At 30.5% G+C, this 267,236-nt stretch overlaps 2 protein-coding genes across 2 annotated transcripts; both read right to left on the reverse strand.

Annotated features, from left to right (window-relative positions):
* Positions 1 to 10,406: 10,406 nt before the first annotated feature.
* Positions 10,407 to 159,860, reverse strand: Osi17 (DUF1676 domain-containing protein Osi17). Its single transcript, XM_075375545.1, has 5 exons — positions 158,822 to 159,860; positions 111,277 to 111,503; positions 99,132 to 99,404; positions 67,438 to 67,835; positions 10,407 to 14,106 (listed from the first exon to the last, which is right to left on the reverse strand). The coding sequence occupies exons 1-5, from the start codon at positions 159,693 to 159,695 to the stop codon at positions 13,962 to 13,964; spliced, it is 1,917 nt and encodes a 638-aa protein (XP_075231660.1). The 5' UTR covers positions 159,696 to 159,860; the 3' UTR covers positions 10,407 to 13,961.
* A 90,648-nt stretch (positions 159,861 to 250,508) lies between these two features.
* Positions 250,509 to 258,176, reverse strand: LOC142318279 (androgen-dependent TFPI-regulating protein-like). The gene is made up of 4 exons (XM_075354846.1): positions 258,007 to 258,176; positions 256,082 to 256,228; positions 253,980 to 254,197; positions 250,509 to 250,783 (listed from the first exon to the last, which is right to left on the reverse strand). The coding sequence occupies exons 1-4, from the start codon at positions 258,169 to 258,171 to the stop codon at positions 250,582 to 250,584; spliced, it is 732 nt and encodes a 243-aa protein (XP_075210961.1). The 5' UTR covers positions 258,172 to 258,176; the 3' UTR covers positions 250,509 to 250,581.
* Between the last annotated feature and the right edge of the window lie 9,060 nt (positions 258,177 to 267,236).

Below are 267,236 nucleotides of genomic sequence, written 5' to 3' on the forward strand. Positions count from 1 at the left end.
GTTTCAGATAGCAACTACGGTTGTATGCTTCTCTTTAAATTTTTTGTTATTTCAGGTATCCTGACTCTCTCTGGAAATCTTCTTCAATGAGAAAGGCTAACTCAGTAAGCCCTAATTTAGAATATTCAGCCTTCAGAAGCGGTGTTGGGGGGCAGGGGGCTCAAAAGTTTTAAGCGGGATATATGGTAATGTGGTACATTGTTTTAAAGGTCATTGTGAGATAAGAAAAACAGTATCAAAAAAAATAAATTCTGACTATTTAAACCAAAATGGTGACTACAGATGTCATTTCGTTAATTAAAAATTCAAAAAAATTAATAATTATTATACTTTTTCAAATACATCTTTTAATTAAACTTACAGTGTAAAATTTAAAAACAATAAAATAATTATTAATTTACACATTTTTTAAAATTATTTAAAAATTTTATATAAGAAACTTTTAAGGAAGTAGGTTTAATTTCATAAAATGGAATTGTCAACAGGTGATCAACAGTTAAACAAATTATATGTGTGTGTGCACACACGCATGTGTGGCTTAGCCAAGTAATATTTACTCACTGGGTATTTGTAATATTTTATATATTCTATTGTATTATTCTATTAGTTTATTAAAAATATTATTTGATGTAGTAATTTTCCCATAATGCTCATTTTTTTATTATTTTTAACTAATTTTATTAAACCTAATTGTTTGATTTTTGAAGTTGTATATTTTTGTTGTTATATGTACGTGTCCTCCCATTTGATTCATCGCTAGTATTATATATTTTATTTCTAATACTGTTATATGTTCTTTAAGTTGAATTTATTGTTCTACTTTGTTTTACTGTTTATTTATTGTTCTGCTGATGAATTTTGTCGTAATTTAATTTATATATGGTATTTGGTTCATGTTTATTTTTTTTTATAAAAGTAGAATTTTTATATGCTATTTTTTGTTACCAACTAAAAGAGGAGTCCTGATGATAACTAATGAGAAAAGATCATAATTAATTGTCATTTATCATACTTGAGTGATAATAATTATAACATAAGTGATGATGACTTTAGCTCCAAGGAAGGTATTCTGAATTTAGTCAGATTTGATATTAATTTTATTTCTGTGTACAATGTTAGAGTAATAGTGATATATATAAGATTATATATATGTAGATATTAAGAGTCACAAAGATAATGAATTAAAAGTCTAGAAATCTATTATGAGGGATATATCTATAGAATTAGACCACAAAGACATTATTAATAATTCATATATAAATTATATATGATAATGATAAATAAATAAATATATATTTATTTATTATTTATTCATCTTATATATATAAAACAGGAGTGGCAATCATAGCTGGTTCTAAGCCCCTGGAGTAGTCCCAGTGGCCTCAAGAGGCCTCAGGGAGCTTTGGATTGGTCCCGGTGTTTGCCTGGGCTGACCTGGGGGTCCAGGTTCAGGAAGCAAAGTCCCAACTGTTTAGTACATTTATAATTCCAACATTTTATACAGTTCAATAAAACCTGTTAATAATAACAGGTTCCAATTCCATAGATTTCCCTCATAATATTTATTAAGAAGTAATAGAATTTATAGACTTTTAATACAATATATCTGTGGCTCTTAATAATGTTTAATATATACAATCTCTTTTTCTTCATACATAACTATCACTTAACAGATAAAAGAAATTGTGTGATTTATGGAAAAAATCAAAAAAGCAACTGTTCATGATATGCCCCTTGTGAAAAGTAGAAATAACCATAACTACTAATAATTATGACAATCAAAAGCCAGTAACAAGGAATATGATTGTTAATTCTGGTAGAAATGTGTATTAGTACATTCAAGTTAATTAACTGTTTGGTTATTTTATTGTGCTTCATTTGCTAAAATTTGAAACATTTTACCATAAGAGAATTACTCCTTACTCAAATAAAACTTGAAATAACCGAAACAGAAATAATTATTGACTAAATATTCATAACAGAAAAATAATTTAATTTAAAGAAATAATATTGTGCTAGATTTAAAAAATCTTCAACTCAGAAAAAATGAATTTGAAAAATACCTGAATTTAAATTAGTTCTAGTAATGAGGGTAAAGATTCAATAATGATTAATTAACATCAATTTAATATATTTTATTAATAAATGATTAATTTTTTGCTGCTGGGAAGTTAGTTTTAAAAAACTATGATTGTTAATTATCTGTTTAAGTATTAATTGTTGATTTATTAATTTACCCTAGCTATTATTTAATATTACCTCTCATTAAATGCTATTTTAAATTTAATGCTAAGAGAAGATGAAAAAGAGTATCAAGGAATGAATCTAAGGAAGAAAAAAACATTTTAACATTTATAAAAAAAACAATGATTTTTCTAAGTATTAATGCAAATAGTGTGCATAAGTGTTACTGAGCATGTGATTGTTTTGAAAATTGACATTATACATGAATTTACTTGTGATGTGCAAACATGATCACTTGTGATTACCAAATGTTGAACCCTTAGAAAACCTTCAGTTGATTTTTAATAGTTTCATAGATGTAAAAGAAAAGTTTGTCTAGAAATGTTTTTTTTCAAACAACTGGTGTATTGTAATTTTTTTATTTGATTGTACAAACAAAGTTCAATCGGCTTAAAATCAAGTTAATGAGCTGCCCATGCTACTGGCCTTCTATTTAGTATCCAACTTTCATTATTTATGAAAATATCTTACATTTAAGCTAAAGCATGATGATTTTCTTAATGCATAGGCTGTATTTGTTCTCACATATATAAAGACATACTTAAAAGAGACATGGACAAATATTCAACAGGAAGTATATGTAGATGTTTAGCGAATAGCAAATAGAACATAAGACCTATAAGATAGCCACCTGCAATATCAGCCCCATTGTAACTTTAAATTTTGCTGTTGTCCAGTTTGGAATGTGGCACGAGGATTCTTAACTGTCCAGTAATATTGGTTTTGGAAACAATTTCAATTAAAACTTACCTTTCCAATTTACTTCATCAATTTGGTGGATCCAAGAATTGACATTTACTAGAAGAATTAACAACAAAATATAATTCATTCTGAGAAATAAGCAGGTGCAAGAACATGTGCATTCTTTGAAATGGTATAGTAACGGTTCATAACACTCTCACCAGACAGTCATACAAGGGCTGGATTAACCATTAAGCAAAATAAGCACAAGCTTAGGGCATCATGGAAAGGGAGTCACAACAAAATTTCTGCTTTTGTTAGGTGATGAATTTAATTTAAATTAATTTGTCGTTAATTTTTTATTGTTTTTATCTTTTCTTACTGTTACCTACTTTGTTTCAATAAATAATGACATGCAGCAGACCTCAGAAAACTCTAACCATCTGCTTGATGGTTTGTATACATTGTATTATTATTGATGACACTTTCTGGCATACCATTGCATCAGAAGACATAATTCTTTGTAATTATTGTAAACGTTTTATTTGCTATTTTCCTACATTTAGGTCTTGTTCTAATAAATTATGCCTTATAAAAGGCTTCAGAAGCAAACATAAAATAAATCATGTTGTTGTTGTAGAAATGCATCTCTGGTAAAAGGCCTAGCTGTCACAAAAATGCAGCTCTGATAAAATAAGAGTTAGTTAAAACATGGAAGCAAAAGATTCAGCTGTAAAATGTGAATTAAACTGTTCATACAATTTTGCCTGTAGTATATAGATTATATGGATTTGAATACTTGATCATGGATACTGATATTCTTTGGTGGTTGGGTTTCAATTAACCACACCTCTCAGGAATGGTCGACCTGAGACTGTACAAGACTACACTTCATTTACATATCATCCTCTGAAATAATACTTTTCAGTGGTCCAGAAGCTAAACAGAAAAAGATATGATATGTAGGGTTCAGAAGATAACTTCTGGTAAAACCCATCAGGGCTTGGGACGTAGGGGGTGGCATGGTGACTAGAATCATCACATGGCAGGATCTTCTTTGGGGTGAGGATGTGATATATGTCACTGTGTTGATTCCTCCCTAATATTTTAACAAAATAATATTTCTATCTCTGTACAGGGTTATCATAAAAGAATGGTGTGGTTTCAGTAATTCATAGGAAGATTGTAGGGAAATTTCTAGATGTTATATTGGTATCCCTGAAAGCCTCCAACCCAAAAATTTGTTTATCAGCAGTTGTAACCACAACGTCAGTTCTTGTATTGTTGCGGTGAGTTTAGTGAGTTACTATGTTCTCGGATAAAGACAAAGCAAAGTGTGTTTTATTGATGGCTGAATTAAAATCCGTAATTTTAGTTCGACGTGAATTCGGAAGAGATTCATGACACAAAAATAACATAACACGTTGGTTCAAACAATTCGAAGAAACTGGATCAGTTAAGAAACAGAAATCAACCGGCAGACTAAGTGTACCAGACGAAACGGCTGAACAAATTAGACAATCGGCAATTAGAAGTCCTGGGAAGTCCATTCCCCGTCGAAGCGTCGAATTAGGTATTCCAAAATCAACAGTTCACAAAGTTTTACATAAAAAACTGAAATTACACGCTTATAAAATCCAGATACTGCAGGAATTGAAACCCAATGATGGTGTAAAGCGTTACAATTTCGCTGTTGAAATGTTGGACAGAATAAGTGAAAACGAATCGTTTTTAGATGATATAATTTTTACAGACGAAGCTACATTCCATGTGAATGGATGTGTTAACAGACACAATTCACGAATATGGGGCTCTGAAAACCCATACGCAATTATTGAGAAACAACGCGATTCGCCTAAAGTTAATGTTAGGTGTGGTATGATGAAAAATCATGTAATAGGGCCTTTCTTCTTTGCTGAAAAAAACAATTAATGGAGTTGTGTATCTTGACATGTTAACCAATTATTGCTTTCCTCAGCTGGATGAACTCGAAAAAATTCATCAACTTCATTTCTAACAAGATGGTGCTCCTCCGCACTTCAATCATTGGTCACGGACGCTTTGAACGAAAAATTTGGAGATCGATGGATAGGCCGGCAAGGACCCATACTTTGGCCTCCAAGGAGTCCAGACCTAACACCTTGCGATTTGTTCTTGTGGGGGTACATCAAAAGCGTTGTTTATACACAAAAAATTCGCGACCTAAACCACTTAAAAAACAGGATTAATGAAGCAATGACAACACATTAACGAAGAAATGTTAACTAATGTTTGGAGAGAAGTTGAGTATCGTTTGGACATTTGTCGAGCGACTAAGGGCGCACATATTGAAATTTATTAATTATGTAAAAAAAATGTTTGAGACGACAAATTTGAAAAATAAAAAACATGAACTGTAAGTAATTCTGTTTTAATTTAAACCATGTTCAAAACCGCACCATTCTTTTATGATTGTATTTAATAAATACTAAAAAACCAAGATGAAACATGTTTAATTAAATGGTGCACAAAAGTGAAAAAGAAACAAAAACAGACTTTGGAATTAGAATCCAAGACTGCAAAGCCGACTGATTTCTTCACACAAGTTTCAGAACAGGATATACCAATTACTGATCAGAACCAATCTCTGTCATCAGAAGTGGACACAAATAACTATTTGATCAGTTCAATATCAAAATATGATGATGTTGGAATCACTGAGGTGTCACAAGAAGGTTAATCTAGCACATGTTTCACTATTGAACTCATTTTGCCTATAAATTCTCTTGTTAATTCTACCGAAAATTTTGAAGCAAGTTAGTTTACAAAACATTTTGAGGTTGAAATATTTGCTGAAAATGAAAGTTGGACCATATTTGCTGAAATTGGACCATGGGATGGTGGTGAAATGACTCAGTTTGCAAAAGATGAAGTAAATATAGGAAAAACCAGGTTGTGGTTTAATTTCTCTGCTGATGAAGTGGCTTATTGGACTACTTGTGGACTTTTCTTTTCCTGTTTAGCCTCCGGAAACATTGTAAGGTATTATTTCAGAGAATGAAATGTATGAATGTAAATGAAGTGCAGTCTTGTACAGTCTCAGATCAAACATTCCTGAGATGTGTGGTTAATTAAAACCCAACCACCAAAGAACATTGGTATCCACATAAAAGTAACTGCCTATATTAGGATTTGAACCTTATAACTCAGTTAATAAGTTAATTTGCGATGATGAGTTCACCATTAGATCAACTTGGTGGGTTACTTGTGGACCTAATGACTGTCAACATCACAATGGACCAGTTGACAAGTCTTACAGGCATTTCATTAGTGGCAAACCAGCAAGATGCTGTTTGGAGAAACATTTTGTTGGGACAAACGCCACTGGTGAGAGAGAGTGGTTATTGTATTCACCATTAACTAATCAGTTTATTGTTTTGTTTGTAAACTGTTTGCTACTAAAATTTTCTCAAATTTTATTACAAGAGAAGGATTCAATGACTGGGGAAATACTATTGTAATTGATGAACATGAAAAAAATCACTGTTCACCAAGACTATGCTAACATACCTAATTTGGAGACAAGCTGTAGCTTGTTAAGAAGTAACAGTTGGATAAATAAATTAAGGAAGAGTGTGATAAATGGAAACATGTATTGAAGTCTTGAGGCATGTCACAGCTGTTAATTGTACATTATCTGAATATGGCTTTCTGAGGAACAGAAAAATTATATTAATTACTGCAAAATGGGAACCTTTTATAGTTGTTTGAGCTCATAAGTCAGTTTGGCTCATTTTTAATAGGTAAAATTGCAAAATGTTGAAATTGTGGCAAAAGAAATCCTTCTTACCTATAAGGAATTCATTCAACTGATGGTCCAAAGGTTCACATACTTATTGTTGATGAAAATATTCTGGTTAATGAAGTAAAGTGGTTATTTTTGTTTGTCAGTTGATTCAGTACCAGATTTTTCACATATTGACCAGTTAAGTATTATATTAAGTACTTAAAAGATGGGCAGCCTATTGAGCCTATTGAATCCTTTCATAATTGTTGACGAAGATGATAAGAAGAGGTGAGATGTACAAAGAAAATCAGAGATTTTCTTCTTTAAGTGATGGGCCATATAATTTTACTTCAGTGACTTCATAATCTACTACAATTGAGAGGAATTCTCAGGGTTGTTAATAGCTGATTGATGTTTATCCAGAGGACTTGAAATTTCTTGGTTGAACTTCAGCATGTTCACTCATATGTGCACCATAAGTTCAGACCACACAATATGTAATAAGATTCAGTCTTGCGGAACTTTATAAAATAATAAGACAATATTGAGTGCGCCTTTCCAAATGTAGACATTGCCTTTCATATAATTTTAATACTGTCACAAATTGCTCAGCCGAGCGTTCATTTTCTCATTTGAAGTATATTAAAAATCCCATAGATAACTACTTAAGACAGATTGGGTGCCTTACCTCTACTAACTATAAAAGCAGATGTAATATGTAAAAATAATTTTGAGGATCTGATCAGACTTTATAGTTAAAAAAAGGTGGGATAAAACTTTTCAAAACTATATAAAGTGTAAGTATGCAAAAATAAATACAGTTTTTCAACTTACTGTAAATTTTGAATTTAAAAAATAAAAATTTATTTTATGGCTTATTTTTTTATATGTTGAATTACATATAAATGGGGCACCAAAATCTTTTAAGTGCTTAGGGCCTCTATGGGTTTTAATCTGGCTCTGCGTACAACTTACTTGTAACACTGATAATGATGGCAGGAGACTCATACTCATATTGGCTCACATTATTCATTCTTAACATATTGTGGGATACTCGTACAAATGTTCAAAATGTTCTGCATTTCTTATTCACCTGTAAATGGCTCAATATTCTTCTTTTTCTGAATCAAAGAAATAATTCAATAAAGGTTTTAAGATTCTAGCTATTTTGTGTCAGGAAATAATTTGGTCGGGCTGTGCCTCTTTAGAATCTTTATCATCAGTTCTACTAAATATAAAAATGTGTCTACAAATTAATGGGTAATTTTAATATAATTGATACTGATTCTCACTATATAGTACTTACTGTTTTTATAAAAGAACTATTAAATGTTTTATGGTATTAAACATCATTTCGTTAGCTATATGAGTATTCATTTCTTAGAGGAGGAAATGAAGATTGACCGAATATTATTTCTTTGATCAAAGTTATTGTTTTGTTTTGAATGTGTACTCATTCCAATTATTGCTGTCATGACTTGGTTGCTTTAAATTGTACTTAAAAAAAATGTATTGCCATTCTGTGATAACAAACAAATTAAATGCTTAAAAGATTTTAACTAATTAAAAAGAAAATTACTGGAAAAACTCATTACAGAGAGGCAGAACACAGTATTTCTGGACGCATGTTTATAGGAACTTTTTATATATTTTAATGTAAGCAAAATTTTCCTGCCTGATTAAGAAATACTGTTGTACAACTATTATCTCTGATGAAACTTATTTAATGCAACAAATGAGCATATCCAAAATATGCAATGTATTGCTTAATACTGCCTTCTGATATAAAATTCATGACAGTGAAGTAACAAAAAGATTTTATACAGCATAATTAAAATTTATTAATCACTACTGTCTAACTCCTTGACTGGAGTTCAGTTCATTGTAGTGAAAGGTTTCTAATTCCAATCTGGTGTCTGGTGAACTTATTTATAATTCCAACAAACTTCAATGACCTTGATATTATTTACTTTTTGCTTCTTAACATTCTTTACACTGCAGATAAGTTATAATCAAGCAGAGCCCAGACAGAGTTGTATATTGAGCCAGATTACTCCATTGAAGTTGACCAAAATTATTAAAATCAAATAAAAAACAACTTTATTATATAAATTCAACTTTACCACTCTAAATTAACAAAACTACTCTGAATTAAAATCGGGATTATAAATGTAGCAGTACTCAGTACTCACAGCAAACCTGTGGGATGATTCTATCCAGTTCATTGACTTGAGATATAACTCAAAAAATTCTCTAAGCCAGTGCATTATATCTGAACTTAAAATAGTTCGGCATTTAACAAATAAGGAGTTATAATAATATAAATCTTGTTTTCTATGTGAAATCTTAAAAAAAAATCTTTCTTAAAAGGTAAAAAAAGAAAGTTTGGCTCTTACGTACAGATATGTTGCGGTTGAATACATCTATGTACATCCCGTTTCTATGAGATGATTAACAAAAGTTAATTTCAGTTTGCATTGTGTAGTGCTTATATCTGTGTGGAAGCACATGCCTAATTGGACTGAACGCATATTTTTCAACAGATTTAAGGAGCATATACAGACACTACACAGATCAAAAAAATCAAATTTTGTTCATCACCTCATAGAACCAAGAAATACATTAAATATATATGTAAATTTTAATATTTTACCTAAAAATCAAGATTTCAATGCAATGTAAGATTTACAAACTAATTTTGTCCAAAAAACTAAATAAATGAAGAATGCAATGTAGATTGAATACATTTATTTAATAACACACTTTACAGGTTTTTTTAACCTTTTTAAGATAGGGACCAAATAACCAAAATTGATTTTGTTATTCTGTGTAGTATCTACACATTCCTCACATCTGTTGATAAATGTGGGTAAAGTCCAATTTGGCAAATGTTTTACGTCACCCACAGATGCAAGGATTACATATAAACACTATGCAATTCAACATAAGCGACACAGAAATTCTTCTGAGGAAGGTGCTACTAATTAGTTCTGAAGGTCTTTGGAAAAACAATTTGAAAGTATGTTTATAATTTGTAGCTTTAAAACTTTATTTTGTTTTGTCTTGCTGCTCAATTGAAAATCATTTACTTCAGAAGTTATGAAATTTTTGTGTATAAAAGTAATACTTTTTTTAATAAACAAATTTTGAGCTAATGAATTTAATAAGATTTAGGTTTTAATTTGGTTTTTTTATCTACTGATAACGTTTAAGAGTTTTAAAGAACTGATTTCTGTTAGAAATAAAACAGTTAAAAATATAACTTTACATTGGCAATTAATCAGAACAATTGAGAATAAATTTAAATGATCCGTTTATTTTTAAATCACTTGCTAACTGAAATAAAAACACATACACAAAGTGAAAAATGAATTATTTTATTTATTTTTTCTTACTAAAGTTTGACATCAATACATAATTGTAGAAGAATATAAATAATTTTCTTTTAAATTTAACTATACTAGCAATAATTTAGTACTAGATACACACTTTTATACTAATAAGTATTTAAAATGAATAAAATATGTTTATATTCATTAACATTATATAATGTAATAAATATTATGATTGATAACAAATAATAATAATAATAATAATAATAATAATAATAATAATAATAATAATAATAATAATAATAATAATAATAATAATAATTTAATGATTTATTTAAATAAAATCATTTAGTTTTAAATATTTGAAAGTATGTACAAAATAGATAATAATATTAATTCATGTTGATAAATAAATAAGAATAATATAAATACAAAACTAGTATAATATAAATATAATTATTAATCAATATATTACAAGTTCAATCCCACAAATAGGGTTATATTATAACATCACCCTCTTTATTAAAAAAAAAGAGAAAAAATATTGGCCTATCTGAAATTTAAGCCACCCCAATACTTTTATACACCTATTTGTACTCAAATTATGAGTTAACCATTTTGTTAGAACATTAGACTAAATTTTTTACTACAAAAATCCAGCCATACCTTTTGATCAGATAAACTAAATTACTGATAAAAATGAATGAATCTGTTAATTTACAAAATTATTTACAAAACATTACAGAGTAAATCAATAAAATAAATCAAATAATAATTATTAATGCAGTTAATTGATTTGTAGATATAGAATGAACATTTCAATAGGATGAACATTTCATGATAAAAAAACAGCTATATATGAAGGTACCATTCAATCTGTTTGTAATTAATATCATTGTAAATTGTTTATTTGATCATTAAATCTTGTCAACAGATATTTTATTAGTTTGCTCTTTTTTGTACAAACATTATTATTAGACTTACTTTTTAATTTCTACAAGCTTTTACATACTTTATTTATGCATTATAAATGTATTATTTCTTATATACTCAATATTTTGTTTTTCTTTAATAGAATACATTTTCTATTTTTTCAGGATATTAAATAAAATAATTCTAGTTGCCTTAATACATAAACTGAACTGCATATTAAACAGTTTGTTTTTATTTTTTATCATCACAAATTATTTTTCTATTTTGTATCAATATTTTTATTTTTATTTTGAAATTCATTAGCTAACATTTTCATCATTCTTGTCTGTAGGTTTGGTACTCTCAGTGTAGATGAATCACACAAGATAAAAGTTATTAAAACAATTGGCATAACACTCTTGAGAATAACAAATATTTCATGTCTGTCAAGTTTAGTTGGAAAAATTATGAGAGAAATGATTTTCCATTTTTCTTTATTAAATTTAATATTATTGTTTTACATATATATATCCATGCAAAATTATTTAAATGCTGGTGATAATCAACTGTGTAAGTGACACCTTCATTCTGGTATCACATAGTCTGGTTGACTAAGGAACATCATTACTCATAGATATGCAATTAATTGTGCTACTTGTACCTAATTAAGAGACATCATCTCTGTAAGAAAGATTGGAATACATAGTGTAAAACAACAGCTTAATAATACTTCTTTACATTATATGTCCTGTTTCCATTGAATAGCGGAATACATTACTGTATGATGTTGTATTGTAATAGGTCTATTTTTTATTATTGCCAGACTTAGGGGTGAAAATTAGAATAAATACTAGCCTTAGATTCATTACTTATTACATGTGAGAGCAAATTTTGAAATTCATGAAATATGAGAATTATAATTCTTGCATTTACTTACAGGGTACTAAAATTATCCTTTAAATTCATATAAGCTTACCACATTTTCTTGAAGCAGTAAATTGGGAAAGAAATTAAAATAAAAGGTTGAGCAATAATTTTGTACAGTGATGTTTATGATATGGAACTGATGAAAAATATAATTTCCTAGTAAAAAAAAATTTTTTTAATATTGTGTTAGCGCAGGAAGAAGTGATTCATACTGTAAGGACAATATCATGTAAGGGCAAACAAAATTATGAAGTGGATGGAATGATATTTTAAATACAGAATATAATCGCTAGGGCGTTGGATGTTCATTCTGCAATAGCTATCAAGCAATATGTAGGCTGCTATTCCATGGACCTTACAAGAATACAAGTGGTATCACACCAAAATTATGAATTTTGTGTCTCAGGCTACTTTCAGTGACTCTTTTTATTTTGTTTAGTAAGACTAAACATATTTCTGTTATAAATTGCACTAAGTGTAAAGATCATTTTATTTAAAAAATGATGTAACAGTCACAGTATTATAATAGCTATGTAAATCAATTAACCTCATTATTAATCAATTATGAGCAATATTTATACGTTAAGTAAACATAAATGTGAGAATTCCCTCTATATCTATTATAATTTTATTAATTTTAATAACATATAGCTATTATCTTATGTACAAAACAATTATAAATATATTTACATATAAAATAAATAATATTATACATATTCTATCGATTCATTATAGTTCATTTATATTGTCTCAAATTATTTTAACAAAATATTATATCAATATAATCAAGAAATCATAATAAAAAAATTAAAACTACACTTAAGATTTGAATGCTTAATTTTTTCACTTACTCTAAATATTATAATAAATACTGTGAAATTATGTATTTGAGCATTTCTTTAAATTTTAGTTTCTATGTATTTTTTAAGCTCAAGCGGCTAATATATTTACATATAAATACACTAGTAAAATACTGTATTTAACTTATTGTCTACAAAGTTTCATGTGAGTTATAAACTTTTATCTGTCAAGTTAATGCTTAAGAACAGAGTACCCAAAGTAACAACTTTTTATTGCTATATTAGTATTTTATTATTATAATAATTCTGGCTTGACTGTTGTACTTACCGAATTTAATGCTTACATAAATATACATACCTCTCCCTACACACACACACACACACACACACACACACACACACACACACACACACACACACACACACACACACACACACACACACACACATACATACACACACAACACACACACAATTTGTTAGATAGAAGAGAGAAATAAGATAAATGATTAATAAAAGATTAATCTGTGAAGAATTTAAAAAAATACATTATCTTCATAATATATGAATTTTTTTTAAGCTTTCCATGTATTTTTGAGCTTATACATTCTAATACATTGTAAGATTGATTCTTATAGTACTAAATTTTACTAGGCATTTGCCTGCATAATGAGCTAATTCTGGTATTAATTCACTGTAGAGACTTATAAAATTTAATTTTTATTGTTTATACAAACTATCATCAACATTTCCTTACAGTGATATTGTTTTTATATCACGTTTAGTACCTAAAGTTTCTGTTTTTTCAATATTTAAACTTTTTGGTTAGATTTGTGGTACTTCCATTAACATATGCATCAATATGAACTTTGTATGGAAGGCTGAAAATGTGTTTAAAACATCTGATATTTAAAAATATAAAATGAGTTAAAATAAAATAAGTAAAATATTTTTAATTTAAAACTGGGAAAGTCTTGTAACTAAAATAATTTTTTATTGTATAAAAACCAAATAAGAAAACAAAATTAGATTTTACTCTATATTAGTCTTCATAACTAATTTTGTGAAAAATGGAAATAAATTATTTTAGCACTTTGAACTACTAATAATATTTTGTTTATTCATATAAACAAATATAATTCTTCTATATAGTCTATGATTCTACATACTACCTCTTGTACACTATCAAGAACAAACTATGTTCTAGATCACGCAACACTTCACTAGACATTAAACACTCAATTATTATTCAAATGACTGGTTGTGGTAATGCAAAGCTGATTAGATGCACGTTGTTGATCATCGCTCAGTATTAATACTACAAGCTGCATATATGCGCAGGCAATCTTTGAAATCCTGTCCATCTCGAGCTGCTTGCATATATTTAAAAAATCGCATTACAGCTTGGTTCATACTGGATGGTTTTTGAAGTTCACCTGGTTCCCTAAACAGAATTTAAAAAATTTCAATATTTTCTTTAACGGATCAATAATTTATTATTCACTAAGATAAAATTAATTTGTAACTATACTGCAATATCCTGAAGAAAAATTATTCTCCTTGTGATTTGTGTGGTCACCGTGTCACTTCAGTAATTTTTCTAGTTCACTGAGCTTTGCCAAATATATTGGTGGCTCTTTCATCTGCACAACATGTTTCAGCAATCGCAGAGAAAGCTGTGATATTTATTTATTGTTTCTTGTGTCTAAGAAAACTGGAGGTTGGACAGTGACATCTTATTCTGTTCAGGTAGATTTTTTTAAATTTTATTAGATTTATTTAATTTTATTTGAAACTCAAAACTACTTTTAACTCTACTTCCACTCATGGTTTTATTTTATATATTCATTGCAGCAATACACTCTTATCCCTTTTTTTATTCAACCATTTCCTATGAAAATTAATTATTTCTATCTGTTTTTTATAACAAAGAAAATAAATTTCAGTCAGTAAGCTCAGCTGTGACTAAGAAGCTAAGCACTCAGACTTTTTTTTATAATTAAAACTCCTTTCAACTGCTACTTCAATTTTTAAGTGCTGACAACAATCTATATTAATTTTGCAACTGGTATCTTTTTATTACCATTGATTTAAAAAAAATTAACAATTAGGAACATTTAGTTTTGTCAGATCACTAAAAATGGTCATATTGGAGAAGAACTAAATAACTAATCATTAAGTGTGATAGTAAATATTTGAATAAAAGAGTTGAGTTACTCTTTTTGCAAAGAAAGACTTTTTATTTCGTAAAGGAAAAACTTTAAATTTTATAAATTGATAACATTATATCAATCTAAGAGAAATATGAATTTCTTATTTAGGAGTCCTGAACTTAATTAAACTTTGGTTTTTATACTAAAATTTACCAGTCTGGGTAATTTTATAACTAACTTAGTCATATTTTTACTGAAAATAACTTGTTAATTCACACACGAAAGTATTTTCTTTTACAAGACTTTAATTTTATGTATGAATTATACATGCCCTATGTTTAACGTAAAACCTTTACCATTAGAACAAACATTAACTTAGAATTTTTAATAAACTAAGTTTATTACTTTTATTCCAAATTCAGAAGCATAATCAATAGTATTATTAATTACTAATTTTATTAAAAATATTGTCAACCACTAATCTAGTAAATGATTAAATAATTTATTTGTAGAACCACCAATAATGAAACGACCACTTACCTTATAATATTGTTAGCCCTTATATAGTGCATATTTGGCCAGTTACAATTAAAATTTTAAAATATACAATAAAATAATAAAAGATTATTACAGTGCCAGTCAGTTTTATAATGAAGTTTGTATAGAAGATACAATTTAAAATAATGTTTTAAACATAATTTAAAGAACATTGTAATGAAAATTTTAAATAAATCTCAGTGATAGCTTAACATTTAATAAATTTGAAACATACTATATCTAATATGCAAAAAGATAAAAATAAATGAATAAAAAAGTAATAATAGTAGAACAGACTGCACTGAAATAAAAAATATTAGCAATACATTTATAAAGTCAAGCACAATTTTATGAACAAACATTTACTTTATGAATAGTTTTTGAAATTGCCACGAACCATTTGAAGCTGGAATCAAAGTAAAAAGAAATAAGTAGTAAGCAATGGTGCCATCTATAATATAATGATTCTATTATTAAAAATATTTTTAATATCTTTTGAACAATTATAATTTTAAAACTGTGACTAGTGCAGTTATAATCCCCTATTATTTTATTACCTTACTAATGCAATCTATTTTATTCAACTGAAGACACACAGAATCATTATGGAAACAGAAACAATCATAAGGTGTGTAGTTGTTTTTCTAATTTATAAATTCTTTATTACCAATCTACCTGTACCTGATATTTGGAGCTGCTAATTCAGAACAACTGATCGTAATCATGAACTTTTCCAAGAAAAACAATAAATTATAGAAGGAATTTTAGGGTAGATAAATTATTAAAATTTTTTTCTTAGCAAAGTAAAAGTTGCAGACAACTTTCAGGAATTAATATAAACAATGGAACACTATAATTACAGTCTAAGTTCACTGCCTTATTATGATGTTTCATGTCTTGGAAAGGTAATGATCCTATTACCTTGGAAAGGTAATGAAAGATAAATGATAGAAAGAGAAATAGGATATATGTTGATAAGAATTAACAATTAAAAGAAGAGCCTTCATGGCAAAGTGATAATATCTCAGTCTTTCATCTGGAAGACTGAAACTCGGGTCAGGGTTGGCATTTTTTTATATGGTACAAAATTTCCATTTTGTAAATAAGTTTCAAATTTATAGGGAAATTAATCATCTTTAAAAAAATGTAGTGAAGATAAATATATTACAAAGAAGTAAAAATTTGGCAACAATGTTACAAAAAAAGGAAAACGTGATTGCAAGAAATCAAGAAAACTTATTTGATGAATTTTTATCATAAATAATAAAAGACAAGTTGATTAAAAAAAAAACATATAATAAAGAGAGCAGAATAAAATATACAATGTATGTCATGCATAAGAATAATACCCTATTTTTATCTCAAGATCTCATTTTGTATAAATATGCTAACTGTTATTTGTGAATAATGTTACCTACCTCTCCGATATTTTCTTAATTCACCTCTTGTACATAAGACACTCATTTCTGTTTTTTGTAAAAATTGTTGTTTCCATTCATTTCTCTTATTATTTATGAACAGCAGAAAAAAATATTTTTAATAGGTGTTTATGAGTTTAAACTGAAAAATGGAACTGATTCCAACATTAGGAATCAGTTAAATGTGATTTTTGACATACATATTTTAGTAAATTGATTTAAAATCCTTTTTTTTAATTAATCAATTATTTTTTATCAATAAATTTATATTTTATTAATAAATGAATATTGCATGAGTGTTACACTGTTTTTTGGTACTGTTTTATAAAACGTTTTTTATTTAAAAAAAAAGGAAAAATTCTAAAAAAAAATGTTAGCAGATTAACAACTATCATTGGAAATGGTATTTGAGAAACAACTACTTATTAAAATTATAATTAATAAAAATAATACTTATTGTGTAAGAATGTGTTTTTGACAAACAGATGTGTTACCCATGTTATTGTATGCTTGGTCTATAATGACTGAGGTGAGGTGTCAAAGAGCAACTTTGACTTTAAAAAAAAAGCTGACAACAAAGATGATATATATATATATATATATATATATATCCTGGCATTGGTTATTTATTCTTATACAGTGGAAAAATAATGATACGTGAAAAAAGTATAAAAAATTAAAATATACTGATAATAATAATTAATAATCAAAAATAATTATTCGATAATATTAATAATAATGCAAAAAAATTATTTTTGGGGAAGGGGGAGAATATGGGGGAAATTTTTTTTTTTTAAAAACTCATAGTGTATGCATGTACAGAACTTAATATAAAGTGAGATTATTTTTTGAAAAATTAAGAAAAAAATTACCTTAAAGAAACTATCTATCCCAATCCCTGGAGATATTGACTCCAAACTTTTACCAACAAATTGCCTCGTATATAAGGGTCACTGTGCCAGATGTCATCAAAATCAGTTTATCCAGTCAAAATTTGTTAAGCTTCAAACACGTCAGTACATGTATGTACATATGTATAAATATTACCTGCCTCTTTTTTTTATTTCTTGGGGCCCCTAGGTCATGAAACACGTAAACAGAAAGAGATGCAGAAAACCCATACCCCATTTTTTGACTGATTACCTTATTTTCCTTCTTGCAGCATAGCTCTAAAGCTACGATACCAGTTAAGTAAAAGATATTCCATAGCTCAATAAGACATCATGTTTTAGATATTGCTTTATTTTGAAACTTTTTCTTACAGTATATGTATGTGAAGAGGTATACTGATATAATTGAATATGATTCACCAATTATAAGATCAGTTCTGAACAAAATTGCTACTGGTAATTGTATCAGCAAGCCACATGGAAAATCTAAGCATCTCTTCATATCTTAGTGGATCAGAAGGTTCTCAGAGATCAATTGTGGGCTCTGTATGACTTCAATCATAGACCTCCCATAGATGTCTATGATTGGGACTTAATGCTAAAGCTGTTTGTTATTGACATTTCAAGAATCTAAATGTCCACCACACAAGTTATATTGAATTAATCTCAGTGCTACTTCTACACAAAAAGAAAAGAAAATTAAAGTCTGTTATATTGCCTCATAAGAATGGTACATAGAAGCTCTCTTATCAAACTAGGGAAATGTGGTTTTGATAAGACATAATCATCAACTGGTGTTATGTGCGGCAGCAGGTGCATTATGCCAATGCTGTTTCTATTTATTTTTGTTCTAAACCTTTTCCTTTATCCTCTCATAATTTCCAGTCTTCACCTCATCTATTAACTTCATTCTTCTTCTTCCTTGCTTCCTTTCTTTTTCTACATCCCCTTCCAATGCAATTGTCAAGATCCCATTTCCTCTAACCATGTCCTAACCAGTTTCCTTTTCTTTTGTATACTTCCTCCATAAGTAATCTTCTTTAATACTGTTCACTATACTTATACTTCCTCATTCCTCATTTTATCTATCCATCTTATTTTCTCCATTTTTCTCTAAATCCAGATCTCAAAAGCCTCAACCCACTCTTTCTCCCTCTTCCTCACTGTCCATATTTCACTTCCACACAACAAGAGCATGGGATAACCTTACATAGCATTTGCAACTGGCTAACCTCTTACTTAACTCTAAGTACAGGCTTTTACTGCATAACAATTCCCTCTTCTTACTGAAGGCTTCCTCTATCTTTTCCACTACTCTTTTTTTATTTCCATTACATTCTTTCAATCCTCTGCCTCCATAGTACCAAAATATCTGTAATTTTTTACTATTGCTATTCTTCTCCTGCATTCTCTTTCATTATTCTTAACAATCTCCAGTTTAGGAATCTTAACAATATTTTAACAGTTAGGGCTATTAAACTTATTGTTCTGCGTTCGGTACATTTCTTGTAACAGTTTTCTTTGGAATTGGTAACATTACTGTTTTCACAAAGTCTTCAGGTATTCTTCTGTATTGTATATTTTATTACACAGTTAAACTATTTTTCCACCCCTTCCTCCTATAAGCATTTTTAAAATTCTGTGGGAATTTCATCAACTCCCTGTTGATTTTTAATTCTTCATTTCTTTAACTGCCTTTTGTACATCACATTATAATATAGATGGTCCTTTATCCTCTTTTGTTACCTCCCACTCCTTTTCTATGTTCAGTTTGTTCAGTTTCTCAGGTTTCTCTCTTATCTTACTTAGGTCCTCCACAAATTCCTTCTATCTTTCACTTACTTCTTTCTCCTCATGTAGCATTTTACTATCCTTATCATTAGTATAACTTTTCAATTTATTCCATGTAACCTTCCTATAAATAATATCATCCTTCCCTTTCTTTTCTATATATTATTTTCTTTCTTTTCTCAATATTATTGCATTCTTCCTTCATTCACATTTTCCTAACTTTTGCATCCAAAATAAAATTTGTGTTTCCATCCTTAATTTATTGTTTAATTTGTGACATACAGCTTTTTCATTTTCTCCTGTCTTTTATTTATACCACCTTCTTTCTTCTATTTTCATTAGCATTTCTGCTGTTACCCATGGTTTCTTGGCTTCTAAGAATCATGATCCTTAATCATATTAATCTATCATTATTATTATTACGTACTTTCTCCACTTTATAACACGTTTTCTTGTTTATCACGAATGAATGCTATTTCACTCGCACAATTTTTGCCACTCCATTTTTTCCTTTCTTTCTTCCAGAATAGGATGTTAACGTTTCCACTCTTCATTTCACGCTGTCCTTCCCACCTTACTTTACTCAGTCTTCACATATCCTTTTTATTTGTCTTCATTTCCCTCTTGAGGTTTTCTAAATTTCACTTTGTATAAAAGCCTTGACATTCCAAATTTCTATATGCAATCAGTCCTTTAATTTCTTTTGTTGCTTTTGCAAAAGATCTGAAAGAAAAGCCATTTTAATTCTGAAGCATTTAACAAAAGAAGCATCGTAGCATAATGCAAGGAATTATCACTAGTATCTGTAACACAGTAGTTTTATGTTGCCTTCTGAATTCTAATACTATTGATTTGCTGAAGAAGTTCCTCTGCTTCTGGAAGCAGCTTTACATCCCAAGGGCAATAGAGTGCTCTATACCCTCCACTGCTCATCCATCCTCTGAGGAGATTGTTGGCACTTGTATTGGGAGAACTGTTTATATCCAAAGTATCTTGATCAATTTATACGTTAATTCTTGTATGTACTAGCAGTTGTAAATACATACAATTGTTGTTCTCTCTCTATCATGCGAGAGGTAAATATCAGAATTTTCCCTTAATTGAATCTCAGAGTTAAAAAGCACTTTCACAAATTCTTTAGAACTTTTCAACAGGTTGATGTGGCAAATTATCTACTAAGCACTTGACTAGAACTTTCAAACAGGTGTGGAGAATTCTTTTCTCTTACAAAATATTGCTACTGAATTGTAGAATTTGAAGGTAGCACTCAACTATGTCTTGGAGAAGTATATTAATATCTTAAAGGATTGGTTGTAGGCAGTAATGTAAAGGAGAAGGAACTGATTCAAATGAGAAATGAAGTTCTGTTATCATTGCTAAGGAGAATGAATGTGGTCATTGTCTTAGAACAGTAAGTAGGAACAATATTATGGACATACAATTAACAGTTATGATTGATAAAAATCTGTCTTATTTACTATTTATTGATGATTTCCAAATTCTGCTTCCTTATTCTCCATGGTCTTGTAATGATTTGCTTCAATGCTAAATTTTCTTATTAGAGGTGAAAACTTCTTGTTTTTAATTGTCAGTAACTCTATTCTTTTCATCTTTATGATAATTAATTAATACAAATTATTTTAGAATTAGAAATGTAATAAAATTTGTAAGTTTTTTCCAGTGATTGATGATGTAAGAAACATTTGACTGAACTTAAGATTAGAACTACAAAAATTCCAGATACATTACATGTAATTAATATTAACAATTTTTCAGGATGGACCTTTTAAGTTGAATGATGTTTTGATCTTGACTGAATTGTGGTGAAGTTATTTATTCTTCCATCCATGAAGCACCTCTAAAAATGTTTAATTCTATCATTATTTTTTTTTTCGTCTTTTTACTGGTGCTTTATGACCTAGCCTGAAGAAGGATTCTAATTGTGACTGGTAAGTTTTCTCTAAATTAAAGTTGGAATAAATTATATTAACTTACATTGATTTTAATTAAAATTCAGATTCAACATCCTCTATTATAATGTATCAAACTATCTTGATGATTATTTTTCTGAACATCCATACATCCTTTTATTCATTATCAGATGTGATCTGCATGTAAAGAGCGATGATCTTAACAGAATATATTTATTCAGCTTCTAGAAGAGGGTTTAGTGCATATTTTATACAATAACACACACACACACACACACACACACATACATATATATATAAAGCTTTTTTTTAATTGAGTTATATGTGCATCAACTTCTAAGGCCCTTAGTCCTTGTTGCATTCTTTAAAAGAGATTAAAATTACCAGTGGGATTTTCAGATGTAAGGGTATAGTACAGGGCCCTTACATTTTAAATAAAAACACAAAAATATTCTTACCATTGTGATATTTAAATAAAATACCCTAACACATACATGGTTTAAAGGGTCCTGACAGTTATATAAAACACAAAGATTATAACAAAGCATTAAGCACTCTTTTAAATAAAATACACAAAAAATGTTTGGACCATACCAAGTAGATTGAAAGAACCCTTTGTTCAGGTGCAAAAGACCCTCACATATATCTCAGTCAATGTAACATACATTGACTTTCGTCAAAGGCTTACTACAAAGAGATTAATAATCTAGTGGCATGTAGAAAAGCGACTATTACTTCTTGATTGCCATTTTCTAAAAACAGCGATATCACTTTTTAATCCATGCCTCTTTCTGAAGTTTTTATATATTGTACATTCTTCCAATATGTGCTTAACAGCAAATGGCTTGTCATATACTCTGTACATTGATTTTTGTTATCCAGTTAACAATGTGAATTTGTTGTTTGTATGTGACTGATTATGGGTCTGGTCAACACCACTTGTTCCTGGCAAGTCAGTTTCGTGACCTCTTCCATTTAAATGGAGTAATTTTAATTGCATTTAGTTTAGTGTTCAGTCTTCTCTATTCCATGTGGTTCTGATGGTCATTTTTAGACGGTTTTTATTGTTTGCCACTTGAATAGGTAATGTGTTCTTATTCTGATAAACTATTGCTACTCTGGCATCTTTGTCTGCACTTTTATTTCCTATGATACCAGCATACCCTAGAGTCCATAGAAATATGAATCACTGTTCCATTCAGTTTAATATATATCAAATGGACAGGATGTCTGCATTAAGGACATCCTTAATATTCTTGTTCCAAATAGCAGTTAGTACTCTTAAAGAGTAGGAACATATAAGCCCTTTCTGTTTAAGCTCTTTCTCTTTCCTCTTTTCTCTTTATGTTCTGTGTAGCAAAGAGCTTGCTATATAACAATGAGCTCTACCTTGTAAACACTTGCCACAACTGGCTGCTTCCATGAATAAGCTTCTCCATTTATGTATGTAGAGCATCCAACACCATGTTCAGTTTTAGAACTATCAGTAATAATTTTCATATATCCCTCATAGTTACTGATGGTTGTTGAAAATTCCTGTTGGATGATCACTGCTGGTTTCTCTTTTAGTTTTCCATAAGAAAGATCTAATGTGGTGCTTATAGATGGCAAAAGTTATGGTGATACTTCCCCCTTAGAAATTGTTAATATATCCGGTGAAATAATTTCATGTTTTATTGCTAAATCATATACCTGCTGGTCTGAAATAGGTAGCGCGGTGTTCAAAGGATTATTATTAAAAGTTTTATAATTTATATGGGTAGGAAAGGCCCATATATTTGCTGTATATATTAATAATAAAGTCTCTCTTATATAATGTAAAGGATTATGCTTCAAACATTAAACTAGTCTCCGAGTTTGTGCAGAAAGGACCTGTGGCATATCTGATTCCATTGTTATATGTTACATCAACTTTCTTAGGTGTGATTTTGTAGCTGATGTATGTGCAATTCACCCATATTCAAGTTTTGATTGAGTACTTTATTTCACTGAAGTAATGTCTGTTTATCTGAGCCCCAATTGATGTCTGGTAAACACTTAATAATGTTTAAAGCTTTATTGCATCTAACACTGAAGTCCTGTTTATATAGTCTCTAAGTAAGGGATTTATCGAATAGTAGATCTAAAATCCATACATTATCATTGTATTGGATTGGATGGTCATCAGTGGTCAAAACCGGGCTGCAATTCTCTTCCTACGGAAATGTACTTAACATGTTTCATCTGGTGAAAATCTGAATCTGTTATTTTTTGCCATGTCATTAAGGGCATTTACTGCTCTTTGTAATTTATACTTCACCATAACTGTATTGCTACTTGTATATGTGATTGCAATATCATCAACGTAGACGCTTTTGCTAATCTCTCCTGGAATGGCTATATAATAATGGTTATCATAAACAAGATACCATTCATTGGTGAGCCTTGTAGTATGCCATTTTATAATGTATTTTTCTGATGAGAATTCATTATAAACCCGTATTAAAAAAAAATGGTCATTCATGTAGCTGTCAAGTAATACTATATAGTAATAATATTGCTGTGAATCCCCTATTCATGTAGTTGAAGCATTATTCCATGACACTGTTATATCCAAAGACTTCTGTAGATCAAAGATGATCGGAAGAACACACAAAAGAAGAACATATAGTGTTTCTTAGTGATGAAACTGTTGTATATCATATTTTCTAAGTTGATAATTTAGTAGTCGAATGGTACGATTGAAATGCTGCTTGATGTTAGGATAAAATACCTTCTCTTTCTAAAATCCAAACAAATAGAATACATTTTGAAGATTTTTTTCCAATAGCACACGTCAAGAAAATAGGACGTTAACTATTGGGATCAGTCTGATTTTTATTTTTTTTTTGGAAATGGAACAATGTATGTTTTCTTCCACCACTCAGCGAGTATGAGTACATTCTATCCTGCCATGTCTGATTATATAATAGTAGCAATTTAAGTTTTGCAGCAGTGCTTAGCTGTCTGATCTTGACATAATATATTTTATCTGGACCAAATGCTTTATTGCCACTTTTCTCCAACGCTTTCACAGGTCATCTAGTTTAAAAAATTCATTTGGTTGCAAAATTTAAATGACCCACAAGTTCTGATTTTTTATTTCTAAAAAAATCATCATAATTAGCCCTTCTGCAGCTTCTTTGAACTGAATGGCTAATAATTCATCAATGTACGAATGGGTATAGTGTCAACATTATTTTTGATTACTCCAGTTTTTTTGGGGAATTTCATATCAGCAGTGAAGCTTGTCCAGTCTGCCTTATCAAACAACCAGCTTTTGGGGATGGGATATATGTTCATTGAGATGTTAGTTGAGATTTGCACTGGAAAATGGTCACTTCTGTAGAGATCTTCCGAAATTTTAAAAGTATACTTCGGTGCTGATGATGCAGTTATAAATACTAAATTTATACAGGACATCTATTCGTTTTTAGCATTAAAATAAGTTCCTGACTTGCTTGAAGTAACAAAGTTAGAATTTAAAAGGAACTTTTCCAACTCTCTACCCCAGGGGACAATTTGATCCGACCCCAAAATAGAATTTTGTGCATTAAAACCACCCTTTAATAGCATTGGCAGGGGAAGCTGGGTCAGTAAATGCATTATGTTATCCTCTTCCAATCAAAATTTGGCAAGTGTATTCTTTAGATTAGTGGTAGTCAACCTGGTCCCTACTGCCCACTAGTGGGCGTTCTAGCTTTCATGGTGGATGGCTGGGCTTTTATCCAATACTTTAGCACTTTCCTTTTTTAAATTTAATTAACTTTTTTAAAAATTTTTGTAGCATTATTTAAAAACATTTTCATTATATTTTCTGAAATTTCCTCAATTAAAATTTCAGAAAATATGCTATTTGTATTGCCCGTGGATAAGTTTCCTTCACGTTACGTAAGTGAAACTAAATGGCACTATAATGCAACCGCAAGCAATAGAACTTCGTCTCAGAATAGCTTGCACATCTGGTCAGTACACAGTTAGATTCTGTGAGAGTGAGGACATGCCTTCAGTTTCAAACAAAATATTATCAGCCCATATTCAAAAAAGAAATATGTTGATGGCTATTTGCCAGAGTATCTGAAGATGGGTTTCATAGAATCTGTTGTAAATAAACAACATCCAATGTGTTTATTGTGTCATAAAACATTATCTAATGAGGCAATGAAGCCAAGTCAATTGTGAGAACATCTTTCTACAAAGCATCCAAATGATAAGGACAAGCCCATTGAATATTTTCAGGAGATATATATATACAAAATTTCAAAACTGTTCAACAATCGTTGCATCATTTAAGAAACAACATGCAGCAAATGAAGATGGATTGGATTAATTGCCGCTTATCGCATTTCACAATTAATTTCAAAAAGTGGTAAAAGCTATAATATTTGAGAAACTGTAATAATACCCCCTATAAAAGAATTTATCTCAACAGTAATGCATCAGCATACATCTGAAATTTTAAAAACGTTGCCCCTAAGCGATAGCACAGTAAAGTGATGAATTGAAGAAATGGCAGTTAATGTTGAAAAAAATTATATTCTCCAAAACTCTTAATCTTCCATGCAATTGGACGAGTCTACCATTGCAGATACTAATGCTTTATTGATGGCATATGTATGTTATTTTGATGAAGACAATACATTATGAGAAGAAATGCTATTTGGAATAAATCTCATTACAGATACAAGAGGATTATCTAATCTATATTTAATATTCTGAAACCACTTTACAAAAAATAATATTCCTTTGAATAATAATATTGCATGTGCTATGGATGGAGCACAATCAATGGTAGGTCACTATTATGGACTTGTCGCTTATTTGAAGGAACAAATGCCAAATGTTTTGTGTATTCATTGTGTAGTGCACAAACAACATCTTGTAGGAGAACATACAAGTCTCCACTCATCATTAATTATAATAATTTGAGCTGTAAACAAGACCATATCCAATGCAAAATTTATAGAATGTTTCGACAGCTTTACCAGGACAATAATGGTGATTTTATTAGGTTACTTTTGCACTCAGAAGTCTGGTGGCTGTCAAAGGTACATCTTTGGCTCGTTTTGTAACATTACATGATAGTGTCATACAATTTTTTGAAAGTAATAATGATACCAATCTCTGTCAACAGTTAAAAACAGTAAAGAATGATACCTTTTATTTGGCAAATATTTTCAAGAGATTTAACGATGTCAATTTGGAGCTTCAAGGAGCTAATAAAACTCTTATAGGTTGCCAAAGTATTGTGTTATTATTTATTGACAAACTTGAACTACTTTGTTGTAATCTATTGAAGAAAAAATTTCATGAGTTTCCTAAATTGTCACCTATAAAAGATGATGTAACTCCAAAGGATACTGACAGATTTAGTAGCCATCTCAACAAACTTAAATTGGAGATGGAAAAACAATTTGAAGATATTTTGACATTGAAGGTGTATGACTGAATGAAGGATCCTTTTACCATAAATATTGAAGAGGCTGACACAATTTGCCAAGAAGAACTGTTAGAAATTAGATGTGATGAAGAAAGTAAACATAAATTTGATAGTGGTGGATATGAAAACCCATGGCAAAATAAAAAAATGTCTGTCTTATATCCAAATATGTGGAAAATGATATTAAGTTTATTGATACCTTTCCTTACCTCATACTTTGTAGAATCAGGCTTTAGTGCTGTTAATCATATTATGATCAAAGAAAGAAACTGCCTTAATATTTCCAAAACAGGATACCTTCCTTACAAAAATTGAGCCTGATATCCAGAATTTAGTTTTGCAGCATCAGCCTCAGGAATCTCATTAATAATTTAATTAATTAAATATAATTTCATCAGACTTCATGCTTCTATGTATGCAAAGTATAAATAAAAAGATAGATATAAGTTGTTTTATAAAGATTTATTCTACCAAACTTAGTGAAAGTCCTACATAAAGTATTTGGTAAGTAATTATTATTATATGCATTAACTTGCTGTAACTCTGCTTTATAAATTAAAGTTACTTCCCTACTTTATAAATCATCATTATTATGGAACTGGTGGGCGGTTAGAAAATTTTATTACTAAAAAAAACATGAAAGTGGGCAGTAGGTATAAAAAGGTTGACTACCACTGCTTTAGATAGTGAACTGCAGCACGTGCATCATTCTGATTGCGACAGCTTTCAGATTTGTGTTTATTTCAACTGCTTCGGTGGTAGCTCTAGTCTTCCATATGGGGTTCTGAAACAATTGCCCTCTTAGCAGCTTCATCTGACAGATTTTGTGAACTTGAACTTCAAGTTTACCTTCCTTTTTGTTCTGTTGATATGCTTTTTGGTTGTAACTTGGACGGTCTCGTAGCTTCCTTTTGAGGATAGATTTCATTTCATTGTCAGTTATTCTCTCTATCATAGTAGCCAGAGTAATAAAAAGGTTACTGAGGAACTGATCTGCATCAACACTTGGTGTTAGAACAGTAGCTGCTGCCTGACCATATGTTGTTGTTGCTCTTGGTTTGCAGCTCTTAACATTTTTTAGCTTAGAAATAGCCAACCTTCTGTAAGGTCTTCACATTTTGAACAGTTATTTCTTCTTTATAAACAGGGCAGTTTCTTGATTGATATGAATGCTGTCCTTTGCAGTTAACGTAGGTGGGAGGATCCTTACATGGTTTTCCTTCGTGAATTTCTTCACCATACACACACTTGAGGTTTTTCTCATCGAACTGCAGTGTGGCTAAATTGCTGACACCTGAAGCAATGCATAGATTGCAGCAAGAAACTCATACATCTGGATGGTGTATTCCAGTGCACACTTTCTCCTGCAGGGAAGGTCTATTAAAGGTGAGGACATGGGAGGCAGAAGGTAGAATTTTGCCATTCATTCTCATCATAATCATTCGGCACTCTATTACTTCCTGCGTGGATAATTCCTCAACAATTTCTTGCTCTGAAAAATTTAATAAATCACGATAAACCACAACACCCTTTGACGTATTGAGAGTGCTTTAAGGATCGAACGTGCAGAAAACTCAGATATTTTGCTTAAATCAGGAATCTTCTGCGATTGGTTATCGTTGATTGTCTCGACGTAGAGACAGTTGAAAGTTTTGTGTATTTTTTTGGTGGGTCTCCATCGCAACTAGTTATTTCACGAGCGATAAGAAAAGGGCTTACCTCCGTGAAAGTATCATCTTCTCTCATAATTACCAGGTACTCAGGTCTGGATGAACTGTTCTTAATGGAAATTTTCTGCAGACCCTTCAACTCCTTACGAATTCTTACTGTTTCAAAACTCTTCTTCTGTTTCACTTCCGACACGGAAGAAGTGTTTGCATGATAAATTGTTCAATTTAAATGATGAATTAATTCCTTCAGTAGAAAGAGTAGCCGCCGGGGTACACTTCCACTCCAGAACTACTAACTCTGGAGGTCCAATCCAATACTCCAGTGGAACCGGCATATGTCCTGACAGAGAGCGGATGTGCAATCTCTGTACTGACTGCAGTCCTCTACTTTCAGGATTGAATCTTTCAGGACTCCCATGCACCGACACTTCTGGGCATCTTACTACATGCTTGCCATCGCGGGGTCATGTGGACAACGGAAGGGTCACTGTTACATCTGCCATTACATCTACCTTGGTTGCCACATCGCCAGCTTCAAAGGTGATGTAAGTCCACTTCCAAAATTGTTTTCCTTTGTTCGTGATCTGCAGTTGGCCGAAAAGTCCAGTTCATATAGTGGCCTGAAAATAAAATTCAGGTCACAAGAATGGTAACATTTTCGAGAAAAATACTCGGAACCTCGTTAGCCAGCTATATGTATTGTACGTATGTACAACTGTTACTGCCCTGACGTAGTTGGTATATTCCGAACGGGGGAACTATTTTAATGAATTGTGAAATGGATTATTATAGTGAAATAGTTTTATGAAATTACTTTAATGTTTTTTTTTCAGTTTGAGTAAAACATAATTTTATTACAAGTAAACCATTATGTGTTCTGTAACGTTTTGATATTTGGGTGACAATAATATGCTTGGTTTTTATTCACTGAAATTAGAAAATAATATTTATAATCCAATAATTTTTTTCTGATTAAAAATTTATTCTCCTTATTATCCTACAATAAGCAAAGCTACATAACTGACCCGTTTCGAATCTTGACTGTTAAATATTTAAAAGAACGCTAAATGAATGCGAATAAACGGTATTCACAATAGTAACTAGTCGAATGGAGACAGAAAGTTCGACCCTGTGACCTGGTGACGAGCGAACAGAGTGGGTCACGTGACCGGTTTACCACCAGCAAATAAGCGAGTTCTTATCTTCACGGTTTAATGTCCGATCCGGTAAATCTGTAGTACATATAATTGTTCCGACTGCTTATAAAAGGCAATCCGAAGCTATTTTTCTTATTTCTTCGGTACCTTTATCATTAAAATTATTATTTTACTGTAATTTTTTTCAATCCTCAGTAGAATTTCAAATAATTATTTATAAATTTAGTGATCATTCGTTTATTTTATAAATAATAAGTTTAGATACATTAGTATTTTATGAATACATCAGCTCTTATTTTCATTTTTCATAGAAGTACCACGATTTGACGTAAATACTTCTTTGTGTAATACAATTGAATACCAAATATATAGAATTAAATGTTTTAGAATTCACAACAAGAAAAAGGTAGATTCAGAGGATGTGCAAATTCCTGTTATTAGGAAGATATCGATTTTCTTTTTCAAGAATAAATGTCACAAAATTTCGTACCCAGTCTCACAAAATTCGTACACAGTCACACGAAATTACATACTAAATTTATTAGTTTGTCTTTAAGCTTTTGTATTTTCCCATACAAAAATAACCTTTAGGAATAAACAAGAATTCCAAAATTTACGTCAAGAAAACCTATCAGCTAAGTTGTTATTACATTGAAATAATACAAATTCTATTTCTCATTATCGTTATTAAAAGGCATTAATTAGAATTTAGGAAATCATAAATTATGTGAATATGACAACACGAACATGACAATTTTTAAGAGTTATGCGTGAGGTATTTTTCGATTGTCTGAGCATTGTTGTGAAAACCGCAGAACAAAGCAAATTACATTTTTATAATTTTCTATCAACTTAAAAAAATTAATTCTTTATGAAACATAATCCAGAAGATCGTGTAAAACACAATTCTCCGTATACGATAAGAATACACAAATATCTAGCCGAGAATTAGATAATTTTACGTCTTATTGTAGTAGGTGATAAATTTTACCGATAGATTTGTATTAAGGTTATGTGTTAATTTTTTTATATACCTCATATTGCAGTACAAACATAAATGGTATAAATAAAATTAATAGGGTGGTCAAGTTGAAATGTGTTGAGAGACTTTAACTAAAATTATGAGCTTTATTTTTAAAAATTAGACAATGGCTCAAAACGCTTCCTAACCAACTCATACTAACTGAAATTCATAGCTCTCCTATGATAATTATATCTTTATATCTCAACTACTGAAATTAATTGGTAAAAATCTGATGTGGACAACACACGACTTTCTTGTACGCCTTTTAAATTATATTTATGTATTTTTTTTTTAATGAAAATAAATAAAATTCTGATATTTTTTCATAATGTTTTTTTATTTTTTTATTATTAAATTATTATTCATCGTAAATTTGTTTTTACAATGAAAGGTTAATAATTATTAATAAATCAATTTAGATTAAAAAAAGTTAAAAAAAGGGAGGTGAAGTCTGATTGAACCGATGTGCCTTTCCCTTGTAAGATCCAAATATTGTATTAAACGTTTATTTGGCTATAACTCTGGAACCAATGAAAATAAGTACCACTTACGATATATCATTGAAAAGTTCTTAATGAGGGCTTATTATTGCAGTTAAGATAAAATCGAAAAGATTTTGATTTTGGGCTTTTTGGACACTTTGGGTTCAGTCGATTGCAGTCAAAAGAGGAGGTGCACAACTAGCTGTTACAACAGTCCTAAATCCAAAATTTCAACATCCTACTGCTAATCGTTTTTGAGTTATTCGAAATACATACGTATGTACGTACGTATATAATACGTGTAATACGTGTATAACGTGTATACGTATATAATACGTGTAATACGTACGTACAGACGTCACGCTGAAACTAGTCAAAATGGATTCAGGGATGGTCAAAATGGATATTTCCGTTGAAATCTGGAAATCGAAATTTTTCGGAATCACAATACTTCCTTTACTTCGTACAAGGAAGTAAAAAATCTGATATATCAGCGTACAAATCCTTGTACGCTGATAGGCGTACAAGGAAGTCAGCACATGACTTCCTTGTACGCCTATTAAATTACATATACAAATTATTTAAAATGAAAAGTACATACAATTTTATTTCATTAATAACTACTGATTTTTGTTCTTTTTTTGTTGTTATTGAATTATTATTTATTTAAAAGTATTTTACAGTCGATGTTAATATTTATTAATTAATCTATATATTTAAATTAAAAAAAAGTTAAAAAAAAGGGGATGAAGTCTGATTCGAACCGATGTGCCTTTCACTCGTAAGATCCAAATATTTTCTCAATTAAAATTTCATTTGGCTATAACTCTGAAACCAATGAAATTAAGTAATACTTATGATATATTGTTGAAAAGCTCTCAATGAGGGCTTAATGCAGTTAAGAAAAAGTCCAAAATCCAAATATTTTAGATTTTGGGCTTTTTTGGACACTTTTGGTCGTGTCGACTGCAATCTAAAGGGGAGGTGCACAACTAGTTGTTACAACAGTCCTAAATTAAAAATTTCAACATCCTACGGGTAATCGTTTATGAGTTATGCGAGATACATACGTTCGTAAGTTTACGTACGTACAGGCGTCACGCTGAAACTAGTCAAAATCGATTCAGGGATGATCAAAATGGATATTTCGGTTGAAATCGGAAAACCGATACTTTTCACGATCACAATACTTCCATTACTTCGTACAAGAGAGTAAAAATTAAATGAGTTAGAGCCATAAACAAAAACAAAAACAAAAAAATAACAGAATATTACATTTGTTAAAGGTGGGGAATAAATTTTAAAAAATTCTAAAAATGTTCATTCATAGAATAATTCAATTTTAAGAGCTGGGGTTAATTATTTTGAAAACAGGTTTTTTGATCTTTTTTGAAAAAGATTTATACAATTTAGGTATACAATCTGCTAAAGAAAACGTTTTTCTTTAAGTGCCTCAGACGAAACATATATAAATTCTCACATATAGAATTTCTTGAGACAAAATTTGGAGAAAATTGCTTCGGTCAGTCTGAGATATAAGTCCAATGCGTTCATACGTACGCATATACATCCTTACATAAATATGATTTTTTTTTGTGTTGATGAACTAGATGGACCCTAAAACGTAAGATTTGAAATACCAGTTACCCTATTTTTGAGACGATATCATAATTTTCCTTTTAATATAGCTGTTCTAGCTACATTCGCCGGGAAAGTAATTCATACGCAAGAGAGTAAGTCAAAAAGTAAAGCGAAATTTAAATAAACCGTTTACTTTCCACTTAAAAAAATTATGCTTATTTTTCAATATAATCCTCTCTCCTTCTATGCACTTCAGTCTATTTTTCAACAAGCATTTAATTTCCTTCTTGGAGTCAAATCAGGATTGTACAACCGATAATCCAGCAGTTCAAAACTGAAATTTTGAAGGAAAAAATGTATTATTATGGGTGTATGAGGACAAACGTTACCACGAAACAAAATTAAGCCTTTTGGAAATTTACAGTTTCGGACTTGTTTTTTGCCTTCAGTGAAGCAGTGGTTTTCACTTTTCATGGTTTCACCTTTAGGCGTGAATTCAATAAAAACTGATCGTACATACTGCAGAATACTGTCATAATTAACTTTCAAGCTGATGTTCTAACTTTCAGATGTTCATCGTTTATATTTTTAACCGATCAGTCCATTCAAGGATCTTTGTTCCGTTCAAACAACTCTTCATATGTTAAAACTGCATTAATTTCCCTTAGTGCAATCGGACAAAGGAGCACTGATTCTTAAATAAATTTTTAAACACAACCACAAACAGCTAGAAACAATATGATACTTCAGATCATGATGAAGGTAACACAGTTCAAAAGTAACTTTTGAACTGACGGTGGTTTTGGGTCTGGGGAATGTGAAACGCGAAGATATGTCAAAATTCTCCTAAGTCGAATCTTGGTACCCATTACAATAGGTAGCTTTCTTATAAAAGTTATCTAAAATAATAGATAGTCTATAAATATAATGAAATAAATCATTTTGTAATTTGGGGGTTTTACCCATTTACAAAATTAAAATTGTATAATTCATTCGGTTTGATAGATATTTTACGTAAAAAAAAAAAAAAAATTATTAAATATCTATCTCTTATTGATTTTAAATAAAAGTCCATTTAAATCCCTCACCTCGTTTATATTAAACATCGGATATTTAATTTTTAAATACCACTTCATTGCGCGCACGCTCTTATTTAAATAGGCAGAGATGGATAATTAATTATTAAATACCACCTTATTATTTACAAGCCATTTAAATATTAAATATTTTTTTTTTTTAATATATTATTTCATTATATTAAATTAAATGTTTTATCTCTTTAATTTTTAAATACCACGTATTTATTTTCATCTTCTTTCAATAGAGAGAGATGGATCTTTAATTATTAAATACCAGCTCTTTATTTACAAGCCATTTAAATATAAAGTGATGCGTTGATATTAAATAAAGTGTTAGCTTCTCTATCCTATTCATATTGTATTATAATATATTAAATTTAAACTTATTTTTCATATTAAAGATTATTACAAGCGTGTTTGATTATTACATACGTATTTGTTCGTTTTTTTTCAACTTTATTTTTATAAGATAGATATTTTTAATATTATTACGTTTTATTATATGAAATGTTTTATCTCTTTAATTTTTAAAAAGATAATTTAATTTTTAAATAGCAAATGTAATATAGTTTTTCTTTAGACCAGAACACTCGTTTATAATTTTATTTTGTAATATGTCCATATGTCCACATTAGAATATAAACAAAAAAAAAAAAATATATATATATATATATATATATATATATATGTAACCTTTTATTTCAGGGTTATTATCTTTTTTTAACTGTTTAGCCTTCGGAACTACCGTAAGGTATTACTTCAGAGAATGAATGAGGATGATATGCATGAAAGTAAATGAAGTGTAATCCTGTATAGTCTCAGGTCGACCGAAATTATACCAATGAACACTGGTATCCACAATCTAGTATTCAAATCCGTATAAAAGTTATTCTTGCCTTTGCTAAGGTTTGAACCTTAGAACTCTCGATTTCGAAAGCTGATTTAGGATAACGAGTTATTAACTACACTAGCCCGGTGGGTTTACCAATTAAACCTTCTACTCTTCAAGACCTGCGAAATCGAATTGTTACAGCAGTAAATGCAATAACCAGGGAGCAGTTACCAATAAAACTAATTTGGAACCGATTAAAATAATTAACTGCTATTTTTAAATATCGATTTTTACATCCTTGTACGAAGTAAGGAAAGTATTATGATCGCGAAAAACTTCGGTTTTCAGATTTTAACGGAAATTTCCATTTGACCATCCCTGAATCCATTTTGACAAGTTTCGGGTGACGTCTCTACGTACGTATTTATCTAGCATAACTTAAAAACGATTAGGCGTAAAATGTTGAAATTTTGAATTTAGTACTGTTGTAACATCTAATTATGTACGTTCCCTTTTGATTGCAATCGACTTGACCAAAAGTGTCCAAAAAAGCCCAAAATCCAAAACATTTGGATTTTTGACTTTTTCTTAACTGCAGTAATAAGTCCTCACTGAATGCTTTTCAACGGTATATAAGTTGTAGTTATTTTCATTGGTTCCAGAGTTATAGCCAAATAAAATTTTTATTAATTAAATATATTATCTTTTACAAGAAGGTACATCGGTTCGAATCGGACTTCATTTTGTTTTTTTTCTTTTTTTTTTTAAAATTAAAATTATATAAAATTTTATTTCACTAATACTGCTGACTTTTTTCATATTTTTTTTATTGTTAATTATTATTTATTGTAAAAAATTTTTTACACTCACGAGGTTAATAATTATTAATAAATCGATATAATTAAATTTAAAAAAAAAGTTGAAAAAAAAAAAGATTTCACCGGTACTAAAGAGGGGATAAAACAAATTTCCACCTTAAAGTTAAGAAAAACTTCAAATTTATTCAATACGACAATGGTTGCATATGAAAAAAGTTTCAAATACTTAGCATACGACAAGCCCCATCTTACAATTCCAGCAACATTTAGGTCATCCCTTGCCGTAAGAGTTGGTCATATCGAAAATTGTTTCAGACAGAAGTTTTAGGTAATGTTTAGAGAACCAACGAATACTTTAAACCGATTCGATATTGTGCCTATTAAGGGAGGTATGATGGTTTTTGTCCTCAAAATCCCATTTTTTACACCCCCTGGGTCAATGGTTGGTGATAACAAAACATTTTACTGAGATAAGTTTTAGGCCATTATCCAAAGAATAGTAGGAACTTTAAAAAAAATTCTATATTTTACTTAATAAGAAAGTTAAAGCATATTTTGTTTTTTTGAAAAAATCCCCCAATTTCCATTCCGATGATCCGATTTTTGCTGTTAACGAACTCAACCGAGATTTTTGGACGAGTTAATTTTAAGGAACAATTTGAAAGCGATTGGCGTAAAATTACGGCAGTTATCGTGTTCACAAGAAAGTGTAATATATATATATATATATATAAACTTTTGAGGTGATGGTGGAGTCTGACGGATGTGAAATGCGAAGGTGTGTCGAAATTTTCCGAATGTCGAATCATGGTACCAATTAAAATAGGTAATGGGTTCTTATGAAATCTACCCAATAGGTTTCTTTCTTCACAAAAAAAAACACTGTATTCAAGGAGAACGCAAAATAAAATTTGAACAACTTATTTAAAAATTCCGAATGACCAAGTGGAACTTTCAGGTTATTTTTAAACATGCTTTTGTGAGTATCCAATGACTAAGGAGCATTCATCTTGAAGTACTCTCAAGATTCCGCTCGAGATACCTCTAAACAATTCTAAACGATGTAGAAAAGAATAAAAAAACTTCCTGTTAATACTCGCTATCATGCTTTCATCATGCTTCAGATCAACAAATTCTTAATTATAATTTACAATTAATATTAAAGAATCAGATGTTTCACCAAATCTGATGTGGACACTATATAACTTTCTTATAGGCCTACTAAATTACATATACACATTTTTAAAAGTACGAGTACATAAAATTTTATTTCACTAATAACTTCTGATTTCTTCTCATTTTTTTATTGTTATTATTGAATATTTTTTATTGTAAAAACGTTTTTATAATCGCGGATTAAATAAATATATTTAAATTAAAAAGAAGGGAAGTTAAAAAAAAAAAAAACAAAAGGAGATGAAGTCGAACCGATGTGCCTTTCCTTTAAGATACAAACATTTCATTAATTAAATTTTTAATTTTAATTTCGATTGCAATCAAAAAGGGAGATGCACAACTAGATGTTACAACAGTGCTAAATAAAAAATTTCAACATCCTACGGCTAATCGTTTTTTAGTTATGCGAGATACATACGCACATATATACTAACGTACAGACGTCACGCCGAACTATTCAAAATGGATTCAGGGATGGTCAAAATGGAGATTTCCATTGAAATATGAAAACCGAAATGTTTCGCGATCACAAAACTTCCTTTACTTCGTGAAAGGAAGTAAAAACTGTAACAAAAAATTTATTGCTATAAAACAGAATTTTAAATTTATTTATTGTTCATTTTTATATTAAAAAAGAGAAGAAATTTATTTTTACAAATAATCACCCAAAAAATCATTAGTAAATAAAACTGATTTTAAGATAAAATAAAAATAATTTGTTTGTTACGGTTGGAATTTCATGTCAAGAATTAAACTATTCGTATAAAAAAATCTTTTCCTAAGAGAATTCAACGCGTATTACAAACTGTTTTATTTGTTAAAAATTTTCTACTTGTCATAAAATCGTGTTACTCGACAGTAGAACAAAGGATATATTGAAACGGTATAACTTGCGTGCTTTGAAGAGATCATTTTAGTAACCCGAGAAACCTGTTTAAGATAAATTTTTCTTAGTATCAGGTTTTCTACAGAAAAGTTTACATTAATTTTTTCTGTATACCACCTGTCCCTGTGAGCTACACGGTAGATTTTCTTATGGCTGTGGCATTGTAAAGTATCTGAGGTACCAGATTCACTAGCTGAAGTTGCTTTCCCAAAGAATAATGATCTTAATTACGTAGCGTATTCCAGTGGTGGTATTAGTTTTATTTTAGTAAGTATGCTGATTTGCAACAATATGATTCATGAAAAAGGCTGTGAGGTATCTCTTCACTTCTCAATTTCATTTGTAAGACGAGCTTGGAACCATGTCTTATTAGTTACCATTCCGTTTTCAAAAGTTACTCAAATCTCACGTGTTGATTAAGCCTAAACGAGTTTAATGGCAAGCGTCCGGTACTGATTGATATGTATGTTCTACTTGGGCGGAATAAAAAGTCAGTTTTTTGTTCTAAATATTTAAATTACTTAATTTTAATGAAATCAGGGCAAAATAAGTTTCACGGAAATTAAAGTAATAACTATTTTCGGTATATAAAAACTACAAATTAGAGATGAGGAAGAATATCTTTACTTTTAATATTGAAAAATGGAAAGTAGATGCTTTTTAAATATTTTGAGGAAGGATGTAAACCGGTACGGTGTAAGTACGGATGAAGAAAATTTTATTACACACGCGTGAGAATAATAATCATTTCCTACAAATTGTGACACTTATAAATTTAAAGGATCAAGTAATAAGTAGCGTATACAAATTAAAAAAACACACACACAAAATGTATATATATTAATAGATATTTTATTATCTGATCTACGTAATTATATTAGGAATGACATTTCCTTTACGTTGAATAGGAACTATTACGGAAATTTCTGCAGTGCTTGTTATAAAATAATGTATTTAAAATGTAAATAAAGTAGGGCATACAATTTACAGTGGGCAATGTTTAGCCAGATTTGGAGGTGGAGTACGTGTTGAAAGAAACTGGGCTTCGTCCAAAATCAAAACTAGTTTTTAAACGTACTTTTAAGGCGGAAGTCAGGTTTTTCACTCTTTTATTTTCATATATTTATTCTTAATCTTCTTTTATTAACTTATCTTCCTAAATTTAGTGACTTTGTAAACAAGCTCGCGTTTGTTTTTAATAAAATTAAGACTGAATTCTTGATGAATTATCTGAATTTTTAATCGATATCGATAATTAGGTTGCATGAAATGTAGCTCATATGTTGTGTTTAGAACTAATATTAATAATACTATGGACTATTTTTATAATTTATTAAAATATTAATCGTTAACATTTCTAATGAACGAAAAATGTATAAAGAAACCCAAATATAAAATTTACTGAGTGCGTATATTTGTACAAAAATTTGTTAATTGTGGTTTTATTGTGTAAAAATATATATTTCTTTATATTATGATATAAATATATTCACTAAACTGATGTAACGCTTTTTGTGGGGAAACAATGTCTTTTGGAGATCATCAGCTGTCAATAAATAACTTGTATACATCAAGCAAAATGAACTTATTTCCACTCTGTTAGAAAAAAATGCTGTTATGATGTAGTAATGTAACATAGTAATCTATTACAGCCGTGTAGTATTATAACTACATATGGACTGTTAAATGGAAGGGCTAAGTGATAGAACAGAACTTGACGAAACAGAACACGAAAAAATAGTGCACTGAAAAAACAAAACAGCGACAGAACAGATATTAATAATAAATAGATGATATAATATTACTTATATGTTCTTTACTTTATTTAAACGTATTTTTTTTTTTGTGCCAGGAATCCTAAATAAGTTTCATTAGAACATTTAATTATAATTGTATTATATGAATAAATATTTCTCTAATTATTCCCTTCAATAATCAAAAATAAATACTGTATTTTCTTTAATCAATTGAAATTAGACGAATGGAAATATGATATGTTCTGATTTTCCTTGTCCTGTTCTTTCATTGTTCTGTTCTTTCGCTGCTCTGTATTTTCCGTGTTCTGTTTCTTCATGTTTTGTTTTTTTATGTTGTGTTTTGTCATATTCTATTTTGTCAAGTTACGAAATGGAAGATGTAGGTAATTTATTAGTACTCAGAAAGTCTTAGTTTTAATTAGTAACATAAAAATGTTTTTATATGATTTGTAATACGTAAAATGTTTGAGTAGATAAAAGAACTCAGTGAAACCACTTATTTTTACTTTCCCGTCTATATATCAGTGATAGCAAAGCTATAGATAGCTATATAGAAGGGAAACTACGGTGATCGGTCACAATTGTGCAAATCCGACTTTCACCGAATCTTGACGAATTGACCCCTAAGAACCCTACAAAACCGAAAAATGGCATCGGAATTTCCTCGACAAAATGTGCGTACGTATGTATGTAAGCGTGTAAATCGCTTTATATCTCTAGAACTACTTGACCGATTTTCATCAAACTTGGCTATAATATTTCTACAGTAGGGGCGTTGATGCTATTAAGTTTTCAATTCCAAAGGTCAGGTGGTGAGAGATGCAAGGGGGAAAAACGAAATCGTCTCCAGATTTTGCATAATAAAGGTTATATATTTTTTTAATAAATTTGTGAATTTTCGTAAACAACTTTTGCAAAAAAAAGGTTTTACTAAACTTCACCCCCACCCCTAAAAATGGTTTTAATTTTGAAGAGTTATAGAAAGCAGTTAAATGGATGATTTTCGTTACATTTTTAAAAAAATATTTTTGGGAACAATTATAAAAAAAAAAACATTTTTTGCGTAAAACCTTTTTTTTGCTAAATTGCATTCCCACTCCAAAAATAGTAATAATTTTGAAACGTTGCAGGAGGCAGTACAGTGGGTCTTTTTCGTTTAAGTTTTTTCTGTTAGCATCTCTTAGGATCCACAAATTTTTTCCCCGTCAAAGTCGGGCGTTAACCCGACTTTGTGACCTGTGACCTCACAGGTGAGCGGTAGAATTAAATAGATAAATAATATTTAAAGTGGCCGCTAGTACCGCCACACCCGCGCAAATGAAATACGGTATACACGCGCTCTTTAGTTAGAATCATTGAATTAAATAAACAAAAACTATTATACTTAAATAAAATGATAAATACTTTAAATTAAGTTGTGTGTGCGCGCGCGTGCATGTGTATGTGTAAGCCATGCATCAGAAAAAAGCTGTTTGACGGGAAAGTCCTACAACTGTGTTGTCAGATTTTTTTGTAACATAACGACAATTAAGTCAACCTTTCTTTAGATTTATCCTCTTCTCTTCAAGGAATAGGTAGCGCTGGCTGTTTTTGAAAGTATCCATTTTCTGTTCGGATGACATATATGCTCCTTTAACCGGCTTTTCAGTATTGTAATGGCACCCGAGGTAATGGCTTGCATAGGCTTCAGATGACTAGCTAAATTTACATTTTTTTATCTTTTATTCAAGGAAAAATCCTAATAGCAAAGTTGTACATTCCTGCCATTGGTTAATTATTCTTATATAGTGAAAAATAATTTATGAAAAAAACTAAAAAAAAATTAAAGAAATTAATACTTTTAAACTTTGATCGGCTGTTCCACCTCTAATATTACCTCAAAGTATTGTCTTTGGGACACTTGCACTACTACTGTGCTTAGGAAGAAATAAAAATAAAAAATTTGTTAAAGAATATGTAATAAGTAAAAAGAGTGTTTTTTTCAAATTTTGGGAAAGGGGGAATTTTAGGGTATACGTTTTTTTTTAAAAATGGTCAGATAAACATGCACACGTATATTGAGCTTAATATAAAGTTGTATTATGTTTGAAAAATTTTGAAAAAATTGACCCCAAAAAGCTATCTAACCCACCACCTGGAGATATCGACCCAAAAATTTTACCAACAAATTGCTCCATATTTACGAATTTCTGTGCCAAATTGCATCAAAATCGTTTTATCCAGTAAATGTTATTAAGCTTCAAACACACGTAAATACGTACGAATATCACCCCCCACATTTTTTGTTTTTCGGGGTCCCTGGGTCATGAAACGTTGAGAAATGAAAAAAACCCATAACCCATTTTTTGACTGATTACCGTACTTTACTTCTTGTACCATAGCTCCAGAGATAAGATCCCAGGAAATGAGAATTCGTATCTGATTTTTAATTGCCTTATTTCATCCTGTAGAGTACAGTCCTTTAATGCTCTAATAAATCTATTTTTTTTAGTTCTAAAAAGCTAAAAAAACCATCTAAATAGCTAAGAGATTTTAACAGATAAAAAAATACTAAGTAAAGGCAATTTTTGTGTATACAACTTTTTAAAATAGTTCAGATATGAATAATACTAAATTACGTTTTATAGGGCAGGTAAATATTATAGAATGTAGTTATCGAATTTTTAATAATTTTATTTTTAGTACATGAAAGCTTTTCAAATTTTATGGTGTAAATAAAGAAGAGTCGTCTTGGCCTGTTTGGGTTAAGTCTTAACAACAATAATTACTTTATTAAAACTTAAATTTGGTTAAAGAAGATGACTCAAATACAATTTGCGAATTAGTCCTTTCTTAGAATTACATCATCAAAAGTGTTTTAAATTTCTATAAACAAACAGCTTAAAAAGTACTACATGGACCTTTAACCCTTATTATTCGTAAAATTAGTTGTTATCTTTATCTAGTAAATTTATTTAAAAACTTTTTTCCAGTTGATCAATTTATTAAAGAAAACTTTTTTAATGTTTCAAAACTGCTGGTTTAAACTTAGAAGAAAAACGGAACGCATATTTAGTTCCCAAATATGGGAACATACCGATAACAAAGTTAGCGATTTTTATGATATAGAGATGGAAAATTTCTAACTTCAGGATTTTTAGCTTTCATCAATTTTGAATTTTTAGTCTTTAGTCTTACTTTAGAGTTAATTACTTCAATAAAAAAAAGAGAAAACTATAAATGGTTATAAATTTAATAAGGTTATTTAATATAAAAAATAAATAAGTTGTTTATTTAGGTATCTGTTCTAAGCAGGTTATTGAATACTATTTTCCTTGTTTGGTTCTACTAGTATGTGCATGTTTGGTTTTACAAGCAATTCTACATTTTTGATCCTACAGGCAACTTCATGCGCTATCGATTTCTGAAGAAATTAGTGTCAGTTATAAACATAGATCCAGTTGCCTGGAATTGAAAACTGCAGCCCACAGGACAATTAAGTAACCGATAAACAATTAAATGTGATTTACTGATGATTAGAAAAAAAACCGTTTAACTGTGGTTTTTATCGTAGATATTTAAAGAGTACACAATTTTTAAACTATTTGTCGTAAAAGAATAAACTAAAAATCGTAATAAAAAATATTAAAATGCTATATTATTTACTTTTTACTACAAAAATAATAATAACTTCCGACAGATTTATTAGCAGTAAATAAAATAGGGTTAGCTATCTTCTTTATATCTATAATTACAGATAATCACCTTTTACGTAAATTTATTTCCTATATAAGTTTAATTTAGGCCAAAGTAATATAAAAGTATTTTAATTTATCTAAAATGCGGTGTTATAAAAGTTGTTTACTGACAATTTTTCGTTATTCCGTACTTCTATTCAAATTTTTACAGGATACAATCCTTTTAAATTTCTAAAAAAAGTAATAAAAATAATAGCCTAAACAAAAGACTATTTCGGAGAAGTAGATTTTAACTTTTTTTTTCTTCGTTTCGTTTAAATATTTTAATGTATACGTCATTTTTGAGGTTGATTTAGATAATGCAAAAAAAAAAAAGTTATACAAAATCTGAAAAGTGTATCAGTAAATACAGAATTGAAGTAAACTTTAGTTTATAGTACCAAATAAATTAATATCACATCTATCAATGACTTCTTTTTAAATAATTTAATGAAATATCAAAAAATATTATTTAATATGTTGTTAGTTAAATTAATAATAATAAAAAAAAAAATAATAATAATAATTTTTCTGCATTTAGTAAATGTAAAACAAAGAAAATTCGTGATCCATTTTTTAAATAATATTTTTTAGCTGTTAATTTTTTACAATAATTAAGTAAAATTTATCAAGATCACCTTTTGATGGTATTACCAACGAATTAGTTTCGATTATAATTATAGTGCTCAATAAAATTTGTTTTATTTAGGATAAGAGGTTATTCTCTATTTTTATTTCTCTTTTACTTAAATAATGGTAGTCCCCCCACATTGTGCTCATCTGATTATGTTTACAGATATCATGTATGTAGCCTACTATAAATTAATTGTGTTACTTATATATCTAATCAACTATTTTAGTTAGTTGAAGTTATTAGTTTCCTAATTTATTAAAATTTATTTATTTTACTAAAGTCACTACACATACTTTACTCATATTTAATTGCGGCAGCTATATATTTTTATTTATTAGATATGTAATATCATAAATTTCATTAACCCTCTGTTCTTTTTTTTATTCTATATAATGTTTGATTTGTTAAAAAATATAAGATAGATTGTGAAATGAAAACGATAGTCATATGATAAAATTGGTTATGAAAATAGTAGTAGTAAAAATATCCTCTGTTTGTCGGGGCATTACGGTTTTACTGTATACAGTTACGACAGTTATCATTTATGAAACGATGGCATGGTGTTATTTTACTCTACGAGAAATTAAATTACAAATTACACCTACGAATGAATAGTAACGCATAATTTTTAACAATCGTTGTGTTTTAAATCTTTATATTCGCTTCTGTTAGGAATTTATTCCCAGTTATTAGTGCTGTTGTAATACATGTGCTGAAAAATTAATTATGTATAGGTGTTTCCTAGGGTAGTTCTAACCGACCATTTCTATAGAAAAGGTGGTTAATTTCGAACGATGGACTACCTCGCATAAAAACCTAATTTCAAAAATAAACATCATAAAATATAAAAATGGGAAAGGTGTACGTTTTTTACTTAGGTTACAATGCTTTACAAAGAACCATAACTCCAGTAACAGATGGCATTTTCCTCCGGACTCAGACGGGCAAGCAGTGAGCAAATAGGATTAACTGAACCCTGAGAAGAAAATACATCGGAATCTCTGGTGTGTAGATCCAATTAATTAAACTTCTTTATTATATCTTTACCTGATTTTGATTTGTTCCTGCATATCGTAGAACAACTGTATTAACACAATTGATTGATGATGCTACCAAGTCACCGACCAGTTGATGGGATGATCTTAAATATTTAACCACAGTAATTCCTATTTTATTGTGGAAAATAACTCGTATTTAATCGTAAAAGGTATTAGTCAAATTTAAATATAATAATAATAATAAACAGATATTTCACGAAAATAAACTTTACATGTTTCTTTAAAATGTTTAATAAGGAAATCAAATAATTTAATCGATTCAGTTATCAAATGTTAAGTGTGCTATTTTAAGTTGTATTCATCAAAATGACATGACTTCATCCGTTAATAAATTCTCTTACAGCATAATAATATGAAATAAAATAATTAAACATAGTTGATCTCAGATAAGAGGTAACTGGAGGGCGTTGAGCTAGATCATATTCGATGGGTGCCGAAGTACAGGATATGTGCTTCGTGGACCTTATGACAAGATCATTTTTACGGAAAGCTGCGTTTTTGGACCGGTCTGCAATAAACACCTCCCTACAGTAATTTACTTCCTGCTTCAGAAAACCCCGTTACTCGTTCAAATTCCATATTAACTGCTCCGTTTTGGCATGATGTATCCAATATTATAGCTCACGCACTATTCATTTTTACCAACTGTAAGTGGAGAGTATGAAATATAAACGCTAATTAATTATTATCTTTTTAAATTTTTTATACTGACATTAAATTTACACGACGTCAACAAAAGAAGTAAGATTCATTCACAAAATTTAAATATACTCATTATCATCATCAACAGATAATGATCGTACTCTTTTACCAGGATTTCCTGACCGTGTAACTGTGTGCCATTTCTTTCTGTACCTGTACCAGTTTCTATCTTTTATTTTCTCTCATCGCTCTTTTTTCAAAATTTATCACGTCTAACCAAGGTGTCGAATCATGTTTGCTTTAGCTATCCCTTCTTCTATTAAAACCTAAATTTATTTTTGCTTTGTTCTTAATTTAGTTCTTTCAGGCTTTTAAGGAAAATATCAATCACTAACTTTCTCTAACTTTTTTAATGTAAAATAATAATAAGTGTTATGCCCAAAGGCAGGTTTTCACATGGCCGCCCTCTATCCTACTCGATTCTGTGCCATCCGTTTCATTTTGTAGTAACTCCTTCCTTTTTATATATGCTATCATTCCCATTAGTCTCCCGTTTCCCGTTACAAATCCTTCCAATGCCGTCACCAACAGGTAGTCACGTCTCAGCCAGTGTCCCAACCAACTGCATTTTCTTCTTTTTATTATTTCAATAATCGCCCTCTCTTCTACTCTACGAAGCATCTCCTCATTCCGCTCTCTCCGTCCAGCTGATCTTTTCCATTCTCCTCCAAACCCACATCCAATCTCCAATCCTCTCCAATCTTCTCTCATCTCCTTTCCTAATAGTCCGTGTCTCTACCCCATAAAGGGGCACACTCTAAACAAAACATTTCGCAAGTTCTTTCCTTAGTCGTAGATGTAGTTTTCTACATAGCACTCTCCTCATTTTGTTGAATGCTTCCTTTGCTCTAGCAATTCGTACTTTAACTTCCTGATCACACTTCATATCTTCCTTAATGATGCACCCCAGGTACTTGAAGGATGCCACTTGCTCAACTTTATTTCCCCCAATCCTGATCGTTGCCCTTTTGGTTTATCTGCTAATTATCATGGTTTTTATCTTCTTTGTATTTATCTTCATCCTATACTCCTCGCAGGTTTGATTTATTCTTCTCAACATTTCATTCATCACGTACTCACTCTTTGCCAATACTGCCATGTCATCAGCAAACCTAACGCACTCTATCATCCTTTCTCCAATATTTACACCCTTATTACCAGTTAGAGTCTTTTCAGTTATCGCTTCTAGGTAACAGTTGAACAGAGTTGGTGACACGCACCATCCCTGCCACACCCCTCTCCCAAGTCTGCCTTCCTCCGATAACTCATTCCCAATCTTTATTTATGTATTAATGTAAAAAAAGTTTACTTAAAATCAAAAGCATCTTTAGACATCAAAAATAAACGAAAAAACTTGTCCTAAAAATCTATGTGTATGTTAAAACATTAAGTTCTGTTCAAAATGTTCTTAACTTGATTTTTCGGGAAAATCAAGAAACTAAGCCTTTCGGACCAACAGCTATCTCCTATATCAACTGTAGGATATTCAGAATGTTCTTAATTTTTCAATAACAGCTTGTCAAATTAAATTTAAAAAAAATAAAATCGACAAATTTTCTGGTAAACAAATTGGGATTCCTAATTGTGTATCTGTTTGTTGAAATAAATGATTGAAAATACCTCATATGATAAAATAATATTTCGTAAAAGATCATTGAATAGCATACTTCAGTATTTATCAGTGAGATATGTTTGAAGTAGTTTCAAGAAATACTACATGCCGTAAAGAATATATTTACCGCTAATGAATTATTAGACTGATTTTTTAGCTTTACCTCTTGATATTTACTGAGATAAGCGTATACTTAGAATAATTAATAATTGTTATAGCTTAAATTTTAAATTGAATTAATTTTTGAAAACTTTCTTTGAAAAAAATCTGTTTAATGCATTATAAATTAGACAGTCCATAAAGATGGTTGTTGTAATATTCAATTTTTCGTGCAAAATGTATGGTGTAATCTTGTAGAAGATAGATTTAAATCGGTTCATTTTTATTTAATTTTCTTCAGCTCAAGTATTATCGAGACTTAAAAGTCCACTTTCATCTGTGGTTGGATTCCCGGTTTAACTTCTTATTTTAAATTTACAAGTAATAAAATATTATGTTATAAAAACCACATGGTAACTTCTAACATACATTCATTACTTTACAATTCAGTAACATCAGTTAGGTTTATTTTATATTGCATAACTTAATGGAGTACCTAATTTTGCAGAATGGTTAATCATGAGTATTATTTAATTACAAACAATTAAGCTATTCTATAATTTAATATTAATTATTGGACATTCTGAATTTTTTGATGAACTTAATTTTTCACGAAGGAACTACTATAATTTTCTACGATGGTTGTTGTATGTATTATATTTAGCCTAGATAATTTTTTTTGAACTTAAAAGAAGTGTTATTTGCAAGTTTTCTAAACATGGAAAGAATAGTTATCATTCAAGATTATTGTTTCCCAAATATTAAAAGAGATTACCAATTGATAGAAAATTTATTGACATAAAAGTAGTCTTTCATAAAAATCAGAGTCAAATTGTGTTTTTAGAATAGTTTTTCAGGGCTATAACTCAGCTACTTTATCAACGGCGTTATCACTGATATACTGATACGTAGTAACACAATGATATGTCGTTGCTAGTGGTGCTGTAACACCACTGATAATCCAAATAGTACATAATAGTTCCGAAAATATGCGACAGAAATATAATTCCTCAATAATAATTAAAAAAAAGAAGAAATAACAGAAAATAAAGAAGAAGAGAAACAAACAACAAACAAAAATATAATTCCACGTTATTAAGCCAATCATTTTTTATTGGCTTTTGAAAAAGTTCAACCAGATTTCATCATAACCAATATAAAGTAACTTCATAAAATAATTGAAATTCAATTTTTTGTTTGTTTTAATTCTAGCTGGTTTAAAAAAATACTTCTGTTGACTATTCAATTCATGTGTTATAATTATACAGAACTAACTGACTCCGCAATGCTTCGCTATTGCTAAATTTGAGTATATATATATATAACTGCATACAATTGAAAGTTTGATAAAACATTAAAAAACCTGAACGTTTTGGAACTTCACAAAATTTATCCTTTCACTTTATAAAAGTCAGAATGTTAATAAATCCAATTGTCAAAACACTACGTATCGGATTTAGTTCAAACCATTCTCTAAAAACAGTAGTCTGTGGAAAATAACTTTTTAACTGAAAGAGAAATTGCTGCAAAATCATCACAATTAATACTGAACATTAAGAAATTTACAAAACATTACGGAACTTCACAAAATTTAACCTTTCATTTTATAAAAGTCAGAATGTAAATAAATTTATTGTTGTCTAAACAATAGCACTATCTATCGGCCTAACTTTCATTCTACTGGTCAGATCGATGATTTCAATAGATTTAAACCTTCTCCGGACAACGCGGACCATTTTTCAAAAAAACGAGCGTAAATCGGTCCAGTAGTATTTTAGTCTGTAGCGGATACACGTACGAACATTGCCTTTTATATATATAGATAAGTAACTAATTTGTTATAAACAGAAATTGAAATTGCATAAATTTTAATAAGTTAAATATAAATTTATTTTCACTGCGTTTTTTGAATTAATGTGTTCAGTTTTTGCTTTTTCCTAAAAAAAAAATTAAAATTAATGGTAATTTATGATATATTTAATGTAATGTACGATCGCTTTTGATTCTTCCTTTTAAGCAAAGTAAGAACAATATAGATTGATCGGTAAGGGACTATAACTTAACATCCACATATATTTTTGAAATGTAGATAGATGCTTTATAATTAAGTTACATTATTTGTTAGGTTTATTTGCAGCAGATGTAGGGTAATACGTAAAAATGTATCAAAGCAATATCAAGAAGTTCCTGCCTTGAGGTATGTGTATTACACTGCACAAATTCTTGATGCTCTGCAAATTAATATTAAACTTACCGGCAGAAAAATGTAGGTTTTGGTTTCCGTTTGTGATGGTTTTCTTATACATATATTTTTAAAATGTAGATAGATGCTTTATAATTAAGTTACATTATTTGTTAGGTTTATTTGCAGCACATGTAGAGTAATAAGCAGCACATGTAGCACATGTAGGCCAGGCATATCGTATTGCAGGGGTCTGCAACTGTCTACGGAAAAATGCCGGTGTATTGCCTTTACGAGTAGAAGAGTGCTAGAACCGTTCAGTATTTCCATCAACGGTCATGCTATAGAAGAAGCGAATAACATCAAGTACTTAGGAGTTATCCTCCAGAAAAACGGTAGATACACCGAGCACATAGTCAATATATACAACAAGGCAGAAAGGATGATAAAAAGTCTAAACATCATTATGTCATCGCAGAATGCCCCTCGGGCCTCAAAGCGCCGTTTACTGGCGACCACCGTCGTGTCTTCGCTTATGTATGCCGTTCCGGCCTGGTGGCGCTCTATCGCCATCAGGCGCAACAAAAAGAGACTGGCGAGGACGCACAGGTGTGTGCTCCTAGGTGTTGTGTCCGCATACAGGACAGTGTCCTATGCCGCCCTATGCGTGTTATCGGGTACACCTCCTATTGACCTAATCGCAAAAAAGAGGGTGGAGAGGGCACAAGGCAAGCCAGAACAAGAGGTCAGGGATGCCGTTTATAATATCTGGCAGGAAAGATGGTCGCAGGAAGCTGTGGGTCGATGGACGAGAACCCTCGCCCCAACATCAAGCCATGGTTGTCGAGAAGATTTGGTGAGGTTGATCATCACCTATCGCAGTTTTTTACAGGACATGGTTCCTTCAATAACTACCTGCACAAAATAGGCAAGAGAGAAGAGCCAATTTGCAACTACTGCAACGAGATAGATGATGCTGAGCACACCTTTTTTGAGTGTAATAGGTGGGACACAATTAAACATAGTAAAGCACTCACAGGTATAACTCCAGAGACAACAATAGACTACATGCTAAGAAGCGAGTCAAACTGGAATAATTTTGCTAGTTTTGTTAGACAAGTTGTTCTACAGAAATACTCCGATGAGAGAAGACAAGGTGTTAACTAGAATAGGACTGGGTGGACAGCCTTGCTGGTGAGGTCCAGCATGCTGCGGTGTGTTGGCACTGATGAGCCACCAAGGACTCCACGGGTAACAGTCAGGCAACAGCACACTGAATACTGAAGGGACCCGGCGCCGCGTCGCGGCGAACTGGGTCTGGCGTGGTGTCCAAAAGGGCAATATTAATAAAGAACTCTCAAAAAGAGCTAACCGGTAGGCCGACCTGCCTTGCCGGTATATAGCCGGTAGGTGGGAGGGCCTGTTTGAGTTTAAAGACACTCCCCTGGGCGGCGTAATACCAACAAGTCGGTCCGGCCCAGAGGAGCTGAGAGAAAAAAAACAAAAAAAAACATGTAGGGTAAGAAGGTTATAATGCATATTTATACTGTGTAGCAGGCATTAAACTACAAAAATGGACAGGAATGTAAATGAACGTGAATGTTCAAAACAAGTAAACAATGGAATGCAGTAGCTGACCCGGACCGAAATACGTAAAAATGTATCAAAGCAATATCAAGAAGCTCCTGCCTTGAGGTATGTGTATAACAACACTGAACTAATTCTTGATTAAGTTGCTTTGCAAATTAATATTATACTTGCCAGCAGAAAAATGTAGGTTCTGGTTTCCATTTGTGATTGTTTTCGTACAAATAGACAGTTGTTTTCCTTAATGAGGAAGAATGACAAGATCTGATATCATAACGTGATTTTTAATTATTACGTTTAATATTAATACCAATCACTTAACAATAATTTACATTTAGCTACTGTAATGAAAAGTATGTTACAGTCTACAGTCTTCTTCGCAATAATTTAAAGATATACTTTAAAGTAAAAATATGTACTTTACAGTAAATTATAATTAATTGATACAAAGAAGGAGTTAAATGAACCGGTTCATTTATTGATTTATATATCATCACTTTTCTATTCATGAATATGAAAGATAATTTTGAAGTTATAGTTTATAAAAATTATCAAGAATTGGTAACTGCTTTAGCATTTATATAATCGGATAGCCATACGAACAGATCCGATTAAATAAGCTATATCTTATAATTACTAACAGTGTTAGTGATTATATTTTATTTGTTATTAGTTTATTGGTTAACTATGAAAATCAGTAGTTAAACGAATACAAATCTGCTGTAATTTAAGCATTAATAACTGGACATTCGATTATTTTTTAATATTATACTTTAGTGTTAAGGCAAATTACAATAATTTTCTGTCATCAATTTTCATGTCTTAAGCCCTTCTATTACTCATCAAGTTTAGCAAGCTTAAGCACATAGATGCACAGTAGTTCTACCTGGGGTTCAAACAGAATTTCTAAGGTTCAAATCCTAGTAAAGGCAGTTACTTTTATACGGATTTGAATACTAGATTGTGATTCTTTGGTGGTTGGGTTTCAATTAACCACACATCTCAGGAATGGTCGAGAGATTGTACAAGACTACATTTCATTTTCATTCGTACATTTCATCCTCTGAAGTAATACTTTACGATGGTTCCGGAGGCTAAACAGGAAAATAAAGGTTCATAAGTCAATAAGCCATCTCATCAGCAGAGAAATTAAACCGCAACCCTGGATTTTTTCCTATATTTACTTCATCTTTTGCAAACTGAGTCATTTCACCACAATCACCATGGTCCAATAAACTTTCATTTTCAGCAAATATTTCAAACTCAGAATGTTTTGTAAACCAACTTGCTTCAAAGTTTGCGGTAGAATTAACAAGAGAATTTACAGGCGAAATGAGTTCAATAGTGAAACATGTGCTAGATTAACCTTCTTGTGACACCTCAGTGATTCCAACATCATCATATTTTGATATTGAACTGATCAAATTGTTATTTGTGTCCACTTCTGATGACGGAGACTGGTTCTGATCAGGAACTGGTATATCCTGTAGTGGAACTTGTGTGAAGAAATCAGTCGGCTTTGAAGTCTTGGATTCTAATTACAAAGTCTGTTTTTGTTTCTTTTTTTGATGGTTTTCACTTTTGTGTACCATTTAACTGAACATGATAATCTTGGTTCTCAGGACTTATTAAATACAGAGATAGAAATATTATTTTGTTAGAATATTAGGGAGCAATCAACATGGTAACATATATCACATCCTCACCCCGAAGGGGAAGATCCCACCGCGTGACGATTCCGGTCGCCACGCCACCCCCTTTGTACCAAGCCCTGATGGGTTTTACCGGAGGTCATCTCCTGAACCCTATATACCACAGACAAAATCATATGAACTGAAAAATTTAATTCCCACCTTACAGCAGAATCTTTTGCTTCCATGCATTAACTCTTATTTTATCGGAGCTCCTTTTTACCAGAGACGCAGTTCTGCGACAACCACGTGATTTGTTTTATGTTTGCTTCTGAAGCTTCTATAAAACCTAATTTTTTAGAACAAGACCTAAAACACGTACGAAAATGACAAATAAAATGTTTACAATGATTACAAAAAATTACGTCTTCTGATGCAACGGTATGCCAGAAAGTGCCACGAACAAATAATACAATGTACATAAACCATCAAATACATGGTTAGAGTTTCTGAGCTTTTCTGCACGTCATTATTTACTGAAATAGGTAGATAACAGTAAGAAAAGATAAAGACAATGAAAAAATAATGACAAATTAATTTAAATTAAATTCGTCATCTAACTAAAGCAGAAATTCTGTTGCCGCTCCCTCCTCATGATGCCCTAAGCATGTGCTTATTTTCCTTAACGGTTAATCCAGCCCTTATATAACTAATTTTTGCATGAGATTCATTTTCAGACTGGTAATCAATTTTCATGTCTTAATAGTTAATAATTCACAGAAAATATATGATCGATTTTATTTAGTTTAAGGTTAAACTAATAATTTAATGATTATCTTTAATTGGGGTGGCATTTCTTATCGGTAACATGTAAGAGTACCCTCAAATCCCGAAATATGTCGAAACTTGTTTTTAAGTTTATTTATCCTAATTTTTGTTTCGAAAAATGTTTTACTTAAAAATACATTCCTAGCAAAGAAAAAATTTTTATCCATGTTCCCGCCATAAGTGGGACGGAGACTTTTTTAATTTCAAAAATATTTTTACCGTGAACTCCGGTTAAAGATACTATTCCAAAAAGATTTTTACGAAAGCATTTTTATTACTTAAAATACATCGCTAAAATGCATCTTTAATGAGTAAATCGGAAAATAAAAAACAGTTTTATCTAGAGATAAATGGAAACCCCCACATTCATACTAAAATAAAAAACAAAAATCCAAAAACATATGTTTTAAAATTATATGTGTTTGTTGAAATAGTTTCCTAAATGCATTCTGACCATGTAAAATATTTTAAACAAGATATACATACATATACCCTTAATACGAAGTACATAAGACTTCTTCCTACGTGGGCAGTCGTATATAAAAGACTAGTACGGCAACAATTTCATACGTATGAGATACGAGATTTCCGAATGATTTGGAATGATGCATTGGGGCGAGTTATTCAAAAATGTTAGTTGATCACAAAAAATGTTTCCGCTGAAGGAAGGGTTGGAATACGTGTTCAAAATTAAAAATATTCAAATAAATAAAATAATTCAACAAATTTTAAGGGCTTTAGCTTTCATCCTGTAATTGTTTATAGTCAAGTAAACATTCATGAGCGAATAAACTTCAAAAAAGAAGTTCATTAGGAGTAGACAGGCTTCTCAAGTTGATACATTTAATTAAGACAAAGATATGATTTTAGTTCGACAACCGATTTTTCTCTAAAATCGATTTGGCTTTTATACATAATTTCCTGACAAACAGACATTAATCTTGGTAATGAGCATAAATCTAGATGATTTATGCTCATCAGTTTAATGTAAAAAGGCTCACAAAAACAACCAATTTTTTTTAACTGTAAAAACTTAATTTAAAATTACAAAAGAAAATTTAAGTAATAATGTAATGCTGTTTGATTTTAAGTTAGTCCCTTCAATTATATATATATATATTCAACTCAATTTTTTGCCGTTTTAAGCCCATTTCTGTTTATTTCTGGATTCAGGCGGGAATTTCATTTTTCTTTAAGCCAAACATTACAGAAAACAAGGTATGGAAATATATGGCAAGTGAAAAATGTCAACTTTGACAAATATTCATACCAGAAAGCTCTGGATGAAAGAAGGAAGCAAAATTCAACTTTATGCGTAAATATATTTATTTATATTCTTCACTTGCCTACCTTTAAAATGTGAGACAATAAAATTTTGTATCAACCTTTGATGTCTTCATAATGGACAGTCTGGTTACAATAAAAGAAAAGAAAAAATGTCTTAAACTAAGTGATTTAATCAGATACTCAAAAAATTAGTACTCGAAAAAATTAACGTAATAAACTGGGACAGGGTCTCCGTTGTAGCTTAATGCTCATCCAATAAATACTAGTATATAAAGGTAAAGGAATCATTGCGAACAGACTGGCGGTTCTTGAGATTTGGGGGAATTTCGGTAAGACATACGTAAATGGGGATATTGTACATTGTATACATGTGTCTACATAAATTTTTGGTCTTTCGTTTCAGTGAAGTCATTTGACCCACTATTCTCCAAACTTAGATTAATTTCAACACCGAACACAAACAAATATTTCGGAATTAGTAATAATCCCTGGATTACTACAAAAGGATTATAGTAAACCTTTACCATTATAAAACTCCTATAATTAAGATAAAGAGCCTAAGAAAATTATAAAACCTTCTAATATTTTAATTTTTTTAACTATAGATTGTATTCATAACTTTAATAAAAAATTTACCGGGTTGGAGTAGTGGTAAACTCGTCGTCGTAAATCAGCTGATTTCGAAGTCAAGTCCTAACGTTCAAATCCTAATAAAAGGTATAGTTTTTATTCGTATTTGGGTTCTAAATCCGTGGATACCGGTATTCTTTGGTGGTTTTTTTATATTATCCCTCCCTGCAGGAGCCGGATCCGCTTATCCAGCATAACCCGGTCCTTGGGGTGCTATTGCCTCTAAACTCTGAGTGGTCACACTGAGCCCGGCTATGCCGTTCCCAGCTGTACCACCCAGGAAGCCGGGAGTAGGTCCTTACATGCCTTGACTGATGTGGATCCCTGAAGTGAGTCCCACTTCGGGGATCTACATCAGTACCTCACCGAGACTGTAGTCTTACCATGTGCCTGCCTCTAACCGTCCAAGTAAACCCTCAGAGCCCGGCTATTCCGTTCCCCGGCGACATCTCCTAGACAGCTCGGTCTTTAACAACCCCCACCTTTACCTAAGGCACCCTTGCTTCTCATAGATTGGTAATTTAAATCCCTTCCGTTTCCATCACAAACTAATGCTCATAAACAGCTTTTGTCTTCATTATACGTCCAACCATCCCGGCGATCAAAGCCCAGTTCCTCGGATTATGGAGCATCGCTGCCATTATATTTTCTGGTGTAACCTCACCAATCACTGCCAGAACCTCTCTTCTGTCCGCAATCCATCTATTTCAATAAAAGATGGTATGCTCCGCTGTATCACTATCATCATAGTAAAAGCATCTCTCCGACCTCTTCCATTTTCTTTCACAGAGGTACTTGTAACAGACGTGACCGGACAAGAATTTCGTCAGTTCATAGTCAATTTCCTATATTTCCTTGCCAGATACGGCTTCAGTTCCGGAATCAATTTCCAGATCCACCTCCTAATCTCGGCTCTCCTCCACCTCGTTTACCAAACCTCCATCAATCTTTGTCTCACTTGGTTCCTTGGGAGGCCTCCGACCTGCCGATGTCTCCTCAGCGATCAGATCAAACGGAGGCAAGGCCGCTATCACTAGCGCCGTCTCCGTCGACATCGTCCGGAATACACCGATGGCCAACGGCCGCTGCAGGCTGATGAGCCTCTGCCTCACTGTCTTCTTTTGCAAAGCTCTCCTCCAACTTGGGATCGCATAAAGCACAACATATCTCGTCACTGCCACCAGCAGCCGGCGCTTTGAGGAACTAGGTCCACCAGTCCTCCCCATCAGCCTAGTGACCGCTGCCACCGTTCTCTTTGCCTTGTTTACTACCTCCAACACGTGAGGCGTAAACGATCTCTTATTGTCTACCCAGACGCCTAAATATTTCGCTCTGGTCACCGGAGTAATTGGTGGTTGGATTTCAATTAACCACAGGTCTCAGGAATGGTTGGCCTGAGTTTGTTCAAGACTATACATTTACCGGTACAGTTACGTTACACTGATAAGTCGTTAATGACTAATTTTTGATGGGACGTTAATTAAAATATTTTAAAAATAAATAAAAAATGAAAAAGTTTTTTAACAAATAATTAGAATGACTTTGATAGGCTCTGAAGAAACTACTTCTCAACGACAATAGAAATTGGAAGTTAATTACTTTAAATAAATAGAAATTTTTTGAGACATAAAATACAATAATGAGGCTTCTATGCAAATGTTTCAATTTTATATTTGTGTATTCCATATACGGCAAAACATATAACCTTTTTTGTTTGTAATAACTCGCCAGGCTTATTAAACAACGACAGATTAAAAGCTTCTTTGCACAAAGACTGGAGCGCAGGAGCCATAGAGCATATTTAGTAAAAATTAGCAAATTAGGTAAATAGCATTTAGTTAAAATGTAAGTCTGCTTATTTCCAGGTTAATTAAAGTATAATTCTGAATTATTAAAGAATTATTAATAAAAACTGGCAACACTATAGATGCTGCCTGAGGATCGAGAAATTGTTGTTTGACACTAAATTTCCAGCATTATATGATACAATTAAAAAAAAAAAAAAACCAAGGAAAGTTGATTAAAAAAAGTAATATTAAAAGCGATTATGTTAAAAAATATATGTATTTTCTAGTAATTATTTCTGTAATTACAGTTTTTATAGTGAAAGAACACTTAATTTTTGCTGATGTAGAGAGTGATATCTGATTTAATAACGATAAGATAAAGAATTAGGTGAATTTAAAAAAAGAACACTTAACACATAAACAAAAAACGAAGGAACTTTTTAGGATTTTTTGGTGTTTTTTGAAAATATTTAGAAAAAGTTACACTTTGTTGCTATTTCTCAAATGAAACTACACAGAAATATTACAATCTAGTTTCGCATCTTTCAAAACGCTTTTTTCTACTTGTTATAAAAATTACCTTAAAAGCAGATAAAAATTATAGACGATTATGTATCTTTTATTGCACTGCATATATTTACAATGATAAAATTATTGTGAGGATCATTAAATTTGAAGATGTTATAGTTGGCCTCATGTTATATTACATAGCGTCTATCACACTTCACGAGGTTGAACGATTGACGATTTTCACATAAACTTATTTGATGTTCATTTCATGTTAAATAAGTTATCATAATCTGTTTTATGGAATGATCCGCCATATATAAGAAAAAATACTACTGTATACAAACAATTATTTATGTATACGAGTATATTCCCTTCCTGATTTGAGAATGTATGTAATGCATTGTTTCACTACAAAAAAGGGTACATTAATTTACTGCTTTTAAGTTATCTGTTTCGTTATTTTTTGTGAGAAGGACAAAAAGTATCTGAAATATAAGTGACATATCAGAGTTTAATTCTTTGGGTGATTGTTCATAGTACAGTCGATCTCTTAAACGGACAAAGTGGAAATCATTTGTAAGTCTGAATAGGAACTTCATGATCATGCCTACTTCTTAATAATGACCATTTTTAGAAGGAACTTTATCTATTGTCAAGTCACTTACACCATTAAGATTATAAATATATGCTTAACATACAAAAAGATATTCAAATTATCATTCAATCTCTTGCACGATCCCAGGAATTGATAATTTTTATTATTGTCGAGTTAATTTCACATCGCTGTACCCGTATTACGTCATTTTTCTTTGATTTAATTATTCAGCGAGTAAAAATTTCACAGATTTTATCTAAAAAAATCCCAATATAGAACTTAGTAAAGAAAAAATTGAAAATTACTCTTTTACAATGTTAAATCTACTGCATGATTGCCAATTTTTGTAGGATTGTTTTGCAATTTGAGTACAAATCGTTTCTTTCAGAACTAGTAATTCAAAACTGTTTTGAAAAATGTCCAAAGCTTTTTGTAGTTTTTATTATGGATTTTCTTTGTTATAATTTTTGAGATAGATATAAACGTAGACGAATTTTTTACATATTTCTTCATATGTGACGAACTATTTAATGTGATAAATCTATTTTTGTTAAATTGACTACGTAGAGTATACAAATTTATGTGACTGCATATAAGATATCTTTGGTAGAAATTTTCATTTCTAATCTATTTTCCGGAGAAACGAAATATTAAAAAAAATATTTTATCATTTTTGTACTTTATTTTGGGATCACTTTCTAATATGACATTTATTTTTGAACTGCTACCATAAAAGGTAAATAAAGTTGGGATAAGGGTAATTTTTTTTTTTAATTAAATACAAATCATACTATTTTGAAGCTATACTTCTCTTCGTTGGTAAGTAATACTGCAGTAGTTTTACAGAAAATAATTTTTCTTTAGTAAGGGACTGGAATCCACTATTATAGTTACTCATTCTTGAATTAATTCGCAAAATTGAAAAAAAAGAGTATATAAATCAGTCTACCATATACAAGCTACATTAAAAGAACAATGATATTTTTAATCCTTTTTATTGAATACAATATAAAAAAGTAATAGAAACCTATAGTGAATGTGATGAAGAGATTCATGAATCAGCGATGGTAGGCTACACAAATATTTAAGTGAAAGCTTTTATTTACGCTGATAAAATTATCCTCAAGTGCGTCAGTTTTGTCACGAACTAGATTAAAATAATCATCGACTTACTTTTTACTGTATTTTATAAATATACTGTTTTTGAAATGAACAAGTTTTTTAATTTCTTCCTTTCCACGTTACCCGTAATTTTTGGAAGCTTGGGTTAAAATATCGACGTAAGTGATTTTTAAGTGAAAGTACTACATCTTTAAATTGGCATAAAACTTGTATTTTATGACAATAGTTCATTTAACAAACGAAATCATGACAAAAATTATTTCTTTCATTAAAGCTGTATTTAAAACTAAAATAAAAGTAAAGATACATTTAATTAGCTTTAAATAAATAAATAAATATATATATATTTGTCGATTAAGTCAGGTGATCGGTATTATCAGCAAAATATAGGACTTGCTAGATACTATAAATTTTTACCTTAAGACAATAAAATAAAATACGAATCTAAATACGAATAAAATCAGGGTAACTTAAGTTAATTACGTACAAGTTAAATTTTAATATCCTGTTTGCCGGTATTTTTGCTCTGGTTATAAAATGTATATAAGAAAGTGGCTCTTGTTTCTGAAATGTGATATGATTCTGAATTAAGTTTCTGATGTTAGCATTAAATAGTTCTTATCATTTTTTTTCGATTCGTATGTTCATGAACTTTTGACCTTTGATCAAGAAAGTGGTAGTTTTAAACTTTAGAACTATCCTTCTCATAGTTGTTTTTTGGAGATTAAAATTTTTAATTGAACGGTTAGCTACTCTGATTAATGAGGTTGATAGAAAACTAGATTTGTTATATTATAAAATAAAATGGGACGGGAGAATCGAATAAGTGGGCATCAGAGAAGCGAATAACAAGTTTACTTTAGCAAATAGAAGAGAGGTGAGACGGTCACTTGCTCTGGGTCACGACATGCAAGGTTACCCACTGACCGTCTTATATTTTGATCCACATGTGCGTAAATGGACTCGGAAATAAAGAAAGCAGTGATTTACCTTAAATATAACGAAACATAACGACAGATATATTTAAATTTAAATATTTAAACATACTAATTAAAGTTTATGTAATAAAATCTTATTTAAGCTTAATTAAAGTAAATTTTTCCAATTCCTTCATTTACTTTTATTATTTTACAATCCTGTTTAGCAAGCTAAAAAAAAATTGATAAAAAATTTATTTTTAAAACTTGTATTTTAAAAATAAAATATTGAATAATAAATAAAGCACAAAAAGAATATCCTAAAGAGACAAAAATTTAATTTATGCATATTGTCTTCAAATTTTGAAGAGAATAGAAATTTTCCTGTATAAAGCGGCGTCTGTGCTCAGAAAAGGATAATGAAGTAAATATTCTACATTAAATTTTACTGATACGAAAAGAAAAGTCATAAAAAATGTAAAAAAAATTACAAAAAATATTTTTAAGATTAATATTATTCATTATTTATTGATTCATTGATAAATATTCATCTCCAAAAACTGATAAGACCTAACAAAAATACGGATCAAGTTTTTCTTTTTAATTCCGAGTTTGCAGCCAAAATAAATTTCTTAGTTTATGTTTTACGAAACTTGGTACGCCAGTAAAAGAACAGATTACGGAAAGTAGGAAAAAATTTAAAAACGTCCAAATAATCGATTACTCCGATCGTTAGTGGTTTCTTTTTCACTTCTCCAGTGTTCCACTATTATTCTTGTTTCATACGTAGGAGTTAAAGGAACTGTATCTTTTTTCTGTATTGTTTAGATACGTAAACAAGAGCGGTTTCTTTCCTGATTGGTATCCGTGTCAAAGATATCAGCTGATAAAAGAGTTGTTGTAAAGGATGATTAAACGATTTTCTAAAAATTACTCGTAATATTTTTATTTTAGTTTAATCAAAGGAATCCATAAAAAAGGAAAAAACCTAAATTATCTTTTTATAATAGAATACTGATTACTCAGTGAAATAACCGCAAAAAAGTTATATGCAAAGTCAGAGAAGAGGTCCCGCTGGTATTACAATTGCATAATAATTGTAGAACATCTTTTACGACATGAACGTTGTAGTACTTCCTTCTAAATTCTAATTCGTGTAACCCCCAAATTTTTCCATTTCTTTATCTATTGTGTACCATGTAGTATTACAGTTTTATTTTAATTGCAGTTAGATTTCATACCAGGAAAGTTTCATTGTTTAATTATAAATCCTAATTTGATAGGTTTTTTTTGTAACAGAAAAAATGAGGTACTTTTATTAATTAACAGCATTAATTTTTTTAATTCAGCCGTAAATTAACGCCTATGAATCTTTTAGAACACTTTCCTATAAAAATAGTGACTTGGAGGAATGTCTTTAATCGTATCTGAGAAGCACAGAATCGTCACATCAGAAAAACACTTTAGTTCCCCATCAAACTTTGAATAAATAAATTTTAATAAAAATTTATAAAATGTTAATTACTAATAACAAGGACTACTTCTTATTAAGTATTAACCCAAACTTTATAAAATTTTGGTGTAGCAGTCCTTACTTTATTGAGCATATTTCATTAATATAATTACCTATTTTTACTAACTGCAATATATTTTCTTCAAAATGATTAAACCATTCAAACACTTTATTATCAATACCGTAGTTTCATTTTTCGAAAGGATCTGATAAGAAACAGTGTCAAAAGCCTTAACAAGAAAAAGTGAGTCTTATTACCGCTACTCGAATTTAAATGAACTTAAACGAATTTAAATATATGTTGGCAACTTTGTAGTGTAGAATTCAAACCTCTTCGGAAACCATACTGATTCTAAGACAAGCAAACAAATATAAATTGAACTAAATATTTCTTTACATATCCTTCTAAAAGTTTAATAGTACGGAAAATTAATGAGATTGGCCGACAGTTAACCATGTCGGTTTTATCTCCATCCTCATTAAAAGGCATAATTAACAATGTTTTTAATTGTTCTATGTATACTCCGTTTGGTAAACTTAGATTGATTATGTGAAGAAAGGGTCTCAACGTGAAGATTTTATGAATTATAAAAATATTTACATTTATAGCATCATCAATCTCAGCAAATAGTAAATTTTATATTGTATTTTTAAATTAAAACTTTATGCTGATTGACCTTCAGAAATGCTTCTAACTTATTCAGCAAATAGTAAATTTTATATTGTATTTTTAAATTAAAACTTTATGCTGATTGACCTTCAGAAATGCTTCTAACTTATTCAGCAAATAGTAAATTTTATATTGTATTTTTAAATTAAAACTTTATGCTGATTGACCTTCAGAAATGCTTCTAACTTACAACATTTACTTCAATGAAACATTCATATCTTTTTACTTTTTTGAAATGTTTTGAGCCGATATTTTGTTAGTTTCACTTACAGCACTAAAATTTTCATTAAAAGATTTTGAAAATGTTGGTCTATCCATTTTTAACAGATACTCAATAGATTATTGTATAAGCTTGCTTGTTAATTTCCAGGTCATTTTGGAAACTCCGTCAGATAAATTTAATTAATTTATGATAATATTTTGAAATTTATAATAAAATTATGTATTAGAGTAACAACTATTTTACATACCAGCCTATCCACAAACATCATTATTACTAAAATAAAGAGGAATATTACGAACAATTGTGCTAGTATTGTGAATACGAATCATGAAAGGGAAGTTACAAATTCAAGCGGGCTCATTTTTTAAATGTTCGTGGAATTTACCGCATTTGTTTAATGTATTATTCGCTCAAAATTGGCGCTACTGTATTCAGCTTTAAACTATATCACCGTATACAACTCATATGCATTTTCAGGTGAGCACACGTGATTCGGCAAATAATTTGTATTTGAGAAATGAATATTAAAAATGGAACATTTTTACACATTTTCATAGAGAAGAATTTTAACTGAATTTACTTTCTTGTATTGAATCGTACTGCTCTTGACCATTGTTATTCACTGATCAAAATACGGTTTAAAATCAAAAGATTTAAAAAGTCAAAGTAATTAATTTGTTAAAATTGAAACCATCATTTTTTTAATTATTTAATGAGAAGACTTAATTGTAATCTTTTACCTCAGCATTTCATTACTTAGGTAATTTTCCATCAATCAGTCGTACACGCTATTTCTAGATTTTATGTTACAAAACGTAACTTACTGGTTTTAATTAAAGATGAAAATTTTTATTTATTAACTAAGTACTTCTGGACTAAAAATAATACATGTTAAAAAACAAATAAGAAATAGAGCACTAGAGATATGTTGCATAAGATGTGTAAAATATTTACACAGAAATGAGATGTCATCGCTGTTACTGGAGCAAGAACAGAATATGGTTATAATCATGCGCAGGTGGCTAGTATGTGAGAGAGTGAATTAGGTTATTGCACATTGGTGACGTCAGTGTAACGGTAATATTGCCGGATGTCCACATGAAACACTCACAACATATCAGTCACTCTCTCTGTCTCTTTTAGTATAATTATTTAGCCGTAGCGCTTAGTTAAATTATACACACAAAGCATATAAAGCAGATATTTATAACCATCATTACATGTTTTACATTGCTTAGAAGTTATATACAAAGGATAAAAAACTATTAGACTAATTACATTTGGAGACCAAGTGCCTTCTCAGATCTTATTTCAGCCTACTCAGTAACCTCATCGCCTCAATAGATACCGGTATAAAATATACTACTGTGTAGCTGCAACTCTGCCATCACATTCAAAAACTTTGACCGATGGTCTGTGTTTTATATGCACAATCGCATTCAGCGCTTTAGCGTCTTAATTTATCCTACGACAGATTCTCTGTGTCGAAGATATCTCAGCGTATTTTTTTAACAAGTCATAATTTCTTTGGTAATTTGAAGCCTTTGGATTGGTATTGCGTATTGGGATGTACATAAATTTTGCACGTAAGTGCTAAAAATTCGGGATGCCGAGGTGGAAACCAGAAGTCTTGCTACCCCTCCACAGCGAAAGGATCCATTACCTTATCGATTGTAAAAACTAATTTATATCAGAAAAATTCTTCTAAAATAGTAATAACGAAACAAGGTTTAATAATCATGTAGTGATAAAACTAATATGAAATAAAATTTGTGAATTAGCTTTACAAAGCAACAGTGAAACCTCAATAAATCGAACACATGCAACTCCAAATTTTCCATTAATTCTAAAAATACTTCTACCCCGTCATTTTTCCGGCAAAAGTGTTTGATGGAACTTTTAAATTAAACATTTTACAATAATAATAATATTTTCGTTATTTATAATTTTGCAATAATTTGAACAATTTTAACGTTTTTCGTGAAATCTACTAATAACCAATACTATCTTAAATGATACAGTGATTTAAATTTTTATTAAGCTTTAAGTACGACTAAACATTAAAAATTCTAAATTTTAATTTAAATTAAATTGCAGATAAAATAGAACTTAGAATAAAGCCAAAAATGTTGCAGAACGATCTATAGATGTTTTAGTTTATGTTTTGTTACATGCATCATTTCAGACTATTGTTAAAAAAAATTCAAACTGTGTGAGGAGGACTCAGAAACATTATAAAAATATCTGATGTGCACACCTCATGACTTCCTTGTACGCCTTGTATTTAACTACCTGAAAATAAATCCTGACGATTACTTTAAAATTCTGTGCCATTATTGTAAAAAAATTTTACAAACAGAGGTTAATAAATTATTAATAAATAAATATATTTAAATTAAACAAAAAAAAAAAAAAAATGTTAAAAAAAAGGCGATGAAGTCAGATTCAAACCGATTTGCCTTCCGCTTGTAAGATCCAAATATTTTATTAATTAAACTTCTGTTTGGCTATAACTCTGGAACCAATGAAAATAAGTACCACTTAAGTATATCGTTGAAAAGCTCTCAATGAGAGCTTATTATTGCAGTTAAGAAAAATTCCAAAATCCAAATATTTTGGGCTTTTTTTGGATAATTTTGATCCAGTCGATTGCAATCAAAAGGGAGGTGAACAACTAGATGTTACAAAAGTCCTAAATCAAAAATTTTAACATCCTGCGGCTAATCGTTTTTGAGTTATGCGATACATAACTACGTACAGACCTCACGTCGAAACTAGTAAAAATGGATTTAGGGATGGTCAAAATAGATATTTCCGTTGAAATCTAAAAACCGAAATTTCTCGCCATCATAATATTTTCTTTACGTCGTACAAGAAAGTAAAAAAAAAAACTGTTTTCTCTGTTTATTATTGTGAATAGTGACATAATAGTTAAATTCAAATCAAGCGCAAAAGATACTGAATGTGATTTATAAAATAAGAAAGTGGAATGTATGGAAACCATTAAAAGCGGAAAGGGCTCAGGCCTATTTTGAATCAATAGTGTAATTTATAAAAAGAATGCTGACTATTATGGGAGTAATATTTTAAAAATTGTATAATCTGTTAATAGTAACAAAAAATCGGGATCAAATATTAATGAACTATTTATTCGAAGGCAAATTCTAAAATGCGCCTAATAAAAATAAAGCCTGTTTGATTGAAACTAATATTTATTTTATTCAAAACAAATATTTTGAACATTTTTAAGCCCAAATATTTCATTTTATGTACCTATGATTGTTTCTTTTAATAAAAGAAATAATCCATCCTAATTAAAAAAAAAAGATAGAAATCAACAATTAGTTTAATAAAAAATTAAATTCGATTATCTGATGAATTAAGGAATGAAAATTAGCTTTGTTATTTTTATTGTTTTCTTTTTAAGAATGCGATAGTAAAACTAATTCATAAATTTAATTCATAAATTGCAATGCGATAGTTTTACTATCGCATTGCAATTTATGAATTAACATAAGATTTATTTTACTTTAAGATTCGCGACACAATGATGTGGTTGTCTTTTACAAGATGGATATGTTAACGAAGTTAGACCTACATTTGAATCAGGATATATTCTTCAGACAATGAAGACACCTTAATAAGTGATTAGCGTAATTATAGATGCAAATCAAAAAATTCATTTTGATAAAGTGGGTCTATAGGAAGGATATAACTAATGAGACACACTCCAATCACTTACAGCGCTCTATAAAAATAGGATGTTATAATCTTATAATTCATTAAGGAATTATCATTTTTAATGATAATTCATCCTTACTACAGATTTATAAATATTTATGTATTATTGAAGGAAGTGTTAATTATGTCGTACCTCATATTTATAACTTACAATAAATGCATGCAAAATAAAGAAACTGAACCTGAACAAGATAAGTTATGAGGACCAAAGTAAAAAGAAAATATTTTTTCATCTGATATTCACTTAATTTTAACATAGAAAGAATGATAAGTATAATGTGAAAGAACGCATCTAAGAGTACAAAACAAAGAGTTGGCTATGGTTAAATTTTTTAAATTATATTTCCACCTCATAAGTATCACGGAGCATGTACTATCTGAACGAAAGGATTATATATATATATATATATATATATATATATATATATATATATTATAATATATATAAATATTAATTTAATACACACATACGCGCACGCGCGCAATTGTGTGTGTGTGTATTAAATTTATATTATTATTATTATTATTTTATATATATTATTAATTTGCAAAAAGGTTAAATATTTATTCAATTCTATGTCAATCAGAGTCGATGTAACATTAAATCTCGTGATTGTTTTTTATCAATTTTGAAGTTTTTATCACTTGTCTTTCTCTTCAGCTCTTAAATGATCAAGGAAAAATGTTTTACTGTTAAACTGAAATAAAACAAACAAAACAAAAGTTATAACGTTATAGAAAAATATTTAAAATTTTCGTTCGATGTTAAGAAGTAGGTCTATGTGAGATGTTTCTGCGTGTGTGATTTCGAAATGTAGGCACTTTCTTTAATTTTTATGCAATTACAAGAAAACATTGAAATATCTTTTATTATTTTTCCTGGACATTCAGAGGATAAAGTAAAATAAAATGATAAAAGAGTTATTTTTCTATGTTGTTAAACTTAATTTACATTACTCATACTAGATAGCATTTTAGAAAATTATTCGATTAATTAGTCCTGTAGAGATTAATTATAAATGTTATAAAATTATTTAATGAAAACATAAATGTTCTATTATTACGGAAATGAATAGAAATAAACTACTTACTTGCTGAGTTCTGCAGACAGTAGATTACTGTGCGGGGTAAATCTAGTAGGGTTCTTGTACATACTGCAGACTAACCTCTCACGGCATCCTTCGTCGTGAACACCGAGACTGGCAAATACAATATCTATTCTGTTTAGAATAGGTGAATAGAAAGGATCGTGTAAGGGTGGTCGAGGCGTTAGTGCTTGCAGTCTTGACGTTAACGCTTGGTTATAATTGGATTTAATATAACCGGCAGGTGGACTTCTTGTATGCGACCCGGCAGGTCCTGGCCCGGAGACTATTCCATTTACTCCTGCAGAACTCGGTCCTGCACCACTGGGTCCGCTTTGAGGCCCACTTCTATGTGGATATGGTGGTGCTTTTATTTCGTTATCTGGATATTGGAATCCTCCAGGCTGAAGAAAAAGAAAAATTCTATAAGAATTTATTTGCGATTAAATACTTTAATAATTGTATTAAAATAAAGTCTATTAAACCTGTTTTTTAGAGATAAATTTCAGGTTAATATAAATGTAATTTAGTACTTTATAAGCTGAATTTAAAGTCTAAAAAAATAAAGTTATTACATTTTTTAAGCGACGAAATATTTGAAATTTAAAATCAATATAAATTATATGTAATAAATGCTATAAGAATATGACATTAAAACAATATTACATATTCTTTACTAGGAGATAAAATCCGCACTGGAAGGTTTGATTTGCTAAAAAAATTAAAGCGAATTAAAGGACTTATCTTCAATATTAAGAGCTTTCCTAAAGTTAACATGTAAAATGACTTGACAAAAAACTATTCATTTCATATCCAACTTTCACTGGATATTGTGTAATAAACGGGTATTAATTAATTATTCAGATTTGATAAAGTACAATTTTAATTAATCAAAAATATAACACTATTTGTATCATCTATCTGTAATGCGGTATGAAACTTTAATCGGGAGTTAGATTAATAAAAGAATTGTACGAACAAAGTTTTAATCGTCAAGAGGGTTTTACAAATCGGAGCATAATATGTTACTGGAGTACTAACTAAAAATACATTCGTTCTAATTATTTAGAATTCTTTAAATAAAAGAAATAAAAAATACCATTAGCATATTCCTTAACCTTTATAATCACATTTCTTCATATTTTTCTTGTAGCGGAATTGTAATAAATTAAATTTAAAAAAAAATTACTGAAGAAATGTGCTTTATTTTATTGAAGAAATCGAATTTTAGATTTTCTTAAATAACCTTAACAGAGCAAATGTTTTAAGTTAATTCATTAACTTGTACTACTAGTAGAAGACGTACTACACACACTGGTCAATAACTTACTACATCAAAATTTTCAATTCAAAATTTCAGTTATAAATAAATAAGCAGCTCACAACTTAATATTAAGAACTTTATTTAATTGATTGGAATAAATGCATTATTATTTAGTCAGTTTTTTCTTTAAGTGACATGTAATTGTGATTAATTGACGAATTTTTTGAATAGTGATTATTGAAATGCAATTCACTTGCAAAACAAATTTATTTACAAATCAGTTTATTATTAATTTCGTTGTACGTCAAAAATTTATTTAATGTAAAATAACTTTCACCTGGTTCTTCCAAATAAAATGACAAAGATTATATGTATGGTACTGTAAAAACTTCTGAACTTAAGATGCAACCAGATAAGGTAAATTAAGATAATTAAATCAAAAGGAATTCTGATTAGCTTGATATCTGGATATTTATGGAAAAGCTATTTTTTTTTAACATTCTAAACCTAGTGACATTTCATGTTAGTACTTTTTTTGTTCTACTTATCTAAGCTCTAAAAAGAACAGAACCTATTTCTTTGGATGAAACCTATGATTGTTTCAAAAGTTAAAGAAAGTCACTTTTGTAATAATATCCCAACCTCTACATTGATGATAGGTGATATAAACATTAGATAACCGCTGTCGATCAATAAAAGAAGTAGCATTACATTTAAAAAATGATAAAATCCCAGATGTTTCATCGTGAAATAGTTCTTAAAAACCTTTTACCAATTATATAGATATCGTTTTCAAAAAATAATTTTATATGCAGCCAGTTCTAATTTATTTCACCACCATTAAAGTTTGTGACAACAAACTACAATTGCTTTAAGTACTGGTATTGATTGAAGAATCGAATAGTTAAAATTTGGGGGTAAGACGGTAATAATGTAACTACCTAATAGAATCCTTTAGAACAAAATACTTTGCACGGTAAGAAAGTATAAGCTTAAGAATAGAATGGATATTGCTAGGCCTAAGAAGATATGCATAATGTGAGATGAGAAGTAGAATACAAATACCATCTACACTTTTGGACACATAAATAAGTGGACGTCTTTCGTCCATGAAAGAAAGAAAGTGATAACTTTGGTAAGACTAAACCGTGTCAACCTTCGTAGAGTTGAAAACGCCATTATGACAAAAGAGAGAGAGAAGATTCTCTACTAAGCTTTTTTTTACACTTACTGAAACAATGAAGGAATGTAATATCAGGAAGTCGATGAATAAAATAAAGGTGACAACGTTTATAGGTAAAAATTATGCAAGATCAAAAATTGTAATTGATCCGTTACACATCACACAAGTTCTACTATAAAAATTTCGGGATTGATGTTTCATATAAAAATTATTTTTAAGATCGGTTAAGAGGTACAGTAGACAGGACAGAAAGGAATGACAACTTTATGAATGAAAGAATTTATTTATTCTCACTTCATGACAAAATTCAGTTGTAATGAACCGAATAATTTGACTATCTGAATAGAATCACTGGGAGCAAAATACGTTTCATGCTAAGGGAATATACAATAAAAAGTAGAAGAGAGGTAAGTCTAAAAGAAACATGCGTAATCCGAAATGGAAGACGAAATTGTAATCTATTAAATTATATATTATTCGTCTACTCCTATTTCATAAATAGGTTTTTCTCTTAAACTTGAGGTTAAAGGCCTTAAAAGAATGTCAAGAGATACAATTTTCCAATTTTGTAGAAGTTAAAAAAATGATGTTGGGAATTATTCGTAAGTAGTAGATTGATTATCTATTATAATTGGTTTGGTAAACAAACGTGAACACGTTTGGTAAACGTGTTCTTTTTCTAGTGACGTTAAGAACTATAACTGCATACTATTTTTTGTTGTAACAATAGTAATTTGTTTTCATCCAGTGCCTTTAGTAACTCACCTTATTTTCATAACCATCTTCACTTAGCCACGTTACGCTGTTTAACAGTTTGATTATATCCTTCAATTTGATAGTGTAGTACCGTAGCAAACGCTAAGGCATCATAAACACAGTGTATCTTAATCAAACATGTGCAGCTAATATAGGGTAATTTAACTTACTTCAATTAATAGTAGGGTAATTATCATTTAAAACCACAAAATGTGTTATAATGAACACTTAATTACGACAAAGGGTAGCTTATTTTCACGACAATAAAAGTAATAATGAAGATAAATTTTCACATTAATGAGTTTCCTGTGAAGTAGGATGCTATTTGAAGAACTTAAATTACAAACATCCTTTTTTTAAATTTGATTGACATTATTCTTATTCTAATATTAGATCTTAGGTTAGTACTGTTACTCTTTACGTAATTAAATGATTTAATGTTTTAATAAACAATATTAATTAGATTTAAACAGATAATGAAATAATTAAGCTTAAATTTTCTCAGTTAAATTAATTTTTCATTCATGATTCTAGAATTTTAATTTTACCTGAGAAATGTTCATTTAAAATAATTTTTGTTTTTTTTTGTTTTATAAAACTTTTCTTTCTGTTTGAAATAAAATCAATTGATATACTATAATTAAAATTAACTTTTACGGGTTCAAAAAGATAAAACAGAAAAGAGAACAATATTCATCTTATTTGCCTAAAAACAGATTATCGATGTCGATGACTGTTATATTACCTGACTTCTATTATAATTTTTGAACAGTTTGAAATTTTGGTGGAAATTTTCTTATTTAGGTCGGGTGTTATAGGGAAAATACAGGACACAATAAAATATTTTAATGCTATCCTTGAAGAATAATTCATCGATTTTTGTACGAGATTATTTTGTGAGAAGCACAAAATATTTATGATACACCGAGACCAGTTTAATGGAGCATGTTGAAGTAATGTAGTTGAAAACGAACATATAAAACTGTTATAGGCTATTAAGGCATACCATTTAGGGTTAATTGACATTTGAGAATGTGTATTTACTCAAGTGTTAAATAGTATCTTACCAAACTAAAACGAGCGGTTTCAGTCATTATGTCGTAATTTATAACATAGTATTCAAGTACCCTGATTATTGTTACATATTTTTATTATTACGTTCTTTTGACTTATATTTAATCATAAATAGCGAAAAGAAATTCAAATGAGATTATGTAAAAAATTTGCATGAGTTTGAACTTAAACGATATATCGTTAAAATACTTACAAAATAAATATTTATGCATACATTAATAAAATAAATAAATATATCATTTAGTTCAATTGATAACTATGGTTTTATATATATAATCTCAAGGATATGTAGGTTTGCCGAAGCGAGCTCTGTGGCCCTGAGGTAAGCCCTGGGAGCCCCCGGGTTGGCTCCGAGGTTCTCCTGAGCCGATTTGAGCCCCGGGAGTCCAGATCTGGCTAGACGGTTCGCGTAGGATATAAATCTATTATATATGAAAATATATGAACGAAAATTTATCTTGAAGTAGAAACAGGAACTCAGTAAAAACCAAGGAAGCTACCACGTTGGTCTAGTGGTGAACGCGTCTTCCTAAATCAGCTGATTTGAAAGTCGAGAGTTCCAGCGTTCAAGCCCTAGTGAAGACAGTTACTTTTAAACGGATTTGAGTATTAGATCGTGGATACCGGTGTTCTTTGGTGGTTGGGTTTCAATTAACCACACATCTCAGGAATGAGCGAACTGACTGTACAAGACAGTTAGTTACACTCATACATTTCATCCTCTGAATTAATACCTGAACGGTAATTCCCGGAGGCTAAACAGGAAAAAGAAAGAAAATAAAAACCAACGAAAAGTGTTAAACATTTTTCACGGCTGTCAGCTGGAATATTATACTTTAATCATTTTGACTGAAGTTACACTTTTCTTACAAACCTTTTTTTATCATTTTTCTTATCTTTTAGTTTTAAATAAAAAAAAGTAATTTAAAATAAAATAGGGTTATCATGTTTGCTTCTTACGGAAGAAAATTTATTGAGACTGGAAGAAGTAATCATTAATAAATATGCATCATTCTTTTGCATAAAACAGTGCGATAAAGTTCAAAACAAGTAAATTAATTTCTGTATTCTATTTTCAATTTATTTTGTTTTATTTTTATAAATTTTATAAAAGTTTTATAGATCTTCTTTTCTTAAATTGAAATTCTGTCACTTTCTTAAATTTTTTCCTCCAAGAAAAAATAATTATTAAAAAAGAAAAAAAATATTTTTTTTCATAGTCTAAATGAAATTGGAAAAACAGCTGCAAAACAAACTTAATGATATTTCATAAAATTCATACACGGATTATATAAAAAATGCAACATGTAGTTGAGAGTTTCTTTAGTGCTGGTTCATGAGTTGAATTCTAAATTAGATCATGAAGTAATAACTGTTAAAAAAAATATTTTTCTAATATTTAATTATCTTACACGCTAAGATTTGTTCTTTCAGGGTGCTACTCAGGGAAGTACATAAAAATAATTTCAAAGAGCTAAAATTACACCTACACAAGGAGAACTCAACAAGAATTATGATTTTATTTATATTTACAAAAAAATCTTACAGAAAACACGGAATATTTAGAGGATAAAAAACATAAAATATACCCAAAGAAAAGCTATGGTAAACGGTTATTGAAGTAAATTCCAAACATAAAACGTTCAAAATTATATAAGACGATCAGCAGATACAGTGTATATCCGTATTATATACACCAATTGGTACATATAAAAAAGTGCATTTTTCCAATTCATAAAAAGAGTTCTCTTTTTTGGTACATGTATATATATTATTGATATTGACTGGAATCGGTAGATGAACTGGCCAGGTATCACGATATTTTAAAAAATTGCAATTCCAAAATATTTTCTGAATTGTATTACAAATTCTTAATGTTTGGGTAGAAATTAATAAACCTGAAAATTAAGAAACTGCTATTAGAAGTTGTCTATAATTTTATGTAATCGTTTTCTGGATGTCAGTAATGACTTTGGGACTTAAAAATTGGAAATGTTATTTTGATAACATTCTTGTTTTGTTTTGAGACAGCAATAAGGGAAGTTTCTGCTAGAGGTACTGAATGTTATAAAAGTATTAATTTGAAATTTAGCGAAAAAAGTTACGGTACTAAAGTAGATAGATTACAAATTCTGACATAGATTATAAAAAAAAAAATGAGAATTGGGTTAACAGATCAAACTATTATTAACCTTGGGTAACTGAAAAGTTTATCGTTGCTTAAGTGATGTCATTGAGACAGAGATGTGTTAGTATTATTGCTTGGTGTCCAGTTTTTAGCGAATGTAAAATTTCAAGCTTTAATTTGTTAAAGTTTGATCGTCAAAATTTAGATCTTTGAAGACATAATAAAACATTTAAATTTTCGATTTTCAGGTTATGTAATTAAATTAATATCAGATTCGCTATTTAATAATTCAGGAAAAAGTCGCATGAATGATATTTAATTTAATTACAGTTTTCATTTCCTTTTACAAAGCGTTAAAATTTTGTTTCTTTACTGGTAGCAAAAATGACATCCTATTTACGAGTATTTATCATTTTTGTAATACTATATGTTCAACAATTTTATAAAATGACACTAATATTAAGGCCCACTTTTGTGTAATTAGTATTTTTCTGTAATATACATATATTATCAATCTTTCCTCATGAATTTTTAAAACCTGGAAACATATGAGAAAACGGAGCCTCTATTTTATGGATGTAGGAAAACGAAGTGTTTTATTATGTTTATATTTTATCAAAAAAAGTGATTTCACTTATATTTACAGTTCCTGTTATATTATTTTCTTTTATTCATTGCCTATAATTTACTATTGATATCTTGATATCTTATTTATTATAACCTAGCTTTTTTTGTATTTAAGTCGTATTGCTTGAGATTTCCCTAAGAGTTTTTATTGTTCAATAATTGTCCATCGATTATTATTTTATCAATATTATTATTATAATTAAATGCCAATTGTATAAAAAAAGTCAACTGAGTTTTTATTTTGTGTATTTATATTCACTTTCAGAAATTAAATTTATTAATTTAAAAATACAATTAAGTATTTAATCATGAACATAATTATTACATATTTTTTTAAACAAAAAAAGTAAATTAATAAGTCTTAGCGGCTAATTAAAAAAAAATTAAGTCGTAGTGTGTGTGTGTCAGATGATTTTAAGGAACAATTTCCGACATTGAAACATTAAAGTGTAACTGTACATTTTTCTTATTTTTTAGGCCTCCGGGACCACCGTTAGTTAGGTATTGCTTCAGAGGATGAGATGAAATTATAATTTTTTAGCTTGTGAAGATGCCATGCCTTACCGGGATTCGAACCCGGGACCTCCTTGTGAAACGCCGAGACGGTACCGCTCGCGCCATGTCCGGCCATGGAGGATATATTTATGTATATATATATATATATTAATTAAAAAAGCCAGTAGAAATTAAAAGAAAAATTGAGTACGATAAGATAAAAATCATTAAAAAAATCTTTTTTGCGTAAATCTATTGAAAATTATCGACAGCTAAATAGAGTTTTTAATTTAAAATATTTTTTGTCATCTCTAAGTGGCTTGTGACTCCATTATAAAATACATTCTCCAAGTCAAGTAATTATTTTACATAGTTAAAGTCATCTTAACTAGAATTCTATACAGAAGAATTGAGAGGAGAGTGGAAGAAGTGTTAGGAGAAGATCAGTTTGGTTTCAGGAAAAGTATAGGGACAAGGGAAGCAATTTTAGGCCTCAGATTAATAGTAGAAGAAAGATTAAAGAAAAACAAACCAACATACTTGGCGTTTATAGACCTAGAAAAGGCATTCGATAACGTAGACTGGAATAAAATGTTCAGCATTTTAAAAAAAATTAGGGTTCAAATACAGAGATAGAAGAACAATTGCTAACATGTACAGGAACCAAACAGCAACAGTAACAATTGAAGAACATAAGAAAGAAGCTGTAATAAGAAAGGGAGTCCGACAAGGATGTTCCCTCTCTCCGTTACTTTTTAATCTTTACATGGAACTAGCAGTTAATGATGTTAAAGAACAATTTAGATTCGGAGTAACAGTACAAGGTGAAAAGATAAAGATGCTACGATTTGCTGATGATATAGTAATTCTAGCCGAGAGTAAAAAGGATTTAGAAGAAACAATGAATGGCATAGATGAAGTCCTACGCAAGAACTATCGCATGAAAATAAACAAGAACAAAATAAAAGTAATGAAATGTAGTAGAAATAACAAAGATGGACGACTGAATGTGAAAATAGGAGGAGAAAAGATTATGGAGGTAGAAGAATTTTGTTATTTGGGAAGTAGAATTACTAAAGATGGACGAAGCAGGAGCGATATAAAATGCCAAATAGCACAAGCTAAACGAGCCTTCAGTAAGAAATATAAATTGTTTACATCAAAAATTAATTTAAATGTCAGGAAAAGATTTTTGAAAGTGTATGTTTTGAGTATCGCTTTATATGGAAGTGAAACTTGGACAATCGGAGTATCTGAGAAGAAAAGATTAGAAGCTTTTGAAATGTGGTGCTATAGGAGAATGTTAAAAATCAGATGGGTGGATAAAGTGACAAATGAAGAGGTATTGCGGCAAATAGATGAAGAAAGAAGCATTTGGAAAAATATAGTTAAAAGAAGAGACAGACTTATAGGCCACATACTAAGGCATCCTGCAATAGTCGCTTTAATATTGGAAGGACAAGTAGAAGGGAAAAATTGTGTAGGCAGGCCACGTTTGGAATATGTAAAACAAATTGTTAGGGATGTAGGATGTAGAGGGTATACTGAAATGAAACGACTAGCACTAGATAGGGAATCTTGGAGAGCTGCATCAAACCAGTCAAATGACTGAAGACAAAAAAAAAACAGTTAAAGTATTAATAAATGTTAATATTTACCTTTTATGTATTTTTAAAATAATATTCACCTACAAACAATAATCTATGAGCAAATAACGAAGAATATAGCCGATTGTGGCAATAAATTTATATTACTTTGTCACTGTTAGCACAATTGCTAACTATTGAAAATTAAGCTGCGCTCACATAAGTTTACGGGAAGATAGGTTGATGGTGTTGAAGGTTAATGAGTGAAAGCAACATTAATTAGCAACAATGAACGGTTAAAGCGTGTTACTATATTGAAATTTCCAATGACTTTTATTTTAACAAGGAAGTCAATCGATTTCTTTTACATCTTATTTTTTTGCCTGAATTCCTTAACACATTTCTGTCGCATACTCTGTCGATAACTTTACTTTTACATTTATCAAACAAAAATTTTATAAATGGCGCGGTACAGTTAAGTTATTCTACGATATGGTTTTTTTTTTACAGTATAATTTTATACTTGTACTTAGATATTGTTAGAAACAATAATAGGGGTTAATTAAGTTACCTCTGTCATCAAGGGTGTAGTGTAAATTTAACTGCGCCGATGCACACCATTGTACATTATTAATTTGTGCATATTAGTGAACAAAAAAAAAACAAAACTTTTTTCTTTCATAGTGTTATGAAAAAAATACAAAATAAAGATATCTAGAAATGAAAAGCATGAAAAGTGAAATAATTTTCAACAATTCATACTCGATATTTTGTAAAATTCATTTGAAATTCGGGGTAACGTACTTATCATCAACTTCAGATGAATCGTTGAGTATTATTCATTATTTATTCTTTATTTTATTATTTTCATCCATCCAGTTTTCTTTAAATCGTATACCGTTGAGGATTTATTATTATAAATTTTTTTTTTTTTTTTTAACTTTCTCTAAGATGATATGATTTGAAGTTTCTGATATAATTGAAGATTAAGTATTAGTTATAATATTAAATGTTATATTTTTATGGCAGATGGTCTATATTAGTAAATTACAAAGGTGTGAAATGCAAAGTGTTTGCAGATAGATTAACAAAAACTTATGAATATTTTTGTACATTTATTTTAAGATTTTTTAATGAAGCGGCATCATTTGTGGTAAATTAATTACAATTAACGGAGCAAAAATATTAAGTTATGTTTTACCTGACGCAATTTAATAGCAGTAAACTTTAAAAGGACAACTTAATTAAAGATATCGCTACTTATAATATCGATATCAAATTCTGGTGCTTGTAAATAATTTACGTGGCTCCATAAGATTATTCTACAAGAGTCAGCAAAATTAAAATAACTATTCCATTCACAGCGCTGACAGATAATTGCAAATCATATGAAAATTTAAAACATTTTCCTTCTTTAAATTGGTCTTTAAAACGAAAGCCTTTGTTAATATATCTATATTTTGTAACACTAATTTTACTTGACAAATCTTCAATTCCTAGAACCCCTAGAACGATAAATAAAAAAATGCGTTGAATGTTTCACGGTTTTTAATTGCGAAGACACTAATTGGTAATTCTTTAATTTTTATGCATCAATGAGTTATAGTTTCGCATTTGTACGAAACCCATATAATGAAAAATAAGTTCATAGGATAAGGTAGTTTCAGATTTCTAGAAGTGTAACAGTTATCAAAGAGGTTACAACTTCTAATTTCAAGTGTTCTTTTATATGAACTGCTGAAGTGTTTAATTTCTTATGTAGTGTGGTAATGTTCATACGGTAATGATATACGGGGTCGAGCATGTACCGAATTAATTTTTTAATAATTAAAAGCATTTCGATTGATATATCTTAAGCATCTCAAAGTTGACCTAACCTGATACATGTATATCAGAGCTCAAACAGTTCGAGATAGTTTTAGGGACTGTTTTATTTAGCAGTAGTTTCTTATTAATTTATTATTCCACAATAATTTTAATTTTTTTTGTTGAATAACCAATAAAGTTTTCATACTTGTACCATATGTTTGTAAAGCTTTCTTTTGTGCCACACGTGTATCTTCCAGGTAAGCTGTCGGTATAAGTAGGCCAAGACATTTAGCCGTGTCAGTTTGTGAAATTTCATTGTTGCTTATAACACTGGAGGACATATTTACTTTGTACACGTGTGGTGTAAAGGTAATATGTAAATTATTTTGTTTATTTTATTTTATTCGTCCCTACTGCAGTTAATCTTGCATGATAATATAATATTTAGATTTATTCAAGATTACGAAATACTACTCTATTTTCAGTTTCACGTTTTCCAACAATCACTTGAAAATTATATTTTGTTTAGATGCTACATCAAAGATACAAAAGTACAGATTTTCTTTTCTTAAATGTACTCTTTACTTTGCCAAACTTAGAAAATAAAAAAATATTCCATGTACAAAAAATGTGATGTGGACACCACATGAATTCCTTGAACGCCTATTAAATTACATATACACATTTTTTGCTGCAATTCATTTAAACTTATTTAATTTGAAAGTGAGATACTATACTTCAATTTTTTAATAAAGTGAACGAGTTAAACAATTGCAGAAATATCAGTGTTTATTAACATCAAATATTTATAAAATTATTAATTCAACAATTTTACATGAAATATTAAGAAAGAGTAAAGGTCCCTTTATTACTCATATTACTTGATCAGTACAGTATTATTCGTATCTTTGTGAGTTGCTGATTACCAAAAGTTTCAGATTTCTGGTGTGTCGTATAAATAAAGTTAATAATAATTAAACTATTCTGTTTAGTGAACTCCTGTATACTGACTACAAATGTTAATTTCGACCTTACGGTGTAAAATATTCAATTTTTATTATTGGATTATTTGGTGAATAATCAAAAATGAAAAAGAAATAATCAACAGGAAAAAATATAACATGAAGGAATATATCTAAAAAAAAAACCATAAGAAGATGAATATGAAGTGGAAGAAAACGTTAAGAACAAGGGAATAATAAAAAAATTAAGAGATGATAAATATAAAGAGGAAGAAAACGTTAAGACCAAGGAAAGAATATAAAAAGGAATCTCTCTATATTCAATGATGAATATAAAGAGACAGAAAATTTGAAAACTAGAAAACGTTACACAAATTAAGATCAGAGAAGTTATATCAAACCAAAGAGCGATGAAATGATTGGCAACAAAAAACAAACGAAATGATCAACTCCGACTTTAGGGAGAATATTGTCCGACAATATTAGAGGAGTAATGAACTAAAAGATAAAAGTTTTTTGCAATTTATCAAAGATCGGGTTTGTATGTCTCAGTGTATATGTTGTTTTTGTGAGGGACTATTTTTCAGTCACTCTGTAGTTAACTTTAATGTAGATAAAATTAAATAGAAATTCCAGAATAATTAAATAAAATTAATCAAAAATTAAACTAGAAAATCCAAAAATAATAAGATTCTAAAATACAATTTTCTATTAATACTGAATATCAGATATTTCAACAAATCTATTATATATACACATTTTTGCCGGCCTCCGTGGCGCGAGTGGTAGCGTCTCGGCCTTTCATCCGGTGGTCCGGGGATCGAATCCCGATCAGGCATGTCTTTTTTACACATGCTGCAAATCATTCATCTTATCCTACAATCATGGGTTAATTATTAATAAATCAATATATTTAAAAAAAAAAAATTAAAAAAAAGGAGATGAAGTCTGATTCGAACCGAATGTGCCGTGCCTTCTCTTGTAAGATCCAAATATTTCATTAATTAAAATTTTATTTGGCTATAACTCTGTAACCAATGAAAATAAGACCATTTATGATATGAAAAGGTTTTAATGAGAGCTTATTACTGCAATTAAGAAAAAGTCCAAAATCAAAATTTTTTGGTATTTTGGGTTTTTTTTTGGACAGTTTTGGTTCAGTCGATTGCAATCAAAAGGGAGGGTCACAACTAGATGTTACATCAGTCCTAAATTCAAAATTTCAACATCTTGGCTAATTGTTTTTGAGTTATGTGTGATACATGCATACGTACGTCACAGACGTCATGCAGACGTCACGCTGAAACTAGTCAAAATGGATTCAGTGATGGTCAAAATGGATATTTCCGTTGAAATCTGAAAATCGAAATTTTTCGCTACCATAATACTTTCTTTACTTCGCAAAAGGAAGTAAAAATATATATAAAAAAATATATAATTATAAAAAAATATATAAAAAATAAATAAATAAAAAAAAGAAACAAAAAAAAGAAAAACAAAATACGCAGGATCCCGTCAAGTTCGAGGCGTGGGGCCAGCAATGGAGGCGCGGATGGAGAAAAGACATATGAGGTGCTGTGATAACACCGTAAGGTGGCCCCGGCATCTCTTGTTGTAGTGGTGGAGGGTTTTTGGTGGGTAGGCCTGCAAGGGACATTCCCACACTACTATGGGTATGAGACCACATGGTGCCTATAAAAGGTTTCCCCTCTTCAGCCAAAAAAAGGAAAAAGCCTACTAAGAATCAATTATAAGTGTGATATAGACTGTACCTTTGTAATTTTTCGAAATTAATCTTCTTACATTGTTTATTTGTGTTTTTATAATGCTGTTTGCTTTACTACGTGCTTTTAGTAGTATTACTTCTTTCATATCCAATTAATTTGAGTTAATTTTATTTTTAATAACAGTGATTAAATTAGGAAGTAGTATACATCTTCATCAAAAACCTTTCCTTATGCGAGTACAATTTATATGTCACTATGTTTTACGATGACGGGGGATACATACAGTGTTACTATTACTATGTGGCGGTATACATATACCGAGTGTATAATTTTCATCCTGACCTGAAGTGGACTTCCGCCCCAACCTGATACTCGTCCTTCACGTCTTAGAGTAGATCACATAACGCATGAATCTAGGCCATCTCACAATTTATAATTATTTATTTTAGAGCACTAATCAAAGAATTGATTCGCTTTTAACAAAAGAGCGTTTAATATTTTCTTTCAGTTTATCTTTTTTATTATTCGGTAAAACATAATTGGATTGTATTATATTTAAGATTAGCGTTTGATTATAATTTAGTTTTAATCGACCTTAAAGTTTTACAATACGCTAATATTTATCTAAAACTTTATGAAATACTAATCCTTCTCTTGATCCTTTCTCTCACCTGATCCTCCAGTTCTGTTTCATCGTTAAACGGAGAAGATTCAAGAGAAGAATATTAAAACAGGCTGCTTTGAAATTTTTTATTCTTTTCTATTACAAAGTTATATTTTAATCATTCCTGTTTGTGAATGTTGCACTAAGTATAATATACCGGGGATTTCCTCCAAAGAGAGAATAACGGTAAATCATATAGAGTGACCCCATTTAGGACCATCAGTACATGAGAAGATTACGTGTGTAGCACCACGTTACCTCCTTTAAATTATCTTTGAATAAAAGAGGATAGCAACTTCAGTGAAGCACATTGAGGACAGAAGCCATTCATTGAAATTCAATCTGTAAGCGAAGCGGGACTTCCTACTCGTGATTAGAAAATCGGCCCTTTTAAATTGATAATTCCTTTTGGGCAAAATTAGTCTTGACAAAAAAAATGTTAGAACTAAATCTAGCTAAATCTTTTTTGTAAAAAAAAGGAAAACATATGTGACCATGATTTAATTGAGAAACGATGACGTCAGAAACCAAGAATGAAACGCACGGAAAAAGAATTCATGAGTGATATAGACACACGAGATGAAGCATCAAAGGAAGAAAAATTTAAATCATAAAGGCGATGGAAAAAAATGTTTTCTTACGGTGACTACTGATTAAGTATACAACGATTTGGTGCAACTGGTAGTTGCAGATTCAACGCTCATAGTAGATTTTACCCATTGAAAAATAGCAAAAGGACTGACGTTGGTATGCAAAATACGGATAATATACTTATGAAGTAAAATATAACACAGGTTATACAATGAAAGAAAGAATTGCCAATAAATGGTATTTAAGTATTGGACATCGGCTTTTAGATAGTGCACCGAAATATTTAGATATTTTACTGCAGTAGATATTATTATTACATTCTTTAATATCAAATTACAAATAACTTAAGGACATTACAATTCCAAATCGTTTTACAAATTACTAACGTAGTTAATATAATATGAATGGGTCATTTGTTAATCTTCCAAACTCTATAATATTTTCCATAATAAGTGATATCAATCAGTAGTGAATTGTACACACCGTTAACGCATTCAGTAGATGTATCTTATTGCAGATGGTTGTCCATTTTCGCTTACGGTTTTGCGTTAGATACTTAAACCATATTGTATTATATGGTACATATTAGGTTTATATATTATAGTACTCAAAAGAAATTCAATGTTCATATTAATAAGTACAAAATACGATAAAGTAATTCAAAATATAGGAGTTTTGGAGAATTAATTATAATCTATGATAATAACAAAAAATAAATAAAATTTATGAATAAATGTATTTTGAGTCAAAGAAACACTTAAAACTATTGTACAACTATGTGATGAATGCCATCAGAATATAGCGAGACACTGGCTATAAAATCGGGATACAAGAATAAAAAGTCGACTAAAGTTTAAAATTAAAAAAAGTCCTAATTTTTACTACTACATAATGAATTTAATATTGAACCAGTCACTCACAATTTTAGGTAATCTAAAATTAGTTTCTTTCGTTTTTCAACTTAAGCTTCTTGAGAGTTCTTCGAAAACTTTTTCTGAATTTTCTTCGGGTAAATAGTAAAAATTCTGGATTAAAAATTTAGTGATCATTTCGTTTTATTTAAGAAACAAACTGTAGGTAAGACAAAAAATTAATATTTTTGACAAAGTTTTCCAGACTATTCACGTTCCGCGCGGGACTGATTTCACTTGAGCGGAACTTTTCGTGTATCACGATGTGGATGGTCGTATTAGTTTTATAGTTACGACTTATCTGGATTTAGAATATATATTTACAACGGTTCTGGGTGCCTGCCAAAGTAAATTGTAGATAAATAAAAGCTGACTTAATCAGTTAATTTTACTATCCTAAATCAATGTTTATGATGCTATCAGACAATACGGAATACAGTGTAACTGATTGTGAGACAGCTTAATATTAAGATAGATTAATTATTTTATAACTGAAATTCCATTTACGTAGATTGAAAAGAGTACTTTAAACAATAAAGGTAGTAAAGGTAATAAAGTTCGTTAATTTTACGTCAGTGTATTCCGTACATATAACATACTTTAAAATGTCTACATTACCATACAACTACTTAAAAGATAAGCTGATTCTAAAGCTGCCGGATCATTTAAAAATTCAAGAAAAATTCTTGTTTTAAGATATAAGTTTGTTAAAGAACAATCAAGGAAACGGAAAGAGAGAAAACAAAAAAACTTTGGATTCGTATTTATAAAAAAGTTTTGATTTTGGAGAACATCATCATACCTTTGCACTTTATTTTCGGACTTTTGAGAAATGATATGAAATTCTTCCTACGTATTTTTCCTCGTTCAGAAATTACGTTTGTTATTTACGTATATTCATCTGATTACAATAGTTAGGGCATTTAAGACTTTATAAGGCTTAGTAATTTTTCATAAAGGAAATGAGTGTGGAATCCATAAATGACGAATATCAAACGACTAAACGCGTCGGAACGGAGGAGCCATTTGCCATCATACTCTACTATAATACCGGTCGATACGTCCGTCCCGTCAAAGTGACTCTTTCCAGTAACTTTGGCAATCGACTGAGCGCTTAGACAAGTAAACTTATAATTCAATGGAGAGAATGGAAAGAAACTATCTTTTGGCTACCAGGAGTGCCGGCTGAGTTGGACCGGCGGGTGAAGTGCCCGTTAACATTAAGGGTACACCATTTTAAAAGAAGATGTATTTTTGAGAAAGTTTATGTACTTCAGTTTTCTAAAAACATTTTAATTTGATTTTTAAAAATTATTCAGTTATTTTGTGCTGTTATGATTTAATATAACTGATATTTTATCAAAATCTTAAAATTTTTAATTTAAGTATGGTTATATTTAAAAGGGTTTACCGCTAACGTAAGCGATAAAACCTTATAAATGTAGCTATCAAATTGTGCTGATAAGGAAAAGATCCCCTTTTAAGTATAAAAAAATATAAATACTGTTATAAATATCTAACAAAATGGCTACAAAAAGTAGTATAAAGAATTACACTTTGTTGTTACATTTTTTTAAACAGGTAATAATAATAGATAAATAAAATGAAATAGAGTATGAAACGTGCTTTTTTACTAAGTATTTTACTGCCAGTGACATATAATTCAATAACATACTGACATATAAATAATATCTGAAAAATAAAAGTGAATGATAAACAATATATTCAGTATCATCTACATCCACCGATTCAACCCAAAACAGAGTACAATTGTTTTTAAATGGTAAGAGAATTTTTAAAAAATGTATGTTCTTTCATTATGAGAAGTCTTATAAGATTTCCAATTTTATCTCAGTCATAAACACTAAGAAGTACAATTGAAAATGATTCTTTCTAAAATTTATTTTCTCATCAATAAAATTCACCCTAAGAAAAAGATTCATGATACTTTTTTGTTTAAATTATTCTTCTTCCAGCTGACGAACATTAACCAAGTGTTTCAACTTACGTTTCCTTCAATAACATTTCAAATCGCCTAAAATCAGAAGTATTAAATCTAAATGAAATTTAACTGGACAATTTATTATTGTTGTTAAGAATAAGATACAGAATCATATTAAATTTTTGTAGAAAAGAAATTTAAAATTTCAGACCGGTTCCCTTTGTTATAAAATTAAATTTTGCAAAGTTGTTACAAGAAGATTTGAAATGTTCTGCGCTAAAGATGTTTATCTCACAAGGATATGATAGATTAAGAAACGAAATGGTAATGTTAAAACAGAGGTCATCAGCTCAAAGAAACCACAAAATTGTTTACCGCAAACATATTCATCATTATTGGTGCATTGACCTAAATACAAATCAATTGGAAAAAAACTTTGCAAATAATTTTGAGTTCGTTCATACCTAATCGATATGATCTAAATTACGATCACCAGTAGCATTATACTATTTAAATATCAGTTAGATCAATGAAAAAGACGAATTACTATTTTTTTAATTAGTTCAATAAATTGACTTTCAGAAGTTATAAAGAACAATAAAGAAACTCTTTTAGTTAGATGCTATTTTATAATTTTTTTACAAAACATACTTCATACATGTTTAAATTTGTTTTCAACAATTTTTTTCTTTTCCCTTGATTGTAAATACTGTTATGTACTTTTGATAAAAATTTAATGTATACGTTTAATTTATTAGTTATGTAATTAACGAAATTATTATTAAATAAAAGTAATTTATCCTACTGTTTTATTCTTTATAAGTAACAGCCAATGAGAAATTAATTTTTTTAATGAATGTGAAACCAGTTTTCACTATGTTATTCAATTAGTTTTAATTTATTTTTCTCATAAATAATCAGATTCGTTTAGATTTAGCTTATCATAAACAATTACAAAGCACAAAACAATGTTTTTAGTAAGATTAGTTAGTTGTTATACATCACTTGTTAGTCGCTTTATGAAAAAAACTATTCCTACACTTCTGCATTTATACTGACTTTATGATAAAATGCCAAACTAGTATGTTTTTAAGTTCAACAAAAGCTGTTTTCTTATTTTTATTAAAAAAAAAATATTATGCGGGCAAATATATTTTTCTTTCTTGGTAATGAAGCTTTAAAAATAAGATAAACTCAGTAATAAGGTAAACATATGTTTATACTGACGCTTTAATTCAGTATAAAAGTAATCATTACCGTAACAGATAATATCTCATTGCGTTGTTTTTCTGTAGTTTATTAAAGTAGGGTATTGTGTACATTTTCGTATTTAATTAGTAACTAGAAAAGTAACACGAAAATGGCTTAGGAGTCGCCGTTTTCTTCATTTAGTCTTGTGTTTGTATGATGTGTTAGTTCCGGGCCAGCTGCTGATTCTTACTTTGCTGCTTTTGGCGCAGAGCGGACCACGTGGTGCGCCGGGCGGCTGCGCGCTGCCAACTCTCTCCCGCTCACTGTGCTCTCTTAGTCTTTCTATCCCAATGTCCACTGTAACGTACTTTTAAATAATTCATTAAAAAATTAGTCCTTTTCTTTACTGATAAATATTAACTAATAATCCCTTTCTTTTATTAATAAGTCTGAATAATAATTATATAAATAATTAATATAAATTGTTAATCTTTGATTTAATAATAAATTATAAATAAATAATAATTACGTAATAAATTTTAATTTTTAAGGTATAGATAAAGTAATAAGTTATTAAAAATTACAGAATAAAATAAAATAAATAATTAAAAATACAAATATAAAATATTAAAAAAATAATCTACGCTTAGAGATTAAATCAAATAGTCTGTAAACTGATTGACAACGGACTACTTCTAGCCTGTTAAATTTATCTGTTTCTTGAGTTGTGATTTTTTAACACATGAAACGCTTCATTCAAAAGGGAGCGGGAAAGAGTCGGCTGCGCGCAGCCGGCCGGCGCACACGTGGTCCGCTCTGCGCCAGAACAGCTAAAATAAAAATGTGAATGACATACAACAAACAAACCAACGCACCATTCTTTTTTATTAGAGAGAAATTAAAAACCTGTATTCATTTATTCGAAGTTTATATTCTGTACTATCAAGTCTGTGAATTGAAATGTAAATTATATATCTAATTACGTCTACTTTTTTGATTATATTGCATATATTTCTCAAAAGATGGATGTTGAATGAGAGCATATGTTTTTGTGGCTTCAAAGAAACTACACTACTGCCTTGATAGATTCTTCTAATCTGAGAAGAACACAATCTTGTTAATGGTTATATTCCATAGGATAAAACATCAAATAGTTATAATTTACTTAATTTCTTTCTTAAATAATAAATCACTTAATTTAATTCATGTTTATATATTCCTTTCTTCTGAGTAAAGACGCGGTCGGTTTCTCACCTAAGTATGAGTCATAGAAAATTTAATTTAGACATATATTTATTATGTTGTTTATGTTAGTCACATAATAAGTCACTTAAGTGACAAAATGATAAATTATTGCTGTATATGCCAGAACTTCCTGCTCAAAGCGAATCTCCCCTTTTTTTGGCTTTTAGCAAGACCACCATTTTAGAAACACTCTGTATATATAAATTTAATAATAATATCAGATGGTTTACTATTTTTGTACGTTTCACGAACTCTTGAATAAAAGAAAGAGTTTTTAGCGAGTGTATGAGTATGTACGTCAGATTTATTTGTACAAATATTGAGGCGAGTGTAAGCAGTTTAAAAGTTACATTGAAACACTGGTGATCTGTGTGAAGGTGCACAATTAGATGTTGTAACAGTCCTAAATTCAAAATTTCAACATCCTACAGCTAATCGTTTTTGAGTTATACGAGATACATACGTACGTATAGATGTCACGCCGACCTAGTCAAATTGGATTCAGGGATGGTCAAAATGGATATTTCCGTTGAAATCTGAAAACCGAAATCTTTCGCGATCACAGTACAAGGAAGTAAAAATGTAAATAATTGTGAAAAATTAAAGTTTCACCCGATTATATGTCTATATAATGATTTTTTTTTTAAATTACCAGAAATAAAACTAATACAAGATTTCTTGTAAAGACCTCGAAGGAAGTGGGTGTAAAAATATACATTACGTACAAAATGACTAATAATACTAAAAATAATTATCTTTGTTTTACGACGGCTATATGTAGGATGCTAAAATATCGTAATGTACATTTTTTGTTAATAAAAAAAAAGCAGAATAAAAATTATTTATTTCCTTCTCTGGATATAAGTAGGATAACTAAATCGACTGAACCATTATATTTTTTTTAGAATGAAAAATTTTATTTTCTGACAAAAGATATAATGAAGAAATATACGAGTACAATCTGTTCATTAAAATTTATATGACCTATTACTTAAAATAATATAAAATGATTTTTTTTTCAAAAACGTATATTGTAAAAAATGTTTTTGTTCAAAACAGTCATCATTGACAGATAAAATGTGATTTGGTAATATAAATCACAGGTAAATTGTTTGAACATAGAAAATTTAGTTAAATTTTTTTTTATTCTTCGAACAAAGTCTTATTATTAATGTTTACAATTAATTATACATAAATTACAAGCCTCATCAGTTATTTGTTCTAATTCTGAAGGCTACAAACAGAAATAATTATATATACAAGTTTGTTTTCTGTAATTTGCTGTCGGTTTCGAGATTATTATTATAGATTCTTTAAAATGAGGTTATGTTTGGTTACCTTTTACTCGTATTTTAAATGAAGAGAGTCGTTAGAAATAATAAGTGCTTTTACTTGTATTCAAAAATACTTCATAATAGTGTTACATTAAACAAATTAACGGCTCGAGAATAATCTTTCTATACGTTCTGACAGACATAAAAAACGCAGGGGAAAATCCCGATTTCTGTGAATTTAATCTATTTATTAAAATTAGTGCAAAAAATTACGTATTTCGCTCAAACATATATAATTATTTTTATTACTTATATTCCTTAACGGAAAATAAGGGACTCTAAATGTTTTAACCATTTAATTTTTATTAGTTCTCTTAACTTAGTTATAGTTGAACTCAGATCGATGTAATTTATTCTGAAACTAGTTCGATTTGAGTTTATAAAGATACTGGTAATTTTTAAAAGATGTTTTTTATATTTAATTTTATCTCTACCATATAAAATTCGCAATATTGAATTTCTACAAGCGATGAAATCATAAAAAAATGTTATATTCGTTGTAGAAGTAACTGCTACGTTCATATAAATACAAATATAATTCGTTACTTCTCTAAATTTTGTTTTTTTGCAGCAGTAGTAAAGAAGAGTATAGCGCATTATATGGATTTTAAGTAGGATTTAAGCTCATTTATGTTGTACTTATATTGATTTAATTAACTTTTCAATTGTTTTGGAATACAGTAAATATTTTAAAGGAAATAAGAATTTGATTAATATAGTACTTTAAAAACGAATATATACTACGCTAGTATTATTTAGATATTACGTCAAATTTTTGACCTAATCTGCAACTTTTTGATCTAATCTACGGATAAAACACTGCTGTGTTTTAATGAAATTTACGATTATAATGTTGAGATTGTTTAAAAGTTAAATACGAAAATTTTTACAACTAAGGAAGTTACATAAATTAATACTGGATGATAATGAGGTAAGCGGTGAACAAGTAATCGTTTCGATTACATTTAAAGAAACATTTTTGTTACTTAAAGAGTATAAAATTTTAAACAGATGTAAACAATAATATAAACAATTTCAAACAAGCTGTTTTTTAATTATCGTTATAAACAAAAACGACAGCCTAGAAGAAAATTAACGCCATAAGTCTCTTATTATTTACGCTTATAAAATGAATCGATCCAACTTTTAAAAAGAAAGTTAAAAAATACCTTTTTCAATTTATTTTCAGTTTGCTTTATTATATACGATTTACAATCTCTCATTTATCATTGTTAAATTTAAATCTTCACAACTTGAAATTAAGTTAAAAAAAATAAACCTATTAAATTTTATCGAGCTGAATAAAATGTGAACGGTAAAGGTTAACGTGTGTGGGTAGAAAAAGCGATTTAAAATCTGTAACTCATTTTAAATGCTACTTCATTTTAATTATCAATTCATCAAACAAAATCATTTTTTTTAAATTTTATTATAATGTCTGAAGTTTCAAAATGAACAGAGAACAATTCTTTTTTAAATTACGTAAAAATATTTGTAACTTTATGTAAAAAAAAAGGGTAAGGTTTTTAACTCAATCTTTGTCATCATAACAAAGTAATTTTAATAAGCAGATTATAAGTTTTCAGATTTATCAATGATAGATCCTAACAATTATCATCGTTGTAATTTTACCAACTTTTAATCAAATTCTTTTCCTTCCTCTTTTCCAATTTCTTTCGTTTACCTAAAACTAGTATTTTTAATTACTAGAGTTAGCTCGATTATTAATAATCGATGAAAAGTAACTTTTTTCTACTTTTAGCACGTTTATTTGTATTACTGTAGTTGTACCTTCTTCACAGATGTCTACCAAAATTACTTCCAAAAGATTATTTATTATTTCATCTCAGAAAATTTATTTCCAATTCTTTTTTAAAGTCCTTACCATAAATAAACAACATGGATGTTATTCTTCAAAGTTTAGAAAGCGTATATACATAGATGCAAAGTAATTCTAGCTGGAGTACCTGAGTAGTGTTGGCACTGCTAATAGTACTTGAAGAGAATAGTATAACAAGGTAGAACGTCGTAAGTACCAAGAAGGTAGCCGTCGTTCCAGTAATTCATTTCTGCCTTAGAACTCAAATGAGTTTTCTAACTTTTGACAATTCAGAAATTTAAATTGAAATGAAATAAAAGTCTACAAATATTTGAGTTCATTGATAAAGGTTAGACTTATCGTATAAAATCACAGCGTTCAAGACAATCTTTACAACACATCATTTGTTGCCGTCAAACTTCTGTATTTTTTGGAGTTACCTCCTCTACCGTAACAATCTAGTGGTTTACTACACTTACGTCAGTTTTCTGAGAACGGATAAAATTACAAGCCAAACAGTTACCAGTTACCAATTACAGTTGCCAATTTTACATCATACAATTACATTAATTGTATTAAATTACCTTGCAAAAGTAAATTCAAGTGAATCTTGAATAAAAGTCAAGTAATTTTCGACGTTTATCGATTCTTGGTTACTTTTTATCTAGATTTTGTCGGTGTATGATGAAATTAAAATTATTACGTATTTTCGTAACAATAATGCAATTTTATCCTGTACTTTTCCATTTATTGTTTCTTTTTTATCAGGAATGCTATAAGTACTATTTATTTCGTTTAAAGATTACCTATACCTATTTAGGATACCCCCTTCTTCACCTGATTAATGATCTTTTTGTCACTTCACTTTATTCCATAGTTACAGTCGGTTCTAATATTACAATTAAAAGCGAAATAATGGTTGAAATATAAGGCACAGTCTCTAATAACTCGCAAATGAAAAGAGAGATTAAATAAACATGGCGTAAGAGCGCTTTTATTTTCTAAAATAAAAAAATTTTTATTTTTCCACTTAATCACCACTTGCAACTACGCATTTTTACAAACGTGAGCCAGTTTTCTCGTTTTTTAGCATGAAGAATGCTAGTGGTCTTCCTTGATCCAGGATCTCACTGCGACCTTCAGTTCATTTTTTACGGTGAAATGAATACCTTTGATATACCTTTTTAATCGCGGAAAGAAGTGGAAATAGTAGGGTGCCAAATCTGCTGAACATGGAGGGTGTGCAATAGGTCAAATGTGAACTTCAAAAGAGCTTCGGTGGTTGCAGGCGATGTGGGTGGCCGTGCATTATCGTATAGCAAAATATCGGTTCCGTAGATTGACGAACTCACACACGCGTCTCCTATAAGTCGTTTTAACATCTATAATATATAAGACAGAATTTACAGTCGACCCGGCTTCAAGGTACTCAGTCATGTACATGAATTTGGAATCCCAGAACACTGATCAAGAGAATTATTTTTGTGGAATGTTGTGTTATGAATTTTTTTATTGTGTTGAATCATAATTCCGGTATTTCATGCTTTGTCGTTTTTCTTCTGGTTGTAACGATGCCTCCAAACTTTGTTTTCTTTAGCAATATTGAAAAGTAAGTCATCTCCCTTCAAGATAACTTTTCAGAAACTGTTCTCAACACTTCTTACGCTATTATTTGTATTTGTTCTTTTCCGTAAGTTTGCGTGACATCCACCGGAAACAGATTTTAAGATAGCCGAGTTGTACAGTAATTTTTCATTATATCTATTTGGATGGTAATGAGTTGTGTTATGCGACTGTCACGTTGAATTAATTCGTCCACCTCCTTTCTGAGTTTCTCACCAGTCTCAGAAACCGGTCGATCTCAGAGAGGTTCATCTTCAACATTCGCTTTACCAGCTTCTGATGCACCGAAGTTTACTGCCTACTAATTAACAGTACTTCTATCAGTAAGTAGCTTCATCATCACAAACGGCTTTTAGACGACGATGAATTTCGCTAGCGTTCATTTTTTCGCTGTTAAAAATTCCAATAGCTGCATGTTGTTTTAGACGCGCTGACGTAACAGGCGTACTCGACTCTAATGGCGACTGACAGAAAATGAGAGGGCAGAGTCAACGAGTTTTGGAATGTTAGTAGTAAGAGAATAAAACTCTAAGATGGCAGCATTTGTCGCTTAGTGCAACCTTTTGTTCTCCCAATACGTTACGGTGTGCATTACATTTCAGCAGCCTTTCTGTAGTTGCCATTGTTGAAACAGTACGTTTTTTGTTAAAAGTATAAGATTTACATTACATATGTCAATTAAACGTGATGGTAATATGTTGTCAAAAAGAATTCTGTTCAAAATAACATTACAATGCAATAAGTTGTAGGCTAATTTTAATTAAACTGAGTTTTTTTATGTTTTTTGTTAAGATAGATATTTTGGTAGAAACCGTTGTATTCAGATTCCGCGTAAATTACGTAAAAATAAATTTAAAATAAAAAATGGATTGGTTTAGATTATTTTATTTAATTGAACAATTACGTTATGTGAGTAAAACAATACAAAAGTACTGTATATGTTCAAACTATACTTATTATATTATTATTACTTATTATGTTCTGTATCAAGCGGTTGTTTGTTCTATTTACACGGATGAACGACCAGCAGGAGAGACTCTACTACAGTTGAAGAATTTATTGTAAATACTGGTCCTTAGCGGTAAACATCAGACATTTATTACGGATAATTTTAACATCGACCTATTTTTGTCTTTCGCCTCTTGTAGATCACTACTGCTAATATTTATTATTTTAATAGTAACTAACACACCAGGAAATATCTGCAATAAAAAAACTAGCGCTCGCGTGATAATATTTTATATGAGGGTATTTGACTAAGCAGTGTTAAATAAATACTGCTCTATTGGGAGTGCGGTATTCCACATAAATATTGGACTTCCAAAAATTGTAATTTTCATTAATTCTAATTCTTCAGTTTTATAATAGTAAACTGAAGAAATACGTTTGAAAATATTATGCTTATAATGTGTGCAAAATTTCTAATGTGTATTAAAAATATGAAAATATGTACATGTAGATCTGCGATATATTTTTATTTCCTTGTACGGAATAGAGGAAGTATTGTGATCGCGGAAAATTTAGGTTTTCAGATTTCAATGAAAATATCCATTTCGACGATTCCTGAATTCATTTTGACTAGTTTCGGCGTGTCTCTGCGTACGTATGTCGTATAATATTCAAAAACAAATAGCCGTAGGCTGTTGAAATTTTGGATTTAGGACTATTGTAACATCTAGTTGTGCACCTTCTCTTTTGATTGCAATCGATAGAACCAAAAGTGTCCAAAAAAGTTCAAAATCCAAAACAAAAATTAGATTTTGGACATTCGCTTAACTGCAGTAATAAGCTCTCATTAAAAGCTTTTCAACGATATATCATAAGTGGTACTTATTTTTATTGGTTTCAGAGTTAGAGCCAAATAAAATTTTAATTAATTAAATATTTGGATCTACAAGGGAAGGCACATCGGTTCGAATCAGACTTCATCTCCTTTTTTTTAATTTAAATGTATTAATTTATTAATAATTATTAACCCGTGATTGTAAAAAAATGTTTTACGATGAATAAAATTCAATAACAACAATAAAAATTAAAAAAATATGAAAAATATCAGAAGTTATTAATGAAATAAAATTTTATGTACTTTTAAAATTATATGTAATCAAATAAACATTATTAAATACGTGTATATGTAATAGGTTTAGTGAAACATGTTATTATTTAATATTAATTGAAAATTATAATTTAGAATCGTATTATTTTTTAATATTCTAGTTTAATTTCTATTTAATTTTATTTAATTTTTATTTAATTATGCGGGAATTTCTGTTTAATTGTTAACTACAGAGTGACTGAAAAATGACCCTCACAAGAACAACGTATTACGGGCATAAAACTACGTACATATTATTTGATTATTGAGGCATGCATGCCCGATTTTTAATAAATTGCAAAACATTCTTTTTTTTTAGTTCATTACTTCTCTGATATTGTCGACAATATTCTCCCTAAGTCCGAGTTGATCATTATTTCGTTTATTTGTTTTTTGTTGCCAATCATTTAATCGCTCTTTGGTTTGATATAACTCTTCTGATCTTAATTTGTATACACGTTCTCTAGTTTTCAAATTTTCTCTCTCCTTGTAGTTATCATCTTCTCTTAATGCTTTTATTCTTCCCTTGTTGTTAACATTTCTTCCTCTTCATATTGATCTCCTTGTCGTTTTTTTGAGATATATTTCTTCATGTTTCCTTTCTTTTTCCTGTATGATTGTTTCTTTTTCCTTTTTGATTATTCGGCAAATAATCCAATAATAAAAACTGAATATTTTACACCGTAAGGTCGAAATTAACATTTGTAACCAGTATACAGGAGTTCACTAAACGGCACACCAGAAATCTGAAACTCTTGTTAATCAGCAACTCACGAAGATACGAATTATATTGATGATACGAGTAATAAAGGGACTTTTATTTTATCCTAATATTTCATGTAAGATTGCTGAATTAATAGTTGTATAAACATTTGACGTTAATAAAAACTAACATTTCAGCAATTGTGTAACTGTTCACTTTGTTAAAGAATTTTAGGATCGTATCTCACTTTCAAAAGTGCAGCAAAAAATGTGTATATGTAATTTAGTAGGCGTACAAGGAAGTCATGTTGTGTCCCGATCAGATTTTTTATTCAAATGTTGAAAGTTTTTCTAAGATGTTGACAGTTGAGAGTGTAGACAATATTAGTCTTAATTATAAACCAAGATAAATTGCAGCCATCAGCAGAAGCACGAGCGACTAAAAGAATGATTAAATTAAAACATAATGAAACAGATTCAGCCAAATAAATTTTGTTTGATTTATCATTAATTTTATTTTGTAGACATCGTTTAGATTTAGTAAATTAATTTCATATAAATCTGATTGATATTATAATAGAAAGTCAGTCTTTTTATTCAGTTTTAGTTTTAAGTGAAAGTATGAAACTAAAAGAATGTGTGGTTCTTAATAAACGTAACACATCCAAAATAAATTAGGGTATTGTAGAGAATAAAAGAAAAATAGTTAAAAAGTAATTAATTTGAGATGTGTAGCAAATCTGTGGATTAGGTAAAGCTTAACTGAATTTAAATAAGCTTAATAAAATTTAGAAATTTAAATTTTACAATTTAAGTAAGCATCTTACTTAGGCATCTTAATTTTTTTATATCTTTATTTTCCTTCATTAATAACTTAGAATATTTTTCAATATTTATTTTTATGTGACAACTTATATTTACAGAAATACTGGAAATACTGGAATTAACTTTATTTTTGATGAAGCTATATTTATATAGTAACTTAATTTTAAAAGGAAATAATTTTGTAATCACTATAACGCTTGAGGAAAATAAACATGTAAAGGAATAAAGGAACAAAGGTACATTTATAATTTAAAAAAATAAAAAATAAATAAAAAAAAATTAAATAATGGCACCAGAAAGAAAAGGGTGGATGATTAAATAAAGTTAATAAATAAAAAAATGCTTGCGAAAAACTACGCAAGAAGACCGATTTTTCTTTTATTCTACTTTTTATAAGGTTTTTTGCTCAAGAAATGTACAAAACAAACGTTAAATAAGAAAAATAAGAGGTTTAATTTTTCTTTTACTTAACATTAAAATATAATTTCTACTTATAAGAAAATTAAATTATTATAACCGTAATTTGATGAAATAATTAAAAAAAATTCATGTGGACACCGCCTGACTTCCTTGTACGCCTATTAAATTACATACACACTTTTTTTGTGAAAATGAAAAGTACATAGAATTTTATTTCATTAATAAATTCTGATATTTTTTAATATTTTCTTTTTTTTATTATTATTATTGAATTATTATTTATCGTTAAGATTTTTTTTACAATCGGAAGTTAACAATTATTAATAAATCAGTATATTTAAATTAAAAAAAGGAGATGAAGTCTGATTTGAACCGATGTGCCTTCCTCTTGTAAGATCCAAATATTTCATTAATTAAAATTTCATTTGGTACTAACTCTGGAACCAATGAAAATAAGTACCACTTATGGAAAGTCGTTGAAAAGCTCTCAATGAGGAGGGCTTATTACTGCAGTTAAGAAAAATCGAAAATCCAAATGTTTTTGGAATTCGGGCTTTTTTGGAACTTTTGGTTTAGTCGATTGCAATCAAAAGAGGAATTGCAGAACTAGATGTCACAGCAGTCCTAAATCGAACATTTCAACATCCTACGGCTAATCGTTTTTGAGTTACGCGGATACATACGTACGTACATACATACATGTGTAAGTAAAGAAATCACGCCGATACTAGTCAAAGTGGATTTAGGGTTGGTCAAAACGGATCTTTCCGTTGAAATCTGAAAATCGAAATTTACCGCGATCATAATACTTCCTTTATTTCTTCAAGGAAGTAATAACGAGTAGACCCTACACACAAGCATAACGTTCAAATTCTCCATTGTGACTCACTGGTAAGCGAATTTTTTGAAAAATCGCCTTGTTTATGTCTAATACTTCTGGACTAATGCGCTTGTGCAGTGAGTCATAGTGTTGAGTGAGTTTAAGCTTGGTAAAAGAAAAATTATAAAGTAGTTGTTTAAATGTTATTTGAAAAAATAACACTCACAGCTTCATCAGCTTGTTTATTTATGAATCTCTGCATGTAACGATTACTGTCACACAGTTATCCACATTTAAGAAATTTTAGTGTGTAAACTTAAAAGTACTGTGCCAAAAAATAAAACAAAACAACAATATCCAGAAATTAACGTTTCTTAAATGTGTTTATAGAAACATATTTACAATTTTTTTTTAATGGAAGTAAACAAAGAGGATATTAAAAATTAGCAAAACAGTCCATCTACGAAAACTTTCCATCGTACTGCTGTCTAGTTTTACTAAATTACATCACATTTGATTTTTCGGGTAAAAGGAATCGGAATTAACTCTCTTCTACTTTGGATTTCTTTAAATTATTGTATATTCAAAGTCAATTATACGATTTAGACCAATCGTTTAAATCTTAATTCATGAAAATTGAACCAGCAATTCTATGGCATAAATAAACAAACGTACCAATCAAATATATTGGTCTTCTCCTAATTGGATAAAAGCCAAAATCTCTCATAAATCAATAAGTCAAAATCAGATATTGAATAGTGTTAAAATTAAATGTAATATTCAAAGATTACGTGTAATTCGAAAAGGTAAAATAGGCATTGATTTTCAGTCAGAAGAAAAAATAAAGTTTAAATAATTATGTTCTATTAAAGATAAATCTATAATATTTTAGAAGATAAAAAAGTGGCATAAGGTGGATCGGGGTTAATTATAAATCCGAGATAATGCCGAAAAAATATTTCATTATAACTGACGAGTCCTTCATGAATTATTGCGTAAACGGACAGACAAAAACGGAAATAGTATAATGCATTCACCTTCTGCGTAATAAATAAATTAATTCAGAAAATTATTAAGTGTTTGTGTGAAGATAAAATGTTTTTAAAATCATTAGAATCCTTTTATTAAGAAACTGTTGCGATAATGGATGAATTATTAAAGAAGATATTTTCATCAATACTTTACATGAATCGATCATTTTTTCTATACTTTTGAATTTTTATACTGTGACTTTTTTCAGTAAATAAAAATATGTCAGTTTTGATTATCTGCTTACCCGCCAATTTGTTTTTACAAAGAACGCTAACTGGAAAGGTTTAAATAAACAGATATCGGAAGTTAATATTTATTGTATTTTAAAGTGGTTTTTAACAAAGATTGCATTTTAATAGTAAGCCAATATTTACTACACTGAAGTCGGTAGAATATCCTACTTTTTAAAATACTCTTAGTAAGTAAGTCACGTAGAACTTAAATATTTATAACGGGTATTTAATACTGATGGTTTATTAAATGATGAATTTTGTCTCATTATTTTTTAGTTGTATCAGATTCTTACAATTAAATCGAACATTTTACAGAGAAATTAATTTTTTGTAAAAATACGATCTCAAATGGAGTGTGATATACAGTTTTACATTTAAGAATATTCGTCCGTCCAAGTATATTTTTTTAAATATACAAGAATCTGCCCAAATTTATTTACTGAAACTCAACAGTTTTAATTATAACATGTTATATATTATAAAGTGTTATTTTATAATATATTAATAATTCGATCACTACTTTTTTAAAGAACGTAATCTAATTAAATTTTGAATTTTGTATTACGCTTTATAAACACGCTACTTATATTTAGTAAAATAGCGATAGATGACCAGAATTACGGCTAAATAAGTTCGACTTACTTGTGGTCTGTGCGGATAATTAATTGTTTTTGTAGGTTCAGTGACTGGAACTGCACTGCGAGAAACCCGCGGGTCTTCCCAACCCGGTGGAAAGTCTCCTAGACCCCAAGAAGCGAGTTCACTACCGTGTTGCGATATCGTACCGGGTATATCCGTTCTACTGTGTATGTATTCTCCAGGACCGCTTGCTTCGTAACCGGGTGGTCCGTAGTCACCATGGTGATGATGAGGAACGTGTACTGGAACCGGTATATGATGATGGTGATGGGCGACCTGAAATAAAATATAACCGAGGAGAAATTAATATTTTGTGCAGTATATTAAAATAATAAAACATCAAAACAAAAACGTAAATCAAGTATAATACTGGAATTAATAAGTTTGTAAAATTCTTTCTTTACCCACTTTCTATCTGTTGCATGTATACCTATAATATTTCAATTTTAACTTCTTTTCGCTCAACATTTTTATAAAAAGTATTACGTTGTAATACAGCATCATTTAACTTGTTTGAACTTAAATCATTGTAATTTTTATTTTGTTTGTTCACTGAAAAGTATAAGGAATAATTAGTATTATTATATTCGGCTTAAAATAAAAGACCTGAACAGTGATTTTAATTTTTTTATAAATATGAATCCCTACCTTTTAATTAAACTATATAAAAATTCATCTTGTTTTGATCATTACTATTATTATTTAATAACAAGTATCCTTCTACACATAATGTTTTATATTCACCCACATATCCATACAGCATATTTTTGCTTAACTGTTATTATACACGCCGCTAGATGAATTAACCATGGTAAATAAGACGACATGACGGAATAGTGAGTTTTTTCATGAATTTGATAACAAAGAAATTTAGTGAATAAAACTTGTGAGGTTACATTAACACTAAAAAAGCAGGTAATCTAAAATCTAAGACACTATATTAGAAATTAAAATGTATTATTAGCATTATATGAAGAACCTGATACCAGTCTAGTCTTAAGATTCCAGAACGTGTTTTAACCTACTATTTACGTTCAGAAACAGTAAACACGGTTTCTACTTTCATTTTATATTACGAAAATAATTGTTTCTTAGTTTTGTTAGAATTTTCGTATTTTCTAACAGAATTAACGAAAATTATAAAATTACTAAAGATTTGGCAGATTTTAGTACCAGATTGCCAAAGATAATAGGAATAGTGGAAATTTCACCACTGATATTCCTAAACATGAAAATAATAATACCAAACGGTTACTGAATTAAAATAGAAACATCAGAATATTTAAAAATAATTGTAAAAAAAGGTTACTTAAAAAATAAAAAATAGCTGATCAATTCGATTGTTAAACAATCACATTTATAATGGGTTATGAGAAAATAGTACATAAATATCCAGGGAACTCATAATGAATCTAAATGAAATGCAGGATATGTTCTACAAGTGAAAATAAGAAAGAACTTTGTATAAACATGATCCAGAAACGCTTCCTTCTCGAGTCATTACTTGCGAAAGATTTCTCCATCGTTTCTACTCCAAAGGCAAAATGAAATCATACTGTAATTCTTAGAACTTAAATTAACGAGTAAATTTAATTATTTCATGTAATTTTCAACCTGAAAAACTGAGTAAAATTAAGTTCCAGAAAGTAAGTAATTTTAGAGAAAATTATTGTTAAATAAAAAACTGAATTGCAAAACATTTTTTTTTTAGACATTACGTACAATAACTTCAAACAAATATATTTTGCAAAGTTTTAGAGAATTTCATGCTGATAAAGTTTATGTAAGTAACGTTAACTGACCGACCGTGAAGAGATTTGACTTTGTTTAAGAAATTTGACTTTTATTAAAACCAAAACCGACTGAAAGGTGTAAGAAAAATACTGTATTATAATTTTAACCAAAACTACAACGAAGAGCCAATAAAGATTAATTAATAAACACCAAATACCTAAGTTATAGAATAAGTATTTGTAACGGTGTTACCGTTTAATGATAAAAGTAAAAGATATAAACAACTGCTGTTATTTTAGGCAATCCCAATCGAAACTGTAAATTTAGTACAAAGATAACTAAATCATTAAAACTTCTAAATCACTGTTTACCCCAAACTTACTTCCTTATACAGATCCATACTTCCTTTATATAGAATGGATAAGATAAAATTTATCTCAAGATAGAGGTAGCAAGAACCAATCAGTTATTCTCTCCCATAAAGAGATTAACGGAGGGAATATCTATTTAATATTCTTCAGATCGGAAATTTCACAAAGAATTTTAATAATTTTAAAATTCTAAAAGACTATTACCGCCTTTTGTGGTTTTCTTTATTTATAATTAGTCTACAAGAATGATTTAAATAATAGAAACTTCATTAATACGGCGTTCAGAGAAAAAGGGTAGCTGCTACCCTTAAACAGTGTGCCATACAAAAGATCGAAAAATGCACAGACTCCCTATGTAACGCTCAAGAGGAGGAAACTATTGTAAATGTTTTTAGGTTCATACCGGATCTCGGGAATTTTAGATTCTCTGGTTTAGAAAAAAATTAATTAGGAGGATATCATTTTTATATTGAATGAAAAGGACTAGAGTAAACTGGTTGAAACTAACATCGAACATTATTAAAGGTGAACTTTTTATTTTTGCTTTGCATTCTTAAATCAACCTGACAGATGTTCTCGCGGTGATGTCAAAGATGTGGTAGTATTATTTGTATGTGAATCTTTGTACATTAATTATTGTTTATTTTTTCTTTTTCTTTTTGACTGATTCATTTTGTTACTATTCTATTTTACGTCAATAAACGTACATTTATCATTATTAATAGCCTTTATTCTACTCTCATTCTTTCTTTTAATATTTAAAAGCTGTAGTTCAACTAAATTTCTTCAATGGAGTTCCTTTAAACAAGAGTTGTTTGCATTATTTTTTTTAATGTTGTTAATGAAATTTTTTTTACAATGATTCATGTGCTGTTTGTTAATTAATTAATATTTATTATTTCTTAATTATTTTCAAATTAAACTTCTATAATACTTCCTCAGTATCTATTGATGATGATCGTTTAATAATCGAAATGGTTTTCTAGGTTTCGATTCTAAGTAAAACGTTTTAGCTTTTTTCTTGTTTTCTATGGATTTTCCTGCACTGTAATAAATAATACACGAAATTGGAATCAACAATGAAAAAACATTGTTGTCAGTGCGTACATTGAGTACGCGAACTACGAGATTCAGTATAATATATTTTTTTATTTGTAACAGTAGAAAAAAAGTTTTAATTAATTAAAATTAACTTAATTTTTTTAATTTTTATCCTTTACATTCAGGCATGGAATATTGTGAATAAAAATAATAATAATTACCGATATAGAAATAATGTATTTATATATACAATTTAAAATATACTATATTAAAAAATTCATGCAACTAGCGTTACCAAAAATAAAAAAATTATTTATTCTAGATTAACTTATCCTTTCATCGATAAAAGTTATTAACTATTACTTGGAAATAAATATAATTTAAATGTTTAAAAAGTTGTTTCAGATTTTAGTCCTTGCCCCTGAAAAGTTCTATATAAGAATATCTCAAGCAAGTTTGATTACAGAAATTTGTTTAAAGGTAAATTATATGGTTAATTATTAATCTTTTTACTTAACATTTAATTTGATGTGAACATTTAAATTAAAAAGTTAATTTATTTATATGTTGTTTTAATTCTCCTATATCTTCAATTATTTCTCAAATTTATGAAAATCTGTTGTTTAGAAGAAGCTGTTAAAAACCTCATACACCGTTGCAGTGAAGTGGCGGTCAAGGTCATTTTTCAGTTTTGATAGCGTTATGCATTCATCACGGTTGACAGCATCTGTCAAGGAAATGTGACTTTCTCCTTGACACTTCCTTTTATGTTTAATTTTCTTAAAAGGTAATCTTTGGCTGAAATCTCTACGCTATATTTTGATAAATGTACGTCAATTACACTTTGAGTTATACATCGGGAGTGGAACAGTGTCTTGAAAGCAAACTAATAATTTTAACTAAGAAAGTAAAGATCAAACAATTAAAAAAGTAAAGATTAAAAATTGATTAATCTAGAGTAAAAAAAAAAAAAAAAACAAAAAACCTGATTAATACCAACTGGAATAATCGAGTTGCAGATAAAATTCTCTTTCATTACTTTTGCTTTTTATATTACTCGTATTATTTTCCTTATTGAGAATTTACTTTCAGAGTCGTGAGATTTGTGCGTGAGTAACAATGTGGAAGTGAAATTACGTGAGAAAAATGAAGAAATTTAATCAGTAATCAAGAGACTAACACGCAAGTCACCATAGTCGATTGGTTAGTAAATTAGAATTTATTTATATATTTATTAATTAAAAATTAAGTATGAGCCCAGTTTTACTACCCGAAAGATCCTGGGTTTGAATCCCGATCAGCTTGGAATTTTCCACCCTACAAATACTTCATCTCATAACTGTACAAAAAAAAATTGTCTTTAATTATCTAATAGCCCAGATCTATTGCTGGCGAATCCGGAATTTAATCACCACGATCTCGTCAGTGGTACAGATAGCGTCAACGTAGTGTTCGTTTATTTACCGTTGTTGAATTATTTGGTCGCTCCGCCTCTGAGACTGTATTGAAGCTTAACTCCAATGTAAATCTTAAATTGTTACATTTTCTTTATTATCTCCTTTTCATAGAGCTATTTTGCAATCAAATTGATTAAAAAATCGTTTCGTCAATGTACTGGTCATTTTGACTACAAAAGTTATGGCAGATATTACATAAAGATTAACTACTAAACGCTAAATTACATACAGATAGCTATTAATAATTAATATTAGAATTTTTATCTTATTAATTAAAAAAAAAAATGTTGCCATAAATGAAAATCAAATTATAGTTTTAATAAATTTTATTAATAAAATTTTTAAATTTTTATACTCCGTGTCTTATGTAGTTAACTGTATCAGCACAATGCATTTTGCACATGGACTCCATATCAACATTTTTTGTCTGACACAAAACCAGCAATAGATAAATGATCTGTAGAAAAATTTAAAAGCCGGTAACTGAAATTTGCATAAGTGCAAACAGCTGAGACCTAAAAGTGCATTAATTACATAACGTACCCTCAAACTACTTATATAAAGTTCGTATTAAGACCTAAACTGATAACTGATAAATCAATTCAGTTCATCAAAGCAATATTTTCTGGATATTTAAAATATAGATCATGATATTAAATAAATATTTTGTAATTTATTTATCAAATTACTTTTGTTTGTAATTATCTCCCTCTATGAATCATGTATGAGACCTTGCCGATAGTGAGGAGGCTTGAGTGCTCAGTGATACAGAGTAGCTGGACCGAAGATGCAATCATATCGGAGAGGTATCTGTTGAGAACCAGACGAAGGAATGATTCCTAAAAGAGGGCAGCAGCTCTTTCAGTAGTTGTTAAGAGCGTAGGTCAGGAGGACTTAAACGGCCATATCAACATCACTCAATCTTCTGAGTACTGCGCAGCTGAAAGCAATGGAAAACTACAGCTGTTTTTCCCAAGAAAATGTAGCTATTTGCATTTTCATGTGACAATGTACATCTACTGCTGCTATGTCTCCCCCAACTCTACTTGGGAGCAGTCCTCCAGTTTCTGGAGGTCTTACGTGACGATGTCCGAGGGACTGCTTCCCTGTTCTTGTTATCGGGGATTTCAACGCCAAGAAAGTGGAGGTTGGTGGTGGTGTAACGGACTTTAGGGGGGAGGCGCTGGCTGAGCTGGTGTCCTCTCAGAATCTACTCAACTTGAATGATGGAGTATTCACCTTTCGCGGGGGAGGGAGTGGCGAGTCATTCATTGATTATGTTTATGTTTCTGAGGCTCTAGCTCCCTACGTGTTGGCTGCCCAGAAGAGGGAGTCGGGGTGTGCTTGTGATCCAGAGGGATCCCTAATCAAAACTGGCCCAATTTAGAGGCTGGGTGGCGTCTAAGTTAGGCCAAGCTAGGGGGACAGACTACTGCTACGACACCCTGATGCGACCGAGTTATGTCTAACCGGTGGGGACCGGTTGCCTTGGGAGTGTTTTTAAAAAAATGGTCTACCAGATCGAGATATTTTTAACACTTTCTATTCTTTGACACTGTGACCCGTACTATTTTATTGTTGAGCTATAATTAACAACATATGATCTGTCGATCTAACGGTGGATCAAGCTACAGCTGCTGACACTTTTAAGAACAAAGATCGCAGCTACCTACGGCCCACAAATCAGAAAGCTGTACCGATGTCTGGAATTAGATTGTTATACAAATCAATCGATCTTTACATTAGCTTACTCTCGCTTTCTAATTCAATCTATTTTTTTTATTTGATTTCCATGTTGAAGAGATGAATTCTTTACACTTCTAACTGAATTACTCTTGTAAAAATAATCACTTCCTTCTGTAAACATTTTATAGCGTTTTAAGCATGCCAGGAGTTCGAACACTGTCCTTTTTGGATTAAAGGAATAAACACTCCAAATTTACTTTTTTACATCTCTCTTGGTTTATATTTTACATAGGTTCTTCAAAACCTGTTTTCTTTGTTTCATCGACAAGTCGGAATTTACAAAACTCTGTTCTAGTTTTTTACTTGTATTATTTTTTGGTATTTCTAAAAAAAATTACTAATAGACCTTACATTTACAGAGTTAGTTAAATCTTTTCTTGGGATTTTTAGAACGATATAATACCTTTTGTGGTTCGCCCACAAGATAAGTTTTTCGTTTGCAGTTGATATCTTATATGTTTTTTATTATAGAAAGTTTACCTATTTGTTCATGATTTTTTTGTAATTAGAAGGAAATTTAACTTGAAACATTTTAAGAACAAAAATTAGATTTCAAAAGATGTACTTAGGCTGTTGACTAGAACATGTTTTATTTGAAATTTTGATTTAAGATTCCATGCTTGTCTTTCTAACAACGGTTTTAATAATTTTGATAGTTTTTACATTTTATAGAAGTAGTTTTTAGATAACAAAAATAATAAAATATCAAACTCGGTATTCGATTTATTTCAGCATAAATTTTTCTTCAGGTGAACTGAATAAGGCTTACGAAACGGCATAGGTAGAGTGGTCGATGACTCAGTACCTAACACATTTTACGTCGGATAAAAAACTACTCAACTAAATTGTAAGTCAGGGTCTTTAAGGGGCAACTACCTAATGTAATTCAAAACTTGTTCGATGGTAGCGCCTAAAGGAATAATTTTTTTTTTTTTATTAATATACAATTTTATTATTGAGTTTTTGACCTGTGTATAAGCAATCACGGATATGCAAATTAAGTGAAAATTGATTGGAAAGTAGGAGTACAAAACCCAAATGAGAAAAGAAAAAAAAATTAGTTTTTCCTATTCTAAACATTAAGAAAAAGATTATTAAATGTAAGAAAATAATATGGTTGATTGTGCCAAAAAAGTTATAAAAATTTAAGTTGCTTAACCTACTTTTGTTGATGTTAATGCAAAAGAAAATCCTACCGAACTTTGAAAATCGAAACCGAGTTCACGGGTTGTAAACTAAGTCAACAGAGCTAAGGGTTCCTTATGAAACCGATTTAAGTAAAGTTAGGTACGATAAGACTCTGAACGGGTGTTGAGCTTTAGTTTAGTCAGGTGGTATTGATATCCTGCAGCAGTAAGGTGTTAGGAAGAACATCTTACTGTGAAATGTTTCTCAAATCCGTATCACCTAAGTACAGAATACCAAGAAAAGAGTTATAAAAAAATACTACTTTATATTATAAGTGGAATAACTGAAAAGAAGCCTTCACTAATAATTTTCAATTGATGAGTTCATGCTGAATTCAACTTTTAATTTTATTGCAGGGTCGAATTATCGAGCATTTTTTTGGGGATTTGTTTATACCAGAAACGTTGCTGATTTAATCAGTAACGATTTATTCAGTTGTACTTTCCTTAGAATTTGTACAGCTTCATTTTTCTTTTTTTAGTATTCGAATATGTTTCTTTAAATATTAATTTAATGAAACACAAAAAGAAACGTTTAATTTATTAACTAAAAACATACCATTTTATACAATAAATTTAGACTTTAATATAGGTCTGACTCCTATTACATCAAACAGATTAAGATTTTGAACTAAAATTACAAAAAATAATATTTTTATCCTGTAACAAAGGGGGATTGCCTTGGAATCAACTAAAAACGTTTATAGTTTTAAATGATTGGCTGACCTTCATAAATAAAAACATTAAAAAAAATTGAATTGAAATTATTTTACTGTGTGTATTAAAAGTTCTGTACTAATTCATCGACAAAAGTATTTCTGGGTCACGTTTGAAAAAGTAATTCTATTTACTCTGTAAACTTTTTCTAGGTCAGTAAAAAATTCTTTATCAATATTTGTAAATATTACTACTGTACAGAGGTTTTTATTAGCATTTATTTAATTTAGACACAATTAAAAAATATAATCATTTTTTGTTTAAATTTGTTATTCATTGATAAAGCATTACTTAACGTAAGTTCTTATCTTATTTATTTATGGATTACGCATGACACGAATATTTTTTTTCTATCTCCTATCCGTATTTCATTCGAATTGACAAGCAATTCTTACTTTATGATAGAAGTGCACGTCAACTACATGTAATTGCTGTTGGAAAAGTATTTCTACTTTTAACGCCATTAATATTATTTAGAGAGAGTTTATTTTTCTTCTCAAAAATTATCTTTACACGTCGAAATTCTGATTAATGATAAATTTCCTTACATTTTTCAGTAGTATAAAAATCCCCCTTTTTGAAATTAAATTCTTCTTTTGGTGAAAATTTTAGCTTGAGGACAGCACTCAAAATTCATTCCGATATAACCTAAAGTAAAATACAGCTCTCACTGCGAGAGACAGCTCTCTTGGTTACATGAATAACTGAGCAAATCCTACTTAATTTCATAATTACTATAGTAATTTTGTCGACGGTAAAAAACTAGCAGCTGTTTCTCTGATGTATTTAATGACTGGTTCAGCACGTAGGGTAGTCCAACTGTGAGTATAGAGTCAGAGAACACCGTGATGTTAAAACTCGGTAGCTAATGATAGAAAAACAAATTAGAAAGCGGGTGTATAAAAATCTGTTTGATTTTCTTTTATGCCATTACATTAAAAGTTCTAGTTTTATGATCTATCTTTTGTAAGTTCTATTTGTTTTAACAAAATACGTAAATTTTTTTTGAAGATTTCATAATCCTTTTCTAGAGCAAATTATTTTAAAGGAATTATACGTTAAAATATATCCATACATTTTTAACGATTTTTATCTTAAAAATAATTAATTTGGCACGCATAAACTCGCCTCTAGAACTTCAGAAATAAATCTACGGGTTTTTAAGTAAAATTTCTAGTCTTTAAGTCATCCATATTTAGTGTTATATCTATCTTTTTTAAATGCCATATTTCAAAACGTTTTAGAGAAAAAATTGGTAATATGCTCGAATTTTTTACAGTAGTTCTATATACCTTCCTCAAAAAGGCGTTGAAAATTCTCTACAAGACACTGACGAATTGTAATGTTAGCAGGTTAATATATGGAGAAGGAACAAATTTTCTGATTTATCTTAAAAGAAAAACCATAAGAATTTACAGAAATTAATTATGTTAGAAGAATTATGATAATTTCAAATGAGAAAAATTATTGCGACATTTACTGTAGGACAAATTATTTTTCATTGTAAAATACAATCGTTGTTAAATAACTTGAACTGAAGCTAGTGTTAGTATTCAAATCTAAAATAGTTAGTCATTGCGCGCTGCGGGTAATAAATTCTGGTTTGAGTGCACTAAACGTGGGTCATAATTTTTATCAGCTTGAAAAATAATGGGTCATTCATTATCTTTATATCTATCTGATGTACCTCAGGTTCTAACACCTGTTTGTCAAATAAGTTAATATATCCTTCGGGAATAACTGTGATTTTATTAGTTATTCAACGGTTTTAACACGAACACACACATCCCAAATAAAATTTATCTATTTAATTCCTTGTACAAGTAAAGGAAGTATTGTGATATGGAAATTTCGATTTCAGATTTCAACAGAAATATCCATTTTGGCCATCCCTGAATTCATTTTGACTAGTTTCGGAGTGACGTCTGTAAGTAGGTATGTATGTATGTACGTATATATCTCGCATAACTCAAAAACGATTAGCCTTGGGGTGTTGAAATTTTCGATTTAGGACTGTTGTAACATCTAGTTGTGCACCTCCCCTTTTGATTACAATCGACTGAACCAAAAGTGTCAAAAAAAGCCCAAAATCCAAAATTTTTGGATTTTGGTATTTTTCCCAACTGCAGTAATAAGCCCTCATTGAGAGCTTTTCAACAATATATAAGTGGTACTTATTTTCATTGGTTCCAACATTATACCCATAAAAATTTTAATTAATGAACTATTTGGATCTTATAAGAGGAAGGCACATCGGTTTAAATCCGACTTCATCTCCTTTTTTTAATTTCTATTTTTAATTTAAATATATTGATTTATTAATAATTATTAACCTGTGATTGTAATAAAAAATTATGATAAATAATAATTCAATAACAATAAAAAAAATATGAAAAAATATCAGAAGTTATTAATGAAATAAAATTTTTTGTACTTTTCATTTAAAAAAAAAAAGTGTATATGTAATTAAATAGGCGTACAACGAAGTCATGTGGTGTCCAAATCAGATTTATTTTTTACCTACTGCTTGTGACGATTTTTCCCTGCCATTTTGAGTTAAAAAGATGATTGATCGGCCTCAAATATCTGGAAAAAACCATTTATTTGATAGAATCTACATGAAAAATTATATTTTTCATAAATATCATGTGTTTCAGTAGCTGTACAACCCACCGTTAATTTGGCACATAAAGTCAAATCTATTATGTAGTGTGGCTGAAATATTTAATGTATCTTACGAGTATATAGGGTAAATACAAAGGAATTATGAAGAATTTCAGTAAAAATGGATCTGTATTTAAAAAATTCTTAACTATCACCTCAACGCTGAGAAAATATATTTACAAAATATAACCTGATGATTTTTTTTTAATTCACACGCTTTCGCTTGAGAGTTGAGATGGAAAATTGTTAACCTTGAGATTTTTCCCGATAAATTTCAGAATTTTCAATAGAAAACTATCAATCGACCTTCATAATCTTAATTGTAACCTCAAAGTGCAAAATTTAAATGATTTTTCGAATTCTTTAAAGGAACTAGTTCTAAGTTTAATTGAAAATGGTTTTAGTTCTCCAACTTTTGAAAATAATTGTTACGTAATTATTTTGTTTCATTCCTCATTCACGGGTGCAGTGTAGACAAATTAAAAATTTCTGAGAAATTTGTCATAATGAATGTTTAATCGTTGGAAACACAAAACTCATTCAGAACAGGAGTATGGAATCTCTTAAAAATTGTAATATTTTACTCTTTGCCGAGAGAAAGTAAAAAATTTCGCTTGCATAAGAAAATATTTTCGGTTATTTATTTATTAACCTTTTTTAACTGAAAATTATGTTTAATGTTATTTTTTAAGAACTAGTCTTCAGTATGCGATTCAAAAGTAGCATACAGACAGAACAGGTTGGAAAGGAAAGTTTTTAGTTAAAGGAAGACAAAATGGTTTACTGTGTGAAAGTAGTGTTTAATATATATGGAAATACTAACATATTATTATCGGTCTCGTAATATAATTATTTAATTATTCAAACGTCCACCAGATATATGTAATTTAATTCTAGCATTAAATACATGAAGTTTAATTTACGTTTTTAGGATTATAGGCTAAGTATTTCTATTTTATTTTCTTTTTGCACGCAGGCGAAAGATTTTTCTACAAAATATGTTTACGTTACTTCTGATCCCAAAAAAATTACTCTATTAAGTTAAAATACTAACGGCCTAATTTTACTATGATTACTACTTAACAGGATACAGTAATAAGTATAAAATACTTTTGATAACTGCTCAAAAATTTATCAGTAATTAATCACAGCATATATGGATGTTAATTGACCTCTTATGCAAATTAAAATGAAACATAGCAGTAAATACACAAAAATAATTAAATTTTACTTGATGATGATGGTGATGATACTTTGCATGGTGATGGTAATAAGAACACAATTTGAACAAGTGTGCCAGTGCAGGAAAGATGAAGAGTAACACTTTTAAAAGTATCTTCTTAGCCGTTCCAACACCCAGCAAGACTGGAAGAAGGAACATGAGCTTCACTTTAATCAGTTTGATTATCATCATAGCAGCCAGCATGCTGGACATCAGTTTCTTGTGAAACAGTTTTTCTGTAAAAAAAAACAAAACATTAATTAGGTTAGTTTAATTTTTATCGTTAATCCAGTTTAAAGACGTTATATAACATACTCTGATTAACGTAAACCGTAACGTAACGTATTTTTTATAATCAGTTATTTGACGGTAAATAATTTGACAAATAAAAATAACATAAAGGGAAACGGCACCAAAGTACTGATTCCTAAAATCTAACATTTAATAGTTAAGAACTAATATCGAATAAAAAATATATTCTTAACAACTTAAAATTAAAACTTTAGCTATTTACTCTAGGAAGAAATTAATAATTTAGATTGTAAATAAACAAATTATCAATAAATCTATCAACTGTGAGTATCTAAATACTATTAAAATGATGAAAATTGCAATTTTAAAACCAAAATTATTAAAGAATCTAATTATATTAGTCCGTCTATTCCGGATTGCCAATTTTTATCATCCTTACGCGCACGTAATCACTGAGATCTAAAAATTAATATCGCTTTAACCATCGGATCTTTTGGCCACTACCTAGCAGATTCACTGCTAAGGAATATTTTTGTTCAGTCGCGCTTATTAAACAAAATTAAATCACTTAACTTCATCTTTTAGGGTCAGAACGTTTAAGAGTTCATGTTTTAACTATACCGATGAATCAGGTTAAGTTAATGATAGACCAATTTAGGTCATATTAGTAATTTAATATCCTGATATCCCGTAGCAAATGCTATTTAAATCACAATCTATTCATTTATAACAGCCACATGTGTTCAGTATGAATTCTATTGATTTTGATCGTGTAGAAATGCTAGCTCATTCTGAAAATTGGTATTAAAACTATGATACTAAATGTTCGCTACACAAGCAGAGAGCAATTCTATTCGTAAATATGTGGTAAGAAAAACCAGAAAAAAAAACATTATTTTCTACGTTTTGTGTTAAATTCGGTTGGTTTATGCACTTGAATATAACATCACAAATTAGAAGTGTTTAAGGTTACCGTTTTGTTCAGATTGTGTAATCTGAAATCTAAAAAAATAAGACATCAGGGAAGTAAGTTACTGAAAAACTTTGCTGAAATTCTCATATAACCTTTTGATTACTATTACAGATGAGCCGTCCGGGGTTAAAGTGAAGCTTTTCAAACAATCGCATGGTGTTCTACTGCTTTAGAAAATAGCATTTACTTAAAAATATCCTATCCGTTACACAATATATATATATACGATCTATAAATGAAAATATATTTTTCTGCAAGCGAATACAGTAACAATACTCGACTGAGTGAAATTAATCTAAGGCAAAAAATAAAATAATAAAACGCTACTTTATCTTAAGTGTAGCTGATATTTAATGCTCTCTACTGAAATAATATGCTTCAGTCATGAAGCTAGCCGAGTAACAGAGCTTGTTACTTCTTCTTCTGATTGTCACGATACGGTTGAGATATATTGCACTTACATACTAATTACTACCTGATATTTTAAGCTTTTGAAAGGTTGCAAATTGGCCATTTACTAAATAACTCTTGGCAAATGTGTATTAAATATGCTGAAGGCGATGATCAAAAGTTCTGTGAACGTAGAAGGTTTCAAATTTACTTTTATTTTAACTGTACATATGTGCTACCCAGTTATTAAATTAATATTAGTCGAATAATTATATTAAACTGTTTATTATGTTTGACAGGAAAAGTGTTACCTGTCAAGTAATTGAGTAATAAGTCAAATTTAGAAGTGTCACACTGTTTTTTTTTTTTTTTTTATTTTTTTTTTAGGATCTCGTTGCAATCATTATTAGACAGTTTATCTGTCTGCAAGTCTATCTGACAGAATAACTTAAACCTTTAAAAGTTTCTTTACGAAAATAAAAATTTGGAGCGCTCAAAGAAATGTTTTTACGATTTCAAAATTTTCATATTTGCAGAAATACCTAATCTGAAACCGAAAAAGAGAAAAAAATATCTTTGAAAATATTGAGTATGGTACAAATGAAAATCTTAATCGGTATTAAAAATGTAAAATAATTTTCTAAAATTTTCATGTCACTATAGCGAAGATTTGTAAAACAATTATATTTTACCTCTTAAAAGTTAGTTTATTTATTTACTTATTTATTCACATGTACAAAGAACACACACAAATTACATGTAACAAAATGAGTAAATATACTAAGAACAAAGTCTATAGATTTATTTATTTTTTGTTCATCAATAATATTAATAACGACAAGTAGAAAAATTACTCATACATAACGAACCAAAATTTACCAGTATCACAGAAACTAAAATGTGATAAAATTAATAAACAATCCAATACCGCACCAACTATTTGATCGTTTGGGTTACATAATAAATTATGTCCTTATTTCAGAAAACGGGCGCTGCCTAAAATTATGGCCGACTTCCAAAAAAAAAAGAACACCGCACGTGTCATACCTCCGACCAAAGATGCTAAAACTTAGCTTATAACTTTATTAAGAACTTCTGGACGGTGAATCGATAAATTTATTTACTTTTCTGTTTTTTTTTGTTTTTTTTTTAGTTAATTTTATTCCATTTTCTATTAGGATCTTTTATATTTGAAGTCCTCCACTGAATGATTTTTCAAACTTTACTAATCTGTTTTTTAATAAGCAGATTTTACTGTTTTGAAGGAATAATTATTTAAATTCTCTACCAGTAGAATAATCTTTTTCGATAAACTAATCCATCATACCACAAAAAATATCAGGATCACCAAAATATTAACGGATATTTGACCGAAGAGCTACTATTTTATATATTTTTATTCTAGAAGAAAGTTTTGGTGACTGATATAAGAGAAAAACCCAGTTTTTCTTTATCTTGTTTCATGAAAGATTGAATATCTTTTGAGAAACTAGTAATATGTACAGGCTGATAAACAAAGGAAAATGATTTAATTTGATCATTCAAGATTCGAATGATCATGTATATATTCTTTCTCCTCTAATACGTTCCTGACTAACGATTTGAGAACTTTGTTATCCACTAAATCTTTTAAAATGAGACGCCATCTTCAGGCCATAATGGTCCTATTAAAATAGTTAGAGCACAGTTCAGATCAAAGAACTATTGATCTGTACTGTATGTTTTGACGCACTCGCACGAAAAGGTCTAGTAGTTTGAGAGTGCAATAACAACAGTGTTGAGAAAAATTTATGAAATCCTCTAAATATGGTGCTTTCAGGGTATGATCATATCTATGATATAAAAAAAAATTACATAAACATTTTTTGAGGAATCCTAGATTTACAAATTAGTTATCGTCAGAAGTTACAGATATTAAAATAAACACTTCAAAAAAAAATTGGACGCAATTCTTCAGTTTAGTAAACCAAATTTCAATTAAGTTAGTTAAATCTAACACGACCAAATTATGATGAAGTCGATACACTTTTATGTTAAATATTTGTTCTCGTGGAGTTAATTTAAATTTAATTTTGAGAAAGGTTAATAACGATAATGAAGGTAATTTTCAGTAATTGTCAGTTTAGGAAGTAGTATTCCTACTTAAAATATTGACGTTTGTTAAAACCATTAAGATAATTTTTGTAATAATAAACAAAAGTCATTTTGAATCCTTAATGATAGTTAATAAACTCTATTTTAGTGAAATTAATTTTTTAAAAGACGTTCGGTCTGATATTTTAGTAGTTAGCTTAATATAATTTAATACAACGAATTAAGCGAGGATAATTTTTTTTACGATATATTTTAGCCTGTTATGGATGATGTGTAGATGACTTGTAATTCAGGCTAATGAATTCATTATTTGTAGGTAAGGTTAATTTTTCCATAAACCTATTTTTAAAATGATTTTTAATTAAGCTAATTTCAATGAAAAATAATGTTAAAACTAAGGTTTATTAATTCAAAGGAATAACGAAGCATTTTTAAAGCACTATGACAAAGTAATTTAATTACTGAAAGTGAATTAAATATGTTCACTTAAGAAATATGGGCTCTCTGCATAATTATAACTGGTATTAAAATTATAATGGTATCAGCAAAGATTACAATTCCTTTAATAAAAGTCCATAAGCGAATAAGATTGCTTGTAAAATTGTTATTGAATGTTATTGGTTAATAATCTTTTTTTTATACCAAAAGAGTATTATTAATTCTATAAAAATAATGCTATTTAATAATATTTTGTTTATGTATTGTATTAGTTTTTAAAAATTTTTTTTGTTAATACGAAAACGATTTATTGTCAGTATTGATTAAGAGAGACTAAATCTTAATTATTACTATTATTCTGAAAGTTTCTTTTCAACTACGAGGTTATAACGTATTTATCATAAAAAATAAATTTAATTTTAATAAAATTATTCATTAAATGTGTTAAAAAAAAATTGAACGCGGCTGAGGCAATCAATGTCTATAGGGGATAAATGTAGGAATAACTCACTCCATAGAAGATATCTTTCTTTTAGTACACCAACTAAATCGAGATTTATATTTTAATTTTTAATTGAAAATGTTATTAGACCGTAAAGTGTGTAACAGTTAAATAACTGTAATTTAAAAGATTCGGTTATGAAATCTAACGATAAAATAAATTTTCACCATAAAATAAATTATCATACTTATAAACACATAATTTATCCTCATATTGCTTTCCAGCGCACAAAAACAAAATGTTATATTTAATATCTTGTTACTTGTATAGGATACATGTTGAAAGCGTCGTTTAGATAGCCTTTTATATAATAACGTTTCCTTCAATCAGCAATCGTCCGTTTTTGTTATAAAAATATCGTTAAACTAACGTTCATTGTTTTTATTCACTTGTACGGTTATGGTATTTCATTTTATGACTTTAGTTCGTTGGAAAATTTGAGGTCATCCACTTAAAAGAGAACGGATGATCTCAATAAGAAACGTAAAGTTTGTAATAAAAATAACCGGCTGTTGCACTTAAATATTTTTACAACAATACCAGTCATATTAACTCACAGTAAATTTTAGATGCTTTCAAAACAAGTCAGTTGCACACATTAGATTTTGTGATTATAAAACTAATAATCTAATGTGACAAATTAAAATAGAAATCCGGAAGAGTTTTTTCTTCTTTTTTTGACTGGATGAGTTATAAAAACCTAGAATGATAAGCAGACCTACCTAATCTTTTATGGATATTTAAGTCATAAAAATCGTTGTTTTCAATTAATTGCTTTATTCACTAATTAGTGACTTAATCATTCATCAAAAAACTTCCGCATCACATCTTCAAGCACAAACTGTTACCTTATTAATCTAAATTTTTTTTAAAATCGGCAGTAATATGGGTTAATGTACTATCTGTATGAAAATTAGATATTTTTGTTAGAATTTTTTTGTTGTTATCGTGTCACTCACACTGAGAAAAGAAAACGATTTTAAATGGATTGTAGATAAAGTTTTTGTGTTTATTTTTCCTATACCTAACTGTTTTTTTTTTCATTTTGAACATTTTGTGTTTCAATTATATATATATATATATATATATATATATATATATATATATATATATATATATATATATATATATATATATATATATATATATATTGAATGATAAAATATTACCGTAATCTACAACTAAAAATAAAGGTTAATTGATATTAATAACAACCAGATTAGATATAAAAACATCTAGTTAATAATTTTAAACCTGAAAATACTTAAATGAAACAAATAAAATTGTTAAACAATAAACAAGATAATTCTAATTCTAAGCGGAGTTTTCTAGATGAACAAAAAACACCATCCAAGTAAACAGATGTAAGATGTACTCAAAAACGAAATCATGTCATCTCAATTTCTTTTTGCATGTTTCACGAAAGCTTGTATGTAAAAAAAAAGATGAATTGCTAAAGATGTAACTGAAATTACCTTTGCGTGCTACTCAAAAAGAAAAAAAATAGTGGGCTAATTTCTATAATCAAACCTATATCTAAATGTAGAACATGCAATCTTACAATGTAGAAAATGTAACCTTTAAAATCCAAAAGATATTTCTGGTTGGTAGTAAGAAGTTCGAATTGTTGAGCATAGTTCTTAAACAATTTTTTAGTACAAATTCCAACCTTATTATATATATTTTTTTTACATTATGCTTGTTTTATTATAGAGATATTATTTTTAATGAAGGTCTTTAAAGAAGGTGTTGCAAAAGAAAGTTTGTCTGAATAGTTATTAATAGTTATGTATTAATAGTATTGTTGTATATTATGTATTAATAACAGTAGTGGTAATAGTAATAGTATTAATAGTTATATATTAATAGTTATATATTACGGACGAACCATTAATGGAAAAAATTGAATTTTATATCCTATTAAACTTAATTCTTTTTTTTGTTATTCATTAGAGTTTAAGTTTATTAGACGATATCCAGGAGGAATTATAGAAAATTACGCATAAAAATTGCTCCATTTTATTCTCTTTTCAGGGAGAAAATTTAAAGGTTCATAATTATTTTAAGAGATCGTGTAAGAACTGTTTGAATTTATCTGTTCGCAGTTTTGTCGGTCGTCTAAGCATTCTAAAATTCTTTCTATAGACTAATTTCAATACTGCGGTGATTTAAAAAACTAATATAACGGAAATTGATAAAGAGAGGAAATATTTTTTTATATTGTAGGTATATTTTAACGACATTGTTTCTGAAGGTAGCAAGTAAGACCTGCTCTTATAGGTGGTTTACTTATATCAGTCCGTTTACTAGAAATTATTTCATGGTGTACTCATTAGCACAGGTGTTGAAAGCCGTAGGAAATTCAATCGTCGGTTTAAAAAAATAATAATTTTTTATATTTCATAAGGATTGTGAGGATGATGCCTGGAAAGTGGATTTCTTTTTCTTTTTTTTCTATTTTAGCCTCCGGAACAACCGTAGGAGGATGAATTAGAATGTTATGTATGAATGTAAATGAAGTGTAGTCTTGTGCAGTCTCAGGCCGACCATTCCTGATATGTGTGGTTAATTCAAACCCAACCACCAAAGAAAATTGATATTCACGATCGGTTGTCTATAGTTGTTGGTTTTACCGAATACGCCCACGAGAGTACGCATACGACTACGGACAATGTTGAATAATAAGGAAACATTGGGAGATTGGCGTGATTTCATACATCAAGTATTAAGGAAATAGCTTTACCTACTGGCTCATGGTTTAATTTCTTTAAACCGTGAGAAAAATTATTCGGGATATCTAATTAAAAACGAGAACTGAAAGTAATGAATTTAGTGGTATTCTTTCTGTTGTTGCAGATAAAGATTGACTGGTAACGTAATATCCACAGCGGTTCCATTTTTGTTTTTCCTTCGTGAGGCAATGAATTTCAGGATCTATATGATTACAGGCTTAGAGGTCTGTTATAACTGTCCTACATGACTTAAAATTTAAGAAATGATATATTTAACGAAGAAAGAGGATTATTATTAAGGACCAATGGGATAGATTCAATAGCGTGGTTTGAATAAAGCTGGAACTGTCCTCTTCGGTAGGTGGGCATTTCTTCCCTCGAAGTTACAGCGGTTATTGTACACACATGATTTAATAATTATAGTTATCAGCGGATTAGAAAAAGTACTGTGATGGAAAGAAGAATTTTCATTAATTAGAAGAAGATTTCTGGAATCGTTAACCGTTCGTTAGAAGAGAATACAATCAATTTACTGTGAATAGTACAGAGTTCTTCAAGCTATTCACAGAACTGCGAAGAGCTCTACTTCAAATTTTCTGCAGTTTTAACAGAAATTCTGTTTTTATTCACAACCATTTTTCTTTCTTGTTATTTACTGAAATTACGAAATTATGTGTGTATCGTAATAGATTGTTAACATGTAGTTCAGTAAAAAAAAAAAATTCCTACATTTTTGGACGAAAAAAAAATTGTAGCTACTACATCGAAAACTAAAACTGTTCTTATGTATATTCAAACAGTTATTTTTTCATAAAATCTCTTAAGAAATTATGGAACATTGAATTTATAATCCCTGGAAAACAGAAGATACATGAAGCACTTTCTACGAATAATTTTCCGTACTTATGTCCCACAAATTTTTTAAAAATAAATTGAATTTCTTAACAATACCATAAAAACGAGAATTAAAGTAAACTCAGTTTTTATGTTTAATGGTTTGTAAAGTACAACTCAAAGACTAACTTTTCTTTAGTGACGAACTCTATAGTCATAATAAGTCACTGTATCCTCATATTAATAAAATATACCCTAATTTGCTTATAATTCAACATGTATTAAATATGAGTGACATACATCAACGCATCGCCAAAAAACGAAATATTTTAATCAGTCACTGCTGTTAATTGTCAGAAATAATAAGTGAGTAAAAATTATAAAGCATAATTTATTGCTGCCTGCACATATTTTTAAGTTAAATTATTGTAGATAAATTAAGTATCGAGTAATGAACAATATTCGATTCTTAAATTTACCGTAATAACTCAGTGGTTAAGAAACCGCCAAATCACTGACGAAGTCATTAAGTTAACTAAAACAGCGATGATTGAGGCTGTTGTACGTCATTAAAATTTTAATACTAATTGAATGAGAATGCAGTAGTACTTTACCTTAACACACACATTTAAAAGAATTGAAAATAGGGAAGGTAGTGTAGAATTGTGTCTGACAAAGAGCCAGATGCCCGGATAGAATAAACAGAATACTGTAATCATTTCTATTTTGTCTACTTGAATTGATGTCTACAAAGAAAACCATTCTTTTCCTTAAATCTTAAATCATATGTCAACATATATTTTCAAACTGACGCATAAATCATTTAATATATTTTAATTTTTCTTTTGTTAGTTTTTGACGTTAAAATAATTTCAATATCTGGATTACAGCATAATACAATAGTAACAAAATTAAAAATCTACTATTTGATTTTTGATCATTTATAATGACCAAGCTTGTCTACTACAGTGATTTTTGACTTTGGATCAACAGTGTACTGTATTGTGTCGCAAGTGTTTTTATCGCCAGTCTGACTATTGTTTGAATCTTGCACAGTTTTAGATGGTGCCCATGGTACTATATAAATAGTATCATGAGCATGATACTACGAGTAGTAAATATACTATATGAGTAATGGAATAAAATAAATACAGCGCAAATATACCTAAATAGTTTTGTTCTTTGAATTAGGTCAGACAAGTTGATAATATCTATGGTTTTGAAACATTATAACCAACTTCAAAATTACGGGAAAAATTTGGTGATGGGCTTATTAATCTCCAAGTTATTTTACTGTTAACCCTCATAAACAACTATCAAGCAAAATTATTTTACACAGTAAAAAAAATTTATTCAGACGGGTATGAATTGATAATTGGAAAAAATAGCATTTCCAACAATAGGAAATACTTTTAGAGTTTCTGCGTGTTTTACTTCTGTTTACAATTAATTAGGATTAAAAGAACTGCTATTTTTAGTTTACCATCTGTTTTTTAAAGAAAATTTCAAAGGAGAATGAAATTGTACTGATTAACTGAAAAATGATTGGAAAATAAATCAAGACTACCCACCCATGATTTTTCTCGTTGTTTTAAAGCAAATTATTAAAATTCTAACTAATCGGAAAGAGGTGTAACGTGACTGGTAAAGTACTTATATTTCAGTTTACAGCAAACAGTACTAATCTATTAATCGAATAGTCTTTTAGCAATATAAAAAAAATTAAGGTAGTTATAAAATTAAGTATTTGTACTATTAATCTAAATTTTTACTTTTTTTCGTTTAATAGTACCAGCTGGAATATGTATCATAATTATAATATAATACTCATTCGCATAAAATTCGTTTGATATCTTAAATGTTGTTATTAGCTTCTTTAATAAGCCTTAGTGTACATGAGTGGTTTAAACTAAAACAAGAGTTCTGGGGTAGATCGTCGGGTTTTCTTGCCGATCAGAAATACAAAACCTATAAGTATGATGTGTATCAGATGTATCTGACGTCAATCAGGCAAATTATGAGTTTCATGATTAGTACACCCTAATTTTATAATAAGCAGCGATGAGTAAGCCAGTTTTATTACTTAGTTGAACTTTGTAAACGTTATGTTTTAATTAATAAATAAATGAAGAGATTTTATTTTAAGGAGAAACTTCACGAGAGAATACAAAATCAAGAATTACCATTTTAACTAATATGCTTTGTTTTAAAGTTATCAATAAATGCTCTTAAAATGAATTGTTAAAGTATTTTTTTATTATAGAAAAATAGGTTTGAGAATCTTTTTTGTTCAGAAAAACTTAATATAAATCGAAATGTTTAAAACGGAGTTTGAAAGTTATTAAAAACTCTGTTATCTTAGAAAGAACTCATGATTTTTCATTTGTACCGACGAATTCATCAAATTAATTTTCAACAAATGGTAAAATTCTCTTCGTTTATTGTTGATGTTATAAGGACAGTAAAATAAATTAAAATGAAATTTTATTCATGCGTTACAAGTAAAAGATTAATTTTTCTCAATGTCTTATTAAGATTCGAGCTGACATAAAAAACAAACCATTTTTTTCATACCCTGATATTTTTAATTTAAAACTGATTTATATGTTTTTTAAGTCAACATTTTTTATATCCTAAGATTTAAATAACTTTCGGTTTTATAAAATGTGGCATTTATCAAATGCTATTTTGGTTTCTTCAAACAACCATTTACTTGGTGACAGCTATAAAAATGAAGTGAATTATTTTATTTATATATTTTTTTCCGAAAATTAGTACATTTATGAATTTATTTATACCACAACCATACCGATCAAACAAATAACCATCCTCCCAACATAGTCGATTAACAAAATACAATAAATTTAACACAAATATTTTCCTAACTTTCATATCGAAATTGTAGCTAACAACTTACTTTTAAATTCAGCTAAATGCTTGCCATCGGCGTCAAAAATTTAGTGTTAAATAGTCTAAAATTGTGAATATTAAAAAAATGTATTCAACGTAATGGTCCAGCAATTAGGTATTTAAAGAGGAAAACTCGGTAATCTGGTCGTTCTCTTTTAATATCATTAATATTATTAAATATATATATATATATATATATATATATACATATATATATTTTTTTAAATTAATACGAAGGTCCTTTTTACTACCTTGTACGAAGTAAAGGAATTATTGTGTTCGCGAAAAATTTCGGTTTTCAGATTTCAGAAAATATCAATTTTGACCATCCCTGAATCCATTTTGACTAGTTTAGGCTGACGTCTCTACGTACTTACGTATGTATCCTCGCATAACTCAAGAAATATTAGCCATAGGATGTTGAAATTTTGAATTTAAAACTGGTGTAACATCTAGTTGTGCACCTCCCCTTTTGATTGCAATCGACTGAACTAAAAGTGTCCATAAAAGCCCAAAATCCAAAAAAGGTGGATTTTGGACCTTTTCTTAACTGCAGTAAGTCCTCATTGAGAGATTTTCAACGATATAGCATAAGTGGTACTAATTTTCATTGATTCCAGAGTTATAGCCAAATAAAATTTTAATTAATAAAATATTTGGATCTACAAGGGTTCGAATCAGACTTCATCTCCTTTTTTTTTTAACTTTATTTTTTTTAAATTTAAATATATTAATTTATTAATAATAATTATTAACCCGTGATTGTAAAAAGTTTTACAGTAAGTAATAATTCAATAATAACAATAAAATCAATTTAAAAAATATATGAAAAAATTCAGAAGTTATCAGTGAAATACAATTTTATGTACTTTTAAAAATGGGTATATGTAATTTAATAGACATTATTACACATGTGTATATGTAATAGATTTAGTGAAACATCTGATTATTTAATATTAATTGAAAATTATAATTTGGAACCGTATTATTTTTTTGGTTTTTCTAGTTTAATTTCAGTTTAATTTTATTTAATTATTCTGAAATTTCTGTTAATTTATCTAAATTAAAATTAACTTCAGAGTGACTGAAAATCAGACCCTAACAAGAACAACATATACACTGAGGCATACAAGTACAAGCCCGATCTTTAATAAATTGCAAAAAAATCTTATCTTTTAGTTTATTACTCCTCTAATATTGTTCGACAATATTCTCCCAAAGTCCGAGTTGATCATCATTTCTTTTATTTCTTTTTTGTTTATTATTCCGTGTCACTTAGTTGTTTCACATGGAAAACACAACATATAATAAGTGCACAGCTAATCTAAGTCTATAGAATACTTTTATAAATACCCAGTAAATATATATGTTAGTAATTAAATTAAAAAAATATATATAGGAGTAAAATACGCATGTATTTTGTTACTACTTTAGAAAAATTATATATACTAGAATACAAATAGATATTTCTTTAGATTTAAATTTGTTAAAGTCTATCAAATATTTTTTGTTAAATTTCACCTTTATTCTAAGTTTATCAAAAAATCCTTTTTATTTTTATTAAAATAAAAAAAAAGAGCGTAGTAAAAATAATATAAATTATTACATCGTCAGCGGTAGTATTCCTAAATTTTTGTAAAATTATAACATTACATATCTACAAAACCCCCATTAAATTGCAAAATCGATTTATAATTTTAAAATTGATGTGTTATTTATACTTTTATTGGTTCATTCTTAACAAACATTTTCAGTCGTTTAAAACATTTAAAATAACGTACCGTCGTATGGAAAAAGGGTGTATAATATTCGGATATTATAGACCAAAATATTTATAACGTATATATTGAACATATTGATCCTAATATGTAACTTTTCTACAAAAGTAAGTGGATTTGTTTTGAAGAGATATTGGTTCACCATTATTCAATCCTTTTGATCCTTCAAAATACAGTTAATAGATTGTCATTCGATTATGCTGTTTTAGTGTGAAGCAGTCGAATATCCTGTTTAGATGAACCTTTTAGATACCCTTTTTAAAATCAATATTTCTTTTCTTTCATTTATGTAGGTTATTCACTCACCATTGCAGTAAAAAATTTAGTTTTTGTTTTTCTATGGGCCATAAAATCATTTAACTTCAAGAAGCTAGTAAGACGAAGAATGTTTGAAAGACAACTTTATTAGAAAATTTTAAAAGATGAACTATTATATCGGTTTATTTAACTTTTATTATATAACGAACAAAATTGTAAGTGATCGGATACGTACAAATCACTCTTCAAATTGGTACAGCTATTCTCAACAAACATCCCACGTAAGGCCTGTGGCAAGAGACGAGTGGGATGGTTTTCATTGACTTGCAAAGTGCAGGTGATATTCAACTCTGTAAATGATAGCTTCACTCCATTCGCTAAAGACACTGGTCGTGTAGTGAATCATCAGAGCTCTTAGAAAAAGTAAATCTCGCTAGTACCTCTTGTACCTACGAAATTTCATATGAGTCAAAGCCTAAGATAGACGGGAACAAATAGTGCAATGTCTACTGCGTACGCTTATATAGACTGCTTATATATAAATATTAAAAAAGTAATCTTATTTATATCATTTTATGATTGATTTTTTAAAATATTTATTTTTAAAAAAAAAATTATTTATTGTAAAAGAAGTGAACTTTAGCAAGTGCTTTTTTATTTTTATCAGTGAAAACTATAAGCCTCTTCTCATAAAATTATTGCATTTACACATTTATCTTTTTTGAAACAATTATATATTATGATACTCATATAAATTATATAATAAATAAAAATCTCCGATTATTAAAAAAAATGATGTACTATTTACTAACTGAACAATTAGAATTTAAATAGAATTTTATGTAATTTGGTTAAATACGTAATTTTTTTAATTTGCTAACTTAATGAAAACTGATTTTAAAGCAACCAGTTAACAAATATTTTTTAATTAAATGACCTTCGTTTATATCTAGGTTAGCGAGGCCAACTGATTCAGAATCAAGTTCATTTGTTATTCAACTTTCTATTGTGTTACATTGGTCGAGAAAACGTCAATGACCCAAGCATTGAAGTCGTTTGATTCCTTTCGCTTATATTTTTTAACAAGTTACCTTTTTTTTACAACTGAATATACTCGTCTACATGACATGTAAAAAGCGCCGCAAGTTGTAGTTCATGTGTGATTTGTTATTTAAAATTTATATTTTCATTTTCTTCAACAACTTAAAACGACCAAAACAAAAACAACCAGTGAGCGAATTCATTAAAAGAAAATTGAAGTTACTCTTTTTTTTCATTAAAATTCTACTTTTTATAAAGATTAAATTACATAACTGTAAAAAAATTAACTTATTAAAAAAAATTCTTTGTCCACGTAACTAAAACAAAAATTTCTCTTGGCTACTAATTACTGGCATCATTTTTACAAAGATTATTAGACGGTGAGTAGTAAGATATCTCAAGTCGACACCGTCATATTTGAGTGAAAATTAAAAATTATTTTCACTGATTTACAATCAGCAGAATGAGTTTTCTCTGTTTCGTAAATCTGTCGATCGTGACGCTGAATCGCAGATTTCTGAAACAAAGTATGCAAGACAGGTTTCTTAATTCAGTGTAAATAAATTACCCGGTTGTTAGTTCTAAAATGTGTATTTATCACTTTATATATATATATATATATATATATATATATATATATATATGTATATTATATTTCAATTACGACGAATGAGTTGGTATTTGTCTTGTTTTCTATCTAAGCAATACTTTCAATATTATAAAAATAATCTTATCCTTCCTGAGCAGTTTTATATATACATTAAATTCTTTATTAGAACTATTTATTTCATCATTAGTGAATTTTTTATTGTTTAGATATGTTTAGTTAAAAAAAATAAATAAACAAATTCATTAGATCGCTTATTTCTGGCTGAGAGTTTGTTAAAGTTCATTATATCTTTCTTCGTTAGTTGATATTTTCAGTTTATCGAATAAAACACATAAGTAATAGATTAATCAAGTATTCATTCATTGATTGGAATCGTATAAACAAAACAAAAAAGCTCTGGCAGAAACTGTGGACATAGCATATATATTTCAGAAAGAGGAAGATAAGAAATTAGAATGATGATTTATAAAAGAAAATTATAGAATTGAGTGAAAACATAAGGAGCTAAAGCTCTCATCAGGAAATGTCAGGGAAAAACAAAGTGCGAGAATCGATGTTTTGTTTTAAGAGCATTTCTTCGTCTGAGATAAATTTGGTATCAGATAAGCGTTTGGATTCTTTACAGTTCCAGTCTTCAAAAAGTTGTTGAAGCCGATTTGAAAAGTACACGGGAACCGATTTGCTAATCACTATACATAAAGTTGGTACAAAGATGCAATACCAATAGAAGGGTATTACGTCCAAAAGTGGACGTAATTTTTGTCAACCAGCAAATGGCATCAGAAGATGACAGAAAACTACAAGTGAAAGAAATTTATTTATTAAACAAGGTACCGTAAAAAAAAAGTATTTTATTTATTATTCGTTAAGATTCTATTATGGCAGAACTTAATCGACTCAATCAACACTTGTACGAATGAATACACGTACTGAGGTGTTCTGTCTTCATCAGCACGAAAGTACTGTTCCCATGTTAATTTAACAGTAATTTCTGCTAACAAGTTTTATTTGAATAATTAATGCGATTACAATTTCTTTAAAAATTAAAAATAAACATTTTAAATTTAAATGTTCAAAAGATTTTTGCCGAAAATGATAAGCAGAAAGTACATAATGCTAATTTTAAGTGGTTTCAGTTAGTTAAAATATCATTAAACAGGGAATTTCTTTAAAAGGGAAGTAGGTTTCAAATCAGTATAATCTTATTAGGTTTCGGGTTAAAAAAACTTGGACATTTTTTAATATAATTCTTATTTATATTTTAAGTTGAATTTTAGTACAGAGTTTTTTATTGTATATCTGTCATGTGACATGCTATATATTTCGTATTTTAAATTTGAAATTATTTACTTACATTAAACAAATTGTATTTTACAGCGAATTTAATAAGCATTATTATTTGTGACCAGTTTTTCTGATGAAATCGAACAAGTGGAACAGCTAACTCATTACATTCCAACACGATATTCTGGACAACCAACGGTTATGTGTGTACCTACTGTATTGTAGCGTAGATCTATCACAGAGGGGTTCAGTTACTATATGTTTCTAGACATGAATTAAGCATTCAAAAGCATACCTTCATATAACAGAACTGTTTGCGTGATCTGAATACATGACATATATCAGTTTTTTAGATACAAAAAAATCACCTTTGATAATTAAAACCAAATACGTGATATTATATATTTTTATACAACCGAAAATCTACTTAATTATTAAAAAATTAATATTTTTACTATAGTAGAAATAGGAGAGATTAGTGCTGCTTGTGTAACAATGACTTTAATTATTTTCAAGTCTAACATTTATAAATGTAATTTATAAAATTACAAATTGTAAATTTTAATTAAAAAATGTAACAATATATGTGTAGGTATATGTGGAAGTACCAAAGGTGAAATGTCTTAAAAAGTCTTTTTTAAGGATACAGCAATTTAAAAAAGTACTAAAATTTACGTAAGTAATTTAAGTCTAATTCAGCTTAATCTTAAAGAGTATTCCAGAAATTTGAATTATGCAACAATAATGATTAAAAAAAAATCATAAATTGAAAGAAAAAATGTGATAAAATTTTTGAATATTTAGAATAAAGTATATACATTCAGTTCAATGAATTTCTCATTAGTTCATAATAATAGTTTCTCTATCTTCACAAATATTTCTGTATTTTTACTAATAAAACTAAAATGCATTAATTTCATATTTATAACTTTTTGGTTTTAATTACTATGTAATAAAGAATCAATAAATAAAAATAAAGTATATTAAAAATTACGAAAACAGAATCACTAAGACCGCATGGCTTAGAGAAATAAAAACAGATTGTTATGTTCCACTTTTGCCGTCGGGTGCTATTACCTAGCAAGGGCTAGGTCTCTCCAGCAAGCTGTGGTCATACGATGTCCTACGTCATAATACCGCAAGGAGTGGTCATTGTAATGTAGCGATTTCTATACATTCAGCGCCAGAATCTGACCCAAAGTGGTCATGTTGTACACTCATTCCGGATGAACGCTTATTTCATTAGTATATAAGTTATTAAGTTTAATTATATGTGTTACGTTATATGGGTTATTAAGTTCAATTATATGCTATCTAAATGTCAAGACGACAAGAAATTAAACAATTCAATAAGCAACAAGGCGTTGTTTCAATTCATCACCTATGCATCTACTGTTCATACTCACTCTAAAACCTACCACAAAGGTTTTATGGTCCTCCACATCGCAACGGATCTACACAGATTTAAAAACATTACTAAAGATTTTATTAAAGAGAGAGATTAATTTAGAAAATTAATACAAGAATCTAATTTTCTAGAGGAAAAAGAAAGATGGACGGAAGAAAGGAAATAATAACTGAGCGAAAGAATGATGACATTTTGAGAAAATAAAAAGAAGTTCAAACTATGTAAACGCGACCTTAGTTGTCAGAGCGAAAAAAAACAGTGTACTAATTAAATGACTATTGCAAAACTAAGTACAAAGTATATTACGCCACCTTGAATCTCAAGTACGTAGAAATGTAATCAGTTTGGGTGCAGGTCCTTGCGACTTGAAAATCTTTTAACTCTGTAAAACAGAAATTAAAAGTGAAGAAATTTATTGTGTAGTTCTATTCATGTAAAATTTAATAATATTTTTTAATCTCAATATTTTCTACTTATTTTATTTATATAGTACAAAGTCCATATACACACTCGTATTTACATGCACTTTTTTATTACATACTCAGTTCAATTCAGTTTCGCTCTATGTTTGTTGTATGTACAGGACAGCAGTTCATCTGTGTAACATTTTACTATGCTGAGATATCTGCGTGGGATCAATGGCATAATTTATAGGAAAACTTTCCCGAATACAATCAATGTACAGTTAGAATCTTCGTCCTCTGTTCATGCATTAACTTTCATTGTCGCTGGCATTTCAATGGACATTAAAAATAATAAAATAATTGTATACGGGTATAATTTATGAAATAAACATTTATAAATATTTTTTGTGAAATAAATTACTATACGTTCATTACCTTTCAGTTATAAGCGTATTTTACATTATGTACTTATTTATAAGTATATAAGAGCAGAAAACCGTTATTAGTACGTAAAAATTTAATTTATATAATTACATACAACTTGAAAAACTCATTATAAAGTCTGTATTCCAAAATAGATTCATTGAATTTTATTCTGATAGTGAGTGATATAAACTGTCAAAAAAAATTCATGATACCGTTATAGCAGTACAGAAATCACAACATCAGACATTTTGTGTTCAGTATTTGCATAATACATAATATAATCGTGTTTAAATGTTTAAATAATTATGTGATGTTGCATATGCCTTAGTTTTAAACAGAATATCATTAACTGGATCAATGTCGAATTTATTGATTTTTTTAAAAAATCTGTTCATCTTTTTAATAAGCTTAAATTATGAGACTAAATGTTTAAAGCACAAAATAACACAACAAAAACACTTGCTGAACAAAAGGATGAAAGCGCTACCAAAGACCAACCAACATGCGAGATCAGCCGTTTAGGAGCGAACAGAGGAGGAGAGAATTTCACACGACACGCACTCGAACCCGCATTTGTATATACTCTTATTTATTTACTTATACTTACTTATGTATTTTATTTATTAATACGTGCAGTACGCCACGTAAATCATTACAGAAAAATTATGTTCATGAATCTTTTAAATTTTTATATAATAAACCAATTATGGCACTTGCACATATTTTACGCCGTTAAAAGTGAGCTCTATAGCTCCATAACATTGTGGGGTAACTCATATATTTGTAAAAAAATTTTACTAATATTTTTAGAAAAAAGGGGTTTATTTCAGTGAATACGGAAGCAATGCTGAGCTTTGTAGCTTGTTTTGAGAGGTCTATTAATAGTAGGAAAAAGGAAGCTGCTCTTTTTGTTGATATTAAAAAATCTTTTGATTTGGTTGACCATGGTGTCAACCAAATGTTAAAAAAAAGTGAGATTTCAAGGAAATCTCACTTCCTTTGCTGAAAATACAATTTTTTAATTATGAAAAGGAAACATTTTTGAAACTAACGGAAGAAAATTTAGCCCGATTAAAGTGGTGGCTTAATAAGAATATTATCTCGCTCAACATCAAAAAATAAAATTACATCAAATTTCAGTTAAAGGTAATATGCTCAGGAATTCGGTATTGAAATACCGCAGTCTTTCATTTTCTGGGGTTGTAGGTCATAAATACGAAACAATTGAACCAGTCAATTATGTTCTCAGTTGCTTATATGTTTAATTAAGTATTTTGGATTGACTGTCGATGCCAATTTTCTTGGACTAACGTATAAATAATCTTAAAGAATATTGCCTGAAAATGTTATTAATTGAAGGATTATTGCATTATCAAAGTTTCAAAAAATTTACACATAACGATGTTGAATCCAGATAGAGAAACAATATTGAATGTTGGGGAGGAGCATATTTTAATCAAATTCGTCCTGTTATCACTGCTCAAAAATATCTGTTTAGGAAATTTTGAGAATGTCTGTTAGAGTACTCTTTTAGTTAATATATCTTTTATTATTATTTAAATTATAACATACATAAACTGATAGAAATGATATTGTAATAAAGGTAGAAACTTTAAAAAAATATCTTCCGACAATTCTACAAAAGTGGCGCTCTGTCTAAAGCATTCACTCCTGTGTCTTTAGATTTCATTACATTATAATAACATTAAATGTTAAATATGCAAAAATGTAACATTTAAAAATTTTTAATATTTTTATTTTAAAGTTTTTAGAATAAAAAATAAGAATATCTAAATTTGAAAACTTGGAATTTATTTATTAAAACTCATTAGAACTTCTAAAAATACTCTAAAATACTGATAAATTTATAACGATAATGGCAAACTGGATTAGCGATATTCTTCTGTTCATATTATCTCATATTTCAGCTTAAGTTAATTTAATTTATATCCTGACATCTTTCTTTGTTTTGTAATTTTATTTTACATCTAACATGATTATTTTTTTTTTTACGTTGGCAGTAAAAGGTTATTTTTATTATTTTCCTAATGTATACATTGCAATATGTTCAGCTAACAAACAATAAGCAACCCTTCCTACGGTCCAGTGAGATGAGGATGAATATCACAAGTAGATGAGGTGTAGTCTTGTACAGACTTTACCCACCGGCCTGGTCTAGTGGTGAACGCGAGCGACTTCGCAAATCAGCTGATTTCGAAGTCGAGAGTTCCAGGGTTCAAGTCCTAGTAAAGGCAGTTACTTTTATACGGATTTGAATACTTGATCGTGGATACCGGTGTTCTCTGGTGGTTGGGTTTCAATTAACCACACATCTCAGAAATAGTCGACCTGAGACTGTACAAGACTACATTTCACTTACACACATACATGTCATCCTCTTTCATCCCCTGAAGCAATACCTGACGGTGATTCCCGGAGGCTAAACAGGAAAAAGGAAGTCTTGTACAGACTCAAACCGACCATTTCTGAGATGTGTGGTTAATTGAATCCTAACCACCACAGTACACCTTATCCATCTAGTATTGAAATCTGTATAAAAGTAATTAACTTTCACTAGAATTTGAACCTCAGAACCTTCGAATTTGAAAATCAGCCGTTAAACAACTGATTTGAGACAAAAATTTAATCACCAGTCTGGTATACTTGTTTTTTCTTTATTTAACAGAAAAATGTGCATTTTGTATTTTTGCATGAGGGATGCACTCACTATATGTATATAAACCGTATACATATTTCTAAGATCATAAGTAGAAAAACTTTGTAAATGCTATTTTGATTAATATCCCTAAAGGGCTAAATTTAATATGTGTTTAAAAGTAGTGACGGATGAGCTGTAAACTTAAATATATTTCTAAGGTGATCAGTAATAAAAACTGATTTTTTAAAAACATTTTTAACCGATTTTATTATTTAATTAAACATTATTTTAAAAATTTACTTCATTAATAGTAAGAATAATATTTAATTTATTTTTTTGAATGCAATGCCTATGTGGATTAAACGGTAATACAGCTGTATTCCCTAATGCTTTTATATATTTTGCAGTAGAAGCTTGAAAATTAGCCTAGATAACTCCATAATTCTTTGAGAGAATATGAAAGCTAAAATCTAAAAAGAAAGTAAAATCGAGTTAAATCAGATTTCATAGTTTCATATAATTTGCGATTCAACATTGGTAGGACCTAGAATTTAAGTCAAAAATATAGCTACGACAACTAACAAAAACTGGGCTTCTCCTGCCACTCCAGAAACTTAATCCTGGTTTTAGCGATCGGTAAATTTTAATTTTGGCATCGATGATCATCTCTAATATTATTAAAACATTGAAACCCTGAAAATAATTAATATATAATAGATATATCGGCTTTCAAATTGTGATAAAAAGTGGAGATCTTTAAAAGCTCCCATAAAAGCCTGTAAGATACATAAATTCTGATGCAGAAAACAGAAGATAGTTAAATACGTTCTGACGACTTGAGATAGAATTACGAAAGAATCAGTTCTTTGCTCAGATTTTTATGTTTTCATAAATTCTTCATTGTGGTTTTTAAGCATGGAAAATGCATAAAGGGAAACAAAAACATGTACACATTTACAATAAACATATGCGGAAAGATAAGAGAGTATCAATATACCTTCAATAGAGTACCTGTCGTAGTACCTCAAATAATGGATATGGAATAAAGAATATATTATACATTCATGTAAAATTAAAAATTTGAATGCTTAAAAATAACTTGTAGATATAATGAACTCAACGGAAACAGAATAAATGAGTGGTAAAATAACGAAATGAAAGGGAATGAGAAACGGATAAAAACAATCGTAATTATATATCTATAAACTATAATTTAATGCTCAACCCGAAACAAGAATGAAAATAGATAATTTCTATGCACTACTACAGTATGTAACTGTTTTTAACATACTCAACAGAAAATACGGATTAGGTGCAGTTGTTAAGTACCCATTATTGTTCTCTATTCCTAATCTGTAAGTTGCAATTTGTTCAATAAGTGAACAATAAGCTACCCCATGGCCCAATAAGATTACAAAGATATGTATGATATATAAATGAGATGTAGTCCTGTACAGACTCAGGTCAGCCATTTATAAGACGTGAAGTTAATTGAACCCCAACCACCAAAGTACACCGATATCCACTGTCTAGTATTTAGATTCATGTAAAAGTAACTTACCTTTACTAGGATTTGAAACTTAGAACGTTCAACTTCGAAAATCAGATGTTAAACAGTTATATAGTATAATGTAAATACGTATGTATATTTAATTTTCTTTTAAACATTATTTACCAAGGTAAAATAGGAAAACATGGTTTGGAATTTTCAATTTATCTTCATTAGGAGCCAAAAATATTAAATAAAAGCGGAAACACGTGAATAAAAAAAACTTTATTGTGAGATAACCATTCATATATTTCATTCACAGATCGAATTTCGTATTGATTTAACCATTAAAACTGTAAACTAATATTCGGTAAAACGTTTTTGAGCTCGAAAGAGCATAAAATACTAAAAAATCTTAAAATTTTAGTTCAGTTATTTATATATTTCGTTAAGATTAAACAAATTTATTTCAAATCATATATTCTAAAATTATTTATGTGTTATTTTCCAGTGCAAGTTATACAAATTTCCTTACATATAAGAGACAGAACATAAAGAATGAGTTTTCAGAAACCTGTAATAATAATTTAAACATTAAATTAAATTATGAATATTTTATGAAGATTTTTAGTGTAACAATTTTACAAGATTTTTGCATGCTCCTCGCAAAGGCTACTTGTTTTTTAAGATTAATATTAGTAAAGAAGAATAGACAATAAAACCAGAGACGACAATGCAGAACATTTTTTTATGTTCCATTGTTTACAATGTAGTACAATATGAAACATTTCTCAAGAATTCTTTATACTCTTGTAAATATAATAAAATTATATTTTACAAAATAAAATAATAAAATATTCATAATTTAAAAAAATAAAATTGGGCAATATTTTTTCCGTTTCTATTTCACATTTATTAAAGTTTTTATCATGTTTTTTAAAGCGATAAAATATTAATAATTTTAAAAAGAAAATTAGGCAATATTTTTTCTGTTTCCATTTCACAATTATTATCATTTTTATCATGTTTGTTCATCAAATTCAATCAAGGGAGAAAGACTGTAAGATCATTACTTTATTCATTTATTTTATTCTTTGTAACGCCTACTAATGTAGGCGTTACAAAGAAAAAAAAAACAATATTCTCTCAAAATTAATATTAATTATTCTAGAGCCGAAATCTAGATAGATTTTTTAAATTTACTTTCGTCGATAATAAATTATTTGTTCGAAAAGAATCTGAAAAGTCATATAAATTATTGATGGTTAGCGTAGTAATGGATAATAAATAATCTCAGTTCCTATGAAATCTGTTTTGAATTCTATTTACTTCTTCTTATTCCTGTTATCTTTCACTAAAATGCATCCTTATTGTTTTCACCAGAAGAACATAATAAATTAGAAATATATTTCGTTTAAACAATTGAACTAATGTAAGTTTTTATCTAATTTTATTTGCTTTAATTCGATGAAAAATTTTGCTAAACCACAACATTAATAAGTATTAACCGATATAATTTTGTGAACAACCTTTTATTTAAAAATAAATAAATTCAATGGGATGTGGTGGAAATATGAGAATCATCAGTCAGAGGCGACCAGTATCCCTGGAGATAATGATTATGGTATTGCTAATGGAAGGTTATTATTTTTGATACTGGTTTCACCTTTTACAATCAATTACTGTTCACGATTCCCTTTGAACATTAGTTTAATTTTCACCTCATTTATTCAGTTTCGTTTAAGAACTAAATTTATTTTAAACACAAAGTAAATTAGGTTTTCTGTTCACAGATAATTAAGTTAAAAGAAAAGAATTTATTCCTCGTAGGAGGCTGCTTCTCCAACTACCTATTCTATTACTTTTGTAACTGTAAGTTAAAAAAGAAAGGTTGTAATATTTTATTATACTTTGCACTAACACCGTTATTCCACAGACTAAAACATAACCCTACATTTCGGATATATTAATGCTATTTTAAAAAGATACTGCTTTGCTTTTTAAATTAATCGCTGAAGGATTTTGTTAAGAAAAGACAATACGGAATATAAAAGCGGGCGGAAATGTAAAGAAGATTAAGCTGCATATAACTACTAGCCTAAGTTTCCCTTTTTAGAACAAGAAAGTGAACTCGGTACCTGTTTGTAAACCTAATAGAAGATTTTAAACGAATAACATAAACAAACGTAACTTTTTACTGGAAAGATACTGCAAACAGAAAAATGATTACATGTAGGACACTAAGTATTTACTTTCACACAAAACGAGACTGCTTTCTCAAAGTTGGTCATGTACTCGTATGCCGATAAGTTGAACTTGACCGGCACCCTCCAGTTTTGTGCGAAGAGAAAACTGGATGTTGTTTCAGTGTGCAGTTTATCTGGTAAGTGAATTGAAAACCACGAATTAGGCTCTTAAATTAAACAAGGTGCTAGTCGTTTGATTTCCACCTTCACTTTTGCAGAGAGAATAGGTGTTTTATAGAAAGTTAATTATCATGGTTAATAATCTCGTCATTGTTAATTAATATGATAAAGCTCACAGTCAACTTTGTACAATTTTACGTATTATACTTTTTATCAATTTTTAAAAAAAACGATTTTGATCACCACGTTAAACTGAATAATCTTCTATTCCCTTAAGAAGCTATAAGAGTTTAATAATAATTTAATATCTAATGGTAAAACCAAATGGTTTGATCTCATTTTACCAAAGTTTTGATAAAAAATGTATATTTATTAAATTTATTCACTACATCATTGAATACATACTCGATGACGCCGATACGAATCGATTGAAAAATAATATTACAAAGGTTATGAAAAATTAATCTTTTCTTGGTTCTCTTTGATGGTTTATTCCTCAGAACCCGTACTGAAATAGTATAAAAATATGACGCAAAATAAAATAGTATTTTAATGTAAATCTGAAATTTGTACGAATACGAATAGGTATGTTTAAATAACTATAACAGTAATCGCAGGAAAAACGGCCGGTTATTAAGCTTTTAAGATCAGATCCTCTAAGCTAACCCATGAATAATAATCAAACATTTTCGCTATTGCTATGATGACTTTAAGTTACCTTAAGACGTTTAAACAACACCTTAAGACAAGACTATAAACTCCACACAAGAGTCATGAGTTTCTTATTCTGAGAAATAGTTAATGTTACCCCGGCTACTGTATTGAACAGAGTTAAAGTATTACTTTTATTTTTTTTAATCTCCGGGACCATCGTTAGGTATTGCTACAGAGGATGAGATGATGTGAAAATGCCATGCCTGACCGGGATTCGAACCCGGGACTTCCGGATGAAAGGCCAAGACACTACTACTAAAAGTATTACTTGTAGATCTGAATATTATCTGCATTTCAACAAGCTCGAAGTGCGATGTCCATAAGTACATTCGACTCAGTACAAACCAAAAGCAAAGAAGACTATTTCATTTTTCACTTTCTCTAATAAGTTTAGTACGGTGTGTTTGTTATAAATTAAAAAGACTATGCCATTTTGGGGAGTGATTTATGACTTACCTCAGGTCGCCTAAAGTCATTATAGTTTATGGTACCTTATAAAGAAATCATCAAAACGATTGACCCAGGCAACGATTCTTGAATAAACTATAATGCCGTGGTCATTTTACGATATAAAAAGACTCTGTGACCGTAAGTGCCAGTGTATGTTTCAATAAACGTAATTGTTATCATTTTATATAAGCTAATTAATTATTTATTAATGAATAAACATTTAAATTCAAATATTAAATTATTAATTTGATATTAAAATTATTTTAAATATAATAATTTATTACGTTATTACCTATTTAAAATCTTCTTGAAAATTATTAATATTACCAACCTACCGGGTTGGTCTAGTGGTGAAACTCGTCATTGTAAATCAGCTGATTCAAAGTCGAGAGTTCTTAGGTTCACATAATAATAAAGATATAAAAAAGAAATAATAATAATATATATATATATATATATATATATATATATATATATATATATATATATATATATATATAAAATAATAATAATAAAAATAGTTGATTTTGTTTGGATTTCAATACTAGATCGTGGATAGATGGTTGGGGTTCAATTACCTACGGTCTCAGGAATGGTAGGTCTAAGTCTGTCAAGACTACATGTCTCCCGGGGTACATTTACAGATACACTCCAGTCACTAATGACTTTAATTGTTGATGCGACTATACATAAAAATATATTTTATTTAATTAGTATTACTAGCCTCATAAAATAATGTTATTTTTACTTTTCTACAAGTTTTTCTACCAAAAAATTATTTCGAAAATAGAAAGATTTAAGGAAAATATCTTTCGGAAATACAGTTGCATTTTATCTCCTTATGTTAATCCCTTTATAACTTATTCATTTTATAACATATTCCTATTTAGTAGTTTGATGAAGAGATGTAAAAAAAAAAAATTAATAAATTCTTTACAGGCTTTTAAGCCGTAATTCTTTAAATAGTGATAAACAACGATATAACTTCAAATAAAGTTGAGACACGCAGCAGCTAGATGTGAAGCGCAGGAATTATGTATATGTGGAGAGAAAACACATGAGGGTGACCCTCCAATCTGCGTTAACTGTAAAGGGCACCACAACTGTCGTTCAAGGAACTGCCCAGTATACAAATTAGAAAAAGCCATTCAGGAAGTTAAAACGCTTCAGAAGATTAGTTATCCTGAAGCGAAGAAAATTGTTAACAAGCGTACACCACGACCATCTACTTCTTATGCAGAAGCAGCGGCTGCCCCTTCCACATCTAAAATTAATGTGGAGCAGTTGCTTAACACGATGGCACCAAGTTTTGCGACAATGATTGAAAGAATCATTGATTCAAAGATTGAGTCGACTCATCAGACAAATCAAAGTAAAGATGAGACGGCTCATCCCCGGACTGACGCCGTTGACATGAGAGACGCACCAGCGCCGTTTAAAAAACCAGCTAAATCTGCGATTGTAAAGCCACCAACTAACGTAAAAATTAAAAATCTTGACTTATCTGACACAGAGAAACAGATCACTCCGTCGTGTAGTCACAAACCTAAAGAAATTGTGACAAGGAAATCCGAGTCTACCGAAATGGAGGTGCAAGTTATTATTGAAAAAGCATCAGATGATATAAAAACTGAAGGAGCCTCCAAAAGCTCAAAGAACGCTTCAGCGAGAGCATCTATTTCAGCTGGACCCAACACTAATAATAAATTCTTTACATGCTTTTAAGCCGTAATTCTTTAAATAGTGATACACAGCGATATAACTTCAAATAAAGTTGAGACTATAAAAAGTACATTGTATTTACGATAATATAAATATTATTATTACCGTAAAATGAAAAAATTACTGTCCCTCCAATATTAAAGCGACTTCCAGTATGCCTTAATATGTGGCCTATAACTCTTGTCTCTTCTTCTAACTATATTTTTCCAAATGCTTCTCTCTTCATCAGTTTGCGGCAACACCTCTTCATTTGTCACTTTATCCACCCATCTGATTTTTAACATTCTCCTATAGCACTACAATGCAAAAAGCGTCTAATCTTTTCTTTTCAGGTATTCCGATCGTCCAAGTTTCACTTCCATATAAAGCTAAACTCCAAACATATACTTTCAGAAATGTTTTCCTGACATTTAAATTAATCATTGATGTAAGTAAATTATATTTTTGACTGAAAGTTTGTTTCGCCTGTGCTATTCGGCATTCTATAGCGCTCCTGCCTTCGTCTATCTTTAGTAATTCCAGTATCAAAATAACAATTTTCTTCTACCTCCGTATTATTTCTACTACATTTCATTACTTTCGTTTTATTCTTGTTTATTTTCATGCGGTGGTTCTTGCGTAGGACTTCATCCATTCCATTCACTGTTTCTTCCAAATCTTTTTTACTGAAGAATTACTATATTATCAGAAAATTGTTCTTTAACATCATTAACTGCTATCTCTATGTAAAGATTAAAAACTAACGAGGATAGGGAACATCATTTGTCGGACTCTCTTTTTTATTACGGCTTCTTTTTTATGTTCTTCGATTATAATCGAAACAATACTTATTGTTTCAGTTTGATTCCTGTAAATGTAAGCAATTATTCTTCTATCTCTATACTTGAACCGTAAATTTTTTTTAATGCTGAACATTTTATTGCAATCTACGTTATCAAATGCCTTTTCTAAGTCTATGCCAAGTATGTCGGTTTGTTTTTCTTTAATCTTTCTTCTACTATTAATCTGAGTGCTAAAATTGCTTCCCTTGTCCCTATAATTTTCCTGAAACCAAATTGGTCTTCTCCTAACACATTTTTCTGTCTCCTCTCAATTTTTCTGTACAGAATTCTGGTTAAGATTTTTGATGCATTAGTAGATAGGCTAATTGTTCTGTATTCTTCACATTAATTTGTTCCTGTTTTCTTTGGTAACATGACAATAACACTATTTTTGAAGTCTGACGGAAATTCCCCTTTTTCGTAAATATTACACTCCAGTTTGTATAATATATCTATCGCTTCCTCACATGCCCTGCGCAGTAATTTCGCAGGTATCTCATTTATCCCAGGAGCCCTTTCTGCCACTCAGATCTTCTAATGCTGTCTTAAATTCAGATCTCAGTATACCCTTTTCATCCTCTTCGACCTCCTCTTCTTCCTCTATAACAACAGTTTCTAATTTAATCCACTTTTCTTTAATCCTCTCTTCTTTCGCTAATTTGCACCTTCTGTTTATAGTATTTCTTAATTGTCGATAGTTCCTTTTACATTCTTCATCACTAGCATTCGTATACTTTCTACGTTCATCCATCAGCTGCACTATATCCTCTGATATTCTTTGATATCCAAGGTTTTCTACCAGTTCTCTTTGCTGCGCCTAAGTTCGCTTCTGCTGATTTAAGAATTTCTGTTTTAACATTCTTCGATTCTTCTATATTTTCTACCTTACCTTTTTTACTTAAACTTCGTGCTATACCTTCCTCAAAAATCTTTTTTACCTCCTCTTCCTCAAGCTTCTTTAAATCCATCGATTCATTTGACACCTTTTCTTCAGGTTTTGTAACCCCAACCTACACTTCATTATCACTAAATTATGGTCGCTATCAATGTCTGCTCCAGGATAAGCTTTACAGTCGACGAGTTGATTTCCAAATCTTTGTTTAACCATGATATAATCTATCTGTTGCTTTGCACTATCACCTAGCTTTTTCCATGGGCTTTTATTCCTCTATTATGATTTTTAAACTGGATGTTGGCAATTACTAAATCATACTTTGTGCAAAATTCAATAAGTTGGTCTTCTCTTTCATTCCTTTTTCCCAGCCCGTATTCACCCATAATATTTCCTTTCTTGCCTTTTCCGATGCTTGCAGTCCAATATCTCCAGTTATTATTAAATGTTCACCCACTTTTATGTGTTTAGTTGCTTCATCAATTTCTTCGTATACGCACTCTTCCTCATCATCATCATCATCATGGGTACTTGAGGCATATAGATGTTAACAATCTTTCTTGGCTTAGGTTTTGATTTTATCTTACTACAGTGATTCAAACACAAAATGTTTCGAAATATTCTACTCTCTTCCCTATCTTCTTGTTCATTACGAAACCTAGAATTGCCTGCCCTTTATTTGACGCTGAGTTAATTCTAAAATCACCTGACCAAAAGTCGTTTTCCTCTTCCCACCGAATCTCGCTAATTCCTACTACATCTACATTTAACCCCTATCCATTTACCTCTTTAAATTTTCTAACCTACTAACCTTTTTTAGACTTCTAACATTCCACGCTCCAACGCGTAGAATGTTATTTTTTTAATTTTCTAGTGACCCCTTCCTTAGTAATCACCACCCGGAGATCCAAACGGGGGACTATTTTACCTCCGGAATATTTTATCAAAGAAGTCGCCGCTATCTTTGTTATATGAAAATGCAGAGAGCTGCATTTTCTTGAAAAAAAATAGTTTTCCATTGCTTTCAGCTGCGCAGTACTCAGAAGATTGAGTGGTGTTCATATGGCCATTTAAGTTTTCCTGAACTACGCTCTTAACAATTACTGGAAGAGCTGCTGCCCTCTTCCAGGAATCATTCCTTAGTCTGGCTCTCAACAGATACCTCACGTATATGTTTGCACCCTTGGTCCAGCTACTCTGTATCACTGAGCACTCAAGCCTCTTCACCATCGGCAAGGTCTCATGATTCAAGAGGGAGTGTTAAGAAATAGCAGAACTTATATTATTCAATAGTATTGCAACTTTTATACACACCCAGAGATACCGCGATTCGCTCCCATAACCTACATCAGATGTAGATACTTGCAATTCGTTTATACATTATAACATATGTCTGTTATTGAAAAAAATTATTAAGCAAATAAAAATACTTGTAACATTAATTACTTGAATAATTGTGATATTCTCTTAGAAACATGAAAAATCTATGAAAATAATAATCCACGACTATTATTTTGAATTAAACTTAATACCGACTTTTAAATACAAACCAAACTATTTTACTAAAATTTAAAGAATTATATACTTTCTTTTATTTTATAGCATTATGATTTATAATGGTCCTTTTATTTATTTATTTTGTATCTCTTATTTATTCTCTTCCCGTATATAAAATGTCATGGTTAGTTGGTAATATATACTTCAAAATAGGAGTGGAGAGATGAATATCCGATAACTGTCGGTCGAGAACACCGATCCTCGGCAGACATCAGTTTTACATTTAATAATTACCACATTACGGTTTATTAGATGGTCTATTACTTATTACGGTCTGTTAAGTTACGGGTTTTTACGGTCTATTAGAATGTTAGTAGAACTATTATATTTGATCACGTAGATTTAAACCAACTTGTTTGTAGTAGTTGATGTTAACATAGGTATTCTAACAAAACAACTAATAACTCTTATTTACTGTTATTTATAGTCTACATATATGTACCTATAAATATATAGGTATAAATGTATATGTATATATATTAAGCATAAGTATAATATAATACACGCAAATAAATATTTACGATTACGTATATCACAAGACCTAGGTTCAAGTTTAGTTGAAGACCATTACTTTTAGTTGGTTACACATGTTACCGGTGTACTTCACTATTTAGAGTTAAATTAACGGTTTTGTTTCGAAAATATTCCTCTTGAAACTAAAGAAGACTATATGGCAACTGTAACTGACCTTACAGACTGTTGCACTTTTGTAAATGTGCAACAGTCTGCACTAAATCTAAATTGGAATGCAATATTTGCCTGAATTACGATTTATTGCACATAAAAAATAATAAAAACTAGACTACAAAAAAAATCTTTCACCTAAACTGAACTAACTTTGATTTAATTATGTCAATGCATCTCTTAAAAGAGTAAATAAATCATCATCGTCATCATCATCATTATTATTAATAATAATGAGCTAGCCTTGGAAATACTAAATAGTTAAATATTTTAGACGTTGTAATTGATTTCGACGAAAGAATATTAATTCAAGTCTTTTGGGAAGTTTTCATGTTTCAATAATTCTATTTTTATTTTAATGAGGTCATTCATCTGGTAGTTCTCTAGTACGTTTCTCGAGGAAAAACTCAGTGGTATATTTTATTAAAAGTAAATTACATGTCACTTTAACATTTTAAAGAGATTTTTCATTTTTTTATTGCCATATAATTGTTACTAGTATTGGATTGTTAATGATATGTGTCAAACTTAAAACAACTTAACTAAAATCAGTGGGAAAACTACATTTAAAAAATATTAATGTCTAGGTAGGTAGGTTAAAAAATGAATGCATCTAGGTAGCTTTAATTAAGTTTGTCAATAGGTTTAAATCGTAATCTCTGTGTATTCCTTTTAATATTTTATCAATGGATGGATTCTATACTCCAGCTCCGCGTCGGAGTATAAAATACACGCCGGCGATCCGCGCATCATCGACATTCATCGATAGCCTAGTGAGCGTTAGCCATCATTATAAATTTTCTTTGGTTTTGTACTGGTAGGTTTTATATTGGTGATGAAGATATAAGAAATAAAATACATAAATAAATAAAGCCGACCTCATACAACGTTATGCCAAAAACTAAAAAAAAAATTAGTATTTAATAATTTAAAAATTTTTATTTTTAAAATCTGTGCCTATTAAGTTACACTGGATGATAATCAGGTTTTAGTATTTAATGAAAATAGCGTTCTACATCTATATGAATATGATCGTCTTTATGCATACGCACTCGTGGAAGAAGCAATTCTCATTTAAAATGTACGAATGGAGTAGGAAGCGCGGGAGTTCCTTAAAGTTAACATTTAGTGTACTGTAATTCTGTATTACATAGTAAGGGTATTATTTAATTGTTTATGTGTACAGTAATATATTTTCAATTAGATGACCTTCGTCGGCCTCCGTGGCGCGAGTGGTAGCGTCTCAGCCTTTCGTTCGGAGGTTCCGGGTTCGAATTCCGGTCAGACATGGCATTTTCACACGCTACAAATGATTCATATCTTATCCTCTAAAGAAATACCTAACGGTGGTCCCGGAGGTTAATAGAAAAAAGGTTAATTAGATGACCTCCGGATGGTATTTGCTTTTCTGAGTATCGAATCGTAAGGGTTTCTTGTGAAGAGACCTAGCAAAAGTGGTTTTCAAAGTATTGTACGTTTGGATCGTTGCTCTCTCAGAACACTCATTTCCTGTTATTTAGTCAACACTCAGCTTTCAACTCTTAATTCTACCTGCAATAACCCAGATTTATAACTTGTAATAAACCAGTCGTACTTTTAACTTTGTATACCTCTGCTGCTATGATTTCGAAATAAGTTTTTTCTGTAAATTACTAATTAATTAATTAAAGTTAATTAATCTAAAAAACCATAATCGTGTTAAAGAAATTTTATAAAAAAAAGGATATTAATGAAAGTATTACGATTATGTGTTTTTCTGCAAAAAAGAAAATAAATACTTTAACATACATTAAAAAAATAATTCCATATAACCTTACCGGTAATATATTATTTTTTATTAAATTTGTTTGATATTTTTATTTATTTATTTAAGAAAGTAGAACAAAGTGATGAGAACTTTCATTCCATGTAATAAGAGAAGTTACACATGTATAAATTATGCACAACAGATCATAGTAATATGTTTACCTTTAAATTTGACGATTTGAAAACTCTAAGAATAAATTTTAGTTATTAAAATTCTTTTTGAACTACTAAAGAAAGAAAGGAGAAAATCGTTAAAAAATACGAATGATTCCAGCTTTATATTTTTACAATCAGATATTAATTTATGAGTTGTCTCTTATTTATGTTATGCAATTCAATTAAGAATATTAGTAATATCTATTTATTCAACCAAATACTACATTTAATATTACATGTAATCCATCGAGGTTAACAAGTAACTTGTGCGTGATACAATAGATGTGCAATATTGTACCACGCATAAGTTACTTGTTTTCTATTGCGTTTTACAATAGACAACTTACAAACTAAAAAAAAAAAGATAATAAAATTTAAAAACAATATAAATATATATAATAAATATATAAATATATCATTTCCCAATAACAATGATACGTATATAACAAAATTTTATTTCGGTAGGAATCATTTCTATTGATTGTCCAATTTAACCCGTGTTTTGTCAGACAGTATTTTCATATTATTTGGCAGCCTAATTGCTTTAATAAAACTATTTCTTCCATTAAGTAAATGTTTAAATTAAGTTTAAGTTAAAGTAACGTTTGGCATAAACTACAATAATGTCGTGATTGGCATGACATTATTGGTTACATTACACCACGGATATTTATGGTTGGCATATCTGTTATGTCGTGGTTGACAAATTACCACTTCCATTACCAAAGTTTAATCTGAGCATCTTCTACATTTGTAAGAAAATAAAACAAAGTCAATATACTATTACGACTTTTTCAACTCCTCAACTGTGACAAGTTTATCGTTCACGCCCCTATTATCAGCCCTATATTCGTTGTACAGATCTTGAAGTCTATCGACCAATTCATATGGATCATCCTAGCAAGTCTATTCAGATCTCAACCGATATGGATTGAGATGGAGTAGTCTTCGCAGTCCAGAGCCTCTTTGTCCTGTATCAACATCGTCACTGCTATCATTCTCATAATGCATTCTTCTTTTCGATGGCTTATCTCTACTAGAAGATGATCGTTTTTTTCCTGGAGTTTTTAATTCGTTATACAATTTATTCGTATAGCGTCTGTCTTTTGCCTGATTTTTCAGATTTAATAATGTTTCTAATAACTCATGAACTACCTCTTCTTCAGGGGTATGAGATCTTTTGTTTAGATTGAACAACAGTGATGCGCCACTGCTGTTATCAGATCCTTGAGTCTGTGTAGGAAGACAAGAAGGTATTTGTAACGATTCTAACCGGGAGGGGGAGGTGGCGGTCTTTGAGCTGGACTAGGCGTACGCCGTTTACTTTCCTTACGTTCTCCAACGGGTGTGAATCGGTGGCGGTTCAGGCTCCGATTCCGACTTCGTCAAATATGACCTTCAGTAGATGTGGAGGCTATAGACTGAATAGGATATAAAGATGGTGACAGATGACTATCACTTCCACTTTGCTGTACTGGACTCCTCTTATGATGTTGTTACGTCTTGACCTGATACTACGACTGCGGCGATGACGAGTTACTTCATGAGAGCTATTAATGAGACGTGACTGTTTCGGTAATGTAACGTCAGGACTAGAGGGTCGGGATCTTCTTATGACTGGTTTGGTTACTGATACAGTACATGATGTGGTGCTGGCTTCCAAAGATGTAACTGTAACACTAATAGTTCACAGGAATTGTGGCAATCTAAACATATGTTCAGCATAAGGATTAACATATGGTTTCGGCGTGCTTTCGCTATTATTATTGCTTTTCACTGACTCGTTGGCATTAAATGAATACCTGTCTTCTTGAGTATGCTTCTGTAGGGTTGCATGTCACTTTTATACCACTCATCCTTCGGATCTGAGGAAGAGTTTTTCTAGAATAACAGTTATCAGCAATCTGGAAGTAATTTAAAGTTTGTTCTTCCATCTTGGTGAAAGCTGACCAGGTACTCTTCCAAGTACCAATAATCGTCAAGCTTCTTGACCCCAGATACAGGGTCTAATGTGTTGGACGTCCAAGTATCGAGTACATGTAGCAGGAAATTCATTGTATTATATGCCATATGTTTCTTTTCTACAGCATCGTAGACCACCACTTCATTTGTTTTTTCTACTATATTACTAGCATCTTTACTAGATATGGTCTCGTCTTCCATCTCATCACCGTATAACTTTTCAACTTTATACTGCTGGTCGTGTAGTTAATTTTATTTGATCAGAGATGTCACCAATCATCATCATCTTCTTCTTCTTCATACCTAAAATTTCTTTGATTTCCTCTAACGGTTTGGTTAGGGGTTATAACACTTTAGCCAACGTCTCATCAGTTTCAGTTTAATTTTTGATAGGCTGCATGTTTACATTTAATAGATTTCTGCAACCTAACCATTTCCAATTGCAGCTTTGCGTCCTTCACCATAATAGACACAGTCTAAGTGGTGAAAAATAACCACCATGAAATGTAAAGGTTGATGCATGTGTTTAGATCAAGAAAACAGTATATCGATACTATAGTGACAAACAAGCGAGCTCTGGTGAATTACAACAAGCAAGTGGCTATCGATAAGGTGAACACACTAGCTTAGGGTCGCTGCGATAAGCCGCTGGAATTGGTATAACTGTTTCAATTGTAAAAATATGATATTTTTCATGTTTATTTTATATTGTTATTATTAATAGAGATGAATACTGATGTAAAACGTGAAACAGCAAAAACGTTATATCGATCGGCTAAACGCAGTCACCCGACTCTTAGACTGATGCTGAAGGAACTCGATGAACTGTATCAAGCCGATTTGGTTGAGATGATTCCTTACTTTAAAAAAGGCAAAGGGATAGGTACATTATGACTAAGATTGATTGATTTCCCAAATTTCCATTCGCACTCCAATATAAACGAAGTCCGCTGACGATTTGGTAACGGCTTTGACTTCAATACTGAAAAAGCATAAAATTCTACATTTACAGATATATGGTGGTAAAGACTGATACAATGCCAAGGTCAAAGCTTTGCAAAAGGAATACGGTTACAATTACTACTCTAATCTTCCGAGAAGAAAGCCTGTATAGTGGTGCGGTTCAACAGGACGCTGAAGACTAAAATGCGGATAAAATTCCCAGAGTAAGAGTCATATAAGCGGCTGGACTTACTACCAAAACTCGTGCATGAATATAACAACACAGTGCATTGGACTATAGAGATAAAGCCAAAAGATGTTAATAAAAACAATGGATAATACTGCGTAGAACTAAATCTAATAAGGTAAGACCTGCTAATATAAAACAACCTAAGTTCAAAGTCTTTCATCCGGAGGTCCTGGGTTCGAATCCCGGTCAGGCATGGCACTTTCACATACGCTACAAATCATTCATCTCATATTCTGAAGAATGCCTAACGGTGAATTTGGAGGTTAAAAACAAAGTTTAAAGTGGACTACCAGTACGCAAAGCAAATACAAGAAACCTTTCACCAAAGGTTATCTACCAAACTGATCTAATGAAATCTTCATGACATGCGCCGTACCGTATAGAAAGCCTACACGTAATGCTGAATTGATCGATACTCGCGGTGAAGTATTGAAATATAAATTCTACGAATTGAATTGAACCATAACAAACATAAAGATATTTACCTACGCGAAATGTATATCTGGCGTAAAGGTGATAATTTACTAGTCAAATGATTGATAAATGGATAAATGGATAAAGTCAAATTGATAGTCAAATGGATAAATCATACAACTGCTGGGTTGATAAATCAGATAACGTATTGAAACAATAATCGGAAAAAACCGCTATATTCAGATGGGAGTTGATCAAATAGAAGCAAATGTTGACGGTACTTCGATAACATTACCTTGATAAGCGGCTGTGGCGGTGGTGGGTTAAGGCAAAGGCACAGCCCACTATTCCCAAGTACTATCAGGTGTATAGTATGCGGTAGTTTTGAGTGTGGTAAAACAAACGGTGTCTCCAATTTACTGTTCCACCCAAATGGTTTACGATACAGAAATATTTACGTGTTTTCCAAGTCATTATATCAGCCCAAGTATCGTTTTTCAGAAATTTTAATGATATCGGTGCTTGAGATCGACTATTTCCGGTATTTGAAAGACGAACAGATCATATCACCTGAAGAAGCTCGACAACACTCTATCATGATATTCGATAGTGTGATTGAAGAGAAGCAGTAAAACATAAGAAGATGATACTTTACCCGCGGTCAACATAAAAATATCGATTGCTTCTACCTGACTCAGTCCTATGCTGACACCGAAACACGTGAACCGTGATAACTGGAACTTTCTGACTGTATTCAAATAGGAGGAGCTTAACATAGAGTATGTGTACAAGGACCAATTGAGTACTGACATTTCGTTCGACGACTTTAAATTTGTTTGCTCTACGGTTTGGAACAATGACCCTTATGGTTTTGTCGTTGCAGATGAAGAAACTGAGTTGAAGAGAGGCAGATATTGGATCGGTTTCGTCACATTCATCACGAATATTAGTCATCGTTAACGACATCCGTTGCACCGTTAATGGGTCCGTTCAGCATTGATAATCATAAGGTATAGTCTTGTGCAGACTCAGGCCAACGATTTTGAAACATGTGATTAATTGAACTCCAACTCCAAAATACACCGGTCTTCAGAGTACTTCGGTGGTTGGGGTTCAATTAATCTAGTATTCAGATCAATATAAAAGCAACTACCTTTTACTAGGGTTCAAATTTCAGAACCTTCGACTTAGATAAACAACTGATTTGTGATGACGAGTTAACCACTAGACCAGGCCGGTGGACAAAATTCTTTATATTATGTATAAGCAAATGTATTTAATTCTTTATGTGATTTATAAGCAAACTCATTGCTTATATATTTAGTAATGAATTTTTCGCATTCACAACAATCAACACTTATCTTTGGTGATCTTCTTTTATCTAATTTTATTTAATTAATATTCAGATAGAGAGATCTTGAAATCCCTAGAAAAGATTCAGATTACATTACTGCTAAAGAAGAATAATTATATTTAAATATAACATTTTTTAAGGAACTGTCCAAACATATTTTAAAATCAATTTATCTAGCATTTAATTTCCAATAAAAATGTTATGTGATAAAACATTACGCACTTCGAAACGAGAATGATTAGAATAGAATGAATTTTTTATTCTTGATATAAGTACGAACAGAGACACTAATGAGTTTATTATTATTGCACTATGATATACCAAATAATTATATTATCAGAAGTGATTAAATATGCTTTTACTAACGCGCAAATACTTCATGTAATATTTGTAGGTTTAACTCAGTTCAGATCTATTAATGTATAATGAATACAGAAAACTTATAAGAGTCACTTATTCTTGTAACAGCAGTTTTGTGAACAAAACAGTACTCGCTCATTTTGTACTGAATTAAATAATATGAACTTTTCAACGAGTTTGAATGAATAAAGTGAAAATTAAGTAAAATAATTAATTCTGTTTTTACTTTCCAGTAAAACAAGACATAAATGACCGATGACTATCGGGGAAGTATTTGCTCTAAATTTCCGTCTATTGTTTCGTATTTTCCAATTCTTTTTTTTTAAAGATCAACGAGAGAGGATAAAATAAAAAATGATTTTATACTAATTCAATGTAAGATCAATAATTTAATAATGTACTATATAAGACACGATAATGAACACCAATAAAAATATCTCAGTAAGAAAAGTTAAGCTTAAAGATTAAATGAATGTTAACAGTGAAATATCTAGCGCGTAGCTGCTGTCTGAAACTCCCATATATTGATTAACATCAGAAGTAGGTGGCATCAGGACTGAAAAAGAGACCCTGTAATGTTGGCTTTATTGTAGAGATTTCCCCTCCACTCCACTTCACAATCAGTCCTATTTAGGGAAAAAACAGCTACTGTTTTGAAACGTAAGCTTTTGTGAAAAAATTACTACACTTAAGTGGTTCCATCTAACACTCGTTTCATCTTGTTGTGAGGAACTTTACAACAAAATTCTACAGAAATCTGAAACCCCGTTTTACTGATTACAAAGAATCGACTTATTAATGATAACTGTAGAACGTTGCACATATTCAAAATAAAATTCTTGCCGTTGTAGTCGGATAAACAAAAAACTAAAAGACGTATAATTACATTTAAATTACATGTAGTTGTTTTGTAATTAATTACCACATGCATATTACATTCAATATTATTCAACAAACATTGTCAACAGTCATATGAAAAAACGAACGGTGTCCACTTGCTATCTAGCAGATAAATTTTAATAAAACATTAAAAAATCGTAGATTAATTTTCCAGATTATCTAGCATTTTGTAAATTAACTGATTTTACATTCACGATTACAAATTTATAAAAAGTATTGTTTACTTATACTACTAATCATATTATTTAAACGTAATAATTACTTATTCACTTTTCCCAGAATAACTGTTGTATTCAAAAGTGTATTTCCGCAGTTATTATTGTCTAGACTGAGGCCGAAAGTCCTGAGATTGTAATCTAGTACCAGCGGCTAAAGAACATTGACAACCGCGAATTGAAGTTCATTGAGAATAACAAAATACCGGACTTGAAAACTAGCAATCAGCAGAACCACATGAGAGCCAACAGGCTATGGTACTAACCCTTTACAAAGCAAAATGTTGGTAATCTATAGTCCTTATTAAAAATATTTTATTTCCTTTACTCAAAGAGAGTAAATCTATTGAAAGCAACCGTAAAATTTAATATCAAAACTATTTAAAATATCTGGTCATAGATATTTAAAAGTTTTTTTTTTTAAATTAATTCTCCAGTTATTTTTAATATTATTTGAAATATTATAGAGTTTTGCGATTTAAAATAATCTTTACTCGAAATAAAACTCAACTGTAACTTTAATTTAGATTTAATTTTCCAACCATTAGGCACCGTTGGTATTAATAAAATATTTAAATAATATTAATTAATATAATATAATATTTTAATTATATATTTATATATTATAATATATTTTATTATTAATAATAAAATAATATTCATAATATTAATTTATATAAAATAATGTTTTCTCTTACAAACAATTTTTAATATAAGTATCCGAGCGCTTTCGGAGTCCCTTCTCCATCATCAGGGATTATATTAATTAATAATTAATATCAGGGATTAAGTTATTAATTTAATATTCATGTATATAATTTCTTATGTGTGATTATAATTAAATTGAAGTTAAATTTTTTATGTTCATAATAGTCGATTGTCAAATAATAAAAATGTTATACGTTATTAAAAATGTAACGTCATGTCTGTAAAATGTTTACGTCTATTATGAGCTATGAAATGAAATAGTACAAACCTACTAATCAATAAATATTGTATAATTTGTTTATATCATTATCGAATTTGACTTGTTCGTTCATTAACTTATTATTATTCAAATATATATTAAATTTTTCTAATATGCTGGTTTTATAATAATTGTTAGTGTATTCTAATATTTTAATAAATTCATTAGGGTTATAATTATGTCCAGTTTCTAAAATGAGTCTAGCAAAATTAGATGTTTCTTTATTATTTTTAATTATACAAATAATATGTTCTTTAATTCTTATGGAGCTTGAACAATTTGTCATTCCGATATTTTCTAAGTCGCAGTTTCGCACTTGAGAATACACTCCATAATTCGATAATAATATCCTGTATATAAACAAATTATACAATAATTACTGATTAGTAGGTTGGTTCTATTTCACTTCATAGCTCATAATAGTCGTAAACATTTTACGGACATGACGTTACACTTTTATTAACGTATAACTTATTTTATTATTAGACAATCGACTATTATGAACATAACAATTTTAACTTCAATTTAATTATAATTATATATAAAAAATTATATGTATTAATATTAAATTAATAACTTCATATAATCCCTAATGATGGAGAAGTGACTCCAAAAACGCTCGAATACTCTCGTTGAAAAGTGTTGGTAAATGGAAATATTATTTTATGCACTTTAATTTAGCCAGAAGCGAGTAAATCCATAAACCCAAACAAACTTGTTTATTAGAAGGACTGGGTCAGAGAGTATAAATTTTCAGTTACCTTTTTATTGTTTTTTTTATGTATTCCTGCCATTGAATATATAATAAAAATCGTAACAGGTGTATAAATAAAAGATTTCAAGTAATTACAACGTAATCAGAGTGTATCATAACAATATGAACTTATAAATTGTAGTTAAAGATCAAACTATGTAATTGGCTGCCCATCTCATCTTAGTACATCACTTTTACATGTTGCACGCTCTGACTAACAAAAGAGAATACTAGGCCAGGTCTTACTCCTTATTACCATGTCTATTAACCGACACAAACGTCAAAATGACTCGCCTTCTATCGTGTAAACATTTATGAGTTTTTTATATTCTTTTTTTAAGAGAAAGCAATAAAAAGTAATTATCTCTTCAGTGTCAAATAGAAAATCAATATTAATTTATTTACTCAAAATGTATTCTTAAAATGAAAAGTTAATATTAAATGAACAATATCAATAATTAGCTGAAAAATAATCGTAATAATGGAACAATTTTAATTAATAACTAATTCCTAGATACTGTACCCAGAAATTAATGATTTATTTAATAAATCAATTACAGGATATGAGATTAACAATTAACGATAACTTTAATGATTTTATTTATATATTTTTTAATACATCTCGTATTAGACATTTCTATGTTGTAGGATTCCTCAGCTGTCAAACAAAAATCTACTGTTCTTTCTCTTATATTCCTCTGTTTCTCTCGCAACTATAGATTATCTTTTACACTAAATATCCGATAAGAAAAATTTCATACCGATTTGTAAAACGATGACCTCAGGCACAAAGGAATAATTTTGGGTTCTTAAGTATTTTTAAAAGTTTACGGTGGTAATAGAAGGAGATTAATATTTTCTACATCTAAACAGTGATGTATAAGTTCAGAAGTTATAACAATAGACTATGTTTCCCTCAATTTTTGACCTTATTTTAGATCAGAAGAGGCTAGAAATATAGAAACAGATTCTCTGTCTCTTTCTAGAAATTATTTGTAGTCTTAGATATATGTTTAATTATTTATAAGAATTACCGTGCATAATACTATATAACCAGGTTTAAGAAAAAAAGTTCTTTTTTTATAATAATTTACATTAATTTGCTAGATTACAAGCTTCTTAAGTGATACACTAAGGGTATAGAGTTTTTAAATAATTAATAAATATGAGTTTTTAAATAATTAATAAATATAAATATCGAACTTTTTTAAGTGATATTTAATTAATTGTAAATATTAGTGTTTAAAAACGATTAATTAGTTCGAATGATAGTTCTATTGCACAGTGTAATACAGCACGTTCGGAAAGTTGCTGCGCACTGGAATTATAGAAGTGTAGCGACGTAACTTTCTTTTGTATTTTTATTTCATTATTTTATAAAAACGAATATTACAATAACTGGAATAGCTTATAAAAGATGTTGAAAATGGTCTTCTTCTCCAACATCAATACAATACTGTACACGTTTCAATCTGTTTTCAAACACTTTAATCAGCTGATGTACTGAAATGTCTCGTACGTATGCCATTATTGCGGTTTTTATTTCGTCATTCCTACATCAATCGTTGACATCGTGTGTGGTCTGTTGCGAAACACTGCTGGTTTTGTTGCCCCCCCCCCATTAGAAAGTAATCTGGGGGAGTCAGATCGGGCGATCGCGCAGACCACAAACCCGTCAAAATGATTCGTTCACCAAAGAAATTTCGTAAAAAGTCATTGACCGCCGTCATTGATCGCTGTGTGCGCTGTGACGCTATCTTGTTGGAACCAACCGTAACTGATTCCAATTTTTTAAAATGACTTATGACATTTCTTAAAACAGTACAGTAACGGTCATTATTAACTGTATTTTCAGAAAATATCGAACCCACTACCTTACGCACTGACTTTGATAGACTTTCGGCCATAGCATCCGAAATATCAAGTAGCTTCCCTTCATTTAGTTAAGGTGGTCCTCCACTTTGATCAACGTCTTCAACAGAGCCTGTTGCCCGAAATATTCCGATAGAGTTCGGTGAGGTTGCGGTGAGGTACAGGATTATTTGGAGACTTGTTAGAAAGCCTGTGCTTCACTAAATCAGTATACTTGTTACCTTCACCAAAGACGTGCTCAACGAATAAATGCGTTCCTCTACCGAAAGAACCATTATGGTCGTCGCAAATATTGATTCCGATAAACGAAATAACACGAAACGAAACGCGTGCAGTCACAACTCAACATCTGACATCTATTTTTTTTATTTATTTTTTTTCATCCTACCCCGCGGGCCGGATCCACAACAACATCTGACGTCTTGGTTTATTTCTGAGCAACGAACCCACAGGGCAACCAACCTAACGCAGAAAGAACAGAATTCACCACATAGTCCTAAACAGTTCTGCATAGCGACTTTTTGAACGCACTGTGTATCATTATTTTTTTCTTTGTTCCTTTACAGCCATTAAAAATTAAATTTGTTCAATATTTTTGCCTTCGGAAGTATATTAATTATTATTTGTATTTATTTGACTTTAATAGCAGCTACTAAGAGTTCCGATAATGAGAGTGCAAATCAAACGATTTTAATTTAACGACTTTTCGTTAAAAAGAGGAAAATTATCTGTATACATTCAATAACGTTATTGAATATTTATTGTCGATCACACCGATGGAATTACTTACAAGTTTATTGAAAAAGAAGATTAAGCATTTTACTGAAAGAAAAAAAATGGTGTTATTGAACGTCACCAGTCTATACCATGCTGCATCGGCCCTTAATAATACAACTTTCTTACTTTGTCCTTTTTTTTCTAATCGATTGAAAATAAGAAGTAATGCTTTTCAAAATAAAGTTTTACTCTACTAAATGCACATCTAAACAGCTATTTAAAAAGCGTAAAAATATTAAGGCCACTTGAAGAAAATTATATGGAAATATTTTATTCTACGAATTAAATTAATTATTAATAATTAATTAATAATTAATTATTCTAGCGATTAATAGAAACAGTTAAATAAAGAGCTTTAAATCTTAGATTAGTGGAACCCGACATATAAGGTAAGTTCTGGATATAAGCTTATTTATATTATATTCACTTTCACTAGCTTTTCCACAAGCTGTAATTGTTTTCAGGTTTGTATCTGTACACATATAGCTGTGCACATTGCATGCGAGAAAGATAGACGATAGACGATAGGATGGGTGAAACAGTTAGATAGTTATTTACTTACGAAAACATCTGGTATAGCTCTGTACACTTAAATAGTATGCAGTACATTGTCAGAGTTGTTACAACTTATATATTTTATTTATTTAAAAATACTAATTATATATACTAGTAATAAATACTTTATTTTTACGAACGAGCATCACACTTTGTACAGTTCAGTCTTGAGAGAGTATTCAGCACACTTGTTCAATAATTTCATATTCCTGTTTTGTTTAAACAATATAGTGAATGTATAGCCATATTGAATTTGTTAAATTTGGTGTCTGTCGCGAGTGTTTAGTTTAAACCTGTATATTCTTTCAAATTTTACGGTATTTATTATCCAATAATCATGGAGGACGTTCAATTTGTACCAAAACTTGGAGGTAAAGTGCTTCATAGTCAGAGTAAGGAAATCGTTTGCAGAGTATAGAACTCTGCGCTACCACCACTGGCGTTTCGACCCGACTGATTACAAAAATTAAAAATGAATTTGAAAAAATGACTGTTTCTAGTTCCGCTACTACGAGTTCGGACAATCAAGTGTTTCATAATACTTTTTCTTAGTCGTTCGTGTATGTTTCAAAAAAGGTTATTTTTGTTAATTTCTTAGGGGCTATCAGATTAGATGGCTTTGAGATAAATTTACTCAAATATCTCCGACACCGTTAAGATTTTAACTTACCTGAAGGTAGAGAATATTCAGTTTGAGTATTTCAATGTTGTTGTTAAAATTAAGGAGTACCATCAGGTATCCTATGGTGCTTAGAAATGCAGAAGGTTGTAAACCCAATGGTACTCTGTTAATTTTGAAGAATATTTTTTTATCGATATGAATAACGAAATATATGTTTACTATTTCTTTTTTTGAGAAGCTAGGAGTCAAGTATTCTTCATCCCTGTAATGTTATGAGATATTTCTTATTCTGCATTTATTAGTACTTTACTATTTTAATCGTTATTCTTGATTTCAATATGAAATTGTATGTATTAATCTTTCTTTAGTGATGAGTAAAATACATATATTAATGTAAAACCAATTATTTCTGAATATTATTTTTAAAATTAAAAAGCACCATTCGTGTTGTAGGACTAAGGATTGAATCCATTTATTAGAATATGTCTTTTTTAAGTAATTACTATAATTACAACATTCCTAGCTAAGTTTATCTTCCAACAGAAAAAGAAAAGAAACTGTGAATTTTATAGAATATTTCCAGAAAATTACAACAAGAAAGAGAGCATAGGTTACGAATTCAATAGACTCTGAGAGTGACCCGTTGAACAGGAGTAAAAATGTAGGATATCTAGTTATTTGTAATGGTGAATTAGATATGTAAAGGTAAATTAGAATTGAACATTTAATAGCTGAAATAGAATGATATACAGAGGAACAGGTACTGACCGTTTAAATCATTATAATTATTTTAGTTGCTAATAAAATCACTGTGGACATGGATCATTACTAAAGTTGAGGCTTTTGAAGCGACAATTTCCAGATGAAACTAGTACACAAAGATAAAATAGAAGGAAAAATTATAAAAACAATGAGGAACTGGATAGTCATTTTCATTTAAATTATAAAAGAAAAAACAGGAAAAAGAGGTCTAATTATTATTAAAAAACGAATTGGAAAATACTTTTGAAAATTGAATGTATGAAAATTATAAAATATAAAAAAACAAGCAATTATAAACTGTTGAGCAATAGAAAAGAGAAAGATTGTTTCCAATACCAAATTTAGTGATACTATTCTCTTATAGTAGTAGCATTATCTATTTATATAAATAATATTCATTTTGATTGATAACAGATAAAATGTTGTTCCTATTAATTAGGATCTAACGAATTTGAATGAATTAAGCAAGAAGTTTTCTGAGGCATTGTAAAATTATGTAACCAAATATAAATGGTTTTTAAAGCCTCGTGGTAATCAGATTTATTCTGAAGATTATTGCGTGTATTTACAAAGAGAAAACTATTATTACTGAAATATTTGTTTTTAACTGCATTTTCTTACTGAGGAATTTGAATTGTAGTATTATTTTAGTAGATAACACTCTACTGAAATAAACTTCTTCCTTATTAGTATGACTGTAATTAAAGAAATTGGAGTAGTAGAAAATTGAGAAAATATCTTAACAGTTATAACTTTGTTGTCACACTTAAATTTACCTATCGAAAGAAATTAATTTGGAGCCACACCACACACGTATCCACACATTTTTTTTAATATTTTGGGTCTTTTTATCAAAGAATCATTCAATCAGTAAACACAGTTTACAAAAAGTGAAGTTTGAGTAGCTGAAAGTATCTGCCGCAGTAACTTACGTCAGTTAAATTACTGCTATGTTAGGTATAGAGCATTTGAAATTGTTTCGCTTATTACATTTGCTTATTTCTTTAATTTAAAAGTTCAATCTATCGAAATACTTCTGTACTATCTGATATTTGAGTTTATCTGTGCAGGTAAGATAAACTCAAATGTGTTAGCACACACACAAACAAATTATTTATAAGCTATTGGCTAATGATAATTTAAAAAATCTAGGTAGCGATTGAGATTAAAATAATTAAAAAGATCAATTAATACTCACTGAAATGAATTGAACGATCTGCATCAGTTGCTTGCGGTTGAATAAAAAATTTAAAAAGCGCTCCTCCGTCTTTTTCAATAGCACGCGGAGAAATAACAATTTTCGCTCCACCAAATATAAAGTGCGGTAAGTGCATTTCAATATCGTGAGTCATTAAATAACTGATACCTCGATGGTATAAAATATCAGTAATATCTGAAATCGACTTTGGCGGTTGTAGCGGACTAGATGGAGCTTCACTTTTTGTTTCACTTTCCGGTGTTTGTGTCTCTGTTTCCGTTTGAGTTTGTGTTGTAGAAGGTATTTCTGTACGTCCAATAAAACTGGAAGAATCTGTTGTATGTTCTTCTTTATAGGAATTTTCTGCATCTTCTACTGCCTTTACGAATTCGGAAAACGATTCAGCTTCTTCGTTTTCCTTTTTCTTTATAACTTGAAATTCTTCACTGATTTCAGAAGAAACTTTATTTTCTTCCATTTCACTAAATTGTTTACCGTCCAAAGATAATCTTCTTTCTCCGGTTCTTGGATTCGAAGGAAATGATTTCTCCAGTTTATTCCACCTGCTTCTCGATTCCCTTAAACTAACACTAGTTCCGTCATCTACTGTGTTCATCTCTTCACTGTATCTGTTCTTATTCTTTTTAAAAAAGAAACTGTCGGTCACATAAAAATCAGAATCTAAAGACTTCTCTAAATAGCCGTAAATATTACTTTGTACACAGGAGAACGCACTTCTTTGGCCACAATTCTGCATTAATTCGTCCCACAGTTCATTATTATTGTATAAGCTACGATTCAACGATATGTTTTCCAAATTTAAAGCTAAGCTCGAAGAGATAACAAAAACAAAATAACAAGTGTGACACAACATATTGCTAATTGTTCTGCGGTAAACGAAATGTTAACTAAACGGCACACAACACGAAGAAGCGAACATAGCGCGACGAAACGATCCTCCTTCCGCGAGGACGCAAAGAGAACTGAATTGTAAGGAAGTCAGCCGAGTCGTGTTTTAGGTTATTTTCCATCTCTATCATTGATAATCTCTTCTTTCTCCTTCTCTTTCCAAAACTCGGTCACGATGCCGACACCACACCTTCCCCACTCTTCTGTAGTGGCCTTGAAAGACCCACTGCCACTCATCCTTTAACCTGCTTCCGAGCTGAAGGAGCCACTCCGATCAATTATAACTAACATAAGTGAAATCCCCTCCTTTCTTTGGTCATTCATAATATAATCATTTCTTCAAATCATATTGGTGAACCAAACTATAAAAAAGCTAGTGTACACAAAAGATTTTAACTCGATAAATATACAGTAGGTAATTACAGTAATAAAGAAAGTTCAAATGACGTATGGTCCACAATTTATTCAAAAAAGGAATAATTTTGCCGTAAATTAAAAAAAAAACCCAGTCCCTTCTTAGTTAATAGTATGAAATATTTCTATAGCTAAACATCTTGAAATTTTTAACTTAGGTAGATATTTTATCCATTGACCCAAGTGATTGCAACAGAGAGAAAACTTCCAGTTTTCCTTAATTTTTCGCGAAAAAGGAGTTTTAAAATACCGAATTATTTAAGTTTTCTTTTAGCTACCAAGGATTAAAGTTATGAGTTAGAAATTTTTGCTTGTATTCTTTGGTAAAGCATCTTTAACCAAGGCTTAAAATTGTGAGAGACTAAACTTTAAACATTGTATAAAGGCAACTAAGTTTATTTTCTCTTCTAAGCCTTCATAGATTGTGTTTTTACTTTCCATTGTTAATAAGATATGACGTTCAAAAATATATATAAGAACCTAGAAAATTAAATCTAAAAATTAAGTTTTCGATCAAACTTCGCTTACTTGGAGTTCTGAAAGGATAAGAATTTGTCGATTTACTTTTACGTCTCAGATGAAGGTGAAGAACCATATTATACACAAAAATGTCTTTACCCAAACGAATATGAGTACTGATAGTGATCTCAGTTGCAGATCTCATAAAAGAAAAACGTCTTGAACGTCACGAGGATGTTTCAAGATTTTTTTGTATCATAATCTTTTCTTAGTACTGGACTGTTGTAATCCCTCGATATAGTTCGAAACTCATTCTAAAATCAAAGTGTGTTTTACAAAACTTCAGCAAAAGTCAACCAGAAATACTTGTAGTAGATTTCCAATGCTTGAAGAAATATTTCGAATTCCAATACTTCTGGTATTCCACATTTTCTTAATTCATCCTTAATATTATTCCATAGTTAATATTTAATTCCATACTTCGTACTACTTTAATTCCATACAAACTTGTCGATATGTATCGACAACTGAAGAGTTTTCAATAATCTATGAATCTATAAATTTAAGATTCCCACAATATTTTTAATAGTGTTTTTCTGTAGATATTGTTCATTTACAGCTAAATACACATAGATTAGAAAATAAAATTTTGTAACAAATTGAAGCATCTCTGTCGATATACCTTAAGATTACTTTTAAGTTTTCGTCTTAAAACCGAAGGTACCAATTATGCCAGATGATCATTATATGTAGAAAATATTAACTTAACGTTGTAGTTTCTAAATTGCACGAACTGATAAAAATATAAGGTGGTTAAAACTTAGTACTTCTGTCCAGCGTTTTCTCAGTTACGAAGATTGATAATCATTACTGAAGACTTTTGTTTTGCTGTACAAAGAAACCCTGTTTACCTCTAAGCCTCAGTTTTCATAAATACCATCGAGTTCTAACACGTAATTTCCTATCACGTTAAAAAATACATAAGAACCTAGAAAATTGTATCAGAAAATTCAGTTTTCGATCAAACTCTGTTTATTGAAGTGGCTGAAGTTTATTCTTCGATTTAAGACAAATATTGATTTTTACAGAGGTGTTATAAATTTTATTTTTTCTTCAAAACCATTTAAAGAATGAATCTCTATTTTAAATTTTTTGTAAGGTGTACAAATTAATTTCCCCTGATGGAAATATATAACTTATTTTTCTCTTTTTACTGAAGAAAATGATAACTGAACTTAAAAAGAAAGATATATATATATATTATATATTATATATTATATACTATATATTATATATTATATATTATATATTATATATTATATATTCAGATTATTTCTATATTTTATCTGAGAACTATTCGCATATATTTCTGAAAGGAGTTTAATATAATTTTGGGTAGTGTTAGATTATTTCAGTTTCAAAAATGGTACAAACAAGTAGAAATTTTTATCCTATTTCAAGAACAGTTGTCATTTAAATACTATGTTAATATAATGTTTAATATTATTACCTTCGCTACGGTAGAAAAACTAAACATGTAATTTTCAATTCAGTAAAAGAAAAAATCATAATATTAAAATATAATATTATTTGCAAAATAATGCGAAAATTGCTGAGAACCAATATTTTTTACTAAAAATTAAAATTTTCTATTATAAGCTACTGTGTAGGGTTATTAGTCAGTCAGTCACTCTGTGCATATCAAAACTTTAAAACATCCTTTGATTCTGTATTTTTCTGAATACGCATAATAAAGTGAACATAAATCAACACTGAAAACAAAAGTAGAGTGAACATATAAAAAATGGTTAATTTTGACATGTGAATTCTACTGCTATTTATTAATTTTGAATGAGATCATTAACTGGCATTTTGAGATAATGTTGTTTGTGCAACACAGCATAAGATAATTACTCTGATAAAGAATAAAACTTAATACATATATTTTATTTTGTTTAAAAACGATGATACAATTCCTAAATACGTCTTATTAAAAATTAATACATTTATTTCTCGTAATGATTGATTTTTGTTAAACTTCATTCCACGCAACAAAACAAAGATAGATTGTTCTAATTCGAGCAGTACACATTCAATACATTCTCTTTGAAAAAAGACACAAAGACATTAATAGTTCTATTCACTTAGTTTTGCCGCTTTGTTTCTTTGGCAAATTGTAGCTGACCTATTAATGTCACGACCGTTTTATGAGTTCTTTCAAATCTTAAATGCATTCTTTTTCATTATATCGGGCTATTCCAAATTATATTATTTCGTTTTCGGTATATGTATCAGTTTGAATACGACTATTTATTTTAGTAGATTAAAAATCTTCATTGTTAAAATCCCTACAATTTCTATAACAAATAAATACTTTTATAATTATCGCATGTACAGTTACTGAGTCAAAAGAAACTAATATTTTATTTGTTCATTTATTTCATTTTAGAACCTAACGTTTATAAGCGGGTTAGTATCACCATTTAAGTTTTATTTACTACTGTTCTATGATGCTGTAAAATCAAAATTACAATTCCATAAATATTACCTGTCAGATAAATTACTTTTAACCGGATTTAAGTGCACATGTAAATATGCTCTCTTTGATCCTTGGTGTTTAGTGCAATCTTAAGAATGTCGACCTGTGATGTCAAAAATGACACTGAACAGCCTGGAAAAAATAGGATAAACTTAAAATCCAAAAAGGCAATAGATGAAACTAAGCCGTGACAGACATTTAAATGTAAAAATTTGACTGAATTTATAATTATCGTTTGTTGATAATAGTGAAATAAACAGTTGATATTTTTCTGTTACAAAATGTTTTTTATTTGTCTTCAGTCATTTGACTGGTTTGATGCAGCTCTCCAAGAATCCCTTTCTAGTGCTAGTCGTTTCATTTCAGTATACCCTCTACATCCTACATCCCTAACAATTTGTTTTACATATTCCAAACGTGGCCTGCCTACACAATTTTTCCCTTCTACCTGTCCTTCCAATATTAAAGCGACTATTCCAGGATGCCTTGGTATATGGCCTATAAGTCTGTCTCTTCTTTTAACTATATTTTTCCAAATGCTTCTTTCTTCATCTATTTGCCGCAATACCTCTTCATTTGTCACTTTATCCACCCATCTGATTTTTAACATTCTCCTATAGCACCACATTTCAAAAGCTTCTAATCTTTTATTCTCAGATACTCCGATCGTCCAAGTTTCACTTCCATATAAAACGACACTCCAAACATATACTTTCAAAAATCTTTTCCTGATATTTAAATTAATTTTTGATGTAAACAAATTATATTTCTTGCTGAAGGCTCGTTTAGCTTGTGCTATTCGGCATTTTATATCGCTCCTGCTTCGTCCATCTTTAGTAATTCTACTTCCCAAATAACAAAATTCTTCTACCTCCATAATCTTTTCTCCTCCTATTTTCACATTCAGCGGTCCATCTTTGTTATTTCTACTACATTTCATTACTTTTGTTTTGTTCTTGTTTATTTTCATGCGATAGTTCTTGCGTAGGACTTCATCTATGCCGTTCATTGTTTCTTCTAAATCCTTTTTACTCTCGGCTAGAATTACTATATCATCAGAAAATCGTAGCATCTTTATCTTTTCACCTTGTACTGTTACACCGAATCTAAATTGTTCTTTAACATCATTAACTGCTAGTTCCATGTAAAGATTAAAAAGTAACGGAGATAGGGAACATCCTTGTCGGACTCCCTTTCTTATTACGGCTTCTTTCTTATGTTCTTCAATTATTATTGTTGCTGTTTGGTTCCTGTACATGTTAGCAATTGTTCTTCTATCTCTGTATTTGAACCCTAATTTTTTTAAAATGCTGAACATATTATTCCAGTCTACGTTATCGAATGCCTTTTCTGGGTCTATAAACGCCAAGTATGTTGGTTTGTTTTTCTTTAATCTTCCTTCTACTATTAAGCTGAGGCCTAAAATTGCTTCCCTTGTCCCTATACTTTTCCTGAAACCAGATTGGTCTTCTCCTAACACTTCTTCCACTCTCCTCTCAATTCTTCTGTATAGAATTCTAGTTAAGATTTTTTATGCATGACTAGTTAAACTAATTGTTCTGTATTCTTCACATTTATCTGCCCCTGCTTTCTTTGGTATCATGAATATAACACTTTTTTTGAAGTCTGACGGAAATTCCCCTTTTTCATAAATATTACACACCAGTTTGTATAATCTATCAATCGCTCCCTCACCTGCACTGCGCAGTAATTCTACAGGTATTCTGTCTATTCCAGGAGCCTTTCTGCCATTTAAATCTTTTAATGCTCTCTTAAATTCAGATCTCAGTATTGTTTCTCCCATTTCATCCTCCTCAACTTCCTCTTCTTCCTCTATAACACCATTTTCTAATTCATTTCCTCCGTATAACTCTTCAATATATTCCACCCATCTATCGACTTTACCTTTCGTATTATATATTGGTGTACTATCTTTGTTTAACACATTATTACATTTTAATTTATGTACCCAAAAATTTTCCTTAACTTTCCTGTATGCTCCGTCTATTTACCAATGTTCATTTCTCTTTCCACTTCTGAACACTTTTCTTTAATCCACTCTTCTTTCGCCAGTTTGCACTTCCTGTTTATAGCATTTCTTAATTGCCGGTAGTTCCTTTTACTTTCTTCATCACTAGCATTCTTATATTTCCTACGTTCATCCATCAGCTGCAATATATCGTCTGAAACCCAAGGTTTTCTACCAGTTCTCTTTATTTCGCCTAAGTTTGCTTCTGCTGATTTAAGAATTTCCTTTTTAACATTCTCCCATTCTTCTTCTACATTTTCTACCTTATCTTTTTTACTCAGACCTCTTGCGATGTCCTCCTCAAAAATCTTCTTTACCTCCTCTTCCTCAAGCTTCTCTAAATTCCACCGATTCATCTGACACCTTTTCTTCAGGTTTTTAAACCCCAATCTACATTTCATTAACACCAAATTATGGTCGCTATCAATGTCTGCTCCAGGGTAAGTTTTGCAGTCAACGAGTTGATTTCTAAATCTTTGCTTAACCATGATATAATCTATCTGATACCTTGCAGTATCGCCTGGCTTTTTCCAAGTGTATATTCTTCTATTATGATTTTTAAATTGGGTGTTGGCAATTACTAAATTATACTTCGTGCAAAACTCTATAAGTCGGTCCCCTCTTTCATTCCTTTTGCCCAGCCCGTATTCACCCACTATATTTCCTTCCTTGCCTTTTCCAATGCTTGCATTCCAATCTCCAACTATTATTAAATTTTCATCTCCTTTTACGTGTTTAATTGCTTCATCAATCTCTTCGTATACATACTCTACCTCATCATCATCATGGGCGCTTGTAGGCATATAGACGTTAACAATCGTTGTCGGTTTAGGTTTTGATTTTATCCTTATTACAATGATTCTATCGCTATGCGTTTTGAAATACTCTACTCTCTTCCCTATCTTCTTGTTCATTATGAAACCTACTCCTGCCTGCCCATTATTTGAAGCTGAGTTAATTATTCTATAATCATCTGACCAAAAGTCGCCTTCCTCTTCCCACCGAACCTCACTAATTCCTACTACATCCACATTTATCCTATCCATTTCCCTTTTTAAATTTTCTAGCCTACCAACCTTTTTTAAACTTCTAACATTCCACGCTCCGACTCGTAGAATGCTAATTTTTAATTTTCTGGTGACCCCTTCCTTAGTAGTCCCCACCCGGAGATCTGAACGGGGGACTAGTTTACCTCCGGAATATTTTACCAAGGAAGGCGCCTCCATCATTGCTATTTGAAAATGCAAAGAGCTACATTTCCTTGGAAAAAAATGCAGCTGTAGTTTTCCATTGCTTTCAGCTGCGCAGTACTCAGAGGACTGAGTGATGTTGATATGGCCGTTTAAGTCATTCTGACTCACACCCCTAACAACTACTGAAAGAGCTGCTGCCCTCTTTCAGGAATCATTCCTTAGTCTGGCTCTCAACAGATACCTCTCCGATATGGTTGCACCTTCGGTCCAGCTACTCTGTATCCCTGAGCACTCAAGCCCCCTCCCAACGGCAAGGTCTCATGATTCATAGAGGAGGAAAAAAATATTTATAATTTATTTAATTAGTGTTTGCAGGTCGTATCAACTAATATTATTTTGAGGTTGACAGTGTTAGACGAAACGTTTTATTTTAATATAAATAATGTGTAAAACTTAACGGTTATCTAATAACCTGGAATTACGGTGATGATTAATAGAAACATTTGAAGGATTATTCTTTCCTGTTTAACCTTCGGTAACTACCGTTCAGATAATACTTCAGAGGATGAATGAGGATGATATGTATGAGTGTAAATGAAGTATAGTCTTGTACAGTCTCAGTTCGACCATTCCTGAGATGTGTGGTTAATTGAAACCCAACCACCAAAGAACACCGGTATCCGCGATCTAGTATTCAAATCTGTGTAAAAATAACTGGCTTTACTAGGACTTGAACGCTGGAATCTCGACTTCCAAATCAGCTGATTTGGGAAGACGCGTTCACCACTAGACCAAAGCGAACAGTATCCTAAATAGCTCCAACAAGTTACCTCGGACTAAGCGCGGTGCCATACACCACTGGCTTACGTGTTCCAACCGTTCACTTGTCATACATTACAAAAATGGTAGGCGCACCCCGTCAACTACTAAAATATAAATAACATCAATAAATAAATATACATCGTCAAGACAGCACTTCGCTGCCACGCCTAGGTCGCTGATATAGGTCGCTTCGGTCCACCATTTTAAAGCGCTTGGAGCTTTAATTGGCTGGTGGCCAGCCATAATTCTAGGGTAGCTTCCTACAGCATCGCGGTAGGAGTCTTTCCCTTTAATAAACTACTGATGACAGTTTGAACAAAGGTCTAACAAGCGGCTCTCGCCACATTGACTTGCCGCTTATGAGTGGCCAATTTTCCCCTTTGACCATTAAGGGGGTTACGACTGAATGATAATCTGTCTGCATCCTTGAGAAGCATAAACTTAGTCTTGGGTAAAGAAATCTTTAAATTTTGCAAGTCCATCCACTCTCTGCGGTTGACAAAGCTGCCTGCACCCCGTCTTCTAGCTGCGGTCATGAATTACCACGAACGAACCTGTGACAGTCATTGGCGAAAGGCTGAGGTGTAATCCCTTCTGGGAACATCAATCCCAGAAATCCATTGAATACCAGGTTCCACAGCAGGGGACCGAGAACGGAATCCTGAGGACTTCCCCTGGTGAGACAGACTTTTCCACAGTCAGGTGACCATCCATAAACAGAGCCGTATGATTAGACAAGTAGTTACACACTACGGCCTGCGGGTCTACGGGAACATTGCAGCGTTCTCACTCATAGAGAAAACTCCAGCACAAGGAAAGAATTGCTGCCTCTACGTCTATAAAAATTGCCAAAACGTATTTACAATCGGCGCTTTCCACCTCGGCAAGAGCATTTAAGATGCAATCCTCAGTGCAACCCCTTTCATGAAGCCATATTGGCCTCGATTTAGAAAACAGTTCATATCGATGCATTTCCAGAGCCGTTCCACAACCACCCTTTCAGGCAACTTGCCGATTACCGGCAAGGGGCTGATGGGTTGATAACTGCCGACCTCACTCGGATCTTTTCCTAATTTTAAGAGCATCTTAACCAAAGCCACCTTTCAACAAGTCGGAAAGCTACCCCAGCTAAGGCACCCCGAGAACAGTCTACAAAGCGGGTTCTCTTATGACAGTCAGCAGATGATAGAAAATATCCGGGTCAAGCTGGTCAATTCCCCGTGCCTTTTTTAGTGCCATTCGGTCTATATCTACGGGCTCTACAGCCCGCAAGCCAGGGAATGGTGTCTTACCCGCCCCGACGCCGAATTCTGCTTCACCCTCCGGAGCATCTGAAAACAGAATATCCAGGAACGCTTGGGATGTCATCGCAGATGTTAATGCGTGGTCCCGACCATGGACATGGTTAATGCGTAAACCCGCACCGAACACTGGACAGCACGTGCAATGGCTTTTGGCCGGTAATATTACCTCGGGAGTTTCCAGGGGTTGCGCAGCAGCTCAGCAGCTGGAGTTGCCAAAACATGAGTTTGACTTCCTTGATGGCATGAACGTATTCACTACGGACGCGCCAGTAGACTCGTCGGCCCTTAACGTGCACATAATCCACTATAACCCCCCTTTAGAGGGCGACGCTGGTACCTTCTACGCGCGAATCTCACTCTTGCGCGCAGCACGCACAGGTCAGAGAACCAACGCGTTTTCCCGGGCCGCCGCCTGCGATCAACAGAAGGCCCCCTCGGAAGCGAAGGTTACTACGTCTCCAGGCACTCTCTCATCAGCGGACTGGCCACTACCCATGGGCCCGTCCACATGCCGCGGCCGCCGAAGGACCCTATCGCAGCCAGTCTTGAAGGCCCGGTCGAATTGTTCAGCCATCAATTCCATCCCCTCACTGTGCTCCATGCGCCATTCCAACCACTGTAAGGAAGCTGCCCACTCTCCCCGCACCCTGACCAGATCCAGCTTTCTTAGGTTGTAGCTCTTAGACCGCCTCCGTAAGCGATCTCATAGGTTATAAGCCTATGATCGCTCACACTGGCCTCAGGCGGGTAGTTGGAGTCCAACTACTTGTACTCCTAAGTAGATCGCCCGTCACCAAGGTGACGTCGATGTAACTTTTCCCCAATTTGCAAGAGAAAGTCATTGGCTGTTCTGCTCGTTAAGCAAGTAGAGATTCCTGCCTTCTACGAACTGTGCAAGACCAGCGCCTCTGGGGTCAGTGAATGGTGAACCCATCTATTATTTTTTACCTTCTCCTCCACCCGTTTCAAAGATGTATGGATCTCGTCAAGGACCCTCCCCTCGCATTTCAGTTCCGGCAGAACTCATGATTCAGAAATCATCAAGCTACATTCAGATAAGTTCGAGTCGACATGCTGACGGAACTCGACTGAAATTCTCGACTCCATTTTCGCAGAGAATTTGAACCACGTGGCTTGCATCTGTTCAATTCGCCCTAAACCCTTGGACCCGGATTCTGCTCCATACAATTGTTACTAAACAATACACCAGCTGTAACGCCAAGCACTACGTTACCACCTTGTACGAACCTGCCACTTAACACAAGACTAGGTGAGCATCCGCAAATGTAATCCGAGCGAGGCTGTCTATCGTTACATAGCTCCACTCAAACACTCAAAAGCTAAAACGCTCCAAACGTGTGACTACCGACGAGGTCGGAACGAAATCGCTTCCCGAACCTGCTAGAGGAACGATAACTTTTACTGGCCTCACCACCTACAAAACAGGGAACGCTCCTAACGTGTGACTACCGGCGAGGTCGGAACGAAATCGCTTCCCGAACCTGCCAGAGGATCGATAACTTTTACTGGCCTCACCACCTACAAAACAGGGACACTCGATGTATTATTAAACTCCTTATTTAGCCGAAGGTGGCACTTTTGCAACAAACTACGCTATTGTTTCGTAAATCACTTCTCAACAACGCATGTTGACAAACCTCCACCGATCATTGTACAGCCCCGACGACACTGTTCTTGCTAATAATCACTACCGGTAATGCAAATTGCAAGTTTACAGTACGCAGCCAGAGGCCGAGAAGCGAGGGCTAGCAGTATAGTGAACATCATTGTTTTTAGAGAAAGAAACTCTGTTTCGTAATGTACAACTGTAATGTACAAATTTTACAGATCAAAATTAGTAAGGCACTAATATTTCCATATAAAATGTACTCAATTAAGAGAATTTTACTTGAAAACGTGGAATCCTCTCAAGTTATATGTCTACAATAATTTTTGTACGAGAAAAACCTTTTCAAGCAAACTGTGCTGGATGATGGATATGTAACAATCTGAATGTTGCAAAAGCCCTTTGTACAAGAAATCTAGTGTGTTTATAATGTCCCTACTGATTTTTTTTGATAATTCAGAAGTTAATCACGAAGAATAGTTAAGACGTTTGAGATACTAACCGATTTAAATTTTTATATACATATATATATTTTATATACATATATATGTTAAATAGAATAATTTATTAAAGAACCGGCTTGTTATTCGATTCCTTTTTTGTTTTTTTTAAACGATTCTTTTTTTTGTTTTACTAAAAATTAACAAACAGATCAAAGTGAATGGTTTATATACATATTTTTATATTCAGAATTCTTATTTTAAAAACCTGTTTCAAAACTAACGCACAATTTTTTATATCTAATGATCATCTGTTAGCGACGAGTGGTTTACCACCCATCGGTGAAAGGTTGCAGCTATGTGTCATAGCTGCAGCCTTTCACCGATGGGTATTTCTGTATCAGAAAATATATTTGGAAGGCTAAATTCTGTCCTACAATTCTGAATCTAATCAAAGAGTCCACGTTATGCCATGCTAAGTGCTCCTCCACTAATCGCTTTAACAGAGAAAAGAAAAATTTGTATGAATTTCAAATTCGAGCTTTATTTAAAAAACTGGTATATTCCAAAACAGACTTCTCAAGGAAACAAAATAAATACTCAAGAAACTAAATAAGGAAACAAAGTAACAAATAGTCTCAAGGAATAAGTAAATAAGTGAAATAGGTTAAATCCTGGTTTTTATTCATCGTTTATTTAATAAGCTAACGTGATCTTATGTTACGGTAAAGTGGATATAACAGTTAAACCCTAACATTTTCTTAATTTACAAATAAGAACAATTAATTATTTTATAAAATATTAACATTAGGATTTTAATACTAATATAACTGATTTACAAAACAAAAAATCTCTAATGTTTCTTTGATGTACTACAGCTTTTTCTGCGTTAAATCTTTTTCCATAATAATAGATCTGTAAACATCAGTTTTCCTTTTAGGTTAAAAACAAAATTATGTGTTAAAACCCGTTAGCATTTATGTAAACTTATGCTTGGGGTAAGGATGTTTTACTATTTTATCATGTTAGAAACGAGTTCATCATTTATTGAGCTGCAAAATTAAAGTCGTGGGTAATGATTGTCAGTTTTTGTAAATGAGAAAACGCAGGATAAAAAATAAAAAAAAATAATTGTAAGAAGTACTAAAGTTAGTATATAGTACTAATTTTTATCCACCTTATATTTCTTTCAATCGTTTATTTTTCCGTCTGTAATCTCCCTGTCTCCCCGGAGCCGGATCCGCAATTACGCTTAAACTCAGCTCCGAGAGGTGCCTTCACCTCAAACTACCTCGGCAGGGCGCTAGGTCCCATCCAGGTAGCCTGGACTCAGTCTTGTGTTGTATGCCACACCTCTAGCGGGAGAACCCCAAAGGATTCCCCTGCCGGGACTCCGGTCTTGACGCCTAGCCTCTAATGGAGAACCCTCGGAGGGATCTTCCACCGGGACTTCGGTCTTGCATTCTCCCCCAATGGCGTCTGCAAGGGAATTCCCACATTGGTGGCAGGGAGCCGGAGCCTCCTACCCCTCTCGGATGGGGCTGTATCGCAGCTCCGTTGTGTAAACTCCAGCGGATTCATGAAGTCGCCTTACATCCACGGCCTCCAGGCGCATGTCCATGCAGTTTGCATGTGAGACACTGAGAAGGATCCTGCTTACAGCCTTTTCGTAAGTGGCCAAGCTCGCCAAAGGTAAAGCAGTAGCCGCTGCGGTCTGACCAAGACACAATTTGGCTCTGCGGCCTGACTTCCAGCACCAAAAACATAAGTCATCAAAGGTGCGCCGTTGTCGTTTCTAAATTACGGAAATTATAGAAACGACAACCTAATTTAGAAACGACAACGGTTATCTTAATTATTTTATAAATATAGTGATCATCTGATATAATTCATATCTTGGGTTTTAAGATGAGAACTTAAAAGTAATCTTAAGGTATATCGGCCGAGATGCTTCATTTTGTTACAAAATTCTATATAAGTTATTTAGCTGTAAATGAAACAACACGTACAACAAGAAATGTACTACATAGGTAAAAAAACACGACTGACAAAAACAAACATTGCTGTTTAATATAGGAAAATTAAAGACCGAGCCGGTGACAATTTCGTTTTTCGTATTTTTAAATAGTATAGTTTTTTTATATTTATATTTGTAAGAATTTCTATTAATAAGAATATCACTTAAATCGGTATTAATATAATTATTATTATTAAAATTTTCTGAATTACTTCTTTTTTGTTGTCACTAAATCTATGGCTAGTTATATGTAAGAATACGCTTTTACTCTTCAGTTGTTGATACTTATCGAACTATGGGAATGAATATTTTTAAACCGTATTTCCATAATGATTACTAAAAATATCCAAGATTCCGATTTAATTAATATTAATTTAGTTTTTTCTCGTGCACGCTAATTATTCTGAAACTTCATGTGTTATTGTTACACACTTAACGTGTAAAATATATTTAAAAATTATTATGCTACTACGGATATAATAAGACGTTCATCTGATATCGACATTACAGTGAATTTTAAGCTAAGTTGTTTTTACAAGTAACTTTCATACATGTTATATCTATATAAAAAATGTACAGAGTTTGAAAATAATAGCTGAATAAATTATTATTCTTATTTACAATAGATCACCTTTTATTTTCGATATAATATCTTAGTTATTTAATTCTAATAAATTTTTTCACGCTTAAACAATTACTTTTATAACTTTCCTCGCTGGAAAAAATATTACGACTGAATTATCGACGTACTAGAGGTCTATCTAGGTCTTCAGTCGTTTGGACAAATGAAGTAAAAAAATTTGGCTAGGGTTTTAATCGATTGAATAGTAGAACAATCTAAGATTGTGTATTGCCACAGTTTGCATATTCTTTTTGGTAAAAAGGCAAAATAAAATGCGTTTCCACTGTCGTAAGTAAACAGTTGAATTACTCATTTTTAGAAGCAGTTAAAACAAGGGATCGTAGGAAAATTAACGAAAGTAATTTAATAAAATTTTATTATTAAAAATAAGTATATTTTTTTAATATAAAAAATCACTTATATCAACGTAATTTAAAAACATTTTTAACTGTTAAATTTCAATTACTATTTTCCACTAATATTATAATATTTCTTATTATTTATAAACGAATCGCTTGCTACACGACTACAAAACTATCTTACGCGTTGTTGTATGTTACTGTAACCTAACTGATTATTAAGAATTAAGCAAATCGCCACTGTCATTTCAGTCAGCAACAAAAAATAAAAATCACTATTTTTAAACAAGTGTTTGGGGGTACTTCCAAGTAAAACTACTTTTTATTTTTAACACGATTAACGATGTGCATCTATCAGTTCTAGGTAGTCTTTGTTCCCGAATCAATTTTACATTGGCAAGACAACATTTTAAAGATGAACTCGTCCCAACTTCGACAGATGTAAAAGCGTAAGCTACGAATCAGTATACGAACAAAGTTAATGAATGCAGTGAATCCAGGAGCAGAAAGCGAGAAAATAAGACAAGTATCTTATAAGTGTGCTAAAGATCGTAAACAGTATGTAAAATTTTATGCACGACTCATTCCTTCACTGCAAATAAAAAAAGTTTCTAGGAAATATTTGTTTCATTAAGGGAGAAATTGCAGAGGTTTAATACATTAGTATTACGTGGAAAATCTAACACGTAAAAAATAACGCAACAGGAAATTAGTAGGTCACATTTATGAAGAAAAGTTTATTGATATGGTCAACCTAAGAAGCAGCACATGATATATTATTAAAACATAGATTCAATGAAATATTTATAATTTTATGAAGAATAAATCAGATATATAAGAAGCAAGTACGAATAATTGTTTAATTTTTTTATAAAGTAGTGTTATTATCTTATGAATATTAATTTTATATATAAAAAAGTAAAGATTATGTACTAAAACCAATTCTATAATAATTTGAGGTATACTCATACAAAATACACACGCAAATTTTATCAACTGGAAAAAAATACCGAAGTACCCATCAATTTTTTTAGCTAATAAAAAGTCTGTTTCAATTCTTACAAAACTTCAAAAATGTCTAGTAATAATTATTAATCTTTTTTTGTAACTGTGATCCAACCTTTTCATCATCGGTAAAAATTCCAGTACTAATTCTGAAAAGTTTATCTCTGAAAGTTGATTTAAATTTTTGTACAAATTAAATATATAAATATGATGTTATAATACAACAGTCCATAAATAAATTGTGTGATTATATTAATCAAAATTATTTTACACTAAATTAATGGTCGTAAAATTTAAAAAAAAAATTGTTGATCTTGCAGTTAACAAACTTAGTTTATTAAATATCAAATACGTTAACCTTCTGATACGCTATATTTTTTAATATTTTTGGTAATCAAAACTTTAGTTAAAGTGAAGTAGTAATTTTTAATATAATAATAAATTTTATTTTTTACATTTGTGTTCATCAAATATAAAAAAATTATTTTAAAATACATTGTAATTTAAAGATTTTTACTGATACAAACAATGAAAAATATTAAATTGGCTAGACGTATACTAGCATAAAGCTTTGCTGGATGAGCCACAAGAACAGAGTAAGCTTTCCCTACTTAATCATCCTACAAGAATTAATTTCACTTTTTAAATAAATATTTATTAAACAGAAAGATTATTTTTACCTTGATAAACAAATTTTTAAGCAGTTTAAAGAGGTGCTGACGCTTGTAAGATCGGAATATCTGAATAATCAATGAGAGTTTTCTACGTATAGTTTGGAAAATCAAGTATTTTGCATAAGAATGAGCAAAATCAAGACCTTTTCGAATACTACATATAACCGGGAGTGGGAAGACGATCGCTGGAGGGATGGTCGTACCCTGACTGTCTACCCCGTGACAGTAATAATCTTTTATCTTTGAAACATCTTTCGTATGTGCAAAAAGTCACAGAAACTGGTTACAAGATCGTAAGCAGATATCCTCCTGAAGTTCACTGACATAAGGCAGGAAGAACCGAAATTCTTCAATTGAATTTTCTTCAGCGCTTTAAGCATACGGACTTTTAATTACTTACATCCAGTAATAAATAATAATTACGCCCAATAATAATCCAGTAATAATTCTCAGAAATGGTTGACCTGAGACAGTACAAGACTGACTCATTTACATTCATACATATCATCTTCATTCATCCTCTGAACTAATCCTGGCGGTGGTTCCGGAGGCTAAACATAAAACAAGTAATAATTACGCCCAGCGCTACTTTGTAGTTAAATAATCCTTCTATCTGGAAAATTCTACAACAACGATTTTCTCCAACCTCCGTGAAGAGGTGTTAATAATTGACTTTCATCCGGAAAAGTCTCAGTTCGAATTCCGGTTAGGCTTAGCGTTTTTTATGTTATATGAAATCTATTTCAATTAATCTACAAGAATTAGAATAACTGTAATCGGGGAAAAATAACCGAGGAAGTAATAAATATAAATAAGTTTTAAGTAATGTAATCTTCTGTTTTTTATTTATGAAATAGAGCCAAATTCTGGATACTCCCACATTATTGAACGATCTTACAAGTCAAATTTATTTTCATGGGAACGTTGAAACGCAATCTACTTCATAATTCTCTGTTTGTTGACAAACAATAGTAGCATGACAAATATTACCGTCAATATTCCAAAACAAATTAATCAAAGAATTGTCAGCAACATTTTCTCTGATAATGACTGAATTTTCTATGGCCTGTTAATGCCATTTGTGCCAAGTAATGAAAAATTTAGTATAATTTTCGTAATGTCTGCTGCACACCATCTTTCATAAAAAAATACTTACGATTAATTATTATACAAACAAACTGAACTTAATCTGAGACATTTTTGTGAAATGGTAGAGAACTAAAATGAGGTCGACTACATTAATTATTAGTCTATTCATTAGAAGGACTGAATAGGATAATTGGAAAAATCTTTATTATGTTTCGAATAGGGTATAAGTAACAAACAAAGTGCGAAGATGATGATCGACTAGGGAAATTTAAACGTCAATTTACAAGATGGTCTAAAATTATTTTTCACCTAACATATGATTATTCTGTCAAGAAATCTGCTTGTAGAAAATTGTTTTGTGTGCAACGTTTTCTTAAATGGTTTTGTAAGCTTAATAATGCTGCAGGTTTTACAAACACGCATAAAAAATTAATACTCAGACAGACTCTTGGAAACAATATTTTTGAATGTCAAACATAGAAAGTACGAACCACAGTTGTCACACGGTTGGTACCGGTAACAAAATTGAAGTAATCTTAGCTGAAGTAATGCGGGTATAGCGAGTTGGACTAACGCTCAGGTAAATTGTAAATCTATCATCTAGGTTAAAAAAGTTACGAATCAAATTAGGCTGATGATCAACTAGGGGTAGAATTCAATTAGAGAGTAGAATACAATTAGTTAACTCTCTGCAGTACTTTGTCTCTTCTTCAACTTTGCCTTAAATTTGGTTCTTCGTCTTTAATATTCATCATATTCTTAATCTGGTACTTCCTTTTCATATTCAGATCGTTTACCTGATATTTTAATTGATACATATTCTTCACTCCCGCTTAGAATTCCAAGGTAATTGACATAGATTGTAAGAATTTATGTAATTTTGTACTCAGTTTGTAAACAATAATAGACGATTACATATAAATAGTTCTTCAATTAAATTAATTAGTCAATGAGCGTTAAATATTTTAATCAGAAGGTTATTTCTTAAGTCATACTACAGCGAGTCGATTTCGCTAAAATCGACGACATAACGGATTGAATGCGTTACACAACTCCCTTAAACCTTCTTACCACAACCCTTGCGCATTTGTGCACACCCCAACACATTAATCCCAGTTAATTCCATTTCCATTTTTTTATTATATTCGAACCTCACAAAGCACAATAGATTCGTATTATCTGAACTTTCAGAGTTTTATCCAGTTCCAATGTAAAATATTCACTTGATTGCACTTTTTCAATTAATGTACTCTTTATATTTTCCGCCGTTTCATCAATTCGTCTTTTTATTGTGTTGTTTGGTAACGATATGGAAAACACTTTCTTTTACATTTATCACTAAACACGATGTTTGTTATTCTCTTCACTGCAGGAAGAATTAGCTCTTCTGCTATCGTATGTGACTATCAACTTTTTTAGCTACTGCATGAACAACTTCATAGGAAGCTAGAATGACCATTTCGTTGTTTGAAATTGATACAAAACTCTTCGTTGATTTATTACACTCGTTTAGTTGTATAAGCTTACTTAGAAAATATTCAGGTGTTTTATTTGCATAATCACTACGTTTAGTTTGTAACTACTACCGCAGTTTTGAAGGTTTCATGGTCTCATTTGATAGAACTTCTGCAAATAACATATGTGTCTTCTCCTCCCCGCCTTCTTCTAACGCTGTGAATCGGAATTCCAAGTAACTATCCAAACACTTTCGACACTTCTTTAACTGAATTTATGAATTTGAAACGGTATATGAATTGCTGTTATCACAATTTGGACCTTTAATGAACCTGGATTCAACTAGCAATCCATACTGTTCAAAGGAAAATTAACTTTAAATCACATGCACCACGTTTGGAACTTCCGAAAGAACGATTAACGCAATTCCGAACCAACTACATTACAAAGAAAACGTCTGAAATACTAGCAAGTGACTGCAAAGTACAAAAGAAGTTCTGTCAAAATAATTAAAGTTATGGTGGGGTGTTACTTCTGCTAACAAAAGATAGCTGATAGGAAAGAATGGGTTATTCAACTGTACCCAAGTAACAGCACAAACATTTCTTTATAAATTCTTATGACAAAGCTGAAAATATTTTTTCAAACTGAGAACATGATTAATTGAATATTCTTATTTCTGATTATTTTAAATAATCTTGATTTTCTATATGCTCTCGCAACCCTAGGTTGGCAACCGCTGTTCTAAAATAAATAAATTTTATTTGTAAAAGTTTTTACGCGTGTTATCTCTCAATAACCTTATCGATAGCGAACACGCGACGCGACACTTACACAGCGGTAAGTTAAATGAAATAACCCACCGGGTTGAACTAGTGGTGAACGCGTCTTCGCAAATCAGCTGATTTCGAAGTCGATAGTTCCAATGTTCAAATCCTAGTAAAGGCAGTTATTTTTATATGGATTTGAATACTAGTTCGTAGATATCGTTGTTAGTTGGGTTTCAATTAACGACACGTCTCAGAAATGGTCGACCTGATACTGTACAAAACTACACTTCACTTACACTCATACATATCATCCTCATTCATCCTCTGAAGTAATACCTGACTGTGATTCCCGGAGACTAAACAGAAAAAAAAAGTTAAATGAAACGGACTCAATTTAATAGAAGATACTTTTTTAATTCTCTTTTTAAAGTACTCTCCATGTTTAATCTTTTAAAAAAATTGTCCTTTGTTTATTTTCACTTTTTTAATAATATAAAGCTTAACGTAGTTTATTTCAAAGTACGGAATAATAATTTAATAGAACAGTTAAAAAAATAATGTAATTAATATTTAAACAGTTTAATAATAATAGTTAATAAAAAACATAAGAACGTAGTAACTATGAGTTAAGTTAGATGGATGTTTCAACCAACATTTGTAGAGAGTGTTCTGTCCTTATAATATACGATTTTTCTATTAAAAAAACTACCGTTCTGATGTTAAACGTCAATTTTTCTGTCTAAACTCTCTTCATAATTATTAATAAACAAGTCATTCGAGGATAATTTGTTTATGAATAAATTAAAAAAAGCGTTAAATCGTGGAATTTTACGGTCAGTTACTTAATGAAAGCAGATTACACTTTGCCAGTAGTCTAAATCAAAGTAGTCATGACCCAGAAATCATGCAGAAAGAGGTTTGTCGGGTAGACGTATGTGTATGTCAACGTTCACAACTTCTCATTATTCATGCAAGAAGTCACCAGTACGACTACAATGAAGATGTGGTGAACAAAAAATATAATAAGAAATCGGTAATGTTTACGCTAGGTATGCTATGGAAGAAAATTATTTATAATTTTATATCCAAATTTTTAAAATAAAGTTTACATGTGATAAATGAAAATAAGCCTGTACATTAACAAATGCCGTACGTATCCTTATAGGTACTAAGTGTAGAGTAGCTTAATAGAAATTAACACATCCTCTTTGTGGAGTAAACCTTCAGTAGTAAATAATTTAAATAATTTGAATGTAGTCGTAGTTGTCTTTCTAATTGAAAATTTTTAATTCAGAGAAAAAATAACTCTTTAACAACCTCTTATATTTAATCAGAAAAGTAAGAGAAAAAGATTTTCTAAAAATTGTTTTACAAAAAATTAAACCACACTAAAAATTAAATAATACTTTTCAATAAAAAACGTTGGCCTACTGTTTTTTACTTTTAGAGTTGCTTTTTTAAAGTTGATTTTTAGATTTTATTTTATTTTATTTTTTTTAATTTTATTTATTTTTAGAATACCGACTGGCATACAAAAGTAACTATCTATTTAGTAAAACTAAATAGTTGAATAATATTTAAAGTGTAAAAAAGTATTTAAAGTGGCCGCTAGTACCGCCACACCGGCGCGAATGAAATACGGTACGCGCGCGCTTTAGTTAAAATCATTGAATTAAATATAATTATATTTATATTATATTTAAATAAAATATTATAATATATTTATAATATTAGATTTATATTAATATTTAGAATATTATATTTAAATAAAATTATAAATATTTTTAATTAAGTTATGTGTGTAAACCGCGCATCAGAAAAAACCCGCGTCACGGGAAAGTCCTACAACTTAGTCCTCAGCTTCTTTTATATCTTAACATCATAGATCTAATGTTGTTATTTCAGGTTCATAGTAGATCAACCTACATAGTAGTATTAATACATACTATTATTAAGCTGCAATTTGTACCGTGATACCGGAATTAAGGAATTAAAGAGAATAATTATTATAATCACAGTTCATACCTGACTTCGATAGAAGTAATATATTTTAATTGTTAATAATTATATATGAATGAATTTCTTTATACATTAAGTGTAAGTAAGAAATTGAATAAGGTAATCAATCATTTAAGCTTTAGCTCGAAATTGTTAATTTTTAAGCTTGTTTATATACTTTCTGAAATACTAATACATTTTACTGAGAAGTAATTATCGTTATGTTGGGACATCTTATCAAGCAATGTCTATTTTGTGTGTGTGTGTTTGAGTGTTATGGGTGTATGTTGGCTTCTATTTAGATATATTATATGTTAAGAACGGTTTCACCGACAATCAAGAAATTTACTGATAATAATCTGTTTTAATTACTTAATTACTTTTTTCTTGAATTTCTTGTTTTGTTAATTAGTATGAACAGGTGAATGTCGAGAGTATATGATATACCTCAGTCGGGGTTGTATTTTAAGGAAATTTTAAGGAAATGCTTAGAAAATCAATTATTATCCGTGTATATTTTTACCGTCCTGAATACCACTGCAAATAATTCCATTAAAATTTATTGGAAAAAAGATCTCTACCCGTAATTTACAGTTTATAATTTTTTAAATTTTATATTATTTCAACCTACCGACTCGCAATTTTCAGTATAATTTCCTTTAAGAAAAACAGTAATAGTTTTTAAATTCATCAGAGGAACTGGGGGTAAATCATCCTCCAATTTGCGGGTGTTTACAAAAATGTTTCTTTTCCATTTACTTAATTTGGAAATGATATTTTGTTATTTTCTCTATAAGATGCGGTAACAGATGGTAAACTTTTAACCAAACTAAGCCGAAATGATAAAAGGTGTTTTTAATTTTATCGATGGCTGAAGGGTTTTAACCCGCATTTAAATACCGGAAAAATTTTGAAACCTAATTGTCAGAATTCTTTTTATATATATTATTAATGTTGTTTTTCATTTATTAATAATTAATAGTTTCAGTAGATTAGGAAATCAAATGAACGGTTTAATGAAACTGAGAAAAAATCCTGAGGCTTGAATATAGAGATCATCTGGTTATTTTTTTTTTTTTTTTCAGAAAATAAGTAATATATCTGTTGTTGAATTTTAATCATAATCTTCATAACTGTCACTGATTTTTGTCGGTTTTTTGTTTTTACCATAATTAAAATAAATAAATGAATTTTAGTAAGGATTATAAACATAGAGCATTGCTATTACACAACTAAATTCTACTAAACGATTTTTTATATGATGAAAATTTCCTAAAAACATGTTTTAGGAAATTTTTCGAATTGAGTCTCTCTGTAAGTTTGTGTTTGTTACGCGGAAATTTACATCTGAAAAATAGGATTGAGGCATTTTAATGAAACGCATAAAAGTTTATTAGTTAAATTATATTTTGTTAGGTAAAACCTTAATCATTTTATTTGTTAAAATAGTTTTTCATGTTTGTTATATACGACTTCAAACAATCCGAAAATAATTTTATGCTATTTTTCCTTTCCTACAGTAAAACGTTTCTAGTGTAAATATTTCAAAAAGTAATTTAGTAATTATTACATGCCATATTTTTACTTTATAAATTTTGGTTGCTAAAAGATTTCACAATACGCTACTAAACAATTTATCGTTAACAGTTTAATTCATCGGTAAAGACATCTATTTACATGAGATATAATTTCAGTTTTTATAACTGAAATTATTTTATAATAATTCAAGATCTTCCTTAAAACAATTAAACAGCTATATAAGGTTAATTTGAGTAACTGAAGATGCTAAATAATTAAAGCAAAAAGTCACTAAAGGTGGTGCTCAAAGTTACTACTTTTTCTAAAGATGGAGACATCGAGACGCCTTGAAGTAGGCTGTTTCTTTCAAAAATAAGCGGTCGAATTCTCTGAAAGACAACAGTCAGTAACAAAGATGAGAAAACTAGTTTTCTAACGTAATGAATACCTGCAAACAAAAATCTACATCGATGAACATAATTTTTGTTTCTTAACGTGCTATGCATGATTTTAATCTGTTTTTTGATGCTGAAAGTGAATATGAACTTAGAATCTTTCTATCTTACATCTCAGGAATGGTCGAACTGAGAATGTACAAGACTACACTTCATTTACACTCATACATATCATCCTCATTCATCCTCTGAAGAATTATCTAAATGGTAGTTACCGGAGGTTAAACAGGAAAAAAGAGAGAATATTTCTATCACCCATTTTCAGCCTTTTCATAGATTCATCCAAGTATAGTTTAAAGGTGGTTCACGGAGTGTTCGAATTAGGTGCTAGTCTCCACCAGAAGTTTTTGTCCGAGGGTAGGGTTTTTATCGATTTTGGCTCTTGCCGCGTCAAGGAACACCTTGATGTGCAGAGGTGCTTTAAGTGTTGTAGGTTTGGCCACAGGGCCAAGTTCTGTAAATATGCGTCGGTCTGCGCGCATTGTGGTGAAGAGGGCCACAAGCGTGAGGATTGTCCGCAAAAGAAGGAGGCTCCGGTCTGCTTGAACTGCAAGCGGTTACGCAGAAATCATAGGCACTCTATCAACAGTAGGGAGTGTGGTAGCTATTTAAGAGCGGTTGAGGTCTACTTCAACTCGCTCAATGGTTAGGTTCGGTCAACTCAATGCCCAGGGTGCCTATGCGGTCCAAGTCGAGTTAGGTAACGTCGTTGAAAACCGGAGCCTCGATGTTTTACTTCTCCAGCACCCGTATGTTGTCAAGGGTGACCTGCCAGGTTTTTCAGGCTGGATTAAGTTCCATGTTGGTGATAGTAAATCCGCCGTTCTGTGCAGGTAATCTATTGATAGTGTTTTTATACGGCAGGCCTCTGACACGCATCATGTCGTTGTTAAGCTTGCTGTGGATGGTTTCGACCTAGTTGTGGTTAGTTCGTACTTTCAGTACAGAGATCCCACTGAATTACATTTGGAAAGATGGAATAGAATTATCAGGCTGGTAGCGGGTCGTCCTATTCTTATAGGTGTTGATGCGAATGCCAAATCGCTTCTTTGGCACAGTGGGATCACAGACGACGGCGGAGAATTGCTAGAAGGCTTCATCGCGTAGCATCGATTAGAAGTGTTTAATGTCGCCGGCGAGTCGGCAACGTTCGCCGGCGCTGTGGGATTGCGGAGGACCTTCCTTGGTACCAACATTGATGTTACCATAGGCAAGGATATCCCAGGTAGGATTCAAACTGGTCTGTAGTCGATGATTGCGAAAGCGACCATCGGCTCATTGTCTTTGAGTGGTTAGGTGGGCTGCGCGATGTCTTTAGGGCGGACGTCCCTGTTCAGCAGGGACGCTTCTTGCACGGGCGGGCGGATTGGCCCAAGTTTTCGAACATTCTCGCGGCCAGGATGCGGGTGTTTACTCGTACCCTGGACGAGGTCCCATTAAATAACCTGGCAGAGGATTTCTCTTCTGCGGTGGTTGAAGCCGCAGAACTCTCAATCCCCCGAAGTACGGGTCGAGAGAGAATAGCTGGTTGGTGGTCTCGGGACTTGACTGCGGTAAAACATTCCTCGCTTCCAACAAGCCGGGAAATACCCGGCAAACAAACACCTATTGAATACCTTGAGGCCGACTCAGGAGAGCCGCACAATGTGCGCGTGATCCTGACCGGCGCGAGGCCTTGTTTGCGGAGTACCGTCAGAAAAGGAACGAGTATTTTCATAGAATTAGGACTTCTAAACGAGATTCCTGGCGCTCTTTTGTCCAAGAGCAAGGGAATAAAGACCCTTGAGGAGTTGTTTATCGTGTGCTTGGTCATAAACATAGAAAGGACTATCTTCTGTCGGCTCTCTCGACCCAGGACGGCATTGTTGTTGAGAAAGATTGGGTTCTATCTCTTCTGATGGACGATCTGCTCCCCGATGATACCGAGGTTGGTGAGACCTCGTATCACCGGAGAGTTCGAGCGGCGGTTGTAAGTTTCACTACGGACTCTGTGTCTTTGGAGATTACTGAGGCGGAAGTCCGCCAGGTAATCTGTAGCCTTGCTAGGAACAAAGCCCCCGGATATGATGGTATCACGGTGGAGCTCCTTGTTCGTACCCTGCCCCGTAATTCTTGGCCCGTTGACTAGGGTATTCAATAGGTGTTTGTTTGCCGGGTATTTCCCGGCTTGTTGGAAGCGAGGAATTCTGAAGCTATTGTTCAAGGGTGGCGACAAGGACCCCACCGTTAGTTCTTCTTACCGTCCTCTGACGCTCTTACCAGTTGTTGGAAAACTTTTCGAAAAGGTTCTTTACCTCCGCATTAATGGTAGGCTCACTTTAAATCACATGCTGATGGACGACCAGTATGGCTTTAGACCCGGTAAGAGTACAGAGGATGCGATTATTAGGGTCCTGAATCTGGCTTCGGGCAGCGAGTGCAAGTATGTACTCTGTGTCTTTTTGGACATATCCGGGGCATTTAATAACTTGTGGTGGCCCTCTGCCTTGTTCCAATTGCAGAAGCGTGGTTGCACGCAGGATGAAATTAGGACTCTCTCAAGTTATTTCAGCGACAGAACTGTCGTCCTTCGTGACGGCAGTTCGCAAGTAGGAAAGACCCTGTCTAAAGGATGTCCGCAGGGCAGTGTATTAGGTCCACTCGTCTGGACCATCGAGTTTGACTCTCTCATGCGGTTGAGCTTGCCTGGTGGCTGTCGCGTCGTGGCTTATGCCGACGATGGCTGCTGCTGATTGAGGGTAATTCGCGTGCTGAGATCGAGCTTAGAGCGGCACAGGCATGTAGGGTTTTGCGGTTGTGGAGTCTTCAGCATAAGATGGTTTTCAGTGCGGAGAAAACCACTATGATGTTTTTGAAGGGCCGTTTAGCTGCAACTCGCCATCCGCGGGTTGTGATGGACGGTCGGTCTATTAGGTATGTCACTTATCAGAAATATCTGGGTGTTATCCTTGATGAGAGGCTTCTCTTCAAGGAGCACCTTCAGTATGTGGCGAAGAAGGCAATTGATGCTTTCTTCGGCGTCCATAGAGTGGTCCATCCCGATTGGGGGTTGAATTTCCGTACCATGCGGATTCTTTATAAAGGCGTCTGTGAGGCCATTATGTTGTACGCTGCGCCCGTCTGGGCTCATCGTTTACAACACCAAAGCTATAGAAACATTATTTTACGAGCCCAGCGTCTTCTTCTGTTAGCGGTTGTCGGTGGTTACAGGACTGTCTCGCGAGAAGCAGTGACTGTGATCGCAGGCATCAAACCTGCGGATATTTCGGCTACGGAACGTAGCCAGCGGTATGTTGCTAGGAAGGCAACATACTACTAGTAGTACTACTGTAGTAGTACTAGTAGTAGCACTACTGTAGTAGTACATTCTTACTCCTGGGCGTATGCGTGAGATCGAAGACCAAGGTTTTGACTCTTGGCAAGATAGGTGAAACACTTCTTTGACAGGTCGTTATACGCATGGTATATTCCCCGATGTTAGAGAGTTGCGAGCAATTATCTGGGTATCCCCCAATCGGCATACCACTCAGTTCCTTTCAGGACATGGTGCATTTAGGGACAAATTGCCTAAGTTTAGGTTGGTTGATTCCGGCTTCTGTCCGGACTGTAGGGTCGATGACAGTGTGGACCATGTCCTCTACATATGTCCCCGGTACGAAGCTGAACGTACCAGAGTTACTAGGGAACTCGAGAGAGTAAATTCTGTTTTGGATCTACGAGTCCTCCAATTGACTCGTAGAGAGTGGAAAATAGTTGCTGGCTTCCTTCGCTTCCTCGCCCTGAGCAGGACCGCCGAAGGAATCTAGTAGGTGATAGGAACCTGGGTGGCTAGGGACCGCCTGGGCAGTTGACTGGCCGAAGGTAGGCGCTTAGGCAGCGTGCCTCTGTTAGATGTATTGGTGGTATGCATTGAATCAGGCTGTCGGTGGAGTTGCGGCCGTTGTGGGCGGGCGGGATTATTCTTGCCCGGCGAGTGCGGTCGCGCTCCGACGAGGGCATTTTGAGCTAAGTCACTGTCGGCGGGGCTTCTCTGGGTGCTGCTTAGGTGGTACGTAGGGGAGTCTTGGCGGCAGTTGCGAAAGATGGTGAATGTCACGCGGGACTCCGCGATGGCGCTGTACGGGAGTAGGCGTTTATTCTCCTCTCCCGGGCATACTCTCCGCAGAGTATTAAGCGGGGTTCTTAAGGGAACTAGGTCTAAATTTCGATGTTAAACTTTAGTGGGAAGTTTATTGTTGAGGTTGTTAGTGCGGTTGTTAGTGTGACATTCAGATAGTGGCTCTTTATAGTAGGATCTAGGCGCGGGGTCTTCTTTCCGCGGTTAGGTTTCTAGCTTAGTTCTTGAGGGCGACGTGGTAGCTGCAGGTGTCCGTTGTCTCATTCTGAAGGCATAAACATGTAAATCTATCTCGGGGTGAATTTTTACCGATGTAGATGTCCCTTGGGGCATCTGCATCGGTGGCATCTCTGCGGGGCCTGAACTGTAAGCTGTGGTGCGCATCAGTTTGAGGGTGAGAAGAAGTCCTCCGTTAAAGCCACTGCTGGCTAGGAACGGAGGGGGTGGTGTAGCGACCGGACATGCGATGACGTGGGTTCTTCTCCCCTCGGGGGGGGGGGGGAATCGAGATGATGAGCTGTGCGTCTGCGGGGAGATCCAGTCGAACGAACACATGGTTTTTGCTAAACGTGATTCATGGAATCTATAGATGAATTCTTACATCCAACATGTGAATAGATGAGTTATGAAACTTGTTTTTTTTTCTTAATTCTAATCGTTCAGTAGATATATTTTTTTAGAATAATTTTTTTTTCGACTGAATACAATTTATAACTTCTTTAAATTTGTTTTTTTCTTTCTTTCTGTTCGTGTTTTCTCATTTCTTGAAATTATTTTATGTAATTTTAAAAAACGTATATTTCCTTTTGTGTATTTTCCATAATGAAATATTTGTTTCGGTCAATATACAACGAACAAACTCTTGTTCGTTGTAATTTTAAGAGTTTACCCAAGAAAAATTAGGTTAAATTAAAAAAAGATATCTTTAATGTATTTTTTTTTTTTGGAAACATTAAAAAGTTAATGTTAGTAGATGATGTAAGCGCTTGAATCAGATTCAGTTCATTAGAAAATATCTGGCAACTAGGCGGTCAAATATTTGCAAAACTCTTGGTCGTGTTGTGTGGGTGAACTTTTCTCTCTTCTCTTTTCTTTCTTTGACATTAATTGTTGTTCAGTGAATAACATTTATAAATTCCAGATGAATCATTTTTTATTTTATTTTTTAGTTGCGATGGTAGACATTATCTGTCTACTTACATTATCTGTATTATTAGTTCAATCATAATTTTATTATTCAATCATAATTAATCATAATTTTATTCTTATAATAAACAAACGTTAGTTGTTTATTATAATAAACACAAGTTGTAATAATAATAGAGATTAATTGTAATATAAAAAATAAAACAGAAAACTTTCTTTTTTTGACACAGGTTAATGGTGTATCTGGGTATTGATACGGAAAGTTAGTGTGCAGTAGGCTGAAGTAAGAAAAAACAGCCGTTAAAATTATGTGTTCAATTAAGAAACGAATCATTTTTATAATTGTTCAATCATAATTTTATTGCACGTGCTTCACTTCTGTAAATTGAAGTCCAAAAATTGATGCGAGAAAGTAATAGAGAACGTTCTCAGGTTACCTTAGTATTACATGTATTTCATGACTAATAATTCATGACGCCTTTGATGAGAGAGGTCTGCTTGCTTTTCCAACTAATATACTTGGGAGAATAATTAAGTTTCTGTTTGGTAAAACTTGGGTCTCTTCACGCCCAAGTAACATTATTGCCTTGGTTATAGATGATGGTTAAAATATGTTAATATCTGTCCACGAGGCAAGATCCGTATAATCATATCCTAGAGGTGGAGTAACTCACAGTTATTCAAACTTGACAACCAATGATTTTACTGTAATTAGGAATGCTGCATTAAGTGTCATTTAATAATGTTTCCTGTATTCAGCACACTTAACTAAACAAAATTAGCCTACTCTCAATTATTTTCATTTGCGAGTAAATATAACTTCCTTCGTCTTGAAAGTCATCTTCCTTGAACTGAGTGTGCAAACACGCGTTAGTCAGTTAGATAGTTAATTACTTCTTCCATCTCCTTTGTTTTATAAAGAAGCAATAACCAATTATTAGAATAATGTTATTTCTTAAGGGAATTTATCTTTTTAAATTTAACTTGACTTAATAATTTTAATCATTTTCAGTAAATTTACTAAAATGATTAACAAGTTAATTAAGTTAATAATTTCCTTTTGTTAATTTTTATAGTTTTTTTTCAGTTAATAATGGTGTACAGAATTTTCATTATTTAAGAGTTTAACCAAGAAAAATTAGGTTAATTTTAAAAAAAGATATCTTTTTTAATGTTTCCAAAAAAAAAAAAAAAAAAAAAAAAAAAAAAAAAAAAAAATACTGAAGATTTAGTAGATGTTGTAAGTCACATTTTATTATATTTGTTCTTACGAGGAGAGAAATTCACCGTCAAAATTTCATGAAATGTTTTGAAATATCAAAATTCAAGGAAACATAGATAAAAAGTTAAACTGATTTTTAGTAGACTATTGATATAATAACAATAAATATTTTTAAAAGAAACATACGTACTTATAAAACTTTTAGCATCGCTTGTCACTCCATAGAATTCTAAACTTTAACTTTATTGTTATACGAAGATTATTTGACAATATTAACTTTCCCGACTTAAAAAAAAATTGTTTACAAACCACAAACAATACTTATACTCTTACGAGTGTAACGTACCATAGTTTCGAGAGTTATTAAAAATATTTTCACTTTCTGTTTGATCTACAGTGATATAATTATTAATTGTTAAACAGTACCAATTTTTAAAACATTTTAGAATAATGCATTTTTTCGTTCGGTTAGCCGTACAATTGCCGTTACATATAACTGATAATATGTATCTTTATTCGTTTCTTAAAAAAATAATAAATTACATTATTTTTAATTTTATGTGCAGAAGAAGCTGTTTTTGTGAGATAAAGGTTTGTGCAGAATATAAAGAACTGGGGGAAAACATTTAACCGTTTAAAGTGAAGCGTTTATGAAAAGAAATATGTATAGGACTAAGTAAAACTGGAATTTGTAGACTAATTGATCATGTGATTTATATGCAAGATACAAAGATAAGAAATCTTTGATACAGCCCTAGATTCTCGCTGTGACAAGATAATAAAAATGATCAGTTTTCTTATCTTATGTATAAGATATGGCAAGGTAAGTATAGCAGAATTATTTACAGTGGAGAAAAGATTTTATAAAATTTATGAACAAGCAAAAATTAGTACTAAACTAATTGTAGATGAAAGGAAACTTCTTACACAGTTAGTGATTGAAGATCCTGGAGGAGAAAACCACAACTCGAAAGAAAGGAATTATGAATAGAAATTAGAAAACTGAGGAAAAAAACGGAAAATATAAAGCGAAGGACTTTGCGGTCCTTCGGGGAAAAAACACAAAAAGTTCGTATAATATCATATTTTATATTGCAATATGATACACATATTTTTATTATTACATATTTTTATTATTATTTTTCACATGGAATATTTTTTCTAGGAACGAAATCTGCTAAGTATGGAAAACTGTCTAGTCATGCGGTTCTGAAAATATTCCTTTTTAGCTATTAAATTACTAGAAATTAGAAAATAGAAATTACTAGAGCGTTATTAACGTTACTAGAGCAATTATTTGATATTTTGAATTGAACTCCATTAACTTAAGTATACACACAATTACTACCAAAATTGGACAAAGATCAGAGTGGGTTGTGGTTCACAATTACTTTGAGATAAAAGATTAGTGTTTTGTGAACTTTGAAGAATCTGTAAACTGGTTTGAAAATAAAAACTTTCAAAACCTTTCAGTTAAAGGACTGCTTTTGGAAGTGCATGCATTGTAGAGAAAGATGAGTACAAAAGGACTGCGGTTTAAATTAAATGTTAGATGAAATTTTATAATTTATAAGTTCTTGGCAGTTGATTGAAAATATTAAATTCTGAATGCCTTCTACTAATATTAGTTTTTCACTTTGTTCTTGATAAACATAGACTAGCCAACGGAAATTTTTGATATCAAACCGACTTTTAGAACAGTTTATTTCTGGTTTTCAGTTTCGATTTTCAGTTAAAGGTGGAACTTTTTTCACCTATCATTTCATACACAAAAAACAAAAGTATTAACTCAATCAAGATATCTTTTCTCTCCAAACCTTCCCCCAGAAAAAAAATATTACTACAATTTATCACTGTCTACGAGAAAGTACTAGTAGTTGCATTTTTTAAATCAAACGATCATGTTAGGGCAGGAGGACGATGTCAAATTAACTCCTGCGTAGTCATATCTGGACCAAGGCTAAAAACAATCCATACGGTATAAATAAATCGAACACGTACTTTTTTTGCGATGAAATGATATGCGATTGAAATCTAACAAAGCCCAGTTCATTTCAACCAAACCGTTAGTGAAAAGTTAACTATAACTACCCAAATTCGATAGATTGGTCAAGAAGGAGCAGTTCCTTGCCCAGCAAGATCCTACAAACTCGGTCCAACAGCACTGATAGAGAAAAAAAAAATGTAATGTTTCTCTAAGTGTAATACCATTTCTTGAATTGCTTTTTTGCGTACATTACAGATCTGTAAATACAATTTTTCTATCACCCTTAGTTTTAAATAAATTATGCTTTAAAAAAAAATTAAGGGAATATATAGTTAAAATTTGTAATATTTATAATTTTGCATGGTCATACCTGTGTTAGAATGATTTTGCTGATGCTTTTCTTTTATAAATAGTCTCAGGCACATCACGAATTTCCCGTTATAGCGGCTTTCCATCACCGAAATGTCTTGGTGGAATCGATAACCGTGTTCGTTACTTACGTCTCCGAGGTTGTCCGATAAAAATTCCAGATGTGAGTGGAGGAAATGTATTTTCAAAGACTTATTACATCTCATAGCTCTGCATGAAGTAAGAAGTTGTTTAACAACAACGTGGTAATTGTCGAATTTTTGTTTGCCGAGAAAAAAGTTTTGCAAACGTCTTTAAATGAAGCCCAAGTTGCACTTTCTACATTATTTAACATTGAGTTAAATACATCATCTTTGACCAACTTTTTTATTTGAGGACCAACAAATATTCCTTCTTTAATTTATCCTTCATGTACATTCGGAAATTTCTGCCTGATGTAAAAAAATCGGGACTATCCTTCTTCATTGCTTTTACAAAATTTTTCATTACTCCTAGCTCGATATGGTGAGGGGGTAAAAATATTTTTTTGGATTCAACTAAAGACTCATGAATAATATTTTTCCCATTTGGAGTTAAGTTGTCTCGTTTCTTCCACTCTTTGGTAACAATGTTTATTCCTAGCTCGGCTGTCCCATTCGCAAAGAAAACACACGTACTTAGTATAGCCTAACTGCATGCCTAACAAAACAGCTGTAAATTTCAAATCACTACATATGTTCCAGCTATGATTTTATAATTTATTTTTTTTCAAAAACGTTTTCTTCACATCGTACGTCTCTTTCAAATTAATACCATAAGCGGGTGGTATCGAAGGAACCACCTCATCGGAGAGACTCTGCTCGATGTCATATATAATGACTCGGGGCTTCCTCAATCGCTTGGGGTCCACCTTGACCTCAAGCTTCCGCACCGCTGGAGAGTCCTTGATGACCTGGACTGTCTCCTTATTGTCAGCAACGACGACTAAACCCTTGCTGGTCTCCCTAATATCTCGAATTCTAAGCAGATTCCGGTCGCCACGAAGGGCTTCGCGGAAATCGCGCTTCAGGTCTTGACTCGTGGCTTTGGAGCCCTCCGCCTTGTTCACGAAGATAACCTCAGGCTTTTTCGCAGCTTTGCTGGCCTCACGCTTCAGTACCTCGGCGTAGCGCCTGGGCTGCGCCGGGGCCTGAACGACCACCTTGGGATCGAGGGTTTCGAGGCCAAGGCCTCGAAACCCTCACTAACCGCCACAAAAGCTTCCCTCAGCTTACCCAGCCGGGGGAGAATTGTCTTCCTCACTCCCGAGCTGAACCCGCCTGGAAGTGACAGAAAATCTACCAAGTAGTCCAGGTCCTCCTGGACTACTTTCAACAGCTGGGCAGAACTACCAGGTCTGCCCTTAGAATTTTTAAACGCATCGACTGCAGGGGAGGACCGCACCTGGGTGGGTGCCCCTGTGTCCATCGCCTCGCTGACCTCGTCCTCGGAGAAGCTTTTTGATGGCACCGGCGCTGGTTTCCTCTTCCGCCTGGACTGCTTAACTACTTGGAAATCGGACATGGCCGAAGTTTCCCTAAAAGAACTAGATTCGAAAGTCTCGCTGTCTCCTATAACTGATTTGGGCAAGCCCACAATGTGACGACTGCCCGCAGCGAGTACGGGCAGCTGGAGACCCTTACGTTCTCCTGTCACGCTATGTACCTCTTCGCCGCTACTGGCCCTGACGTGAGAAGGCCCCCCCCTTCTTGGAAACATACTGCTGGCTACGCTTAATTGGTCTCCAGTTCCACTAGAAGAGGCTAAAGTGGAGCACGTCGTTAAAATATTATTCCCAGCCCCGGACTCGGCCCTTGCTGAGCGGGACTTCGGCGACGTGCGGGACTTCCCGCTCTTCCCGATGGAGGAACTGGAGGGAGTCCTACGTTCGCTAAAGGCCACAAAAGCCCCTGGTCACAACAGCATACTGGACGAGGTGCTCAAGCTGGGGGTGGGGGGGCTGCAGGCTCAGTCTGCTTCTAGATATGTATAATGCATGTCTCGAGGATGGGGCTTTTAGCGCTAGATGGCTGAATCCATCTAGCGTCTTGCGCTGATTCCCAAGGGCAAAGAACACCCGGAGTCGCCGAGTTCCTACCGCCCATTGTGTATGCTTGACATAGCTGTGAAGGTATTGAAGAAGCTGTGAAGGTATTGAAGAAGCTGTTAAAGAAAAGATTGGTTGCGGCGATGAACCAGGCAGGTGGCCTGTCACCCAATCAGTACGGTTTCCGGCAGGTTCGGTCGACCCTAGCTGCAGTTCAATAGGTTGTGTGGCGAGCAGAAGATCGCAATCATTTTTCGCACAGTGTCGTCCTGCTCGTTACGTTGGATGTGCAAAACGCTTTCAACTCTGCACGGTACAGCGATATGATTCGGGTCCTGGAGCATTCATTCCATGTGTCTCGATACCTTGTCAGAATGGTGAACGCATACCGGAGAAACCGTATCTCAACTACGAGACCGAGGCAGGCTGGCATAGGACTGTGATCACGCCAGGGGCGGTGCAGGGGTCGATTCTCGGCCCCGACCTTTGGAACATCATCTATTACGACTTGCTGAGGCTGGAGATGCCTGAAGAATTGTTCTTGGGTGGGTACGCTGACGACGTTGCGCTACATGTCGTAGACCGTGACGTGGAGCGCGCCCAACTGAGGCTCAGCCGAGCCATGTACAGAGTGCATGACTGGCTAAACAATAATGGTTGTCTCTCTCACTCTGCAAAACGGAGATCGTAGTTCCAACGGAGAAACGTATCGACTCCTCTCCCTGGGTCGGGGTCGAGGTTGTCGAGAACAAGCCGGCCGCAAAATACCTTGGTATGATGATTGACCAGAAATTTAGCTTTGCTAACAAACTTCGGGGAGCCGCCGGATAGTAGACGGCTACTACTGATGTCCACGGTGCATTCCGTCCTGTTATACGGGACGAAAGTGTGGGCCCAGGCATTAAGAGTAGAAAGAAACCGGAAGCAGCTCAGGAACCGGAAGCGCAGGTGCCCTTTTTTGGCTAGAGGGCGCTAGGCAACCTACAGGAGGCGACGGGGAGGCGAAGACCGAGAGACTATCGCTAACGGGGAGCGGAATCGCACGTTTCTCGCATGGCAAGAGACCTGGGATCACGAGAGCAGAAGACGAAGAACCGCAAGGCTTATTTCTCTAGTCAGACCGTGGAGGGAGCGGCGGCATGGAGAGGTAGAGTACTACATGACTCAGGTGTTAACGGGACACGGGTACTTCCGCGCATAGTTCCATGTCATAGGTAAAGCGCCGTCCCCCGACTGCCTCTGTTGCCCCGGTGTATGGGATGAGACCGAGCACACCTTTTTTAAATGTGCTCGGTGGGTGGCATCGAGGAACACTAGAAATGGATCTCGGAGCACTGAATCCCCACAACGTGGTTGCGATGGTGCTGCTTAAGCTGAGCAGTTGGGAGAGTGTGAGATTCGTCGTCAGGATTCTCAAAACCAATTAAGAGTGACCTGGATAGTCCTGAAAATTCGGTAGAGGCTTTCTCAGGCTGGTATAGGAGGACTCGACCGAAAGTAATGTGTTGAACGGTTCTGGGTCAAGTCCTGGTAGAAATAGGGGTGGTTTTAGTCGGTAGTCTGCTGATGGTGAATGGATAAATACTATCAGTGGGAGTCCGACACTCCGTGCGTAAATGCATTTCCACCTCCCTCCACAAAAAAAAAATATATATGTATATATTTTTTATTATTATTTTATTAGTTTTATTTTCGATATTTTTAGAGTAATAAATTGTTTTCATAAGAAATTTTTACATTTGAAAAAAATATATATTTTTTTATTATTTTATTACCTTTATTTTCTATATTTTTAGAGTAATAAATTGTTTTTATAAGAAATTTTTACATTTGTTAGTCTTTCAATATTCTTGAACTGAAAACAAGCGACAATACGTTGTTAGCTTGTATGCACTATCCAGTTTATTCGTGGGATTTTCATTAATTTCTTTTTTACCGTTGAGTTACTTTCCCCAGATATTTAAATTGGTTTACTTTTTTAATTTTTTGGTATTTTGAGTTTAAACCTTGATGAACCTTTTTTGCAACAGTTTTCAATAAAAAAGACAGGATTAATTAAATCATCAATCAAAATTTAGCGCTTTCTAAGATCGAATTAAATTTGCTTTTTAAAACAGAAGTCAGTAATTTGTAACAAAGTAACTTTTATTCCGTAAAACACTATTAACCTACCAAAATTAGTAATCTTCAAAACAATAGTGCTGCCAACCCTTTAAAACTACTTTAAATAGAGCTTCTTATATCACGTTTGGCTAGCACAGGGTTTCCCACGCAAAGCATTATTAGTTCTCACGCTGTCTGTGTTCTACGAGGCTTAGGCTCAACTCTAATTACACTGAAATTATGAGTTATCAAACAAGATTAAGTAGAGCTCCAAATTCATGGTTACGATCTGCGTTATACCTTCGCAAGACCCATTTGTATTTGAAATAATGCAACTGGAAAACTGTTGCATTATTGACATATTCTGTAATAATAAAAATTAGCAATGGACAAATTTCATTAACTTAAAATAAACTACAATAACTCTTATCATTTTCGCTGGCCTTTCTGATTTATGAACATCTTCATACTTATCAATAAATAATTAAAACTTACATTTCTAGTTTGTTATAGAAAAAAAGAAACAAAGGCCACGATAATACATACCAGTATAAAAAAGAAAGTTAATTACAATATAATCGATTACATCTAAATTTCATGCAGTTAATATTATTCTACATGTTTTATTAACTTGCATTTGTGCAAGTGTATATATATATATATATATATATGTTTTATATATATATATGTTTCATTATTATTATAATAATGTTAGTGCATTGATTCTATCACTACATTTTTCTGAAAGTAAGACATAAAAAAAAAAATTAATACAGTTCTTAATGAAATCTATAAAATTGACAAGATTGACAAAGCTTTGAGTTAAACTGATTTAGATTATTTAAAAACTAAATCTGAATATATAAAACAATATTAAATACACAACATGTAATGATAATGTAACTTAATTTAGATGACAGTATATTATTTTCTTATGAAAATATTTTTGACGCATTACATAAATGTTCATTAACATACCCATTCTCCATGTATTTTTTGTGATAAATTATGCTTCAAAATAGAAGTTACAGCGGTAATTTTTTAAAAACCAAGAAATTTTATAGATCTAATCCCAGCTGCATGTGTACTTAATACTTCAATACAAGAACTGACTGGAGCATCAGCATCGGCAATGGTCGTTTATTCATTAAACTTAAGTAAAAATTCATAATATATTTACAAGTGATCAATGATGTAAAGTGAACGAAGTTAATAATTTAGTCCTTGATTCGGTTTTCGAAACGCGTTCGAACATTTGCGGGGAGGTTTTCTAAACCTCCCTTAGTCGGCTAACGCGGAGCTGCGCTTTAGCTAACAGCGCAGCGTTAGCGGAAATAATGGTAGCCTGAGCACGAGTTGTCATTTTTTTTTTATAATTTAAATTTACAATATTTGAGCAACGAATTTTCAGCAATCCGACCCGGGGACCAAAAACAACGAGCTATGTTGTGTAAATTAAAAAAAAATTAAACATAGCTCGTTTGCCAAAAAGTATTGGACTTTATCACACAAAATAAACGGAATATAGGCTAACAAGAATAAAATCTGCAATTTAACAAAGCCTGAAAACAAAAGAACTTGAATCACCTTTTTTTTCAATCATACTTATAAACATAACATCAATAAATTTAGTATAACTGGAAAACTGTTGCATTATTGACATATTCTGTAATAATAAAAATTAGCAATGAACAAATTTCATTAACTTAAAAAAATAAACTACAATAATTCTTATCATTTGCGCTGGCCTTTCTGATTTATGAACATCTTCATACTTATCAATAAATAATTAAAAATTGCATTTCTAGTTTGTTATAGAAAAAAAGAAAGAAAGGCCACGATAATACATTCCAGTATAAAAAAGAAAGTTAATTACAATATAATCGATTACATCTAAATTTCATGCAGTTAATATTATTCTACTTGCATTTGTGTATATATATATTTAATTATAATGTTTCATTATTATTATTAATAATGTTAGTGCACTGATTCTATCACTACATTTTTCTGAAAGTAAGATATATAAAAAAAAAAATTAATACAGTTCTTAATGAAATCTATAAAATTGACAAGATTGACAAAGCTTTGAGTTAAACTGATTTAGATTATTTAAAAACTAAATCTGAATATATAAAACAATATTAAATACACAACATGTAATGATAATGAAACTTAATTTAGATGAAGACAGTATATTATTTTCTTATGAAAATGTTTTTGACGCATTACATAAATGTTCATTAAACATACCAATTTTCCATGTATTTTTGTGATAAATTATGCTTCAAAATAGAAGTTACATCGGTAATTTTTGAAAACCAAGAAATTTTATAGATCTTGTCCCAGCTGCATATGTACTTAATACTTCAATATAAGAACTGACTGGAGCATCTGCATCGGCAATGGTCGTTTACTCATTAATCTTAAGTAAAAATTCATAATATTTACAAGTGATCAATGATGTAAAGTGAACGAAGTTTGTAATTAGCCCTTGAGTATAAATGATACGAAAAGTTCATCTTTTAAACACACCGGCACGTTTAACAAATTTAATGCGTTCACTTGAATCACGTCGGGGTTACCAAAATTTTGTTTGGTATAAATGCAGGTGATTAAGATTCACGCAATAAAAACAAATAGAAATTAAGTTTAATAAAATTAACATTTATATAAAGAACGTTTAGTAAACACATGATACAATAAGCTTCTACTGAACTGAATAGTTTAATAGTTGGACTGATTTTCTTATTGCCTACCGTTGCCAAAACAACTGCCCTTAGCAACGATAAACATATGTGTATTTGTTGGAAGTATGAATTGCGTTAGAAATGCAACATACCGCCCACCTTGAAAACATCAGTTTTTAACGTGAACAAACATGAACAAATACAAACATTAAAACATAATAAAACAGAAAATTTAAAAATGAAATTAATACAAAAATATCAAAATATTGCATTAAAGCTACTTTACGCATTGCCGTAAACAGCTGCTTTATTCAATTCTAAATGTAAGAATTCCTTCGTCATATATTTGAATGTTATGCTTAGGATTTGCAGTCTGCGTGAGCATCCTAGTATTCCATCATTGCTGCACATCCTATCTGTCAATCATAAAATCAACTCAGTCAGAATCTTATCGATGAACCATAAATACATTTGATCATTTGTATATATTCTGCCCATACAAATGCGTCGGTAAAAGAGAAGAAATGAAAATGAAAAGATAAATTTACGAAATACCGTATGGATCATTCTAAAGCGGAGATAACAATTTAATCTTATGATAGAACATTTTTATAAAATGATTTTTAATGAAATTAAATTCTAAAAGGTTATAAGATATGGTTGCCATTGTCGTCGTTAATCAACAATGAAGTTAGCATCATTAGTGATAAAATAAGTTCCTAAAATCTCTAATTCTCGTTTATTACGGACATTTTTTTAAAACTTCCTTTTTTAATAAACTAAATTTGTTTTCAGTTTCTAGATAATGCTCTGATACAGCCGTGTTCTCTTTTCTCCTATATTTGTAATTAGCCAGATTCTTTATTCTACTTTAAAATCTTTATTTTAGTTTACCTTACTAATAATCTTGAAAACTAAAAATTAAAATTCCAGTTATTGTCTTTACATATCAATTTATAAAAGGCTGTCAATTCTACTTCCCTCTCTTTAATATTGTTCTTGGAAAGTGCGAGCTATTCGATTTAATTCATATTCTTAGCGTTTCTATTTTTCTTGTAACAATCTTTCTATTTTGCCCAGCCCAACGTATGGAGTACGCATTAAATATGGTGGGAAATCTGCGTAGATTGTTTCAGGTTTAAATATTTTGAAGTAAAATATCAATATAGTATATATAGTAGAATATTATAGTTAAAGTTACGATTGACATTTCCTGAAACGACAGTACTTATTCGTATTTTTTTTATTTTTACTTTATTCTCCTCTGTCACAAAATACTCCTTTTACAGTAAGTGTTATGTATTTCTGTCTTTTACAAATATTTATTATTATTTCTTCATTATTTTTTATATAAGTTTTCAAATATTTAACTTTTGTAGACTATGATCTTTAAACTATTGGAATGGCTATTTAATTTTAGGTAAAATATTTTGTGTATAGTTCTGAGTCTTTCAAATTTTTAATTTATGTAAATTACGTAATTCAACAATTGTCTGGAAATTTAAATTAAAATCTACTATTTCATAATAGAGCACAACCAGATTTACTTACAAGTGCTGGACAATTCCAAATCTTAATTACTTATTTCAAACTATTTAGTTATTTTTACCGTTTTATTTAATTTTAAACAAATTGTAAAATCAGAGACATCAAACACCATTACTTCTAACATCATGCTCAAAGTATCTAATACTACTAATTAATTGTAAACATAAGTTAACATGAATTATTTACTTTTGTTAAAATATGATATTAATAATAAAAAAGTATATCTTCCTGTTAAGCAAAATTAAAGGTTAAATGTGTTTGTTTATATTAGAAAAATATAAACTAAATAACTAATAAGATCATTAACTATTTTAGGCCGGTTTAGTTTTAGGCTATAAAGATAATACTTTAAAATTACTGACAGATGTAGAATTCGTGGCTGTTAAGCTATGAAAGGAATTTAAAAATTTATCCAGATATGTTCAATGTGTTTGTAAAATAAAGCGATGCTAGTATGCTAATAAGCTGCTCCAAATATTAAAAGCGCAGTAACGGTCGCACGCGATTTCAAAACTCTTTCTTTAAATTAAGTTTTATAAAACCAGGACGGTCATAGGAATCCCCCAAGAGGCATAGAGCAAGTCGGGCAACACGCCGAAAACCGGCCTAGCCTACCAGGCTGGACGCCATGCGAAACAAATAACGTGTACGTCAAAACTGCCGTTACGGATATTTTTAAACTGGCTTACTTAATTAATTATCCAGTTCATGAAATAAATACGCTGAATCTTAATTTTATTTTATTACTTCGTGATTTCGCTCAAACAGCCTTTCATTTAGAAACATATGTTTTTGTAATATATTATGTATTTCCCTATACCGCAATCAATATTGTTCTTCAGAAATGATTAACTTCATCTCCAATGTTAATAAGACACAAGTTGTCAGAGTTTACTTTCGTTTAATCAGGGCTTCATTAAAAAAAAATAATAATAAAATAAACTGTTTAAATTAATTATTAATATTTTTAAGCGATTTTGTCGTAATTAAAAAATATCCGGAAATCCGATAAAAATACAAGGAGTGAGATTAAACTATGATTTGGGTAAATCACCACGTTTATTTCTAAATCTTAAGTGATAAATGGGTTATTATCCTTTTGAAATAAACCCTAATTTATTATTAATTTAATTTTATTTCTGATTTTAAGATTTTGAATATTAAAGAAAGAACTCTGAAGACTAAAAAAATATATTTCCATATTTTTAAATCAGGAAGCACATTTCCATGTAATTAGAAATTGAGCGCCGTTGTTTTTTTTATAAGTTTATTTATAAAAAAAAAAGAATTTCTGTAAAATATTGTAAAGTTATTAATATTTATAATTTACAAATATAATAATAATTATTGTTTTATTGTATAAGTAATAATTTAGAATTTTATTAAAATAATAATTCATTTAAAGTTTCATCGATTGACGGGATGAAATTAATTTCGTTATTTTAAATAAATATTACGTGGAATGGATAAGATTTTATTGAACTACTATCACCCCAAAAATTAAAATCACTCAAAAGGACCGATTTATATAATGTTCATATAAATATATGAGTTGAATAATTTTGATAACTAACACATTATTTTCTTCACTTGAATATAACGATAGTCGAAATAATAGAATTGTGATTTATTAAACTTAACTTCAAAATTACATTATTCTGCTTAAATGTGTTTAAATACGATATGATTAAAATAAATATACTTTATAAATACATTATCAAAAATCTTAACTAGAATTCTGTACTGTACAGAAGAATTAAGAGGAGAGTGGAAGAAGTGTTGGGGGAAGACCAATTTGGTTTCAGGAAAGGTATAGGGACAAGGGAAGCATTTTAGGGCTCAGATTAATAGTAGAAGAAAGATTTTTAAAAAAACAGACTGTCATACTTGGCATTTACAGACTTAGAAAAGGCATTTGATAACGTAGATTGCAATAAAATGTTCAGCATTTTAAAAAATGTACGGTTCAAGTATAGAGATAGAAGAACAATTGCTTACATTTACAAGAACCAAACTGAAACAATAAGTATTGTTCAGATTATAATCGAAGAACATAAAAAAGAAGCCGTAATAAAAAAGAGAGTCCGACAAATGATGTTCCCTATCCTCGTTAGTTTTTAATCTTTACATAGAGATAGCAGTTAGTGATGTTAAAGAGCAATTTAAACCCTAAATAACAGTGTAACGTGAAAAGATAAAAATATTATGATTTTCTGATAATATAGTAATTCTAGAGTAAAAAAGATTTGGAAGAAACAGTGAATGGAATGTATGAAGTCCTACGCAAGAACTACATGAAAATAAACAAGAATAAAATGAGAGTCATGAAATGTAGTAGAAATAAAAGGGAGGTAGAAGAATTTTTGTTATTTGGGTACTAGAATTACTAAAGATGGACGAAGGCAGGAGCGATATAGAATGCCGAATAGCATAGGCGAAACGAACTTTCAGTCAAAAATATAATTTACTTACATCAAAGATTATTTTAAACGTCAGGAAAACATTTTTAAAAGTATTTGTTTGAAGTTTGGCTTTATATGGAAGTGAAACTTGGATGATCGGAGTACCTGAAAAGAAAAGATTTGAATCTTTTGAATTGTGGTGCTATAGGATAATGTTAAAAATCAGATCGGTGGATAAAGTGACAAATGAAGAGGTGTTGCGACAAATCGATGAAGAAAGAAGCATTTGGAAAAAATATAGTTAGAAGAAGAGACAAGAGTTATAGGCCACATATTAAGGCATCCTGGAATGGTCGCTTTAATATTGGAGGGACAGGTAGAAGGGAAAAATTGTGCAGGCAGGCAACGTTTGGAATATGTAAAGCAAATTGTTAACTATGTAGGATGTAAGAGTATATTGAAATGAAACAACTAGCAATAGATAGGGATTCTTGGAGAGCTGCATCAAACCAGTCAAATGACTGAAGACAAAAAAATACATTATACATTTTCATTATATTAATAGTTTGATAGATATTTTCTTGAAAACGCCAGGTCTTCGGATCTATTATACGCTGATGACACACGGTCATCAGCCTGAAAGTTGATCTGACCGATCCATTAATACATAATTTTTACACAAATTGTTTAAATTAACATAAATCAGAAGTTGATGAAAAATAGTGCACGTACACCTACTCCTTTATGAACAAACGCGAATGATTATGGCATTATCAGAATAAAGTTGTAAAATTTTACTATATAACGATGGAGGGAGGGACGTTATATTAAAACAATTTAAGAAGATATTATTTAACCCACCAGGTTGGTCTAGTGGTGAATTGGTTTTCCCAAATCAGCTGATTTGGAAGTCGAGAGTTCCAGCGTTCAAGTCCTAGTAAAGGCAGGAACTTTTTTTATACTGATTTGAATACTAGATCGTGGATACCGGCGTTCTTTGGTGGTTGGGTGGGTTTCAATTAACCACACATCTCAAGAATGGTCGAACTGAGACTGTACAAAACTATACTTCATTTACACTCATGCATATCATCCTCATTAATCTTCTGAAGTAATACCTGAATGGTAATTCCTGGAGGCTAAACAGGAAAAAGAAAAAAGGAGGGTATTATTAAAAAATTATTTTACGATGTATAATTTTATTTTACTTTCTATACATTTCACTTTAGTCAAAACGTTCTTTAATCCACTTTCATTTATTATAGACGGTTTTAAAAGCGGAAGTTCAGATTAAAATTAAGTAACGGAAAAGATCTGATAGCATTGTTATGGTGGACTAAATAAAAAATAATAATATTAATGTTTTTAAAACCGTCAGCTGCTATCTATCACAGAACACTCTTGGTTTTTAAGGTCTATAAGATGACTCGAGCGGTACTATCATCCTTAAATTAATACATTGCATAAACTTGATACAGAGTTGTAACTTGTTTAACAATTTGTTTTGCAGCCTGCAACTTTTACCGGCAGCTGTAGTAAAAGTAAAAAAATATAATTTTTCTAAAGTAGAACAAATAGTTTAAATAGACCCCTTGGGTAGCTTTTTCTTACTGTGCAAGAATTAATCATCTTTACATTAATAATTATAAACAGTGCATTTCAAAACGTAAAACGACTTTTTTCGTTTACGATTTTAATTTCTTAGTGGTAATTTACTCTGTGCCTAAGTAGTCTGGTTTTTTTTTTTTACTTTAGCAAATGACTTGAAAGGAAATTATTAAATACCCGTAGTCCAAACTCAAAATAGTAAATAAATAACTTAAAAAACCTATTAATCAAACATTTTTTGGTAAATATATGCCTTTTTTTACTATTTTAACTAAGTAAATTATATCTGCTACTTATTTAAAAATACGACATAAAAAAATAATAAACTGTCGTCAAACAAAGATTAGAGTTGTTTTTTTATAATTCCATGTTAACATGAGATTCAGAATATTATTAAGCTGTATAAAAATGGCACGACTATAAAAATGTAAAATTAAATTAATATATTAAATTTTTTTCATGGAATTAGCTTTTTGATACTAGATTGTATTTTAAAGGAAAAATATGGATTCGCTTAGCTGAAGACTAACAAATTGAACATAAATCAAACAAAAAATAAGTAATACAACATAAGTTAAGAGATGAAATCGTATTTAATGATAGCAAATGATATAAAATAGAAAGAAAAAAGATTACTTTGAAATGAATTCTCTACACACACACACACACACACACACACACACACACACACACACACACACACACACACACACACACACACACACACACACACACACACACACACACACACACACACACACACACACACACACACACACACATACACACACACACGCACACACACACACACACACACACACACACACACACACACACACACACACACACACACACACACACAAGAACTAGTATGCTGCTAAGATCTAATGATCTTGTTATTACTTCTTAGATCATTCAGATAAAACTTATAAAAATTTGTAAGGTTTAAAAAGTGTAATCAACTTGCTTCTCAATTATAATTACAATAACAACAGTAATACAAAATAGAGCTGTCTGGAAATAGTATTTCTTTCTGTCTAAAATAATTCACTTAAAATTAGATTCTACAAGTATTCATCCACATACAAATAATACACATCCAGATATATCATCTCAAGTAAATCGAATATAAAGTCGATGTAATTGAGTTAATTATAGGTTTAAATTTATACATATCTGTTATATATACTTTTATTGATGACAGATTTATTATTAAGGTTAATCGTAATTCAGGAAGTAGAAGATAATTGAGAAGATAAGTAGTTTTAGTGTGTTCGGGAAGCTACCTTTCCGATCATACTAAAAACCACTACTGGCTTTCAGATATAAGATTTTTAAGTGTCAAGCGTTTTTAGCAAAAAAGGAATTGAAACTTGTTATTTTTATATTTGAATTTAGGCAGCTGAATAATTATCTCTGGAATGCTAGACAAAAACTAGTTCTAAACCGTTAACATAGTGTGAAACGGTTAGCAAATGATATGATCTGTAAATGAAAAATTTACAGATTGTATAACTGTAAAATTCTTACAACTTTATATTACAAATATTACTGAATTGTTTTATATATCTAATCAGTTATTTAACGTACTATGTTTTACTGTCTTAAAAATTATAAATTATTTTTTATAAATCTACGCATTATAAAAAGCAAATGACAATCTCTTGTACATGGTTCCCCTCTCTCGTAACTTAGCCGTTTCAGATACGTTAATAAATTTTATAGGTTAACGTAAAGAGCAAACGTCTTCCAAGACGTTTGCTCTACAAAAAAGAGTGTCTGGATTGGCTTGTGGAAAAAAGCTCTGTGGCGGAGTGGTAGGTTCTCAGTCTTTCATCTGGAAATTCCCAAGTTCGATTTCGATTAGGGATTTTTTCATACGCTAATAAATGTTGATATCATTTTACTACACACAACCATTGAGCTTACGTGGTGAATTAGTCGTCAATCAAAATGAAAAATAATTACATGATTTCTTTTATACTTAGTCCACAGTTACATATCTGCCCTTTTAAAGATCTTTCCAACAATTTATTATTATATATTTTTTTTAACGAGACTTTTCTGTATTCATTTTAACTGGTGTATGAATAGGTGCTCAAATAAGTCATTAACATTTCAAATTGTTATTTATTATTTTATTTATTTAATAACATCGCGTACTGAATTTGCTGTTGTTGCGTATATTTATTTTCTAAATTATCAGTTTTTACTTTAACAACCTCTATAATTTTTTAGTGATTAACTGAGTGTTTGTGATACAGCTCTAATTAAGTTACGGTTTTATTGATCTGTTCAGGAAAATGCTCGGGTTGTCACTTTTTTGCTCGTGGAGTAGGCTCCCTACCCATTCCTGAGGACATCTATGAAGTTTATTATTATGTGCGATCAGAAAAAAATGTTTATTCAGCTATTCACAGAAAATATGAATCCTACCATATCAAAAATTTAAAAAAAATTCTGTCTCGTATTTTGAGTTCAGTATGTGAAAGCTTCAAATTCGGATGTAAATAAATAGCGGAAATAATTAACATAACGAATAATAATCACAATAATAGAATCGATTGTAGTAAAGTCTTTTGGGATCAAGTAAATCAGATAAAAATATTTATGTTACAAAATAAGCGCTGTTTCAACATTCAATTTCTGATCTTTCAAAGTGGATTCAATATTTTAATCTATCGTTCGTACTTAAATAATTAGCCACAAAATTCAGTAAAGAACTACATGAAAAATGAAATTCAATAAGATTTTTTAAAAATTTAATTGCAGATTGTTGTTTATTTATCATGATTTATACTGCACAACCCAAGTTACATATTTTAATTAGATTTTTGCATTTTGGTTATAAGAAAACAAACTTAATAACTTAAACGTTGTTTTGTACAAAATTAAAAATCAGTTCCCTACTCTTTCCTACCATTACAGAAGTTATATTTTTATACGTTTTTCTCATTAAACGTTTTCTGTTTATAGGGGTACGTAAGCTTTTTTATATTTTGATAATATTTATTTCATATTCACCATGTATCATAATTAACCTGTTTTATATAATAGTCTACAAATATTAAGCATTTAAATTTGAAAATCATAAACTAAAATAAGAAGATTCTGACTGCTACAAAAATTTAAAAAAAAAGTTGATCAACAAGATATTTCACGACCGTTTTTATAATTATAAATGTAGTTCTCTATAGCTTTTAATTAATTGTAAAAAAGATTTTTATATAATTTTGGTATCAAAAACCATTATAGTTAGTACGAGTATATAATAACAAACTGCAAGTAGTTTCTAATTAATTTCATACAAAAACATCTATCGTTTTAAAGTTTTTGAAGGAAACTGATTTAAACCGATTTGAATCCCTAATATGCTTCAAAATTTTCAGTTGGGAATCTGCTAAACGTATCAAAGATCTGAAAGCAATCTGTTGTAATGAACTTCCCCTTTTTTATTCAGAAACTTTGCTATTTAACTTCTTTAGAATGCTAAAATGTTTAAACTTAAGAAAATTGCAATTATTAAAGTTTATGACTACTCCGGAAAACAAGAAAATTAAAGATGCTACAAATATAATCAAGAAATGTCACGTATTGAGAAAAAAAAAACACAAAATAATAAAACTTTATAATTGTAAAAATACTGAAAAAAATGAAATTACCTACAGAGGTAGCAGCGTATTGCTTTAAAGTGAGAATACCGAAAGCTCACATCCTCATTTAAACATTATCAAAAGCGTGCTTTTGTCGTGCTTTATTGAACGGCAGCATTACGGAAAATCGTATCCTTACAAGAATAAAATTCTTGGAAATTCTTGGAAATCGTATCCTTTCCAAGACCTTAGATCTGTTATTAACAATAGGAGTGATGTACTTTAATCGTGAGCTCGTTTATTAGAGCTCGTTAGTTGGTTACTGCAGATACAAATCTTAAACAAATAATCTTACATTATGGCTATTTTTACAGATTTCATATTAAATTATGAAAACTTACAGAATTTACCGAAAGATACATGAATATATTTATTCTTCATATTTTTATTTAAATTAGATATAATTCTTGGTTGTATACTAGTGCTTGAGGTTATATTTACAGCACTAATTTTATAATTAAATTCAAACTTATTACGTGAACTTTTTTTTATTTTACTTGAATAGTAAACAAAAACGTCAGTTCAATGTTTATTTAAATTCTCTGTAATCGTATTCTCTCATCTTCATTGAAGGTTTAACGGTCAGTGACAGTCAAGTAATCATAGTTTTCTAAATCACCTACCTCGAAATTCCACCAGTAACAATACACTACTTCCAGCAATCATTAGAGTATAAAATTTAACCAGTAAACATTAAAAGCGAACCAACATTTGCTAATTCTTCGACTTCAAGTTTAGTGAAGGTTTCAGCACCTTCAATCTAAATAATTTTGACTTCCAGCTGTATGTACCGAAACAGTTTCGGAATCGAAGTTTTTACTTCTATTTATTGTTATTTACAATTTTGCAAGCGCGGTATTGAACTTGAAACGAATCATCTTAATCTAAACATTCTCTGGAAGTACTTCAATCTATATTGTAATGTATTCTGACATCAAGACATGATGACCAATTTACGTTTATAAAATAACATCGATTCATTTTTGGAAGTAATCAGCCTAAACTAAAATTCATAGCGTTCTCAATTATTTTTATAGTTTTATAAGTAGTATCTAAACACCATATTTGTTCACTTAGTCATCTCATTTCCGTTACTAAACCGAATATACACCTTGTAGTCTGCTTAATTCACTCACATCCTGCCCGTTCGTTTATTTGATTATAAATACATTGAATAATGTATTGATTTATTTATATATTCTCTAAAATTTATATTCAAATATATTTAAACATCTATAATTTATCAAATATACATTATCATAAAATAAACATCAAATATTTTTATGATTTACAAGCCTGTATTTTATTCTCAATTTTAAAAATAGCGTGGTCAAAAATTATTTAATTTCACAAAGCTTCTGCAGAAAAATACACATTTGTACAAAAATAAAATAAACTTAAGTTAGCGTTATAATACGATTAATCTTATCTCTAACATTTCTAAGAGAAACAGAATAATATTTTTAATATTAACATAGGAACATTTACCACTATATGTAATTATAAAAATATATATGTGTCTGGAATTTTCATCATTATTAGGTCAGTAACCTGTGTTCTTTTTTTTTTTTTTTTAGATGGCATCGGCTGCTTGGCCCTTTTAACCATGTTGAACTACGTTTAACTTCATTTGGGCATGGGGGAAGACCAGAGACGTTCATAAACATCCTAAATCACCAAAGGTTAATTACATTTTTTCACAGAACATATCTGTAAAGCACCTTTCAAAGTATGCAAACGTCCTTTTAGTCCCCTTTTACGGTAGGCAGGAGAAACACTAGGGTAATTGTTCTACCATCGGCTCCCTAGAAGGAGATTATTATGATAATTCTCCTTCTAGAAGTGGTACCGTCTCCCATCAAATTTAAATCAGAAGATTAAAAATACATATAGGTTATTGATATTAAAACATTGAATACAATAATTTTTGTTACTTTTCTAGTTAAAAGTTTTTAATTCTTAAGAAATCTACATGCACACAAAATTTTGAGTGTTGAACATATCTTACTATCTGAACAGAAAACTGAGGATTTACTCGAGGAATCCTGCACAGTAATTAAGGTGTAAGGGACCTAATGACTAAGTGTTATTATGGGATACGGGTTTTCAGCTACATTACCCTGCGATTACCTTTTAAGTTTGTTAATTTAAAGAACCTTATATAGATTCTGTCAGGTTGTCTTAAACAATGCAGTTGTATTATTTCATCTTTTTATTTATTATTTATAATTTATTTGTGGTCATTTCATTGACGAAAGGATGATAATTTGCTTCATACATAATATTTATGGTAGGGAAAAATTAATAAAATAATTACGTTAAATTTTATATTATTGAATTACTCATAATAACATGACTAAGAAAATACTATAATAATATCAAATATTAAAAATCCTTATACGTTAATTAAGATTCATATTTGGGAATCGAACCACGTTAGAATTGAGAGTTGTGCATTTTCCAATGATTTCTTTACTGGTCGTATATATACGTAATATTTTCATCATATCTTTCTTAACGTTGATTAAATCACTAAATACAACAATTTATTATCATAAAATTGTAATTTCTGTTCCTATAATTTATCGTCAATATTGAAGTATAGCCTCATAATATTGTCACCGTAAAAGTTGTTGTTCCTGTAATTTACAAAATATATTTCTTATCGATATGAAACCACTTAGAAAATATTCTCTAAAAGTAAATTAAAAGAGATCTATAACATAGGAACATATGATTCAAAGATAATTTAAAACTGACCTAGTCATCATGGTTGTAACAAGACATGATTTTATAACTGGAGGAAAATTCTCAGAGTACTTGGAATGTATGCCATAAGAAAAAAAAATTACGGATTTATTTTGAACGTAATAATTACAATTTTTTTTTCTTTTTGCCCATATTTGCCCCTATTTTCTCAGTTAATGTATATATTAATAAACTTTGATAATATTTTTTTAAAAAGTTTCCTGTGTGTCAGAAATTAAGGAAATTTGCATTTAATTTCATCAATCTCATATTGTCTGTTTAAATTGTTTAGATTTTATTTCAAAATAAAAAATAATATTTTAGTACCAGATATTGTTATAAATGTAACATAAAATTACTTCTTTGGTTCAACCAAATGGTGTTTGGTAATGATTAATGAAGGTCAAATTCACATTCACAAAAAAGTTATTTGATCATTCTGTATGAATTTTTAATGCAAAATACTTGAAATAACTCTATACGAAAAAACTACAGGTGCACAAAATACAAAAATAATTATTGCCAATATTTGATTCGTTGGAAATATCTATACACAGTTTCTTCTTGTGAACAATTTGTAAAGAAATGAACAATGTTTGGTTTTATTTTTATGAGAAATAAGGTTATATGTATAATTCATGAGAAGTGCTCATAGGTGTAGCAAATTCTTAAATTAAACGAGTGATTGTAAAATGGATTTTCTAAAAAAATGTTTTGGGTATCTTTTAAACCTGTTTTGCTGCGTATAGCTTATCTTCAATTAATACAGATAAGGTATTGTGTTAATTTACTGTTCTAAATCCGGCGATCGATCATTACAGATAATCGTTACACAAATATTCCACCAACACTTCCAGTATTATAGTTTCTTTGGAACTATTTTCGAGATAATAAAATTGTTTTATTAATTGGTCATCATTATGAATGTGTTTTCTTGCGCATTGTTTCTTAGAATTTACAAATCTAAAAATTTCTTAAGTCTTCTTTCAGTAATACATCGTTTCATATTATTCTTGTATAATTTGTATCGGGTAGAAAAAAGTTAATTTTTTCATTGTTTAATTACATGCTTTTTTAAATTAATTTCTTTGGATAATTAATAAAAAATTAGTTTCGTATAGTGTTTTGACTATTACATATTTAACTGTTATATAATTCTGTTTTAGTTGTAATAATAATTAGACGTAACTATATAATTATTCGGTAACGCTGTATAAACTTATAATTTTTAACGGATTCGGAACTTCCAAGTAAGTGGAACAATTTGGCGTGCTAAACAGGCAGACATAAGACACCAACACACTTCTCTGACGAGAATTGACTCGATCAAGTTATTTGTGTTAAATTGTTTGTAGTATATTAGTTTAATATATACTGTAAGGTAATTAAAATACTTCCTCGTTAAATTTTTGTTATAAAATATTTATATAATGCATGTTATAAGGGATAGGCTGACCCAAATCTTATGCGTAACGGTCTGTTGTGTTGTCCAGCCGGTTATAGTGTGCGGAGCCATTCCTTGTCGGCCTAATTAATCTTTTGAAGCACTTGAAACCGACAGAATTCAATGTACTTCATTTGGGGCGATTTAGTTTACGTAGTTATCAAATGTATTTTCAGTATTCTATCCTTATTAAATGTAACGATTAAAAGATATAAACCTTTGTAATAAACTGATATAATGATGTGTACGAAAATGAAATATAAAATCCGATTTATATACAAAAATTGATTATAAACCATTTTCGGTAACAAGTATATTTACTTTATTATTTAAACTAATAATTAAACCGCCGGGTTGGTCCATGGTAAACTCGTCGACGTAAATCATTGATTTCGAAGTCGAGAGTTCTGAAGTATAAATCCTAATAAAAGTAGTTACTTCAGATTTGAATATTAGATCGTGGATACTGGTGTTATTTGGTGCTAGATTTCAATTAACCACACGTCTCAGGGTTGGTCGACCTGAGTTCGATAAAAACTACACATTTACCGGTACAGTTACATTACTCTCATAAATCGCTAATGACTTCAATTGTTAATGCGACTATAAATAAAAATACTAAAAAAATATATATATATATAAATAATAATTATTAATAACTTATTAATCTGTCATTCAACATTTTAATGTGTTCTTTTTAAAGATTTATACCTTTTTGCAAGTGTCTGACTTTTTAATAAAGATGTTTAACTCCGTAATTTCGGAATTATAGAAATTTGACTATGGATTAATTCTGTTGATTGTTATAAATATTTTAAAATCAATGAAATTGTTTATTTTTTTAGACTAAAACGTACAAAAATAATTTTTCAAAGAAGAGAATATATTAAAATGTGAATGCTGTACATGTGCTTACTGTTTAAGTAACTTTATTCTTCCGGCAGAATATTACTACCTTTTTAAAATTAATTAAAGAATCTTTTTCATTTATTGATTTTTTTTTTATAATCTTTTTATATTCTTCCGCAATGGTATCTGTTTCTTCAGAATGAATTTTATGAAAGATTAATTAAAAGCTTAATTAATTTTTTTTAAATTATAGATGTTTGGTGTCTCTGTTACTAAAAAAAAAATCAGAGATCTCCATTAAAGTATTGAACGAAGGTTTCTAAAAAGAAAAATCAGTAAATGAAAAAAAAATTAATTAATTTTAGCAAATATATTACATATAAACTACTGCTAATGTACTACTAATATAACTTTAAAAAGAAATACAATTTTATTTTTAATAGTAGTCATATTTAAAAACATGAACATTGTTTGTTACTTATAATATGCACATCCATGTAAAGCAAGTGTTTGCAACTGATAAATTTATTCTAAAATGCTTACATTAAACCACTTTTCCTTTACTAGCCATGCAAAAAGATTAAACAGTTTTTTCAAAAGTAAATCCTAATTAAAAATTTACGTTACTTGCTCGTATGTTAATGTAAATGAAAGTTAATTTTCTTTTACAGAATAAATAAGGCATCCGTAGAAACTTCATCACCTGGATGTTAAATATTGATGCCGGATTTCCTATAGGTAAATATTTACTTACCGGCAACAACTTAGTTCCAGTTTAAATATTTTTGCAACCCATAAAAAATATTTTAAAAATTGTTCATTAAATTGGAATATTACAATAACACAATGAAATTTGTTATTTCTTAAGTAAATTTTTCTTTTTCTCCAGTCATTTCACTAATTTGATTCACATCTTCATTTTCACTAATCTGCAACATTAAACAGCCTCAATCTACATCCTACATTTTAAATCCTCAACTACCTACCTGTTTTACATATTCTTATCATCGTAGTGTGTTTTTATTCGGTACCCTTCCTTCTTCATCCAAATTCATTAACCTGGATACTTTAAGTGTGTTTTACCAACTTTTCTCTTTTTTTCTAAGACAAAGTTCTCTCTCCTTAATAAAACATGCATCTCGTATCCGAAGGAAAGGGAAATAATGTGGGAACTGATTCTGGAGCTTGAAATAAGGAAAAAATTTCACACAAATATATGTCCGAAAACGCTTTGTTATCAAGTTACGGCTAGCGAAAAATTTCGCTCGTATTTCAGTTCCCCCGGTGAAATGAGGTCATACTGAAATTTTTAAGGAGTAATATAAGGGGTAAAATTAACGGTTTCTTTTGTTTTTTGATTTGAAAAATCGAATAAAACAAGTCCCAGAACTGTATTTCCCGTAGTTTTCATGATATCCATTGTAAAACAGAAACAAAATTGGTGACGAAAAACACGTTTTTTTAGATTTGAAGTACAATAACTTTGTTAAATATCTAATAAATAAGTGAATTTTATTAAAACTTGTAGTGAATCTCATTTTGAGAAAAACGGTGTAATAAAATCTACGATAAACAAAAAAGACAATCAACTTTTATTATTAGGAATAAAACAGAACAAAAATTATCAGAAAAATGTTAAGAATTTGTTAAAATTAAAAACAGCTGTTTTTAGTACAATCAATTTAGATCTTTGTAAAACTAAATCTGAAGAAAACCCACATGTTGTAGTTGAATAAAATTTCCAGCAACGATTTTTAGTGAACGTTTGGTGCGGCGTGATCAACAACCAGTTGATAGGCCCTATCATACTAGAACAACGTGTTACGGGGAAAAATTCTTGAACTTTTAAACACCGAATTTTTTACAGTGCTTGAACATTTTCATTGGCGCAATGTACTACCCCCTTGATGGAACACCAATTTCACAAATGAAGTAAGACAATTCCTAGATGAAAAAATTACTGGTGAGTGGATTAGTCGCAGAAAGCCAGTAAATTGACCATCCACATGACTGGAGCTTTTTTTTCAATTAGATTACTGTTTATCGGGATGGATGAAATGCCACGTTATATGCAAAAGGAAAATAAAAGGTTCATCAACACGTGGTGAACTGATGGCTCGTATTTTCAGTGCTGCTGGCCTCATCAAGGAACGCGAAGATATCATTTGGCGACAGAAAATGTAAAGAAACGAGTTGAAAAGTGCAACGATGTCAGTGGTGGAATTTTCGTTCATATATTGTAAATAAATACAGTATAAATCACATTAAGTATTTTTTTTTTAATGTAGATTAAAGTAGTTTAATTTTTCAAAGGTCTAATTTATTGTACTAAAACAGCTATTTTTAATTTTTACAACTTATAAAGTTTTACTGTTAAGTTTTGTTTTTAATAATAATGTCGATTTTGTTTTTTTTTGTTTTTTAGACTTCATTACATTAATCTTCTCACAATTAAATTCTCTACCAGTGTTAATAATAAAACATACGTATTTATTAGTCATTTAACAATATTATTGTACTTCAAAAAAAAGACGTGTTTTCATCTCCAAATTTTTCTGTTTTACATAGGATATCATGAAAATTTTGGAAGATAGAATTTTGGAAGTTGTGGAACCTATTATATTCATTTTTCAGGTCAAAAACCATAAGAAACCATCAGGTTTACCCCTTTTATAACACCATAAAAATTTCAGTATTATTTCATTTCACCCTGAAATACGCGCGAAATTTTTCGCTAGCCGTAACGCGATATAAAGCGTTTTCAGACATATCTTTGTAATAATATTTTCCTTATTTCAAGCTTTAGTCAATTCCAATTTATTTCCTTATTCTTCCGAATCACTTTGTTTATTAAGCTTTTGAAATTTTATATTATTTGTTTTCCAGTATCCTGTTGACCATGTTTCATGATCATTAAGTGCTCCGCTCAGCTCTTTTAAACGACCTTCTAATCTCTAAATCTAGTTAATTCCCCAGCTTTTTAATACCCATAGGCTGACGGCTGGCTCACCGCACTGTTAACTATCCTGAAAACATCTAATATACTAATTTAATTGCTGTTTTTTAAGCAACATTTGCAGTTTTTTAATTTAAACAGCACAACTGTTGTTTTTGCAATATAATTATAATAATTACTAACATAAATAGCTCATTACTGTTACTTTAATATAATTACCTTGCATGTATGAGACATCCGCCAAATTTCTTCAAAACCACTTAATGATTCGTCACAACTAGACGTATAGATGTCACTATCCATATCTCTAATTATAAAGAATTTTATAACATTGTCTATTAAAGTCTCTCGCGATCGATATTCATTTTCGATGTCTATCACGTGATCACATTTCAGTATCCAGTCTTCTGGTCCCATTAAATTGGTTTGTTCCTCAAACAGATTTTTCATTCTTTCAATATTAAATTCCATATTACGAATGCGAATGTATTGTTTTACTTCTGCCCAAATCATTTTTATTGGGTTTAAATCTGGATGATGTGGAGGCAGACGTAATACATTATGGGCTTCTTTTCCTAACATGTCATCCAAAAGGTAGCGCGTAAATTTCTGTTTGACTTTATTATTTCATATAATTGCAGTTTAAGAAAGCTCTCACAACATCCTATTCCTTTTTGTTTAAGCCAAGATATTTCATTTTTGGTGCTGTTAGATGTCGGTGCTCTTTCTCCTCCAGCATGCATAACGATCGGGCATGGAGATCGGTTGTCGAAGAACTTTTCCAGAACAGTCTCCCCACGACTTGCCAGAAACATCATTACTAAAGACGTAAGTTTCGTCCGTGTAAACAATGTTACGGTCGGATTCTCTGTAATATTTTACAGCCGGCAAATACTTTATTCTTTTGTCTCGTATACCACTCCTTTCCACCGATACAGAACAATTGTCTTGTGTCTTTCACCACTTAAAACCGAGATCTTTTAATATAATTCAATTACTCTTTTCACTACCGCTAAAGTCATTTCTGTCTTTTAGTGCTGCGCGCAATTCTTCGGCGGTCTGAAGACGATTTTCTATTATGTGAAAGTTATACACCAAACTGCGAAAAACACATTTATCAAAATCTTCCAGTCCAGTTATTGGCCTTGATTTTTCTTGGCGCTTGTTAGGGGTTACGAACGACTGAGAAAAAGTATTATGAAAACTTGTTGTCCGAACTCGTAGAAACAGAATTGGAAACAGTCATTTTTTCAAATTCATTTTTAATTTTTGTAATTTTGGCGAGTCGAAACGCCATTCGCTTCAGCAGCCCGATCTCGAGCTTTTGTTAGTGGGGCGTTGGGGAATTTGTTGACGCTTCTTTTTTCATAAAGTTGTATACTTTCCCAACGATCTCCCTACTCTGACTATGAAGCACTTTACCTCCAAGTTGATACAAAATGAATGTTCTCCATGATTATTGGATGATAACAAATATTATATATATATATTATTATGTACACTATGCTTATACATTTACAATATGGTTTAAACAAAACAAAAACATGAAATTATTGCGCAAGTGTGCTGAATACTCTCTGAAGACTGAACTGTATAAAGTGTAAAATTTGTCATGACTTATAGCCCTATAAACAAACTTAATAACTTATTCACACTGTTATCAAATAATACGTAAAATTTGTCATGCGTAAGATCATCTCATGATCTGTTTTGAAATGTATAACGTAATTAGGATATGTTTAGTCTACGTACAGTAGTTGTTCGTAAAAATAAATTATTTTTTACTGGTATTTTTAAATAAATAAAAGATATAAGTTGTAACAACTCAATGTACCGCATACTCTTTTTCTTCTTTTTCCTGTTTAGCCTTTGAGAATTACCGTCAGGTATTACTTCAGAGGATGATATGTATGAGTGTAAATAGAAGTGTATTCTTGTACAGTCTCAGGTCGACCATTTCTGAGATGTGTGGTTAATTGAAACGCAACCACTAAAGACACAGGTATCCTCGATCTAGTATTCAAATCCGTATAAAAGTGAATGCCGTTTTGCTAGGATTTGAACGTTGGAATTCTCGACTTCGAAATCAGCTGATTTGTGAAGACGCGTTCACCACTAGACAAATCCGTTTAATGTACTGCATACTACGCGTATGAAATTATACACAGCTACACGAGATATTTTCTTAAACGAATGACAATTTTACTGTTCCACCCTTCCTATCAGGCTATCTTTCTCGCATACAATGAGCACAGCTATACGCCTCACACTATACTGGTGTGCTTGAAAATTCAATCAGGGAAATCCTTTTAGCTTTCATATTTGATAGCACTGTTAAATGTAGTCGGTCCTTGTATTTACTCTCTGTTTATTCTAAGAATATATCGAATAAATACACTGCAGACCACACAGCGCTGTGAAACAGTGTGCCTAAAAAATATCATATACTAAACTTACAATTTTTTGTAATACCTCACAAAATTTTATACTCACTTTACACATAATTTAATCTATATATTTAATTATAATTCTAATTACTACTATAATTTATTTATTTATAATTATTTATTTAATTTATATTTACTTTATTTTATGCTACTTATACCTTTTTAATTCCTCACAAAATTTTTAATATAATAAAACCTACAAAAACAATAATATCCCAAGCAATAACTACCATATTATTAAAAATATTTTAACAGGTAAAATATATAACTTAAACAAAACCTTACCGCTTTGAAACGTTAAGAAAATTGCTCACCTTATTCTCTGTCAGTGTCCGACAAACTCTGAATTCCCTCGATTATATCCGATTCTTCATCAGTCCCAGAAATTGGCGTTGACGACGAATCATCTCTAACATTAATTATTAGTTCGTGAATCACAACACCGGGAAAATTATCTAAGTTCCACATCTTTTCTTCTTCTGTAACATGCTTCACACACTGTTTCCACCTTATCAGTTGATACCTCGTTCGCGCCTTTTTCAAGCAGGATTTTATGTCTTTCATTTTAAATGTATTATTACTTCGGGCAACATAGCCTTTTGATTAGCTTCACACTAAATCAATCGGATTAGGTTACAGTGATAAGGGGGAAGCCTTAACACCGTATGACCTTTCGTTTCAGCTGAATCATCTATTAAAGATTTATTAAATTTGTCACGATTGTGTTTTACACGTTCAAGGAGTTCTGCTTTTAAACTGTTTTCTCCAAAGTGGATATTTTTTTACTGCAGTCATAAAGCAATTTTTTGTTTCCTTCATGAACTGTTTGAAATATTTTCCAGTTTTACACTACGGTCCGGAGAATTTTCCATTACAACAATACTATTTTCGGATAATAACGACAATAAGTTTTCAAACCACTTCCTAAAACTATCTCCATTCATGTCGTCGTGGTAATCTCCAGATTTTTTGGATTCAAAAACGAGTAATCCCTCCTCTAAAAATCTATTTTTATTGCAGCAATAATCACTTTCCTTTATGTTTTGGAAGTTGCAGGCCCGGCTTAATCCTGACGGAAATGCTGTTTTTACCGATGTAACTATCGTATCACACCAAATTCTTGAAGTGGTGTGGGCTTCATTTACCCACGTCTCATTTAGAAAAAATATATCTACCCGTTTTTCTGTAATTTGCAATTTTTAAAAAAATAATTTCGCCACCAAATTATAATCTCTTCTCGATCAACAATTACACATTTTTACTTCTTTAATAAATTTAAAATCCATCGACAACAGTGCTTTGCATAAACTAGTGCGTCCAATTATTGGCAAACTCTTGTCACAGTTTATCACAGCCAGCAATTTTTTTAAGGTTGGTATTTCGTTTCGAGAAAAGAAATTATGTACAGTTAATCTTATTACATTTTTGTCAAATTCATCCCATTTTTCTAGTACAAGTTTTCCACGTTTCCTTTTTTTAACAGGAATTTCTACCTTTCCTATCCTATTTATTTCAATCTTAATCTATTAATACTACTAATCGACACACCAGTTAATTCAAAAGTAAATTTCACTACTTCCTTTTTAACCATCGTAGGATTTTTCTCCAGCAGTTGATTGAATACGTTCAAAACTATTTTTTTCAACACTTCGTAAATGTTTCCTTTTTCTATGCTGATAAAAGATGTTCCTGAATTATCAGCCATACGATAAACTATTCGAATATACACATAAACAGGCTAATCACGCTCTCAAATCTCACAATAATCGCATATACACAAACAGTCATGCGTACCAAAAAAGTACGAAACACGGAACTACAATTAAAAGAAAATTAAGAATATGCAGTATGGAATAAGAGAATTTATAGTGTTATTTTGAAATCAATGATAAACAACAACGTTTTGTTTATAAACATCCACTAGTTACAATAGCTCGGCGCGTACAATAGTGTGCTGTTTATACACGCACTACCACACTCGCAGTTTGTTTATTTTATATCTCCTAAGATTGAACAGATTATAGTCTCCCAGATTAACAATTGAATTAGTCTGTGAAGAAGTAAGATCTTTGCATATTTTTTTCTTTCTGGCTGAGCCAAATGATTTTGGGTGAAACTTCTACTCTCCTAATGGTACTTTTCAAGAGATGCCCAGAGCCGGTCTGTAGTTAGTCAGTTGTCGTTGTAGTCAGTTGTTTGATGGCGCCACTGAAAGGAGAAAATAAATTAAAATTATAATCTAACTTTATGTAACAAATAAATATAATTATAAGTATAATCTAACCAAACTTCACCTACGCTCGCTTCGCTCGCTAACCTTGACTAGCGAGCGTAGGTTAAATTTGGTTCGATTAAATTTTTTATTTTTATTTTTATTTATTTATTTATATAAATTTATTATACAGTGCACTTACAATTTACGCAGGTGTTATGTTCCGGAAAATTTCCGCGTACAATGAAATCGCGTAAATTGAGACTCGCATTTAATGCAGAAATAGAGGTTAAGTTCTTGTTAAATTATACAGTAAATTACTGTACTCAAAAAATACTGTACTTTATTTTATTACAGTATCATTATATTACTTTAATGATATTACAGTACAACGTATGCATTTAAAAAGAAAAAAATATGAACTATTTGTTTTCTCCTTTCAGTGGCGCCATCTATCAACTAACTAACTACAACGACAGCTGATTAGATTGGCTGCATTGGACATGGCTGGATTGGATTGGCTGATTGGACAGCTGATACAGATTCCCTGCGGGCATCTTCTTGAAAAGTACCCTCCTAATAATAATATTATTTGTATTATTATACTCATAATTATTACTGCTAGTAATACCATCAAATTTCTTTTTAATTTAAAAGATGTCCTTGCTTGTATCAATCTTTGTATTAGCTTTTCATGCTTTCCTTAGTTTGATCGCAATTGGTAATACTTTTCCTCAGTAGAACATTTTTGTGACGTCTGGGGGTAAATATTACAAACAAATAAAGTGAGAGAAAAAAATTGTATCATTATCTTTACCTTCTTAAAATAATCAAGATAGCCCCTTGAACTTATATTTTATTCTGTAAAATTTAACTCCTCATTATCCTTCTTCCTAATGTATTTCATTTCCTTTATTTAACACAATTTAGTCTCAAATTGAATTTCTTCCTCAACAACGAATACATATTATTCATTATTTCTTCTTACTTCCAGTGTCAGGCTAAATAATTGTACTATCTGTAAATCTTAACACTGTTATATTTCGATTCTGTATTATTATTCCCTCCCGAAATTCTTCTATTCCTTTATTGAATTTTTTGCTAAAAAGTTAAAAATCAAGAGAACCAAAATCGAGAGAAAAGTTAAAAATCAAGAGGTGAATATACATTCTTACACCGTTGTTTATTGTACTGCAGCTTGACTTTCCTTATTTCTATCTATATTTTAGTAATCTGATTTGAGTACGAATTAAAAATACTCTTCTTTTTCTCTATTTCAATCCTATTATTTTTCTTAACATTTTAAACTTTTTACATTGTCACTTTTCAAGATCTACTAATACCACATAGTTGGCTTTACTTTTCTTCAACTGACTTTCCAAAAGCTAAATTGCTTTTCTTCATTACCGTAAGTTTTCTGTTATCCGATTAGTCTTATTGTAGTAGTTCAACTTCTGAACTTAGTAACGTGATGATCAATACATTAAGTTTTATTATATATGTCGAATATTCATTTCAGTATTTACTGCGTAGACATTTACTGCTAAATAGTAATAATTAATTTTTGTAAAGTGCAATTAAGACACCTAAGTGAAATAAGTGACACAAATGACGTGAAAAAAATGTTCTTTGAAAATTTTTCTCAGAATCTTGCATTTGCTTTATGTAAACTACTTCGTATGAAGGAGATTGCAAAACGGAACTTGCTACTAAATTAACAACAGGATACCCATTCCACATTCTTTATATTTTATTTGACTGGGTCTTAGACTTGGAACAGTAAAGTTACTGCGGATTCTTATGTTTTTCACGCTAATCCCAGCGCTAATGAAGTGCAAATAGAATAATAAAAATATATTAATCTTATATCTTATATACAGTATCGGATTAAACCTCAACTAGGCCCCAGACAAAATTTAAATTTGGGGCTCCATTTATTTAATTTACGGACAACTTCAAACAAAAATTGAAGGGTAGTCGGTAAATTCCCTTTGCGGCTCAGAAAAAGGAAAAATATCACCTGCTTTTATTTTTATTTAAAATATATATGTCTATAGAGTGTTTCATTTTAAATGCCCCAGGCAATTTTCTCGTAAAATACGCACAATACAAAAAATTACCTAAACAAAAGTTACTCGGATTGGAGGAGGACACCTCATGGTGACCTTGGATTTGCCCTTGAATTTGAGATTTACATATATTTCAAGATTAACACGATATTTATTTTTCAAAAGAATGACTTATTTTTGAGTCCATCAGTAAAGAGAGAAGAAAATTTTACATTGAAATATGTGGTCACAATATGACCTTGAACCTTTTCTCAGGGTATTTCATTTTAATCATCTCAGGCGATTTTCTTGTAAAGTAGCAAATACAAAACAATTATCTAAACAAACGTTACTCAGATAGGAGGGGTCCAATCTGAGTAACATCTCAGGTTTACCTTGAATTGACCTTGACCTTATATATATATTATTGTTTTTTGTTTTTTTTTTAATTTTAAAGGTATTACTTATTTTTATTTTTTTTTAAACACATCATGTTAACCTCCAAGGATCCCCCCTCAGATCCGCCAGTAACACTAATCCAATTTTATTACTTTTTCAACTATTATAATGGCATTTATTCGTGTTATTAAAAAATTAACAAAGGTTTATTTTTATTAAAATTATTAACAGTATTTTTAATTATTAAAGATTAAAAAAAATTGTTATCTTTTATTTTTATTTTTTCCTGTAGTGAAGCCCGGCCCTAGACATTTACTTTATTTGTCTGTGGGCTAATCGCCCGACTTGCTTAACCTGCTTATACAGAACATGTGGTTAAAGGAAGTAAATCTTAGTGACTGAATTGGAAGGGTTAGTAGAAGAAAAAAGGAAACGAGGAAAAAGAAGGTAATAGATGAGATAAAGACTAGAAACAACAAGGCGATAAAGGAGGAGACTCGGAGCAGAAGTGGATGGTGACAGCGGTGGAGAAAGGGACCTGCTGTCAGGCAGAACACTAGCTGATGATGATGTATATATATATATATATATGGACACTTGTTAAGCTGCTCTTAAATCTTATCAAGGAAATTCTGATCTCTTTAAATTTCGTTATCTCAGCTCCTGAAGCACTTTTTAGTAAGACAAATCAATCAAATTTAACCTTATACATTTTTAAAGGCGGTTTATATTAGAACTACTAAAACTAAGAAAATTAATTAAACTTTCGTTTGAAAGGAAGTGTTTCAGCCTACATACTCTGAAATATTTTCTTTCCGTTTTCATTCATTTACAATTTTTTTCTTTTAAATATATTAAAATAAGATTAAAATACATAAAATTTGTTGTTTTAGTTTATTCTTATATCCTTTGACAGGAACGTAGATAGTTCTGAAACAATCATTAATATCAATGTATTCTGATTATGTATCAAAATCGCTGCATAATTACAGTGTACTGTATATATTTACATTTATGTAAAATTATTTAAATATTAACTAAATAACCCAAACAAGCCAAATTTCTTTATTTTTGTTCATCAGTTTCACACGCGCACTTTTTCCTAAAATTTTATGAAGCAAGCAATTGCAAGTTGTATATATACGTACGCCTACAAAAAATTGTACTTTCTTAAAAATTTACATTTGAAAGAAAATATAATCATCGAGGGAATTTTAAATTATAAATTGAGCGGAAAAATTCGATTTCACTTTTAACTTTTACGATAGTTTTGTTGCAAATAAATTAAATTTTACGATTCCAGAAAAATTAATTGAATATTTGGTAGTAACCAGCACAAAAACTTTTTAAATGTTTAGAATTTCAAAATTAATAGTTTGATTCCTCATAGGAAATGGAGTGAAATTTACATATTTATTCAGTGAAAATATAAACTAATGCCGAATTACAGTCGCTTTCTTCTGTATGATAAAATACGAATTTTGTAAAGGGTGTGAAAAATTCCAAGCTGACTGGGATTTCAACCCAAAATCTTTACGTTGAAAAGCAAATACATTGGTGTATCTATATGGTATAGATATGTATCTATAGATATGGTATATCTATCCATAAACGTAAGTAACAAGTCCACTGATAACATGTCAAAAGTACCTCACCTCAAAACTCAAATACCTAACAAGATGATGAGTTATTATTTATTACGAGGCCATACTAAATCGCAATAAAATTAAACCTAATAAACATTAGCAGCTGACCTTATTCAATATTTGGCTGATCTTACAAAAAACGTACGCTTATTTGAACCCTAACGGCTAAAGTATACCATAAACGTAAGTAACAAGTCCACTGATAACATGTCAAAAGTACCTCACCTCAAAACTCAAGTACGTAACAAGATGATGAGTTATTTTCATGACCATTCATCCTCAAATAAAGTAAAATTAAAAATAAGCCTGTTTCTGAAAATCCGTTCTTTAGGTGATAACTTATGATAAGATAAAAATTGAATATAAATAATATTGGTTATATTACATATACTTCATCCATAACTTAAAAATAAATAATAAACTTAAATTAAAATAATAAAATTTGTAAAAATTTCCTAATAATAAAGCTGCGTACAATTATGATAGAGATTTACAACTGTACTGATCTCCTGTTCTGAACTGCGTTATTAGGATTTCCCTTCTTTAGAGTGAATTCTCAAGCCATTTTTGATCATAGCCAACATTTCTGCCATACTAACTTTTCAGTAAGTTCTTTTATTTTAAACGGCCAACTTATATCTGAGCGTATTATTATAAATATTTATTAATCTGTAATAGTTTCGATTTTGCTGAAATAAGAGTAGAATAAATAAATTTCAAATAACATAAATAAAAATTAAATAAATAAATCAAAATTGAATATGTATATTAACTAAAAACGCTACGAAGAAAAGCTCCGGAAACGGAGCATCAATCCAACCCTAAACGGGCTAAAATTAAAAGAAAAATACTTATTTTGTTAAGGTTAACTTGATTAAGTGTAGTTAATTAGAAGATAAAATATAATGATAAACTATTCCTACTTTTGTAAAAGGTAAAAATATATTAAAACAGATGTTTATTATGTCGATAAGCGAGTGGAATACTTTTGTTTTTATTTGTAAATCAGCCAAAATCTGGTCTGTCCATTCACTTCAAAACTGGTTACTATCAGCTGCTATTACACGAAGCATACAGAGTTTACCGCTTACCTTAATTTTTTGTAAAACCTTTTGGTAATTAAAAATATTTACGTTTATAACACGATGTAGAATTTAAATTCAGATTTATTTTTATGTTTTGAGAACAATCAAATTTTCCTTCTTCATTAGAAAATTATAAGATAATTTCTGTATCTATTTCAAGAGTAAAAAAACTGTTCATTCAATTTCTACTTAGTGAAATATTAGGAATTATTCTTCAACACGTGGTTAAAGAATAGAAAACCAAAATGTATATATATATACACACAACATCTAAAAATATTTTTACTTTTAAAGCGAAAATATTGCGCATACATAAACGTAACAAATATACAAATTTTAAATAAAATAATTTCATAAATTAAAAAAAATCAGTAACTAAAAAAAGTGAGTACCTACAAAATGGAAATAAAATGAAATAACAAATTTTTTTTGTTATTTCAGGCACATCGAGTAATATACATTGTATCGATTGATATATTTGAATCGATGAAATAAAGCACCTGCGATGGCTTCACGATATACATAATTTCCAGTGATAAAGAGAACTGTAATTTTTATTAAAAGATGGGTATTTTAAGGAAACACTACACAAAAACTGTGCCATTATACGTGTATAGACTTCAGGCAAGCTATTTAACAAGATCTTAGTGAAAACGAGTAAACTAATATTGTATAAGTAAAAAACAAATACTTTTCCTGAGGATAATCAATCCAAAACTTATTGTTAATTCGATAAATCAATATTATAATTATGGCAGAATTATAATGTATCAGAACGGTTTATAAGGTGGTTTACGCATTAAGAAGTAACTTAATTTGAGGAAAAGGTTTTATTTATTTAACAGATTCATTCATATAATTAAACAAGAAAGATTTTTTATAATTTAATACATATTCACAAGAACTTTTTTGAACAACCAGACTTTTGGAAAGCTGACTATTTAGAAATCTAATTTAATTTAATCAGTTTGTTTGTTAAGTGAATCGTTTCGTACAAATAAAATTGCTTAGTTCCAAAAACAAATTGTATATTTATAAAAAAAGCTTTACAGAAAGAATACAATAAATAAGCATAATAGACATAATGATATAATACGTGTCATAAAAGCAACAATAACTTTTCGTGTTCACGGCTAGTTTTCTATTTACAGTATAAATGTTTGTAGTTTATAATTATTGATAAACCAATCGATAACTACTTAAAAAAATAATAGTATTATTTAATTTAAAGTTAACAGTCAATTTTTGTTAATAAATAATATAGTACTTTCCCACTCCCGCTATCGTTATTATTATATAAAATTTAACACAATTTGATTTATGCCCAAAAATATTTTAACAATCCAATACAAATGAATTACAGTATTACTGCAGGTAGATAAAAATATTATTTTACTTATACAAAAGTTGAAAATACTAGTTATATATAACAAGAAATTTGAAAATACATAGATAAAAAATTCACAACTTAAAATACTGCACAATATTAGCAATTTACAGTTTGCTCGAAAATCAAGCAACTTCAAACCAATATATTACCAGAAGATCTAGAACAATTTTACATAAATCACTGTTTAATCTACTTATTAATACTGTTTAAACAGATTTATACGTAATAATAAATATTAAGTTAAAAAAAAATAATACATAAATACCAATATCCGTAATAAATATATATTTTTTTCGAGCTCAAGTAATATTCATCACTGTCAATATTTACTTCAAACAGTTTTCTATACGTCTAAAGCTTTATATAAAACATATATAATATGACATTAATTTTAACGGATAGCAATTAGCCAGTAATAGAATGAGTTTATCCTCATCCAAAATTATATTTTTTACAAAATATTTTTATAACTTCGAGCTTCATTAGACTTCGGCATTAAAAAGAAGGTGTTGAACTATTTTTCTCGCATTAAAATTGCAAACAGAGCACTTCTAGCAAAATCAATGTACTACCCTTAGTTATCTTATTGGAAATATTTGGACTTATTATTTGCCAGAAGCTGGGTGATAACTCAATTTTTTTTATTTGGAGCTTTTACTAATAACTAATCATCTAACGCGATATTCGGGTTCAAAAATGTATACTCCGGAAAACAGCGATATTTTCCCAGAGCCGTTCCACAACCAGCCTTTCAAGCAACTTGCCGAGAACCGGTAAGAGGCTGATGGGTTGATAACTGCCAACCTCTCTAGGATCTTTTCCAGATTTTACCAAAACCCTCACCAAAGCCAAAGCCACCTTCCAACAAGTCGGAAAGGAACCCCAGCTATGGCATCCTGAGAACAGTCTGCCAAGTGGCTCTCTTATTACAGACAGCAGATGTTGAAAAATATCCGGGTCAAGTTGGTCAATCCCCGGTGACTTTTTCAGTGCTGTTAGAGAAACCACCCGGTCAACGTCTACGGGATCCACAGCCCGCACGCCAGGGAAGGGTGCTACCCCCGCCCGAAGGGAGAACCCTCACCCGGAACATCTGTTTCACCCTATGGAACATCTGGAAACACAGTAGTATCAAGGAAAACCTGGTAAGTCACCACAGGTATTTAAGTGTAGTCTCGACCACTAAACCCGCATCGAGCACTGGATAGGATGTGCAATGGCTTTCGGATAAGGTGTAACTACATTCTTTAAATCTTCTTTAATCAACTAAAAGCTCTTTTACACATGATATATGATACGTTTTATCTACCTAACTCTATCCGCACCGTCCGAATGGAGGTTGTTTTATTCGGTACAAAAATTTGTTTTACTAAATAAACCTAAGCCTAAACCTAAGTTTATACCACAATTTATACCACAAATTTCTAAAGTACTAATTAACACTGCATTATAAAACTTTCCTGCAATCTTTACTACTCCACAATTCTGATCTTGCTTTCAGAATATCTTCTTATATGATATAAAGGAAAAATAATAATGTTAAATTGATCAGCGTTTACAAAACGTTGTACTTCATTACACAAACGTTTTTATTTTATCTTTTTGGTATACCAATTTTTATTTACGTATGTTACCTTCACTGATATCCATGGACTTAACACATGTTTACAATAATTTAAAAATCATACATGTGTTATATAGTGTTGAACATCTTTACGTAAATTCTTAATCCTCATACTTGATAAGACCGTACTTCTGAGACCTCACAAGTGAAAAGTAGCAGAAGTTTGAAACATAATCATAAATATTTATAATTTAATTTTTATAATAATTGTTATTATTGATTTTTAAAATATTCATTTATAATTTATTCTGTCATATTTGATATTTTTAAGCTATTTCAGATCTTTAGATAGGAACGAGATTTTCGGAGATTGTAACGTAAAACTTTAACAATTTAATAACAATTAGTTAAAAAGAAGATTTCAGTTTCGAGGATTATAATAATAATCGTGATCATGAGGATAATAATTTTGGAATTTTTTTCACTGTTACACTATTTATTTGACTTCAATAGCAACAATATATATTTTTTAAAACCTATAAGTTTGTATAAATATAATGACCTATTTAGGTCGTTATGATTTAACTTGTAATTCAAACAATGAACATAGCCTCATTTTCAGTTAACGTTCAACGTTGTTGATTTGGTTTCTCATGAAAATAATGAAGTAAGATTCGAATTTTATCACTTCACTACATTTTTAAATACTTTAGTAGTGTGGATATACCAATTGTGGAATAAGTTCAAGGTCATGCGACCCCACTGGGTGAGGCGCGGCATATGTGAACCGCCTGTGCGAGGCTTGATGAAGCAAGGCGAGCACCCAGTGCGAGGCTAGACTGACAAGTTCAACTTTCCCGCCGGACCGATATACTATGCTTTTTGCACAGACATTCCTCTTCAGATTGTCGTATCAATAAACTTTACTGTTATCGCTTCCTGGTTTTTGAGATAAATTGAGCATAGTAATCTACGACTTTAATGCCCGACCTTCAGCTGTCCTATCTACACAGATAAGGCCTATAAATAAGCAGTCAACCGAAATAATATTATTTATTGGTACGCCAATTAACTCTACACTGTTATCGCATCCTGTTGTTTCAAAATAAATGACACATCATTATCAACAACCTTCACGCTTCACACACACACACACACACACACATATCTGGTACAGAAAAGCAATCAACCTAAACAATATAACGATTTATCAGTTTGCCTACACACACACACGTGCTCGCATGCCTTCTTGATTGTAATTTTGTGTGTGTGATTGTTCAAATGGAGATTACAATATTATTCATAACATGTTGTACAATTTAAGCATTCAATATATCCAGAAACTAATATCTCTTTTACTATACCTATCCATAAACTAATAGAATAAAAATATTTAATCTTCATCTAGATAATTTTTTGTGTCATTTAGGATAATAGCATCATTTCCCTTCCAGTCTAGATCCTGTATCAGACTAACAATTATGATGTGGTTGGCGTAAATCAAACAGAATGAAACTGGTTAAAACCGGATGACTTAAAGATACAGAATGACAAAATCGGTCAAAGTTGACTGTTTAAGTAAATCTAGCACTGGTTATCAGAAGACGAAGACTTGTGCAACTTACTCTCATGAAATCCAACTGAAGGAATCGCCTAAAGTTGCGTGCTTAAATACCTAGCTGGTGGACTTTAAAGGGAACAGCGACTTTAGTTGTTCAATTTTTTTTATGTTTAATCTCATGTAAGGATGATGAAACTGTACTCTAACTACTGTAATCGAACATAGCTACATTCGGGTCAGCGATAATATAAATATCAAGTGAATATTATTTAAAGTAAGTAATCATTCTCTATTTGACATTTCAATTTATTTTAGAACAAATATTTTAGTAATCACGTATACTTACTTGGGTTTTAACGGAACCGGACTCAATGCGATATACATCTGTTAGTTCTGATAGAAACGGTGTTGCGGCAATGGGTGATCTAACGGTAGATGCTGATACTACTCTAACAACTGGCAATTTCCTACAAACAATCGGAGCAGAAATAATATATTAATCGTTTTAATATTATTTAAATCTAACTGGGATGAACTGGAAAAAAATCACCACCGTTAACTTATTTAAAGTATGTAATTATCGACTTAATTTATTTAACGATATGTGAATATATTAATTATTGATCGTTATCTTTTAATCAGGTATGAAGGTGCATAATTGTAGCCTTAATTTACTTTACGACAGAATGTAATCAATACTTTAAATAATACTTAACAAGCCGATAAGGGGATAAAGTTTAGTAGACTATACAAACGACTAAAACGCTCTGTTAACGCAGACGCTCCAATAAATGGAATTTAAGACTCGTGCGAGGTGCGGTTAATATATAAATTAGTTGATATATACTAAGAATCTCTGAATCGAACATGCTGTTAGATATCTGAAACAAATAAGAAAAATACGTTTTTTTAGTTTTTGAGTAGACATGGATAATTTATATTTTAATTGTATTGGGTGTGGCACTTTGCGCGTGTCAACTAACACCGACTCATTTAGATTAGAACGATGTATCGAATTATAAACAATACGATATAAACTATATTGGGTGCTCGTGTAGATTAGTCTAAAATACTTACATGTTGTATTTTACATTTTGTTTAATTAAACAATTATGTTTAATGATTCATATATATATATATATATATATATATATATATATATATATATCAATATTAATAATACCTGAGTTTCATAACATAAAAGGAAATTTTTAATAAAATTTTTAAAATTTATTATTCTACTTTTTATTGTTTATTATTATTCTTTTACTTTTCATTTATTATTATTTTAATTTTTTTATTAAATTTATATATTTGTTTTAAAGGTTTTATTATTGTTTGTAACGATACAATCAAATTTTAATTTATAAGGTACCTGCTTATCTGAGCAGGTTTCACAAAAATATGTAATATTTTAATAGTGTTTGTACTAAAATTTAGGTGATCAGACCATTACTGTTTACAGGCTTTCTACATTTATGGTTTTCTAAGACAAACTTTCCTTTTTATTTAATATGTTGATGATTAATAAAAAGCAGTTGCACTAAGTCACTTTTAAATAATATTTATTTAACTAAACTTTGAATTCACACTAAAATATTATTTAGACTTTATCAATAAATGAAAGAGCACAAACGCAGGCACTGTGTACGCTTTGAAAGCTGGAGCATGAATGATATGACAAGTAGCCTATGAATAATGTAACGGAAAGTAATTGTGGGAAAGGGGAATTTTGTTTTGTCCGGTTCAAACACGATATTACGAAAGCGTGTTACTTACCGAGGATGGTTATTGTAGCAGATGAGTGTGTGGGCAGCTGGTACTGCCCGGTTTGAACATGAAATCAAGAAGACGTACGTGTCGACCGGATGCGCGTGGGTTATAACGTATCAATTCTTAGAAACGGTATGCGTGTGTGTGTGTGTGAACGTTTACAAAATGTGTGTCCGATAATTCGAAGAAAACATGGTGTGATGGTTATAAGCATGTTTCAACTGGATGGTCTGGTTGTTACATGTAATATAATAATTATTCGTTCGAAACCGTAGGCTTGATGCAAACAACTAGTGCGTGCGATCCATACGAAGCATAGTTATTTTTTCATATAGCATTAATCCTTAATTTTTACAAATTAAGAATCAGTTTGAATTCTAAAAATCGCTCAAATGGATGCACAGATATAAGCAAATTTCCAATTTAACCGTGATCTGGTAGATTGTGAGTAAGCCTGATGCATAAAACAGATAGCTCTCAATATAAAATACTCCGTCTGAATTTTGAGAATCAAACGATTGGTTGCGGGGATATTGTAATAGCACTCCGTTGTTACACACCCTCGTTGCACCCGAAATATGTCCCCTAGGGTCAACCCAATGGTGCCAGTTCATAACTGGTAATGAAATCAGATAACTCAGGCTAGAGTTGAGAATTTTTCAAAGTGCTAGGACTGTTCGTTTTCGAGATATTTAGGTCTTTATCAGGAAATTTGGAAAGGAAATATTTTGAGTTGTTATTACATACGTTTATAAAAAATAAAGCAAATACATTTGTTTATTTACTACTAAAAACGAACGCACGCACAAGCATATCCAAAGATTATATTATTTTTTAAAACATAGATATTTATTGCTTAGCTTTTATTTAAAAAAATGTACATGTAATTAAAAAAATTAACGTCGAATACTTTAGCTTAGATCGAAATATCGTAATAATATGGGTTTATACTACCCTGAAATACATCTATATGTGTTATGTAATTTATTTTAAATTAATGGTAATTATCTTAGTTTTTTGTTTCAGATGATATAAGAAGACATTTTATTATGTAATAATTTATTTTATTAATATATAATATTTATTCTTATTTTTCTGAAAGTTATTTAACCATACCATAATGGTATGGTATGGTTAAATAACTAAAAAGCTAAGTAATATAGCTAGCTAAGCTAAGCTAAGTAAAGCTAAGCTAAGTAATAACTAAAAAGCTAACTAATATAAATATGACCATATCATATTTATGATATGATATTATATTAAGGTAAGGTAATTTCTAAGAAAAATATCTTTAAACTTACCTTTCCAATTAAGATGATGAAACTATAAAAAGGATTTAATAACGATTAATTACTTCTAGAGGGGAGTGTTTGATAAAGATTAAGTATACAATCAAAAAGGCTTGTGTGTGTATGTGTGTGTGTGTGTGTGTGCGCGCGCGCATGTGTGTGTGTGTGTGTGTGTAAACAACGTAATAAATCATAATGTAAAGTTTGACTACTTTTCTGTACCAGATTGTGTGCATGTGTAGGTGTGAAGGTTGTAGATAACGCATTTATAATTCATTTTGAAACAACAGGATGCGATAACAGTGTAGAGTTAATTGGCGTACCAATTAATAATATTATTTCGGTTGACTGCTTATCTATAGGCCTTATCTGTGTAGATAGAACAGCTGAAAGTCGGGCATTAAAGTCGTAGATTACTATGCTCAATTTATCTAAAAAAAACAGGAAGCGATAACAGTAAAGTTAATTGATACGACAATCTGAAGAGGGGTTCCTGTGCAGATAGCACAGTATATCGTTCCGGCGGGAAGTCGTATCTGTCAGTCTAACTCGCCTTGCCTCATCTAGTCTCTCACAGGGGGTTCACACATGCCGCGCTCACCTAGCAGCGTCGTATGACCTTGAACTTGTCCCACAATTGGTATATCTACACTACTTACTTTTTATTTATTGTTTTAGTAAAGGTTATTATATAAATTAGTTCAACGAATAGATAACTTTTTCAGTGCTTTTAAACCCTTGTTTTCTTTCTTTTTCTCGTTTATTCCTAATCATTTCTCACAGTCACAAAATGTAGTTGGAAGGATCCAAAACAAAAGACTTTGTTTTGCTTCTGCTAAGTCTTCCCTTTCCTTCTGCTAAGACCTTTTCTTAGGTTGAAATAAGTTATTGGAAACTGTACTCGTTTTTTTTTTTTACTTTAAAGTAACTTGATCGGTAGAGTAGTGGGTTCTTCATTGAATGAACCTTCTTCTTGATTTATTGTGCTAACCTGCTTTCACGATTTCACTTCATTCATATTCGGAACTTTACTTTTAAATAGAAAGATTCCAGTAGCCTTTGTTGAAAGTTCCAAGTTAAATGTTGTTTTAGATTGACTTAGTGTTCTTTTTACTAATAAGTACTAATAACTACATAATTCTATAGAAGATTGTAGATAAGTTCTTTTGTATCTACTTTTTTATTTATTTTTACCTTCTTTGATATCACCCATAATCCCCAATTATTTTGTAATTCTTTTGCTTCCAATATATTTCGGTCTCTTGTATTTTTACTTTTAAGATTTTTTACATGAATATTTAATATCTTGTGTCTAATTCTCCATAAATAATTTCTTTTTCTATATCTTTTCGTCTTCTTTTAATTCCAACTATAATTTTGCTTATAGTTAACGTTTTATTCCATTTCACGCTCCAACTACTTCAATTATTTACAATGATGACGTAGATAGCTTTGGTTTTCTGACCTTATATTCAAAAGATTAAGCAGATTAATAAATTACTGCCTTTTATCTTTATTCTTTTTAGACTCGAACGAATACTTCCTTCATTTAACTTGTTTTGTACCTTACGTTTTATTTTTCTACAAATCCTTCTTTATTAAGTAATGGATTCTGTCGTCTATTGAGTAATGCATAAGGTTGCAGAATATGAAGCTAACTAGTTACCTACAAAAACAATTAAAATAAAAGATAATATTAGTCATAAGTAATAAGTTAAAAAAACTACCGTATTGCAAAATGATTTTAATTGATTTACAGTTAAATTAAAATCTAGCGTACAAGAATAAAACAGAATAATTCACAAATAATATTTTATAACATTTTAAATTATATTTTACTATTTTCTGTTTCTCTCTCTCTCTCCCTCCCTCCCTCCCTATATACATATATATATATGAAAGATATGGAAAGTGCTAAATTGGCTGTGCAAATAGATTTAATAATAATGTTAATAATCAGTAATAAAATACCAATAAAACGTTAAACACATCCTTCAAAATGACTAAATGTAGAAGTGGGTCGCCTATTCAGGTGAAGGTAAATTTAACAAGCTGTTAGCACTTTGTCAATAAATATAACCATATTTTCTGTTAGTATTATTTAGTACATACAACAAAGAGGAACTGCAGCATACAAATATGAACAATGACTCAAACAGATTTAATTTACCTGCTTACGATTACGTGGATCGTTTTTCCAGTAAATTATGTACGGTTTCTGCAGAGTAAATTAATCAATTCCCAAGTTAGAACTAAAATTTTGAAAATGTAATATGTGAATTTATTACAGCAAGAGACATATTCTTATAATTTCTAAAATCATATAAGTAGTTCATACAGTACAACCCAATGTCCACAAAGATATATATAATAAATACATTTTTATTATTCGCAATTTACTAAAGAATTTCAAAACAATTAAAAAAATAGATTATGGAAACTTCTTGAAAACAAATGTCATCAAAAGTAAAGCGTAATTTATATAAACTATTTTTCTACTTATATGGCCATTTTCATCTTATTAATAAATATTTTAAATTATGTAGGTCAGTGTTTCTCAACTTTTATGAGATCGTGGTCCAGTAAATTCCTTTTTTATGAGTCTCCGATCCGAACAGATTTATTCGTAAATATCTACTCAATTTTTTAAAAGTTACACATTAAATTAATGAAGTACCAACAATTAATTACGAGTTTAATATAAGAAGTATTTGTACATTTATTATATAAGGTATGACTTAAGATTGAGACTTATATAAAATTACGTTTAAATTACGATTAATTTTCAATAATTAGACTAATGGAACTTTTTATTTTGTGTTTTATACTACACGTTGCATATAAGAACAAGCCAACATCCTGACAACCGTAGGGGAAGACATCCGCCTTGTGAAGATCCCGGTCCCCACACTACCTCCTTCTTCGTAGCCCTAATGAACTTTACCGGAGGTCGTCCGTTAGTCCCTCTAAATCTGATAAGACATCACAGTCATTAGTTTGTCCTCTGTTAGGAAGCTACCGATGAATGATCATTAAAACTTTATAAAAATTATTACTCTCTATATATTCCCATTTGAAATTTAATATTACGTCTTCATGTTGTTTCAAATAGCGAAAATGAGGTTTTAAGGCACAAAAATGGAATGTAACATCATTAGTTGGTTAAAATGAATAATTTTTTTAAATTTTATAAAAATTCTTTGGATAATGTAAACAATGTATTTTGAAATTATATTTATATATTAAAAATGATTTATTTTTTTATAAAGAAGCTAAGGAACAGGGTAATTAGATACAAAACGACGCTCAAACTTTATTATTGTACGTTTTTTACAGACTAAAATAAAATCTGCACGTAGAGAGAACGGTTTGAATACCACAGGAGCTCAGTTTTAATTTAAAGGGGACTAAAGACAAAGGTTCCTCAGCATCGAAATGTGGTTTCACTTTAACTCAAAGGTAAAAAAGATTATGAAAAAAAATTGTTTGAATATCATAATAAATGGAATTCAAAGCTAGGAATATAAAAGGTAAGGGAACTCGATAAGCTTTGAGACAATTTTGTTTCTTATTTATCCTTTAAAAATGCAATTTAAAAATATAAATAAATTTGAATATGACAATGTTTCATCTATTGCTACTTTAAGGGAGTAAGGAAGTTAATTTCACTAGGAGGCAAGGAAAAGCTGCACATTTTACCGAATCCCAGACACAGAAGGCCTTTTTGAAATTAATAATTAATATATGGCTGTAGTTCAATTTTTGCAAATTGAAGGTTTTAGAAAAGTTAGAGGGAGAAGGTTTGAAGAGGATTTTCTGAAATTCTTTATTACAATGTTCTTTTTACTTTTCCTATAGAGTAGAACACAATTTAAATTTGCTACAACTAACATTTTAGTTAATTAGTGAAGCTAGAAGCCCTGAGAAGACATAAAAGTCTTAAATTCTTTATTAATGCGTTAACTGTAAATATTTTACTTCTCCCTGAAGATAGAACTCATTTTGAAAAACTAAGATTCAAATATTACAATAGCCCTGTTTTTGTTAATTAAGAGGGACGTGGGATTATGATTCATAGCAGTAAAAGGAGACCTAAAATCTATGAAACCATAAGTTTCATACTGCCCTTCGAAATTAAAACAATTTTTAAAAATTATATTTTAATTCAATAATTTTACATATTTTTGTTAAGTGATGAGAGCTAAGGACCTAAAGAGTTTGGAGATTTGGGAGCCTGAACTTCCTCAGATACGGAAAAATTCATTTTTAACTTTTCCACGAATATAAAACCCATTTTTGAAAAGAAAAAGGGTACGAATATCAAAGTTTTTGTTAAATGAGAGGCGTACGGGGCCTGATGACAGAAGAGCAAGGGATTTCAAAATTCTTTAGAACTATAACCTTTTTAGATTTTCCTTGAAGTCAAAACATAATTTGAAAAAGACAAGAGTTTTTATCGCAATATTAAATTTTGTTGTATTAAGGGAAACAAAAGGGTGGAAAGTCTGAAGACAAGGGACCCTTGTCCTACTTAATGACTTCGAATAAATTAAGTTTCTTACTTGTTCCTGAATGTAGAATTCGTTTTGAAATAAGCGGTTTGAACATAGCAATATTTCATTTTCGTCTATTAAGGAATTGAGGAGTAGAGATCTACGACCAGGAAATATTTACAACGTTACTTTTTTCACTAACGGACTGAGGATATAGTAGATCTACGAAGCAAAAGGAAGTCAGAGACTCTTGAACAATATTAAGGTTTTCTTGTGCCTGCAGTTAAAACTCGATGGAATTTGTTCAAATATTGCAAAATTTCAATTCTTCCCGTGCTAATGCTGCAAGGAGGAACTCCAGAATTTTTTACCTGGCGATAATCTCATTCCTGAACCTTAAAAATCAGATCCCAAGTCTCGTGAATATATAAAGAACAATATTTTCTCAAAATCAAAATTTACTATTTATCTGATAGTTATTATTAATCATAATATTTATAACCATATTAATCAAAGGAAATTAATTAGGATTAATAATGGGTTTGACATAACACTCTGAAAAAACTAAATCTATGTCTGTTCACAGAACAGATGCACGCGAAACACACAAAATGATTTTAGTATGAACGTTTTTGTATTTAAATTTATTAAAATCATTAATAACATTTTAATACTAACGTTTAAAATTTAAAATCTACATTCACAAAAATGGAATCGTCTAACCTTTTATTAGAAAAATTTAACAAACTTATATCTCTCAGATCTCTTTTTTATTTAATTCTAAAAACATATTCACATAATTTTTTATCTTTGAGGATGAACTTTTTAGTTCGGATTTGATTTCAGATGTATATCTATTTTCTAATGTACATGTGTTCTTTTTTTTTTTGTTTTTGGGAACATTTATTTTATTAGAAGTTTTATTTTATTTTTTGGATTCTACGTGATTTTTAAAAAAATTAATCCTTTTGGCATTAACTATTTATATTTTGGCATTTTTATTAGCAATCTATTTTTGTTATTTTAGAAAAATAATTAAATAATTAAATTTTTTATGACGTATCCTGATTCTATTGAGATATTACTTTTTATTAATTAGGTTGGTTTATTAGCAGATTAAATTTAAAACTGATAGATTAAGAGTAAATTTATTTACCTTATTTTTCATTTATTTATTTTCTGCTGGAATAGCTCAAATTTTAATATTTGTCATAAAATAATGTTATGATGGTTTTAACATTAAACATTTCTTATTATTTAATTTCATCTACACATTGAAAATATAACTTTCCTTAATTGTATAAAAAATAATAATAATACTGCCTCGGATAAAAAACAAATCCCACGTCCTGCAATAACATCTATGCACACGTTTCGCTCAAAAGATGTAAAGTATGGGATTCGCGATCCTTGGCGAAGTCACGCCAAGGATTGCGTTCTATGCACAAGATGCTGCAACCCCTGCTACTTCCTTTACATCAGAAGACGTCGTCTCACAATTGGCACCAGCTCAAGTAAGTGTGGTTGAGCTTATCATCAATGAAAAATTGAGGAGTCTACTATCCCGAGAAAGTAGTACAAAACCGATGCAAAAGAAAACAGATTTCTCGAAAGCAAAGATTGTTTTACAGCCTAGGAATGAGCCTTCAACCAGTTAAAAGGCGAAGGTAAGTGAAGCTAAACCGGCGAAGAAATCTGAAAATAATGCATCGATGGTAAAAGCCGAAATACAAAAAAAAAACCCACAGGAAACGGTGAAGCCCGAAGTAAAGATACTAGAGAAAGAAGATTTTGAACGTCTAACATGGAATGAAAGAGTGAGCACTTCAACCACCCCACACGCTTCAGCGGGAAGTGCATTGAGTCTTGACTCTGATGCATTCTTGACTCCACCATCGGAGCCGGTATCATCTGGTGCCGGCAACCAGACATTCTCCATAAATTACTGCGGAGGATCGGAAGAATCCATCTCCGAGATCTCAGACAACTTGGAATTCAACATCGAGGTCTTCAGGAAGATGGAAAAACAGACAAAAAGGATGACCTAACGGTAAATCTAGGGGATATAATCTAAGAAGAAGATAGTTATTACCTGTTTTTTGACGCATTTTAATGAAAGGAAGTGTTTTTTAATTGCTGTATGACACTGAACTTGTTTGAATGTTGTATGACAACATTTCATTAGATATGGTTTGTTTGTTTTTAATGACACGGAACCTTTACACACTTGTCATCTTGTGTTTCTTTTTAAACTTTTAATATTCTTTGACAAGTCTTTAACTAGATGATCTGATTGACAGAACTAGTTTTCTAATTAAGTAGCTCTAATTAGGTCTTGAGCGACTTAAGTGTAGGAAAACACTTTCTTTTTCTTTTTTGTAGTTGTGGAGAAGGGCTGATGACCATATTAGATGCCTTAAACACTAAAAAAAAATGATACTAATAAATTATGTCGTTTTATTTGAAAGGTAGTTCAGTATAGATAGAGCAACCAATCTTGATGCTTGGTGCCTCGGTAGGTGCCTCACCTTAATTTGAAGCTAATACTTTGAATGTTATTACATTTTTAAATTTAATTCAATTTAATATTTAATCATATAGCATTATATATATATATAATGCTTCTGTACACTGGTGTACAGCTTAATTTACACGAATATGTATTACACTTAAGTGCCAGACCTCTCTACAGAGATCTTTAGCATAAACAATCAAAATTTGAAATTTAGCAATAGGAACCAACGTTGATACCAAGTATTACAATTTTGTGTTTATTACTGAAGTATAAATGTTTGTCGTAATATTTCCTTTTATGTAAATAAATAATCACTACTTTTATTATTATATCAGTATTTAAAATGAAACCCAAAATAAGGAAACAAGATTTATACAGAGCGATTCAAAGAAACGGGAAATTTATAAAGTTGTATTGGTAGCCGTGGGCGATTGGTACCACTTGATAAGTGGCGCCAGCCTCTCTAACCTAACCTGCCATCTAGTTGTCATGGATCCTTGGAGTGCTGCACAACGTGCATTTGCTATCAAAGCGTTTTACAAAAACAATGACAGTGTGGAGGGAGCGCGTAGAGAATTTCGCCGTCATTTTAATCTGGGACGGCACGACCGTGTTCCATCAGCACATGCAATTAAAACATGGATATCTAATTTTGAGGAAACCGGTTCGGCAATGAAAAAGAAACTTCCAGGCCGTGAGCGAACCGTCCGTACACCACAGAATGTTCAAGCTTTACAAGATGCTGTCACACGAAGTCCACATCGGTCAATCCGTCGTCTCTCAGCATCTTTACAATCGCATAGTTCAAGTGTTCGAAGAACGTTAGTGAAGGACTTGCAATACCACCCATACAAGTTGCAGATCGTCCAGGAACTGAAACCGAACGATGCAGTTGTGCGAGCACAATTCTGTAATATGATGCTTCAGAAGATAACGAAGAGTTTGTTCACGAACTGTGGTTGTCAGACGAAGCGCATTTCCACCTCAGTGGATTTGTTAACAAGCAAAATTTCAGATACTGGGCACAAGAAAATCCTACGCAGCTACACCAGCGTCCGTTGCACAGCCAGAAAGTGACCGTGTGGTGTGCTATGTCATCTTACGCTGTTATAGGCCCTTATTTTTTTGAGGATGACAACAGCCATTACGTAGCCATGTTTGAAACCTTTGTTGTGGAACAACAAAAGAGATCTCCACCAATTCATAACACGGCCTGGTTTGAACAAGACGGAGCAACGTCACACACTGCACGAATATCGATGGCAGCAGTACGCCGATTGTTTGGACAACGTGTCATTTCACGAAACGGTGACATTAGATGGCCTCCCAGATTGCCTGATCTCTCAGCTTGCGATTACTTTTGTGGGGTCACCTTAAAAGCAAAGTATTCCACAGTAGACCTGCTACAACGGAAGAACTGAAGGCAAAGATCCGAGAAGCAATTGCGGAAATTCAAGTTGAGATGTTACGTCAAACCATGAACAATTTAACGAAGAGACTTCGTGAGTGTTTACGTAGAAGAGGAGGTCACCTGGAAGATGTCATCTTTAAAAAATAAACTAAAATGTATGTATCCTAAAATGTACTTGAAATAAAATTCATTTTTCTAAAAAAAATTTTTCATTAACGTTATTTAATTTTTTTTAATTTCCCGTTTCTTTGAATCACCTGTACATACTCTTTAATAATCTTGAAAATAAAATATTCTCTGAATACTAACACAAATACGTACAAGTAATTTATTATAAATACACATACACAAGGAATTTTCTTGACTGGGGACAAGTTTGAAGATTAACAGTAATAAATTTCATCCTATTTATTATACTCGTACAACTACAATTTTTAATAATTAGACATCAATGTTGTTTTATAATGGTATAATTTTGAACAATATTTGTAATTTTTTTATTCCCACAATGGGAAAGAATTTATGAGGCCTACAGCCTACAGAATTGCAAGTGTATGCATATACTATGTAGCATACAATGTATGTATAAAATATGGTCATTATAATTAATTGGCCATTAGCTACATGATTAATTATTTATTACGTGCATATTGCATACAAGTGCTCCTATATATAAATAAAGAAGCTCCTGTTTTTAAATTTAGATTTTTTTTGGCAATTCAAGCATGAATTACTTTCATTTTAATAATACAGTTTTCTTTAATGCCATTTTGAAAACAGGTTAAAAGTGAAAATATAGATTAATAAAAATAAATGACAATTAAAGGATATAGAAAATTAAACTTAAAGATTGACTTGCAATATTTTAAAAGATTATTCAAATTTTGCTTATTCGAGAAAACGAGTTAAACATGTATTTTTTTTCTATTTGTGTCCATAGAATGAGAAAAAATAAGTGAAACTCAAGTTAATTAGACTGGTTGAATTATTAAATGTTATAATTAGCTTGATACAGACTACAAGATTAGGATCTAGACTAAACAAACTACAGTTTTTGCGTAATTACAAGTATATTGAACATCGAATGAAATAAAAAACATAATGAGAAATAAAGTTTATGTACATAATAAATAAATAGATTAATATTTTATTCAGATTATGAAATTTAATTAATAGAATGCTAAAAGGAACCGTAAGTAAAATAAAAATGTAAGTGTAGTCCTCAATATCATTATTGGTTTTTATCACATCTGATATGAACGCTAAAAAAGATGCTTTAAATTTTGCATCCATGTCAGTCAACTCTAAAAAACCTAGAAATTCCTCATGAACCATCATCTTTTCTTCGTTAAAAAATCGAACCTGAATGGAAAGTTGCTCTTTCCCTGGTATGTCACTGATCTCGTCTGCCAGGATACTGTAAACACATGCTTTCTTTATGTCAGTAATGATGTCGTCTCTAATAATCTCGCCACATAAGCCGATTATTTCATTTTGAATCCGGGGTGACAAGTTAGTGGCATTTCTTGTGCCCTTTTCTATGTGCTCTTTTAAAATGTGGTCACCAGCTTCAATCTTGAGTTTGATCAAGTTTTATTTTTTCACGATTCATGATTTTGTTTACTCCTCAAAAGTAGGTCATGTGTACCACAAAACATCACAGTCGAAATTATTGATGAAACAATTTTCTTGATGGCTTCCATTTCTTGTTGGCAGATAGAAATCAGCTGTAAATCAACGGATGTATTTTTAACAAAACATTTTGCAACTGTGGCCGCAGATTTGTGCCACTGAGATGATCTGCGAGATTCCGCAAATTCGTACATGTCTTTATAGCGAGTAAAGGGCCTCACTATAAAAGAACCCAAAACACCATACACATTAGTTGGTGGAAACAACACACAGTAAATGCATAACACATCCTTTAATTTCCTAGAATACGCCAGCCAAGGAGCATAATCCGCCAACCAGCTATATTTAACTTTTCTTTTTAATTGTACACCATCCTTAGCAAAGTCATAACTTGTAGTTATGGAATTTTGTTGGTGACCAACAATTTTTTTTAAAACTTCCATTTTTGAGATGAGGTCATACTAAACGAACGTCCAAGCCAGTAACCCACATCATTATCAAAATTAGTTTCATCCTGTGCTCCAGAACCAGATGGTAGTAAATATCCACTTGATTTATCACTGACAGTCTGCTTCGATTTCTCTTCTCCGCCGCTATTACTTTTATCTGGTTGCTGGTAAAAAATTAAAGCAACTAAGAATTTAAGTTTCTGAACGGACTCTTTACTAGAAACTTCAAGCTTAAAAATGTTTTTTTATCTTCTCCAAACAATAATTTTTCATAACGTTACAGCGTTTTGAAAATCAGTAGAAACTTTTTGTTTATTAAAAATGTTCTTAACCTAAATATGAGCCAATAAGTTTGAAAACCATCTAATGACATTTTTTCAAATTTACAAAAGTAATTTTTTTTCATTTCTAAAGAAGTGTACTAGTGCAATAAGTAAAAAAAAAAAAAAAAAAAAAAACAAAGAAACTGGTGGAATGGTCAAGCCCAACAGGCTGTGGTTGTACAGAATGAAATTAATGTGAACCATAATGGTTCTGATCTGAGATTAGACATTTTAGTGTCAAGATTGTGTTGTGTTTAACATAACAACTTTTGTAATGATTGAACTTGTCACAATAAAAACTGGACTATTATGAATTTTGAACCATTCACTATTAGCTAAATGTTTTTTGTTAATGAATGATGGTACTTTTTAATAAACCTTTAATATTTTGTACAAATTTGTTTTATTATTTGCAACTTGCAGAAGTAGCTAGTTGCAAAATCAACCATTTAAAAATTCAAAACCATCTAATAAGCAAAACTGCTACAAAAGTGGCTAATTACAATATTCAATCGTGATTTAAAATTATTGGAGTGCGGTTACTTGTTATTATTTCCTTATTTAGTATTGTATGAGTTTTCTTAAAATTTTGATCAACATAGAAATCACTACTATTACAAACAAAAAAACAGTCTTCGCATTTCCTGAACATTTTATGTTGCAACTAATTAGATGGTTTTTGCAACTCTCATCGATTCAAATGAAAATAACATAGATACATACCTTTCGGGCTAAAAAAAGTTTCTAATATCCATTTCAGTTTCTATTGTTACGGGATTGCGGTCTGAACTAGCTTAAATGCGTCAACTCACTCAACTGATTCACTCACACTGATTACAGCGCTTAAATAGGGAACAGAAGGTACTAGAATTTTCCCGCTCAATCCAACCATATTCTATAATCTTCGAGTTTTTTTTTAACCTCCGGGTCCACTGTGAGGTATTGCTTTAGAGGATGAGATGAATGATTTGTAGCGTGTGAAATTGCCATGCCTGACCGTGATTCGAACCCGGGACCTCCGGATAGAAGGCTGAGACGCTATCACTTGCGCCACGGAGGTGCGAGCTTCAAACCTTGAGTGATAATCTTCGAATTTTAACACAGACCATCCAGACCTTGAACCGCCAGTTCCTCACTCGTTAACCAGAGAGCTCTACCTCCATGATTCAAACATGCTTTCTTGCCGCGCAATACTATTATAACTTATTGATATTGACGTATAATTTTTCGTTTGATTAAATGACCCAGGGGAAAAGGCTTGGTTATGCCTATGATATAATACAATTATGGAAGTATTAAATAGTATGTATCATATCACTTCTATAATTTTCATAACTTTGGTTAGGATTACAGTTTACATTTTGAATAAGAACAAATAATAATTATAAATCATTTAAATTTAGGTGAATTTTATTATAAAAAAATGTAATACTTTGTACCTTTATACATTATTTAACTAAATGTTTTATTTAAATAACTGAAAAATATCCTACTTATCAAGTTTTTTTTTTATTACTACTTATAGCTATGCAAACTTTGTAGAGGACTTGTTTTAGTTAGTTTATTATGATATTTATACAGGTTACTTCCAATATATGAAATTAACTGTGAATTGTTCAGATATATTTTGTAAAGACATTTGGTAACATTTGTGTTTTATAATCCTTTTTCACACATCTTTCAAAAAAGAAAAATTCTCCGTTTATTTAGAGCTGAAGAAAGACTTTTACTCTTTACTAGATTATTTTTAAATCAAAAATCTCCCTGAAAAAAAATTATTTTCTAGTATCTCTTTCTTCTGTTTTAATTTATTTTCTTTGATGTGATTAATTCAACATGCATCCTTAACACTTGTGCTGGAATATGTATTGAGGAAATTTTTTTATATGATAAAAAAGCGACAAGGGATTTTCAGTGATCTGCACCATCACTTCCTTCATTGAAATTGTCTGATGGATCATCAATCAGGAGCGATAAACAAAAATAGTATTGGGCTTGTTTGTTGCACATCTTATCAAGACATTTCGCTTGCAAGATGGTGGGAGTCCTACTGATAAGGAAGTAGTTAACTTCTTGAACAGTCTGCTCCGTGGTCTTCTTGGATGTATAGCAGCTCTTTGACAAGGTCTGGCTGCCTGGTCTGCTTCATAAGTTGAAACACAGCCTTCCTCAACCATTCTACCTGGTTTTGTGAGATTATCTTGATGAGCATTTTTCAAAGGTCAGATACAATAGTCAGATATCTAGATTCTTTGATATTAAGGGTTCCAGGGTCTCTGTCTTAGAACCAGTCCTGAACTCAATTTTTACTGCCGACCTTCCAGCTCCGTACCATGTCACTGTCGCCTCGGTTGCTAACAATACAGTGTTCCTGGCCATTGACGAAGACCTGGACTTGGCCTCAATGAAGCTACAATCAGTGTTAAACTTGATCGGCTTGTGGCTAGCAAAATGGAGCACAAAAGTAAACACAAATAAGTCAAGTCATGTAATGTTTGAGATGAGGAGCTGTGACTGCCCTAGTCAACCTGGATGGCGTCTTCATTCTGCACTCTGAACAGGTTCAGTTCCTTGGGCTCCACACCTCATTTGTCATTTTACGGGGAAATACCATGTGAAAGAGAAAAGAAAACAACTTAACACCAAGTAAAAGAGGGTTTATTGGTTGTTAGGTAGGAATTAGCATCTGTTGCTGTTCAACAAACTTTTGATATAAAAGATGATTCTAAAACCAGTTTGGATCTATGGCATACAGCTATTATGTGGTACAACTAGCAAAAGTAACGTTGAGATAATACAAAAGGAAGCAAGAAAATTCATGACTACCTTGGACTGCAAATGTTCGCGACGAGATCAAACGACTGGGTTCAAGTAAGAGACAGCAATTAGACAATCATGTGAATTTTCTAGCTGCTGTCTCCTAGACAAAAGTGAAGATGTCCGGTGACTGAAATTGTCTACACGTGCTGGACTTGCGGTATCCAAGTGACACTGAGGTGGTTCAGTATCAATTATGTGATAAACATCTTTACTATGCTTCAATGAGGAGTCTAACTCCCTTCCATTTATTTCTACGAGCTATGTTAATATTTTGTTTACCTCTATCTATTGTTTACTAACGTTATGGATTATTTTTTTGGTTTGTTTTTTAATTAGGCTTTTGTGATCCCAATCGATGTGAGTGCTTTTTATATAGACTTTATTGTATGTACATATGTAGTTATTCATATAAATCTTTATTTATATATGTACATTTTATTGAGGTTGTTCACTGGAAACTTCTCATTCAAAATGCTTTTTATAATGTCATTTACTTGTGGGTTCCTTACTCAGAACTAATTATAAATACACAATTTGTGAGATAAAAAAAAAAGGAAAAACGTTTCTAACTTCTCTGATGCTTCTTTTAGCTAGTAAAACTTTATAAGTGTAAGCCCTGTTCTCCAACTGGGTAAAAGTACTATATGAACTCTTTTGAGTACTACAAAACTCAGGATTCTATGTGTATCCCAAGTAACAAAGTACTTTAGTAGTATATGCACGTAGAGTACTTCAGGTGAAGTTCTATATGTTCCCCTCCCCTTCATAATTTATACTGAAATTTTATGATTTTCAAGCATATTTTAAAAAACACATTGTTTTATTTTTCAATTATGCACATAAACCTTAATGATGTCATATGTGTTAAGGATCACTCATCACTTCAAACTTTCAATTAGGCAACTACACACCTTATTTCTTAATTAGTTTGGTTTATATGATCTAATTATAAGGTCAAGATTACCTCAAGTTAACAATTTATTATAACGTTGTTAACCACAGCAATAGATAATTTAAAAACACCATTTCTGCTTCTTAACACTTTATATTACACTTTGTCATTAATCCAAAACATGGGTGTTTTCAGAAAAACTCAAATCAAAAACAAAAACTATTTTTAACTTTAAACCCTAGGTTTATTTGTCCTCCACATAATGCAGTATTATTTTGCATTTTTATATTTAGAACTTTTTTAACATTGTCGATTTATATTCACAATTTATTTTTTTTAAATGGCACTTAATCTTTTTAAATGGGATGCTTAGGTAGGTTGAAAACTATAAAATTAATCTAAAACTATAAAATTAATTTATTGGATGTTCCATCAAATTATTAGAAGAGTTTTCTAGAATTGTGTAAACAATTAATTAATCTTTTGGATGAGAAATTTAAAAATATATATTCTTTCAAAGAAAAAATTCCAAAAGAAGACTAAAATAAAATTATTGTATAAAAATGATATAATTTATATTATTGATCACACAGAGAAAATTTATATAATTAATAGAAAATAAAGTTGAATCCAAAGAATATACTACTCTGTTAGACAAAAAAATCTGGAAGATAAGAAATATTATAAACATAGTTCTAAATTAAATTTTTTTATTATTTTGTATATCTTTTGTTATCAAACAGAAAATTTAAACAAGCTTTTAGCATTTACTTACTGATTTAGAATATTTTTATTTTTTTATTTTTTTTGTATGTTATTAACTGGCTCAATTTTATTTTTCTGTTATATTTTCTTCCAAACCTATTCAAATTTTGGTACTTAGTAGTTTTTTTGTCTGTTTCGATCCCATTCAATTCATCAAATCTCCTTATACTATAAACCCTTATAAATAATTATTCTTTTACTTCTTTTAATTTAATTTTTTTTTACTGTTACTGACAGGTTCAATCTAATTTGCCTCAGTTTTATTGCGTAATTCCTGTAAATTTTCATTAGGTACCTTGAAAAAAATTCTCTAAAGTTAATCTACATTCATCTTTTTTTTAGTTGTAATTAATTATATAAGATTTATTTATTGCACTTAAAAAAATCTCTGCGATATTTATTTCTACATTTTTTACAAACAGATCCAGGTTTACCTATGTTAAATCAAATTCTTCTATATTTTTAATTTCTCTACAATTTTTATTTAAAATATCACTAACAGTACTTTTGTTATTATATCATAATTTATTATAGTTGTTAACACATTTTTTACAGACTGATGTAGGTTTACCTTTTTTTTAACAAAATTAATTTACATTTTTATTTTCATTAGATTTATCGAGACATCGATACGCCAACTGGTTGCATGACCGTTTAGCTCAAGTGTCCTGCATGCTTGAATGGCTTGGATATCAACCTCCGACCACGAGTTTCCTCGACCAGCAGGAGACCACCGTCAGCAAGTTTGTTGTCTTCCAGTTTAGTTCTGAACTATTATAAGGCGACCAGTCTGAGGGCAGGTTGTTTGCTTACTTTTCTTCGCGTAAGGCCAAAGAAGTTGTAGATGTTCATCGTTGTTACAAATGCCGCCAGTTTCGACACACAGCTGAACTTTGTAAACAACTGTTATTAGTGTGCTTCTACTTTGGGGATGACAGGCATAAACTAAGAAGTCGGTCGGGCCCATTTTAGTTAAGTGCAGCCGTCTTCGGAAGGACCATAAGCACTCTTTAAATAGTAAGTACCGTATTTATTCGAGTACCCACCGCATTTTCCTTCTTGCAATTGGAGAGAAAAAATACAGGTGCGGGGCTTACTTGAAACATAGCCTTTAGCAAGGATAACTTATGTAAAGTGAAGGTTTTCTTAGAATAACCTAATTTCAATCACATAAATATTAGGCTTTCATTTATCAATACCGAATGCCGCTTATACAGAATACATCCTTAATTATTAACATCCTGTTCATATTGTCGATAGGAACGAAGTTAGGGTATTTTTATAAAACTGATTCATTCTGTATAGGCTTCATCCGGTTCTAATGACGCTACAGTTACAGTATCAGTTACCCATCTTCGTCTTGTCTATTCTCCATTGTCATTAAACTGTTTGTATATCTGGACGGTTATGTGCATTTTATCTGTTTAGTTGATCTTTTAAAGTTTAACATGATTTATTAACACGACTACAGGAAGAATCAAACGCCCAGATTTCAACCAGATTTATGTTTGGATAAAAGATGCTTGATTAGGTATTTCTACGGAATTAGTAAGCAAAAGTTTTAAAAAATGCGGATTATCTAAGGAACTAGATGGTAGTGAAGAGGATCGCCTTTGGCAGAGTGACGTGGAGACAACTGGTAACTCCTCTACAGACATTGTACAGAGAAAGTGATTAATTAAAAATGAAAAGTGTATTGAAATGATCCTTTTCAACGTGATACATTCTTTTCGTTTTACGGCCTACTGATTCTGAACTAAACTAGTACTTTGGGTAATCAATTATTAATGTAATATCAATATTGTAATTTAAATGAACGAATTAAATGCTTTACTTTCTGAATATTTTCGTATTTACGTATTTTTTATCATATCTGTTGCACTTTAAAATACCGGCTTATACTAGATTTTTTTTTTATATTTTCATTCCGGAAAATCGTGGTGCGGGGTGTACTCGAATAAATACGGTATATTGCGAGTTACAAGTGGTCTGTTAATATATGTAATAATATATTACAATTTAGTATCCTTCGATTGTTAAAATTTGTAAATTAAATTCTCAAGGGGTTTACATTGCACAGAAATAATAACATTGCATAATCATAATAACTGCAATTATTGTTGAAGGTTTTCTTTGCTGCTGTATATTATATTATTTTTTAGATTTTCTTTCTTGTTTTCATTTTCATCACTATACAGTAAATATGCACAATTTAAAAATTAGCTTATATGTAATAAAAAATGACATCCAATTGCTACAATTGTAGATATGTAATAAAAAAACTATCATATTCATATTACTATGAATAACAATAATTCCATAGCAATGGTTTACTATACATACATAGAATCATGGTACTTATAAATAACTCTCATTCTGATTTGATTCATGGTTAAAGCTTAAAAGTAATCAGTTTTAACTTTATATAGAAAAGGAATATTTTAATTACATACACATCTTATTCTAATCGCTAAGTACTCACTTATTTTTATGATTAATCCATTTAGAAAAAATGATGCAAAAAATAATAATGAGGGTAAAATAATGAAAGATAGTACATGTGCAGCAATTGCTTGATTGACACTCATTTCATAGAAAAATAAGTATACCCACTTCTTTTCATCAATATATGTTTTTAAAAGTCTGCAAAAGAGGTTTTGAAAAACTGAATTAGTTAAAATTTATTAACGTTTTATACTTATAAAACTATTCTATCATTAACTTAAACATTTGGTTAACATGGCTCTTGTTCAGTTATTTAACTGAGCCAACTATTCAGTCAATTAAATGGAACTATCTCCATTAAATAGCACTTATATTCCTTCTCTTATTTTATATTCCATCTACCATAAATACTCATCACTTAAGATATAAAGTTTTTAGCAAAATTTATTTCAGAAAACATTTGCACTAAAAATAAATATGTTAAAAAAAGAAACAATTTATTATTCAGGATGAAAACTCATTAAAAATAAAAAGCAGAATTATGGGTCTTGCATGGTAATAACAAGCTTCAGGGTATAATGATGCTAGGGTGTATTAATTGAAAGTTACAAACCCAATTTGTCAATGTAACTTGGAAAAGTATAATTTTTAATTTTGAAAGACCAATTATCAGGGTAGTTGTTAATTTTTATATTTCTTTCCAAATTTTTGTTAAAATCATGTCAATCAAAGTGTGAAACTCAAGTGTTCACGTTATGATTCCAGTTTGCCATAAAGTTTTTATTCTTGTATTACAAACCTTGAAGGAAATCCAAGTGTGTATGATGTGAGCACTTAACACTAACTTACTGTCAATAGTGAAAAAGTAATGTGCCAACTTTTAGATGGAGATTTGAAATCAAAAATACAGAAAGATCTGAAAGACTTTCATTGATGTCAACTCTTGAAATTATTAAATAGATATGCAACATGATTTTGATTTATCAGAGGATCAGAACTAAAATAGCCTCTGAGAAAGTAGAAAATACCTTAGACTGGAAATATACTTGAATAAATAATTCATTAGCATTTAGGTATATAGAGTTTGTTTATCATATGGATGATCAGATTTTTTAACACATTGGCTACCATGAGATGTGCTGACAGTTTTCAAGATTCCATTACAAGCAGGCTGTGAATAGCCATCCTGGCTTCTCAACCATACTTTCACATTATACACTATTACATATCTTGGCCTGTTTTGAATGCTTTGTTGTTTATGTGTGGCTTATAAGAAATGTCAGATAATGTGATTGCACAGTGGTGCCATCTTCTGACTATTCAGTTTTCTGTTTTATAAACTTACAGTTATTGAGTGAGTGAGTTATTGTATATTGCTGATATTATTTTTGGTTACTTAGAAAACTCATGTACATTGTATGTACATTGTAATTTTAATACCTAACATTAATAAAAAATTAAATTTTATGAGAAGAAATTAACTGAGAGAGAAATTAATTGGAATGCTGATGATACTCATGGCACGTGAATGATAAATGCATCATTATGAGGCCGTGAGTAGCACCAGCACACTCACTTTTTTTAATATTTGAGGTTAATACCAAATTTTAGCTATATATAAATACAAAAATATGCCTTAAAAATTGAAAACATTTGTTATTTGTTATGGTCTGACAAACAGATTTTCCCTTGTACACTGTGGCACCAGAACTATGTATTTCCTTTTACACTATGGCAGCCAACATGTTTCTCCAGTGAGTAATGAAAATAAAAAAATTCTATTTAAATAAAGAAGTTAATCTACAATTTCAATAATCAAGAGAACTGTTTGTTGGAACAAATTACTTTTGATAAAATGTAGTTATACTGTTATGATCCAAACACTAAATAAGTTCTTGCATCACAGAAAAATTAGATTCATTCTATTTGTTAATTCAGAATACTCTTATTCTAATTTGCAATGTCAGTTAAAGAAGGCAAAGAAAGAAAAGTAAATAATGAGGAAAGCTGCAGAGAGTACCTCTTTGTAAATGACATTGCACCAGCGCAAAGACTAGCAAGATAATGGATGTGCTTTTTTTTCATTTGAATGAATAGATCATTAATCTTTCTTAATTATCATCAGATCATGCTATCTCTGACTGTTTCCTATTTTTAAACCTAAAAATAAAATGGGAAGAGCAATGTAAAGTGTATTTGAGTTGACATCAGAATAATATCTAGTCACTGTTAAATGACCAAATGAGGTTGAAATATTATGTAGCTTGTTCTTTCAGAGTACAAGTATTTCATTATTTTTCACTAAGTATACATTTTATTTATTTAAATTTAACAAATATCAATAGTCTTCACACATTATCTGAACTCTGTAGAATGTTTTCAGAGGAAATCCACTAAAATTAGTGAACTCTTTTACTGAATTTATTAACGTAATTCATTCTCAACAGAAGGGTAAATAGGATCAAATAAGGTCAAAATATTTTTTAAATATGGTATTATTATTATAATAAAATTTTGCATAAAAAGAATTATTAATTAAAGCAATATAATTAAAGTATTATTTTAATTAATTAAAGCATTTAAGCAATTACTTTTATTTTATTTAAGTGGTTTTTGGATCTTGTTAAAAACATTGACATGGATTTCTCCTTGTCTACCTTAATGTCATCTATATCATATTCTGTATAAGAAAAATAAAAAAAGATAAAACACAATTGGATTTTCTGTATGGAAGACGTTTTTAAATATGGTGAACCTTCATTACTCTGAACACTGATAATTTGAATTTTCCACTTACTTGTACTTTCCCTAGGTTCCTCATGTTTATTTACAATGCAAGCAAAAATGATATAAAAGATACAATGATTAAAATGTTATAAAAGATACTGAATCAAACATACATCTATTGTCTTTTTTGATGTATTCTTTATTAGGTAATTTTGAATTTATGCTTTCTTTTAATATCAATTAAAAATTTTCTAGGATCATTTTTATATGAAGTATGACATCAATGATCTTTTACTTACTTTTCATGGTTTCTTAAATTATTTTATAAAATTATAGAAATTTAACCGTTGTAAAATAAAATTCCTCTATTATTTTAAATAGTGATATTTAAAAAAAACTTTTTTTTTGTTTGTAATAACAACATGTAAAAATAGCATCTCAAATATGTAATTAAAGTATTAAACTGTAAATTACTTATTTTGAATTAAATTTTGATGTTTGAAAGAGTAGTCAAATTCTCAAATTTTAATAAATTTAAATTGTCACTAAATTAAACCTTTTTTAAATCTATTTTATCAGATTTAAATTAACTAAGATCCACTCCATGCTTTATAAATTAACATTCTTTATGCATGCTATTCTCTAAAAGAATAATTTTATGCCTTACACTGCTATGTATATAATCGTAATTGAACTAAGAATAATTAGTGAAGATGACAACTGTGGTAATTTCTTATATCCCCTTAACATTTCCATTAAAACTAGTGCAGCTGGTACTGTGTGGTAGATGTGGCAATAAAAAAATGGAAAGTAATCATCTAATTCAGCTGGATATATCATATTTCTGTCATACAAAAATAGTCCCCAGAAACCAAAGCATATCAGCTGAAAGATAAGATACAAAACACGAAAATAAGGTTTTTATAATTTTTCATCATTATTGTTTTTTTATATTTTAGTTAGTATTTTCTTATAACTAAAACCTAAATTTATTAATTTGTAAACAAATTATGGTACTATTTCTATACTATAGGGTAGTAATCATGAAGTTACCATTAAAAATACAGACTGTAGACATGATTGGATTACCATGTCATGAACCAATAACCAGGAAGAATAAATATTCTTAGAGAAAACAATAAAAATAGCTTACCTATAGGAAATTCATACTTCACCATCCATTAGGCAGGATAATAAAATAGAACCAAATAACTTGCAGAATAATGTGAAAACATAATGTTTCAGTACACGCTTATTTAATACTAATTGTTACTAACAAAACAATTAAGCAGATACAATGTCAACATACAATTCACTTATTTAAAAACATCATTCCCCTCCTTAATAAAAGCAGTGTATTGTTCCCCATGACAGAAGGGGGTTTTTTGAGGTGTTTTACAATTATTGCCTTATATGCTTTGCTGGTTTACATGTTGCTTTGATTTTTCTATCGATTTAGTGTTGTAAAATGTGAAATACAACAGACATTAGTCAAACTTTCTTTCTAAAAATAATGATATAAATTAAGCTCCTGTTCCTGTGGTGAAGAAAACAAGGTTATTCACTTTTAGGGTCTAATTTAACCCGTATCAGAATGGACTCACCATGCTTATCTACTAAGTTGGATAAAACAATAGTAAACGCTTCACTTTCTACTTAATTGATATGTCAGCTAGTCCTTACACAGACTTGGCTTTCCATTCTTTCCTATTTTCAGCTAACCTTTTGTATGAATATAACTTCTTTCTAACCTAATACCATCAAGCAATTTACACATTTGTCTTCCTTTCCTTCTCTTAACATTCACTGTACCCTCTCTAAGACTACCTTTAATGAACAGTTCTTCCACAACACATGTCCAATCTAGTTTTGTTTTCTATCTTTCAAAATCTGAACTAGTGATCTACCATCTCCCACTTTCTCTAACACCTCATTATTACTCATTTTTTCCGTTCACTTTATCTTTTCTATCCTCCTCCAGATAAACATTTTGAAAGCTAATGTTAGATAACAATGAAAATTATGCATATCCAATAAAAAAATATCTTTCCTTAGTTTTGGCTAGGCCTCTTCTAATCATTAGAATATTGAGGATAAAATGTTACTTTACAACAATTAAATTTATTACATCATTACTTGCCTCAATATAATCTCTCCATAAGACCATCAATTATAAAATCAACATTAGACACTAAAATTTAGTTAAAAATGTAAATATATTATTCCACTAGCAATAGTAGTATTTTTACTCTGCAGTACTACAAATATACTTTCTTTTTCTGTTTAACCTTTGGAACCACCGTAAGGTATTACTAATGAAATGTAGTCCTGTACTGTCTCAGGTCGACCATTCACCACAAATACAATTTTTTTCTCTTTAGCCTCTGGAATCACTATAAGGTATTACTTCAGAGGATGAGTGAGGATGATTTATAAGAATATAAATGAAGCATAGTCTTGTACAATCTCAGGTCGACCATTCCTGAGATGTGTAGCTAATTGAAATCCAACCACCAAATAATACCAGTTTCCACGATCTAGTATTCAAATCCAAATAAAAGTAATTGCCTTTACTAGGATTTGAACTTAGAACTCTTCACTTTGAAATCAGCTGATTTGCAATGACGAGTTTAACCACTAGACCAACTCGATAGGTCACCAAACTATACTATAAAATCCATATAAATTTTAGTTATACTAAAAGCTACGTATTTAAACTCATTATCCTACCCAAATATTACAGTAAAATAGTTAAGCTGAACATATTACCATTGTGAGTGGGAATACAAGAGAAAAAAGTAAATACAGAAGAAAGTTGTGTAACTCCATTTTAAACCAATTTATTTTCTTAGGAGATCCAAATCTATTTAGCCACTGATAAAAAAAACTTAGATGAAAGAAAATCTGATTAAAAACCTGGAAACAAAACACATACTGATAAATATTATATCCAAAAATATACAAATTAAATTAGTCATTGAATTGACATTATTAAATATTCTATGAAAGATCATAATTTCAATCAAAAGGAACTGCATTAAAAAAATAGTTGATTGACAAAGAACAAAAATAAAACTTTCTGTTAAATTTTAAAGGTCTTTATTTATGGAATTATGAATTTGACCTTATCTCAGTTTGAACTGTTTCTTTGTACTAATATCTTCCAAGCAAAAAAATAATCAACTATAAGACAATAAATGGGATTAATTTAATACTGACCATTTTCTAAATTCTACAATTTAAACAAAAATGAAAAGTTGCTGCTCATTTCATCTACTAGTCTTATTAAGTTTGGTAAAAAATGAATTATTGTCAAGACCAACATTCTTTGTTCAATCATATATTTTTTTGATTGTTGGCATTTGTTCAAACTTATGATTTTTGATTTGCAGAAATCACATTTTTAAATCTTATCTCTGATTATGCTGGTTCTAAAATGAATGTGCTGACCATTTTTCAAAATACAAACCTAGTGTAAGATCTTTTTTTTTTTATAATTACATCAAATTCACAATGCTTTTGACTAGCAAATTTGATTCATCCTATAAATTATAATTCATATTGTCTTTTCAGAAGGTTTTTGGTCCATATCCCAGGCTTGGAATTTATCACATTATATGAAATTCATATAATCATTATAAAATAATAGAGGAGATTGGTTGTAGAAGTGGAGTTCAACCTGTTTTTTTATCAAAAATGAAAAAATAAATAATACAAATATTTATAAAATGTATAAAGTACTTTTCATAAAAGAATTTTATAATTCATGGTGTTTCTCAGGCTATATTATAGTGAAAATTTGATTCTATAGTTTCAAAATTTTTTTTATTATGACTGAATGGGAAGATACAAGCTGTCAAAAATATTAAATTAAATTTGGAGGGGAAATTTCAAGTCTCCTTCAAATTTATTCTAAGTTTATTTAACTGTTAAAATGTATGTTCAGACTATAAACTTTAAAAATATGTGGAACTAAAGGTGTTACTCTAAAGATTACTTGCACTTCAGTCAGCTTGGCTTGTAGATGTGCAACTACATATTCTACTCAATAAAATAATTCACTCATTTTTTGAAAACTGCCATTCATTTTTCAAAAAATGGTACCATTTTACCTTCACTCCTCAATTTCTCTTATAAGCTTGGCTTTGGTTGCTTGTGTTTCTTTAGAACATCTATGCCTTTTTTAATGCTTATGACTGTCAGGCGATGTTTAACTGTTACAATTGTGGCATAATATTTGTACCCACATATATGCATACAGTTACAGCATTATTCCTTCATGTAATTATTTTGCTATCCATTAATATGGACTACTATCAATTCTTTCTACTTATTAATTTTTTATTTTATAATATTGCTTTGGTTAAAGTTTTTCTATTGGTTTCCCTTGATCCTTCTTAGCAAATACTGGAGCTTGTCCAAGTTGTTCCTATTTGTTATCTGCAGAACAGCAAAAAAAAAAAAACACTTGTGACATAGTCAGAAGACTAGTCTTGTCAGTACAGATCATCTAATAAAGACTTGTGTCATACTGATAAACAAATCTATAATTATTACTTGAAAGAAAAGAAACTGGTGAAGAGACCAAACAAACAGAATTTTTTTTAACTAAATTATATTTTTATTTTAATAACCACATTTTAAATTCTTACCTATTTCAAAGTTAAGAAAAATATGTAATTGGTATTACTTACTTGAACCCACACACTAATAAACTTCCATAAGTGATTTTTTCCATCTTCAAGAACTGCAAGTTTTGTTTTAATAGTTAATGCATTTGATACTTGATGATGTCCAATTAATATTACAATTATGTGATAAAGTGATATAACAAGATACCATATCTCTTTGGTAGTCATTCTTTGATGTTTTTCAGAGTAAAACTACATTTGTTTAAAAAAGTAATGTCATATTTTATTTCATTGTATATAATTTTAAAAATATTAAATTATAAACTATTGCATTACTTCAAATAATAATTAAATGTTTTATGTTTTTAACTATCTAATTAAATTATTAATTACAGCTTAATGTAAACAGCTAATTGTTTTCTAGAATAAGTTTTTTATGTTTTTTCCCATACTTCAAATAATGAAAACAATAAATATTCAAACAAAAAAAAAAAATGTTTTGTAAAATAACAAATTATATAATTTCCCCCTTCATTAATTTAATTTTACTTTCCTGTTTTTACCTTCCTGTAATCATTGCTTTCTAATTACAATTAGGATAATGTATGTGAACATGCACACAACATCCTCCACTGAACTATCTGAAAGACATATACTTAAAAATAGCAGGAGTAATTGGCTCCACCCATATGGTAGTCACTTAATACAATCTTCTTTTTAAAGAAAGGAATGAGATTATTCCACAAAACTGAAACGGAATTAAAAGACAAATACTCCAAGTACAATTTTAGTTATGAGCAACAACTTTTATTACGAGTAGAATCAGGAATCATTCTTAAAATAATGATTAAATGAAAAATATTTTTCAGCAGATATTTTTTCAGTCAGAGTCAAATATTTTAGTCATGATTAAAATTAATTTTCTGTACAAGTTTCATTAAAACTGCTGTTGTTTCATTAAAAGCAAAAGATTAACAATACAAACGAAGAAAAGTAGGATGATATAAATACATTTGTTTTCATCAGATTTTTTTAACATAAGACATGAAGAGATCTTATTGCTTTTGTTGACTGAAGAAGCTGAGCGATTTAAAGTACCTGGGTGGCTTAAGTATGGTATCATGGCTTATGATACCATAAAGTATTTTACTGCTCCTTAGAAGTATGACACTGAAAAAACTGACTGAATATTTCTCTGTTATTATTTTTTTCAAAGTTTTTTGGGGATCGACTACTTTGGTCATTAGCCACTTTCCACAAAAAAAAAAAATTTCTTTCCCATCTTGATAAAAACACTTGCAATGTAGTCAGGACAAAAAAAAAGACTAGTCTTGTCAATACAGATCATCTAATAAAGACTTGTCATGGAATATTAAAACCCCAAAATAAACACAAGATGACAAGGGTGTAAAGAAGGCCTATTGCCACTTAAAACTAACACATTAAAAACATTTAAACAAGTTAAAAATACTTAAAAACACTTCTTCATCATTTCTATTGAAATGTTACCAAAAATATCAAAAAACCAATTCACATAATTTATATCAGCAGAAAATTAATTTTTAAACACATATAAAACAACTTTTCCTTAAATTTTATTGCCTAAGTTTACTCTTAGGTTATCCTTTCTTACTTCTTTTTTCCATTTACCTGAAGGCCTCGATGTCAAATTCCACGGTATATAAAGCCCTGGAGATGGATTCTTCTGATCCTCTGCAGTAAATCAGGAGGAGGATCTTCTGCTGCTGGCATCAGATGATACTGGCTCTGACAGTGCTCTCAGCAGTGCATCAGAGTTGAGACTCGAGCGCACTCTCTGCTAAAGCTGAAGGGTAGCTAAAGTGCTCACCCTCTTATTTAGAGGCATCCAAGCTTTTGGAGGTTCCATTGTTGTACAAAGTCTTCTTTCTCTTGTAATTTATTTCAAGTGGCTCAATTCCCTTTGTGGGGATTTTATGTATTTCAACTTTTGCTGTATGTACATTTTTTTGAGATTTCTTTGGCGATTTAGCTTTTGTAGCCTAGATCTTTTGTTTGGTCAAAGGCTCATTCCTAAGTTTTGTTACAATCTTTGATTTGGAGGCATCTTGTTTCTTTTGTGTTGGTTTAGGACTGCTTTCAAAAAATGTAACGATTGTGAATCAATAAATAGCCCAACACTAACTTCTTTGTCTCCTTTCCTGCATCTTCTGTGATGCCTTGGACTATTACAAAAGAACTAAGCTTTGTAAAATCACATTCCTTCCTCTTGTTTACTAGAAACCTTGGAATATATCCGATGCTCTTTGGTAAGTTAGATCCTTCTTTTCCTGGCCTTTACACTCTTCTTCATCACTGAATTATACGCTCTTCCTTTGCTTTGGAAGATACACGCTCTCCTGGACGAGGGTTTTTATGTGAAACTTCTGCCATGGACCTTGTGGAAGTAGAAAAATATCCATAAACTATAGAATCGTCAACCAATATGTAGTAAGGTGAGGCCAGAGAGATGGTTGGGCATGCACCAGATCATTTAAGTTGGCTGGGCCCCCCAGTCAGCCGCCACAAATAAATTTAACCTGGTGCCGGGAATCAAGTACTGCCTAACCCACGATACCAACATCCCAGGGCTCACACTTAGCAGTACTCGTAGAAAAATCCCCACCAAGGGCGGAAGTGACTAACTCATGCTGGACGGCGCAATATTTCGGCAAAGCAAGCTCACAGCAGCCCATCCTCAGCGTGGCTCTACAACCGAGAAGAAGATGAGCACTCCGCCTAGCGTCAGCAAAAATAGATCACTGTCATGCCTCCCGTCCCCGTTGCAATAAGCGAAACCGAGAAGCAAAACCGCAACCAGCTCGGACATCTCGGGACCGCCTACTCAACAAGCAGCTCCTGGGCAAGTGTATTGCCTCATTGGCCAATATAAGTGAAGGTACCGAAGTACTGCGTCGTTGCCCGCCACGGACGTGTGCCTAGATGTTATTGTACAGACGTGGTGTTAGTTTTATCGAGATTGAATTTTCACTTTTCTTTAAAAGCAGAACAAATTTTGAAAAGAATAGGTTTGAATACAATTGTATTTTAATTTTTCTTAACTGAGGAGGATAGAAGGAATGGTATTGGTGTGACGAAAAGGCCTCACGCCGTGATAGATGAACCACAGTGAAAAGGACGGGACGAGGGTTTGTGTATGATAAACCAGGCCACGAGCCTCTACATCGGGTGAGCCAACAGGGAATTCCCACAAATGATTGCGGACCTTCATTGCGAGGTCATTAAAAAAAAAAAAGAGGTGCGCGTAAAGTCTCATATTGAACGTAAAGTTGTTACAGTTCAAAAATGTACAGACGGTTGCTTTTTTTTGACCAAAATTAAAGCAGTTTTATTTACGTTAATATAACACCCTTATTTAGTTGGGTTGTATTTTATTCAAATCAAATGTAAAATAAATGTATGAACCAATATTAATTTAATCTATCCCATTATAATGTCCTGCAATAATATAGATATAGATAAAATCTAATGTCCTTAGGAGTGCTTAATAATAATTGAACACACCAAAGGTGTCCTCAACAGGAAATAGATAAGACGCAGCTACCTGGCCGGACCCTTTTCATTATCTACGATTAAGTCAATGAAAGTCTTCTTCAATTAAATAAACAAAATAAAATAAAAATCTTAAACCTTTTATACCAAATCCATTGACTTGGAATTTTGTTGGTCCCAACCTAATTTAATAGTCACTATTACTAACGGAAATTTATCTTACCTGACCACTGGTAACTACTAGGAGACCATTTAATTATTCAAAATTATAAATGAAATAAATTGTTAACTTTCAAATTTTATTGAAAACATCTGAATCTAAGCCCATACTATCCTAATTAATATTTTTCAACATTATTAGTGCTTTTTTTTTTGCGCGCGCGCGAGTGGGAACGTTAAGAGCGATTTTGCCGCGCTTCATAAAAACAAAAATTAAAAATTTAATAAATAGGTAGGTTGAAACATCCGAATCAGCCCCAGTCAATTTTTTTTCATTGGTCTAAGGGACTGGAATGCCAATACGAAATCCGTCCTTAAATAAAATAAAATCTATAACCGCCACAGATGATAACCTGCCAGATAAAATAGAAGTACACAGCAGCAAGGGACATTTGTCCAGGTTCTGCAATTAGTAGGGAGAAAACAACTCCCGCTAGCCTTCCGTTCCGTAATGGTATTACAGATGGAACCTCTCTAGGTAGTTTTGGAAGATCTGAGGGTTATGGGAAGTTATTGTACTTCATTGCAATTAAGGTTTTGCCTTCTCCTGATGTTCAATGCATTTTGGAAAAAAATAGTTTGAATGTGCAATATTCCATTTTATGATGTTTGAAGAGGTATAAGGGACTAGAGTGCGGAAGGTAACTCCTATAATATTAGAGTAATATTATTATTAATAATTACAGCTAGCTAACAACTCATAGTTGGGTCAATCCATTGAGGTGTCCCAAAAAAATATAAGCCGGTTGCTTGACCAGTTTAAAAAAATTTGAGACTTACCCACTTGTTTCCTACATGTTTCAGGACTTTATTATCGAAACCCATCACTATTAGCTTAACCAATATTGCAGGACCTTGCCTCAAATATTGTTAAATGTACAGTCAATGGATTTGAATACCTGTGAGACAGTTAAACAGCTATAGTTACACTTTAATCAGGTACAGTTATCAGCTCAGATACAGTTACACTTTAATCAGGCACAGCATTATTCTTAATAATAATATTTTTATATTATTATTGTTGTATCAGACAGGGCATATTTATTATATTCTTTCAGGCATGGCATTATTCTAAATATGAAAGGAAAAATGCCTTATGAATAATGCCATGCCTGATGCAATGGTTAAAAAATTTATGTAATATAATTGTTAAAAACTTCAAACCTGAGATCGCTTAGATGAAAGATTGTGATGCTACCACTCCAAAACAGAGGTCGGTGGAATAAGATAATAAAACCAACTGTTGAGCAATTACTACATCATTTTTGGAGTGAATTAGGAAAAGCAGATATCTTAAATAAAAATACCGGTTTTAAAAATTCTTGTCTAAATACATTCTATTGAGAATAAGATTAAATGGTTTATTCTAATGGAAAATAGATCCAGGGGTAATTGAACAAGAAATAAATAACAAACTTAAAATCAATAACTTTTATTTATTCAAATATTTTTTTTATGAAAACAGTATAAATAACAAAACAAAACATTGATTTTGCAGAATACAATATACTTAGCTCATTCTCATTTATTTCTGCCCTAATCTAAAAAAAATAAAAGCTTATCACAAAAAAATTCAATAATATCCTTTTTTAATTTAAATTAATATATATAATACTGTTCCTGTAGTACTTAAGTACTTAAGAGGAACAAAAATAATAGAAGAGCAAATAAAGTACATTACAACAATTTTTAAATTGCTCTAAAATTATTATTGCTCAAAAATTATGAAGAAAAGGTTTAAATCTCATTTCTTTTAAACAAAACCTAAAGAAAAATATAGACATCAATTGAAAATTTTCTTAAAAATTATTTCAATAAAAAAATATTACTTTGAGCAAAGAATTTATATTTTGATTGCTTTTATAAGAAGTTATAAGCGATATTTAAACAACATAGTCTGAAGAAGGTTCTATTTCATAATAAAGACACATTAAATTCAGTTACATTAGCAAAGCACATTAGAAATATATTTATAAGTTATATTTCATAGAACTGTATTATAACTACAATTATACTATTAAATTCACTATAACAATTTTTAAATGAAATATAACTTTTAAATAAAAGATTGGTGAACTGTAAAACATAATTATCCATTCATTGTATAATTCAATAATTCCTGAAACACAAACTGCAACCGTTATGGAAAAGTAATATTAATTAAAGTAACAACTGGCTGAAGTCTCATTACAATTATTGTTAAATCATTAGAGATGTATCTGTAGCATATGAAAAATATAAACCTTAAAATCTCAATTTTATCTAGTTATCTCTCTTTATTTTACCATTAGAAAACTGTTAGACACATGCATAACCCATGTACTGATTTAACTTTCAACTCAATCCATATGTGTGAAATTTACTGTTATAATTTTAATAAATTGTAATAGTTTTAATAATATTGTTTTAGAAACAACAAAAAATTATGAGACAAACTTTGATGGGCATACAGTAAAAGAAATAAATCATCTGTATTACTATTCAACATAATCCTTTGAATCTACAATTTTTCATCTGTGTTCCCTGTTAAAATAAGTAATGTTTTCATTTGAATAATATAACAAATATTATGTATGTACATACCTTACCTAAAGATTTAACAAATTTTAATAACAATAAAAATCTTTTCTATTTTTCAATAGTAAAAGCTCTTTTCAGTTATGCTTAATATTTCTTGAATCATTATTTAAAAATCTATATTTTTAAAGTGAAAAATTAATTGAGTAATAAACTTAAACATGGTATTAACTAACAGAACAAAAATTGCCAGTATCAAAACAAAAAAATTAACACTGAAACAAAACAATTTTTTAATTAACAAATATATGTAATATAATATTATATAAACAATGATTCTGGGTAAGTATAAAAGACAAGGTTAGAGACAAAAATTATTCTGTCAGAAAATTTATCATACATTAAGTATAAAATGTTCATTTTAAAAAAATATTAAAGTAGTTCATTTTATAAATTAAATTAACATGAGATTAAGTAGGTATGACAACTTAAAATAGCTAGTTTCAGAAATTCAGAAATCAAAGTTTAAATTTTGTAAAAATTAATATTTTTTTTAACTGTAATAAACCAGTAAATTTTATGTTTTTCAAGCAACTTTATTTCCTAAAAAATCTGAGGTCTGTTAGTATGATGTTAAGATAATGGCAGAATGTTTTGTAGTTTACATGTAATTAGCAAAACATGAAGTAACATTCAGAAAAAAAATTGGAGGAAGTTAAAAAGTAATAAATCAGACAAAATCCAAATTGAAATATAGTAGTAGCATGCAAATTAATCCAAACATAGATGGTATTTAATAAAAAGTAATTTAACTTAAAAAAAAAAAATTATACCTGCATAATCTGCAAATATCTAGTAATTTATGTTATCTATTCTTAATCACTTTATATACATGATTTGGCATCGATTCAACGAGCGTGTATTACACATTTTTTTTATTTCTTCATCATAAAACTATACCAATATTAATCCTTTAATGAGATCAATTTTTGTAGTATAATTAATTTTTGAGAGTCATTTTTTTACTATTGCCCAAAGATTTTTAATTGGGTTTAAGTCTGGGGAGTTGTATCCACAGCAGCACATTTTGTTAAAAATTTTCCACTTTTTTTGGCAGCATGGCATGGTGCCAAATCTTATTGGAACAGTCTACTGCCCTACTGCCTTGTGGGAATTTGTTTTGAAGTTGTGCTACAACCCTTTTCTTCAGAACACATCCATCACTTTTCAACATACAATCTACTGGAAGTAATGAACAAAGGCCTTCAAATGTGAAACAACCATAAAATATTTTGTCTGGGGATGTTTAATTGATTGTTGGAGATGAGCCAGTGATGTATTTTTATCTGATGTCTTCTAATGTATGGAACCCTTGCCCCTAAACATAAAAATATGACTTAACAGAAACATATCATTTTTCTAGTCTTCTTTGGCATATCCAGTTGGCATGTGCTTTGCATGAAGTCCTAGAAGAAAAAAAATATGATGATTTTAGAGGAGATTCAATATTAAGATCAGAACTTGATAAAGCTTATAAAGCTTTAAACAACAATAAAGCAGTTGGGCTTAATATGAAAATTGATTTACTCTGAATAAGAATAAAAATAATTACTCTTAATCTGTGTAAGAAGGCAGATTAAAGGAAAACAAATGTCCCTACACGTCATTTGTAATTTTTGAAAAAATGTTTGATAGTATAAAATTTAATAGAATATTTAAGATTAAAAAAATAGGTTTACACTAAAGAGAAAGAAGAACTATTTGTAATTTGCACAAAATCCAATTTCTATTTAAAGAGAGTAGAAAATGAGAAGATGATGAAATATAGAAAGGATCAAGGCAATAATTTAATCTCCTTCCCTTAACATTTAATTTCTTAACAGAAATAACAATAAAGAAACTAAAAATTAGTGAAGTAACAGTCTACAAATACAAAATAAAAATGTTAAATACGCTGATGATATTGTTATTTTGACTGAAGTGAGAAATGTTTTAAAAGAAATAATGAATGGTATGCTTTTTTTATATGTAGCAATTCTTGTTTGATACATTTTTTCCATTCAAAAACTTAATTCTATAATCTATAAGAGCTTTTCATGAGAAAAAATCTCCTGATAACACACTTTGATTAAGAACTAGAAATTTTGCTGGGAAAAGTAAATAGTTTAATAGCAGTACTCCTTGCATCCTGAGGTACCTTAGTTCCTTACCTATCTTAAACTAACAAAAATTCTAATTAATATTTGAATCCTAATTTTTCAAAATTTATCATACTTCTAAGAAAGATAGGTCACGAAAAGAAGATAAGGTAGGTGAAGTTCTAGAAGATAAGGTTAGGAAAACCTTAACTGTGCTGAAAAGATTTAAAAATATTTTATTTTATCTATAAATGAAAATGTGACGGGCCTTATGATTAACATAAAATTAAATATGGTAAAAGTTAACAGTCATCAAAGTTTGTATTAACAAATTTATCATAGTTAGGTGTCAAAACATTTTATTTTTTTGTTTACCCATTTCTTAAAATGCTTCTTTTCACTTTTTTGCATAAAAAAACTGCTACAAACAAGACCGGCTGTCCTTATTTATTTATATCTTTAATCTTATGTTAACTTTCTGGCATATAAAACTTATAAACTGATGGACATATTAAATTGACAGGGTATTAAACGGTTTTTAAATTACATATTCAATATTATGATTCTTGCAAGATGAAATTTATAATTTATTCATAAATGTGTTTTTAATATTTTAATTATAGTTTTAGCAAATTACTTATTTTTGTATGAAATGTAAGACGTTATGTAATTCCCTACTAGGTTTAGACTTTATACACCAAACTTTTCTGTAACATAATTGTTTCTTGCATAAGGTGACTGCAAGGAACAATGGATACAAATTTTTTGTACTGTTCATTTATAAACCATTTTTCCTTTATGCATTGCCCAGCTCAAGAGTTCCCTAATAAGAAGTACATTTTAGACAATGATATTAAAATCATTCTTATTCATTTTTTTTATAAATGT

The sequence above is a fragment of the Lycorma delicatula genome, chromosome 1, assembly GCF_047948215.1.
Source record: "Lycorma delicatula isolate Av1 chromosome 1, ASM4794821v1, whole genome shotgun sequence".
Classification (NCBI taxonomy): Eukaryota; Metazoa; Arthropoda; class Insecta; order Hemiptera; family Fulgoridae; genus Lycorma; species Lycorma delicatula.

Coding starts and splice junctions, on each gene's coding strand:
- Osi17 (XM_075375545.1), bottom strand. CDS start 159,695: ATGTTGTGTCACACTTGTTATTTTGTTTTTGTTATCTCTTCGAGCTTA. Junction 99,405..111,276: donor ATCATCACCATCATCATCAA/GTAAAATTTAAT, acceptor ATTTTATTTCAG/GTCGCCCATCACCATCATCA. Junction 67,836..99,131: donor ATTATCCGCACAGACCACAA/GTAAGTCGAACT, acceptor CTTTTTCTTCAG/CCTGGAGGATTCCAATATCC.
- LOC142318279 (XM_075354846.1), bottom strand. CDS start 258,171: ATGACTACCAAAGAGATATGGTATCTTGTTATATCACTTTATCACATA. Junction 256,229..258,006: donor TTATTAGTGTGTGGGTTCAA/GTAAGTAATACC, acceptor TTTTGTTTCCAG/GTTTTTAATCAGATTTTCTT. Junction 254,198..256,081: donor TTGTATTCCCACTCACAATG/GTAATATGTTCA, acceptor CTTATCTTTCAG/CTGATATGCTTTGGTTTCTG.